This window comes from Vidua chalybeata, chromosome 21, assembly GCF_026979565.1.
Source record: "Vidua chalybeata isolate OUT-0048 chromosome 21, bVidCha1 merged haplotype, whole genome shotgun sequence".
NCBI classification, from domain to species: domain Eukaryota; kingdom Metazoa; phylum Chordata; class Aves; order Passeriformes; family Viduidae; genus Vidua; species Vidua chalybeata.
The window spans coordinates 817,607-1,068,650 of record NC_071550.1 but is presented as its reverse complement, the minus strand read 5'-3'; the positions used below and the strand labels follow the sequence as shown (position 1 = coordinate 1,068,650).

Genomic DNA, 251,044 nt, shown 5'->3' with positions numbered 1-251,044 from the left:
TGAAACGGACCTGAAACGGATCCGAAACGGACCCGAAACGGACCTGAAACGGACCTGAAACGGATCCGAAACGGACCCGAAACGGACCTCAAACCGACCCGAAACGGACCCAAAACCGACCCGAAACGGACCCGAAACGGACCCGAAACGGACCTGAAACGGACCCGAAACGGATCCGAAACGGATCCGAAACGGACCCGAAACGGACCTGAAACGGACCTGAAACGGATCCGAAACGGACCCGAAACGGACCCGAAACGGACCTGAAACGGACCCGAAACGGATCCGAAACGGATCCGAAACAGACCCGAAACGGACCTGAAACGGATCCGAAATGGACCCGAAACGGACCCGAAACGGACCCGAAACGGACCCAAAACCGACCCAAAACGGACCCGAAAGCGACCCGAAACGGACCTGAAACGGACCTGAAACGGACCCGAAACGGACCTGAAACGGACCTCAAACCGACCCGAAACGGACCCAAAACCGACCCGAAACGGACCCGAAAGCGACCCGAAACGGACCTGAAACGGACCTGAAACGGATCCGAAACGGACTCGAAACGGACCTCAAACCGACCCGAAACGGACCCGAAACCGACCCGAAATGGACCCGAAACGGACCTGAAACGGACCCGAAACGGACCCGAGACCGACCCGAAACCGACCCGAAACGTACCCAAAACGGACCCAAAACGGACCCAAAACGGACCCGAGACCTACCCGAAACGGACCCGACACAGACCGAAAACCAACCCAACACAGACCCGAAACAGACCCAAGACCCATCCGAATCCGACCCGAAACGGATCCGAAACCAACCCAAAACCGACCTGAGACCGACCCAAAACCAACCCGACACAAACCCAAAACGGACCCGAGACCCACCCAAAACCGACCCAAAACTGACCCAACACAGACCCAAAACCCACCCAAAACCAACCCGACACAGACCGAAACCCGACCCGAAACCGACCTGAAACCGACCCAAAACTGACCCAAAACGGACCCAAAACCGACCCAAAACCGACCTGAAACCGACCCGAAACCGACCCAAAACAGACCCAAAACGGACCCAACACCGACCCAAAACAACCCAAAAGTGACGTGCTGGCAATGGAATGGTTCTGTGACAAAAAAAAAAAAAAAAAAAAAAAAAAAAAAAAGGCCATTTTCAAAGTTGCAGGAGTTCTGCTGTATGTCACTAAAATCATTTTAGTGCTTTCTGAGTAAACGACATCCAGCCTCCAGTTTAACTTTTCCTCCAGTGTCCCAAACCATTAAAGGAATGTTCAGATGTATCCACAGAGAACAGAACTTCTGGAACATCTGCAGAAAGGATGTGCTTTAAAACAGGCAGATAGTGAGATTTTTCCAAAGTACACAAGTAGTTGCTTTCTAGATAAGTGCCTGAAATTAAAAACCTTATTGATTAAAAAAATAAAGTGCCACTTGTCCCAAACATTAAATATTAATTACTTGACACCCTTTCTCTTGCAGGAAAATGAACCCGGGTCCCCTGTGTCCAACCAGATCTGCATGTCTGCACTGTCGCACCTAATTATTGAAAAATTACTGTTCTCCATCAGGTTGTTCTTCAGATGAACAACAAAAATGGGGTGGGTGGGCAAAGCTACTGGGCAATGTCTACTTTTCCCTCCAATGCTCAAAAATACTTGTCAATGGGAGAGAACAAAAATGGGGAAGAAATCCAAACCCCAGCCTCTCTCTTGATTGTGCCAGTATTGCAGAAAAAAGCCACCAGACCAGGCAAGAGCATCCTTAAAGTGAAGTCACAGAGAACCTGTGCTCTGCACGCTCTTCTCCCCTTCTTTCAGCCCTTGGGTAACTGAAACCCCATGTTCTTGTGCACCAGTAAGGCTGGGAAACTCTCTGAGAGACAGAATATCCTGCTGCCAGATGCTCTTTTTTCATTCTAACACAGTTGTTTTTCTCTTCACTTGATAAAGTTAAAATAAACAGTCTCTGGGGTGAATTACAGGCATCAAAATTGGATTGGCATGTAAACTGTGGAGCAGTTGGTGGTGGGGAGTCTGGGGAAAAGGAAACAGCAGGTTTTAGCTAGAGGGGACAACAGCTTTATTTCCCTTTTGGTCCTTGACAACTAAGCAGATGTCCTACAATTATTGTTTTACCTTCTAGAAATGCAGGGCCTTCTCCCACCCTCCCAGGTGCGCGCGGGCCCGGCCCTCCCGCAGATGTGCAGGTCCATCCCCTCCCTGCCCCACAGCCCCGCCGGTGCACGGCTAGCTCCATCTATTGCTGGGAAATGGCTGGCTGAGGGTCAGGCACGTCCCTGTCTCTCCCTCAGCCTGCTGGGGTGCCTATTGCCAGTCCCGTTAATGTAGCCACAGCTGCTGGTCTGAAGCATAATACCTTCTCTGATCACCTGGCACGGGCTTTTCCACACCTCTTGTGTTTATCTAGCTCAGTGCTGCCTGCAGCGAGGCTTTGGCCGTGTAGCAATTCTGGGTTGGTGTCTGCTGTAGGCACAAGTGTCTGTGGATGTCCTCGAGGGCCCTTTGGTGCAGATGTCCCTGAGCCCTGACAGCAGTGGTGGGTGACAGGAGGTGTCCCTGGGCACCCGCTGTGCAGGGCTGGAGGATGGTGCTGTTCTGACGAGCTTGGGAAGTCCAAAAGTGGGCAGAAGAATAAATACTGGGGAAGAGAGTCCAGGTTCAATTAAATTTAAAGGTTCTGGTCCCATCTATAAAGAAGTGCTTGTTGTACATCTGGGAACACCTCGGGCTGCACACCTCAGAGCTCACCTTAACATGCTACAGTGAGCTGCCTGAAAAACACAAACTTTTCTCTTTGTTTTTTTTTTTTTTTTTTTTTTTTTTTAAGCAGTCCTGAAATCTGTTTCTAGCCTTAACAAAGCTGCAGTCCAGGTTTATCATCCTACAAGACATCTGACAGGGAAGTTAAATAGCACTCCAGACACGTTTTTTAAAACTTACTTGGGATAGGAGGAATGCTTAGTGCTATCTCAGCAGGTGGGCATTGGAGCTCAGGTCTGTCTTCACTGTAGTGCACAAACTCCCAGGTATTTTGGTGTCTACACTGACACCTGCCTGCTTTCCCAGTTTTGTGTTCAGTGCTTTCTCAAAGTGTGAATGACAAATGACATCTTGAATTCTTGGACCTTTTGAAGAGACACCGGGTAACTTGGGATGCTTGACAAAGTCTTCAGTGTGGTTTTTCCTCTATGAAGCTTGCACCTGCTCTTGCAGTGTGAGAGGCAAACATGCTGTTGCAGGGTAACTAGAGGAAATCACCAGGCAATTTTTTGTTCTCTAGAACAAAAAGGAGCTAGAAAAAGTCAAGTCTTACCAGATGAGGCTGGCCTCTGCCCAGGACAGGTTTTCATTAGAGCTGCTCAGAGGCAATGCAAACTTGCCAGGAGGGAAAGCACTGATGGTGCTCCTGACCCCTCACCACGGCTGTGGCTGGTGATATTCCAACATACTCCTGGTTGGTGTGCATTCCTACCTCCCGAGCTAGCCAGCAGCTCCTGTAGTGTCCCAAGGTGAACTTGTGTCAGGAGTGGAGCCAGGCAGGGAGATAATCGCTGAACCGGAGAATAAACGCACCATGTGTCTCTCCTGTTCCAAACCACTCTAATTTCAAACATCTCGCCTCAACAACGATCTGTTAACGAGCTGCAAGCCAAGAATCTGTCAGAAAAATTTAAATACAATTCTGACAAGATCAGAACTAGATAGACTCCAACTTTACCAACGTGTGGTTAAACCAAAGCTAATGGAGTAAGTGTTTGCCCAGGCAGGACAGAAGGTGAGCTTACTGGGATCTTCTTCATTGCAACTGAAACTTCCAAAAGCAGACTTATTTGACATATTTAAATTCATTAGAGGAAATGGAGTGTTGACTTGGCTCCAAGAGGGTGCCTTCATTACTTTGAAAACTGAAAGAAGAGGTTGAAGCTGGAGCAGGCAAGGGGATGATGTGAGATGTGAAGGAAGCTCCACGGAGCTTCTGAAAGAGCCATTTTCTGAATGGGAATGGCTTCTGGCAGAGGCTTGGATGTGAGAACAGACTGTTTCCCTCCACAAGGACAGGATGTCAGCAAAAGGGATGTGTGGGGGGGATTCCCAGTGCAGTTGGGAATGTACACTTGAGTTGACTGAACTCCGAAACTGCGGAGACCCCCAGGGCTCAGCTGGACACAATGCGCTTCCTTTTTCTCCACATCTGTGCTCCTGTAAACTGATGTGGAACTGCTTTTGCCAGTTGTTTGTAGACCCTCCTGTCTTGTGACTGTCGTGATTAAACCCAGTAAAGAGATGGTTTCTCCACTGCCAGGCTCCTGCAGAGAAGACTTGGGCCATCTGCTGAATGGTCTGTCGCGTTTCTGGCCGCTGGTGCTCTGCTGTTGTGCAACAGCCACGTATGGAAAGCTTTAGCCTTTAATGTGAAAAATGGGAAAGACAGATGCAATCTGGGTCTCATATTGTTCTTGTGTGTTTTCCTCTCATCTCTCAGGAGCTCTCTTGCTGCTGCCTTTCCTCACTCTGAGCACCAGCGCTCCTGTTTTTACTTGATAAAGCAGGCACAGTCACTGTCCCCCAAACCCAGATCCCTGCCTGAGGGTGTTTCTCAGGACCTCCAGAGGATATGAACCATCTCCCCATGATGGTTGTGACCTCAGCCTGTGCATATTGACACCTCATAGAAATGACTGTTTGCAGAGTTTTTTTCTAGCTGTCATTCCAGGTTCAAGTAGATGCACAGTGGGTGTCTGGTTAAATCAGCAAAACCCCTTTATTAGAAAAGCATGGAAAAAATGTATCAGGAAAATTTAGTGTTTCAAAGAGGATCAGAACCAAATGCCCTGTCTTGCGTGTAGGAGGATGGGAGATTTAGGAGACTTAGCTTGAGAAAAAAAAATAAGCCAAACCACCAAAAAGATGAGTAATACAGGCAGCTCCCGTTTTTTCTATGAAGTTTCTGGGCTACACAGATTTGTAAATGATGGCACTAAATAACCAGCCATGCCCAAGCTCCCTGAAAGGCTCTGTAATATCAGCAGCTGATGTCCCACTGCGCAGGGACACAATTGGGTCTGTTCCTCCAGACAATACACCTGTCACTGGGAAACAGAAAGCTGGCAATTAATGGGGAGGCTCTGTGTTGGGCTTTCATCCCAGACAATGAGAAGGGCCTGGAAGAGTGAGATTAAGGCTGGCATGTCCACATGAGATTGCTGAAACAAACCTCACTGAGACTTGGGGGCATTTAAGAAGCAAAAACAAGAAAATAAAACCCTGGTTAAATCTAACTCTACAAGCAAGTTAGAACACAAAATAGCACTGGAACAGGATCCTTTGCATTAGAAATGTGAGCCTGGGGTTGTAGAGAAAACTTTCTTATCAGCTGAGATGTCTTGTAGTTGTCAGTGTACCACAGGAAATTAAACCAAGTGAGGTTCTGCACTCAAGAGCTGCAGAATTCTGGGAGCTCTGCATTGCTCAGAGTGTTTAAAGGTGTCCCAAATTACTGGCCCTACAAAGGCCCTGAAAGCAACGCAGCAGCAATGCACTGAACAAGTAGAGTCAGTGACTGCTTGTGACCAGTCCTGAGCCTGGGAGGGAGCAGCTGTTAGAAGGGAACTCATTTGCTCAGGAAGTCTCAAACATTTTTTTCTCCTGGTGCAGGTGTTCTTCCAACACACAGGAAAGCCAGAGGAAAATTAGGAAAATCTCCTCCTTGCTCTCAGCTCCATCTCCCCAGGATGTAACTTAGGATTGCCACTTGCCATAAAGCAGTGGGTGGGGGTCTCCAGTGATTACACCCATGCTGTGCTTTGAGCAGAGCTCCAAGCAGGGGCACAGCTCCCACTGCAGAGCCCTGCACGTCCCTGCTCACCAGCGGCTGAGGTGTGATTGCTGTGCTGAGGAGGTCACCTGCTGCTGGCAGGGGCACGGGGGAGTGAGGGCTGCAGGGAGAGCTGCACATTTTCTGTGTGAGGAGGTGGTTGGTACAGGCAGGCTCTTGAGACCTCCGTGGGTCACTCTGTCCCCTTGGGGAGGTATTGCTCTGCCTGTGACCTTGTGCCCTCTCCCCTCAGCTTCCTGGGGACATATCCATCACCTACCAGGCTCTTGATGGGAAGCCTGTAGCATCAGGAAGTTTGGGCAACCCTGATGTGACAGACTTGAAAGGAGAAGGGGAGAGGAAACTAAGAGAAATAGACAAATAATGGCATTGCAAAAGATGCAGGTGCCTGGCCATAAAATCACATCAGTGCAGACCTTCGGTGTGCAGGGTGAGGAACTCGTTTGGATACCTGAAGAAATAGCTTGAGCACGTGTCCTCTCTGTGCCTGCCCTGCTGAGCTGGGAATGGGAAATGGCACCTGCCACGCCAAGTCCAAAGTGTGCACCTGACAGCTCCTGCGTGGCCCCTCAGCGGCCGCTGTGCAGCTCCAGAGCCCTTCTCTGGGTAAGGGGAGCGTGGGGCTCAGGTGGTGACCCTGTGCCTTTGTCCAGAGGGGCTGGGACAGTTGTCTAGATTTTCCCAGGCACTGCTGCTTCTGCCAGCTTGATCCATGTGAGAGTGGCAGGTGTGTTAAGAGCTCCCTTGGAGCGGCAGAGATGGGATGTCCTGCCCTGAGGAGCAGGAGCAGGGGGAGCCTGAGCCGAGACCGGAGCACTGCCATGCAGGGTTAATTGCTTCCTGAATGCTGATGGATCTTCTTTTGGGAGAGCTGGCATGGAGAGCCCGCAGCAGCACAAGCCAGCAGCAGCTTGTGAAACATTCAGACGTGTGAAAGGGTAAAGTAATTGCGATATGGCAGTGGTGTGCCACGCTTTCACAGCCCCAGTACTGGGGAGGGAGGTTAGTCTGCCCCTCTTCCACTGGTGCCTCCTGAGTCAGCCCTTGGGAAACCCTGCCTTGGGTCGAAACTCATTCTAGTGAAAGTTTGGGTGACACTAAACCGAGTGAGGAGGAGTTGGATTAGAGGGAGTGTCAGTTCTGAGCAGTAAACAGCAGGACAAAAAAGACTGGAGGAGAATAGTATGTACAACTGGGCCAGGGGAATGCTGCTTTGAAGGATAACTCTGCAAGGGACAGACTTGCACATGACTGAGTGATCTCTGACACGCTCTGTGCTCTGTTTCATTTCTCAATGCATCTTGCTCAGACACATGGCTTCTACTCCATTTGGCAAATATTTGATTTATAAAGATTAACACGTTGCTCGCCCATGTGCTGGGAAGGGTTGTGTGAAAGATGTGCCTTGAGGGTGGCAGCTCAGGGTTTACTCACTGCTAAGGAAACGTTCCTTAAAATGCACCTGAGCTGATTTTTTAAATGGACTGAGTGTAAACAGAACTGCAATGTATTCCAAACCAAGCTAACCCAGAGTGACAGCATCATCCAAATGGCACAAAACAACTTGCCCTTTGCTCAGCTGCTTGTTAGAGAGATTTACCAGCATTAAAAGTGCTTTGGGATTTTACCATCCAACCATCCCAAGGTTGTATGTCTGCTTTCCAAGGTCTTCATGTGCTGGACAGACACCTCTTAACTCTAGGAACTCTGTCATTTCCCATTTATGAGATGTATGAATGAAGGTGATTGCAGAAACTGCAGTTGCCCTGAGGAGACAGCTGACTGGCTTTGTGGGAATTAGTGCTGATGCAGTGAGGAACTGCCAGCACTGGTGGCAACAAATCTGCTCCATGGCAAGGAGCAAACAGCTGGCAGTGCCCATGTGTGCATAGAAATCATCTGGAGAGCCGGGAGGTCCAAAGGAACCACGCTTCCTGGGCTGTGCTCTTTGGGGTGTTTTCAGTGTGATTTCAGGTGAAAGCACAATGGCATGCCAACTGTTGGTTTCCACTTGCTGGCTGTGACCTTTCCTTTGAAATGCCAGTGATGCTTTCTTGCCAGGGTCTCTAGAGCCATCCTTGATGCCAGCCAAAGCATCAAGTCTTATTTGAAAGTCCAGTGTATACTTATGGAAATTAGTTTATGTTTAAATCCAGATAACTGGTGTAGGTGAGGTTGGAAACTTGGGTGGCATTCAGTGATCACAGGAAATTTCCCTTCACCTCTCTGCATGTGCACAGAAGAAGGTTTATTTGAATATACAGAGAAGAGTGAGGCTGAGGGCTTGATCCCTTTTCTAATGCTACCAGAAAACTGTATTTTGTGCTCTTACAAAAGGTGATTCATTCTGTCTAAGACACAGGCACAAAGACCACAGTTTTGCTGTCTGTTGGGAAGCTTTAACTCTCATTAAACCTAATCCAGCCCTAAATTTAAAATAATTTTACCGTTTCCCTCTGAAGATCTTTGGCATAAAATTGGGCTCTGCCTTGTGCCCTTTGCTCCCTCCATTACCAAGGGAAGCAGGATCCAGTTTTGGGCAAACCACGGTGGGCAGCAGAGCCTTCTGCGGCGCTCTGTGCCGCGCTGCCAGGAGCACCAGGCCATTTCCCAACTGGCACCTAAGCACCAGAGCAGCTGCCTCCAAGGTCCATTCTTCTGTGGGAGATTTATTGCCAAGAGCAGAGGCGTTGGGATGGGAAAATTGCCTTCATTCCCAGGCGAAGACCCTGAAGAACAAAAGCCAGTTGCTGGTGAATCCATGGTGTGGTTCAAGCATTTACTGGGACGGGAGGAGTGGGAGCTGTGTGCCGTTGCTGTAGCAAAAGTCAGTGGGCATCAACCAAAGGAGCAGCTCTGGCTGTGAGGTGGGGAGTGCCATGGGGGTGACCTGGACCCTCCAGCCTTGGCATTGTCCCCGGGGCAGCAGCAGGCCCCAGTGCGAGGAAACGCCGGAACGCTGAAGCTGCTCGGTGAGGACATGGCACCAGGAACCCACTGGACATCTCCAGACCTGTCCCTCTTCACCCGCACTCCTGGGCTGTTTTGGGTTCTTTCTGCCGTGAGGATCCCTAGTCACTCCCCCACTCCCTGATTTCTCTGCCATGATCATGCGCCAGATTTTCTGGGAAGGTTTATTGGCCACTTCCATGGAGCAGTGACTGCCAGGGAAGAAGATCCCGGCGCTGCTGGCACAGCGGAGCGGGGAGGGTTGTGAGTGCTTTGGTATCGGCGATGGGCTGGGCTGGAGGGGCTGGGCTGGAGCGGCGTCCCGGGGCGCGATGTGGGCTGAGGACGTGGGCAGAGGGGTGCGGGCGCGCAGCAGCGCCCCGGGGACTCGGCATCGCCGTCCCGCTGCCCAGCGGGCCCGGTGCGGGGAGCGGCGGCACCTTCGGTGCGCGGAGCTGCGGCGGAGCCCAGCGGGGCTGCGAGGGGCGGCGGCGGCGGCGTGCGGAGCGGGGCGCGGGGTGCGGGGAAATGTGCGGAGCGGGGCGCGGGGTGCGGGGAAATGTGCGGAGCGGGGCGCGGGTTGCGGGAAGATGTGCGGAGAGGGGTGCGGCGTGCGGGGAGCTGTGCGGAGCGGGGTGCGGAGTCGTGGCCCTGATCAGCAGGTGCGGAGCCAGATGCGGAGCGGGATGCCCAGCCGTGGTCCCGCGGAGCCAGATGGGGAGCGGGGTGCGGAGCCGTGGGCCCGCGGAGCGGGTGCGGAGCGGGGTGCGGAGCGGGGTGCGGAGCCGTGGTCCCGCGGAGCGGGTGCGGAGCGGGGTGCGGAGCCGTGGCCCTGCTCAGCAGGTGCGGAACGGGGTGCGGAGCCGTGGCCCTGCTCAGCAGGTGCGGAGCGGGGTGCGGAGCCGTGGGCCCGCGGAGCGCACCGGCCGCGGTTCCCGCTCCCCGCCGCTCCGGACACCGCGGAGCGCCCCGCCGCCCCGCCGGGCTGTCGCTCTTGTCCCGCCGCCCCGCCGGGCTGTCGCGCTTGTCCCGCCGTGGCCCTGCCGCAGCCTGGCCCTGCCCGGGCTCCCCAGGGCGGCCCCAGACCCGCGGTGCCCTGAGTCACCGGGCTCGCCCCACGGCGACGCTGGGCTCTCGCAGCTGGGTCACCGGGCGCTCCCCACGGCCCCGTTTTTCTGCCCAAAGCGGGTTCCGTCTGCACCATCTCCAGGGCCCTCCTTGGAGAAGGGGACACCTGAGGCTACAGGCGCAGGCTGAGGAGCGGGAGATTGGCGGTGCCGTGGCTCCCTCTCACCCGTCAGATTTATAATTTTCCTTGGAGGGCCAAGAGCTGTGTTGGGTGTTTCCAAAGTCTCTGCTGAACTTTGGAAGACTGTGAACACAGAGCCCGGGCTGCAGAGCAGATCTCCGAAGTCCCTTAGCAGCAAAGTGCATAAATGTGCTTTTACAGCGTGCACGGGAGAGCCCGGGGAGAGCAGAGATCACTCTCAGCCGCTGATGCCAGTGCCCAGAGCTTTAGGGCTTGTTTGCATTGGCGTTGCCAGTTTCCATCTTGTGTCTTTACGTGCCCTCATCTATGATTTTACCAGGCTTTTTACTGTCGTGCACTCAGAGTTCCCTCCCCCTGGGGCAGAGGTGGGCAGATGGAGGATCACTGCCAAGTCCTGACGCTGGCAGCTCCCCGGGATGGCTCCGTGATGCTGGGCTCTGTGCTCGGGCTCACTGAGGCTGGATTTACTGCTCTGCAGGGTCTGCTCCGGTGCTCTGCTCCTGCAGGTTTTAAAGGCAATGAGAAAATCTGCCAGTGATGCAACACTGTTTAATGATGCCATTTATGGTGGCTTTTTTATTTAGTCAATGCAGATGAAGAGGCTCTGCAATCTTTCCTGTTCCCTAATATGGCACATCTCTATGTTTTATGCTTAATTATTTTGTATCCTGCAAACAAATGTTAAACTGAGACCTTAAAATCTTCAAGAAGATCTGGAAAATCTTTGGATAAGATACTATTCAGGATAGTATCTTTGGATAAGATACTATTCAGGTATTTCAGAGGGAGTCGTTTTCTCCTTTTTGTTTCAACACTTTCTGAGGAAAGCAGCAGTGTCATGGGACGTCATTTCTGCAGAATGCCTCTGTCTCCGTGATACATCTCCAGTAATATTTTATTTATTCTAGCAAAGGGTGAAATCTTCCCAGCTGGTCAGCATGTTTAGGAGAGGCTTGAGACCTGATTCTTGCTTCTTCAGCTTTCTGGTGAGTATTACCAGGTGGTTTTTTTTTTTGTTTGTTTGTTTTTGTTTTTTTTTTTTTTTTTTTGGTTGGTTTTTTTTTTCCTTTGATGTTGGTTTTTTTTTTTTTTTTTTTGTTTTTTTTTTTTTTTTTTTTTTTTTTTTTATTCTGAGTATTTGAGATAATATTAATGTTTCTCCAAATGTTACAACACCAGGTCGGTCTGTCCAGGAGTCTCCTTGCCTTTGCAGCCCTTGCCAAGAACCAGACTTCTAAAGGTTAGTGTTTTTATCAGCACTGTCTATGTGTTTTACAAGCAAAATCCAGCACAGAGAAACAAAAGATGTCTGGTGGTGCAAACAAAGGTAAGGAAACTTTTTCTGTTACTCTGTTTTGTGCCTAAAATGCTGTTTGCAGAGCTAGCTGGTATTTGCCAGGCTGTTTGCTCAGCTGCTGCTCTGTGCCCCACTGCAACTGCAAACCAAACAGATTATTTTGAGCCTGAAAATTGCATCTGCAAGTGCAGAAGCTGGGATGAGCTTTTTAGGGATAAAGCAAGTAAAGTTGTTTTTGCATAACTGCTTTGAGCAAGCTTTTCTGAGGGCCATCCCTGGGCAGAGCAGAGTGAGCTTTTCCTTTGTGCTGAGCTTGGCATGGCTCGTGTGTCCCAGGGGAGTGTGCCCAGCTCCAGCCCCGGGCCAGAGAGCACCCCTCAGTTCAGGTCCCATGAGGTCTGAGCTCTGTCACACTGTGCCCACCGACCAGCCCAAGGGCTGCGTGGGGAGAGGAGCATCCTCCAGGATGCACGAGGCAGTGCTTTTAGCAGTGGGCTGGAGAGGCTTTCTGTTCACCCAGGCTACGTGTGTCCTTCTCCAGGTTTTGCTCCTGTCACAATTGAGACCCCGAGACACACGTATGAATACGTGGCCACTGCTCTGGACTGGTGGCAAGCTGACAGGTACTGTGAGCAGCACTTTGCTCAGCTGCTCTTTGAGCCCCAGCACAGCGAGCAAGGCTCCTTCAGCAAACTGCTGCAGTCCCACCACATCAGAGGTTCTGTCTGGCTAAAGGAAAGGGACAGTGTCCTGCACAAAACAAAGAGGAGACGTGAGTATAAGTGGACATGGGCTATTTAGAGATGTTTTCATACTGAAAAATATGGCTGGAGAAGTCGTCCCTTGTTTTTTTTTATTGTCACTTTATTGGCCTTTGCTTCTTCCTTTCTGCTGACTGAAATTTCTCCTTCTAGGTGGCCACACTGTACCAGTCCTGGTATTCAGAGACAAAACAGACACAAAATATGTGAAAGTGCTCTCTGACTTCCCGGCACTGCCTGCTGTCACAGCCTGTGCCCACCTGCAGTGGGACACCAGGACCCAGGAGATCGCTACCATCTTCTCCTACGCCGTGCCTGCTTTCATTAACGAGTTCCAGCTCCGTGGCTTTGTGGACGAGGAGGGCTTTGTTCGCTTTGCTCTCATCGTCCACGGGCACCATTCCCCTTACCTGCCTGTGTTCCGTGCTGATGGACAGTGGCATCACTTCTGCGTGACCTGGCAGCAGGAAAATGGGACCTGGGCCATCTATGCCGATGGGAAAAGGAGAGCGTCAGCCAGTGGTTTGTGCTCTGCGGGGCCCTCTGCCCCCCAGGCCATCCTTGGCCAGGGCACCTTCATAATTGGGCAGGATCAAGATTCCCTGGGGGGCACCTTCAGGGCAAAGGAGTCCTTCAGTGGGAACATCACTGACCTGCACATCTGGCAGAAAGTCCTCAGCAGCGAGCACATTGAGAAAGTTCGCTCCTGCTGGGTGGTAGAGCAGGACCTTATTTTTGGGTGGAGCTCAAATGCCCTGGAAGTGGAGAGCACCGTTCAGGCAGTGGCCACGCAGCTTCTTTGCCCAGGTAAGTCTCGGTATCCTCGTGGCTACTACCCTGGCTCTTAAGGCACAGCCCACAGCGTTTGTTGTACCAGGGCTTGTGGATTGCTGCAGGAAAGGTGATACCTGCTGGGGGTGGCGTGTCCCTGGGACACCCTTCTGTCTGTGTGTGTTTCCACAGGGCCTGTGGAGGAATGCAGAGTTTTGGAAGTCGGCAGCAGTGGATTCAGTTATGCATCTTGTTTGCAGACTTTGCCTTTCATCTGTCACTACAGCAAGGGTACAGCATCTGCTAGTTATCCATGCATTGCTTCCACCACACGCACTCCTGGAGGTCCCCACCAGGCTGGGCTGGTGGCCAGGGATGGGGAGGCCCCTGCTCTCAAGGGGTCACACGCAAAACCCTCGGGAGCAACTCCAGCTGCCTGCACTCTGGCAGGGGGTTTGGCTCTTCCCCAGCTGAGCTGGGCAGTGGTGGTACACCCTCCATGGGTGCAGTGCTGTGAGTGCCTCCCAGCCCAGGCATTCCCAGATTCACTGGCCAGGGGAGCATGGGGAGAGGCAGAAAAGGAGTGTGGAACTGTCTCTCCAGATGGGATCTTGTGCTAAAAATAAAATACAGCTGTGGAGTCTCCTTGTCCTGCCTGTCCTGCAGATTTAGCCACCCTGTGAGGGCCATTGCCCAGGCTTTGAACATGGCATGTGTTAACCATGCTGTTGGACACCTCAGCAGTGGTTCTGGTTCTGGTTTGTCCCCAGATGCATACTGGCAACTGAAGAGAGCTCAGCTGGAGTCCAGTCACTCGCTCGCCAGCCGCATGAACAGCCTTGCAGTGAGGACTGTGGTGAGTCCTGCAGCCCCAGCAGTGGCACCTGGAGCAGGCAGGAGCTGCTGGGGTGGAGATGTTGGCACCTAGAGCTGTTTGAGGTCACTTTGCCCACAGCTGTGCCTGGGACCTCTCCTGAGCTGCTGTTGGAGATTGTGACCAACACAGCTGTAACTTCTGCTGTGATCAAACAAGCAGTGTTGCTTCAGATTGACTCATCTCACTGAGGACGGGAGTCTGGACAAGAAATCCCTTCCCCCAGGGTATTCCTGGTTGGCCAGACAGGTGTCCTGATGCCAGCAGGGGCATGCAGGGCATTGCCAAGGCACAGCTGATGACTGGGGGGAGTCAGGGCTCTGCACTGAACTGAACCATCTTTTCCATGACAGATTCCTGACAGTGTCTTCACGAGTGGTGTGCAAGACATGAACATCTCTGTGGCTCTTGATGCTCTTGATATCTTGGCAACTGTTCTGAGAGAAGGAGAAGTGCCCATGCTTGAGCCATCTGACCTCCTTACAGTCCTTCAATTACTAAAGCAAGTTTCAGATTTGGAAATCCAGGAGGGAGATGAGCTGGAGATGCTGGAGCAGTTGGGCCAGTATTACATGGAAGTAACTGAGTTAATTCTGGAAGAGCAGAATTCTGGGACGTGGTCATCGATCAGCCAGGTAATGGTGTCCCCAGTGTGACTGCTGTGTGCCTCACCTGTTCATCCTTGGCCTGCTGCAGCACCACAGGCTGGTCCTGCCGTCCTTGCGTGGCCACCTGTAGCCTTTGTGGCCCCACCTAAGCACGGGAAAATGCTGCCAGCACAGACATGGAGCCTCTTCAGCTCAGACCAGGGCCAGCTGCTTTGTGGTGCCTCATTGGTTGGAGGTGCAGCCAATTTCTTGTGCAAGCAAGTGCAGTGCCAGTGGTGCCTCCCTTGCAAACCCCTCTGGTGGTGAACTCAGCTCCCTTCAAGTTCTCCACGTTGTCAGCCTGGATTGACAGTTCGCAGATTCCCGGGGCTGTTTCCTTGCTCCCACATCCCACGTCTGGCAGGGACACGCCCTTCCTTTACAGTGTGTTGTGTTTTCTGTGGATGGGCTGCCAAGGAGCTGTTTGTCATCAGCCCCCTCACTGCTCAAACACCGTCAGGCTCCGCATAAGGGACTTACATCATCCCACCCCTGTGAGGTTTTTGTCCATGCTCACGTGTGCTTTTTGTGCCTGGTGCAAGGTCTGCACTCTCCACCTGCCTCTGGAAAATGTGTGACAGTGTCTGGCCTGGCCTGTGCCCCAGGAACCAAGCCAGGGATATCCAGAGATGATTAAAGGAAGCTGAGCAGTTCAGAGCTGGCCTCACTGTTCGCAGTTGCTCAGATCTCCATGGCCACAGCCACTCACAGCTTCCCACCAGTGGCACAAACCCAGCGCTGGCCCAGCGCAGCTGGTGCAGCTGACAATCTCAGGGAGAAGGGTGGGAGCTGTGCACTGCAGGGGTGGCACTTGTGCATCCAGCACAGCAGGACCTCGAGCAATGGGGCCACTCTTCTGCTGCCCTTCAGCTGGTGAACCCTATTTCTGGGTGAAACCTTTTTCCAGGAAGAGCAGATGGTTGTTCTACAGCTTTGCGAAAATCAGAACTCAAGTCTAAAGGTCTTTCTTTCCAGAAGCTCATTTAGTGATTTATTTCCATGCTGTTTTAATGGCTTTTTATGCAGAACAGCAAGTTTCCCTCGTTGCCAGACTTGTCTCCTTGCTGAAGGAACTGGGAACATCCTTCAGTAAAGAAATCACAGAAAAGCAAAGCCAAAGCCTTGAGTCTCAACTTCTCCTGTTTTCTGCCAAGGACTAAACATTTAAGGAAACTCTTGTGAGCTGTGGGAAGGGAGGGCTGATGGTGCAGGTGCTGATTTCCATTGTCCTCTCTGTTTTTGCAGGTTATCAGAGGGCCCATGGCTGTGGTTGAGCTCTGTGACAGAATGGTGTCACTCTTGGTCCCACTGCTGACCACAGAGAGGACAAAGATCACGATCCAGCATGGGAATATTGGTGAGTGGCACTGGAGGGCATCTCACCAAGACCCAGATCAGCCACCCTGTCTGGTTCCCAGTCCAAATCCACTCCTGGCTCCTCTCCTCCTCTGGCTCACCTCTCGCCAGCCCTGCAGCCTGCTCCCCATTTCCTCTGTGCAGCGTGTCACAGTGTGAGGGCACCTCTCACGCTGTGGATTGCAAGAGGACTGTAAGAAACCCTTGGGCCTGGCAGAAAGTGAGCCCAGATGGCCTCAGTTTGCACAGAAAGGGACCTGTCTGCTGCTGCTGTGGGTCTTGGCTGGCCTTGGGTGGGACTGTAGTGTCCTTGTGGTACTTTGCTGCAGCAGTAGCTCTGGAGGAAGGCTGAGCCCTTGTTCAGCACCTGATTTTAGCTGTGCACAGGGATGGAGGTGAGGGAGCTGGAGCTGAGCGAGCAGGAGCTGAGTGGCTCGGCATACGTGATCCCGACCCCTGAGAAAGGCAGGCACGACCTCATCGAAGTTCCCGCGGAGGAAATGCAAAGGCTGAAATCCAGAGGTTTGTTATGACACCTGAGCTTCCCCTGGTACCTCTGCATCACCTTCCTTAGTGGCACAAACTGTTCACTCTGGCCACGTGAGGTCTGGAGAAGTCTGGGGAGGGGAAACCCTTGGCAAAAGGGACATGGGCTGTGGGGGAGAGGTTCTGTACAGCCCCTCTAGAGACACAGCTCGGAGCTGAGCGTGTTCTGGACCCCAGCATCACCCCCCAGAGGAGGGCAGTGGTGCCCAGCGCTGCCCTGTGCTCTGTACCTGTCCCTGTGCCCTGTCCCTGCAGGTCTCCACAGAGTCACAGTGAAGAACATGTGGTTTGGCTACGGCTCCCTGCAGCGCTGCCTGTCCAGCAGCGGCACCAGTGCAGTGTCCCAGGACACGGCTGCCCCTCATGGGGGTCAGAAGTGAGTGAAACAGAGCCCCCCGCGCCCCAGGGCTGCCCTCAGCGCCACGGAAGAGCTCGTTTCCAAATCTGCATCGAGCTGGTGCCTCGATGTTGGGGTCACCTTCATCCCGATCCGTCTCAGCCCTCGCACTGGGCTGCCTGTGCACCGAGGTGCCCCGTGGGGTCTCCTGCCTCTGGCTGCCGTGGGTTACCAGCTCAGCTGGCAGGGCACGGAGCCCACGGGGGCTGCTGCAGGGAGCTGCTGGCTGGGCAGAAGGTGGCAGAAGGTGTCTCTGGAGATGGCGGCCCTGGGAGCGGGAGGCCGGGCTCGCTGCGCTCCCGGAGCTCCGAACACTAGGTGGGGATGGCCGCCCGCACATCCCGCGCACGCTGCGCCCGCTCGGCTGCTCGGCTGGAGCCCCTGGGATGCTCCAGTGCCCGCCCCAGTGACGGGCAGCGGTGGGGTTCTGCCGGGTACCCCAAGGTTCTGCCCCGTGCCCGGGGCCCCTGCAGGCGGCCCGGCAGCGACCGCATCTCCGCCGCTGCCCTGTGCGCCGGGAGATCCCGTTCTCGGAGCACGTCCTGTGCTGCCTGTGCCTGTCAGCAGCGTCCTTCCCCTGGCAGGTACCTGAGCACCACAGTGGGCACAGCTGTGGTCTCATCCACCCTGCTCAGTGACGCCCAGGAGATCAGCACGTCCGTGCGCTACCGCCTGCAGCACCGCGCCCAGGTACCCCCGAGGGGCTGTGCCCCCCGCCACCTCCTGCCACCACGGCCTGGCCCGGCTGTCCCCAGCCACGGCTCAGCACCCCAGAGCTTTGGGATGAGGGCTGTCCCTGCCCGGGGCTCTTGCCTTGGCTCCTGTGTCCTTGGGGAGGTGTTTGTCCTGTGCTGACAGACCCTGGTACAGCCAAGGGACTGACCTGCACCCCCGTGTCCGGCACCTGCGTGCCTGTGTGACCTCTTCTCTCCCCTCTCTGCCTGCAGGACCTGCCCAATACTCTGGTGGGGCCCATCTGTGCCTTCTGGAACTTCAGCCTCAGGTGCCTTGTTTCAGTTCAGGTCCCCAGATTTATGAGCTTTTTATTTCTGCTGGAAAACCAAACATCTCAGTATAAATGTAATGGTAAGAGTAGAGATCTGGAATTTTTTGCCTCCTTTGCATGCTGACATCCCTTGTCTGCTGGAGCAGAATGATTTCCTGGGAAGATTTCCTTTGGAGAAGTCACTCACAAGCAAGTGACCTTTAATGAGGTATATACAACTCAAATGGAAAGCCCTAGTTAATTATGGTTGTAGCCTGTGACAAAGAAGAGTTAGTCCAAGATATACACCCCAAAGACATGCAGGACTCCCAGCCTCATAAATCCTGCCTGGCATGGGGATGTGTTTTTGCTGAATGTCACTGTGGTGAGAACACTGAGGCTGTGATATATTATAGATTGGTAATTAAGTCATTCAAGTGGAAAAAGCCTCCTTAGAGTCCCAGACTTGTAGCAGGCATGGATCAGGTAGGGGAAGGTGGGAAGGGTGATTTTGGGAACAGCTGGTTATTGTCCAAAGGGTCCCTGCTCCGATCCTGACCTTCCTGTGGTACTGAGGCTCGGGGGCAGTGGGGGCAGAGCTGCAGCCATGGTCCCTGCCAGGGAATTGGGATGGGAGCATTGCTGCATGTCCTGAGGACCCCGTGGCACCATGCTGGCTTTGTGGCAGGCTGAGCTGTGGGCACAGCTGGACACAGCCAGCCCAGTGCTGCTCTCAGTGAAGGGGCTGTGCAGGGAGCTCTCCCCAGAGCTGTGCAGTAGCTGGCTTCTCTTTGAAGCTGTCATGGCTGAACTCCACCCTTTAATGCACACATTGACTCCAGATCTATTTTCACTGTGTGCCTGCTGCATGAGGCAAGGCTGCTGAGACAAAGGGGAGCTAAAGGGAAGTCCACGTGAAGACCTGTTTCTGATATCCTCATCTTCCTCCCTTAAACTCTGCTTTTTCTGGGAGAATGAAGTTCCCATCATGCCCTGGCTTTCTGTGGAAGTGAAAGGTAATTTCCATGTGTTTTCTCTGGTTTTGCTGCACGTTAGCCCAGATGCTGGCGGGATGTGGTCCACAGCTGGCTGCTCTGTGGCCAAGTCTCTCCCAGACTCCACTGCCTGTTTTTGCAACCACACCACAAATTTTGCCATCCTGCTGCAGGTGTACGAGATGGAGGTATGTGAGGAGCCTGTCTCTGGGGTGGGTGCTGGCACTGCCAGCCAGTGGGGTTAATTCATGAGGGATTTGAGTCTCCTGTTGTTTCATGTCTGGAGCAGAGGACCACCAAGGAGGAGTTCACACTGCAGACTTTGACTTTTATTGGATGTGGAGTTTCCTTCTGTGCCTTGATAGTCACCTTCATTTTGTTCTTGGTAGTTCGGTAAGAAAAGCCTGGACACTTGCAGCCTTCTCTGTATTTCCTACTTGGTATTTTACTTCAGAGCCTTGCTCAAAGTGTCCTTTGTCAGCGTGGGGTGATGCAGGTGTGTGGGAAGAGGTGGGAGCTGCCCTGTGCTCCGTGGCAGAGGGGAGCGGTTGGTGTTGGCTGGAGAGGGGCTCAGCCCTGGTTGTTTCTGTGGAGATGCTCATTGATCTGTGCACACACCTGCGTGTCTGTGGCAAGATTTCTATCAATTGCTAACGATGTTTACTATAAAAGCCGCTCTGCTAGAATTAATTTTTATAAAATAAATGGAGCAAGGACTATTTCCTTGATTGCCAATCCTTCTGTGTCACTTGGCAAGCACAGAGATCTGCCTTGTGAGCACGGCAGTGGCTCCCTCTGCCTCCCCCTCACTGCCTGTGCCCTGGAGCCGTGGCCAGGGGCTGAGCAGCTGTATCCAAGAGGGTCCCCAGCACCAAGTGCTCGCACAGCAAGGCTGTCCTCTGCCCCTCTCACTGTCATCTTTGCAGTCAGTGGCAGAGAGACCTCAGGTTGCCCAGGCAGGCCTGCACAGCCCGGGAGGACAGGGAGGACCCTTTTGTGGTGCACCCTCTGGTCTGGCTGCAGCTCAGGGCTCCCTCTCTCCCTCCCCAGCGTCCCCAAGAGCGAACGAACAACTGTGCACAAGAACCTGATCCTTGCCCTGGCTGCAGGAGAAGCTCTGCTCATGTTCAGTGAGCTGGCCAAGGCCAACCAGGTGAGCTCACCAGGAATGGCCCATCCATCCCAGGTGGCCAGGCTCCAGCATCTCTGTCAGAGCAACGGAACAGAAATATTTATTGATTCCCTTAAATTAATTAGAGGGTAATTACCTTACCCTTTTATTAGCTACCTGTAACTGTCATTAGGGTAGACTTGTCTCTCTGTTTGGAGGTGCACATATATGCGTTGTGCAGTGTGGTTTCTGTCCTCTCCAGGTGCTGTGTTTCATGGTCACTGCCTTCCTGCATCTCTTCTTCATGGCAGCCTTCTCATGGATGCTGGTAGAGGGGCTTCTCCTCTGGAGCAAAGTGGTAGCAGTCAACATGAGTGAAGGCAGGAGAATGAAGTTCTACTACGTGACAGGCTGGGGTATCTGCACACTCCTCTGCCTTGGGTCCTCAGAAAATACTCTTTTTCTTTTCTAGTGAAAGTTTTAATAGGAGAGATGCACAATTGTTTGATTTAATTTAATATGAGAACTGGGTGCCAGTGCCCTGCAGAGGCTCCCTTGAATTATTTGTCAAATTGCTAGTCTTAGAATGTAAGTTGAGCAGCATTTCTGTTATACTTCTAAATCCAGGAGTTCAGTAAAAAAAAAATGGAGGAGGAGATTTATTGTAAGTTCTTGTTCTTGGAGAGCATCACCATTGCCTGATAGTAATTAAATATAAATGTGTTCCTCACTAAGCACCTTTTATTCTGAGGGAGCCCTTTAGGGACATAGAATTATTTGAATAAGCTGAGTTTTGTGTCAAAGAGGAGCCTCTTTAGGGATGTGCTGCTCAAAGAGCACACACCTCGTTGGACACTGGGCAACCACTTCAAGTATTTTGGATTGGTTTATGTCTTTGATTGTCCATTTTGTTAAAAAAGCAATCTGAGGAATAAATTGCTTTGGTCAGGACTCAGGACTTGGAATGCTTTATACCTCAGAGAAAGATGCTGACAGCTTGTAAATCTGGCTGTGTTGAGCCAGGACAGATTTCAGCTGCAGAGAATTGATGTTGCTCATGGGGTTTTGGAGGCTCGTGCTGAAGTCTGTCTGGTCTGGGGGGTTTTGAAGCAATTGTCTGGTGCACAGTGCCCTGCATGGGGCATCTCTGCTTTTCCCAGGGTTTAACCTGTGGGTTTTTCTGCAGGGCTTCCAGTCCTTATCGTGGGGGTGACCCTTGCAACTTCCTTTAACAAGTATGTGGCAGCCAACCACTGCTGGCTGAACGTGCAGACCAACGTCATCTGGGCCTTCGTGGGGCCTGTGCTCTTCATCCTGGCTGTAAGTGCCAAACCCTGCAGGGAAGGTGGGAGTCCCTTGGGCCTGCTCCTAGAAAAGCAGTGCAGAGTCAGGGGTGCAGCTCATTGTGCCTGCTGCTTTTAGGGGGAAAATGTTGTTTTGCTTTATATAGACTTCTACAACACAAGTAAATCTCTTTAATCAAAAAAGCTTTTTGATAGGAAAAAGTGCTTTAAGAAAATTTTGCTGACCAGTTCTTGGTTGGCTGTTCAGTTAGGAGTGTGGCGTGTGACACTGCCTCAGCTAAAGGTCCTGTATTTTAGTATAGGAACATCTACATCCTTGAAATATCATTATACAAAACACAGCAGCAGAAAAAGGTCCAATGTTAATGGGGTCCAGAATAGACCTTTAACAGGGAAGAGGTTCTGTAGGACAAGTTTTGGGATAAGTTTCCTAGATTTCATACATGTGTGCACAGCTCTGTGAAGTCTTCTGATTTCGTTGCTTTCCTGGTAGTGATATTTGTCCCCAAGTTCTGACCCCAGTTTCCAGCAGAGAAGTCTCACCCTCTGGAGCTGAGACTGCAGGATGTCACTGAGCCCAGCAGCTCTGCCCTGGCAGGTGAACAGCTTCGTGCTGCTCCGGGTGGTGGCGGTGACTGTGGCCAGCGCTCGCAGGAGATCGAAGATGCTGACACCCAACAGCAGCCTGGAGAACCAGATGGGAACTCAGATCTGGTGAGCAGGGAAGGGCATGGCTCTCCCAGCTGTGGCTGCTCTGGGTGTGAAATACGTGAGATTGTGTTAGATACGTGGGAGAAATCCTTTCCAGTGAAGCTGCTGAGGCACTGGCACAGGTTGGCCAGAGCAGCTTGGCCAAGTGAAAGACAGCGAGCTGTGAGAGTCAGAGCAGAAGGGGCACAAGGGATTCTCTCCCCCAGGGGAACTGTGTCTCACCCAAAGACAGTCTCTAATCCCTGCTGAGAAGCCCAGCCAGCACCTTCAACTTAGGGAACCAGTGCTGGTCTCCATCTGCACTCACACTCCTAAATCTCATCCCTTTGGGACAGGAGACCCTTGGCAGTGCCTGCAGCAACCCAAGCTTGGGGCTTGGTGGGTTGAAAGTAAGGCTGGGGGCTACACACACAGGGGAAAAGGCAATGGGGACTTCTGTAATCAGTCAATACTGAGAGACCTCTAAAAAACTGCTGCCTGAGTCATTACTTTATCATGCTCTGTGAATTTTTATTGTTGTTAGCTGGCGCCGGATACCCCTGCTAGACACGCATTGTTCCCCTGTAGCATAAATAAATTTTCCCAAATTTACAGAAGCACAAAGATAGGGCATTGCTGGAGGGCAGGGTGACATCCATGTGCAAATAAAACAAATAGAGGAACCCTCCTTGTAGCAGAAATTGGGGGGAAATAGCTGTTTTCTCATGGCTGATGACGTCAAAGAGCTCTCTTCTTGCTAACTTGCAGTGATAAATGAAGAGCAGGGCTAGTACACTGGGGTCTGGGATGTGAAATATTTGGTTTTTCCCATCTTAACTTATTCTGTTTGCAGAGGAATTTGTTCCACAGCTCCTGTCTTGGTAGTGTTTCATCTCTGAAATGTGCCCGGGTAACCCTGAGCTCTTCCTCCCACCAGGGCCACGGCCAAACCCGTCCTGGTGCTGCTGCCCGTGCTGGGGCTCACCTGGGTGTGTGGGCTCCTCGTCCACCTCAGCATCGTTTGGGCCTACGTCTTCGTTGTGCTGAACTCCCTTCAGGTGAGTCCTGCCCCACGTGGGTGCCCAGGCCACGGCCAGGCCGGCGCCTGCAGTGCTCTCTACCTGTCCTTGTAGCCAGGGACACTTTAGCTCTGAAGCCAGCCCAGCTTTCCCAAGCCACTGGGCTATTTTGTCTGAGGAAAACTCATTTCATCCTTCCAAGATACAAAATATGACTCTGGAGACCTTGCACGTCTAATGGCTCTCAGCACCAGTTCCTGGCAGTGTCCTACTGGTGCCACAGGTTTCCAGTTCAGATCCTGTTTCTTGTGCAAGTTTTTCTCACATCGGTGTGGTTTCAAAATGGCAGTCACAAACTCATTAGAGTCTATATTTGCTCATATAATGGGTAATTAAAATGGTACCTGTGCAGTGAAATGGGGCAGACATCCCTCCTGCTGTTTGCTCCTGGGAAATGAGCCTCTCCTGCAGGACAGGGCTGGCCCTGGGTGCCACTGTCCCTGTCAGAGCAGGGCTGCTGGAGGAGAGCCTGCCAAAGGCCACATCCAGCCACAGCCTGCTTGACTGCTGCTTGGCTGGTGTGTTCCAGGATGGGTGTTTTCCATCCAGCTCCTGCTCAGACATTCTGAGAGGCTGTGACCTCTGTGAACAGGTCAGGCAGAGCCACCTTCCCCTTGCCTGCAGCTCAGCTTTACTGAGGGAGCCTGGGGAAGAACTAGGAATCAAGAAGTGAAAACCTTTACCTCTGAAATCCATGTTGTCTGCAGCCATGCAGCTACTCCCCAGGGATGCTCCCAGTGCCCAGTGCCAGCTCTACTGGGATCTGGTGAGATGCAGGAGTGTTTGCTGTGCCAGCTTTGGTGGGCTGGTAAGCAGAGCCTTGCTTGGGACAACTGCAAGTTTGGGGGTTATTTCTAGCTCTGACTTGCAAGACCTTGTGTGGATAATATCATCTCCTTCATACTCTTCATTCCTCTTCACCACCTGGCTACATTTTTAAGGCTTTTTCTTGTCTTGGAATCTTCCAGGGCCATGGCTGTGACTGTCATTATTGCAGTCACGTTGTTAATCAGATGGTGTTAATAGGGAATTCTGAAAGTAACTTAATTACCTGGTGCATAAAGCAACACTTAGTATTTGTTTCTGAGTTTACTGTTTTCATCAGAAGACTTCAAAGCTTTAGCCAGCCTGTATGTGGTTAAGAGAGCAAAGCAAACCCTGTCAGTCCCAGCAGCCAGGAGAGCTCAGTTCTGCACCAAGCTGGGACCGTTCCCAGGGCCTCGGGATATCTGGAACTCAGGGACACATGGTGACAAAAACTCCTGGAACACGTGCTTGCCACCTGCGATTCAAAGCATCAACAGAGACCTTGCAAACCTTGAGAGCAGGCAGCTGTAGATGGAGCTAGAGAAGCACTGAACACCCCTGGACACCCCTGCACACCACGGCTCCCAGCACGGTCCTCAGGGGGACGTGGAGCTCTCAGCAGGCAGGTGGGAGCGGGGAGCAGGCTGAGGGGCACAGCGTGGAGCAGCCCAGCCCCGGGGCTGAGGCTGTGCCTCACCACAGGTGCCCAAGGGCACTCCCTGGACTGTCCCAGCCCTTGGCACTGCGTATTCAGGGTCCCTTGCCCAGTGCTTGAGCACAAATCCCACTCCAGGGGATCCAAGTCAAGGCAGCAACTGGGCACTGCCCTCCAAACCATGGATGAGAGAGTTTTGCACCCCCATCTCCCATTTTTCTCTGTTTCAGTGGCAACTGGCTCCTGCTGTGCTGGCGGGGCGGCCGGCTCCGCGGCGCTTCCCTCCAGCACACTTGGCAGTTTCCAGCGGAGCGCTGGCCCCGCTCTCCCAGGGTGAATCCCGGCCTTATCACCACGTGCACAAGATGGGTGGCTGCTCAGGGATGTTCTGCCGGGGCTGGCGCTGCTCCAGCAGCCGGGTGCTGCTCACGCACATCCGTCGGGCCCCGATGGGAGGCTCCAAGGCCAGACAAGGGCTGCCTCTGCACATCTCCGCTCTTAAGGGTATCAGGAGGGTGGCAGGAGGCCCGTCTTGATGATAATTAAACAGCATCAGTTCTCCGTGTCTCCTCATGCCGTGCTTGGGTTATTGAGCAGGAGAGAACTGCAGGCCCAGAGCTCTGTGGACAGACATGGCTGTGCTCTACTCACTTGCCTCTGCCCCTTCATTACCAAGTTCAGGACACTCTGCAGATTGCCCCAGAGGAGAAATAAATGCTGGTGAGAAGCTGCAGGGTTGACAGAAAGCCATCCTGTTTCAGCCCCTTTGCTTACTTCCTATGGATCACTTGGAATTTCCTTTGAGGCCAGAGTGTTTCTTCACGTGTGCAGTTGTTCTGTTGCTGGGGTTGTTTTTTGTTTGACTGCTTTCTGCTTGTCTGCAGAAGCCCAAGCCTGTCTTCAGGGCTGCTCTGTGCGTTGGCACCAAAGGCGACAACTCCTTGTGCAGCCAGGCAGTGCAGGAACCCAGGCAGTGAGTGAAGAGAGCCCGTGGTGCTGCGGGGCAGGAGCAGGGGTGGAAGGGGAGGGGGCAGGAGGGGCTGCCCCAGAGCTGCATCTCCTCTCCTGCCCACTGCTGCAGCTGGGCCTCCTCTCCTTCCTTGCTCTCCTCCCAGCCGACCTCTCCGCTCCCCCCTCCCCATGCTCCTCCAGAATGATTCTTTCAAGGAAGACCTGCCTTGGAAGCCTGGCCAGAAATCTGGTCCGGGGGAGTGACCAGCATTGCTGGCTGAAGGACAGGTCACGGCACGGTGCCAGGGGGCTGCTACCATTGCGCCTGCCAAGAGCTCGCAGATGAGAGCAAGGCTCGTTGAAGACAAGATGAATTGCATCTCTTGCTGCAGCTGATTTATCTAGCTGCGATAACAAAACACCCACAGATATAACATAAATCTGGTGGGCCAGATAGGGCTGCCTTAAGGCCAAAATCGTCGGTCTGGAGCTGTAATTAGCCCCAGGCTGTGGCCCCCAGGCAATGCTCGCTCTGGGCCCGGCCTGGGCACTCTCCCTGGGCACATCCCTCGCACAGCTGTGCCCAGCGCTCCGTGGTGGCCGAGGTGCCACTGCTCACGGCTCCTCTCCTGGTGTGTGAGAGCAGCAGGCTCTGTGAACAGCCTGCTTCAAGTGTGGAAGGTGCTTCCTGCCTGGCTGTCCCTGGCTGGGCTGTGCCCACCATCTGTGCCAGCCTCACCCATCCCAGTGCTCCTCCAGCCTGTTTGCTCCATGAAAAGCAGCACAAACCATCTGCACATCTCTGACCCTTCCTCTGCTCTCTCCCTTCCAGGGCCTGTACATATTCCTGGTCTACGCAATCTATAACAGCGAGGTAAGAGATGGATTCAGTCACCCCTCACAGCAGCTCTGTGCTGGCATCTGGGGGGAGCTGGGTTCTGGCAGTTGCAACAGGCAGCACAGCCCCACTGTGCTCCTGGAACTGCGGCTGCCTTTTCTCCATTCCTTGCTGGAGCTGCTGTGGCCCTCTCTCATGTCCTTGCTCTGCTCCAGGTGAGGAATGCCATCCAGAGGATGAAGGACAAGAAGAAAGCCCTCTCGTTCACAGTAAGTTGGGAGGAATCCCTGCTGCCCCTTCATGCATCAGCCGCCCACCAGAGGAGGGTCCCAGCTGTACTGTGGGTCTGCTTTGAGGAGACGATGACGGAATGAAATCTGATTTTTTTATTTTTGTCTGCCTTCTTTGCGATCTTGTTGGACACCACAGACCCACAGATAGCCTACCCTTATTAGGCAGCAGCCTGCTCTGCCAGGGTGGATGGGAGCCAAAGCAGTGATGGTGAAATCAATCCTTGATGTTGGACCTGGCTCGTTGCAATTTTCACTGTCCTGTATCTCTCTTGCCTGTCATTCCAGAACTGCTCACATCCCATCAACTACCTATCCAGTCCAAGGAACACGACCTCCTGGGACACAGGGAAACTGAGTCCTGCAGCTGAGACTGCCCTGCCAAGCCCTGTGCAGAAAGACCCTCCAGTGAAGAACATCACCAACAAAGGTAAGAGCGTTGCTGTCGCTGTTAGCCCAGGCTGGGTGGTGACACCACAGTAAAATGTTTTTCCCAAGACTTGAATCTTAGTGCAGCTGGCACTGCATTAATTCCTTTGCACACTGTGCCTGTGTGAGCACAGGGGCTGCTGCTGCTGCTGCTGCTGCAGGGGAAGGCAGAGCCTCGTGCAAGGGGTCAGGCCCATGGCTGCAGCCTGGCTGGGTGGTCTCATCAGCATGTTAGGCAGCATTGCATTCTCCTGAGGCAAAAATCCATGTTAGTGTCCTATTTAATTAATTTTCTGGAGGAGAGGCAAAGGTGACAGTTGAAAATAGGGATTTTGACTGTGTGGAAAAAAGGTTTTGCATTCTCCAACCAGTTTGTGGGTGCAATGATGCAGAAAACCCATTTGGTCCCTTTGCTTTAGTGGGGGATACAAAGCACCAGGTTTTTGAGAAAGCATGAATATTTCTGTTCTCTGGTCTATGAACTCATTGTGCTGCTTCACCCTTCAGGAAATTTTGGAGCCAAAATTCCCATGGGCATTTCATCCATTATGTCACCCGAGAGACCGGTATGTAACACCTCGTTATCCTTCCACCTTCACCCGTCCCAGAGCACAGCAGCTCTGTAGGGACACCAGCTGAGCCTGGGCAGGGGGGACAACAGGGCAGGGCACCTTTCCAAGGGTGGGAGAGGAGTGGTCCCAGAGCAGTCGAGTTCCAAGGCAAAGGCTCACCCTGAGCCCATGGGGATGCAGGAGGGTGCTGCAGGAACACGAGGTGCCTCTGAATTCGGGCCATAAAGCCCTAGACTGAGGTTGGTGTGGATCTAGCAGGAGACTTTCCCAAGGACAGCAATTTAAATCAGGCATGGCAGGTGCCATGGGCAAGGCTCACCTCTCCCAGGAGGGCTGTGCTGCCTGCATCAGGAGGGAGAGCTCAGCAAGGCACGGCCTAAAGCAGGGAACAATTTAAATTTGACTACTCTGCTCCCACTTCCATCTCCTGCTTTTGAAATGATCATCAGTTCTTGTGTACTTGACATACAAGTGCTGTAATTCCCTCAGAATAAAATCCAGCACTACTTTCATGAGTCTCTCACTGAAGGATCTCTCTTTCCCTCTCTAATATTTATCCTTTGAAAACCTATGTCACATAGACAGCTCTTATTTATCCAATAGATAATACTTCTACAGCTGGCATATCGTTCTGAAGGCACTCAGTAAAATCCATATTTCCATCTCTCATGATTTATATTGTGGTTAATGCTGCAGCACCAGGTCCCTTGTGCTGAACAGCACCAGGACTCACTCGCAGGTGATGCTTTTCTCAGCCAGCCAGGTGCTGGCTGCCTGAGCCAGGGTCAGGGCTAAGCTCCTGGCACCAGATACGAGACGTGGGGATTAGCCCAAGGACCCGAGCTCCCTGAGGCAGGGGCATTAGGAGGCAGCAGAGCCCCTAAATGCCAAGGCCGTGGCATTTCTGAGCAGGCAAAGACAGAAAGTGCTTCCCTCCGCTGAGGGTCACTGAGGGCTTTGCTGTATCTCTGCTGTATCACAAACACTGCATGTTTGATGTGCTTGCTCCCTTTTGGGCCAAGGCAGGTGCTGCAGCTCCAGGGCACACCTGGCAGGGTCCGTGAAGCACGGCAGGGCTGGGCACGGCAGGGATGGGCACAGGGCTGGGCATGGCAGGGCTGAGCACAGGGCTGGGCACAGGGCTGGGCATGGCAGGGATGGGCACAGGGCTGGGCACAGGGCTGGGCATGGCAGGGCTGAGCACAGGGCTGGGCATGGCACAGGGCTGGGCACAGGGCTGGGCATGGCAGGGCTGGGCACAGGGCTGGGCACAGGGCTGGGCATGGCAGGGCTGGGCACAGGGCTGGGCATGGCAGGGCTGGGCATGGCAGGGATGGGCACAGGGCATGGCACAGGGCTGGGCACGGCAGGGCTGGGCATGGCAGGGATGGGCACAGGGCTGGGCACAGGGCTGGGTACGGCAGGGATGGGCATGGCAGGGCTGGGCATGGCAGGGCTGGGCACAGGGCTGGGCACAGGGTTGGGCACAGGGCTGGGCACGGCACAGGGCGGGGCATGGCAGGGCTGGGCATGGCAGGGCTGGGCACAGCACAGGGCTGGGTACACTGAGGGCTGGGCATGGCAGGGCTGGGCACGGCACAGGGCTGGGCATGGCAGGGCCGGGCACGGCACAGGGCTGGGCATGGCAGGGCTGGGCACGGCACAGGGCTGGGCATGGCAGGGCTGGGCATGGCAGGGCTGGGCACCGCACAGGGCTGGGCATGGCAGGGCTGGGCACCGCACAGGGCTGGGTACACTGAGGGCTGGGCACGCCTGTGCCCTCTCGGTGTGCCCTGTGCTGCGCGGGGGCTGGGGCTGCTTTCAGTGCCCTCAGTTATGTAAGCCAGGCTGTTTTCCCTGCTCCCTGGCTGAGTCACGGCGCTTGCCAGAGGAGCGGCGGACTCAGAATGTCACTGGCAGCTGCACAATAGTTTGGATGAAGAGAAGATGCTACTTAAAGGCGTTTGAAAACACTTAAAATGACAAAACACTGAGCGAATGGAGATTCAAACACAGACAAGATGTTCTTCGTGTTTCAGCTTTTTTAAATGTTGTTTGGTGATCTTTGTTATTGGACTGGGAGTAGGAATTTCACATCTCCCGGAGCATTAACCATCCTTTAAGCACAGAGTGCAGACTGTGTGGGCTCTTCCCAGCGCAGCACAGGGGTGCTGTCATCCTTTCCTGGGTTTTTCCTGTGGTCACCAGCCTGGTGGGTCCCCACGGGGCTGGAAGGGTCCCCAGAGTGGGTGTTGGGAGCAGGGTGTCAGCTCCCCACTGCTGAGAGGTGCAGCTGTGTCCGGGGAGCCTGTGCCAGGTGCCCGTCCCTCGGGGCTGCGGTGAAGGCTCCGGTTCCCAGCCCGTGCAGGGACAGTGGGTGGCTCAGTGCTGGGGCAGTGGGTGGGTGGGTTCTGGGGAGCCCTGCCTGGCCCCAGGGAGTGGGTTGGGGGCAACCAGCAGCAAAGCCATCAGACCCATCCCCTCTGCTTACACACGTTCTCCCCTCTTTCAGGCCGTCGAGCTGACAGCGTTCAAATGCTCAGGTAAGCTTTGCCTACATCACGTCCTGTAGTTTTTGCTGCTGTTGGTGCTGGTTCCTGTGGTTGTGTGTTGGAGGGCTGCCCAGAGGGCAGCTGCTTTCTGCTCAGGCTTCAGGAATCGTCTTATTTCCAAACTGCCCTGGTGGGTGCTGTCCTGGCCAGGCTGTGGGAAATCTGTGTCCCCCTGGACAGAAGAGGGACAGCTGGGGGCTGTGGAGCCCCAGCAGCCCTGCCAGTGGCGCTGCCTCTCCCAGCAGCACTGCTGGCTCACCCCAGGGCACCTGCCTGTTTCTCCCCATGTCTCTGCACCTTTCTTGCCCGTCCTTGTCTGCTCCAGCTCCTGGGGCCCTGCTGTGCCAGCAGAGCCAGGGGTCACAGGCATGGGGAGGTGGCAGAGCTCCTGGTGCTGAGCTCTCTGCCTGCCCCCCAGCCCTACTGCTCTGTGGCAGCGCCTGGGTTTCTCCCAGGGGGGCAGCAGCTCTCTCTGCCCTGGGCTATTTTAAACCAGCAGCTGTGGCAGAAGGCACTGGTGAGTGCTGGGAGTGCCATGATCCCAAAGAAGGGAAGCTGGGGAAGGTGGGTATTCAGACAGGGCTGGATTTATGAGCTTAAAAGCAGCCATTTAGCTTCTTGTGTTTCAGGTTGTAGAAAGGCCAATGTCACCATGGAGGTGGGTAGAATTAAAACCAGAAATCCCTCCTAAGCCCCAGGCCTCGCTGGATGGCAGCTCCCTGCTACCTCCTCGGCTTCCCAGCCTGCTTTGGGCAAGTCCCCATCTCCTCAGAATACAAATGCAACATATTTCACTTTATTTTCTTTAACAACCACTGCTGGGTACTCCCAGTGCAGCCTCTGGATGGGGACCCTCAGGTGGACAGTGCAGTGAGGACACACCGGGGGTGGAGCGATCATATTTTCTCTGCATTGTGACATTTTCTTTTGTCAAGGCAAGCAGTGCATTAGCAGGTCTCTGATTTTGCTCCACATGAAGTGTCTAAGCAGGGCACCCTCAGACTATTTTCGAGACGATGCCACCCAGAAGCAGTGCAGCCTTCCTCCCCACACTGGACACATGAGAAAGGCAGAAACGGTGGCACCCAGGAGTAGCTGTGCAGCGGCATTTTGGGCACAGGAATGGGGTCTCAGAGGCACCAAGACCTGCACTCACCACGGGCATTTGTGCTCTGTCCACCCACCCTCACCTTCTTCTGGGTATCTTTTAACCCACGCGTGTTATTAAACTCCAGCTGTGCAAAGAAGTGGGTTGTTTAGTTTGGTTTTATTTTCTCAGGGGAGCCCTCAGGGTGTTTTTAGAAGCCCAGGTCTGCACCGAGGGTGATGGAATGCCAGGCTGGGCTCGGTGCCAGGGGTGGAAGGAGTTCTGTGCACCTCCCTGAGCCCCCCAAGCTGCCCCAAGTCCTTGAGGCCGGGGTGAACGAGAAGATCTGAACCAGAAGAGCTCTCCTCTCACTCTTGTGTTCGTGCAGCTCCCCGCTGCTCCGGGCTCAGCCACGAGAGTCTCCAGCCATTGAAGCAGATAACAAAGGGCTGTAATGCCCAGCTGCAGGGGTGCTGGAGGACCCAGGGCAGCTCAGCCTCACGCAGGCTGTGCCTTCACACTCTGCTCACAGAGCAAAGCACTGCGGAGCCCTTGGGTGCCAGGATGGGGACGGATCATTCCAGCGCAGACACTGCCCCCCTTCTATTTGTTGTCTCCCAAACAGTTTAATGAAAAGAGATGTGTTTAGCCCCAGATATCTCTATTTGAAAGCTGCCAGCCAGCTGATGAAAATGGTGCTGCTGCCAGCAGGAGCTGTGGCAGAGTCAGAAGGCCACCTGTCTCTCCCAGGAAGGCTGTGCTGGATCTGGGATGGGGTCCAGCACCTCTCTGCTCCAGGGCCTCAGCCACACTCCTGTGAGAACTCTGGACATTGCACTGGCTCCAAGTGCAAGAGCCAGACAGTGGGTCCATGGGGAGGTGGGAGGTGGGATGGGTGAGGATAAGGGTGGATAAAATCCAGAAAAATTGGGAGTTTTGCAGCGTGGCTGTGGCAAGAGCCAGGCATGGCCTCCCCCCACAAGGGCTCAGTCCATGGAGCAGTTGTGCAGTAATGAGCTCCAGCCCAGCTGTAGGGAGCTGCTCTGTGCAGAGAGCCCTGCCTGGCTTTATTACACACTTTTTGTGAGCAGGGCATGGCTGGGGCAGTTCACATATTTGCACAAACAATAACTCCCATCTTCCTTGTCTTGGCAAACAAGGGCTCCAAGAGGCCTCCACATCCTCCATCTCCTCAAGTGATGGCTGCTTTGTTTCCCCACGATAATTTCATTATTCTGTTTGAATACATTTATATGTTGCTAAGCCACACATAGCAACATGGATCTTGTCTCCACAGCCCAGCCTTCCACTGATCGATACTGAGTAATTCTGCAACTCTCACCATATTGTGTTCCATAAGCTTGGTTTGAAATAATAAGGAATTTACGAGTCTTTGGGATTCAAAGCCAGAAAGGGACCTGAGTGTCATGGGGAGAAATGCAGACCCTGTCCATGGCAGCCCTGCTGGGCTGGCTGTGGCAGGATCACCCCTGGTGCCACGGCCCTTCCTGAGGAGTGCCTTGTGTACCCTGTGGAAGAGATGCAGCCCATGGGGCACCGGTGCTTCCTGCCATGGCAGAGCTGGTGTTTTCCTTAAATCCCATTTCAAGCTCATTGTTCCGTGCTCCCAGCACTGGGTGCTGTGCTCAGGCCGATGACTGACAGGGAAGAAGAGGCTTCCCTACAGCCACGGCCCTGTGCATGGAGACTGCTTTGGCTCCCTGTCACAAGGGCCGTGCTTCAGAGGCCCCCAAAGGAACAGGGGGGTCTCTGGGGTGGCAGAGCTGTACCACTGCCAGGCAGGGCTGGCTGTGCCAGCCTGGTGCCAGCTGCACCCGCAGCTCTGTCCTGCAGCAGGTTTGTGCTGTGGGGTCCCGCCAGTTCTCCCCCTGCCCTGGGAGGGACCCCTGCCCTCCCCCACTGCCAGCAGAGCTGAGACCGTTTCTCTTTTGCTTTAGGTTTCTGAGAAGTTTCTGGGTGACGAGCCTGCAATGCAGAGGGTTCTCCAGCAGGAAGGATGGCAGGTTGGAAGAGCTGGCTTCCCATGGAGAGCTTCCAGCCCGGGCAGAGCTGACACCCTGCACTCCTTCCCAGCACCACATGCTGCCAAACCAAGGCAGGGGCAGTGTGGGGTCTCATGGGGCTTTGTCTGCTGCTGACGACTGCCCTGCTCCTCTCCCGGGTGGGTACTTGTGTTCTGGGGTCCCCACGGCTCCTGCAGCCTCTGCCAGGGCAGCCAGGGCTGGCCTGGGGCGGCGCTGCCCCCACTGACCCCGGCCCCGCCGGCAGCGCTGGCAGTGCAGGGTTGTGGCTCTCGTTGTGGCTCTCGTTGTGGCTGCCTGGGGGAGCAGGAGCAGTGGGATGGGAACAAGCCCAGCTTGCCCGTGGCAGCCGTGCCCAGGCACTGCCCACGCTCCCGTGCCCGTGGGGATGGGAGCACCCCTGAGCTGGGGCAGGGCTGGCACGGGCTGTGTACGAAGCACATGCACGAGGGAACCAGCAGCTGGCTTCAAGCCTTTTCTAAACCAGCTGACATCAATAGCATCTTCTGCTGTTTAGGACAAAAATCCTCTCCCTGCTCCTGCTTGGGTTCCTGCCCGGCTGGCCTGGCCCCTCGCCAGCTGGGCGCTGCTTTCCTTCCCTCTTCTCCTGTTACCTCTGTAGTGTTTAGAACACAGAAAATGTGGTGGGTTTTTGCTGATTATGACAACAGTAAATGCTGATTTTAAAGACAACCTCCTCTCCTTGTTGCGCGGTGTCCAAGGGAAGGGGCTCATGTCCAGCTCTACGTGGCTGAGCTCAGAGATGGGGGGTTTGGCCATGGTGCAAGGACCAGGGCACAGCCCACTAATTGCCCACAAATGTTCTTGTTCCTGCACTCACTTGCAAAACACTTTAAAAGTCACTGTGGCCATACCCAGCAGCACTTTGAACCAATCTGGGCTGCCCAATGCCCAGAAGCAAAGGCAGCAGCAGCCCCCTGGCACAGCCACGCTGTCCCGGTCCCACGGAGGCAGGTGCCACCCCAGGAGTGCACCCACAAACACCCAGCCCTCCCCATGCCGAGCACCAACCACAAGGCTTAGAAAGACAGCCAAAAAAAGACAAAGTTTGCCATTTTAAATGAACTGCAAAATTTATTACAGTGGTTTGCTCCTGACAAGGAAGTTGGTAACCTTCTGCCTGGGAAGGAAGGGGGAGGAGTGGGGAAGGGCAGGGATGAGAGGGAGGAAAGGATGTAAGAGACAGAGAGAGACACTTAAGGGCACTTTTCATTTTCTGAAAATAAAATGTCTTTTACCTCCCAAAACATTTTCTCCAGTTAAGTTCACAAAAAGAAGAAGGTGAAACCAAACCACAGACTTCAGGAGGAAAATGCACAAACGTGTTAAAGCAGAGACAAACATGCTCTTTCTTCCGTGTCTAACAAGCTTCACAAGCGGCGCGGCTCCGGGCGCAGCCTCTGTGGCTCCTCAAGGCACCGGCTCTGCAGAGCTGCAGTGGCCCCTGGGCACGAGGACATCCCCGCCCTGGGAACAACCCTGAACAAGCCTGGCCATGCTGCAGGACCCCCGGAGCTGGGGGGCTGTGGGGCAGGGGCTGTGCCAGCCCCAGTGCTGGGGCAGAGGAGAGAGAGCACAGCAGAGACCGAGAGAAAGCAACAGGGAGAGTCCAGCACGGCCCAGTTTGGGGGGGCTGAGACCCCCAGTGCTCCCAGTCCTGTCGGTGAGCCCCAATCCCATGATGGGAGAGGAACAGAGAGCTCTTTGCCCATGGCTTCGGCACAGCATTTGCTGTCCCCTGGGGACATGGCAGAGTGAAGGAGGGGGCCAGGAGGCCCAGCATGAAGTGCAGGTCAATCCTTATTCCTCCTTACCCACTCACTCAGGAGATAAATGCAGGGGGGCACTGCAGAGCTCCCCAAGTTTCCCCAAGATCCTGAGCACGTGCTGGAGCTTGCACCTCCCTCCTGCCTGGCTGCTCTGCCACCATACCTGTGGGCAGGAGTGAGCTGTGCTGCCCATGGGGCAGCTCTGGGCTCTGGGTGCTGCAGCTGCCACAGAACTGCTGCCTCCAGCACCAGCAAGCACTAGGAAAACACACCTCAGCTGAGGATTCAGCACTGCCCATCCCTGCCTGCCCTGTCTTGGCCAGGGCAGCTTCAGGACAGAGCTGGCAGCAACTGGGACCTGGCATCTGCACCTTGGGGTCCTGGCACTGCTGCATGGGCCTGATGTCTCCAGCCCAGCCCCCACATTCTGTGTGTTCCCTGGTGCCTGGAGACACCTCAACCGCCATAAAACCACAGCCTGGAGGGGTTTCACCTCCCCTCTCTCCTGCCCTGTGCACGAGGGGCCCTGAGACATGGGCAGGGTCAGGGAGGGATGGTGGCAGTCAAGAAACAGCTGGTGGGGGCAGCAGGAGAGGAGCAGAAATAGGAGAAAAACCAGGACAGGCTTTCCCCTTCCTTGGTGCTGCTGAGCCGGGTTGGCAAGTGACAGGTTTGGGCACCGGGTGTGCAGTGGAGCTGGAGGTCAGCACTGCCAACGGGGCAGTGCCAAGCCACGGCCCTGCAGCCTCAACTGTCCTTGCTGTGTGCGAAACCTTCTGGGGCGTTTCCAATAGCAGAGGTTAAATAGCATCACTGAGGAAGGCAGGGTGGGAGGCGGCGCCTGCCAGCCCCGGGCACCAGTCCTGCCCCTGCTGGAGGCGCTGGGGTGCTGCCGGGTCCTGCTGGTGGCCGCTCAAGTCCGCTTGGCGTGCAGCATCTCGATGAGGAGGTTGTTGCAGGGCACCTCCCCGCTGAGGTGCTTGTGGTACAGGTACTCCTCGGCCTGCAGGCTCAGCGCCCGGACCTCGGCCAGCCACAGCAGCAGCTGGCGGAACTTGTCCGTGGAGTGGGGGTAGTGGCACACCGTGTACTCCAGCAGCGCCGCGTTGGCCTTCTCCTGAGCATCCTTGGCCAGCGTGTGATTCTCCAGGTACTTCACGTCTGCAGGGGGGGAGGATGGGCATGAAACGGTGCCAAACTCACGGGTCTGCCCCATCTGTGCCACACTGCGCTGGGTGAGCCAGGGGGGACCCACACTCCTGGGTCAGTGTCCCTCATGCATGAAAACACAGTGCAGGAGGGGTCCCACAGCCCGTCCCTACCCAGCCGTGGGCTCTCCATCCCTACCCTGCTGCCCAGGTCTTCCCTGATGCTGAAGACAGATTCCAAACCCCCTGGCAGAAGGACTGGTGTCTCCCTGCCCCTACTGCCCAGGAAGGTGCAATGCCAGAAGGTGTTGCCAGCTGTGCCAACACATTGGGAGTCGCTGCCGTCAGCCTTCTTTAATTCCTGAAGGTCGAGGAAGCGGCTGAATTAATTCCCTGATAAACCCGGTCTTTCCAATGTGGCAACCAGGCTCACCAGCCTGGAAACCCTAATCCTCCACGCCTCGCCAGGGCCACAGCAGCTTCCCATAATCCTGCTGCCAGCTCCGGTGCCAGCAGGGTAGTGACAGCTCAGCAGGCAGCGGCACCGAGGTGCAGGCAGGGCCAATCGTCCCTGCACGCAGACCTCGGTGGCTTTAGGAACCAGTGCTGGGCATTGCCCCATCACCACCTGCAGCTGCACACAGCCATGGTCCCACTCACCTGCCCAGCAGAGACCTCGCTGCCAACCCTGGCACGGTCCGTCCAGGGCAAGAGGATTTTTCACTGTGCAGGACGAGGTACTTGGGAACACTGCCTCGGTCACAGCCCCTCTGGCTGTGCTGCACACAGACCCTGATGTGCCAAATTCCCGGCTGGAAACGGGCAAATCTGGGCACAGGGTCTGGCCAAGGCAGCTGGGAGTTTGGGGCTCCCTTGAAGGGATCGTGGCAGCCGAGGCTGCCGCAGCCCAGCCGGGGGTCAGAGCCGGGGGAACTGCGGAGCCCCAGGGAGGGGAGGCACAGCACAGCCCGGGGTGCCGTGAGCCCCCGGGGAGCCCCAGCCTCGGGCCGTGCCCATGGCCGCGGGCACTGCGGGGGCAGGCACAAAGGGCACAGGTTGTGCCAATTTGCAGTGGATCGGATCACCCTTCCCTTTTCACGCTGACAGCACATTTGCTCCTATTGTCTCCTGCTACCCGGGTTGTTGTTATGAAATCTCTTTATCTGCATAAGGTTATTGTGCATGTCATTAAAAAAAAGAAGTTATATTGATAAATGTCAAATCTATCCCCTGAGTTGGCTCAACAATAGCTAGTTCTACTCGATGAACTCACCTGGTTCTCTGAAAGACCCTATTCACTGTTTAATTGAATATTTGAATAATCTTTTCATTCCTGCAAGGAATAAAGAATGTTGTCCAAATAACATTGACTCACTTCATTTAGAGACACTGCAGCAGTTGCAAAGACTGTCCTGTGACAAAGCCTCCCATCACACATACAGATATGCCTGGGATTATTTCTATGCCCTCAAGTGTTCTTCCTATTCACAGCTCCTTTTGTTTGGGAGAAGCTGCTGATAAATTGCAAACGCTTAAGGGAATGTGGGCTATAAAAGCCTCTCTTCCTCCCCTCCCCAAGAGTAGCTGCTTCATGAATGTAAGTCATGAAATCGAATGATAGGTCAATCCATTAAGGCTCTATTAAGCCCTTCTGTAGAACAAAGCTAACCTGTGCCGTCCTCATAAATATTGCTATTTTGAGAAGCCCTAATTTTAATTAAATCTCTTTACCTGCTCAGGAGAGAAATCTATTTAGAACTCAAATGGCAGCTCTTGTGAACAGGGCTTGGCTTTGACTGTGCTGTGGCAGAGTGGTAAATGTGGAAATTCTCTTGTTAAAGGCAATTACATCCTGCACATAATACACAATCCCGTCCTCTACAGCTGAGCCTACGAAGGGCAAATTACTCCAAGTGAGCTCTGCAATATGGAGAGAAAAAGTTGCATTTGGGGCAAAATGATGTATGGGAAAACACAGCTTTTGGATTCCATGCCCTCCCTGAAAGCCGCTGCTCTAAGGAAGCCATCGGAGGGGACGCTGCTCCTGCTCGCTGTGCTGTGCCATGCCATGCCAGGGGACACAGGGGGACCCGGGCAGCACGGGGGGATCTGGCCCTCCTGGTGCTGAGGCCGCGGGGCAGCAGCCGGGGAAGGTACGAGCCCCCCCGGCTCGCTCATTTCCCAGCCTGGGCGCTGTTTGTGCTGCACTTTATCACTGCTTGAGCAGCGAATTATCGTCTCTCGTTTCTCTGGGTTTCTAAACAGCTCCAGAGGAAAGGAAAGCTGAGGGAGGAGATGCTGCAGGTGCAGGACGGGATAGCAGCGCAGCTCCCACCGCTGGTCCCTGGACGGGACCCCGCGGGTGCAGAAGTGCAAGCACAGAGCCAAGGCACTGGAACAGGGACAGGGCGGGGACGGGACGAGGATGGGGATGGAGACCGGTCTGCCACAGACGGCGGTGGGCTCACCATGCGCCAGCACTCGGCCGACACAGGGCTCGCAGGGGCAGGAGCTCTGCCACCCCGGGCACGTTTCTGGCTCTGGCAGCAGCGCCCACGGCTCCCGTGTTATTTTGTCTGGGTGAGGTGGGAGGTGTGAACGCGCCGGCTGTGCCCGACCGCAGGCTCCGGGCTGAGCCTAATCAGGAGCGCGGAGCCCGGCCCAGCGCGGCGCACGGGCTCTCTGACGCAAATCCCGGCAGATACGGGCCGCGGCCGCCTCTGTCAACACGCCTGTTTTCCCGCAGCCCTATCAGCGCTTGTTTCCCTGCCCGCTGTGGTGGGCGAGTGACCAAAACAGGCTCCGCTTGGCCAGAGGGGTGACAACGTCCCCTGCAGCTGGAGCAGAGCCCGGGCCCGCAGCGGGGGACGTTTTGTGTCCCGGGACAAGAGAGGGGGACAGGCAGGTGCCAGCTCTCGATCCTGGCTCCTCGTTAAAAGCCCCTTTTGTCGCACAGCCGGACCCTGGGCTGCGTGTGCCCCCTCCAGCCGCGCTCCCACCCCAGGCTCGTGACCCCGGAGCGGCTGCCCCCTGCCCCAGTGCCCCCCCAGCTGCACTCACCGAGGCTGAAGAGGATGAGGAACTTGAGGCAGACGAATTCGTGCCGGTCCACCTGGAGCGAGTGCAAGTGCAGGACGAGCTCCTGCGCCCGCAGCACCAGCGTGTTCAGGATGGAGCCGGCCTGGGCTGCGATGGCCGACATGTCCACCTGCGAGGACAGGGCTGGCATCAGCTTTGGCAGTCAGTCCCCAGTCCCACCACAGCCTGCTGCAGGGCACCTGACATGGGGCAGGAGCCACGTCCAGCCCTGAGCACTGACTGAGAAGTAGGGGTGTCAAAAAAAAAAGACTGATGGGCGAAATGGGAACACCATTTAAAACAGGGGGGGCCCTCACAGGGTGCTGGAATTCTAGGCAGCACATCTCCAAAAGCCACCTCCAGGGAGGGAAGGGGCCCCTCCTCCCATCCCACCGCTGACAATACAGGTGGGAATATTGATCTCTCCATAAGCACCATTATTCTCCAGAACCAGGAGCTGTGTGGCAGGATGGGACAGGATGGGACAGGATGGGACAGAATGGAACCTTCTGCACAAGCAGACCCAGAGCGTAACAACACCACCTGCCTGCCCTGTGCTGAGTTGGTCACAGTGGGACAAAAGAAAGAAAGAAGTCACTCCATTTCCCCATGCAGCCCCTGCCCATCCCCACTGCCCCTCCACAGCACCACCACAGTCCCAGAGGCCGTTTCTCACCTCCTGGCCAGTGACCAGCAGCACGCTGTGCTCCTTGCCGTGCTGCAGCTGCCGGTAGATGTGGTCAAACACCAGCAGCTCACTCCAGCAGTTCTGCAGCAGCTTCATTTGGTCACCCACCTGAAACAGAGTGGGAGCTGACACCCACCGTGCTGCAGTGCACAGCACCCACCCTGTGCCTGGCAGGCACCCCATGGGTGTCCCCCAGGTGTCCCCTGGGGTGAGCACGAAGAGCTGGAGCTGCACCCCAGAAAGAGGGACCCCGGGCTGGAGGAGAGGAGATGGGCAGATGGCTTTGCAGAGCAGGCTTCAAAGCAGCTCAACATGTTTCAGTGGCACTTGCTGGCTCTTATCAGCACGGGTCTTCCCCCAGCAGGCACAACCTCCTCCAATCGCACACAAATTTTAACAAAATGACTGCGGGAGGGACATGCGGTGGCTGCACAAAGGGCCTGTGTGTCCAGACAGCCCCTCTGGATACTTTAAAACGAAAGAAGACAGTGCCTATCCTGGACTCCCTGGGCAGGATGGCAGGCTGGGGGGGCAGCAGGGCCGTGGGGGAGCCGCCGGGCGCGGGACATCGCTGTGCCCTGCAGCTGCCAGCCCGGCCCTGCCCACGCAACAACACACGCACTTGTGACCACGTGCACTTGTGCACATGTGCCACTGTGTGTGCGCCCAGAGAAACACCTGGGACCGTCCCTGAGAGGGGCTGGAGCCGGGACATCAGCTGGAAGGAACCCCAGAGGTCTCGCAGGGCACTGGGGACTGCAGGCAGCAGCAGTGACTGGTGGGATGAGTTCTTGCATTTGCAAGAACTAAAAGGCCCCAGAGCTGTGGCAGGATGCAGGGCACGCTGCCTTCCCCAGTGTCCTGCCAAGAAACACCACGGGTCACTGGCTTCATCCCCTCGACACTGCTCTCCACTGAACCCCAACTCCTTTCCACAAAGAACTGAACTCCTGCCCTGCCTGGATTCCCCTCTCCTGCGGGGCCAGTGTAGGGAAAGGGTTGGGATTACGGTGCTGCCTCCACCACCGCCCTGAGGAGCAAATCCAGTGCCAGCAGCCGAGCTCTGCAGGGCCATTGTGCTCCCCTGTTAATAGAGGGAAGACAGATGCAGCATCACAGGGCTGGATAATGCCCTCGTTCTGCTGAAGAGGCTGCAATAAACCCACGCTGGGAGATTGCAAAAGGAATAGAAGCCAGATGAGAAAGAGCTTTATGGTCTCAGAGCCGGCAGTCCCCGTGAGCCGCCGGGATTTGTCTCTCAAGGGTGGTGGGTGGCCAGAGCCGGGCGCGCGGCAGCGCAGGAACGACATGGGGTGGGAAGGCAGTGACAGTGGCTGGGCTGTGGCACCGCTCCTGCCTGTTTGTGGGGCCGTGGGCACTGTGGCTGGGCTGTGGCACCACTCCTGCCTGCTTGTGGGGCCGTGGGCACTGTGGCTGGGCTGTGACACCGCTCCTGCCTGCCTGCAGGGCTGTGGGCACTGTGGCTGGGCTGTGGCACCACTCCTGCCTGTTTGTGGGGCTGTGGGCACTGTGGCTGGGCTGTGGCACCTCTCCTGCCCGCCTGCAGGGCTGTGGGCACTGTGGCTGGGCTGTGGCACCTCTCCTGCCCGCCTGCAGGGCTGTGGGCACTGTGGCTGGGCTGTGGCACCTCTCCTGCCCGCCTGCAGGGCTGTGGGCACTGTGGCTGGGCTGTGGCACCTCTCCTGCCCGCCTGCAGGGCTGTGGGCACTGTGGCTGGGCTGTGGCACCTCTCCTGCCCGCCTGCAGGGCTGCCCCCTCATCCCCCAGCCAGTGTAGCAGCTGCCATTCGTGGCCCAGCACTTCAGAGCATGAAGCTCCTGGTCAGCCGCTCGACAAAACCCTGGGGCAAAGCTCACTGTGCACTAAACCAAAATGGAGATTTTCTGCACCCATGGTGACCCCTGCCAGCAGGCGAGTGGCCGGCTGTGGCGGTGGCCAGCCCGAGCAGGGAGCTGGGGCCAGCCCAGCTGCACGATCCCGGCCGGTGCCGAGCGCCTCCGCTCTGGCTCACTCAGGGTGTTGTTTTGGAAGTTCTTTCCTGTGCCTCATTCCTGAGCGGGATGAGCTCCAGAAGAGACAGACAGAAAGTCTTGCCTTGAAAACCATTCTAAAAAATTAGCTTTTCCAAAGAAAGCACCTCAACAATTTTGAAATCTTATTTTCTTCCTTTAAAAATTGCTAATCAGCTTCTCCCAAACTCTGAGGGGTGTTTGGCTCCCTCCCTGAAGCCCCTCAGCAGCACATTTCACCCTTCATGGCTGCTGCAGGGCTGCTCCTCTGCCAGCATGCTCCGGTGTGCCGCGGTGCTTCCTGGGAACGTCGCAGTGCACCAGAGCCACATGGCCATGGCATGGGGGAATGTGCTTGGGGACATGATGGGGTGGGCTGGGGGCTCCATGGGCCAGTCAGAGCTGGCTGGGCTCCGTGGAGTTGTCCCCAGCACCAAGCTGGGTGTCCCCAGGCTGGGTGGCAGCGGGCAGCACCCACAGCCCCGCTCCAGCACTGAGGTTCTGCTGCAGGGGGCTCAGGCTGGGGGTCACCGGGGGCACCCCGCCCTGGCCGGGCCTGAAGGAGCAGGGGGCTGCTAATGGAGGGCACTCAGAGGCAATCAATCCTCCCAGCCAGGCGGCAGCACACACGCTCCCCGTTAAAAGTTAAGCAAAGGATCTTCCTCTTTTAATGTCAAGGCTTTTCCTCGGAGTGCTTTATCAAAGGTCTGATGCAAGCTGTCTTTGAGAGGCAATCCTTATCTTTTTTTTGAAGCGAGCATTTAACCCATTCACAAAACACGTGGTGAAACCCTCCCCACACTGGAAGAGCAATCCCTGATGGGCTGCAACCCACAGAAAATGCAATTCTCCATGGGAAAGGTGCTGGAGGGGAGGCAGGGCATACAGAGGCAGGGATGGTGCTGCCCAGGCACGGGGCTGCAGGACCTGCATGTGGGTGTAGTTTTAAATCTTCTGCAACCTTCCCTGGGGGTTCATAGGTGCAAGGTTGGGTAGGTGCATAGCCCTGCAAGTGTTGGGGCTCCCCAGAATGTGCCAGGCCACGCAGGGACAGTGCAGCGCCACAGCGCTCACTGCTCCCTGCATGGCTGGTTCAGGGCAGCCCCACCTCGGGTACCACGGCTTTAGGAAGGAGAGTGACCCCCCCCAGCAGCTCTTCTTTGGCAGGAAGCCCTGAGCTGGTGCCAGGACATCCATCCCCAGCCACGGGCCCAAGCAGCACTCAGAAGCCCCTAGCTGTCCCCACCACACAGATGCCCTCCGGGCCTCCTCCCACATCTCAGGTGCAGGAATTGCCCCACAGCCCTCCGGCAGGTGTGTGGCACATGTCAGCACCCCGAGCAGCCCCAGCAGTCACTGAGTGTGAGCAGGACCCATCACCTTGGCTACTGAGAAGTGTGAAAGTGGACTGGTGTCCACCGGCCACCCGCAATGGAAAACCCGCACACGTGCAAGGTGTTAATGGTCAGTGCAGGTCCCCATTGCCCTGCCCAGATACCACCACGATGTGCATCTTAAAACAAATAGCCATCAACAGCAGTGTGGCTAGGCCAGGATCCCATCCCCCTGCTGGCTCCCAGGCTGCTGCAGCCCCGGCTGAGCGGGCACCACGGCTCTGCAGGCAGGGCTGTGCCGGCCGGGGCGCCACAGCCAGGGCAGCGTCACATTTCCCCCAGTGCATGGGATGCTAAACATCCACATGCTGCAGCATCCACCACCAGAAGGAGATTTTTAATCTGCCAAAAACGCTCTGGCCATTGGCCAGGAGATGGGGTCAAGATGACCCACATGTTAAAGGCAGAGAAGCAATTGACTGCAAATAGGCTTTGTCGTGGCTCTGGGATCTCTAAGCACAGCTGAGGGAGAGCAGCCCAGCAGACAGACCCAGTGACCACAGGGACCCCTGGGTCTGTGGGAACAGTGCTGCCCTCAGCATCCCTCCCATCCCTGGAGCTTGCCTGTGGATGGAAGGGTAGTTTGCCCCAGGCCCTTGGCACAAAAGGGCTGAGGAAGGGGTCGACACCATCCCACTACCCTGCGGCTGCGCCGTGCCCCTCCAGTGGCGCAGGGACCCACTGCACACCCAGCCCAGCCCGGCCTTCAGGCTGAAACCATGGCAATTTGTTTAACATTCCTGGCTGCTCATCCCAATCTAAAGGTCACTGCAACCCTGCGTTCACGATGTTGATATGTAGGTATGGCAGTGACACCTATATAAACCAGGCTGTGCAGGATGTGTGTGCATAAACCACACCAAAACCAGACACAATGTGAGCGTGCAAGCACGCGTGCGTGCGTGCACATCCTCTGTCTCCATATACATATAAAAAAATTACATCTGAAAGGACAAAGTTGCCTGAGACTCACAACCCAACAAAATATATTTCACCCCCGGCCTATATTTTTCTTCCTGAAAAGATGCTGCAAATCTTCCCTCAGTCCTGACACATCTCATCTAGACTCAGTTAAAGTTCGTATTTATGGGCGTCAGCGCTGACCTCTTCCACCTCCGCCCGCGCGGCCTCGCGCCGCGGCTGCCTGGCCGGCCCTTGATAAACAAGCGGGCCCCCAAATCCCCCTCTGCCGAGCAGCGTTATTAGTCTTGCCTCCGAAGGCCAGCGCAGTCCGTAATTCTCCTCCTGGTGACACGAGATGAACGCCGCGACATCAGTCTCCCGGCGGATTGGCATGGGGACCCTCGTTTGTCAGTGGCAGACTGACAGAATTACTGGCCCTTAAATGAAACGATATATCTGGGAAGTTAAATCTGTTTTCAATCTGACTGCCCCGCGCCTGCGGGCGGACGTGGCGTGTGAGCCGATGTCAAGAGGCCATTAGCCCGTGGCCCCCCCTCCTTCCCCGGGTGCAGTGCTGGGGCCAGGGGGGCTCTCCCCAGTGTCGCCCAGCCCAGCCACCAGGCCAGGAGTGTGGAGACAGCAAAGCACCCGTTCTAGCCCTTGGCAGATTGCTAGGGTGGGAATGGGAATGGGAACAAGACTGGCCAGCTCCAGGGGAAACTGCTCCCACTCTCCCTGGGCAGGCACCAAAGGCTCGTCCTAACCAGGAATGAGCCAGCAGTTCCCCATGTCCCTGAAAATTTGCTCCTTCCTCTCCAGGCACCCTGTGAAGCCCTGGGGAGAAGCCAGGTCTGTGTTAACAGCCCTGTGGAAGTAGCATGGTGGTGCTGGGCAAGCTCAGGCAGGGCAATCCATTGATAGGGCAATCTGCCCACACCTCCCCTTCTCACCTGCCTGCACCTCCTCCCATGGAGTGCCAGCCTGGCACGATGCCCTGGAGAGGTGTCCCAGCACGGTGCCTTTCCAGCCTGGATCCCCGCTCTGGCCTCAGCCAACAGCCCTTCCCTGCTGGGGCTGGGGGCCGTCCCCTTCACACACACCTTCCTGGGGGATGGAGAGGGCTGCTGGCAGCCCTGCCCTGAGGAGCCCCGGGCGGGGACTGCCGCTGCCATCGATCCTGGAGATTGTGATGTTCCTCCGTGCTGGCTTTAGGGCAGAGCCGTGAACCCTGCGCTAGCAGGAGTTCATTTACCGCCCCAGCAGCCGCTTGCTTTTATGTGCCAGGCAGGAGCAGGAATGGGGATTCAAGTTCTCAGACCTGCTCCTGCTTCCCACTGGCTGCTCTCTCATGCCTCAGGAAAAGCCTCGGCCCTGGCCAGGGAGGATGGGCCGTGTGGGGTGGGCAGGGGCAGCCCCAGGTAGGGGCACCGAGGATACCGGGCACCTCTGCTCTGTGCTGGGCTCGGAGCTGCCTGGGGCTCTGGGCACGGGAGGGAGCCAAGGATGGCCATGCCTCATTCTCCCTCTCCCACTGGAGCCAGGGTGGGCTGTGGGTCCTGCAGTCCCCAGCCCTGGGAGATGCTGGGAATGCGCCCCACAATCACCATGAGGATACGGCAAAATCTTGAGCCCCCCAGGATGGCAGTGATGGAAGTGGGCACCCGCTGAGCACCGAACCCCCTGTCCTGAGCACGGCAGGGCACGTGCCCTGCTCCCAGCAGGACACTGGCAGCTCTGCCCAGGTGAGGCCTGTGGCACTGCCATCCCCCTCAGAGTCCCACGGCAGGAGGAGCACCCGCCAACACCGATTCACACAGGAACAGCCTATTTTGGTGGCACAATCACGCTGACAATGGAGTTACAAGGCTACACAGCTATACAGCTGGGAACTGAATTTACACTGTTTACAATATCTCCTGCAAAACAACAACCACCCTGTTCCCAAAATCCAGGCTGGACACTGATATGATTGAAACAAGCCCAACCCACCCCCACAATGCCATTTCCTGACACTGTTCTGAACGACGGGGGCTATTTTGAGCCACGAGGCTAGGCCACACTCAGCCCCATGGCACCCATGGCACAGGGAAGAGCCTGGTCCTGTCCTACAGCACAGTCCCACTGGAAGAAAGTGATTTTGGCCAGAGCTAGGCAGCACAATATCATGCTGGAAACACAAGAAAGCACCTGAGTCTCATCACAGCTGGCCCAGGATGTTGCTCTCTGGGTTTTGGCCATGTTGTAAAATTTTCTCTCCCATTTTTGCACCAGTTTGGGATCTTAGGTCAGCCCAGAACATGAATGGAAAATTCCTGAAGGCTTGGTAAGGTGTGCAGGGTGGCAGAAGCTGCTCCAGCCCTGCTAGCCCTCCCCTGGCTGCAGTAAATGTTCAGGGACATTTGCTAGAGGGATGTCTTGGCAGGATGGAGGTGAACTCCATGTCCCCCAGCCGGGCACACTCGTGGGCTGCTGGCAGCAGACACCACAGCTCTGGAGCAGGCTCAGGCTGCCCCTCCTGCCTGGTGCTAATAGGACCCACCTGACCACATCGATTTTCCTCCTAAAGGCAGGGGAGAGAATTGTCTCAACTATAATTCCTCAACGTTACATTTTTCAATTATGTCTTGAGCTTGACACCACAGTCACTCTGCCGGCGATTGCCTCAACACCTGCCCTCGCCGTGATGAATCTGAAATCATTAGCCCCACACGACAGTGGGAATCGCTTCGGCATCGCAGCCGGGCCCCGGCACCTCCAGTCCTGCAGGGAGCTGGGAGCAGGACTGGCACATGTCAACACATCTGCAGTGATGGCCTCAGGCTTGTGCCCACGAGTGTTTCCCCGTCCTCACAACATTTCACCCTCAATCCTGCCCACAGCCATATCCCGTCCCCCATTGTGCCCCCAGAGCAGCACCCATCCCACTGACAGGTCCTACCTCCAGCTCCTTGAAGAAGATGCAGCTCCGTGCCCACTCCACGATGGAGAAGAGGGTCTGGTCAGCCATCTTGCACATGAGGCCGAAGGTGCTGAGCTTCTCGTGCCGGCCTTTGCCCTGCTCTTGCTGCAGGCAGGACAGTATCCGTGCCTTCACCTGGGCCTCGTCGGGCTCCAGCTGCAGCAGCTTCAGGATGACCTCGGGGATGTCGGGGGGGGAGCTGCTGGGGTAGGTCTCTGGGTACATGTAGGCAGGCACGGCCTCATGGGCGTTTGTGTAGTGGTCAGGGTACTCGGACTTGATGGTGCGGTTGGGGAAGGAGGGGTAGTGGTAGCCGGGCAGCGGCGCGTGGCCGGGCACTGTCATTCCCAGGGAGGGCGTCCCGTAGGGGCTGCGCTCGTAATCCACGGGCGTCAGGGCGGCCGGGTTGGGCGGCAGGGTCTTGGACATGGCGTGGATGCTGTGGATGGTGGAGGACAGGCTGTAGTCACTCTGCACGGGGGACATGATCTGAGGCACGGTCTCCAGCTTGAAGCCGTTGGCTCGGATCAGAGCTTTCTTCTGCTGCTTTAAGGCACGGTCCCGCTTGTACATGGGTCCAAACTTGTTCCTCCCGCCACGCATCCGGTCTGCACGCACAGCTGGAGACAGAGAGAGGGCAGAGACTGCAGTGACCCACAAGGAGAGAGACCAGGGCTTCCACAGGGCACAGAGAAAATGCTGGGGGACACGACTTAGTGGCAAAAAGGGTTTGGGGGACGCTGGGGAAACCTTCCCAGAAAGCTGACGGCAGATTGTGTCACTCCCAGCCCAGCCAATGTCACCCTCAGAGCATCTGGGGATTGCAGGAAAGGAAGAGACATTTGGCTTTCACTACAAAATGAGCTGGGGGAAAAAGCAGCTTCCATTCACGGTAGGTTGAGGGGACAGCCCTTAAAGCCTGAGCAGAGGAGGGGATTTGACACTCACTTTAGTTTTAACAACCAGTTTTAACTGGACCAGCCCTGGGATTTCTTTGTCTCTGCAGCGCTGGGACCCCACAGTCCCCTCGGGACCCTGGCTCTCTCCATCCAGGCTGCACGTGCTACTCCTCAGCAGATCTCTGCCCCTTTTTCGGGCAGCACGGCTGGCAGGTCGCAGTGGATGCACTTCACCCCACAGGCCTCAGGCAGGAGGCTGCCAGCCCTGGGGGTGCCAGCCCTGGCGAGGGCTCTGCTGGAGCATCCCGCTGGCAGAGTCCCTCTGACGGCTGCAGCAAAGCAGATGTTCCCACCAAACCAAAGAGCCCCAAGGATCTGCCAACGTGCAAGGGAGCAGGTGCTTCTCTGCGGAAGGAGCCTGTCCTCCTGCACTGCCTTGCTGTGCTCCGGGGGCTGCTGCCCGGGCATCCCCTCGGAGGAGCCTCAGATCGCTGGAAGGCAGGAGCGGGGGCTGCACGGCAGCGGAGGAGCGCGCCGGCGAGAACGGCCCGCAGTGAGCATCAAAGGCAAAACCCCTCTGCTATCTTGTGTTCCTGCTGACAGCCAGCGGGTCTTGCTTTGCCTCTCAGCTGTTACCTCTGCCTTTCTTTCGCCTACTTATCCTGGGGCTCACAGCCAGCCCCCCCGGAGAGCTGGAGCACCTCCCCAGCGCTCCCGAGGCAGGCTGGAAAGGCGGGAGGGTGGCCGGGAGCAGCAGCATTTCCAGGACGAGCAGGAATGTGCTCCCAGGAGAGCCGCCCTGGCTTCCTCCCTCATTCTTTATTCATGAAAACAGCATCTCACTGGGAGCGGGCTGCCAGCGGCAGCCTCTGAAGAGAGGGGTGCTGTGTCCCCGCTCCCGAGAGCCGGCCCACGCCCCTCTGGGCAGCAGAGAGCTGTCCCGGGGCAGCTCCTGACTCGGGTCCGAGGGAGGTGGCCACACTCAGACGTGTGCACACCCCAGCCGGGGTCTCACACAGACCGGCAGGCTGACAGCCCGCGCTGGCACAGGCACGTCTGGTAGCCCTGGCCACCAACCCCAGAGCCAGAGCACACCAAAAACCAAATCTCACACCCACTCGAAGTGATGTTATCCCCCCACTGCTCGAGGTCGGGCACAGCGACGCCCAGGGATCACATCCCAAAGCAAACCCCTGTGACCCTGGGCAAGGGTGCGCAGGCAGAGACCCTCCTAGGGCTGCCTGCACTCCCACACACAGCGAGAGGTGCTCACAGTCTGGTCTCACAAGCCCTCCAGAGGCAACTGCATACACCTCCTCCCCTCTCCCAGCAAGAACACAAAGGGAGAAAAGGCCTTTTAATTCCCTCCTGCTCTGCTTTTCCTGCCATTTGTCCTATACTTGGGATTGGGAACGACTTGCCATTTGCTGTGTCCCAGCTGACAGCCGAGAGGAAAATGATGCATCCTGACCTCCAGGGCAAGGGGGCTCAAGTGAAGCCACCCAGGAAGCGCCTGCACCCCCACAACGACCCCAAAACCATCTGCAGGTGACTCCCGAGCCACACACCCACACGGTGGCAGGAGGGGTCTCCAGCACCCTGCAGCCCCCCTTCCCACTCGCACTGCCTTGCCTGCTCCCATCCCAGTGCAGAGCCCTGGCTGGGGCAGGCTGCTGGCCAGGCTCTGCCTCCCTTTGGCCACCATTCTTTGCCTGGGCAGGGACACGGAAGGAGCCATGGGTAGTGCCTGCAGGGTGCCCAGGGCTGTGGGCAGCCTTCGGCCAGGGCTCTGCTTCTCCTCCTGGGCAAGTTTCGCTGCCATCTCCCTTCAGGCACTTTGAAGGGTGCCTGTGTCAACACTATGTTCCCAAAATCAATCACCTCGAGGTTGCTGTTGTCGTGTGGACCTATAGACTCACCTCCAAAGCATCACCTCAGATGCCTTGCCCAAAAATTCTCGGGGTTGAAAAAGGTGGTCTCTTTTTTACTACAAAAGAGACGGTTCCACGGGAATATTGCCTTTGGTTGGGCGATTGCCTCGTCTGCCCAGCTCTGCCGAGGAGCCAACAGCAAGAAAACGCACACGAAAAGGCTGTTGGGACAGCTCTGGGACTAAAACACCTCCGCACGTACGCGACAAAAACTGCTGGAAAGGGACAAATTGAGACCATGCCTTTTCGCCCCGGGCACCCCAAGGACTGTCCCTGCCCGTCTGTCGTGGGGTCTCCAGCCCTGCCCAGCGCCCAAATCCCCTTGCGACATCGATCAAAACGGCCAGAGCATGCACCGAGGGATCCAGGGCACCAGTAACTCCAGCCCAGGGAGGAGAGTGGAACTGGGATCTGTTTTGGAAGCCAGCCCACGCCGGGAGTTTGCAGAGGCTGAGTTTGCAGCTCGATGTTGTGTCTTACTCCTGCGCTTCTGCTCGCAGGCTCCCACCCGCTCCCGGAGCGAGCGGCCGCCCTGCCAGAACACGAAGGACTTTCCGATGAACCGCGCTGCGTCCCGAGCAGCGAGCCCGGCGGGCGAGGGGCTCAGCCGGGCCAGGGTCAGGCGGGAGGGCTCAGCCCACTCCCACCCGCTGCAAAACGCAAACGATTTCAAGCGCGATGTAGGGAGGGGGCGGCTGACTCTGGGGTGGGGGGCTCCTCCTGCCTCTGCTTTTGCTCTGCCATCCGTGCCAACGACCCGTCCCCTCAAATACATTTCGTTGCCGGATGCTGAGCATTGCAGAACCCGCAGCACGGGCTGTCGGGGCCCGACTCTGATGTCGGGATCCTCTGCGCCGACATCAGAGAGAGGCGGCGGCTGTGGGGCTGGAATCGTCCCCCCGGGGGTCAGAAATCCGTTATATTAAATGTCACCGAGAGGAAAAATATAATTCGTGGTGGGTCTGCGGCAGTTTTATTGCGATCCCCATAATTTTTAACGTTTTTCCTTAAGTCTCGGCTTCTGGAATTATGTGCTTAAGGAAAACAGTAATTTATTTGCTATTTCCCAGCCTTCCTGCCAGCAAAAAAATCCTGGAAAGTTGAAGCCGTAGCAGCAGGAACCCCGGAGAAACAAACAAAATGAAACAAGGAAAAGAAGGAGACGACGCAAGAAAACGATTTTTTTCTTAACTTGGGAGGGAAAAACGGAATCGAAGCGCCGGCGGGACTGACCGGCCCGGGGAGGAGGCTGCGGCGGGGACAGCGCGACCGGTCCCGGCAACTGCACAGTCCCCGCACAGTCCCGACCCAGTCCCCGGCCCCCGCCGCCCCCCGCCCCGCCGTGCCGTGCCCGGGCCGTCCCTACCTTCCAGGCGCATCCCCACGGTGAGGCACTTCTGGAAGCGGCAGTAGGGGCAGCGCTTGCGCTGGGTCTTGTCGATCTTGCAGCTCTGGCTCTCGGTGCAGGTGTAGTGCTTGTTGTTCTGCACCGTGCGCTTGAAGAAGCCCTGCGGCGGCGGGCGGCGGCGATGCGGTGGGCACCGACACCGGCATCCCGGCACCGGCACCCCGTCCCCGCCACCCGCCTTCGGCAGAGGCTCCCGCCGCGCTCGGGGCTCCCGTCGCGGCCGCGCTCCCCTCCCGCCACCGGGCGCGAATCCGCCGCTAACGAAAACGGGCGAGAGAAGCCCCGCGGCCGGTCCCGCCGCCCCGGCCCCTGCAGAGCCCCCTCCCCGCTCCCTACAGAGCCCCGGACCCCTCTTCCCCGTGCAGCGCTCCCCTCACAGCCCCGGCCCCACAAGGCGCCGGTCACGCAGAGCCCCGGCCCCTCTTTCCCGGCCCCGCACGGCCCCAGCTGCGTTTCCCCAGCCCCGCACAGCCCCGGCTCCGCAGCCCCGACCCCGCGCGCCCCGGCCGGTCCTACCTTGCAGCTCTCGCAGGTGAGAAGCCCGTAGTGGTACCCGGAGACCTTGTCCCCGCAGACCGGACACAGCTCGTCCAGGTCCTCATCATAGGAATAGTCCATCCCCTCCAGCGGCCCTGCTGCGGGACGAGCCGCGGTCAGCGGGACGGGATGGGACGGGGAAGGGGACGGACGGCGGCCCCAGCCCCGGCGCTGGGTGCGGACCGGGAGTGGGCGCGGTGGAGACCGAGCGGCAGGTGCGGGAGCCGGAGCTCTTTATAGCGCCTGGAAGAGCATCTCCATGTTGGTGCGGGCTCACGGCCAGCCCCCCGGGGCTGGGGAACCTCCTCTGGGAGAGCGGGCGGCTCGCGGCGGCAGGGACGGGGCGGGGGCGGAGGGACCCGCCGGCCCGGGGACCGGGGACACCGCGGCCGGGCTGGGGAGCGGCTCGGCCAGGCCTCGGCAGCATCAGGGATCCCCCCAGGGGCTCCCCCAGGGACAGGCAAGGGGCACGGCTCTGCGGGAAGGGGCGTGAGACCCTCCTTGCTCGCCCACACCATCTGTGGGGAAAAAGTCCCCCAGCCTCTCTGAAGGGTCTGGCCTGAGAGAGGCAGGACCTGCTGAGGAGCACGAATCTCGGGGCTGGAGCAAAATTCACCAGTCTGGGCAAGAGCCTGCTCTGCTCGGTGCACAGCCCTGGACCACCAGCTTTGTGGGAACATAACATCACCCCCTACCAGCTGCCCCTGCCAGCCCAGGGAGAGCTGCGTGGGGAACACTGCGGTGTGCAGCCACTCCTGAAATCTCCTCTGGGGCCACCACTGAGGAGATGAGTTTGGAACTAGCACTGGCCACCCCACAAGGAGCACCCACTCCCAATGGTGTCCTGGTCTGCCTGTCAGACAGCAGGTATTGAATCAATGCTTCACAATCAGGGTTTCTTGATGAAAGGTTCCATGACGGCAGCAGACCAGCACAGGAGTGCCCTGGCTCCCTGCATGTCCTGTTTATCAGGATGCCCCAGGCCACACGCCTCGGGACTCGGCTACGGGGAGCTCGAGGCTCCAGCTCTGAGCCAGACACTGGAGCTGAGCCCGTCCTGCAGGGCTCAGGGACCCTTCGTGGCTGGTGCAGAGCCTGTCCCAGCATGGTGGGAGCCTGCTGCCAGCACAGCAGCACTGGGGCCCGAGCCTCTGGGTGCCTGGAGCCCTGGCACAGCTGAGGACCGAGCTGCTGGCAGTGCCCCGCAAAGGAAAGGCATGGCTGACGGCACCACGCGGCTGACCCTGCCAGGCTGACCCTGCATGGTTTGTCTTGAAGGGCTCGTCCCACAGATCTCATCCCACCCAGCTCACCCCACACTCTCACCCCACACAGCAGCTGCCCACGGGTGCAGCGGGTAGGAAGCGGCGCTGGCAGGGAGAGTGGCAAACAGGAAACGGGCTCAGCGGAGCATCACTCCAGAGCCACCAGGAATGGAGCCCGGGCTAAGAATAGCAGCAGAGCGGTCTGCAGCGCGGGTCAGCGCTGTTTGGCCGGGAAGGAACGCTCCCACCGCCGGCGGAGCCCCTCGGCCAGGGCCCCCATGGTCGCCACGAGCTCCCGGGGGAGCTGCCAGGCAGCCACGGAGCAGGACCTGCCATTCTGGAAAAGGAGCCCGGGAGGGGCTCTGAGTTGGAAGAACTGAGCAAACACTGCGAGGAACAAAAGCAACCCAGGGCTGAAGGCTGTGATCCCTACCAGTGCAGGATGGGGACGGGGCACAGGCTCAGCCAACCCCAGGAGTCAAGGGGTCCCAGATGCCTCCCATGCCCACTCCCGGGTGTGGACGCTGCCTGTGCTCCTATGGGCAAGTCCCAACCCTTGGGTGACCGGGGACCCCCAGGCACCACCAGCTGGGCTCCCAGAGCCTCTCAGCAGCCTGATCTGTCATTTCTGAGCAGCAGCTTGGCCGTGGGGCCAAGGCTGTGGCGAGGCCTCGCTCTGCTGCCCGTGATCTGCAGAGCCGCCATCCCCACGCCCGCTGACGGGGACGGGACGGGAAGCAGAGGCCCACACACGACTCCTGCTTCCTCGTCAAGTCCTGCCGCGTCCCCAGCTCCGGCCTTGGCTGCCACCATGCCGGGGAATGGCGGCCGTGGCTGGGAGATGGCTGGGATGGGGGACTGGGTTCCCCCCACGGACACGTACTCACCGCGAGGCGGCTGCACGGCTGCTGCGCGTGGGGCCGGCGGGTGGGAGAGCCTCGCTCGGCCACCGGCCAGGAGCTGTGACCCGAGGAGCCTCCGTGGGGTGTGGGCACCGCTGCCCTGTCCACGGTAGGCTGGGGGATTTATGGGGACCTGCGTCTCTTGGGAAGGTGTTGGGGCTCTGGCTGTGCACACGCCGCCCTGGGCAGGACACCGGCCAATCTCCTCCCCATGGGGGCCAGGCTCAGCCAGGATGGACCCACTTCGGTGCCTTATTGGCTTCTGCAGCCACGTGACCATGCTGAAAAACATCATAATTAAGCTACAAAACGCTGCCCATAAACTAGCATTAGAAAGTGACAGCGAAGATAAGTGGAACCCCTGCAGCAGATAAGGTGCCCCGAGAAGGAGACCCTGCAGGGAGGTGGGGGGCACCAGAGCGCCCCAGCACCCACGGCCACCCTGATTTATGGCCAAGGGCAGGAGGGAGGCGGCCGAGGGCACGGGGCAGGACACCTCTGAGAGGAACGCGAGCTCACCTCACCCACCCAGCACCGGGATGCAGGCATGGCCTCCTTGGCCCTGAGAGGTCTCCTCTGCAGGGGAGGATGGGAGGAGGCTCCTCCACACTCAGGGCCCCACTCCCAGGTCCCTGGGACTCTCAGCGCCGGCGGCCAGCAGCTCTTCATTTGCCAGAACAGCACTCACAGAAAGCCAGTGCCCCTGGGTCTAGGCAGCCACGCCTTGGCTGTGTTTTTGCCATGTGTGATCCCCCACATTTGACTGCCATTCTCAGTCCTACCCACGGGCACTGTGCTGGCAGATCTCAGCTTCCAATTGCCCTGTGCAACACAGGAACTGCAGTGCCAAGGCAAGAGGCTGCATAGGAAACCCTTCCATGCTGCCAGAGTGGGGATCTGCTCTCACTGCCAGACCCGTGCTCTGTCCATGCGTCACCACGGTGTCTCCCCACATGTTTGCACAGTGTCCTGCTCTCTGCTTCATCCCACAGGGACGACACAGTGCCTTGAGAAGGGCTGGCTGCCTCAAACCCCACACCAGCCCAGCAAAGGCTGTGCCACGGCTCTGCTCTGGCCAAGCAGCTGCTGGTAACCAGGGTGGGACAGCAGGACCCACGGTCCTGGGCTCAGGGAAGGCTTCGTCCCCTCTCTGTATCAGCACAGCCCTGACATGTGTGACAGTGAGGTGCCCTGCAGTATTCCCATGCAGAGTGAGGGAAGCAGTGAGCCCTGGGTGCTGAGGGGAGAGGAGTGGGAGTGCGGGCTGCACAGCCCTGCTTGTTTTTTCCTTGCTTTGCAGCTGAAGAGAGGAGAAAAACTAATGAAAACAGAGCTCTGGAAGAAGCGCCAGGCCTGGAGCGGCTTCCGCCCCGATCCCCAGCAATTATCAGCCACATGCCAGATGTTCCGATGCGATGCCAATGTCAGAGAAAATAAATCTGTGTCAGGTTCAAGGTCCCTGCCGGGCCGGCACACAGCGGCTCGCGGCTCAGCGCCGTGCGAGGCGGGACAGAGCTGCGGGCCGGCCGCGGCCGCTTCCTCCTGCCAGGCATTGTTCCCCTGGGAAGCCCCGGCCTCACACCGGCCACTTGCTATTTTTGCAGCAAGGTGCTTTCGGGGGTAAATACGTCCCTGCCGGCCTTGGGCACTTTCCTCTGCGCGGGGCCTGGCCAAGGCTGTGGCCTGGCTCCTGCAGCGGGCGCGCGGCCACGGTCAGGGCCGGCGCATGGGCCGCGCTGCAGTGCTGCGGGGCCGCCAGGGTTGGATTTCTGAGGGTGGATTTGGGAAGGCCACGCTGGAGTGGCTGCACAGGCACCGGGTAGAGCTGGCTCCTAGCAGCTTTAGGCGTTCCTGGGGACGGCGAGGAGACATTTTGGAAGCCACGGCACCTAGGAGGGAAGGATGAGGCGGGTCTGGCTTCCAGCAGCACGGGACGTGCTGGGGAGGGGATGCTCAGGGCTGGGGATAGGCCCCAAAGCTGCTGCCCTGAGCAGTGCTGTCCTGGCCATGGGAGCAGCACAGCTCTGTGCCCTCGATGGGCCCAAGCACTGGCACATGTCACCAAAGCTCCCGCTGGTGGTTTGGAGTCTGCCTGGTCCCATCTCCTTCCCTCACGGCCACGGTGCAGCCGGGAGCCCGCGGATCCACACCACCCGCGGTGGGCCGCGGCATGCTTTGGCTCCTTGCTGGTGCTTAGCCTTGATGCTCAGCAAAGCATATCTCCTGCTCGGATTTTATCTCCATCCACTCAGCTTATCGGCGCGGGGCAGCCCTCCTGCCTGCGCCACGTTCCCGGAGCGTGCCTGCAGCAGGTGTGGCCAGCGCTACTGTTTGCCAAGCGCCGCTGCCTGCCCGCAGTCCCTGACTCCAGGGCCCGCGCTGATAATGCGCGTGCGGCGAGGACTTTGGCGATAGCGTTCCCCATGACATTACCTTGTCCCCCGCATTCTTCCGATGCCACACACGCCTTCGCTCGGGGCGCGGGCGGCCCGGCCATGGCGGCGGGTGCAGATGCTGTGCAGGCAGCACTGGGAAGTGCTGGTGGTCTCCTCCCGGGGGGACTCATTGACATATCAGTCACATAGTTCTGCATAATTGGGACTTGGATGCAGCCTCTCTTTATGTTTCCTCTTGGAAGTTGCCAACAACATGAAGCACTCCTGGGTCAAAATGACAGCCTTTTGTTTACTATTCCTGCTTATGTGCCTCATTTTCTTCAAGGATAAGAGCTCTTTATAGGAATCTTTATTGTGATGAGGTTAGCAGAGAGAAGGATTTCTCTCCAGCTTTCTCTCTCTCTTTCACAGCTGATTAGCAGGGTCAGCCCATGAGGACAGTGATGTGGAGCACAGACCCAGCATTTGCCTCAGGGTCCCCCCAGCCATGAGGCATCTTCTCCAGCACAGCCCCAACCTGCTGGCCCCCCAGCCCCCAGCCCGTGGCACTGCTCCCCTCCTACTCATGGCAGCCTGCAGGGAGGGGATCCACCACCCCGATAAAGGTACTGAAAATCCCAATTGACCCCAGAAGCTTGGACAGGAGCTTACCGGGAGCACACACCTCCCCTCCATGGTCTTACCAGGCCACCCATGATGACCTATCCTTCATCTGACCTCTGCAGTGGTGACCAACCCCATGGGAAGTGTCCACACTTGGCAAACTGAGATGTGAGAGACTCGTGATGAACCAGACAATGGAGACCCACCAGTCTGCTGCACTCAGAACTCTGGTTTTCAGGTGTGAACTGCAATTGGGCAGTGACTGGGGAAGGGATGAGGAGAGATGTGGGAGCAGTTGGTGACAAGATGGGGAGAGCTCATGGAATAGGCATGGGCAGGGTGGACATCAACGAAGAACTTTCCCCAACTCTGGGCGAGGCCCTACAGGACCATCCCAGCAGATCTGTCACCCACTGCTGGAGTGACTGCGCCACTGCAGGGAGGTGACCCAGCTGACCCCGCAGCCCCGTCCCAGCCAGTGCCCATGGGGTGACACACTCCTGGGAACAGCCACTCCTGTCAAGAGGAAAGCAGCTTACCCTTGAAAGTTACTTTGCGAAGGTCAAGAGTGGGACTGTGACAGAGCAGCCTGACAAACACATCTCCCTAAGTCCTTGGGCCCGATAATGTATGTCCCGTGCAATGTTGACACTAGTGATCCACCAAAGATCAGGTTAACAAGTTTGACGTTAGTGACAGCGTGATTTGTTCTGCGCTGGCTCTGAATTCATAGAGCCGCCGGCCTTCGGTGATAAACTATTGCGCCGCGCACACGGGGCTGTGGCAGTTGTCACCCGCCGGAGCACCGAGATGAAAAGGAAGCAGAGCTCTAATCAAAATACAGTGGTCAGTAGGGGTTGAGCTGAAAATTAAAAGGTGCTGGTACTTTTCCCACTCCAGCCTGGCTTTCCGGGCAGCGCCTGGTGCCAGCGCGGGGTGAGGGGAGAGGCTGCCTCGTCACCTCTGCGCGGCTCCAGCTTCGTTTGAAGGCGAGGACAAACCCGTCACCCCACGTGCACAGAGCATCCTCTGCCACCTCCCAGGGAGCCCCACCACTGCTGGTCTTCAGGGCCCCCTCACCAGGAATAAATCCCGTGTGGCACAATGCCCTCATCCCAGCTCCCAGCCACAGCAGCAGCCCCAAGGCCCTCCCCACGCCCACAGCCCGTTCCAGAAGCACAGCAGCAGGCAGGGCAGGGCCACAGCCACCACCCAGGGCAGCGCTGGGCTCCCCCACCCTGAGAGAGAGCCACCACCACAAGGGGAAGGCACAAACAGCCTGGAGACACCAGCGGTGCAGAACATTTCACATTTATTAGTTCATACAGCTAAACACTCACTAAACATGCATTCAACACTTATTGGTCACATTTCCACAGGTAGTCAAGTCCCAGGGCAGAGCAGCGGAGCGGGGGCAGGCCGGGCTGACGCGGACCCGCCGGCAGAAACATTCATTTGGTCGTAGCGCGGTGAGGGGCAGCCCCCGGTGCCCGTTCCCCCGCGGGTGACACGGGGCCGGGCACACCCTCCTGCCCCAGCCCCGGCTCTGAGTGTGCCAATGCTCACCGTGTGCCACGCTGAAGCAACATCCTGCTTCCCTGATTTACACAAGGGATTGTGGGAAAAATGAACGGGAGAAACCGTCACTGGGAACGTCACCCAGAAGGAGCCGAGAGCTGGGACTGACCCTCTTGGAAACGTCCCTCACACCGGCAAGGGGCCGGCACAAGCAGCAAACCTGACCCAGGGCTGCCCAGGACGGACACGCGAGGAGCTGCGAGGTCCTGTGAGGTCCCCTGAGCTGGAACCAGGCCTGGGGCTGGCACCGACACAACCCAAACTGCCACGAGCCACATCGTCCCCAGGGAGGGACACCGGAGCACGGGACACACAGCAGAGACAGGAGCCAGCCCCAGCCCACGGGAAGGGAAACACAACTCCAGCAATCACAGCCCCTGTTCCTCGCTGCCAACAGACACTGGCAGTGTTTAGTTTTTCACACAATCCCTTTGAGATGATAAACAGGATGTCACACGAGGTAGTTTAGTTATGGAAATTGAGTCAATAATGTTATCAACTATTACAAGACATTTTATAAATTGAAAGAAAACAATGAATCACAAAAGGCTTTGTTAAGGTTGATCGTCATCTGGTCTCAATTTCTGTTTCTTTTTGCCCTTGGGGGCATTTCTTCCACTGAACCGTGTTGCTTCTTTCACAGACTTGTCAGAGGGCAGCTCACAGGAGCTATTTTTATTTTTTTTTTTTTTCCAAGGGAAAGACACTGCCTGGATTGGCCTCCCCAGCTTTTTGCAAGGCTGGTTTAAACTCAGATTTGCAGACTCTGGCTGAGGGTGCTGGGAGGGAGTTTCAGCCCTTAAAACTTTTGCTGACTCTTGGTGCTGGCCCTGTCTATGGCTGGATGGGGCTGTTTGGACACTCGTAGCAGCCAAAGTCACACACCAGCACCCTTCTCAAACTGCCTGACTGTTCCTACAACCATAGTGAGAAAGTTGTACTGATGAAAATTAAGAATTCATAACTAACAAACAGAGTACAGAGCCCTGCGACTGGCTGCCAGGGACACAATGAGAAATTTCTGTTTCCCCTGTTCCATGAACAGTCAAATATTTAACAGCAAAGGCAGAGGGATGAGGGAATGCAGAAATAGAGCCCCACAGACAGAGCTGTCCCCAGCTGCTGGGTGGCACAAGGGCACAGCCTCGTACAGCCCCGTGCACCTTAGGGATGCTCTGCCCACAGCACCACGTCTGGGCCTTCAGCAGGCAAACTTCCCACAGCCAAACCCAAAGCTTTTCCCCCCAAAATCCCCATCTGGGGCTTGGGTCAGCTCTCAGCGGGTCCTCCAGACAAGTCGGGAAAGAAGCAACTGTTGCAACATCAAAACCAGGGTTTCTCTGGGTCACATTTTAAATACTTATCCCTGAGCTTCTGTGCATTGAAACAACACACTGTGTACCCAGAGAAACACCACAGCTTGATACTGACAGCTATGCACTCCCTCCATTTACACATCATCTACAACTTAAAAATTAGTTTCATACTTTAACTAGTTCCCCAAGTTTCCCCCTTTCTCCTGCCTTTCACGTGGCAGGGATGATTGCCGCTTATTATCCTGAGAAATAACAACATTTTCACAGACACCGAGCTTCATAGCTTCAAATCAAAACCAAGAAGGAAGAAAGAATGAATGGGAAATAGCACATTCACAGGAGAATATTTTTTTTCTTTTTTTTTCCTTTTAAAAAATGTAGTAAAGATAAAAGAAATTCAAGTGGTTTGTTTTTTTTTTTTTTTTAAAGTTGGTTTGAAGGACAAGACTTAAACTCCTTTACCCGAAGTGGCTGTGGGTCTGTGCAGAAGGCTGAGGAGCAAGGGCAGATCCTGCTGGCACAGGGGAGGGACAGCAGCAGAGGCACTTGAGCCTTTGCATGGCTGGGGACGAGGCCACCAAGGCACCCTGCAGCAAGTGAGAGCAGCCAGACGGAGGGGTCAAGGCTCAGCCCACCTGGCAGGAGCCTGAGCTGAAGGGGAAGAAAACTCACTCACTTTCCAGAAGGTTCTGTTGAGGCCCTGGGGTCTGGCATTCACCTGGGACGGAGCCCCGTGAGCGGGACCCTTCCAGCTGCTCCTCGGCAGCCTCCCCTGAGCACTTCAAATTTATGTCCCAAATCTCTGCTGGGATTAAAAGTAACTCTTCAGCTTTCTATCTGCACAGATGCTTTGAAGGAGAAGAGGGGTCAGCCAGCCAATCTATCTTTCAAATCGGGGATAAAAATTGACTTGTCATGGCAGAAAATTCTACCAAAGACTATTATTGTTGATAGATTTCTCTATGACAGAAGGTCAGATAAGCAAGAGCAGATAGATACCAAAGATAATGAACTTCCCCCTAGTAGCATTAAGCACAAATAAAATATGAGTCCCTGTAAACTGAATGTTACATGAAGAATGGAACGAAAATTCCAACCTTTCCAGGGTGTCCTTCAAACCAAATTCACAAATACATCTACCTAACGTCGCTACGTCTCTAGCTACATTCCTACCTTCTCATAATACCTGAGTTTGCAATGCAACACATTCACATTACCCTGTTTAAAAAATACAAGTCATTAGAGGACTTGGTGCAGAAGATATCAGGAATGACTGTCCAGTGATTCCATCTGGTCTGTTTGCTGCTTCCTTACCTGTCAGTTCAGGAAGGATTTTCTACTCCCTATGGCAAATGTGTATTTGGGAACGGATACTGCTGCCAATCAACCTTCGTAAAATTTGCTTTCTACCACAGAAAGTGGAACATTCATGTCTGTTTGTCATCATAACTGAGTTTAGGTTTTTGGTTGTTGTTGGTATAGCATTAGTTTTGGGAGGCTATTTTAGAAAACTACAGATTACCCAATATATTATTTTTGTTGGGTAGCTGGCAACAAGATGACTGCTTTTATGTACACTAATTAGAACAGTTATTCATCAACAGATTATAATAATTCAGTAACTGTAGAATAAAATCACTCCTATGCAATTTTAACAATTCCTTGAGTGTATAAAACAGCAAGCCAGAAATAACCCGTAATAAAAAGATCATATCAAGCTATTTGGAAATTAAACTCAAAAGCTGAGAAATACATTCTAACTTACAAACAGATACACTAAAATCTTCCCCTGAACACGTGAGGTATTGGCTGTATGCAGAAGGCTTTCCTGAGAATACACACGTGTCTCATTGTACTGTCAGAAAGTAAATGAGATTTCTGGAGCCACCTTTGGGTGCGAAGCTCCACCGAGCTGAGCCGCCGCTGCGCCCAGCAGCTGTTACCCGTAACATCCTGTTTAAATAACGAAAAGTGAACAGCTATGGACTCTTGGAAGAGGGAAAGCGTTGAGCTGGGAGATGCCCAAGCGGGATGCCCGCGGTGAGGAGGCAGCAGGGCCCTGGCGCGGCGTGACCGCAGGCGCCGGCGCTGACCGGGCCGTGCCAAACCAGCACAGCCCCCTCGGGCTGCGACCAGGGAGCACCCGCCGGGCCAGGGGGGGGAGGGAAGGACGACTTTGGTGAACGGGGTTCTGCTCCTGCTCACCGTCACATTCATGCACAGCAGCTGCAGCCTGCTGAGCTGTGCTCGCTCTGTGCCACGCAGCTGCCACCGGGGAAAGACAAGAAGGTAGCGACTCGTCCCTCCTACCCTGAAGGAACAAAAGTTGTTTCCACAAGTGTTTTTAAATCAGCATTCAAACACTTATCGAGGAGCCACCTTTCCAAGCGAATGCCAGATTTACATCTAAGTAGGCAGGGAAGGAAATCCAGCCAAGGCTGTTTAGGAGAGTGACAGAGTCTTTGACATAAATTCCTAATGAAGGAGATGAGATCAAGAGCGTCTCATCCAACCTCCCCATCATGAGCAGGAAATCATGAGGTCACTCACGAGAATGCCCAAGTTTAGCTAAACATCAGCACTTAGCAATCACTTAATCAGCTAATCAGCTGTCATTATCCAGTTCTCCCTCTGGAGTTGTGGAGAGCCTGCGAGATGGAAAATCCAAGCCTTGCAACACCTAGAACACAACAGGTAACCAAGTACAGCAGTAATGTAGTTTTTCCTGGGATTCCACAAGGAACAGGGCAGTCCTGGCAGGATCTAACTATGGAACACCCATTCCCTGAGTCCAGCAGAGAAAGCCATGCCAGAGGACACTGGAGTCCCTCACCCCACTACACAGGCCCCATTCAACACAGGATACATTAACTGCTCCTCAAACAGGGATTGCTGCAATGCAGAAGTCTCACGAGTCAGGTACCATGTGGGAGGCATTAACAGGGGCAATCCTGCCTCTTCTCTAAGTAGGTTTTTCCTGCTTTTGTAAACCTGAAATGGATTTTAAGGAAGTGATGATAAAGTCTTTGTCATTCTCTAGCAACAGGAGCACCTTTGTGTAATGCCAGGAGTCTGCTATGAACTGCGGGAACACAATTTCAGAGGAATTGGCAGGTGTTGTGGCAATAGTAAGAGGGCAGCTGGCCAGGAGGGGCTGGGGAAGACCCCACCTACAGCTGCCCAGACAGGACAGGGCCAGGGAGCCCCTCAGAGCACTGCCATCCCACTGGAAACCTGCATCTGGAAACTGCCAGGGGAAAAGAAACCAACTGCCTAGACAGACTTCTCCTTCTCCACTCCTGCCTTTTTAAAATTAAAGAAAAAGCTTGGCACTTCTCTAGCACCCACTTCTCCAAAGTCGTCCCTTTGGGATACTAACAGCTCTGTCGACATCTGCTCTCTGTAACAAATGCTTTGGATGCAAATAATGGAAAGAGCAGTGTGTGAACAGCATCTTCTCCTTGAGGTAGTCTTAGTCATCTCGGTCCCCAGCCCCAAATACAAAAGAACTAACCCTAACAAACACTGTAACATTAAACATCTTCACATTCTGTAAACTGCTGGAGAATGCATCTGCCGCATTCTTACAGAACCATGTGCATCGTGTTGAAGATCATACATTCAACTCTGTCGTGAAATAAATATATAGGAAAAGGAGTAAAAAAACAAAAACAAACAAAAAAGATTCTTGCTACAAGGGCAGGGAGGCCCACTGCCCTGTCTCCTGCCTGGATGGCGTTTGCCCCTCTCCCGGGGTGAGCCGGCCCCAGGCTCAGCGTAAGGCACCGGCCGGGGCCAGCTGCGCTCACTCTTTGCTCACGCTCGTCTTGCAGGAATGTAGAACGGCCTTAAAAAGGAGAGGCAGTTGCTCCAGAGGGACATTCACCATTTTTCCTGGTAAGAAAGAAATCAGAATCAGCAGCCACAACTGAATCAGATTTCAGAGACACCTAAGCCAGCAGCACTGGAGACAGTTTTACCTTGAACCTTTCACAGAAACAGTTAATCGTCGTATAACTACATCAGACATTTGATATGCATTTGGACACAATATGATTTATTTACTGAATAGAAAGCAAAATAAATGGGCAAAGTCAGATCAAAATTGTTTCTCCACAATGGAGAAGTATTTATAGAAAGTGGGAAAGGCTAAATCCCATCTCACCTCAAACCCCCTTGTTGATCTCCATGAGTAAATTACGAGAGCTACTCTGAGATTATTATCTAGTTCATTATGACAGAGTAGGATGAAGCATACAGAGCCTTGACACAGGAAGGCAAGCATCTCCCTTTGCCATAACATTCAGGAACAGTTTTAGTAACGCTAGGCCTTGGAGATCTCATTAGCAACACAACTGCAGCTGAGAATTCACCTGCGGATTTCCAAGGTCCAGGTGAGGAAATCTGGGGGTTACCCTGATCTGGCTGAACTGTGCTGATCACTTTCTGCTCAGTTCAGGGATCTCCCTAATTCTGATGAGATAATTACTCAAACCAGGATTACACTCTTTTGAGACAAAATGCCCCCTAGCTGGGAGTGAAAGAAGACTAAGGGGAGACTGAACAATGCACTTAAAGGGTGTCAGGCTGGAGCAAGGCACCTCTTCCCCAAGGGACTAACCCTGTGCCCACCAGCACCACCAGGACACCTTGCCAAGAGCCCCTCAGACTGGATGAGCTCAGGGCAACGGGATGGGCTTAAAGATGTGCAGAAGCCCTGATAGGAAATGGTCCCACACAAACATCCTCAACCAAAGCCCACAAGAGTTTTGCTGCAGTAAGTTAATTATCCTTCAGAAGTAAATGTCATTACTTGCTCCCAGCGGAGAAGCGCTCTGGAGTTACCTGCAATGTAGCGTATCTCTGGCAGACACATCATTAAATCCGGGAAGCGGTTTGGCTGGTGCGGGTATTTGTACTCCGTGAAGTCCTGGCAAACGTACCAGTACCGCTTATTCAGCTGCTCCAGCTGGGAGGTGTTGGTCAGACCCCTGATATCTGGAAAGGAATACAATTAGAGCAATGAAAACATGACAAATACGTCTCAGAAGAGCAGCAGCCTCGCACTTACTGCCACTTCTTTGTGGCAGACCGATTTCTGTCACTCTGATCTGGGTCCCTGCTTTGGAGACCGGCTGCCAGCACCCAGTTAGACCAATACTAAAACTCCCATCTCCCCTCCTGCTCTGCCTGCATCATGGATGTGTCTTTATATGTGTGTCTGGATCCAGGATTTCCCTTCACAAAAGGCTGGGGAGAGAACAGCTAATGTCCTACACTGGTCACCTGCAGCTCAATAAATGCTCTTGGAGAGAACAGCCCCAGCAACCTGAAATCCCTGCCTGGCACAACACAGCCAGGTGTCAGGGTTTGGTCCTCACAGTAGATCAGGGTAACACCTCCTCAGACAGGAACACATTGGTTTTAGCTCTATCATCTTGGCTGAGGACAGCGCTCAGCTTTATAATTAAAGATATCATCACATTTCTCCCCATCTGCTTATGAATCACACCACAGGAGCTTTATAAACTTGTCAAGTCCTTGTTTTTAAATTTAGCTTTGCCAGTGTCAGGCAGCACACACAAAGGAAAAAGGGACAGGCAGGAAGTCCCACTGGCAGCGTGAGCAGCAGCATCGTGAGCACTGGTGGGTCCGGGGAGGATCCAGCACAGCAGCGAGGAAGCTGCGGGGCAGGCTCGGTGCTGGGAGACCATCTGACGGAAGAGGCATTGATCTACTGCCCAAAAGCTGACTTTTAAAAATAAGTCTCAGGTATTTCACATAAAAAATTGCAAACTCCAACTAAAAATAAAAGAAGACAGGAAGTTAATGAAAATACATTTTGGAAAACAATGGAGACAGCTCGAGAAGTGCATTATCCAGTGTCAGGAAACTGCCCAGGGAAGCAAACCGGAACCTCAGCCCGGCACAGATTGAAGTGTCAGCATTATCTCCCTCTGGAAATGAGCGGGGGAGGAGGGAGCCCGCAGCACATTTTTACAGACTGCAACTATCTTTCACAGTACAAAAGACTCCGGGGACATTTATTTCCAAAATTACAGCTGAACACTGTTCACTGAGCATTTGTCTCTGCATGGATTTTGAAATGCCCAGGGTCTTGAAGGAGCCTGAACTGCCAGCTTTAATATGCTGCTTAATCAACAGGAGGATACAGCCCTTCCCTAGGCTGAATTCATGGCCTGCATGTAAATACTTCATTTGTGATTACCTTTCACTGTGAAGAGTCAGATTTGGGTATAGAACCTAAAAAGTAGGAACCCAGCTAAGAAACCTACGGATACATCCTGAAGGTAAACATTTTAATGAGTCTGAAAAACTCTAAAAAGAGAAGAGCCAGTCTTACAAATTCACCCTTTGAGGCATAAAAAATGAACAAGTGGGGCTGGCAGCTCCTCTCTGCCTCACCTTGGTTGAGGAAGTTGATGGCTTTCATGCAGGCGTACTCCTCGTTGCTGACCTTCAGCTGGCTGAACTTGCGAAAGAGGTAGATCAAGCGCTCCATCACCTCCATCCCCTCTTCACTGAACCTGGAGGACAGAGATCACATCAGCACACGGACTGGACAGTGAAGGCATGAAGCTTATTAAAGTAACTTCAGAGATTTTAACACCTTGCAAGAGAATTAAAAAAAAAAAAAGTCATCAAAACTACCTGAAGTCTGCCGGTACCAAAAATAAGGAGGAAAATGTCTCGTTTGTGAATGCAGAATCATTGAATCATGGAATGATTTGGGTGGAAATTACCTCAAAGCTCATCCAGTCCCATTCCCCAGCCAAGGGCAGGGACACCTTCCACTAGACCATGTTACTCAGAGCCCCATCCTGCCTGCCCCAGGGATGGGGAGTTCAGAATCTACAGATATTTGCAAGGAAAAACCTCTCTTGGTGATTCAGTTCACCACCAGCCTGCTCTGACAGCAGAGAAGGTTTCACAGAGCCAGGAATCTGCAGCCAGCGACAGAGATGGGCACCACAGGGCATACTGATGCACAGAGAACACCCCAAAACCTCCTGGAAAAGTGCCTGATGGAGATTTTGTGGGTGCAGAATGAGGTCCTCCTGCTAAAGAGGGTGCCACACTTCATCAGGAGAAATACCCCACGTGTGCACCATGAGAAAGCCATGGGGAAGAACCAGGCTGGAGAGGAGTGGGAGGGTGTGGAGGGCTGTGAGTGTCTGCAGGCATCTCCAGACCATCCCACGCCTGCCCAGGGCCAGAACAGCCTCTTGGGAACACATCTCACAGCAACAGCCCTGGCTTCAAAGCAGGCACATATTGCAGAAGCGCTCAGAAGTGGGACAGAAGTGTTTCGGGAAGCTTCAGCGTGCTCTGGCATTGTGCAGCACAAAGAATAAGAGCACAGCCAGCAAGCCATCTCTGAATAGAACAGAAATAGAACCTTTTTCACTGAATAATACCTTATTTTGGCATGTGTGTTTGTTTACTTCAAAGTTATTTGTAAAATGCATGGTGGGGTTTGACCTCTGCGAAGAGAAAACAAGCTGTCTGAACTCCAGGTCAGTTCTTCAAGAAAGTAATATTGTAAGTGATGAAAGCCTTGTCGGCTAATCTAAAGTTGTACAAGTTTTCTTGCTCTCCAGTTGACATTAAAAATCTTGCAGGTGCAAGATTGCAAAGCTCAAGAAGTTAATGAGCACAAAGACCACTCAGTCATCTGTGGGGTTTAATTGTTTTTAGAGCATGCACATTTTTACCAGCCACTCATCACTTCATAAATCCAGGAGAGCTCTTCTCTCATTCCTGCAGTTGAACTGTCTTACTTTTCTGCACATACTTTCCTCCCCCTTTCAAACAAAGCTGTTCTGTTTTTCACAGCCCTATTTCTTCTTGAGGACTGACTCCTCCACACACTTTTCCTCAGAGTTTACACCAGGCAAGTTTCTGGCTGGGAGTTGTCGGCATCAGCTGGGGAGGAGGGGGAAGGGAAGCGCTATCAGGAGTGCTGGGGGAGGTCAGGAGTCTATTCATTTCATATTCATCTTCAGAAAAACAGCACAATAAAAGAAAACATTTGATCTAGCAAGCAAACAGAACATTTAGCCAGTTGTTAGAAGCAATTAAAACAAAGGGGATGGGGAGCTCATTCTATGCCTTTATTTGTCACCTATGCTTTAGCACTGCTCTTGTCATTTTGTTAAGAGCAGAAATTAACCCTGAAGTGCCGGACCATCCCTGCTCAGTGAGATTTCTCCAACCAGGTGTGAGCTCTAATGAAGTTCCCTTTGCAGTCATTCCTGATCAATGCCAGAGGAGCCGGGGGCACTTTGAGAACACCCACAAATGGGACACCTCTCCAGAAGGGTCCCTCTCAAATCCAAAGTGACCAGATATTCCACGAGTGCTTTGGACAGGGAGACTGATACCCATGAGCTATCCCACTGCTGCTGGAGACAGTCAGGCCATGGCTGAAGGACCATGAAGACCAGTGGGAGGGAGCCACGCAACTCCAGGCCCCTCATCTGTGCAGCCTCCCACTAAATGGCTTTTAGGGTGGGCATTCCCCCAGGTTACTAATGACAATTAATGACACTTGAAAAGCTAAATCACAAGAGGAGACTGCAGAAGCATTCCTCTCCCAAGAACACCTATTTTCATCCATGTGCACAGATCTTCTCTGAAGGACCTTCAAGGCGACCAGCTCTGAATTGCCGGTTTCTGCAGGGCGAGGATTCCTCCTTTGTCTCGTTGTCTTACCTCTCGCTTGTATTTATCACAAACTCAGAATGAAACAAACACTTCTTTTGTGAGGTTCTGACCAGGACAGCAGGAACAAAAGGACAGCTGAATGCAAGAACAAGTGTCATTGTGGTTTTCTATGACCCTCAGTGCTCCTCGCAGGAGCTGCACCAGATGCACGATGAATGGCTGTGCAGAGCAGCGCCGCAGAGCAACCTGTCCCAGGAAATGAGACACCTGGGGCCAGCTCCCCGCCACGGGCTCAGCCAGCCAGTGCCTCTGCTTGTCACAACAGATGCACAAAGGAGCCCCCAAGAACCATGAGACACTGCAATGGCCGAGGACCACAGCAGTGTTTTAAATCTCTGCTCATCAGCCATCCCCTGGTGACTCCGGCAGCATCGTGAGCCCAGCAAGGCCAGAGAGCAAAGGGCTTTAAAGGGAGGATGGGCAGCAGTTTCTCTAAATCCTACCTGTTCTGCCACAGTATGGTGAGATTGGGACTCTACTACCAAAAGAAGAATCTGACACCAAGACTACAAAACAAAATATCCAAACCAAAAAACAACACCCTGGCCAACGTGATAAATGAAAGGCAGGCTCCTCAGAACATCAGATAATCTGTACCATGGAAAAAACAAGAGCTAAGTTGCAACATCTTTAAATTTATCTAATCAAAACAATGAAATAGCAATTAATAATCAACACTTTGATAATACAGACAACCAGCTATGCGAACAACCTTTCCACTGGCCCAAAGGGTTTTTAAATAAGACTTTCTTTCCTGTGTGTCAGGGTTACCCAAAGTGTTGGTTAGTTTTACCCTCCTCATAAAAAGGTGGCTTGTAGGGCTCTGCTGGGGGACAACAGCATTGCTACATGGAATTCAAACAGCCCCACATATCACTGTGCCCTTCCCTGGGACAACTGTTTCCTGAAAAATAGAAAACAGCCACAGGTAAAGTGACCTGTCCCAGGAGGTGGTCAGAGGACACCTGTCTGTTGGGCTCCCATGGCTCCTCATCCCCAGATCTCGCTGCCTCGCCCTGAGCTCAGCCCATCTCACCTGTGCAGCTCGTCGTCAGAGGGAGAGTACTTGGAGGTGACATCAGCGAGGTCACCAAAGATCTGCTTGCTGTAAACAGTCAGCGAGGAGAGCAGGATCAGCTCCTGCCACGTAGAGCTGAGCAGGCAGGTATAGTCCTTGATGGAGAGTTCGCAGAAGAACGGCAGCTTCTTGATCCAAGCAATCTGCCTGAAAAGCAATTCATCCGCCAGGCGACACAGCAACGCAAACAGCTCTGCCTGAGTCACTTTATACCTGCAGGCACAGTTAGTACAAGGGCAGAAAAAACATGAAAAACGTTGAATGACATCATCTGACGGGGAACTTGGAAACAAATGCCAAAGGAACTGGGTGTCACCTGGTGACAGGAGCCGCGATGGTCGGCACCCACCCTGCCCGGGCAGGGGCTGAGGGGAGCCCTCGTGGCCCCTGGGCTCACCCCCCTGCCCAGCACGTGGCCGGGCCATGCAGCCTGGAGCCCCCTGGCAGCCCCAGCCCGGTGGGACGGGGTCCGCTTTGCTGCTCGCCCCGCGCCCCAAGGATGTCCCCGCGTCCCACGCACCCGTCCTCGATGAGCATGGGCGTGCCGAGCGGCTCCAGGTCCTCGGCACACACCAGCTGGCTGATGAGGCCGTGCGACTGCGGGTCCAGGCTGCGCGGCTGCGGCGCCACCAGCGCCGAGTGCGCCGAGTAGCTAAAAAGGTGCGGCAGGTACTGGTAGTGCGCGGACACCGGCGTGCCCAGGTACTGATCCCTGAGTGCAGCGAACCCGTTCAGCTCCACGGACCTACTGGAAAAGGAAAAGCTCTTCAGTACACCCCCAAAACCCCACCTGATGCATTTCAGTGTCGCGCCCGGCTCCAGCAGAAATGTTAACAGAAATAGGGAAAGCGAACGGAATGGAAATGCCTTTGTGTTCAGACCCTGCCCCGGAAAGAGCCGGGTGTGAGCTGCCTGCACACCCAGCCTGGCTGGGCACTGGTTCCACGTGCTGGAGATCTGGGAGCTGCTGCTGAGCTGCCATTCAGGGAGCAAAGCAGAAACCCAAAACCCACCTGTGCCCAGCCTTTCCACCCCGGCTTCCTTACGGGGCCAGAACTTAGGACTGTACATTAAGTGCTCACACAGCCAGTGAACACAAACAAGCTTAAGCTGCAACTGAAAGCAGATGGGATCAGGTCTGAGATTCTTGCTGTGTTTGCAATCAAAGGCTGCATCAGGAGCTCCATCAGGAGGTTTGCACTCACAGCAGCCAACTTTAACATAACGCCACCAATTACTAATATAAATGGTTTTATTTTCAGAATCTGAGCACAGTGCAGAGAAAGAGCTTATGCAGAATGAGCAATGAAAGGTGATCAAGTTCTCAAGATCTTCAGAAAACACAAACAATATAAACTGAGGTATATTTTAAATATGATTGTAACTCAAGATTGCCTTCCTTTGCTCACAAACATTTCCCAGTACAATTCTCTTCAACCTGGTGACCATTTGTCTCAGAACACAATCAGAGAGGTAAGAACCTGCTGCATGACCAGTTTACACAAAGATGCACACACATGTTTTCCCTACACTGACCCCAAGTATCACTCAGGGAAAGAAATTCAAGATTCCTGTAAGACCAAATTCTTCCAGGGGTCATTCCCACCTTGAAGATGGAGTAGAAACAGGTGAAGGCTGGTTGCTCTCAGAAACGCCATTTCCAGGGGAGCTATGGTCACTGTCTCCATTGTTGCTCCATGACATGTTTGCCTCTCCCTCAAATTCTTGCCCAGACATAATTCTCTCAATCTCTTCCTCTGATATCTGTCAAATACAGAACACTGTGGTTACTTTGGCTGGGAACAGAAAAGCAGAGCCTCTGTTTGCAAGCACCTTGTTCAGGCCCATCCAACAGGGCTGACCCTCCCACCCCCCTGCAGGTACCACATCCTCCCTCTGCATTTAACAACACACATGGAAAAAATTCTATTTACAGGTGATCGTGGTGACCTCCAGCTCCAGCAGTACCGTTCAAGTGAGGGGAGCACAGCAGGCAGGAACTGACACATGAAAAGATGATGTCACATGGACATGGCAACGAGCTGTAAATCAGCCACTGCCACACCGTGAAAAACCTGGGGAGTAATTGAGGCCAGTGCACTGGGAACATCACTCAGGACTGGCAGAGGGAATGGCAAACAGGAGGTGGGGCAGGCTCTGGTTTGATAAAGCCATCAAGAGAGGCAAGGTGACACATATAAAATCAGTCAGGAAAACATTTACAGGGAGACAAGAGCTCCCAATTTTCCTCCAGATAGAACCAGGTGGCACCTGTAGTAGAAAATGAGCATCTAACACTTAAGTTCTAGAGAGCAATATATACAAAGCTAAAATAGAGTAAAAAATTTGTAACATTGAGTTCACTGTAATATGAAGTTTCAAGAAAGTGCTGGGCATGCTCCTGGAGGAATGTTCCACCTCTAATGCGGAAATGCAACAAAAATTTAGAGGCATCTTTTTTTTTAAATCCTGTGTATGTCCCTTAATGCAAACGGAGGAAACAGGTTTGTGTGGCTGTGTCTGACACTGCCCAGCAGGGCAGAGCGGTGCTTGCTTGGCTCCTCACGCTTTGGGCTGGGCTCAGGGCTCCTTCCCAGGCACTCAGACCCACAGAAATTGCTTTCAGCATTATTTCTATTTTGCTAAAATAAACAGTAAACTTTTAAAAGGCCCCTCTTCCAGAAGCAAGCTGGAAATGGCCATCATTTCTCAGGCGTGCGGCTCAAGCTGCTGTGCTGAATTCCCTCCCTTTACAAGGCACCTCTGGACAAGCTGTGCCATCAATCAGAGAGACATTTACTGGTGCCCTGCTTGCCACAACTGAAGGGATTGCAGCAGGCAGACCGAGATTTACTGGAGTCATGGAGGGACAGACGTCCTTGTGTGGCTCCCAAAGGACAGCGTGCAGCGAGCCTGTCCGTGTGTCCAGGCAGCACCCAGCTCTGTTTGCCCATCTACAGCTCCTGACGTGTTTCTGACAGAGCCAGAGCCCTGCCACGCCAGCAGGAGGCACGGCCAGGGGTGATGGAGGCTCAACCAAGCCAGCCCCAGCCCAGGCAGAGCTGCTGCTGAGGTCTGAGCCCAGCCCAGCCTAGGCCAGGAGACCAAAAGCTGAAGGGAACCACGGAGGGACAGGCACACGTGCTCACCTGGACAGGTCCGATGCTTTTGTTTCTGCCTCCTGGCATGCCATCCTCCCTGATTGCTGAAAGATACAACCCAACCTTAGTGAGGAACACTACTGCCAGGTATTCCCAAAGTACATAAGCCTTTGTGTGATACCTGTTTATGTTGAAAGAAGTTTTTATACCTTAAAAGATTCATTTTTTTTTTCATTCAAGAAGTTTACAGAGAAACCTCCAGTGCTTGAGCAGCACACACCATGGTTCTTACCCCAGAAGGCACAGACACATCAATGGGCCTACAAGCATTACTCAAGGATTTTAGTTTCCTCAGGGGCTCCTTGAGTGATGAGATAATGAAGAAATAGCAACCCTTTATCACAATTAATTCCAGCATAATTTGAGAAGCAGCACACGGTGTAAGGAACCCTACCTGACCCTGGAAATAACCCAGTGAATGCCCAGGACTGCTGGAACATGAGATGTGGAGGCCAGCACATCCAGCTCCACCTCCCACAGCCCCGTGAAGCACCACGAGCCAGAGCCCACCAGAGAGACACCACCAGCCTGCCACCAGCACAGACACAGAGCACTGCACTGCTGGCTGCTAGCCCTGCTCTCACTTCAGAGGCTCACATCTCCTACAGCCACCACAGAAAACGGAGGGGAGATGTTTGACCCTGCTGGTTGCTTGCAAAGCCACTGTTTCAAACTCAAGTTACCACCCCGAGCTGCACAGCTGCGTTTCAGAGGGGCAGCCTCACTCCTCAGCTGCATTTTTAAGGCTCTTTAATCAATTTCCAGGGAGCTGCAGTGAAATCCAGCTAAGGGGATGAAGCTGGAGCAGTCTCTGCTCCTTGCTCTTCCCTCTGCCTCTCTCTGCAGAAGGCAATGGCAGCCCTGGTCCCCGTGTCCCCCCTGCCAGGCTGGTCCCTGGTTTATCAGGGCCCCATCTCTTTCCCACCACGACCTGGCCAGACTTGGCAGGAGGCTCTCCCCAGCTGCACGGTGACCTTGCTGCTGCACGGCCTCACCCTGCCTGGCACAGGGGCTGCAGGAGGCCCTTCCCAAGCAGAAAATGACACCAAACTCAAGCAAAAGTTTCTGTCCCAGAAAAGCCACGCTGCTGCTTGGTTTGAGATATCCTCAGCTCAAATCCTCCTCGTGTGCCTCGAGGCTGCTCCTGCAGCTCACGGAGTGCCTCAGCAGGGCAGAGGAGAGGGCCACAGGACCTGAACTCTGCCTGCCCAAACCCCAGCCACCGACCTGAGCAATGCACAGCACTGGCTGTTTATTTCCTATGAAAGCTCTTTAAAAAATTATCAGGTTCTCACTTAAAAAAAAAAAAAAAAGGTAAAAAAATCTGCCTTAGTTAGCTGTTACCCCCTTTAGGTTTTTTTAACTTACTGGAACTACAGGAATTACTGGAACTACAGGAATTTTTCTCATTTTCCAAAATATTTTACCACTAACTGTGATTTAGAAGCTTCCCATCAGCTCATTCCATTATGAGCCCTGGGCATAAATTATCTTGGTCATCTGATTTCAAAGCATAATTTTAGCAGACAATAGCTTATACCTGGAACAAAATGTAGGAATGTTTTTTGCTGGAGGTCCATCAAAAAGGCCTCAAGAATGGTTCCCAAATACAGATGGAATACCATCCTGGTGGTCCTGACTGGGCTGCATGACAGCCAGTCTCCTAAAAGCATACTAAGCTCTGCACCTTATCTGAATTTAAAAATTATTGCATTTAGACCTAATTTTGAAGGGATTTTCCAACCCAACAATGCCATAACTTGGGCACCAGGGCAGGAAGAGAAAGCTCCAGAACCCAACACCGAGGGCCTTCAGGGCTGCCTGGCCGTGGCAGAGACACCAGTGGGGAGTGAAATTCTTGTGGTTGCTGGGAGAAGGAAGAAAAAGGAAAGGAGGAAATGAGGGGAAGAGGAAGAGAGGGAAAGGAAGGGAAAAGAGGAAGAGAGGGAAAGGAAGGGAAAAGAAGAAGAGAGGGAAAGGAAGGGAAAAGAGGGAGAGGGAAAGGAAGGGAAAAGAGGAAGAGAGGGAAAGGAAGGGAAAAGAGAAGAGAGGGAAAGGAAGGGAACAGAGGAAGAGAGGGAAAGGAAGGGAAAAGAGGAACAGAGGGAAAGGAAGGGAAAAGAGAAAGAGAGGGAAAGGAAGGGAACAGAGGAAGAGAGGGAAAGGAAGGGAACAGAGGAAGAGAGGGAAAGGAAGGGAACAGAGGAAGAGAGGGAAAGGAAGGGAACAGAGGAAGAGAGGGAAAGGAAGGGAAAAGAGAAAGAGAGGGAAAGGAAGGGAAAAGAGAAAGAGAGGGAAAGGAAGGGAACAGAGGAAGAGAGGGAAAGGAAGGGAAAAGAGAAAGAGAGGGAAAGGAAGGGAACAGAGGAAGAGAGGGAAAGGAAGGGAAGGAGGGGAGCAGGGAGGGCGCGCGTGCGGCCGGCAGGTGGCGCTGCGCCCCCGCAGGTGAGAGCCACCCCCAGGTGAGGGCCCCGAGCCGCCCCCAGACCCACAGCACACCCCTGACCCCCAGGTGAGGGGCTCTGAGCCGCCCCCAGACCCACAGCACACCCCTGACCCCCAGGTGAGGGGCTCTGAGCCGCCCCCAGACCCACAGCACACCCCTGACCCCCAGGTGAGGGGCTCTGAGCCGCCCCCAGACCCACAGTACACCCCTGACCCCCAGGTGAGGGGCTCTGAGCCGCCCCCAGACCCACAGCACACCCCCGACCCTGTGGTGAGGGGCTCTGAGCCGCCCCCAGACCCACAGCACACCCCCGATCACAGCTCTCCCATCTCGCCCCGATGCATTTTCTAAGGAAGATCCCGGTGGATTTGCAGTGAATTCATGATGTTTCAGTGCCTCTGACCGGCGGCTTTCGCATGAGCGTGGCCCAGAGGCCAGCAACAGCCACATCTAGAACCACGTGGTGACACTGGGCTGTGGCAAGCGGGATGGCCACTGCACTGCCTCACTGCATGGCCAGGGCAGCACAGCCAGCTCCCACTTGTGCCACCAAACCAAGGAATCCCTGCTTTGAACGGGTAACAGCAATTCCAGAGGTTAAACACGTGAAAGGCAGGAGTGAGGAGTAGAGACGTGACACCAAAATCAACCACAGCCCCTTCTTTGTTACTAATTTCTGAGTTACTTCAGACTGTCCATCCTGCAGGTGACACCACAGCATTCCATCACCTCTGCACACGTGGGGATCGGGGTGGCTGTCCCTTACCCAGACCACAACTGGAAAACCCTCACACCTCACCCGTGGGCAGCAGCTGCTGGTCTGAGCACCCACGACAGCAAAAAGCCTGTTTAAGTGCTTTAATTTTTGCCTCGTTAGTTGATTGAAGGATGGAAATAGTGACCACTTTGCTCAGTGTAAATACAAACATTCTCTAAATATTTATACGTGCTTTCAATTCATACAGATTTTTCCTCCATACAGGAATGAAGTAGCTCAGAACTTAGTGCCTGTGCATAATTTTTAATCCATGCACGACTTTGCTGAAGTTTTGGGCTCTTTTTGCCGGGAGTTTCGGAGGCAGAGCTGCCGTAGGAGACGGCTGAGGCAGGGGCAGCCGAGGGAAGGGCAGCCCCCAGGGTGGCCCTGTCCCCGCTCTGCTCCTCCCCCGCGGCCGTGGCAGCCCCGGGGCCGTTACCTTTGCGGTTCATGCCCATCTGGAGGCACTTGAGCAGCCGGCAGTACTGGCACCGGTTGCGCTGCTTGCGGGACATGACGCAGTTCTTGTCGCGGCTGCATCGGTACACGCGCTTGTTGCAGATGCTCCTCTTGAAGAAGCCCTTGCAGCCCTCGCAGGAGATGATGCCATAGTGCAGCCCCGTGGCCCTGTCCCCGCAGATCAGGCAGGTTCGCTGATCCACCCGCTCATCTGCAAGGCAAGAGGGAAGCTTTGAGGAGGACCCCGGCGTTTCTGTCAGGTGGGTCTGACTGAGGGGCAGCCACGGCGAGCCCGTGAGGATCCACCCACAGGGGCAGCTCCATCCTTCCTGTGAGGATCCATCCCACAGGGGCAGCTCCATCCCTCCCTTGAGGATCCATCCCACACAGGCAGCTCCATCCCTCCTGTGAGGACCCATCCCATGGAGGTAGCTCCATCCCTCCTGTGAAGATCCATCCCACACGGGCAGCTCCATCCCTCCCGTGAGAATCCATCCCCCAGGGGCAGCTCCATCCTTCCCGTGAGGAGGCAGCTCCATCCCTCCTGTGAGGATCCATCCCACACAGGTAGCTCCATCCTTCCTGTGAGGATCCACCCACAGGGGCAGCTCCATCCCTCCCACGAGGATCCATCCAACAGGGGCAGGTCCCTCCTTCCCGTGAGGATCCATCCCATGGAGACAGCTCCATCCCTCCCGTGAGGATCCATCCCACAGGAGCAGCTCCATCCCTCCTGTGAGGATCCATCCCATGGAGGCAGCTCCATCCCTCCTGTAAAGATCCATCCTGTGGAGCAGCTCCATCCCTCCCATGAGGATCCATCCCACAGGAGCAGCTCCATCCCTCCTGTGAAGATCCATCCCACACGGGCAGCTCCATCCCTCCTGTAAAGATCCATCCTGTGGAGCAGCTCCATCCCTCCCATGAGGATCCATCCCACAGTGGCAGCTCCCTCCTTCCCGTGAGGATCCATCCCATGGAGGCAGCTCCCTCCTTCCCTTCCCCACTGCCAGGCAGGACCCTTGGGGCTCTCCCCAGCAGCCTCCATGGATCTTCCTGCTGTTCTTAGCAGAGAGGGACAGAAACTCCAATGGGGAAAAGAGGGTTCTGGAATGTCCCACCTCAGCTGCACAGAGCAGGGTGTGCAAATACAGAAACCTGGCAGACACCAGTGACTGTGAAATCCTGTCACATCTCTCAGACTCCAGGGGCACGAGCCACTGCCCAAGAGTTACAGAACCCATCGTTACAGAAACCATCGTACAGCTAAGCCACAGCCATGTGATTTTACTGATCCTTTCCCAGATCTTGGAAAAGCCTTCGGATGACTACAAATGTAAATTTCAGGGCTCTCCACAACAGGAGCTGTCACATTAAATTCAGTACTTTGGGACTCTATCGCTGCCTGAGGGGGAGAGCAGAGGTGATGCTCTCTCGGTGAGATGTCCAGACAGGGCTGTCACACAGAAAGGAGAAGTAAATGACGCTGAAGAGACCCAGGCAGTTCACCCAGAATCTCACCACCTCAAACTGCACAGGAGGCCTAAACCTCACTTCAAGTCGGCTATGCTTAAAATAATGCCAGCGAGTTGCACCAGCAGCTCTTCCTGTAGCAGATGTTTCACAGCTCAACAGTTTAACCCCTTGCACGCCAGGCCAAGCTGCCCCCAGCCCCCACATCGTGTTTTAACCCATCAAAATCCCAACAGCTGCAAACAGATCTGCACTGCAAAGGTGGGAGCTATTCAAATACGTTCAGGGACACAGGAATCTGCTGTACTCCAGTATTCTCCATGGGGCTGCTTTCCCAAATGCCAAACAGGCAGATCAGATCACCCTGGCTGAGCCAGGCCCTGAGGAGAGAAAGGAACCACTCTGCTGCTTCTCACCCTTCCTAGGGATGCTGGTTAAACCAGGCTGTCTCTGGTGTTCCTTGGCCTGAAGGCAGGACAGTGCCATTGCCCACGGGGCAGAAACACCCAGGGCCCAGGCAGGACCCAGGAGGTGGCACGGGCTCTCTGTGGCTGCCTGGGGACAGAGCAGGGCACGGCAGCTCCCCGTGCCCACCACCCACCCTGGGAGCCAACGGGGAGCTCAGACTGGGCAGACACAGCTGCACAAACCCACAGCGTGCCTGGGGGGCTGCCCACACCCACTGCTCCTGTCTGGACACAGACCTGCCCCAGCCTTTGGACAGCACTGGCTTGTGAAGATGAGCCGAGTCAAACTCGCTCCAGCACAACACCCAGCCTGACTGTCCTCATTGAGATTTGACCAGGGAGTTTTCTCAGACAAAGCTGTTTATCTACAGGATGGATTTCTGGAGCAGCAGAGAGTCACAGTGAAGCCTTCTCTAGCCTCAATAAAGCACAAGCAAGCTGACAAACCAGGGTGTAGCTTCTTACTACAGCAGCACATGTGAATGCAAGAGAAATGAATGAGCCAAATGTATTGGGACCAGAAATTAAACCAGTTTTCAGTTACACAAGGCAAGCAAAAATCTAAACCAGCTGCTCCTACTCACAAGCAGCTTTCTCCAGAGCTTAAACCCAGTAGAAACCAGAACCAATCTGTGTTAATCTCTAAAAGGTTTGCCATGCACAGCATGCACATTTGCACTGTTCTGCAAATTTCACTGCTATAAAACATTAAAATAAAGGGATGAACAAAGGAAACAGAGACTTTAAGTGAAGAAACATTCCCGATTTGCACCAAAACATTCCCAGTTTCACATGACAGACCACCTCAGGTATGTGCTGAAGCCAAAGGAATGTGGGTGCAGATCAGGAGCGGGGCTATCTGAGCATCTCTGAAGGGAGGCAGCTAAACATGACTTTGTAGCCACCAAGTGCATAATCTCCACCTTCAGCAATCTGATAAACGCGGGGAGGGGGCCGGGGATTAGCCAGGACAGAGGAGTCCTCTATCTGCAGGGTTTAGCTCAGCCTCGGCTTAGCTCCTGGCCCTCCCCCTGCTCGCACAGCGGTGCCACAAATCCCGGGCTCGGGGGGGCACGGCCGGGCAGGACCAGGGCATCGCCACCGGCTCCCACACACGGCCAAAGGCAGGACCCGCCGGGCTGCTCCAGCACCACGGCACAGCCCCAGGGCTCCCTCCTCACCCGGCAGCCCCGGCTGACCACGTCAGTGAGGGCTCATTTCCAGGCACGGCTCGTTTTGTTGTGGGAAGAATAGGGCCGTCACCCAGGCAGTGTGGGAAGCCCGGATGATTAAAGCGAGGAGGAATCAGAACCCTTCCCTCGCCATCCCCGTCCCCCCAGCCGAAGGGGGAGATGGTGTGAATGGAACTGCACACACCTCCAGCAGAAACTGCTCCTCGGCTTTCCAGGTTAAAGCTGGAAACGGCAGCGGCACAAACGGGAACAAAGACAGACCCAGGGACCACAGAGGCGTCTGCTTCCCACAAACAAAACGGGCAGATGAAAAAATGATGGCCTACAGAAAGTCTTAGAGGTTTAGATCTTTTAAAAAACCCTGCAGGGACCATGGCCAGGCCCACGCTGCTGCCCTGTGCCCACGGGTTTGCTGATCCCGACCTCTGCCAGTTTTCACCCCACGAAATGCAGCGCCTGGCGTGGGTGAAGGATGGAGAGATGGGGCAGAACCACAGGGAACTTCACAGAAATGGCAAAGCACGAGCAAATCTGAAGCAGTTTTGCACTGAGGGTGCTCTGAACTCCCTTAACCTTGAAATTTCACTGGAATATCAAAACAGATTTTTAAGTGAATAAGCCCTCCCTCCTCCCTGTCACCTCTCATCTCACTGATTCCTCTGGTTTCAAACGCTACACAAGACAACACAGATTAGGGCACAAAGCAATTGGTAAGAATTTTTTTCAAATACCTGTTTTATTTCAGAGAGGGAGCCGAGGAAGCTTCCCCTTCCCCCCCTACCGAATTTTCCTGATGGGTCTTACATTTAACAAACTCATACACGGGATATTCTGGCTTTGTTCTCCCAACCCATTGTAGCAGGGGCCACTAAATCAAACAGTTGCTGCTACGACAAAAGCACTCACAAAAATCTCAACCTCATCTTGAACCCTGAAGATTTTTATGGCTACTCCCTCGCTAGCCCCTCCCCGAAGCCACATTAAAGGATGTATTGTTTTCAGAGGTCATGGTAGGTTTCATACCACGTACAATGTAAATTCTCCAAGAATATGATGAAGTTACACAACAATCACAGAAGATGGAGTAAGAAAAAAAAAAAACTCTCCTCATCTATGTTTTATAAAACAAACAGTAAAAGCAATACATTATATTTTTCAAGAAACTGCCTTTTGCCATCAGCAAAATGAGCAGTCTTGATAATTTTTTAAAGAAAATTCCTGCGGAATTCCAAAAGGAAATATCTTACAATCCTGCTGAAACACACAGCAAAGACCCAAACAGAAAGCACTACGGCACATGAATGAGATTCTAAAATGCACAGGAAATAAACTGCAGCATGGGGACACACAGCCAGCACATCCCTGTCACTGCTCCCACCTGAGCCAGCCCCGTGCACAAACACCCCGAGCAGCCGGAGCTGGGAGTGGCACCGCCGCATTCCGGGAGGGGACCAGGGGCTGCCGGCAGGTCCCCGGGCTGCCGGGGGCTCACAGCCACCCCTGGAGACCCGACTGAAAACTCTGCAGCAACTACAGCTCCCTGGGAGATCTACCTTGGAAAGCGGGCGGCGTGCTGGTGCAGCCGGCCTGGGGGATTTTCCACAGTGGTGCTTTACGATGGAAGAGAAACAAAGGGTTTATTTCCAAAAGTAAGGCCAAAAGGGAAGGCACAACCCCTCACCCAAATCCCAGAGCAGACGGTGCTGGGATTTGGCCTGGCTGGAAAGCAAGAGGGAGAACAGAAAAAGCTGCCACAGGCAAAACTTCCCATTTATACAACAGAAGGTGAATTTGTAGCAAAGAAAAATCTTTTACAGCTGAGAAAAAAATTACAGGCAACACTCAGCACTGCAACTCATTAATATATTTAACATCTTTTCAGCTGTGTGCCAGTTATTTGCTTCTTCATTAACTGACCCTATCGCAGCCCCCTGCAGCACCCTTTAGCTGGGTTTAAATCTCAAGCTGCTAAATACCAGCTGTTTGGGGAGGGGGGCGGAGGGGGAGATCTCACACATGTGTTACTTAAATCCCAACCGCATCTCACTCTCCTCTCGCCTCTGGTGATGCCTCGAACACAAACAAACGTGTTGGGGTTTATTTTCCCCTTTATTTTTCCTAACGATGTTTTTCACCGTCAATTTTTAGTTTCAAGAAAACCATCCTGTGAAATTCAAGCCGCAGAACTGGAGGAACTCCCCCTTCAGTGTGAAGCGCTGCATTGTCCAAACAAGCCCACCCCCAAACCAGGCGCCTTTGCTTGAGGGGCCTTTTTTTTTTTTTTTTTTTTTAAACTTATAATCGATGAACACAGGGATTAAATTTTCTGTGCGTTGGCCCCTGCTCGGGACGGCAGCGAGCTCGGCGGCAGAGCCCGCGGCCGGGCGCACAAAGGGCCGGGGCGTCCCTCTCCTGCTCCCCATCGACCCCGCAGATGGGGGTCCCAGCCCCACGCTGGAGGCGGGCGAAGGCACCGCGTCCTGCCTGGCCAGCCCGGCTCAAAGAGCAGATTGTGCTGCCCCGGATCAGGCCGGCCGTGATGAGCGCTGAATAGAATTAACCCTCTGTGAACTAAAACAAAAACATTTGTGTGCCCAGCTGGGAGAAAGGTTAATTTATATGGACAAGCCTCCTGTAAAAAAAAAAAAAAATTATATATATAGGAGGGGAAAGAAAGAGGAAGCCTGCAACCTTATTCCCTGTACTGTAAAAAGATGTTCTACTCACAGAGAATCTCATTTTAAAAAGCGGCAAGTTAGTACTAGAAAGAAAAGAGGAGAAATGCTGCACTAGAGGAATGGCCAGTGCATCTCACGCTGCTCTCCCTTTCCAGTAATGAAACCCCAAACTCACGTTCTTATTCCACCCTGATTCTGTTTCTGCCCAAGCAGAGTTCAATCAAAAGAAAACCCCCATTAAAACACCCAGAAATCATCAGCTGCTCCTTTTCGGCTCGGTATAAATCAAGAGCGTGCAGCTGATGAAACCCATCACCCTTCCCCAGCCTGGGACGCATCTCCATTTGCATATCAAAAACTCATCTGCGAAATGCAACTTCTCCCGGGCAGGGGAGCCCCGGCCCCGCCGCTGCCTCACCCCGACCCCAGCCCCGCGCCCCACGGACCGCACGTCCCGGCGGGCGGGGGCTGCCGAGGGACACGGGGCGCTGCGGGACCCCCGCCCCGCTCCATTGTGCGGGACGGGGAGAGGACGGGTCCTTCACTCCAGCCAGTTGTTGCACAAAGAGTTTGGAACAAAAGCCCGCACACCAAAATGTGCCCGATGGCCGGGACCGCAGCTGGGGACACGCACGAGGGTCTCGGTGGCGCTGCCCACGCTCACAGACCCGACTCCGAGTTCAGTCGCCCTCTCAAGTGATCAACTTTCGCTGATCCAATTTTAGCAAAATAAAGCTCCGTGCGCGGTCGCTGCCCTGGCTCCAGCGCGGCCGGCACGCTCGGAATTAACGACTGGGCTACACTGGTTTGGTTTTTTTAATTGGTACATTACAAAGCGGTAAGATGAAGCCCTGACTTACCTGCCTGCCCTAAAACCTGTTCTCTTGGCCCTATTGAAGCTGTCTAGATGTGCAACCGCTGAGAAGGATGCTGAATTAAGAAAATCTGAAACTAACCCCACCCCCAGCAGTCCGGGCTGCGAGAGCAGGGCCTGGGCACAACCGAAACAGCGACTTCTCCAACGCGTGTTACCAAACACGCAATGCTCTCTCCTGAAATATTTCATCCTCACTCTGAAGATGAGCTTTACCGCTGTCTTCAGTCACAGAGGGGAAAAAAGGCTGCAAAATACCGGGGGGGGGCAGCGCCGGTCCCGGGAGGGCGGGCGGGCGCTACCAAGCGCCTCCGTGACCCCGTTACTATCCATAATTAACGATACTAAAAAAAGCTCCTCCAGATGGTCGGAGGGATTAGGAAGTTTAAAATATAAACAAATCAAGCCACAAAACAAACTAATGCCCCTTTTTTTTTTTTTTTTTTAATTGCATAATCCTGCTCGCAGCCCAGGGCTACGCTGCCCGGCCCCCGCGCCCCGGGAGCCGTGAGAAGGCAGGAAAAGGGGAAAGCCCTCACGGCTCCTTGTCCCCGCGGTCCCGCACGCCGCGGTCCGAGCCCCGCACGCCGCACCCCGGACGGGGCGGCCCCGGCCCGGTAGCGGCGGGGGGCGGCGGCCCCGGGCCCGCGCAGCCTCCGGCGGCACCGCCCGGACAAAGGCCCGGCCCCGCTCACCTTCCATGCAGGTCGAGTCCCGCTTCATCCCCGGCCGGCTCCTAGGGCCGCCTCATGGCGGCGGCGAGCGGGCAGCCCGGCTCGGCCATCGCCGCCGCCGCGGGCCGCCCTATGCTAACGACGTGATGTCAGCGCCGCCCCCGCCGCACCGGCCCGCGGGGGGGCCGGGCCCCCGCCCGCCCGACAGAGGGGCTGAGCGACCGACCGACAGACCGGCTGAGAGACCGACTGACAGACCGGCTGAGACCGACAGACCGGCTGAGAGACTGAGCGAGCGACCGATCGACCGACCGACAGACCGACAGACCGGCTGAGAGACCGACTGACAGACCGGCTGAGACCGACCGACAGACCGACCGACAGACCGGCCGAGAGACTGAGCAACCGACCGACAGACCGACTGACCTACCGACCGGCTGAGAGACCGACTGACAGGCCGGCTGAGACCGACAGACCGGCCGAGAGACTGAGCAACCGACCGACAGACCGACAGACCGACCGACCGAGAGACTGAGTGACCAGCTGACAAACCGATCCTCTGACTGACAGACTGACCGACTGACCAACTGACTGACCGACAGACTGACCAACCGACTGACCGACGAACCGAGCAACCGGCTGACAGACCAACCGACCGACAGACTGACAGACTGACTGACAGACCGAGTGAGCAACAGACAGACCGACTGACAGACTGATCGCTGCCACTGCCCTGAGGCATGGCCTGGGCAGTTGCCAGGAGGCAGCAGATACTGGCCATCACCACCAACCACCGGCCATTGGCCACCAGCTGTTGGCCAGCAGCCATTACCGCTGGCCACCGCTTTGCACAGTCCTTCCACCAGCTTGCCAGGGAAGTTGAGAGCGCTGTTCACTGCGGTGTGAAACAGTTACCACTGACACACACAGCAACAAAACCCAGGGATCCCCAGCATGAAGATAAAAGTTGCCCAGAGCAGCTGCGGCTGCCCCATCCCTGGACGTGTTCAAGGTGAGGCTGAACAGGGCTTGGAGCAACCTGGTCCAGTGGAAGGTGCCACTGCCCACGGCAGGGTGAGCTTTAAGGTTATTTCCAACCTAAATAATTCTGAGATTTTATGACTCTAGGAAAATTATCTCATTAAACTGATAACAAGTATTGGCTGAAAACTTGTGCTTAGTTTTAATCACCAGTGAAAAGCAGTACAGAGGCAGTACCAGCCAACAGGCACAGCTCACCATGCTCAGGTCAGTGCCCTCGGGGAAGCCCCTTCCCATGGCCACACCTGGCAGAGCACTGTGAACACGGACTGGGACTCCCAGTTTCCCAGAACTGGGAATTCAGGTGCTGCTTTGGTGGTGGTCACTATGGGGCAGGGGACTGGAGCCCTCCTCGCAGGGCACTGGAGTTAAAATGGAACACAATAAATCCATGACTGATTTAGCTGGCCACCTCAAAACAGGTACCACTGGCAGCACTGATCATGGTGAGCTCTTCATCAGACACAGCCGCGTGTGTCTGCACCAGAAAATATTTTCATGAAGCTCTTCTGCCCCTTCATTCTCTCTCTGGGCTACAGTGCAGCTCACGTGTCCTTGGTGCCCAATAAACTGTCCTGGTGCTCAGCTGTGTTTGATCAGCCCAAAACAATGCTCACCACACCACATTTAAGGGAAGAGCATTTCTGCTGATGCCCAATCCAATGCCCAATGCCCAGTCCATCCATCCAGATGTCTGGATGTCTCAAAACTGGCTTTTCTCAAAAGCCACAGTTTGCTTCTGTTCCTTGTCCTGAGGACTGCAGCACCCAACTGTGCTCTGAGAAATGCCTGGCTTAGAATAAACAAGGCACAGAGGCAACAAAAGAGGTCATATTTCACTCCATCCCAAGCCTGAAATTTTATTGCTTTCTGGTGACATCCAGCAATGCAAGTAACCTCGTGAGCATGCAGGGCAGAGCTCAGTGGTGTCCTCCTGGCAGCCCGGGGCCCCTGCTCCAGCTGACCCTGCTTGGGCAGGGGATCTGGCCACCAATCCCAACCCCAACTCCAACCCTTCCATGATCCTCTCTACTCATAATCCTGTTTTTAACCCAGCATTTCTGCACAGCAGGTGCCTTTGCAGGAGCAAACTCTCACAAGCCCACCCTGCACTGCTTTGCTGAGGCTGTAAATCTGTGGAGCTCTGTGTCAGTGAGACCCTCGTGGGACTGACCTCTCCTTTATCAGTCACCAAGCCCGGGCTGGCTGCGGAGCCGGTGCCGCCGCCCTGCAGCGCATGGCCAAGGTAAGCCAGCCCTGGCTGCACTATTGACACAGCTGTTTGCAATTGTGCTGCTCCCAGAGCTCCACATTCTTCATCCCATGCGAGCCCTTCGCTGGCTCCCGGCACCCCTCGGAGGAGTGTGACCAGAATGCAGAGTGCTTATTTTGTAAAGCCGCAGCGTGGTGTGGACACAGCAGGCTGAAATGAAGCAACTTAATCTCCAGATAACACAAAGTTGCTCCCACAACTGCTGTTTGGACCCAAAACACAGACACAGAAAAAAAAAAAAACACCCAGAACAAACCCAACCCCTCCTGCCCCAATTCTGAAACTGCAATTATAGACAAAACCTGGCTGGGAAAAAATATAATTGTCCAAACAACCCAAATCTTCCAAATTATTCCAAACTCACATTAAATACACATGGCAGAGTTTATGCATACGAAATCCTTAAGGGCAGAAAATAATTGCAGAGATCCAAAACTATTCTGTACCAACTGGGAATGGGCAAAGGGCAGGTGAAGAGACTGGAAAAAGGAGTTCTGTTGTCTGACCCAAACAGCCATGCAGCAAGTCTGGGCAAAAGGAAAATAAAGTAGCTGGTTCTTATTTTAGCCTGTATCAGCCAATTCCCACCCAGACAGAAAAACCTGATGCTACTGTAACCGACACCTAAGAATTTATAACGACACCAGTTCACAACAGTAAAAGCCAAAAGCATTGCCAAAAAGTGGGCAAGTGGCACTGCTGCCTGCGAGGGATTTATTGTCCTGATGTTAAAGCCATAAGGGACAGGCACAGGAAGCAAGAGGAGGTCCTGCCCCTCTCCCCCTGCTCCCTGGTGATGTGCCATGAGATCATCATTCCAAAGAGAAAGAATTCTCAAAAGATGTGACCTTTTTCAGAAATATGGAGACGAAGTGGCATCATGAGCCATCAAAACGGACTGAACAGTGCCAGGCCAGGCCAGGCCAGCTCTCCCAGGACACTCTCTGCCAATACCATCACTTGTCACAGCCAATCCCAAAAGCTTTGATGAAAACCCCGAATTGGGGCAGAGCAGGGTTGGCAGAGCTGTGTGGCCCCAGGACAGGGGCAGCCCTTCCATGAGCTCTTGCTCTCCCACCCACGGCCACAGTTTCATAATTCCCCGTGCTGCAGCGGGGCTCTGCCCATTTTCATGACAATCGGGGCTCTGTTGTGTCCCCGCAGTTTGAGCCATCAGCCCCTTTGTGGCAGGAACAAAGTCCGGGCTGTGACAACAAAACCCAGCACATCTCGGCGCTGAAGGCGACAAACCCAGGGCTGCCCCCACACCGCCGAGCTGGCCGCGGACCAAACGACAACACCGAAGGGGATTTGATGTCAAGCAACGAACAGACCCTAAGGAAATACTCGACTCCTGGCTTAGTTTTCATTTTACCAACAATGGTGCTGCTGGCAGAGCCTGAGCCCGCACGGGTCGGCAGGAACCTGGGGAATGAGACCCAGCGCCCACAGCCAGAACCAGCCTGGTTTGCAAATACAGCTGAAAAATTGATAAGAATTCAGATTAACACATCTCAACAGCCTCAGTACTGTGGACATTACTGCTTTCAGGCACTGCAGTGAGAGAACTGGTTGGAGGTAAACACAGCGTGTACTTTCCCCAAAAGATCTATTCCACTCACTATGGATGCAGCTATTTCAGAGAAAAAAAAATAAAAATTAATATTAAATTGCTTAGAGGAGCTATAGAAGAAACTGCAAGGAATTATAATAAACATCCACCTGATGTCTGAGCTGTTCTTGATAATGGTTTAACAACAGATTGGGTAATTCCTCTCCTCCCTGGCATTAAACACACCAGGAGTGTGGTGTTAATAATTCTAGTGAAGGTGGTCACATAAAATTAAGCTATTTTCTTCTTCTTACTAGTTTGATAGGTCATTGTGTAAATTGAACCCTTCTATCAATTTCCGGTTTTATCTGTTTATTTATATTTTTATTCGCCTGGCTACCGAATCTGCCATCCCAGACAACTGAGTGGTTACAAGAAGCATTTCATTGCACCTCGCTTGGTGGGTGACACACAGCAGAGAGCAGCTCTGTAACAGAGGAGAAGGCAGGGGGGAGGTTAAGGGCTCCTCAGAGAGGTCGCCTTCAGAGGAAAAAGGGAAAACAAATGGGATTGTAGGCATGGGAAGTATATGGTTTTACTGCCTTAGTGGGAAAGTACGAGAAAGGGGAATTGCAAAGGGAGAAGCTTTACATTTCTATGAGGAGGCAATCGAGTTCCCTTCCCTCCCTATGGGATAGCTCCATCCCTTCTAAGAGTGCATCTCCTGTAACTCCCAGTAACCAAATCAGGTCACACAGCCTCAGAGCATATGGGAAAACACGGGGAAGTCCCTGGGCTGGGTCCTGGCACCAGCAAGAGCCTCACAGAGCCTCGAGCACTGCATGGCTGGAGCAGCAGCGGGCCCAGGGCGAGGTCTGACCCTTGCACCTCCTCCTGAGGGCAGCTGTTCCTCCCAGGGCTCGATATTCAGCAGTGGGGCTTTGTCCCGGCGTGTCCTACCTACAGAACCAGTGCACCCATCAGCCAGGACACAAATGAGCCCAAACCTCTTCATCCAAACCTGGGCAGAAGATGATGCTCAGCAGGATGCAGGGACAGAGGAGAGGCCTGTAGGCCAGGAGGCAGAGAGTATCTCCCAGATTTGAAGAGGTGGGGAAATTCTGTGCATTACAGTGATAAACTGAAAAGCCAAAAGATGATTTTATGCCAGACTTAGACAAACTGCAATCACACAGATACACCAGTTGCTGGTGTTTTTAATAATAGCAACAACAGATCAAGTTTGTTATTATAACTGTAGTTATTATAGTTCTGAACAGTATTTACAAATTTCAGCTTGGTGGGGAGCACCAATTTTTTGCATGGCCAGGGAAAAACAAACAAACAGTGAGGACATTTCCTCAAATTTCAGGTCAGATGGCAAAACAAAGAAGAAAAAACCTTCAGAATTACAACTGCAGCCAACACGTTGTTGGGACTGCAGCAGCTTGGGAGCTTCTTTGGATCATTAGGTGTAGGGGAAAGTCCTGTTTGGGAACTCCATGCCTCTGACACAGCGGTGAGACTCGGCAGAGGGACAGCGGGACGGGGAGGTGGCACACCGTGACACACAGAGGGACCCGGCCCCCGCGGGTCCGTGCGGCCGGCGCTGGACGGGAGAGGGCAGCACCCGACCGGGGACACGGCGAGCGGCACGGCGGGACGGCACACGGCCACGGGGCTGGGCACCGGGAACGGGGCTGGGCACACCGGGAACGGGGCTGGGCACACCGGGAACGGGGCTGGGCACCGGGAACGGGGACGGCACACGGGAACGGGGCTGGGCACCGGGAACGGGGCTGGGCACCGGGAACGGGGACGGCACCGGGAACGGGACGGCACACGGGAACGGGGCTGGGCACCGGGAACGGGGACGGCACACGGGAACGGGGCTGGGCACCGGGAACGGGGCTGGGCACCGGGAACGGGGACGGCACACGGGAAAGGGGCTGGGCACCGGGAACGGGGACGACACACGGGAACGGGGACGGCACCGGGAACGGGGCTGGGCACATCGGGAACGGGGCTGGGCACCGGGAACGGGGCGGCACACCGGGAACGGGGATGGCACACGGGAACGGGGCTGGGCATCGGGAACGGGGACGGCACACGGGAACGGGGATGGCACACGGGAACGGGGATGGGCACCGGGAACGGGACAGCACAACGGGGACGGCACACGGGAACGGGGCTGGGCACACCGGGAATGGGGACAGCACACCGGGAACGGGGACGGCACACCGGAGCAGGGCCGGGCACACACCGGAGCAGGGCCGGGCACACCGGAGCAGGGCCGGGCACACACAGAGGGGCCGGGCACACCGGAGCAGGGCCGGGCACACCGGAGCAGGGCCGGGCACACACCGGAGCAGGGCCGGGCACACCCAGCGCTGCCAGCCCAGCCCCTCCCGGGACACCCCCGGGTCTCACCCGGCTCTGCCCAGCGCGGAGCCAGCACGGCACCGATGCGGGCCCGGTTCAGCCGCAGCTTTTGCTCCCTCGCAAGGCGCCGGCTCCGGCCCCGGCGCTGCCCCGAGCAGCCCCGCAGCAGCCTCCCCTCCCCGGGGCCGCACTGAAGGGTCCCGCTCACCGGCTGGGTGGCACTTCGGGTTTATTCCTCCTGCACTTAGCTGTTCTCCAGTAGGAGCAGCTATTTTAAATTATTTCTGCTCCCAATCATCTTTAAGTATTCAATCTAACCTGTTGAAGTTTGTAATCCTTTTTTCCTTTTTTTTACAAGAAAATGAAACACTGACTTGAAATATCCTTCCAAAATTTACAAAAACGGGAACAAAAGTATGGAGGAACTATCTGGTGTACCCTGAGAAACCCTCAGACTTCCCCTTTGTACCCATGTAACCAGCCAAGAATACAGCCATGCAGAAAACAGCATATTCCACTGAAAAAAAACCCACATCACCTGAACTCCCAGCTTCTGTAAGAACCTCCTGCCAACACCTCAGCTTGGAGACTGAGTGATTTACCATCTGCAACCATCTATAAACAACAATTACTTAGTAAGATGAATTCAAGCTTAAATCAAATTGTGAAATGTCAAAATCTACGGAAAATGTATTTATTAGAAAGGCAAGGACAAATGAGGATAACAGCACAGGACAACAGCACAGGAGAAATCCCCATACTCAATAAGTCCTTGTGTAAATTCAACTTCCTTTCTGGAGGGCCTCAAAGCAGCAAGGAAAGGCAACCAGCACAGCAGAGTGGCACAGTGACACAGCTGGCCCTGTTTTAGGGGGATAAGGGCCCATAATTTGTCATGAGCTCTGCATCTCCTTTTGCTGCCCAGCCATAACCTGAAGTGCCCAGCTCAAAGCTGCAGAGGGGATCCTCTAGAAAAAATACTTTCATCATTTTAAGTTTCTGCTGTTGTAAATGTGAGGAAAATGTCCCCATGAGCTACACAGGTTGTCCTGGCTGCAAGGTCAAATCTCTGTGTGTCCAGCATGTTGTGTGATTTCAGATCAACACTGCAGAGCACAATGGTGCTGGGGAAGTTCTTTGTATCCTGTTCAGTCCTTTGGAGCAGCCTGGAAATCTGGGGCATTTCTGCACTGCTCCCCCCTCCTACTAATATTGGTTCCAATTCTGAACGGGGCAAGAGCTGAATCCTGAAAAAAATATGTGTTACCTCCCTGTCTTCCTCCGGCTAAACCTGATCCTCATGCTTTCCTTCTGATAAACTGGATAATTTATGCATCACCTGTACCAGCAGCTCCCAGGCCCAGATACCACCCACCCCAGTTAGCACGAGGTTCCAAATTAAGATGTACGTGACTGCAAAGAGCCAATTTTATTAGACAAACACTAGGGGGAAAAAAAAAAATCTTCCATCCTCTTCTCATTTGTGAAGCCACACAGGGCAAAGTATTCCCATGCCTATTCCTGACAGGGAGCGAGGCTGCCCCAGCACAGGGGCTGCTACTCTGGGTGTAAAGACTGAATTGAACATGCAGTATTTAAGACAATTAGGTTTTCAAAGAAACTACACTAAACATTTCTTTCATGTGTAATCAAATTATGTTAAAGCAAACCTCATAATTTAAACCATTCCATTGGTCAGCTCCTATTTGTTTTCCCTGCACCCTCATTTTTGCTCCAGATCTGTCACATTACATTAACACCTTTCCTACTCACTGCCTACAGAAATAACAGCCTTCGACATGCCTGCACAATCCATTTGTCCTGCTCTAATTACTTTTTGACATAGCCTCTTCTGCTGTTATCTTGCCTTTTCTGACCTCTGTCTGTATTAAAGCCATTTAAAACAATCTTTACACTCTGTATCTATTGTGATGTGTCTTACATGATACTGCTGGAGCATCAGGCAGCAACATTTTGTAAATCAAATATTTAAATCTGTGGTAATACGATAATGTACTTGAGGAGGAAAAGCTACAGCACAGTGGGAACAGCTACAACTGGCTGCTCATAACACAAGCCCCCAGGACTGCAGCACATTTTCAGGATGAAATTTCTATAGTCATAGAACTGTTCTACATAAGGAAGCTGCTCAAAGATAAACGGGGTCTTCTGTGTACTGAGGAGTTTCCCTTGATTTCACAAACGGGGAGGAAAGCAGGAGAAACTGAGAAAAGTGGTCATCCTGCACAAGAGAACCCAAACAACCTCCAGACAAATTGAGCAGACAGGAAGAGGATCAGGCAGGGTGCACCAACAATGCAACCCATGACAAATCACACTCTTCTTCAAACCCAGAGAAGAAACCATGAGTCTCTAATCCCAATATCCCTCTGTTTTCATCAAGCCCATTCAAAAACTGTGCCCTCATTTTCTTTTGTGGTGATTCACAGAAGATGAGCCTCTAATTACCAGCTACTTCCCCAGCTGAAGCAGAGGAGGATCTGCTCTGTGCCAAGTGTCTGCTTTGGAGTCAAGAACTTTTCCACATGGTGGAACTAATTTTTTGGATATTAAGTTGATCCCGACGTATGTATGTCTCACTATACAGTCTAACTACATCTTTACATGATATTTTCCACATGATCCAGCCTCGGGCTCACTTAATTGGTATCTAGTCAATATTTTACTCACATTCCCAGAGATTCCTCAAACCTACATTTGCTCTGGTTCATTTACAGGGTAATTATCCAGCTCACACCAAGTCTGGCCTTCTAGATCCAACCAGTGCAGACACAGGCACAGCTCTGCTGGGAAAGCACAGCTCTACACTTTGTCTTCCAGATGACAGCACTATAAAACCGACGGGGGACAAAACCAGAGTCAATTAAAATACATTAAATGCAATGCAACAATTCTATGATTTGTCATAGAGATTTTATTCCTTTGAATTCCTCTGACTGTGTCCTCAGGACATTAAATCCCATGAATGCTGTGGAAAGCTCTTCCCACAACACTTCCCTATGCTCATTTTTCCACTTTCCTGTCAGCAGCCCTGACCACAAACCTCGGCCTCATTAAGGCATCTAAACAGAGCAGGGAGCCGTGGCTGCAGGACCAGAGCAGTCTGCTGGAAAAGCAGGAGAGTGAGACGATGCTGTGCTTGACCATGGAAAGGTTTCTCAGCGATGATTTCCACAGGACCTCCAACAGCAGGAGCGGGTCATGCCCACAGGAGCTGCTGACACAGTGAGGATTTAGGGGACCAAAAGCAACAGACACCAGACCCGGAGCCAAGGCCATAGAGATTCCCAAATGTCATGCCTTGTGTGTGAAGAGGCTCCAAGCTCCTCTGTCCTGGCACAGAGCAGCATCTCCTCCAGCCGGCTCCGGAGCTGCGGAAGTCGGGGCATTAATTCCTCGTGCAGGAACCTCGTGCTCGGAGCAGACCCATGCTAGGGCCCTGATTAGTCCTTAACAGATGCCTCTGAATTGCCTGCCCGAGGAATCCACCTCTCCCCGAATTAGGGGGGTTGATTTCCCCTCATTAAGCCTGTCCTGAGCCGCTCTCTGCAGGAACCGGCCTCGCCACAGCTCCGGAGAAACACTGGAGCTCCAGAACCCCAGCACGGCCTGCTCCTCCTGCCTCTGGGAGTGGGAAAATGGCAGCTCAGCTAAAGCAAACAGATTCTCCTCTTTGGGGCTGAGGAGCGGGTGCAGCCGAGGCCCCACTCACAGCACGTCTGTGTGTGCAGGACAGACAGACAGACAGACAGACAGAGCTGCTCCTGCCGACCACGGCCATAAATCCTCCCCAGCACAGCACAGCGGGTTTAGCCCGAGGGATCCTCCACAACACGAGGTGCTGCAAGAAATGTGAGAGGGTTTGAGAGGAAACACGTAAGATTTGGATTTGAAATTAAAATGTTCTGCCCCAACAACAGCGCCTGGATTTCTGCATTGAATCTTTGAAATTCCAACGGCATGATGCATTCGAGTTGCTCACCCAAGATAATCCCACGCGTTTTTTTAGGAGTTAAAAATTAAAATCTGCATTATGGTTTTTATCATATGTCTTGGAAACAAGGCAAATAGAAAACTCCCAGTGCTCACCACCAGGCATCTTATCAGCAAAGCTACGGGGCTCTTTGTGCTGTGTTGTGATGACTTTGCAGCACACGTACTCCTGAAAACAGCCCCTGCTACTCACAGGAGACACCCTGGATGCTCAGAGCCACAGATCTCAGCAGGAGGTGCCACGCTGTGTGTCAGAACAGCCCAAATCACGCTGAGCGAGTTCCTACACTGCATTTAGCAAAGTGCACTTGCACTACGTCTGCAGGAGCCAGTGTAAGATGTTAGACAAGGGCCACACCGGGGTTATACACACTCAGTATCTGGGTAAATCAGGAATTACACTTAGGAGTTCTAGGGGTATGAATGTCACTTAACAAAACAGGACATAAATACCCACAGGGCAGCGACCCTCTTCTTTAAAGCAAAAGACACCCAGCTTTTCCTGTGTGAGTCTTGCCAAAGACTAATTACATTATTGCTTGTTATTTGTAACAAAACATAAACATTTTCCTTATGCCCTGAGACAGCAGTCACAGAGGAACCCGTACACCCTCACCTCTCGTGTGGGATATAAAGCACTCTGACCTAGTCTCATCCACCCACTGAATTGCTCCAAAGTTTGCTTGCACATATTCTCTGCAAGTCCAGGGAGAAGCTGCTTTCTGCACTGGCAGTACAGCGAGCAGGGTGACAGTCTAACATGGTGTCCTGCTGAGATCCAAGAATAGCAATGCCTTAAAAGGCAGCGATGTTGAGATCACAAGGAAAAGAGAATTAGGGCACAGCTGTGGAGTTCTGTAGGCTAAAACATAGACTCAATATGTCAGAGAAAATTAAATCACAGAGCTACATGTAATTTCTAGTCTCATTTGGAACTTTGCTGTAGCTGTGCAGAATTGGTGCTGGGGTCATACATGCAAGTCTCTGTGTTTCTGCGCACAGAAATCAAGCACAAAATTAATTTAGAAAGAAAAAACAAAGGAGCTGCATGCCACAGTAACACAAACAGCTATGTTTGGAAGGATGTGCACATGCTACTGCAGCTCACACACAGTTCTGTGGGCAGCTCTGCAGCCAGACAGCAAAGCCCCAGGCCAGCCTGTGACACAGCCTCACCTGCAGCACAAAACAAAGGTAAACTGACCTGACAGATCTGGAAAATGCCTGTTTTCCTGTGGTTGTCAGATAAGTGAAAGGGACCCTTCCTCAAAACTGAAGGTACGAAAAGTGATAACAAACTTTAGCACAGGCTTTTCCCCTTGAAGATGTTACATTTTCAGAACAGTATGTAGATATAAATTTGCCAGTATTTCTTTATCCTGAGAAGCCCAGCACCAGCTTCTCCTCTGAAAGCATTCAATATCCAACAGAATACAGTCCATTATCCTCTGCCAATATCTACTACTGCAATCTGTGTCCAACTAATGAATTTTCGGGATGTCAGGGCCCGTGCCTGTCGGTGCAAGAGCTGTGCCTTGAGCTTGGTGCCCTCCCCAGGGCCTTCCCCCCAGCTCCAGACAAGCCTCCAGAAGGCAGAGACCAGCACAGAGGGGTTTGGTGGCAGGACTGTGGATTCCATGGGAGTCCCTGGATGAAAAGCTGACCTTCAGGCAGAGCAGGAGGGGCTCTCCTGGCCAAACCTGGACCCATGGAGCAGCTGAGCAATCCCTCACCCCACAGGAGACCAGGCTTTACCTGACCAGCAGAATTACCCCTTCAAAAGCCTCTGAAGGCCAGGGACAGATAAGAGAGAAGATGAAGGAGATAAAGCAGCTGGCAACAAGGGAGCAAGACTGATTGGGATGAGGTGTAGATAGCCAGGCTTTCCTAAATCCCTGGTACTTGAGCACTACTGTGGTACAGAACAGCAAGAAAACAGAGGTTGGAAGCTGCACGTAATTACAACTGTGTTTAGCTAAGTGTATTTCCTGTGGAGCTCACAGAGCACGGCTGCACTCAAAGCTGGTGTGTTGGTACCAGCCATCCTTTGTCCCTAAAGAGGTAAATTATACCTCTCATTTGTATATAACGTTCAATAGCTGCTAATGGCTGTGCTTGAGCTGCAGACAGAGCTGTGGACTGACATCGCCAGGAGTCAATTCCTATGAAGGGTTAGTGCATTAAGAGATTTTACAAAGGGGGAGAGATCAGCAGCCAAGAGACAGGGAGAAGTGAAAACAAGCCAGGGAGGGATGTGCAGGGGCAGCCTGGTGAGGTCTGGCTGGGGGACCAGGCTCGGTGGGACGGGACCTGTCGGCCCCTTGGTGCCTGGTGAGCGGCAGCGCTGCCCACAGCAATGGAGCCAGAGGATCATTGAGGTCCAGCCCGAGCTGTTCCCTGATTCTGTGACCCAGCTCCTGCCGGAGTTCCAGAGCTGTGTGCACGTGGCAGTGCTCGGGAGAAGGAGGAATGCACCGTGATAGCATCACATGGGAAGGAGAGACCGCAGGAGTGCGGATGAGCGGGAGGGATGTGGGAACGCAGCCCGCAGTGATGGAGGAGAGCTCTTCTGGAAACTGCCAGCACCGGGAAGGGTTAACGGGGCAGTTCCCAGCACAGGCGCTGCACGCAGGGGCACACGTGCACACCACGATCTAATTAACAGGGAAGATGCCAAATGCTGCAGATGAATTGCTCTTCCCGAGCAGACCCCACGTATTACCGACTTTAAGCACAGCCCGCTTCATACATATGCAATGTTCCTCACAAACACCGCACGTGGTGCGGGAAACAATCCCGTAAATGAGGGTGCGAAAGGAGGTCACTGATTGTCCCGGAATATCCCCGGGAGCCGCAGACCGCACGCGATCCCGGCCCGGCCCGGCCGAGCCGCAGCCCCGCGGCCGCGGCCAGCGCCGCTCGCCCTGACCCAGATTCCCGCAGCATTTCTGCATAGCGACAGAGGTCCGGGCAGGACAAGTGGCACCTCCCAGCCCGCGGGATTCTCCGCTTCCTACCGCTTCCACTGGATGTGCCCAGCCTTCACACGCAGGCACACACAAGCACGGCACTGCACCTTAAGTGTAAGTAAACACGGGAAGAGAAGGAATTAGAACAACAACAAAAATCCTGTTCTCGTTCATAGAATATTCCTCGGAAGTAGCTACAGGGCTGTGAGAGTGGCTACATGGATATCCATCCCATGGATCCTCCTTGGGAGAATCCTGGCAGTTCAATTCTGGCCAAAGCTCTTTCAAAGAGACTTTGCTCGTTTCTGGCTGGTCTGAGCATTCCCGTTGCCCTGAACCATTCCTGCCCTTTCACTTCCACCAAAAGGAATCCTATTTATTGAGCCACCCAGAAGATTACAATTCCTTCATTACCCCCAGCCAAAGCTCTGATGCTGTGAGGAAATGCATTTTCCCACCCCACATGTACTGTCCTATTTCCCTCAGTCCCTGTGGAATTACAGTGTATTGACTGCAGATATACTGGCAGTTCTGATGTCATCTCCAGGCTTTTTCTTTTTATTTTTTTTTCCTAGGTGAAGCACCTTTATTTCCTCTGTTCTGAAATTTTGTGCTGAAGCCATAACAAGCCAAAAATCTCTTCAATGGGAAATTTCACAAACGGAGGATTATGACTTCAGCTCCAGAATAAGCAGCAGGAGCAGATGGAACTCTTCAGAAACAATGATTCCATTTTCATGCAAATTTCCTTAGTAGTTAAAAAAAGACGACGAAGAAAAAAAACCACCAAGATATCAGAATGGTCTCTAAATGGAAGATTTTTGAATGATGCTAAAAGCAAAGGGCTGGGAGCTCTCCAGAGTCCCAAGCATTTTAGCGGCAGCCAGGGTGAAAAAAAACCGTGACAAACTAAACCCAGACTCCATCCCCACTCAGAGTCAGGATAAGGGAAAGGGAAAATGGAGTGCATGTGTATTTTAGTTTTTATGATTTTCAACATCCTCGGCTTTGTGCTAATGCGCACTTCAGAGCTAATTCTTATGCTCTTTAGGAGCACAGGCTTCATTCATGAAGCAGCATGACAAAAATTCTTTATCCACTTGATGACTACAGAAGGTGACAGGCACCGAGAAGCAGGCAGCCACGGGGACCCTGTCAGAGTGCTAACCTGCAGCGCTGCTCCTCGGAGGACAGCGCTCCCCTGATTGCAGGAACACAGGCATGCATATTTCATAGCCCAAGTGTGGAAACGGAGCCAATTCTTTTGTTATTAATACTGGCAGCATACCCTAAAAAACAAATAACGCACAGAGTTAGCAGACCCTGTTTCTGGCTCTTCTGCTGACTTCTTACTCAGTTTTGGTCTTGTGCCTTAATTTCCACCTTGTGTTTACTTCCCAAGTGAGAGAATTCGAGCTGCTCCCTCACTCCCAGCCTGGTGAGGACAACTGGCTTTGCCCAGCAGAGCGTGACTGTGCCACACTGTAGTGCCAACCACTGTCCTGTGGTGCACAGAGCACACATCCTCTCGGTAATAAATGCAATACTTCGGAAGGCCCAGGGAGTTCCACTTTCACAGCCACTCTTTTACGCTGAGGTTTCACAGCCAGGAGGAAATGACACGCACAGAGGAGCAGGAATGCAGCAGCCCAGTGCTGTCTGTCAGGGGGAATGTGCAGCCAGGCCTCTCCTGAGCAGAGCTGCAGCCACCGGCACGGCTCCCTCCAAATCCACGCGTCCCTCCTGCCACAGCTGCTCCCTGATGCAGCTCCTGATGTTTTGCAGTGAGGCTTCATAAATGCTTATCAATCCTATCAAACAATTTCTGTCTCACTCAGTTTCACATTGATTTTTTAAATTAATTTTATTGTTCCTTTTTCATGCAAAAGGGATACAAATTTGGCTTCAAATAAGGCTGCCAAGAGTAAAGGCCTCTGAGCCATGTGTTCAATACCAAGAATACTTCTGTTTAATCCCATTCTACCTACACTTATCCCTTTCATCATGTCACTGGCCAAATCTTTTCACTTTGAATTTGCTCTCAAGCTGAATCTCTTTCCTTCTTCATCAAGTTAGATGGATTTAAGCAATGACAGCTACCAAAAGGACAGAGCACATACAAAATAAATCCAAAAATGGACTCAACAAGGTTTATTTTCAATCTCTTCCCTTGCTTACTTCTTAGCAGAAGGATGTAAAGAAACAATTTCCTCACTTAATCCCTCCTTGACCCAAATTAACTTTTTCCAAACTATTTTCTTAAATAATTTCTTTATAGTCTTGCCTGAATGAACTTGACAATAGGCACATCTCAATCTCCAAAGGAAAGGAAGAGAACAGCAATACAAAGATAACTTAGCTGGCCTGACCAGCACAGCGCTGCACACTGGGGTGGTGGAAGAGGGGAGGTTCAGATGAACACTCTGGATTTCTCTTTATTTCTCAATAAAGATAGCACAGGAGGGAAAAAAGACACTTATCCTTTAAGCCCCCCCTTCTTCAGTTGCTGGTCTTTGAGGTATGAAGAGAAATGAGATCCATCTGCCCTGGGTCTGTCTGGATCAGCACACTGCATCTGACCAAACTCATGGGAAGTCTTCCTCCCTCCCTCCCCTGTCTTGTCACAGCCTTTCTCCAGGACGAGAACTGCCAGAAAGACTCAAGGATAACTGGGGGAAGCACAAGGGAGCACCGGCATTGCCTCTCCTTTAGAGATCAAAGCCTCAATGGATCTCCATCGCTTTTTCAATTTGACTTGGGTAAATTCTAAGCAGCAAAACGTAACACAAAGTTGATGACAGCACTGTAAAATGGCTGAAAGGCTGAAAACTGGGTCAACCCCCACCTCCTGCCCCCAGCCCCATCAGCACTGACAGGGTCCTGCAGGGCCCAGCTCGGGCTTGGAGGAACAGCCGCGGCACCACGGCCTCGGCTGCAGTGCCCTTGCCTGGGGAACTTGTTCTCCACGGCTGTGCCAGCAGTTCACTTCCCAACGGGAAAGGATGTTTTCCATGGACTTAGCGAAGCACGGTTCTAATTTAGCAATCGCCATGTTCATCCTACTGAGCAGGACTGAGTGTTTTGAGAATGAGAGCAAAATAATTAGGACGAGCCTCAAAATATTCAAGCGACTCAAACATTTGAAGATCACCTCTGATGTGGGGACAGAAGAAGGCACCTGGAGATTGGCATGTGGTTGTGCTTATACGCTGTGCCAAAACTCTGCTCCCTTTTCCAAACCCGAACATTTCATATTTGAGGATTTCTACAGTATTTCTGCTAATCTTAGAATGGGTTCCATAGCTGTTCAGACACCTTGTAAAGCCCATATTACCCTCAAAAACAATCTTATTGATTCATTTTTATTTTTAATAAATATGATCAAAGATACCATGTGTTTTTCAATCAGAAGCCCACTCTTACCTCAGCAAGCACCAAAATGCATATTTTAACAACTGCATCAACTGTGTTTCAGGAGTGTAACTAAATGACTCAAGAAATGAAAGACAATCCTCAAAAGAGGAGGCTGATAGGAAGCTGTCTAGGAGCTGGAGAAGTTACTACAACGGTGATTGTGGGCAGAATGGACAGCAGATAGGAGTTATCTCCTTCACAGTCATGCCAGGGAGGTGGGAACCTCTTCACCCACATCAATAGCAGCTGCGTGACAGTGATACAAGCCTGGGTCAACATTAAAGCAGCATGTCAAGCTTTTTTTTTTTTTTTTTTTTTTTCTTTCCAAATTGCTTCCTTTTGGATGAGTTCCATGTAACTGTCATTTGTTTCCTCATTCCATTTTCATTTTCCATTTATGCATTCATCCAGCCCTTGAGGGGGAATTCTACAGAAATCCGTGTCAAGAATGCCCACAAGGGCCCTCTGACCCACCCCTCCCACTCCTCCGTGTCCCTGCTAGTGACATCATGGCACAGCTGAAAAACTCAACAGACTGGGCCAGCAAAGGGCAGGAACTGCATTGCCACTGTGGCTCCTTCCCTTCATCCCTCACCTGCAGCTGCCCCGGTGCCCTGTCCCAGGGTGCTGGGGCTGCCACACCACCGAAGCACCGGAGCCCAGAGCCAGCAGGGGTTCCTGCAGGGGTTCCTGGAGGCATTTTAACAGCAGCAAAACACAGAGAGAGAACAGCCGTGCAGTGTTAGAGGATGAGAACCTCTCCCGCGGGACAGGATCCTAGGTCAGAAGGGAGCTCAGGAGTCACCCAGTCCAAACTCCCTCCAAGGAGGGTGTCCAGGGCTTTGGACTCCCCTCTCAAAATGTACTCAGAGAAGAGTAAAAGGTCAGTAACTGAAAAAAAAAAACAGAGAAAAAAAGTCTAAAAAACCTGGAGAATGAGAAGAGAAAATACAACACAGACATTGATTTCTCCCCACTGCTCAGCCCTGGGTTCCCTCTGAAAACACTTTACAGAAAAAAAGTTAGTGCATCTTAGTGCAGCTCCAGAGACATGCCAGTGTCTTGTTTCACTGTCCTGGCACAGGGAAGGGATGCAGACCAGTTGTGGGAGCAGCTCTGAGTTTTGTCAGTGTCAGGCCACTGAAACTAGCAAGGTAGTGCACTTCATTCATCATCAGGTGGTCTCATTGAGAACGTGTTTTAAAGTGTTTTATTCGGTCCTGCCACAGAAACGGCAACGGCTGTTCTCGCTGTGCTGAAGAATGGAAAGGAAAACAACACAAGTGGAAAATCTCCTCGGTTCCTACGTGTGGATCAGGGCAAGGCTGCCGAAGGGGTTTGGAGGGGCTGTCCCGCCGCTCGAGGGGACAATCCCGCGCCTCTCCCGGAGCCCACGGCGCTCCTTAAAGCCGCTGCAGCCGCTCTCTGGCACCTTTCAGGCGCCTCCAAGCGCCAGCGCGAAGTGGCCTCGCGCTGCCGCCCGGCTCTGCCCGCGCCGTGACCCAGTTTCCCAGTGGCCCAGAACGCCCGGGGATAACCGGGGCCGGCGGACCAGGCCCGGCCGCCGCCCGCCGGGGGCGGGTGACAGCCCCGGCGGCGGAGCCGTGCCCCGCGGTGCGGCCGGGGCGGGGTGGTGGTGCTGGTGGCGGTGCTGGTGGTGGTGATGATGACGGGCCGTGTCGCGGCGGGGCCGCGGGGCAGGTGCGGGCCGGGCCCGCCCGGCACCCAAACAAGCGCGGCGCTGCGCCCGCCGCCGGGGCGGGCCGGACCCTCAGGGGCGCGGCCCAATGGCGAGCCGGCCCCGCGCCGCCGCAGCCAATGGGCGCGGCGGCGGCGCGCACGTGACGGCGCGCGCGGCCGCCCGTCAGCGGGCGCTATATAGCGGGGCGGGGGCGCGGGCGGCGGCGGCCGCGGGGGCTCGGCGGGTCCGGCCGCCGCTCGGGGCCCCGCCCGCCCCGCGCCGGGGGCCGCCGGTCAGCGCCGGGAGCTGCCGGGCCGGCCGCACCGCCGCCAACTCCTGGGGAGAGCGAGCCCAGCGCGGAGCCGAAGCCGGGAGCGCCCCGCCAGGTAAGGCGTTAATCCGAGTCCGTCCCGGCGGGCCGGGGGGGGGGAGCCGCCGGGGGCGGGGGGGGGGGCGGGTGTCGCGCTGCTGCCCCGACCTCCCGCCAGTTGGTTTGGGTTTTTTTTTATTATTTATATTTTATTTTTCCAGTCTCATTTCTGCACGTGCTCCTTTGTTCTCCAACAGAAGCGCTTTTTTTTTTTTTCATATATGTGTGTATATATATATATATATATATCCGTTAATGTAACGCAGCTGGAGCAGCCGCTCCCCGCCGGTACCGGGGGAGGGGGGAACAGGCAGCAGCTCCCCCTTACCCACCCCCCCACCAGCCCTCCCCGCTTTATTCCCTCCTCCCCCGAAGAAGAAGGAGAAACTCGAGCGATTCCGCAGCGCTGGAAGTTGCTCGCGGGTCCGGGTCGGTAACCAGACACGCGTGTCGCCCGAGGGCTGGCGGGGAGGAACTGAGCCAGACGGGGACACAAAGGAGGGGGGCAGCCCCAGACACGCCGTCCCCGCCCCGCGGCGGCAGCGCCCGGCACCGCCGAGACCCGGGCGGGGACGGCGAGGAGGGAGAGGATGCCCCCGGTCCCCCCTTTTGTCTGGCTCCGGTGGCACCTGCGGGGGCGAGCGCTCGGCCGCCCCGCCCGCGGACCGTATCGCGACCGGCGACGGATTAGCGACAGTTGCGGTCGGAGAGGGGCGAGACAGCCCCGGTCTCGGCGGTTTGGTTCTGTGGCCGTGCAGGGCTCGATTCCACAAGCCTCATGTTAATTAAGAAAATCATTAAAAATACAAAAACTGCAATAAAATGAGCCCCGATGTGCAGTATTCCGCCAATTCTTGCTTCATCACACCCGGAATTTTTATCGTAACTTGCTGTAAAAGAAATGTAACGTATTTGCTCCCATACTGGCGACAGTGATTAGCTGTGCCGATTGCAATGAACTCAATACAATACCTAAAAGAAATTTAATGTATTTGCTCCCCAAAAACATCTGCAGTGATTTGCTGTGACGATTGCAATGGGCTGTGTATACGATATCTAAAAAGAAATTTAACTTATTTTCCCCCAAAATCCTCTGCAGTAGTGGTTGGGCTTCATAGAAGATGTTCAGCATACACTAAAAAATCTGGTATTTTCTAAGAAAATAATTTTCATAAACTTTTCCTATCATTTCCTCAGCAAAAACAACCCATTACGAAAGCTCTAAGTAGAATTCTTCCACAAGTTTAGCAAGTTGAGAAGGGGACGATTTACCCTCCTCGTTTTGTCCAGGAATGCGAGATAGCATATTTTAAAAGTTAATAAGTATTAAAAGCCACGAGGAGCATCAAAAGTGTCTTTCCAGGCGGCGTGCTCGCCGCGGCGCGGAGCCGCCAGCGCAGCGCCTGCAGCTCCACGCAGAGCAGAGGTTATTCACATGGCTGTTCGAGAAACTCCATTCATATCTCTGACTACCTGGATTTGAATAGAAACCAGACAGCAATTCTTTGGTCCCAGCCACTATTCGCCCCGCTGGACAATAGAGATTTGTTAGCACACAGGCACAAGCCCTGGGACACAAAGCTGGAGGCAGCAGAGATAGGGGCTTCACTGCACAGGAAATTACAGCTTTTGATGCACTGTTGGCAGGTCTGTCGGTTCAGAACAGCAACATGCCTGTGCCATGTTTAAGAGCTCCTGACTGCCATTTTTAACCACCTAGAATGTCATAAAAGCTTTATTGTCGCAGTACATAAAATCATGAAGTCCATATGGTTACTTTTCAGCTGCCCTGGGTCTGGAAGGCAGAAGCATGATCTGGCTGGAGATTTTAATTTGGTGGGGGGGTGTGGGGGAGAATTAGAATTTGAGAACAAAAAACCTCAAAGTGTTTATAAAAGCAGCGATTTGTTACCGAGGCAGCTGATGTCCAGCCTGGGATGGGGTGGTGTTCTAATGGACTTGGTTTAGCAGTGGCTGTAAGGGCAATATGGCTGGGCAGCTTTTTTCATCTTAAAAGGTCCAGTAAATTTACTCCATGCAGCTCCAGTACCAGCTGTGGAGAAGAACATTGTTCAGTTGTGTCAACTTGGCAAACACAAAAATAAATAAGAAAAACCAAACCGCTCGGTGTCTGGTACCTCCCATTTCCCCTGCTTTCCCCCCAGTCTGGAGTTAAAATGAGAACTGCTCGGAGACTGGGCTTTAATCTGCTGATTGGAGCCAATGAGCAGAAATTATCGAGATTAGAAAACCAACCAGCAGGTTTTATTAGCTGAGAAGCCAGCCCCTCGCTGTGCGCGGCGCCGCGGCCGCGCGCCGGGGCTCGGGGCAGTCCTCGCCCAAAGAGCGGGAGGCTTGGGGCTGGTCCTCCTCTCTTTTTGTATTTCTCCATAAATCTTACCTCCCCTACCACCTTAGAGCCAGATGAAATACCCCGTCCAGCGGGCTTTTAGACAGTTAAAATTCTGCCAGGCACACAGCGTGTCTCTAGGTGTGAGCCTCGCTGCGGGCGCAGCGCGAGTGAGATGACTTGGCTCTTCTTCACCCAGGAAAAACAATGAAAGTGAGAGTTGTGTATTGCACTTGGGAAGTGTGTGTGTGTTTGTTATGAGCTGCAGCCATACAGCTGCATCCTAAAATACAGAAACAAACGTTGGGCTGTTTGCTGCCCTTAAGCGTGTTTTTACCAACACAGTCCTGGTGAGCTCAGGAAAAGGGGAAGAGTTAAAGTAAGGAAGGTCCATCCTCCAGGAGACACCTGGGAAGAGCAGTGCCAAGGCTCTGCACCAGCCCATGAGGCAGATGATGGGCAAAGAAGGGCAAAAAAAGGCTGGATGACTAAAAGAACACACTTCTAAAAAAGGTGCTTCTTGTACGGCTAACAAGCACTCGTACATGCAAGGGGCCAGCTCACAGAATTTTCAGCTGCTATTCCAGAACATTAAAAATATAAATGTGAATGTAAATACTTTTCACAGGAGTTAGTTTTGTCTTAAGTAATTATATAACTTCCTTGAATTCTCTTCCTCATGAATTCTCTTCCTTGGGTGTATTAGTTCTCAGTAGAACTTAGCTTGATTGTAATCTAGCCCAATTCTTATCACCGATTTTGATTTTTTTTTTCTTGCTGATACTGACAAACCCAGAAGGACCTACCTAAAATAGGCCTTTGAACAAAAGCATTATTATTTTTAATAAATGTTAAGGATATTGATGGCTCTACAACACGCTTTCACATGAAATTCCATGGTATTCTTAAAATGCAGCAACTTTTTCTCTTACCTGTAAGACTGCTAATACTTAATATTCATCCAGATGCTAATGTTAAAACCTACCCCTTGAAAGTCTAAAAAAAAATGTGCTGAAAAGTTAAATTCAGTCCTTGCAATTGGGTCGTAAGATTTTGAGTACCTGTTAAGCACATAGTTCTGAATGGAAACCAGACCATTATAGGTAGGCAAAAAGGCAAAAAGCACTTCAGCTTAATCGAAACAGCCATAAGGGGAAAGTCTGGGCATAACCCGCCCCCAACAACATCAGCAGACTCAGCCTGGACATGGCAATAATCCCATCAGGCACACAAGAAAAGGATGCTGATGGCTCTTCTCATGTGGTCAGGGTTTATTTAAACTGCACATAGAAATAACAGATAATTCCAAAGTCAGTTCTCAGAACTCCAGTTACAACTATTCCAAGGGAAAGCTTATAAAGCCTGAAGCACTGTCACAACCACTAACAGCACTGGAAGTTGCAGCAGATGCAGAAGACCAGCGCGTGCATAATCCAGCCATTAATAGATGGTATTGCATTACAGGGTTGGTTGCCAATAAAAATGTGTCAGGTATGCTGAGATCTCACAATACACTTGGCAATTTAACAAAAAATGTGGAATCCTAAGAATTTCATTTTATCTTAATAATAGCCAGCAGATGTAATAGTTTCAGACCCACAGTGTTGATTAATAATGTTCAACAGTTTCAAATGTTAAGAACTCAAAAGATAACAATTGGGTGTTTTGATAAAAGGATAACGTGGAAGCATGTGTTTCCCTAAGAAGCACCATGGACACACAGACGGATGACATCACCTTTTCAAACAGACTTCAGTCATTCCTGCCCTCCCTGTTCTGCCTGAGAGTAGCTCAAACCATCTGCAGCTGCCCTGTACCATAACACAAAGAAATGAACCCCACAGCCAGCAATGACCTGGGTAAAACTGCACATTTCTGAGTGCTGCATCTCAAACCCAGGAACCCTCCTGCATTAGCAGTTAATTGTGTGGGAATGAATATTGCAGGAAGCCTGGGAATGGGGATTGAGCTTTGGGATCCCGCACAATTTGGGTTTGCAGCACCACGCTGCTCAGCCCTGCTGTTAACCCCTGTTTCCCTGGCAAAGGCCAGGCTGTGTGCGATGGCATGCCCAGCTGCAAGGGCTGGGTGGGCACGGGCAGCACGTGGAGCATTAACGTGTCCCCTCGCGGGCACTGCCCTCTGCTCAGAGCTGCCCCAACACGCAGGGGACGAGGGACAGGGGCTGTGTGCTCTGGGGTGGCACAGGCACTGCTGAGCCAGGGCAGGCACATTGGAACGCAGTGAGTCCAGCAAAGCATCAGTCCCCAAAATTCTATCAATACATTTATTGATTCTCAATTTGGTAACCAAATCAGTTTATAGTTCTCTTGGAAAAAACCTTGTCATACGAGTATTCGAGGCTTTCCTACTTCGCTTTTTCCAAGCTTTGAGCACACATTACTTGAGCATTAGAGCACACATCCATCCTTCTGTTCCCACGTGCAAGCCCACAGTGCCTCTGTAAATAGTGCTACATCCTGAGTCTGGTGTCATGAACAAAAAGGATTCATCTGGTCTATGAGCAGGAGTGGTCAGGGTTTCACCACGCGCTGCAATTCCCAGTCTCCCATATTTACTTACATTTCCAGCTGCACGCACGCCAGTGCCCTGGAGTGACAGCAGCTCCTTTTACATAACCAGGGCTGGGTACCCCGGGGGCTCATGCTGGAGCTGAGCCCCCCAGTGCAGGCAAGGAGAGAGCTCTCACCTCTCTGAGAATGCTGCTCCTCGCTGGGGGAGGCTGGGGGAGCCACCAGGGCTGCCATGGTACAGAGGGTGCTCATGCCACGGACAGAAAACCCTCCCCTGCAACTGCCTGTGATGAATGGCTCTTCCTACTCAGATTTATCTCTTTAGGTAGAGCCTCAAATTCACACTGTTCAGATGACCAACACGTTTGCAGACAAGGTTCACATGAAAAAGGTCCTAGTTACAAAACAGAATACATTCAAGTTTGCCATATATTATTTTCTGCTAAAGATTTAAATATCATGTGGCTTTAGCTTTCTTTCTGTTCACTGAATATCAAGGTCAATTAGGAATGATGTCTGGCTAGTACTCTCAGAGCAGATTAGACAGTTGCATCAAAAACTAGGACCATGTATAGGTCATCTGTTACTGTGACCTAGATTTCTGAGAATCTGTTCAATTTGTTTTATTGAAAATGTGATCCTTTCTCAGTTCTGTTTCTCACAGCAAACCTTTCTGTAATAGCAGAAAATAGCTTTATTAGATACTTAGAGACATTGCTTACTACTTCTGCTAAGACACAAAGAAAATCAAATCCATGCAGCAGACCTGTGCCTGTCATCCATTTAATTTTAAAATAACTTAAGGTTCTGAAAGGCTTATGCCTTATAATCTAAAGCATTTGGTCCACATGCCAAATACTAAGCAGTCTGAAATACATAATAGCTTAGCTCCAGCTTTGTTTGCCCTATTTAATTCATTTTTTGCCTTCAGTAACCAGTGTGTAGATGCAATATTTCTGCAGTCTACTTTGGAAAAGAAGGAAGTACTGAAATATTTGAGTGAGGTTGTTTTGTTTGTACCTGTGTGTGCTTTGTGGTGCCCTGGGAGGAGAGTTGGTGTGGACTGCCCAGATCCAGACGTCGCTCCCAACCCCGCCTGTTTACTGAGGAGAAGGATGGGGCTGTCTGAGTCCTGACACTTTACAGTACATCCACCTATGCTTGCTGGGTCGTCATTCTGAAACCACATAAAAGCAGATTTCCATTTGGAACATTTTAGCCAAATTTCCTCTCCTCTCACAGCTCTTAATTGTTCCGGTAGAAATCAACTACTAGAACAGAGACCATGCAAACCCCGCCGTTGGTGGTGAAAGTACGGGCGAGAGGGAAGACAAGAAGGTGTATCTTAAAATATTAGAAAACCCATTTTCTAAACACCAATGAGTTCAGTGTAAAAGAAAAACTATAAAAATCTTGAAGTGATTGCAGAACTCGCAATCCAAAGACCACCAACCAAATTTGAGCATTACCGTCATCATCAGTCTCTGTGGCTTTGTCGTGCTGGGGTACAGAGCACATCTGGAACACCTGTGCTCTCATCACACCCCAGGACAAAAGGTCTCACTCCCAGGCATCAGGAGAAAGGGCACCAGAAAAGAAAATATGCCGATAGGTTGAGATTCACAAATGAAAATCCCTCAAATCCCTCACAACCCTCCCTCCCTCATACATCAATCTTAGGAAATCTGTTCCCATTTTTTCAAAATTCTAAAGCCAGTTCTACCAACTCATCTGAATTTTATACTACTTTCATATTCAAACTTTTATGTGCATCTCACAGCACACTGGGACCAATTTATTTTATAGGCAAGATAAAACCCTGCAATATTTGGTGACGTTATCCAAAGATCATTCTTCTAAATGAACATAAGTACATTTTCTCCTTTTTGTTTCACATGATGACTGCATTTAAATAGGCTAAATGGATAATTCAGAGAAGAATGGCAGAGTCCTGCCCACCTGGGGGTCATATCCACATCCATCCAATATTTAAAAGCACGCAAAAGCAAAGAAATTAAATATATAAGAGACGGGGGAGGAAGGCTTTCTTCCAACGGAATATTTGCCTGGTAACCAGATAGAAGAGACTGCCTCTTTTTTTACCCCCAAATCACAGTTAGTAGTTCTACAAGTCTTTGAAGACACTTCTATTTTAAATGTTAACACCTGAAGGAGCAGTTCAAGATGTGCTGCTTTGGCTGAGCCACACATGGTGGGAGGAAAGTCTCACAGAAACACAGCTGAAGCTCTGAAGCCAACACTGCACATTCAGACCACGTGTAAACAAGGCTGAATGATTTTGGTGTGAGAATGGGAAAAAGGAGCAAGGAAACAGTGGAAATCCATCCGTGGTGTGGATGGGACCGTGCTTAGGATGTGATGTTTCCCTGTCAGCCCCGAGCACGTCCATCCAGGCCTTGTGGTACCTGCTGGAGCTGACTGGGAATGACCACGGCCAGAAGATGGGAGCAGGACCTTGCAGAGGTTCAGTGAGATCAGGGCATTTCTGTGTGGCACCTGCTCAGCTCAAGGAGGACACTCCTCATGGAAAGAATAACACGCTTCCAGCTAAGCCAGATGTTGGCAAGAGATAAGAAATCTCATAACCTTTGTGAGAAGGATGAGGAGAAAGCCCCGTAAGGATTCATTTTCCTGCTCATTACAATGTCATCATAATGTCATTTTCTTTGCTTCAGTTATATATACTTACTGGAAATAAAATCTTCATTGCAGTGAGTGTATCGTGAAATGGAGTCTTACAAGGTGGCAGCATAAAACTGACCTGGAGGTGCCACACCACCAAAACTGAGCCAAAAAGTGAGATTGAACAGGTATCTCTTGAGAAGAACTTCAAATCTTGAAGTCTATCAGATGAGAACTGCTGGATTATAAAGATGAAAACCAGGAACTAATTATCTTCAAAGGGACAGTTATCAACAAATCACAAGGAGACATTATGATTATGAAAAGCAAATCCTCCATTTGATCCCTCTCCATCCATACTGCTTCCCAAGCAGATAACCCAAGCTTTATCCATATGGAATTGCTAATATTCCAAACAGGGAATCAAATATAGAAGTCCCAATTAGCATCTTTTTTAAAACTGTATTTTTATAGTGTTGTGTATGATCAGTGTGTGAACAGGGACACATGGCAGCAGTTCCGTGGGGGTCATATCCCTGGTCTGAAGTCACAGGAAGCCATCTCATCAAAACAGACCTCAGATTTTTCTCTCAGTTATTTTGAACCATATTTTCCCCATGTTTGCCCATTACAAGTGCAAGTTCTGGGCATGACTTCAGTATCTCACATGGGAAAACTGAAGTGATTGCTGTGAAACACATCCAGGGTCAGGCATCCTGCTGGGGTGAGCCCACCCAACGCACCGCCCCACCAAAGCCAAGGAGACCTTCACTCCAAACCCAGGATTCTCTGGCATTATCCAGCTACATTATCCATCCAGAAACAATGGCAAGGAAACCTCAGCTGGACTCGTGGGACCAGCAGGAGAACCAGTGGTGCTTCCTGCCCTCCCTGCCCTGGCAAAGACCAGCAAGTCCAGCTCCTTCCAACCTCAGCACAAGAAGGCAATTCTCTGCAACACAGGAATGAATTTTTGTGAAAACTGTCAGTCTGATGATGCTGCCAGCAATTTCTAAAAAGCTAAAAGGCGGAAGACAACCTCGGTAACAGAATCATCTGCAGTTAGGATCATCTCTCTCCTTCCCCAAACAGGCACAGGAACTATGCCTGAATCCACAGCTAATGGGAAATCTTTTGATCTTCACAGACACAAAGCTGCCAGCCAAGAAGAACAGTCAGCACAGGACCTTCTGAAGAAGCATTTATCCTAAATTCACCACCACAATAAATGTAACACATCCTGGGTCTGGAGCAGCGCAGTCCTCAGTGATGAAGACCTGTGAGCATGTTTAATACAGCAGAAAAGACAACACTATTTATATCTCACAAAGCTGCTTACCCAGCGTTAGATGTGCCCGGCTGTAGTGCAACTGCAGGAATCCATCAGGAGGACACCTGAGATTCCTCTCCATTAAAAGGGATGGATCTAACACAGCCAACCATCTTCATGGCAACAAATGTTATCTTAAAAGACGGGAGATAAAAGTTCACAGGGAAGCTGTGCAAATTCATGAAAAGAAAAATGCATTCCTGGTGACTGAACGCACAGAAGTCTGTCTCCAGAAGTCTGTGTGTGTTGAAAAATGTCTGGAAGACAGGAGATGATTAGCAGGAAATATGCAAGCTTCTCCTCCTTGTATCGTTCTCCAAACATCCATTAGCCACTGGTTTGATTTTATTTTAAGTCAGAACTGCTTTATTGATTACAGCCAACAGCTGCAATTCAGTAGTGGCCCCAGACATCCAAAGTAGTTTTTTCCCAACAAAGACAATTTCTGAAGTTCTGTGAAATGAGACGACGACATCATTACTGAGACATCCTGGGCTGAGGTCATTTTTTCCAGTCCAGGTATAAACAGTTCATAAATGGAGCTCCCTCCAAACCCATCCCTCTTGTCTGCTCACAACAACATCCCTGCCACCACCCTTGGGGTGCTGGGAAGCTCTCAGAGTGCTGAAGAAGCTCCAGGTCCCCTCCCCAGCCTGCCTGGGTGGGACTGTGCCCAGTCCTTGGGGGCAGGCAGGGCTGGAGGACGTCACGTGCTGATCCCTTCACCTTGCACACAACAACTCTGGAGACAGGACAGCGAGCTGGGCTCTAATCCAGGCAATCACTCCTGTCTAAGTAGGTCAGCAAGGAAGCCCCTGCCCATGGTTGTGTCTTCCAGCCCCCCCAGCAAGCAGCTTTGACAACTGTTTCCTTTAGGAGGTCACAGGAGATGGAGAGTTTGAATCTGAGAGCTTGTGTGTTTGTTCTAGAAACATAAAACAAGTTTCACTTCAAAAATACATCTATCTCACCATTTTGATAGCTCAGAAAGATTTTGGTGAAGCACCTAAAAAACCACAGCGTTACTCCAGCTGGGATATCAGATTGGAAGAACATTCAGAGTAGCTCATTCATAAATGCCTTATTTTAAAATATTTAGGAAAAAATCATAACCAAAATAATTTTACTTTTACTTTTCGTTGAAATCACTTGCTGAGTCTTAGCCTAGCATTTTTCAAGCATGAGTGTCTAATTTTCTTGCAAAATCACATCCCAACAGGTCAAAAAAGCTTTCCACTCTTTCATATGCTCTTGAAAGACAAGTTGGTGCCTTGAGTTTCTGAAGGCTCAAACCATTTTTCCCTCCTGCTAACACCCACTGCCAAGGTTCTGCTTCCCCGCTGTGAAGCCAGACCCATTCCCAAACCCAGGGCAGGGTTGCTGTGCTCTAACTGGCTCAGTTGTGCAGGTAAAGACGTTAAGAGACAGGACAAAACTCCTGAAACTTCACTGGTTTACCTCAGAGAACATTATTTTCCTGGTGACAGTCTTTAATTGCTCTCCACTGAAAACTTTCAGAAACCTGCTCAGCTCAGTGATGTCTTCAGGGCAGCCTGTGCCAGAAGTGGCTAAAGCATCCATCCCTTCAGCAGTTTCAGGAGAACTAAATGCAGATGCACCAGCCTGTGCTGCTGTTCAATATTTCATTGTTTGCACAGTAGTAGGAGTCAGATTGTGCACACACATGCAGTTAATTATCTCCGTGGCAAGTACTGCTTCGTGGGCCCAGCCCTTTATCCTCACACATGGTCTGTATTCCTTGTTCCCAAACATGGAACTCTGCATTCAGCTGTGCCAAAGCATTCACTTACACTTGATTTATCTGGAGATCCAAATCTGTGTCACTCTTTGTCTAAAAACCCCAAACCTGCTAATATGGGATACTACGTTTCCCCCAGGCCTAAAGGGATGCTTTAGGATGTGGCCAAGTCATTCTAAGGCTGTGCCAACTGGATCAAGTTCCCACTTGGAACTGCAGTTAGACCTCCCCGTTTGTCATTTGTTAATCCTTTTAACATTTGCCACAGCAAATTTGTATCATGCCAGTTTAAATTGTTATTCAGTATTAAGTCAAACACCTTACAAAAGTCTAGGGTATGGTGCATCCACAAGCAAGCTTGTCAACTTAGAATGAGATCAAAAGAACTTGATAAGTCCTCCCTAGATTGCTGGAAACTGGTACAATCAGCATTTCTCCCAGGTCCCAGAAGAGCTCTGCATCTCTTCAGGATGATCATCACAGCACTGTGTTCTAAAAGGGCAAAAGGAACAGATTGGTGACTTTGTCCCCCAGTTTTATGTAGCCCCCAGACTTGTCAAGTAATAGTCCCAAGGAATTTCTGGGCAGTTAAAAATAACCTCCAGTGCTCACTGTAGAAGACTGCTGAATCTGAAGTGTTTGGCCATGGCATTGCTGTTAAACACTCACCCAAATTTCAGTGAAACAGCAATAATTAAAATTACTGGCAGCAGTTCCATGCTCTTGTCTCCCCAAGGGGTATTTGCATGCTTACCCCGCTGAAGTCATTTACCTCGACAAAGAAAACACATTTTTATAATACAATTAAAGCTTGTTCCAGGACAAAGCAAATGTGCTTGCACATGGCATTTCTGTGGATGCTCTGGGCAGGCAGGAAGAGTGTCACGTGCTGAGGACAATCCTGGCCCCAGTTTCCTTCACTGGGGTCACACACCTCCCTCATGAGAGTCACAGCTACAGCACAGGGGGTGGGAGGAAAAGGGAAGCTGTTTTACTACCAGATGCATATGTAAAATTTATTTAGTGATACTTTAGGGTGGTGCTGTTGGGATTCCTGCCCTGCTAAATAAAAGCCTTATTGTGAGGAGCTAGTAGAATGATTGGATTAGGGTGTAAGAATTGTTCAGGCACCATAAATACAAAGAGCACAAGAAACATGCACCAAATTAACTCAGTCCTGAACAGTTACCTCTTACAAACAGGTTAACCACTGTGTTTCAGGGTTTGTATGCAAATTTTGAGGAAAGCATTTTCTTCATACAGAAACCCATTCTCCACTGTAATTTGAAAGAAACCCCCGTGTGCTCTGAGTGTTCAATACTTCAATTCACAGAAAATGTCTTGTTCAGCAGTCACTGCCTCCTGACTGGTGGCCTTACAGGGATCCCACTGTACAAGGTGTTGGTGCAGAGAACAGAGCTGGGTCTCAGGGACCCCTGTCAGCATCTGGGGAGGGCCCACTTCATGCTTTTTTCACAACAAAAAATAATAATTAAGGAATTACAATGGGGATGGCAGCTGTCAGGTCTAGTTTCAGTGCTTCCTAGGTGAAAGAAGTCTGGGAGAAAGGAAGGTATGTTGAAGGTTCCGTGCAGACCATAACTTTTGGAGTGTACCTTGCACATACTGCCCATTACAGTTTCCAGAGAACTATTTTATCATTTCAGAGTCTGTCCAAAAAGAGAGCTTTGAACTTTGCAAAGGGGAAGGAGTGTGCAGCCAGGATATAGAAATAACATGTACAGTTTAACTTAGAGAAGAAATTCAGGCTCTGAAATCGTGGAACAAGAAGATGAAAGTTCCTACCTCGAAGGTCGTTGGAGGGATAAAGGAAGAAGAAGTAGTAAATTGAGAAAAAAGCCTTCCTCACAATGTCATTTAAATATAAACACACTGTTTTGGTTTGTTGAAACCAAAATTTCATGCTTGACTTGAACTGAGTTTCCTTGATTTATGTTATACCTACCACATGTAGTCACCCTTCACACTGGGACATTTCTGAGGCTTAACGCTCCAGGCTGAGCACTGCTTGTGATTAATTCAAATTGTCTTTGTTCTTTCCACCAGCTCCTACTCCAAATGATGGCAAGAAAAAGGTGAGACTAATTTTTGGAGAATTCTTTTGATTTTCAGTATCAGCTGATGTTTAATGATACCATTAAAATCAATCAGTTTAAGTGCAGGCTACAAACTGCATATTCCTGGAGCAAGATTGCTTCAAGGACTTCATTAGACAATACACTTACTGTTAAATTACATGTATCAGCTCAGGATATTCAGACAGAAACTGTTAGATCCCTACAACAAGAGAAAATACTCTGTATTTAAAGCAAGTTTCCAGCATTTAAGCAGTAAATTATCCCCACTGACTCTGTAAGCTCCACTGCACTCACAGCAAAGTTACTTCAGATACAGCAGCAGATTGACTTTTTAACAAACAAACTGCAAATAAGTCAACCCTCTGGAACCATGCAAGCCAGGTGGAAAAGGTGAAGATAATTAGATGCAATATAGAGCTTTAAAAAGACTAAACCGCCTTTTCCTCTTTTTAGGGGAAAGAAGAGCAGGAACAGGAGCTGTGGAAACACAGACATTATGTACTCCACCAAGGAGATCCCCTTCTTGTGTTGTTTTAGCACTGTGGGTGAGCCCCCACTCTCAGTTTTTTTTCAAGTGAACTTTATAAAGAAATCTTACTAATTTTAAACATCCTTAGTGCTCTTATTGAGAACATGCATGTCCACAAGAGGAAAGGCTTTTTCCACAACTGCAATTCCGACATATTCAAAGCTGGTTTAAGAAATACTAAGTGAACTCAGCATCCATAACCAGAGTGTTACACTTCTGCAATTCATTAGTCCTCAAGGTTCCATTCCGTAATTAAAATACTTTGCAGTTTAAGGCTTTACAATAAAGAATGTGCAGTCCTCAGCAGTGTTTCCACTGCCAGTCTATGGAAAACATATGCATGGAAAATCTGTGCAGTGCATGCGTGCAGCCATCCTTGGATAGCTTCAGCGAACATTCAACGCTGTCGGTGAGTTTGAGAACTAGAAAAAACCATCGACCGTTGACTGTACCTTGAGGTTTATCACAAACCCTCTGTTAAATGGAAAGCCTGAACCTTCAGAGATTTCACATGTGGTTGCCATTAGCAGGTCATGATTTACAGATTATATTAAGAGCTACAGCGGTTGAGTTTTTCCAGTTCTACTTTCTCTAAAAGTGAATTGGTGTATAAGAAATGCTTGTTTTCTCTTAAAAAAAAAAAAAAAAAGAATTAAAGCTTTATACTAGTGCAGAATTTCTGCAGAACAGAGTATAAGAGATCAATGGAAGGTTTTGTATGGGCGGCACAAAAGCAGGAACGTATCTGCACCATATGGGACACTTGGAAGCAAATCTGAGCATGGTATATATTCAAAATAGCAGAATATAGGCCAGATCAGGAGGGAAACCTTTCCATTTGGGCCGGCAACTTGAGCTTCGCTGGAAAAAGCTCTGGAATGTCAGTTCATTTGCTCCCAGGAACCTGCAGCAGCTGCTCACCGGGCGAGGAGCAGGCCAGGTCCAGCTGCTCCCGCGGCTCAGGCTGTCGCCCCGCAGCCAGGCAAGCACGGAAGCAGCCTTGCTTTCCAAGGCACAGCAGCCAAGGGCTCGGGCACCTCAGTGGTAGCCACGTGGAACCTTCTCCAGCCCAGCTGGCTGACCAGGACTGCAGGCTCTGGCAGCGGGTGCCTTCACAAGGGTGCAGGCACTTGTTCTGCCTGTACAGGGACTGCAGAATCCATGAAGTAAGGAAAGACCCAAAGCACGAGCCAGGGAATTTTGTCTTGGGCTGCTCTGGAGTGACAGCACCATCGCCGTGGCGTGGCATCTTCAGCATCTAATGGCTGCAATCAACATTCATTGCTGTCGGTGGGTTTTCATTTCTACCAACTCACTGATCAATGAATGCAAACTGCGGACCAGCCAGCCAAGGACCACCCCTCCGATGGCCAGGGTGGCCTGTCCAGCAGGAAGAGTGACACTTTGCCAAAGAAATGCCCTATCCGAGTTCTGCCTCCCAAAACTGTGTGAGGCTGTGCCATTGTCCCACCAGAGAAGGTCAGGATACATCATCCAGCTCCTTCATGAGCAAATCTGAGTGCTAATTAAGAAATGCACAGGGATTTTTAAAGGAGCAGAACATTTGAGGAACTAGTTCAGTTTTAATAATAATAAAAGTGTACCCAATTGGTAAATCTCTCAGTAAAGCATAAACCTACAGTTTTACCATGTTATAGGAAATTAAATTACCAGGTGATAGGAAATTCAACTTCCTCCTGAGTGAGCCAAGCTATGGAACAGCACTGGTCCTACAAAGTGACCAGTGAGAGATGAAAAGGGACTGAACTGTGGGGCTTTGGATTGACAGGGGCAAGAATGGGAGGAAGCAAAGCAGAAAATAGCCATTTAAGGTGCTGCTGCAGAGAACATTCTTCAGGGCTGTGGTGGGCAGGGCCAGCCTCAGTAATACTGGAAAGGTGAGGAGCTGGAGCTGAGTGCCTGGGGCAGGCAGGGACCTTCCTGCTCTGTGGCTGTGCAGGGAGGAGCAGGCATCTCTGCATGACAGACAAACTGGCACTGCAGACAGAAGAGCAGCCTCTCGAGCTGCCCTCCAAGTATTTCCACATGAGTGGCATGACATACCTGTCCCAGAAATGCCCCTGTCTCTGCAGAGTGCGGGGCAGGTCAGGAGGGAGCTCCTGCCGTGCCCCCACGGCACTCAGAGCAGGGATGGTGGACCTCACTCTGCTCAGCAGTGGTGCCAGTCACTTCCCTGGGCAGCAAAGGGTCCAAGCACTTCTCTTACGCCTGGTTTGCTCCCCCAGTTGCTCACAGGATTATCCTGAAGAGCCTGTTCAGACATGCTGTGCTGCCATCCCACAGGAACCCTGTCCCTCTCTGCAGCTCAAGTCAGAACAACTCACCAAGGACTTCTATACTCCAGTTTGGTGAATATTCAAAATATATCTGCTTGCTCTGTTCAAAGACTTTAACTTGTTCAATTTTACACAGGAACAGCTCCAAGTTCAACAGCTACACACTAAACAGACTGAACTTTGCAAAAGTGGAATTTTAGGGAAAATCTCCCCTCTCTCTGATGGCAAAGAGCCCTATTCAGTCACCCACAGCCTGGGTAAGTGTGGTGGCTTGGTACAGGGAATTTACCACAGCAGTGTAACAGTGAACAGCCCTAAAGCATGCTTGCCAAATTGTTTTAACATTATGAAAACAAGACAAATGACTCATTTTTGATGCAGTTTGACATTCTGCCTTTGAAATCTCAAAATTTTCAGCATCCTTGGCAGACTCATTCGGAAGTGAGAGTGCACAATTTGGATTTTTTCCAGAGACATCTTACATGATGTACAAGAAAGCACTTTTGTGTTATTTTAAACAGACATTTCAGCCAACTGGTTTTCCTCATGTATACCTGCATGAAAGTAGAAAATGTAGAAGTCCTGACAGAGGTGTTCATCTTTACTGTGAGGACATGTGAAAATAATTCACTGCAATTACTCTGAATAAGACATTTCAGATAAACAGGGAAAACTACAGTAAAGGGGCCGTTACCCCAGTTTGCCAATGCACAACAAGCCAAAGGCTTGAGCACACATTCCATACCTCTCAAATGCTCTGGATGCACAAATAAGCTTAAAACTTGGGTTCCTACTTAAAAAATCCTCCAGATTTTTTTTTTTTTTGCTTTAATTTTGGTAAGGAGACAGCAAGGGAAAAAAAACTACGGGACGACAGGCATGTTCAGAATGTTTTTAAATCCATGCTTGGGAAGCTTCAGATGTTTGTGTCAGCAACTGTTTGCTGCCTACCAGAGGCACCACCCCGCAGATCCACCTGCCCCAGGGCACATCAGGGTGACACTGAGCACCAACACACTCAGTGCTGCCACCACAGCCATGGGACAGCTGGGGCTGGGGACGTTTGGGACCTGCCCAGCAGGAACTGCCAGGGCTCATCCATCCACACTGGAGGGCTGGGTCATGGTCATGAGTGACCTGAGTGGCCACCAGCACTCACCGGGTGATCGAGAGACAGGGAGACATCAAAAGAACTCGAGGAGCTCGGTTTATTTAGTTTATCAAAAGTTTATATAAATATCTTCATAGGGAACAGACAAGCATTTTTCAGTTTAGCAAAAGATAACAGACATGAAAGCTGTAGCTAGACAAATGCACACTGGCAATAACATACAGTTATTTAAGGGGGGAAAGAGGGTCAGTCAGCTCATGCTGGACAGCCCTGCCCTTTTTCTGCAGATACATTCTGCTGGGAGAATACTGTGGAAAATTTAGTTATGTTTTAATACCTGTCAGTGCACAGGAGTAAACATGAGCTATATCAGGCCACAAAGGTTCAACAGAGCATTAGCCAGTATATCATCATGAACTACACATGTCTCTACATAACAAATTATTCTACATATGCATGTGAAATTACCTGTTTCCATATAAAAGTGATAAACTGCATGAAAACCTAGCTAGATACCAACAAAGATGTGTTTTATTAATCAACAGGCAAGTAACTGCACACATGTTCACAACTGGGAGCCTATCCCCCCGTGCATGCACTCCACAGGGCTGTTCTCACTACAAAGGAAGGAACCAGATTTTCACTCCCATCACACAGGAACCACAGTTCCCCAGTAAAAGTAAGTGCAAGTCCACCAGCACAAAGGCATGTGGAAAGGACCATGTCCTGGCTCTGGGAGGCTTTTAGCAGCTGTGAACATCTGAACATTACTTTGAAACGAGCTGCCAGATAAAAGTCTGCCACATTTGAAAAATCCACAGAGTTCCCAAACAATGAGATGAAAAGTTGCTCTCAATGAGGGGTTCTCAGCCCTGTTAAACACACGGTTCCCCAGTGCCACCAGTCTGACAAGGGCCTGTTGCCATCTAGTGGATTCCCATCGACTGGTCCCTCCACAAAGCCAATGCCACTAGATGGAGTGTTAAGAAAGAATTCTGAATTCCTACTTTTTCAGGTGTCCAGCAGCTCAGGTTTTTCAAAGTGTCAAAAAGTTACAGGCCCAGAATTACCCTGAAATTGAGGAGGATTTCACCAATTGCTCTTGGTTTCATGAGAAATTTCAGGCTATAGATTTTTAAGTGTAATAATGACACACTACAGAAAAATACTCCCATGTCAACATAATTTACATCACCTCAGGGGTTTCTATCACTCATGCAAGGGTCTCCCTCACTGAGATACCTCTGGTGGCAACAGGTTTGACACAGCCTGCATTCTGCTGGTGTAAATAGTGATGTACAGACCTGGTCTGTGCTACTTTAGTGAGAAATACCTCAGCAGCTCTCAGCTATGGGAATCCCCACTTCCATGAACAAATACCAGCTGTAAAACTTCTCCAAGTCTCTACCATGGAATATCAATTCACATCTCTGGATTATCTCAGAATGAGAAATTCTACCTGGTCACACATGGCAAGAAAAGGGTACTTACTGCCCACGGAGTTCACAGGGAGGACAGGAGAGGAGGAACTCATCTGCTCCACATCTGTAGCTAATGGGAAAGTGAAAATGAGAAAGATGTGATGTGCATGTTACCGAGAAGGTTTTACTTTGAAAACTTTCATTTACACTGAAATGGAATACACATGTCTTCAGTCACCCGAGGAAGCTGCTTTGAGGAGCAGGTCATTTTAACAGCATCAGTTCCCCCTTTCAAGGTATTTCTATCATACACATTATCTGTAGATCTGCTTTTCTCAGCAGTCATATTAGTAATTTATAACTTGTGATGGTTTGAGAATATCAATTCAGAGCAACTTCCAGCACAAAGAAAGTCTAAATTATATCAGGTTTAAACTGTATGCAGAGCATTACTGTGAAATGAAAGGACATGATGATCTCCCATCTGTGGCCAGTGAACCTTTAAAAGATTCCTGATCAGAAGAGAGATCCTCTTCCAAAGGCTGGCAAGCTGCTGGAATTTGATCTGGAGCAGCATCAGAAACAAGTGTCTTTAAGCACAAGACACTCCAAAGCTTTATTTTCTAGCAGCTGAAAGAAGAAACAGAACTTCCTGCCTGTGTCTGCCAGTGAAAACCCTCAAAGTCAGAACGTGATCAAAAACAAATGCCAGATTGCCCTCTGTGTTTTGGAAAGGATCCACCTTTCCAGGACTCAAACCAGGAGAAAACCATCTTGCACTAACAGGGCCAGTTTTAACCCAAGATGAGGTGGAGCCAAGATGCATTCTTTGGGCTTGATCTCTCCCAAAAGACCACAGCCCCTCTCAGCACATCACCACCAACACCCAAGTCAAGCAGCTCAGTCTCCATCTCCGTGACTTTGATGCTGGTAGGTCTCACATAATTATATACTGTGTAACTCTTGTTTAGCTCTAAGACCCAATAAATGCAGACTACAAGTTTGCATTCCTAACCACAGAACACAGCCCCAGAAGCACAACTCCAGCCCACAGCCAGGCTTTGCTGCCAGCCCAAATCCTGCCTTTCACATTCTTGCAATTCCCATTTCTCGGGCAGTTCCCTGAGGACCACTGTTTACACTGAAAGTGCAAAGTTCTGCTCTAATTAGGCAAACCACAAACAGAAGTAAACACTTCAGCAGACCATCTTTACAGAACGTGAGAGCAGACACTGCACCACACTGACTAAATCCTGCTGCCCTACTTTGATACCACCCCGAGCCTCCTCGGTGTAGCTACTCAAAGCAGCAGCTTTAGTTCATCATGTTAAACACCAGCCATAGCTGAGAACAGCAACAAACACAATTACAGACTTATTCAGCAGTGCCCTGGCTTGTTCCTGTCCCACTCCCCACTGAATTACCAAGGCATTTACTGCCTAGAACATCTACACATTAATTTATCATCTTGCTTGGCTCTTGCAGCAGTGCTCAGAATGAGCATGTGACATGCTGGCTGCAGACCCCCCAACAGGCTCTGGATTACACTGCACAGGGCTCTGATGTGCTCAGAGAAGAAAAATTATTTTGCATCTTCCTATTTTCCACCTTAAACTATAGTCTCCCTAATTTAGGAACTAGCAAACCATATACTACACATGTTTTGTAAATGAAAAAAAAAAAAAATATTCATATGTAGTACAGCCATTTCAGGTTCCTGGAAAGAGTTTTGTATTTTGCCTACTGAAAGCTACATATGCTTTCACATACATCCAAATGAAGGCAAGCAGTAAGTGCAGGCTGAAGTTACTCTGACTCTTTGGAGAGCAGAGCAGAGTGAGCACACGCTGTTTTTGAGGAGGGCTGAGGGAGCAGCCCAGCAGATGGTCACTGAGGTTACCTGCTGCTGTGGCACACGGAGGTCACTGCCCGGCCCCGGCCAGATGGCACAGGGCAGGCACTCGAGCTGCTGCTGCCAGAGCCAAGGCACTCAGGGCAGTAAGCTACACCTGCCAACATCTGGAATGGCTTATCAAGTATCATTCAAAGAGCAACTAAATAATGCATGTGCCTTCTGAAGAGAGGTTTCTGAGCGGGAAGTGTTTCAAGAGAGGCAGCGCAAATTCTCCAAGTCCTGAAATTTTAGATGTAATGCCACGTTACAGGCTGCAAACAGCAAAGTGTAACTATTTCCCAGCCATGCTTGGAAATTTCAGTTCCTGCTTGGAATGACGTGTTTTACTGACTATTTGTGATATGTTCACCAGCACAGACACCATGCTCACCACCACGCAGCTGCTCAAGCCTGAGGTCAGAATTCCCCCAATGCCCTGCCCTGTGCTGCTGGGAACCACGGCCCGTGCAGGAACCTGGCACAGCTGTGGCATCCAAGAGCAGCAATACATCAACATTGCTGGTCTTGTGCTACTAGTGGCAGATGGTATTTATAACATATTAATCTCAAAATCACACTTTGCTTTTTTTCTAAGTACGTAGAAGCACAACTGCTTATCCTACACCTGGCCTTGAATAGATGGATTTAAAAAATTCTCTCTGTGTAAAAACAGAGCTGTTTATGAAATATGGTAATGCTGGTTTGCTCTCTTACCCATAATCCCCCACCCTTCCCTCCAGCCCTTTTTATCTTTATAATGATACATAATCCATTAAATTCCTAAAAACAATTTGTCTAAGGGAGAGGAGATACGGACTAACAGCCAGACTAAGATTTTGGAAAGTGGTTTGCTCTAAAAGAGGAAAAGGACAGAAGTCTGCTCAGCTATGAAGAGCTGCTGCTGCCAGTACAAGTATTTACCTCCTGACCTCTCTGCCCACTCAGTGAACAGTGCCAATTGTCTTCCTGTATTATATACTGTTTACAAGCCCTGAGTGGTATGAAAGGAATTAATAATTCAGCTCATGGAGCTGATGACCTTTATTGGGGTACCCCTATTTGCTGAGCAGAAATCAAAGCAAAAAGCTCCCTTGAAACCACAGGGTTTCTTTTTAAGAGTTTTTCACTTTACAGTCTAATTTGCCACCATAACATAAATCAATTATTTCTCGTGCTTTAAGCAACAATGCTACCTATTCTCAACCCCTCGATTTCTAACTTCCCATGCATCAAGCCAGGCCTTGTTCTTTGGCTTTTCCAACAGTCTGGTAAACACACTGGCAATGCCAGCATGGAGGATCAGGAACATTTGGGAATAGCAGCAAAAAAGATGATGCCATTTTGAACTCCTCTTGACCTCTGCCTGCCCTTGTCCCTGTTCATGCTAATTGAAGGGGTATATGGGCTACTCCTAGAAATGAACTTAGCCTGAACCTGTGACTCAGCATTGGACTTTGAGGATGGGTTGTGGTGCCCCCTCCCCAGTCTGGAGGAGCTCAGCAGGTGGCACAGGGCAGGTGGCACAGGGCAGGTGGCACAGGGCAGGTAACATAGCACAGGTGGCACAGGGTGCCCTGAGCACTCGGGGATTCCCGAGGTGGGAAGGAGCAGAAGGGGCTGACTCAGGGAGTGCCACCACGTCCCCCGTGCCCAGGATCAATCACACGTGGATCCGTGTGGCACAGGCAGTGCTGCTTGTGGGGCTGCAGGCAGGAGATGTGCGTGGGACAGGATGCTCCAGAGGTGACCCTGCCATGCCCCACACAAGGCACCAAGGGCTTCTGTCGGCCTCGTGGCCATCAGCTGTCACAGGCCCAGCCTGACTCGGCTGTGGGGTTCTCCAGGACCCCAGGCTCTCTGCTGAGCTGCTCCCCAGCCTGCACCATTCCATGGGGTTATCCAGGTCCAGCACTTGATGGTTGTGTCTGTTTAATTTTGAAGTTTCCATCAACCTTTTCCTTCAGGTTACTGAGGTCCTTCTGAACAGCAGCTGTGCCCTCCAGAGTATCAGCCTAGTGTCATCTGCAAGCCTGAGGAGTTTGTCCATCCCACCATCCAGATGGTTGATGAAATTGCTCCACAGTGTTGGCCCCAACACTGACTCCCGAGGACAGTCACAGCATAATGGCCACAGTTAGTGCTTGAACTCGACTGGCACCCTTTGAACAAAACAGCCCAGGTTTTCACCCAAACTGCCTGCTAGGATGACATGGGAGACTGCATCAGAAGCCTTGCCTAATGCTAAGGTTAATGACAAAATTACCCTCCTCACCCATGGATCCAGTCATTTCATCACAGAAGGAATGAGGCTGGTCAGGCACGATCTCTCCCCCTGGTAAACCCACAGCGAATGTTCCCAATTACCTTCCTGTCCTTCAAGTGCCTGGAAATGCCTTTTGGGAGGATTTGCTCCATACCCTTCCCACTGAGGGGCTGAGACAAGCCTGACCAGCCTGCAGTTCCCCAGAGCAGCTACTACTCAGCAGAGCTGAGCTGAAGGTGATTCATTATCCCTTATCAGCTAAATTTTACTATACAGAGACATTCCTCCCCTTTCCCCTACATTGGGTAGAGCTTGTCTCACCTCAGCGCTGAAAACACACATTGTTTGCAGAGAGGAGTGGGAAATAAGGTCATCTCATGATAAATGTTTTTACTTATTTTCATTTACATGGAACACAATCCCAGTTCCTGCTCACCAACAAAGCTGAAAGGAAACCTACACAGAGCCATGTACCTGCACTGTATTCCTCAATACACTCTCTACAAACATTGTTATTTTAAATGCCTGTTTACATTCCAGTAAAATTCTGTCAGCATGCTATCTGATTTATTGATGCCATCAAAAGTCACAGGATTCCTGACGTGCCTCCTGAGGCACAACAATCAAAGCAGAAAGGAGATGCGTGTCGCTGTGGTATCAGCATTACCACATACCTTATGGGCTGGGTTTCCAGAAGCCTCTGTGGTTTCTGGGACAGAGCACAGTGCTCTTCTGGAAAGCTGCTGCTTCCCCGAGAGGTTCAGCAGGCTCTGCTCCCGAAAAATGGGGGGGCTGTGGAAGAAGTGCCCCCAGAGCCAGCTCATGGTAAGAGCAAGACTCAGAGCAGCTCTCAGCCAGCTCATTCCTCTAAAGGGGACTCATACACATTTGGCATCTTATTTCAGACTTTTAGGCTACCAAAAGGGAAAACACAGTCAAGCACCAACGCTTTTTAGAAAAATTATGATGATGAAGAAAAAAGCCTGCCCTAGAAGACAGTGATCACGTCTCTGTTTCACACCCAGTGCCTCTCAGCACGCAGCACCCCAGCCCACAGTCACACTGTCTTTGTCCCTGGGCATGAGATTTTTGCATCTTCTCTACCTGGGGGATGTTTTGGTTTATTCGGGTATTGCCTACCAGGCAGCCCAGCCTACTCCAGTATTGAAAGATCAATTGCATAATCAGTCTGTAAATCTGGTGGAAATTCTTTATTGACTTTTTGATCACTGATAAAGTGTTGGCCAACATAAGGCATACCACTGCAGCAAAATCCATCTAGAGTGCACTGGAATTTCCTACATTAAAAAAAACAGAATTGACTGATATTATACAAGAGATGGTATTTTCTGAAGAGTTACCATCCATGCAGATTAATACTGATCTCCTGCTAAATAACAGTGTGTTATGATATACAGAATATGGCAGAAATGTTGCAAACGAGGCAGCATTCCCAGAGGCAAGGTGTGCTAGACGGGTTAGAAACACCCCTGTAAGGGGACACCTGTCAGTGTGGGAGCAGAGACAGGTGTGGCTCTCATCTTTGTGAGGCCACCAGGATGTGCCTGTGGCTGCAGTAACTGAGCAGTCCTTGAGACTCCAGGTTTTCCTTCCGTTATTGATTCGAGCGTCTTGCTCACGAAATTCAGCGATCAGAGCCCCACGGAGCACGTCCCTGTCACCAGAACAGCATCCCAGGTTTTGCTGGAGTGAAAGGCTCACATTAAGCATTTGGCCTCCCAGGGACAGGGATTACAAACGGGCAGGAATCAAGGGAAATTCGATTCTTTCTCCCCACCTACCTCTCTGCCTACTGTCTTCCATGTTTGCAAACCGTATTAGCTCCTGCTGCTTGCAATTCCAGAAACACTTCCCTTTCTCCTTGGGGCTCATCCCAGCCACATCTGCCTACTGCTGTAATCTCATTTTGCAGGATGCCACATCTCTTAGTAGCTTGTAATTGTGGTAACACATCTAAGCATGTTAGAAAGCACATCAGAAACTGCCTGACAGACAGAAAAATGCTGTTCGGAATAGAAACATCCTTCCTGGTGTTTGGATGTTTGTCTCCACTTGTACTAGAAAACTACCTTAAATGCAGAAAAATATCTACATTTTTAAAGAGAAAGCTCCTAATCTTTTCAATGAGAAATTAATTTTGGATTGAATTTAGTATACACTGCTGCTCTGAAGAACAATCTGACTCTTAAATGACTTTTAATCTAACCTAAATATACAGCAGTTCATGTTTTGCTGATTTCCATGAAAAGACAGTGCACAGTTTTGTCTTTTATAAAATCTATGTTGGAAGACATGTGATTACAAGCTTTACAATTTTAAAATAATTGTTACATACATTTCTGTATTCTTCCTTTAGGTGCTCCACAGATGGTGGTGTTCTGCTTGGGCAGTGGTGGGTGAGGCTGGTCCCCTGCACCCCACCCAGCCACAGACCATGGCCACACCTGAAACATCTCACTCTCCTCAGGAAAAATCATCCCAGCATGATCCACTGTCTGCTGGGCTGAGGGAGATGAGAAAGGCTGTGGCACTGCCATTTATTTTGCCATGATTATGGCATTTCTTATGTAGCAACTATTGCAGAGGTTTTCGTAGGAAAAGAAAAAGCTATAAACAGGTCTCTTGTTCCAGTTTATAACATCTTACTAGAATATTTTGTAGTATTTCTTATTTGAATTTCAAATTATTATTTGAACTCTTACTTGAATTCAAATAATCCCTATCCTAGAATAAAATATCCTACAGATGTTGGCAACTACAGTTCACTTATTATTGAGCAATCTACATATACTTCTTTTAGCATAACCCAAAGACAGAAGAGGTCAAAAACCCAGAAGTGCATTTCTTCCCCAGGACCAGTTTGCAACAGAAGCTGTTTCAAACTTATGTTGTTTCATGAAAAAAGAGCAAAATTTTAAAATTCTGATCTTCTAGATAAAAGCACGCTGCTGCTGGACCTGCCACTTCAGAACATGGAGGTTTGGGAACAGGAAACAAACCCTTCACCTACCAGCTATGGAAAAGAGGTAAATAAAAAAAAACCAATCTACGAACACAACTCAGCATTACTGAAAACAAAACCCTGAGTGCAGGCTGGAGCTGGCGATGCAGCACAGCCCGTGGTGTGCACAGATTGCCTTTTACAAAAGCTGGGTGTAAGTTACCACTTGTGAGTAAGGACCAACACAGCCCCTTCCTTCTGTCCACACGAAGGGACGTTTCTGGCAGGGCCGGCGATCCCTGTTTCCCACATCGTGTGATTGATTGCACTCTCCCCCTTAGAAGAGTTGATTGGTTTCCTGGTGCCAGGAAAATGATTGATGAATATTTCAGGCCATGGGCCTCTCTTCCTGCTGGGTGTCCTTTTCACATGTCTCCAATGGGCCTGGGGATTTTTTTCAAGACTAGGAAGTGTCATTTTTATGGATATCATCCTGTGATAGGGACAGTTCACTGAGCAGAGGCCTTATGTAAATCCAAGTGAAATACTAAAGGTCAGCTCAAGTGTTAAGGTGATGGGCCCAGCTGGCAGTGCCAGGTAAGCAGGAAAGCAGAAGTGGGCAAAGAAAAGCTTCACAAAGCAGCAGCAAACAGGAGGCAGCGAGCAGCCACACCCTGAGCTTGGCACAGCAGCAAACTGGTACCCAACACTGGCACCTTTCCTCAGCTCCCTTCAGTTGTGTACACCACCACGAGTACAGTAAATTTGCAGGTAAGAATAACCCACAGAAAGGGATTTCCTTAGCACTGCTGATAAAACAGGCAGAGGATAGAGAGTCTCCTGGCAAAAGCACTCACAAGACATCTGAAACAACATTCTTAGGAATAATTCTTTGTAAGTATTGCCAAACAACATAAAGCTACAGCTGTGAGACTGAATGAAGAGATTTTTGGAGGACAAGCTGGTGTTTGGCACAGCTTTCAGAGACTCAGAGCTCCTTTACAAACTTTTACTACAACCACGACAGCCGTCATTGGATCACTTGGATTCAGGACCTGAGGGCTCTGCACCAGTTCCCACAGGTAAACCCTGGGCTGCTGAGCAGCAGCTAATCAGAATAAACCCTGCTCTGCCAGGAGCACCACCACAGTGAGCCCCTTCAGACACTGCACCCCACGTTTCCTGCAGCAACAGGAGCCTTTATCCAACACGAGAATCGTCCAAGGGACATCACAGTCCAGATTATGTTCCCATAAAAACCACTGAAGGTGTCCCCTCAAGTTTCACCTGGGATGTATTTCCAGACAAGGACATCACAGCAGTTTGCAGTCAGCCTGGTGTTAGAGCTGCGATAGATTTTTACTGGGTTTGGGTTGTTTTGGTTTTGTTTTTTTCAAAGGAAAAAAGGGCTTTAAAAAATTAATCTTTCCCACTGACCAGACATTTCTCTGAGTTTAAATGTCACCACCTCTACAAGCCTACAGCTGGGATGATTGGGCAATGGAAGGCAGACATGTAACTTGTGCTCTCTGAAGGACGCAGGGTCCACCCTGGGTAAATGAAACCTCCTTATCGAGGTGCTGGGGAGAGCTCACATACCCCAGGCATATACTGCTTTCAAGATAAGTTATTGGCAATCATTTACCAATAAAGAACTTCACTGAGGCCAGCCTCTCCGTGGAGTATTTCCTCTTTCTAACAAAACCTGGACAGAATCATTTTTATCAACACATAAAATCTGGAAGTCTTCTAATTATGTAATTAGAACTGTAATAATTAAGACCAAAGCTAAAGCTCGAAGGGTCCCCTTGTCCCCCAACTTCCCTTTCTCAATTAACTCTGCACAGTGATAACCACTTTGGCTTAAAGGCTAAAAAAAGGACAGGATCAAAAGGCTGGTTTAATACAGCTGGAGGGAAAGAATGCATTTCAGCTCCCCAGCAGCCAACTGATGAAACCCTGGGCCAATTCCCTATGTAAATGACTTAATTAGAATTACCAGATTACACTGCTGAAGGCTTTATTTAAATAGGCAGTTTATCAACAGGATAAACTGTGCTCCCATTCTCACAGAATGCTGGTGTAAATGCATCTGCTCAAAGCTCTACCACGTAGGAGTTGAACAGTAATTCAATAAACCACTGGCACATTTTCCCCACCAAAAAAAAGAAATACCACAAAGGACTTGCCAGAGGCAGGACAGAAAAGACAGCTATTGCTTCCCAACAATCAAGAATTAATCTCCCAGATGGGAAAGTTCCCTCATTTTCTATAATTCAATATCTTTATATTGTTTTATAGCAAAGCAGGGAAAAAATCCTGTGGTTGCAGTGTCACATCACACACTGCAGCTGCTCAACATACAGCACTAGTCCTGGGCTCAGCACAAAAAGGCATGCATAAACCCATTTTCCTGATTAATGATCTACAGAAGCCATCAATACCAAATTCCAACTTTATACCAAGAGGTATTTTTCCATCTTTACCATCAAGTCAAAGAAAGGAGTTAAGTTGTTCCTAAATGACAAGTCTTTCATTTCCCATCACAGAACTGAGAAAATAATGCATAGGATTCTGAACTATTATTATTTACAAAAGCAAGAAACATCCACATTCAACAGGCCAACACTGAGCTGAAATAACACTGTAGCTTCTTGTTTATTCAGAGACATTTGACTTCAGCAGCGTTGCCATTCGACAACTCCATTTGTTTTTCTTCCTAAATCTTCAAAGAAATGTTTATAGCAAGTAAACTAAGACCCAACTATATCAATGAAATAGTCTTTGTTAAGCAAAGGCTTATCTCATCAGATGCAAAGCAACCAAGCATAAAGAACCGCTAAAAATGTCAGTGTGCGCCAGTAAAGTTTGGGAATGCTGTGGAAAAGGGAAGGGATGCAGGCAAAGGGATTTTTCTTTGAAAACCTTACATTCTTTGTGCTCTGACAACTTTCCTCTTTTCTCTGGTATGAAGTTTATCCAGATCAGCAATCTGCCCATCTGAAGCTCTGATCGTTTTACGGGAACACAAAATTCAAGTTTTCTTCTTAGTTTTCTGATAAATCCAAGACCACAGTACACAACAAAGCGTCCAAAGCTACTTTAATTCAAGCTAATCTGTTGTGTCCTTGTTTTAGCTAAGACATAAAATAATTAAAACTACATAAAAACATCGTATCTCACTCACAGAGGAAAAAGATGCCAACTGAAGCTACAGCAAGACTGATCTTAAATGGGACCCTATTGAGAAATAATTGCTACTACTGCAGGAAAAATTAATGCCTTAATGAAATTGCTTTAAAAAAAAACTGGTTTTAGGAGTTGCTATTGATTTGCTCAATGACAAAATATGTTTCTTACATGGAAGAGGAAGTACTCAAATTGGCAAGGGAAAACCATCCTCTTATGTTCTATGAACGTCAAGTGTCCCCTCAAATAATGAGGCTGCAATTGCCTGTAACTGCTGAAATAAAACTACACCTCTGCATTTCAAAGTTGTCCTGAGGCTTCTCTCACTGAAGGCGCCAATAAACTTGCAGCAGTTTACTCCGGGTTAGCACAGAAGCCACGTGCACAGCTTAAGTTCATTAATGATTTTAACATTAACATTTTAACATCAAGAATACAGTCTGACTTTTATACCTCTGTCCTCACACAATTTTCACTGGTTTTGTTAAAAGACTGTTCCTCAACGTATCAAAAGTACCGTGAATCTTTCTTAAGAAAACGAAATATTCAGAGTCCTCATTTGCCATTATCATTTGCAGGTATTTTATAAAATCATGAATTAACAACCCAATCTTTCCTGCTCCTCCCCCAGAGGCTTTAGAAAGACTGAAGGTCAAGCAATGTCTCAACACCGCACCAGTATTTCACATTTTTGAAGGCAAAGTAGTAAAAGGTTGTTACATCACCCATTCAAAAGACTAACCACAGCCACAGGTACGTCTGTCACAAGAAACAGCTACGCAAGAAACTCTTAAAGCTAATCTGATTAATCAAAAGAGATTTCCCTCAAAATCCCGCATCTGTGGGAAAAACAGCAAATGCGGACAAAGCATTAATTCTGCTGTACTCTTAGGGACACTAAAGCAACAGACACTTCACAAATTAAATCAGAAAGTTCAAAAAGTATTAAGGCTATATTAAAGCATTAAGAGTGCTATTAGAGTGCTATTAAAGTATTTAAGAGTATTAAGTGTCTTTCATCCAATTGGACATCTAATCAAGTGAGGAGGAATAAAGAGCTTCCAGGGACAACTGAACATTACACATCAGGGCAGGTACAGAAATGCCCATTTCTGCAGTTCCCACACTGCCTATCTTTTGGTACCGCCTGTATCTCGAAAACCGAGGATGCTGCCTGATAAAAAGCCTCTTTTGTCTGAGCAAACCCTTTGTAGAGAAGCCGAGTACCTTAAGATGGTAAAATGCAATTGTAAACCATAAAAATTGGCAGGGACATTCAAGTGCAGATGCGGCATCTGCATACGGGAAGTGTAAAAGGGTCCCAAATGGTGCCCATAAACCCCGGGCAGGGACCGGCTCACAGGGGCTGAGCCAAGACACCCGCGGGGCACCGGGAGCAGCCGCGGGGCACGGCCGGGACACGGCGGGCGGTACCGGGACCCGCGGGGCAGCCCCGGGACACGCGCCCGGAGCGCTCGGACCGGCCCGGCAGCGGCCCCGCGCACCCCGCAACGCCGCGGCCGCACGGGGGAAAGGCGATTTCTGCGAGACGAGCTCCACTCGCAGGACACGCCGCCCCGTCCGAGGGGACCCGCTGCGGGCGGCGACCCCCGCCTGCCCCCCGAGCCCCGAGCGGGTCCCGGCGCCCGGCCCGGGGCAGCGGGGCCGGGCGGGCAGCGGCCCTTTGTTGTGCCCCGCGGCCGCGGAAAGTTGCGGGGCCGCATCGGGCGGGCGGAGCCCCCCGGTAGCGCCGGCCCCGCGCCCCCGGCCCGCCCGGACCCCTCGCGCTGCACTCACCGCTGCGGGGCGGCCCCTTGCTGGCGGCGCGGGGCTCCGGCAGCTCCGCGGGCGGCTCCAGCTCCATGGCGGCGCCGGGGCCGCGCCGGGCCGCGCCGGGGCTCGGCGGTCTCAGCGGCCCCGGCGGCCGCGCTGCCCCATGGCCGCTCGGGCGCTGCTGACAGCCAGGGCCGCGCCGCGCTCGGCCGGGCCGGCCGCGCTCCGCCCCCCCGGGGCACCACGGGAGCCGTAGTCCGAGCGCCGCCCGCGGGGAGCCGCGGCCCGGCCCCGACGGCCGCGCCCCCGGCCCGCCCCGCCCCGCGGGCTCCGCGGCCCGGCCCGCCCCGGCTCCCCCCGGCCGGTGCGCCGGGAGCGGCGGGGCGCCAGGGGGCACCCGGCGGGCCGAGCCCCGAGCGCTGCCCGCGGCACCGCGCACCGGGAGGGGGGAACGCGGGCGCCGGGCGACGCGGCGCTGCGAGAGGGGCGAAAGCGGGCACGGGCACGGGGCATAGCCCGGGGAAAGCGCACAGCCCCGGCGAGGGTCCGGGCGGGCTCGCCGGGGACGCCGCCTCCTCAGAGGAGGGGAGCGGCCAGCCCGGGGAGGGACGGGCAGCGCCGGCGCGGGGCACGGCCGGGACACGGCGGGCGGTACCGGGACCCGCGGGGCAGCCCCGGGACACGCGCCCGGAGCGCTCGGACCGGCCCGGCAGCGGCGGCACCGGGCAGCCCCCGGGGCAGCGGGAGCCCCGAGGCGGGCACGGCCGGCTCCACCCGGGGGGAACGCGCCGCCCCCGCGCCGCGGCGCCGCTGCTGGGGCCGGTGCCGCCGCCGGGACGGGGCGGGGCGGGACGGGACGGACGGGCGGACGGGACGGGCGGCTCCTCCCCGCCGCCGGGACGGGACGGGCCGGGCGGAGCGGGCGCTCGGTACGGGCGGTCACCGCCGCTCTCGCCATGCGGGCGCTGCTGCTCCCCGCGCTCCTGCTGCCGGCGCTGGCCGCGGTGCGCGGCGCCGCCACGGTAAGGACGGGCCGGACCGGCACCGGCAGCGACTGGGCTCGGGAGCGGGATCGCGATCGCGGCTCCGAGCGATCGCGGCGGTGGTCGGGAGCGGGCAGGGGCGGCCCCGTCGCCGCGGGACCGGCCCGGTTTCCCCGGCGATCGCTGCTCTCTGTGCCCCGGCGGAGCGGCGGGGGCGCGGCCCGACACGGGCAGCGGGCGGGGGTCCCGGGAAGGGCCGGGGTTCGGGCTCCGGCGCTCCCATCGCGGCGGGGGTTCGGCGCAGGGGATGACCCGGGCTGTGGGCGCGTTCGAGCCGTTGGAAGGTGCCCAAGCCCCGGCGCTGCGGTGATGGGCGCTGCAATGAGCGACTCCGTGCCAGAGAGAGCAGCCCAGACAAGCCCATCCCCGCGGGGATGGGGAGCAGGAGCGGGACCGGGCTGCGGGGGGAGCCAGCCTCCCCCGTGCATCCAGGAGCCCTCGGTTCCAGCTGGAAGACGTCTCCCACGGGGTCAGTGGCCGGAGCGGGGCCGGAGCAGGGACACCGGCACCCAGCCCAGAGGAATGGCGGTGGGAGCAGCTACTGCTAGGATCACCAAATGTTAAAAAGACAGGGTTTTCCAAGACATTTGGGGGAAAACGACGCTAACACAGCTGTTGTCGGGCAGCACTTAGCTTGGAACAGATATCCGAAGCCTGGAATGCCCTGTTGCTTGGGTTCCCGGCGGGGTGCCAGGGGTGATGCTGGCAGGACTCAGCGATCCACGCGGTGCCGTCTCCCTCCCCGCAGGTGCTGCCTGCTGTGCTCAGAGGTGTTTTCTCCATTCCTGCCGTTGGATGAGATCCCAGCGGTGGGCATGCGTGTGCCACACAAGCGCTTGGCATGGCTGTGTCCCTGTGACCAGCACGGGACGCCCAAGCAGCGCCAGCGCCCGGGGCCTGGCTGCCGTCAGCCACGGCCCAGCCCTGCCACCAGCACCGTTCTGCCTCGGCTGCAGGATGTGTTTGACACTTTGTGCCAAGCCTGGGAGGAGGAGGAAGAGGAGGGTGACATGGTTTCCCTACCGTGACGGGGACATGCCTTCCAGCAGCTGTGCCAGAGGCGTGCGGTGTGGCAGCTTATCGACACAGCGTGTTTTCCTCCGAGACGAGTCCTCTGGCAGCAGCCAAGGGACAACTTAAAAGCTGGCCAAGGGTCATTGTCAAAGGTCCCGCTTTCTCCAAATAATGTCACAAACTCTGTGCTCACATGGATACTCTTGCAAGAGGTCCCGGAAACCGGGAAAATTATCCAGCTCGTAAAACTTGCAGTGAGGAAACCCTCAGCAAAGTGCAGGGACACTCTCCCACACCAGCCATAGGCCTGCAGCCCCTGGGGAGCTGGGACCCGCTCGGGAGGAGAGGCAGCAGCCACCCGCCAGCACCCTGGGCTGGGGTCTGCAGCGAGTGGGGGATCCAGGGAAAGAATCACCAGAGCCCCTGCAGGGCTCCATCAGCCCCCGACACAGGTTTCTCGGGGAGCTCACAGATTCCCACCTGGAGAAAGCAGAGCAGCACGGGCTGCCTTCTGCACTCACATCCCCAATCACCTGTGCGCTGCTGGGGACAGGGTCTGTGCGTGCCCTGGTGTGGGTTGTCCCCTGCAGAGCCGGGCACGGGCGGGCACGGGCTGACAGAGGCACCCACCCAGCCGAGGGACCGCGGTGGGCGACCCTCACAGCGTCTCCCCGCGTGGGAGCCTGTTTTTTAATAGTTCCTTCCTTATGGGCTTTTCTGTATAAATAGAACGAGCAGTTCCTGTTTAGGGAAGCTGGCAGACGGCACAGCGAGGTTTAGTGTTACGGCCCCACGTGAAGGTGGGCGGCGGCCCGGGCACGGTGCAGAGACACCCGCAGCGCGTTTGCCCACGCGGGACGGACGCGGCCGGAGCCGGGCGGGTCTCTGGGAAGGGGCTGGCTCTTCATGCCGTGGGAGAGGTTCTGTGCGGCGGACACCTCCACGATGGGCAGTGTCACAGCTGCTCCGGTGGGTTCGCTGCTCCGGGCACCCCCCTGCTCAGCCCAGCCTCAGCGGGACATGCCTCCCAGCACAGCGTGCCGGGGCCGAGGGAGGGGTTGCACAGCCCAGGGCCACCTGCTCCCTCAGGATCGAGCTTCCAGCACAGGCAGCTGCAGCCCTGACCTCCAGAAGGTGCTGGGAGCAGGCGGGGTCACAGCATGTGCCGGGGTCGGGCTGTGCTGCCGCAGTGGCACCTTCACCGGTGGCTGGTGCTCTGGGTGCTGGGGGACCCCAGCTCGGAACTGAAGTGGGCCTCCAGTGGGGAGGATCCCTCATGGGATTCCCGCGGGGATGCGTGCTCACCGGCAGCGCCGTGCACACGGGTGGGCGCTGCCCGCGGCCGGGACAGCGCAGCTCCGGCGCTGCCGGCTGTGCGCAGCGGGGCCGGCAGCTCACGGCCGGGCTGGGAATCGTCCTGCCTGTTTGCACAAGTGCCGGCGTGGCCTTGGGGGAGGTCAGGGGCCCCGGGGACGTGCGAGCCCGGCGAGGTGGTGTTTGGGGAGGGGGTCCCTGCCCCGCTCCCTGCTGAGAGCTTGATTAGATTCTGCTCAATTTACAGCCCTTTGGCTCCCTGGTGTTTCCCTTCAGCCAGCAGGACCTGGTTTCCCTTTGAACGAAAGAGGGTTTTTTGAAATGCAAAATGTGTGAAGTTTTGCAGCCCTTCAGAAAGGGGAGGAAGCCTCTGGCCTGTGCGGGCTGTGGGGAGCTGGGGGTCCGTGCCCAGGTCAGGGAGCGCCACTGCCCCGGTGCCACCAGCGCAGCAGCCCCGCGGCGCAGGAAGGAGGATCCCTGCGCGGCCGTGGGTGCTGCCTTGTGGCAGGACATGGGCCCCGTGGGCCTCTGCCCTTTCCCACGCCGCTCTGCGCTCCGCTGTGGTCCGGGGAGGACCGGGAGCCAGAGCTCAACTTGTTTCCCAGCTCTGCCACCGTTCTGTTTCCCAGGATGAGTCAGAGTCCCTGTGGGCAGAGCCCTCTCCCTCCGGGGTCACCGCACTGCCTCTCCCTGCTCCCCCGGCGCTTGGAGCAGGCACATCCCCGCCCGTGGGACACCCAGAGCGGCCTGGCCATGCTCCTGCCAGCCCAGGGGTCCCCCGCAGGTGCACAGCTGGTGGCAGGGGGTGGGAGGGACTCAGCTCCCCTGTTCCTGAGCACAACGGGAGAAATGAGCTAAAGCGGCCGAAAAGCACCCTGGGCTCTGTAGCGTGAATCAGGGCCATGTGTGGGAACAAGGGAGTCCTTGAGCCTGTGCCTCGGGCCATCGCGGCAGACTGAGGGGCCGAGCTCACCCCGAGGTGGCTGCATGTCACCACAAACAAGGAACCCTGTGTGGGCTTGCAGCCGTGCCGTGGGGGCACAGAGGCGCTGCTGGGTCCTCTTGCCACCATCCCTGCTCACTGAGGTCTTGCTGGAGGCTGGGAAGCAGCCACAGAAACGAGACTGAAGTACCTGGGCCACAAAACACCGCAGGGATGAGCAGCTCCCTGGGCTTTGTCTCTGTCAGCCCGGCTGCAGAGCGGTGGGACAGGGTGCTCTGGAGCAATGCCTCACACTCTTTGGGGCGCAGCCATGAGCCCCAGGGGCAGTGGGAGATCCCTGGGCAAGCAGCACTGGGGGAGTTGGCTGTGATGGTCTGCTGGGGTTGGCGAGGCCCTGCGGGACACCCGGGTGGGGCACCGGGCTCATCACGTGTCCCGCAGGCTCTGGGTGACGTGGACCAGGTCCGGATGACCTCAGAGGGCTCCGACTGCCGCTGCAAGTGCATCCTGCGGCCGCTCAGCAAGGACGCCTGCAGCCGCGTCAGGAACGGCAGCGCGCGCGTGGAGGATTTCTACACCGTGGAGACGGTGAGCTCGGGGGCTGACTGCAAGTGCTCCTGCACCGCGCCCCCCTCCTCACTCAACCCCTGTGAGAATGAGTGGAAGATGGAGAAGCTGAAGAAACAGGCCCCTGAGCTCTTCAAGGTATCTGTGGTGTGGTGGGAGTGGGGGCCAGACCCCCTCCCCAATCTGCGCCGCCGTGCCCCTGCCCTGTGCCCTGTGCCCTGTGCCCTGTGCCCTGTGCCCTGTGCCCTGTGCCTTACCCCAGGCCCCATCCCTGCGTCCCCTCTGCAGCTGCAGGCCATGGTGGACCTGCTGGAGGGAACGCTGTACAGCATGGACCTGATGAAGGTGCACTCCTACATCAACAAGGTGGTGGCACAGATGAACACGCTGGAGGAGGTGAGCGAGCTCCAGCAGCCCTGTCCCCGCAGTGCTCCCCAGTGCAGAGCTCAGGACTGTCTGTGAGCTCCCTGAATGGGGCTCCAGCCTCTCCTCCCCTCTCCTGCAGACCATCAAGACCAACCTGAGCAGGGAGAATGACTTCATGAAGGAGAGCGTCCAGCACCTCACCGACCAGATGAAACGCTACGAGAACTACTCTGACATCATGATCAGCATCAAGAAGGAGATCTCCAACCTGGGCTACCAGCTGCTGCAGAAGGATGCGGCTGCCATCCCCGAGAGCAAGGCACAGGTACCCCAAGGCACAGGTACCCCCGGGGCCCGGTCCCATGCAGGCACAGCGGGCGCTGCCAGGGACAGGCAGGGCCAAGCTCCCCCAGGCTTGTGGGGGATCCTTGGGGTAACCCCTGGGCCGCTGCCTGTGCCCACGGTGGTGGCAGGGAAGAGTAGGGCACGGGAGGGAAGGGGGTCCGACCAGGCTGTGCCCCCCAGGACACGACAGGTGGCCGAGAGAAGGAGGCAGGACGGTACCCCAGCACCCGCAAGGCACTGGGGGACAGGGCAGGCCCCCGAGCGCCCAAGGAGAAGCCGCTGAAGCCCGAAAAGCCCAAAAAGGAGAACACCAAGGCCAGGGCGGGGTCACAGCCCACGGCCAAGCCCAAGCCCCTGGCGCAGCAGCAGACTGTGGTCCGAGGCATCACGTACTACAAGGTCGGGCAGGCGGGAGCGGCGGAGGGTCCGGCCGGCAGCCGCGGTGAGTCCGGAGGCAGGGCAGGGATGGGGGGCTGGGAGGGCACCTCTCACCGAGGCGGGGGGCCAGGGCCTGCCCTGCAAACACAGTAACCCCCAGCTCATCTCCCCACAGAGGGCCCTGTGAGAGGGGCAGCTGCGTCAGAGCAGCAGGAGGACAGGGGCCCCCTGCCCCCCTCAGCTGAGGGCACCCCAGCCCAAGCTGTTGCACAGACAGAGACCACCGTGCCCAGCACCACGGCTGCGCCCAGCACCGCCCCGGCCCCCCGCAGCACCACCCGCAGCCCCCCCGGCCCCGGGCAGGGCTCTGACAGCACCGGGGACCCCGAAACACCGAACAGAGGTGGGTGAGTGGCTGGCAGAGGGCACCCAGCCCCGTGTCCCCGCTGGCCGTGGCCAGGCTAAGCCAGCAGGAATCTGCCACGGGGAAGGAGCAGCAGGAGTCAGCTGCCTGGGGTAGGGATAAGCCTTCCTCTTCCTCCCTCTCGGCACCCAGTGAAGGAGGTGGAGTGCGAAGGCACTGTCGAGTCCGTGGAGCCCCCCACGGAGCAGCACAGCTACGGGCGCAATGAGGGGGCCTGGATGAAGGACCCGGCAGCCAAGGATGACCGCATCTACGTCACCAACTACTACTATGGGAACAGCCTGGTGGAGTTCAGGAGCCTCGACAGCTTCAAGCAGGGTGAGGGGCAAGCGGCCGAGTGGGCACAGGGGTCCTGGCTCCTCCTAGGTGGGTGTGCAGTGCTGTGTGACACCAGCTGTGCTGGGCCCTGGGGTGCTGGGCAGCTGAGGGGACCATCCAGAGGGCAGCAAGGGTGACACAAGTCCCCTGCTGCTGCCAGCATGCTCTGGCCATCGTGCATGGGACCCCTGTGCTGAGGAGGGTCTCAACACCTCTCCCACCCACTCGCAGGCCGCTGGAGCAACCTCTATAAGCTGCCCTACAACTGGATTGGCACCGGGCACGTGGTGTACAAAGGGGCCTTCTACTACAACCGTGCCTTCACCAAGAACATCATCAAGTATGACCTGAAGGAGCGGTACGTGGCAGGCTGGGCGCAGCTCCACGACGTGGTGTACGAGGACACGACGCCCTGGAAGTGGAGGGGCCACTCGGACATCGACTTCGCTGTGGATGAGAGCGGGCTTTGGGTCATCTACCCCTCGGTGGACTATGACTACTCCCAGCAGGAGGTGATCGTCCTCAGCCGACTGGACCCCGTGGACCTCTCGGTGCGCAAGGAAACCACCTGGAAGACGGGGCTGAAGCGCAACACGTACGGGAACTGCTTCATCATCTGTGGCATCCTCTATGCTGTGGACACCTACAGCCAGAAGGAAGGGCAGATCTCCTACGCCTTCGACACGCACACAGACACGGAGGCAGAGCTCCGACTGCCCTTCCTCAACCACTACTCCTTCACCACGCAGGTCGACTACAACCCCAAGGAGAAGGTGCTCTACGCCTGGGACAACGGCCATCAGATGACGTACGGGCTCCGCTTCGTGGTCTGAGTGCCCGGGCGGGTCCCACTGCACTCCTGTGCCCACCCTGCGCCGTGCCTGGCTGGGGCACCCTGACGCAGCCTGGCCCTGGCACCCCAACTCCAGCCAGGGCTGTGGCAAGAGCCCCAAAACCTTCCCCATCTGCTATGGCCATCACCTGCACCGTGCCCACTGTGCTGCAGGGCAGGGAGAGCACATGAGAGCAGCCCCCAGCAGACCCCCCTGTGACAACGTGGCCCCCGGGGCCGTGGCAGCTCGGCCAGCATCGCCTTCCCGGGGGGCACAGAGAGGAGCCCAGCCCCGCATCCCTCTGCCACCGCCCGCCCTGCAGCAGCGCACTGAGCACCTCCTGCACTGCCCCCAGCCCAGCCACGCTCCCCGCACGCCCGCCGGGACCGCGTGTGCCATCACTGCCAGCCGTGCCAGTGCCGGGACAGCCCCGTGCCCTGCCTGCACCCAGCCCCGTGGGGCGGGCGGGCCCCCTCACTGCCAGGCGCCAGGAACAGGTGCCAGTCGCTATTTTAGGAAGTGTGATTAAGATGCCTTTGCTTTTGCTGATCATGAGTTTGTTATTTAAATGCATTCACTGGAGCCGTGCAAGTCCCCTTCGGCAGCAGGCGTGGAGGAGCCTGCCTGGGGTGTCCTGCCCGCGCAGCCACCCGCACGCCTGCCCTCACACCTGCCCTCAGCCCTGCCCTCAGCCCTGCCCTCAGCCCTGCCCTCACACCTGCCCTCAGCCCTGCCCTCACACCTGCCCTCAGCCCTGCCCTCAGCCCTGCCCTCACACCTGCCCTCAGCCCTGCCCTCACACCTGCCCTCAGCCCTGCCCTCACACCTGCCCTCAGCCCGCGCCCAGCACGGGACAGGGCAGCCCTCGGGCCGCTCGCTCTCCGTGCGAGGCAGAGCGAGGGGCTGCGAGCGCTTGGCTTGGTTTTGGTCATTTTAGACATGAACAGTACTAAAACATAACAGATGTGAGAGCGGGCCGCCTGTGTTGTCATTTGTCCTGGAGCTGGGCAGGGAGGAGTGGGCAGGGTGGGTGCTCTCCATCCCCATCCCTCGCTGTCCCTGTCCCTCGCCATCCTTGTCCACTGACCCCACTTCCATGGCCAGGAGTGCCAGGGGTTGCTGTCACAGCTGTGGCACACCTTGCAGGCACATCTGCCCAGAGCGGACACCCCGCGTTCCCCCAGCAGCAGCAGCACGGTGCCACGGCAGAGCAGGGGCAGGAGGGTCCCGGGACAGACCCGGGACAGCAGCCCCTGCGGGACCTGGCGAACAGCTTTGGCACTGTCCAGCCTGAGCTGATCCCGAGGGCCGCCGGGAGCCGAGGCGAGAGCAGCTGAGCGTGGGCACGGCGAGCAGCTGCCCTGACCTGCTCCGAGCTTGGCAAGCGCGGAGCTGCCGGGGGGCCCGGCTGGGAGCAGCCCCCGCGCCCGGCGCCCTCCCGTTCGCGTCCGTGTGCGCGGGGCAGCGTCCGCTGGGCCCCGCCGGGCCCCGCACACACCGGCTGCCGGCCGCGGGCACCCCGTGCTGCGGGGCTGGCACCGACCGTGTCCCTGGAAAGGTTTCCCGCTGCGACGACCTGAAGCTGGTGCCAGGCGCGGGGCAAGCCCGGCTCCCCCTCTCCTGGCCCCACGCTGCTCCCAGGTCCTCCTCTGGCTCACGGCACCACCTGTCCCTGTCCCTGTCCCTGTCCCTGTCCCTGCCCTGTCCCTGCCCTGCCCCGAGCCCCGGCGCTGGCCATGCGCTGCCTCCTCGCTTGGCCGTGGGTCCTCGCCACCAGAAAGGAGCCGGCCGACTTTTCCCCCCGACTGCGTCCCTGCCAGGCTTTTATCTAGCGATCCCCAGCAAATCCCTGTACAAACAATACGGATTTCTGACATTTTTTTGTGGTAAAGTAAACTCCCAGCACATCTCTAATTCCAGGGCTTTGTTGTTCTTCCGCAGGGGCTGCTGTGGCTCCGCGCTGGGCTGGGCTGGGCTACGGACACCCCTCGGTCAGAAAACATGGGAAGGGAGGAACGAAACCCACATGGTCAGAGCACTACATTGCGTTGGGTCCTTTGCACTGTGGTGGGGAGTTTCAGTCCCAGCAGCCCTTTGTGAGCTGATCTTTGTTGTTCTGGCACGGGTCCCCGATGGCTGGTCCTGGTCTCTGGTCCCGTGTTCTGCCCCTGGTCCCAGTTCAGTCACAGGACAAGCCAGGCTGGGGAGGACAGGGGTCCCCGAGCAGGACACAGTGGGGATATGTGGGTGGGGGCAGGATGGGCTCCCGCTGCGACAGGCGCTGCTGACTTCCAGACATTCCTCCTGTGCGTGGCCGGCACCACCTCGGCTCATAACGTGATTAAAAGATTAAAATCTCTCAGTTCAGCAGCAAGCAGCAAATGAAGCTTGAGACAGGGATGTTGGGGGGCTGTGGTGCTCAAAGCCCCCGTGACAGCGATGTGGCGCCTGGGGAAGGGCAGCTGAGGCCATCTGGGCAGGTGGCTCTCGTGCCACAGCCCTTGCTCCCAAAATCTCCTCCTGTCCTCGGTGCAGCCAGGCAGTGAGCCCTGATCCCCCCCGCCCCCTTCTCAGTTACTGGCCAGGCTGGTTTGTTTGTGGTGGTTTTGCCTCCTTCCTGGCCCCGCTGCCCAGGCTGGCGTCCTGCTCTCCCCACGGTGCCGGCGCAGTGCTGAGCTGTCTTGGGGCTGAGGTGAGCCAGGGGTGGCCAGTCTTTGGGTGGGCAGGATGCACAGTGGGCAGGTGACATCCTGGCCAGAGCCTGCCCATGGTTGCAGTCTGTTGGCACCCACTGAGGGTGCACCAAAACCTCAGTCCTTGTTCCACCCCAGGAGCTGCCTCCACCTGGATCCCCTGCAGCTCAGCTGTCTGGGCACTGCCAGGCTGCAGGACCAGGGGCTTGGCAGAGGGCTCTGCTTGGGACATGGTGCCCAGCCATGCCAGTAGCCCCCAGGTGATCCCTGGGGAGCAGAAGGCTCAGTGCCAGTGCCACAGCCCTCATGCTGTGCCCCCACCCATTCGCTGCCCGTGCTGGGACATGTTTGGTGGGAGAACGTTGGTGCCACCAGGGCCTCTGGTCGGTCTCCAGGAGCTGCAGGGAGGTGCAGGGACGTGGTGTGATATGGGGACACAGGTGCCAAGGCTGACGACCCCGAGCAGCTGTGGGAAAGGGCTGGGCAGCGGGTGGTGGGCGGTGGCGGTGGCCGGAGGGAAGGGAGGGGAGCCACGGGCCTTGGCGGTGCCGCCGCTGACTCACTCACCAGTGGAAACAGAAATCTTTCCCAGGCTTACGCCACCAGCTCCACAGCACCCCGGCCTCGCCATGGCAGCCCCTGGGGCCAGCTGGGTGCACCTGCAAACACCCCTTCCCTGGCAGCACCCAGGGCACAGCACGGCGCAGCACGGCACGGCAGGGAGCAGGGGGCTCTCATGGCCGGGCTCTGCTCGGCCTGATGCAGGGGTACATCTCCCTGCGGATGCACAGCCAGGCTGGCTGGGAGCCAGGAGCCCCAGCAGGCAGCAGCCCCCAGCCCTGGGAGCCCCAGGGCCACCTTTGCCCGGGAGCCCCCAGGACGGCGGGAGCCGAGCCCTGCGGCGCTGCGCCTGCGTCCAGACACTGCCCGTATTCATGGGGCAGCAGGACCAGGGCAGCGTGGGGCAAGTCCTCCCCCAGACTGGCCAACAAAATGGGCATTCAGGGCCGGGCGCGGGCGGCTGCCCTGGGCAGACCTAGGCCATCTGTGAGGCCAGCGGGACGCGGCACTTTCCTGCCAGGCCTCGCAGCCTGGGGCTTGTGGTCACCAGATGCACCAGACACGCTGCTCGCACGCAGCTACGCAGGGCCAGCTCTTCCAGCACGCCTGTGCTGGGCACGGCACAGCCGAGGGAACTGCGGCGTGCCCAGGTGGTCGCTCCCAAGCTCCCTGGCCCACAAAGCACTTGGCATGTCCCTCCACGTCCCGCTGCCCACACGTCCCACTGTGTGCAGAAACCAGGGACAGCCCTGTGGTAGCGCTCAGGGCAGCAGCCAAGGTCCATCCTGAAGGAGGAAGGTGACAGGAGCATTAGGAGACCTGGAGATTGTGTCCATCGCAGCAAACACCAGCCAAGGGAGGTGGGTCCTGGGCTTTCCTCTGCAATATTTGGTTTACAGCTGGACTCAGTCTTGAGGGTCATTTCCAACCCAAAAGACTCTGTGATTATACAGCTCACATCTGCCTCTGCCCCTCTGCAGCCCCTCCTCCCCCAGCCCCCAGGCCCTGCCCTAGATGCAGAATTGGGTCCAGGGGTGGATGCTGCCAGCTCCCACTGACACCATCCGCTCCGGGCCGGTCCCGCTGTGCTGGGCAGAAACATCTGGTCCTGTTGGATGTGTTCCAGGGCACAGGGCCAGGGCTCCCTCTGCTGCAGCACCAGCCCTGGGCCGTGCCCTGCAGCCAGCCAGCAGCTGCTCCTCCGTCCTCATCCCCGCCCGGGAAATTATTTATTTGTTGAAGAACGTCTTTTCCCAGGAAACCTCCCCAGTGCTGAGGGACATCTTCAGTTACAAGGAGTAAATAAACAGTTTGAGTTTCCAAGGCTCTGACACTCCACAAACACCGGTGCTAAACCCAGGGATGCTCTGGGGAGTGGGTGGCCCTTAGCTGGGGGTTCCTGCCACTGGCCTCCCTCGCTCTGGGGACCAGCAAGGCAGGAGAGTGTTCATTCAGCCCTGACAGCAGTGGCTTCTGCCGGGGAGCTGGGGCAGCATGGGCACCCTCTGGGGCTGGCTGGTAAAGAGGGAACCAGCACAGACCACCGGAGACCCCAGCCAGGACAGGCTCTGCCTTGTTCTCACAGCAGGAGCAAGCGTGGTCTCCACCTGTGCCCTGAAGGAAGCTCATCACTTCACCTCTGTCCTCTCAATCAGTCTGTTGTTCCTGGTCACTTGAAGGGCTGCTTGTCTGCAGGATGTCTCCTGTGACAGGACAGGGCAGTTCTGATGGAAGGGCCAGACTGGTTGGTTTTGTCACACAGCTATGGGTGGATGGAATAATTCAGCCCCAGGATTTAGTGCAGTGCCAGAGACATGTTCACCTCCTCAAATGGCTGCTGTGGGCTGTGCACAAACTGAAGTCTGAGCTGTTCTCCAGGACTGCCTCCCACTTCAGCATGGGGATGGCTCCTGGATGCTCAGTGCCTGCTCAGTTGGGGTTTTCCCCCGTTTTTGTGTTTCCCACCCTCTTGTTACTGATTGGCATGTCAGTGATCTCTTGGATCCTTGAGACAGCAGATCCTGTCTTGGCAGTGCAACTGCTCCCATGGCTGGTGCGGGAGGTGACACCTGCAGCACACCCTGACACTGTCAGCAGTCTCTGCAGTGCAGAGTTCAGGCCCTGTTTGCTTTGCTGTGTTGTCAGGAACGCTGGCAGAGCCGCCAGGCTCCCCTCAGCCGCGCTGCTGGAGCAGCACAGGGCACACAGCTCTCCAAAGAGACGCCCAAATGCAGCCAGGCACGATCTGGCAGCAGCCACCTGCCCCAGCCTGCCCCGTTCCCAGCACAGGGGATCTGCCCCTCTCCTGTCTCCCTCTGCCATCAGGCTCCTGGGACAGGAGCGTGTGGATCTGGGATCCTCAGGGGTGCTCCTGCTCCTGGGGAGGCAAGCAGCTCATGCTCCCCTGGAGCAGGCCCCAGCAGGACAGGGGGACATGGCGACACGGCCCCGTGACCCTGCCTGCCCGCCTGGGAGCAGAGCCGAGCCAAGGAGCCGGTTCCCACACACAGCTCCCCTGGCCCAGCGCTGTGCCAGCCCGGCTCCTCTCGCTGCCAGACACGTCCCATCCACCCCGGCCCAAAGAAAGGCACGGCACAGCCCAGGTGACATCACAGCGCAGCCACCCCTCGCAATGCCACCATGTAGGGGAAACTCCCTGCACCACACGTGATTAGGCCTCTCTGGGTAAAACTAGCTTGAGGCTTAAAAAAGTCCTTAATTGAGGGAGCACAATTAAGATATTTTTCCTAAACAGAATCTGGATCCAATCTAGGAACTCCCTAATGGATAGGGAATTTTTTATGTTCGAATGCATTGGCTGCACTAACACAAACCATGAGTGCTGCAGCTCTCACGCTCCAGCAGCACTGTGGAACTCTTCCTCACAATCAGCACCAAAAAAGGCTTTTTTGCAATTCCATCTCTGAGTCCCAAAGTACTCCACGGGGGACAAAGACAAACCATTTAACCCGTCCTGTGCTTTGCAGGTATAAAGAAGCGTGGCATTGTGAGGCCATGGATGCCCTGGGAGCTCAGACCTTTTCCATACCCTGAGCTCACGTGCTGTCAGCAGCACCCACACGCACAGAGAACACCTGGTCTGACACTATCCCCGCCCAGGGGCTCTCCTTAGCTACGAGCTGCCCACGGATCTGAACCAGGTGCTCACAAGTTTCCTGTAAAATCCCTCAGCTAATTAATTTATTTCTATTAACCCTTAAACACCGGCACAAGATAAAATTTTAAACTGTGATAAATAGTGGTTAAGTATTGACTGATTACCAACAGTTGTGAAAAACTTCCATTTTGTACCAATCTCTGGTTAAATACATGTTTGGATGAACCAGCCTCACAGATCTGTACCCATCCATGCCTGTTCCTCAGAGGAAAATAAAACTGCCAGGTCTGTATGTTCATTAACAGTTGCAGTTTAAACACTTTCTGTGAATCCTCCCATTTCCCTCCATTAGGCTGATGACTCCTTTATGGCCTCTCTACCCACCACCCCCAAAGAAACCAGCAGAGACACTTCCAAACCAAACTCCATTTAATGAGCCCAGACCCCAGCCCGGAGCTGCAGCTCGCTCGGGGCTATGCCTTGATGGCGAATTTCCGGGCCGGGTACAAACGTTCCTTTCGCTGCTGCTTCTTGGTCTTCAGGTTCTCCTCGTGCTTGTTGAGCCTGCGCCGCATGGCCCGAGTCTTCTTGGGCCGCAGGTCCAGGGGCTTGTACTTCTTGCCCTGTTTGCAAAGACACACAGCAGCCGAGTTCAGACACGGCTCGGAGCTGAGCTCCTGCCACGGCACCAGCACCGCTGCCCGGCCTCTTTTCCTTGGGACTATCATCACAGCCTGGGCCTTCAGGAGACTCCTCTCCGCTGGGAAACACGAGCGGATTGTAACTTCTGCAGCAGCTCTGACTCAGGTTTAAGTAAGGCCTAATCTTACAAGCCCCAGTTATCCAGCACCTCTTGGAAAGATCTTTTTTCCCCCAGCCAATATGATCTAATTCAAACTCCAGGAAGTGATAGTCTTAAAATTACAGAACCGTATCAAATTAAAGAATTTCTTGGTCACCTGTGAGATTATTAGATCTAAAATAAAATAGTGTCTGCATTTCTGCAAACTCCAATCTCTCAGCTAGTTCAGCCCAGCCCACAGAAGGGATGCTGCCAGAGGACTCTCCTGCTAAAGCAGACTCACACCAAGCTCGCAGAATTCTTGCACGAATATTTAAAAAGCAACCGTGACCAGAGAACTTTAAACTGAACATAAATTACAGTTATTCAAGTTTTAAAGCTTTTAAGTAGCAATCCTTCCCACAAACTTTGTAATTGTGAACGGCAAGAGTGTGAAGGCCACTTGGGGAAAATGTCCTTACCTTGTAGAACTTCCTCAAGTTCTCCTTCTGGGTCTGGTTGATGACAGTCAACACTCTGGCAATGGATTTGCGCACCACACGGCTGCAGGGGGGAAAAAGAGAGGGATCTGAGGACAGCCTGCAGGAGCAGCTGCATGGATCGAGCCCGCGCTACAGAGCCCGCGTGTGCTCCGGGCCCCTCACACTGTGCCACACTGCAGCCCGGCTCAGCACCTCTGAGCAGACACAGCCCGGCCCTCGGAGATGCGCTCCTCTTCCACGCCGCTTTCTCAGATTTTTTTTTTTTTTTTTTTTTCCCCAGAGCACACAGCCAGCCCAGCCCGCGAGAGCAGCTCTCAGGCACGGCGCAGCCGGGGGCTCGGCGGCCCCGGCCCAGCTGCCCTCGGCCCCACTCACATCTTGGACAGCTTGGAGGCGGCCCCGCCGGTCACTTTGGCCACGCGCAGCTGCGACAGCTCCACCTTCAGATCCTCCAGCTGCTTCAGCAGCTCCTCCTTCTTCTTCCCGCGCAGGTCTCGGGCCTTGATCTTGGCCTGCGGGCGGCGGACAGGCCGTCAGTCCCCCCGCCCGCCCGCCGGGCCCGCACCCCGCCCGCCCTCAGCCCCCGCGGCGCCCGTGTGCGGGCCCAGGGCCCGGGGGGATGTGGGCGGACTGCCGCGATTCCCGGTCCCGGCTGCCGGTGGATCCCCGGGTGGCCGTTCCCGCGGGATCCCGGCGGATCCCGGTGCCGTTCCCGCGGGATGCCGGCGGATCCCGGCGCCGTTCCCGCGGGATGCCGGCGCATCCCGGCGGATCCCGGCGCCGTTCCCGCGGGATGCCGGTGCATCCCGGCGGATCCCGGCGCCGTTCCCGCGGGATGCCGGCGGATTCCCGACGCGCGGCCCGGCTCTCTCACCATGGCGGGCGGCGCGGGGCGGAAAGGCGGAAGCGGCGCAGGGACGGGGGCGGTGCCGCGGCTGGACCGTTCCAACGCGCGCCGGGCGGGGGGAGGAGCCTGCGCGCCCTGCGCCCCCCGCGGGACGCGCGGTGGGCCGGCCGGGGCGCTGACAGGCAGGGCGGGAGGCACGGCCGGCCCCGGGCTCTGGGGCCGCAGCCCCGCGGGAGCCGCTCGGTGCTGCCGCCCCCGCCCTCCCTCGGCCGCCGGAGCTCGGTCACACCGCAGCCGGTGTTCTCACGCTGGCCGAGGTGCGGCACTCTTACACCGACAGTGATGGGGACGTGATGGCGGACGGGGCGGGAGCGGCCGCCGCGGCACCGCGGGGCAGGGGCAGGGCCGTGCGCGCCGGCGGCCGCGCGGGACGGACAGACAGACGGACGGACGGGCCGGTCTCGCTCCCCGCGGCGCCGCCGCCGCCGTATCCAAGCAGCCGCCGCGCCTCACCGGCAGTGCGCGGCAGGGCGGGGCTTCTCGATTGACGGGCGGCGCAGCCAATCAGAACGGCTTCTCGCCGTTAGCCTGGGCGCGCGGCCAATAGGAGCGCGCGGGGGCGGGGCTGGCCGGCGCGGACCGGCGCGAGGCGGCAGCCGCGCTCCCCGAACCTCGGCGGCGCTGCGGCCGCGCCCGGAGCGGGACCGTGGTCGGGAGCGGCGGGTACGGACGGTGAGCGGGACCGTCCGGCAGCGCCTGCCCCGCTCCGGCCCGGCCTCCAGGTGCGGGGGGGCGGAGCGGCGGCGCGGGCGGACGCGGGCGGGGCGGCGGCGGCGGGGGCGGGCGGGGGCTGCGGGCGCCTCGGGGCAGGCCCGGCGGCGGCGCGCCCCTCACCGCGGTCTCGCCCCCGCAGAGCTCCGGGCCCGGCGGAAGAGCCCCGCCGCGCGTGGGAGCCCAGGTGAGGCGGCAGGTGCGGGCGGGGGCTGCGCGGAGCATCCCCCGGCGGCGCGGCGGGTCCGTGCCCGGTGCCGCGGTGAGGGGCGGCGGGGGCGGGAGCTGCCGAGGCCCGGCGGCGGCACGGGGCCGTGCTCGCCGTTGTCTTCGCTGCTAACGGAGAGGAGGAACGCGATGTGACACGTCTAACGCTTAGGCCCGGGTTGGCAGCGTAGCTGGAATACCGAGCGACCCCCTCCTTTTTAACTTCTCCGTTCCTCGCGCTCCCTTCCCGCCCGCGGCGGGCGAGGCTGTCGGTGCTGGGCACGCCGCTGACAGGTAGCGGCGTTCGGCACCGGCAGACGAGCCCGTTGGGATGGACTGTTGCAGGATTTTACGGGGGCAGTCCGTGCAGCGCTGGATATCCAAGCTGCCGGTTTGATGGAATCGTCATGGGTTTGTTCTGATTTTAAACTTCCATCGCAGCAGTTCCCTTGTCACCAATTTTTATTTGGTTTTGTACAGAGAGGTGTCTTGGACAATAGGTGACATGAGATGCCCTTGGGGATAGAAGCTGGATGGTTGTTATGTTGTGTCATCCCCTCAAATTTCTTGCCTTATAAAAATGTCCATAACCTGTTAAAGCATTCAAGATCAAGGCTGCAGGTTTTCTGCTCTAGATCTAATCTCCCACCACAGAATAGGACCTGTTTTTATCAATGTCTGAGTTGCACGTCTGTCATTTAATAACCAGACTCCAAGCTTCTACATTTAGCTCTGTCTGGGCCAAGCACTTCTAGTCCTCCAACCTGCAAAATGGACCCCTTAATATATAAAAATATGAAATCTGGATTTTGCACGAGCTCTCCAAATGCAACCTATTATTCATGGCATCTTTTGCAAGCTAATGCAAAGCAGCGCTGTGGGACCAAATGAAGACTAAAATGTGAGTGAGTCTCCCAGAATGTGTGTGCTTCCCTCCGCTCCTGCGGGCAGCCGGACTGCTGTGGTGGTAGCAGTCTTAGAAAATTGTAGAAAATCATCCTGGTGTGGGTCTTGCTGTGGGATCTGCAGGTGCAGTTCCTGCCTGGGGTCTCCTCACCCCGCCTGACCCCGTGGTGTGGTGGTTGTGCTGTCCCTGGCGTGGTGGAGGAGGCACTTCGGGAGCCTGGTGCCCTGCTGGGGATCGTGTGTGTAGAAAGAAGAGGCTTCAATTTCAGATCAGTTTAATACAGTCTCAATCAAGATGTTTGGATAAATTGGACCACGATTTATATTAAATGAAAGAAAGCGAGTCACTTCACCAGGAGCAGAGAGCATTATTCTCCAGTCATCCTGGGCTGCCAGAGCAATACAGACAGTCACGAATGTGATGGCCAGGTCCTTTACTGCAGGAAATATATAAAGCATTCACAGAAACTATATGGAGAGAGGGAATATTTTGTTGTGCTGCAAAGGAGAATGTGATCATTGTTTAGTCTTGAAACATAGCTACAGTTACACTATCAAAATTCAGTTGGCAATCCCTGTCCCTTACAAACAAGGGAATATTTTATCACGGCGATGTCTAGTTGGGCTTTGCTCTACGTGTAAGAATGATCCTGCGTTCTGTGCTCTTTTGAGAAAGTCGATCTACAAGTGATAAAGATGCTGAAAGTGCATTCCAGCAGGAGGAACATGAAGCTCATTGTTAATCATTCCTGTGTGCCTGTTTTATTTTGTGGAGGGAAGTAATAAAAATGGAGTGTAACGATTCAAAACGTCGAGAAGCTTCTAACCCGAGTCAGTTCTGCATTGGGATCAGATGGTGGTGTCGGTGGCCTTGCAGGGAGGGCACAGGTTTGGGGAGGTGGGAGCCGGGGGCTGCAGCTCTCCCGAGGCTGCTGCTCCTGTCACATGATGCTCTGCACAGTCCCCTGCTCGCACTGCAGCTGCCTCGCTGCCGTGTGCCACTCACATCTCCCCTCTTCTTGCATCTCTTTCATTCTGGTTTAGCTCTGTTGGCGTTAAATGGAGTTGTTGATGATGTGCTGCGGCACAGATGGATAATGGGAATTCATTGGGTTATCTGGACGCGTTACTTTGTTGGCTTATCTTTTATTCTGCTTGGTGTGCTTTGGGTAAGGAAAGGAGATCTCTGGTGTGAAAGTCTGCTCTGAGGTGGTGTTGCTGTCTAAAGAGCTGCAATGGAGCTGATATTAACCAAAACCCCCAACACCCCCACTAGCCCCCTAAAGCACAGTACAGCTATTGGATTCTGGCCATAAAACCTGGACGTTGATGTCTTTTTACACAGAACTTTACTCAGTTCTCATTTTTTTTTCATAAAAAGGATTGCTTCCATTGGAGCAATCTTGGGAGAAGGACAACCAAGACCTGTACATGCAGATTTTATAATAATTTAGTTTGGTGTTCTTGCGTAAGAGCATTCTGCAGGCTTGGCTTTTATGGCTAAGGTGCACTGTTGAAGCACAAAAGCTCTGTTCAAGCTGTGTAGTTTTTAAACAGGCTGGAAACAGAGGTATGGTATGGAGCATGTGTTAGAGCAAGAGGAGACAGTTCAGAGGAGTGGACCGAGTTGTGTGTGGGAGCTGCACTGAGGGTCAAATGGAGGTCTGGTTCTGTAAAGTATGTAAGGAAGTTGCCAACACAAATATTACCTTGCAGCTTACATGTGCTGAGAGAACGCAGCACAGCCCTGCAGCAGGGATGGAGCAGAGTAACCATCAATCTGGTTCCCTGAGGATGTCTGTCAGTCAGGAAAGGGAGTGTGCGATGCCAGAAAGCCTGGATGGAACTGCAGGTTTAGAGGACTTGTTGTTTGAAGTATTTTTAATTATTGCTATTAATATAATGGAACACAGACTAGGAGCTGAGTTTTTAAAATATAATTAAAGCAGAAGTCAGCAGAGGGATTTCTCTGCTGTGAGGCAGAGGCACGGCTCAGGAGCAGTACCTGCTCAGGAAGGTGAATTCCCAGAGTGGTGATGCTCTCCACGCAATTCCCAAGCCTGTGGCAGCTCCCTTCAAACACCGGTTTGGAGGGAAGAAGTGAACCGAAGGGATCAGAAAGCTTTCCCAAGCTTGTCCTGCATTCCCTTTTGTCGGAATACAGTTCCAGTTGGAAGGCAGCCATTGGCACCTTGGCCAAGGATGGGAGCAGGCTGCAGAGTGTGACGATAGCTGCCCTCCAGATCGGGCGCTGGCCTCGGCTGCCATTTGGGCCAGCCAGTAAATCATTTGGCTCTCTGGAAGGAAGCCTCTCCATCCCATTGCTGTACAATGCAGCTCCGTGTTAGCTGTTTCGTTTCAAATTAATGAGTGTACATAAAAGAGTTAAAACATCAGTTGTAGTCAGAGAAAAGAAAGAAAAATCTTTCTTGTAACTGGGGTGCTTTTCAGGAACTTGGCTGCTGGGAAGGCGAGAGGCATGTGCTTTTCCACCCTGCTTTAGGTGATGGCTTAGTTCAAGGGGGCCCAGATTTGGCTCAGTCAACAGTTGTGTTGGCGTCTTGCCATCAAATGTGCATAAAATGGAGCTGACTGCAATTCCCTCCTCACTCTAACATGGAGGGGCAGCCGGAGGGACCCGAGGCTGCTGTGCCGTGCCGTAGGTCGGCTTGGCTCTGAGGGTTACCCTGGCATGTGCAATCCCTGCAGCACGAGCTGTTGCATCGTGACTGGGTCGTTGCTTTCGAGTCCCTGGGTTGTATTTTGGTGTCTTGTCATAAGTAATGCATTTCAGCCTTGTTGTGCCTGTGCTCCCAAAATCTCTCTCCTTTCTCACAGTGGCTCATGTGCTTTTCCAGATGTAGGAGGTTCGTCTCTCGTTTGCAGACTCTTCCTATGATTCTGTGGCTTATGCGCATTGCCACAAAATCGAGATAAAACACAACTGGCATTTTAGCGGCTCCAAGAACATTGTGTGTAAATAAACCACTAAATAGTTCAGCCTGTGAAATGTAAATACACACAGCTCACTGACACAGCTGATGGTGTTTTTCTGTCTCCTTTCTACCCTCCCACCCCTGCCAAGAGTGGGCCAGCCTGATGGTTTTTTCCCTCTTGCTCTTTCATACAAAGCAAATGAGTGCTAAGTACCATGTAGGTGGTATGCAGGCACCACGACAGATTCATGATTTGAATTTGGATGAAAAGAAGCACTTGTGTCCTCTTCCACATTGCTTCTGCACCATCTTCTGGAGATTCCTAGACTCTGATGACCCAGAAATTCTTCTTTGGTCTGACTTTGAGCTTGAGCCTATTTTTATAGCAAAGCAGTGAAGTCAGTAGAAGAGCAGAGGCCCAACTGTGATGACATTTTTAGCCTGTGCCCTTTGTTCATCCTATACACAAAAGGTCGTGAACTGCAGTGAAAGAGGGATCACAGAGGGCGCAGAACAGACAAAGGTGGAACAAATTGTCAGTGGCAGAAGCATAAAGAAGAGAAGCGAAAGTTTTGTGTTCTGAAGGCGATTGAAAGCCACGTGCATCCCACGGTGAGATCATGTCTCCTGTGTTCAAAGTGAGTCCGCCCGGAGTGAATTCAGAGGAGTCTGCTGGCGAGGTGTGGCTTCCATGAGCTCAGTGTAGGAGGCAGGAAGGGACTGCACGGTTTCCATGGCATGATGTTAATGAGCACCTCCGCGTCTTTCTGTGAGAAAAGATGCCAAAACTGCAGTTCTGGATACAGACAGGTGTGCTTCTAAGCAATAAAAGGATTCTTAAATACGTCTGAAACATACAAAAAGCCTGATTCCACAGAGGAAGCACTTACTTGAGGTTAAAATGATGGGATTGACACTGCATGTTGTATTTTCCGACTCATTTGACTCAGAACCGAGTTGAATTTGTGGTGTTGCCTATTTTCCTACAGGAAGTCATGAGACTGTTCCTGACGAGGTTTCACAGGTAATGCAGAGGTGGCAGCTCCCCTTAACTCTGTGCTCTTATTGTGAGGCTATTTGCAGATCGTCTCATCTTCTGAGGTGCTGAGGAAGGAATTACGCATTCATGTGAGAGTAGTAAACTTTCAGTTTGCAGTAATAAAATTTGTGTACCTTGTGTAACAGTTCTTGTGTAACTGTGAGTGCCTGCTCTCTGCCACTTCCCCTGGCCGCAGCTGGGGAATGTGTGTGTGTGGGTTTATCTTGTTGTCTTATTTATCCCCTGCCTGCTCCTTTCCCTTTTTTAGGAATGCAATTGCACGATCAGGCTTCCTCTTTTTTCTTCTTCTCCAAGCAGCTTTTAAATCCCTTGTCTGATGTAACTGTTGTTGCTCTAAGGGGAAAAGGTCCTCAAGATTATCTAGTGAGTAGTTTTCACAAAATTCAAAATAAGTTGAAGTAATGTGTTTAGAGCATCGATTAAAGGGAAGGACAGACAGAAGAAAGATGTTGTGTTGTAGGAAGCATCTGGCCAGCCCCTCAGAACATCTGGAGCCCCAGGGCAGTGGCAGCTCTCCCTCCCAGCTGGGGAGAGCTGGGATTATTGGGATGCAAAGGGAAGGATCAATCCAGGTCAATGTGGGACCAGGCTCCCTGTCCCTGTAGGAGTGACTGCTGGCCCTGACTGCTTGTGCACAGGAGTGTGGGTGTGTTCATACACAGGCTCGCTGGGGTTTGTGTCTTTTTATTATTTTTTTAAGTAACTTCCCTCTTGCCTAATCTTTAGAGGTAGCAGTATTTTCGCAAGTTAGCTGTAAAAATGTGCAGTTTAGTGGGAAAACCAGTTTCTTGGAGAATTCCCAATAGGAGGTAGTTGCTAGACATAGTTGCATTTGCAGGTGATTTTGCCAGCCCCGCTGTAATTTGTATATGAAGTCAATAATTCATTTCTCCATAGTGCCCTTTGAAGTAAACAAACATCCAGGCAGAGAGAGCACGATTTCACCAACATTATCAGTTAAATACAACAGCTACTTGTTTCTGTTTCTTAAGTTAAAGGTGCTTATCATTGTGGCATTCAGACAAAAGTGTCCCCAAAGGCCAGGCTAGGTCCTTTTCCTTGTGCAGTCCACGTGCACGGCCACAGAGCACTGAGCAGAGCTGGGACACAAACACTCAGGTTTCTCTGAGCTGGCCCTGGGCATTGCTGTCCCCTGGGACTGAGCCGTGCCAGGAGCTCAGGTGTGGGCTCAGCCTGCTCCCAGATGCCTCCTGCAGCATCCAACGAGCTGCTGGAGTAGGAGGAGGATATGTCTGGAAGAGCTGCAGCCACTGCAGTGCAGACGTGCCCTGAGGTGAACAGTGGTTGGGCTGAGGAATGTCTGTGATTGGTTCCAAATTTTACTAAAAACCTTGGAATCATAAAGAAATCTTTCCTCCCCTGCCTACATTTTGCAAAGAAATGGTTTGATGTATAACTGCTCATTGCCATTCCCTCTGAATTCCTGACTCCAGCAGGCTGTGAGGTTTTCAGTGCCTGTCTGGGGGAATTGCTCATTATTTATTTCAATGTTTCTTGGGCAGAACTGAGTGGTGTCTTGGGAACTTCAGGGCAGTGGCCCTTGATGGAGAGTTAGGTATTCTGGCAAGAGGAATGAATTTGGTTTCTAATGCATTTTGTGTTGTCTGAGGCTCTGTCAGGACTAGCACTCTGAGCAGATCACATGGAAACACACAGATGGTTTTCCCAAAACGTGCAGTGCAGCGTTGAAAGAAAACATGAGACATGAGTGTGCCAGTCTGCAGAAGAAAAGGACAGGCAAATAGGGAGCCAAGGTAGGCATCCTGCTTGGTGAAGGTGAGATGGGCTGGAGTTTTGAGACATGATGGTTCCAGGCTTTGAGTATGGACGATCAGGAGGTTAGTTTTATCTGTGTTGTAAATTTGCAGTTAAGGACTAGATACCAGCTGGGTGCCTGGCTTTGTGTCGCATCCCCTTTTGGCAGTGATGCTGTGGGAGATGTGTCAGGATGAAAAGTGGAAAGAGAGCTGGTCTCTGACTCAAGGTTTGACAGCTTTAAAATCCTGATAGACTGGAATGAGTTTTCCACCACTGGCTTCTGTAGGGAGCAGTTCTAGGAATATCTTTGTTTGGGGAAAATCCTGTATCAACAAGGTAGATGAGCAGAGTGTGTTTGCTTTTGGTTTTTGGTTACTACTTGTGCCTCTAAGCAGGGAGCAGGAAACATTTGAAAGCCAGTCAAGATTCCATAACTGAGAAGAAGTGATGGCTTAAAAAAAAGGCAGTTGAGTTGTGCAAGTGCTCTGTCAGGAGGTCAGGGTGCTGCATCCAGGAAACTGCTCCTGATTCTGCCTGTCCTCACTGATAGATGAGCTTTCAGACCCCTGACATCCTCCTGTGTCCTGTGCCCGCTGGTTACACCGTGGCTGCACCTTCAGTGTGTGAGGTTTCCTTTGCTCCTCCACGTCGGTGGCGAGTTGTGACCCTCCCCTTCCAGCAGGCAGCTGAATGGCAGCTCACAGTGATCCTGGCTATGCAGCAAATCTAAGGGGATGTAATGCACTTATTGAACACATCCATGCTGGGCTTGCATTGTCAGCTTGATTTCCCTGACCCAGAGCATTCCCTCCCTTGCAGGCCTGAATCCCAGGGCAGGGCCAGTGGGGAGTGCATACCATTAACTTCAGCACTCTTTTTCCCTTCCAGCTAAGCCTGGAAAACCTTAGCCAAAAGACAGCAAACCACAGGGAAGTGGAGACGTGTGTGATGTAAGTGACATCTGACTTTAAAAATACTGGCCAGCACCGTGAAACCTCTATCCCTGTCCTATATCCCTCCTCCCACTGCCCTTCAGCTCCAGCTTTAACTGCCATCCTTTGGGGTGTCTGTGAAGCTTTGCTACCATGGGTGCTGCAATGGGATGAATTTGTAAAATCCAATAATGTATTGCATTAAGCAAACCTGGAATTGTGTGTTCTGAAGGCTTGTAGGGAAGAACCTGGCACACCAAGTGTCGGGCTTGGCGAGCACGGGTTTTCTGCCTTGTATGGCCTGAGGAGCTGGCAAAATCTTTGAGAGAATAATAAGTTCTGCTGGAAGCCACCATTTTCTGACTTATTCTAACAGTCTTTTAAACCAATGTTTCAATGTCTCCTTCTGCAGACTCTGGAGAGCATTTTTTAATGTGTTACTTAAGAAAAATTGTCATGCAAAACAGCCCAACAGTTTCTTTTGCTTGAAAGAAAGCAAAAAGCATCAAACAGAGAGCAAGAAATTAAGTAGGTGATATTCCTGGTATAGTTGAGCTGTCAAAACTGGGAGAACTCTCTGTCTGCAGATGAGCAGGGATCCATGTGATAACTTCTAGTATCAAAGGGAAGGAGAGGTCCCCGTTGTGGATGTGCTCCTGGTTGCTTTTTATTTACATTGTTCATTTGGAGCTGAGCAGTCCCTTAGGAAAGGGCCATGTCAGGAGCTGTACTCCTCCCCTTACTGTGCCCACTTGCTGTTCTAATAATAATTCTCCCTCCTGTCTGTACTGCTGCTGCATTACAACACAGTCCTTAGTGCATGAGCACCTCCTCCTCTCCCGAGCTGCTCCTGATAGTAGCTCTTCCTTTGTACAGCACCAAACACCACCCCCTTCAGAGCATGGTAAGCCGAAACCAGTGCATGAGATAACTAATTTTATTTTCCTTCTCTGTCAGCTGGAAAAGCCAGCTTCACATGTTTTTCCAGCCTTCCGATACCTTTCACATTGGCAGGCTATGGATTTTCTTGTGTATCTTTTATTGATTGCATAAATGGCCTCTTCACAGTGGGTCTGGTGAACTACTCCTTGCATGTGAGAAGTAGTTGGTTGTAAAAAACAGCCCAAAGCCTAGTTGGTTTTATTTGCCTGTGCCAGGGCTGACACAGGTTATGTTGGCAGGGGTTGGGGTTGTTGGGTAGTATAACTTAAGGGTAATGTAAAATAAAATTCGCTGCCATGAAATTAAAAGACTGATATCTAGATTGTATGAAACATACTTTGCAACTTAAGGAAGCTCCTCAATTTTTGCAAATATATCTGAAGCTGCTCTGGAGTGCCTGGACTGCCACGGTGGAGCGCAGAACCTACGGGCTCGCTGCAGGATTTAGGTCACCCTTGCTGTGGAGCACACAGGACCTGGGGTATTGTCCCTCTTCCTGAAATCCCTGAATCACCTCCTGGCTACTTCTGACATCTGTTTTTTAGGTCTCACTGTTCACTTCAATCTCATATGTTGGTGCTTTAAGTACTTGGTGTTGTTTGTTCTGTGCTGTGTAAATGTGAATGTTGGGAGGTTTCAGGCGCAGGCTGGTGCTCACAGTCTTCACGTCCTTCTTGCCAGGCTCATGCCAAAGCTTGTGACATCTGGGTGGTATTGTTTTGGACTCTGGCACCCATATTGCAGTTACCTGACAATACAGAGACACTTTTTACCTTTTCCTGGAGCTCTTCAATTAGTGGTTTGTGCAGTGCCCCCAAGGCCTTGCACTGGTGCTCTGCTGGGCTGTCACGTGGGTGTGTAAAAACAAGTCTATGTGGGCTGCATCTTGTCTAAACTGGGGAATCATGAGACTGCTTGTTTGGCAGGATGGCCCTCTAACTTACCCCAAAAGCTGGGTGGAAGCTGCCAGCTTTCTCCTGCATTTGTTTGGCATGAGGTATTTGTTCAGGGAAGCATTTCTGAAGCCTCTTTAGTTATTGTGAAGGATTTTTTTGTGACAGTTGCTGAAAGATGCTTCTGGGTGCTTCCTGATGGCTGGAAAGAGTGAGCTTTGCCTTTTCCTGGCTTGGACTGGGACATGTAGGTAATTGTTTGTGCAAATAGCATCCAAACAGAGCTGCTGCACAAATGGAAACCTGTTGCTTAAAAAACACACCAGAACTGGTAGAGAAGCTGGTGGAAGTAAAAGCTCTGCATGTGCCCAGTTAGAGGTGTGTTTATCTTGCACAAAAATCCTGAACATGGCAGAGCTGAAGACCTAGCAGCCATTTCCAGAGATGTTTTGTTGTTGTTTCTGCTGCAAAATCTGTAGCTCATCTTTATATGCTCAAAAGGATAATTTGATATCTGTATGTTTGGAGTTAGATTTTTAAAAGCCACTCTGCCTCTGTAAGCTTTCACATTCCCCTACTTACTCAATACTACAATTATCTACATTATGTCTTAGGTTTTTGTTCAGGTGACTATTGTACAATATAACATTTTACTCATAGGAAGAATAAAAATGGGTCTGTAGGTATGATTGTGGGCAATGCAAGCCATGGAATGAAACAGTCATGAGGATGCAGAGAGGAAGGATGGTAGGGTACTTTTTAGCATTCTGGCTAAATTTGCCTTGTTTTAGCAACAGGAGCCATTGAGCTACAGTTTTCAGCAGTAATAGAAGAAAATGAAATGTCAAGAGAACGGAGGCTAGTCTCTAAATACAGCTGCAGGATAAATACCTCTGCAGAAGACAAATTTGGAGAGGATTTCTTTGTCCAAGTGTGAAACCCAAGTGCTGTTTGTGCTGCAGTCCTTTCATTGTCAGTGTTGTGTTTGTGAAGACAGTCCTCAGACTTTTTTTTTTGTGACTATTGCTGTTACTTTTAATTTTGCTCTGTTAACTAGTGCATTGTGCAATAATTAGTGCCATGCCTTGATTCTCAGCTGTTTTTTTAATGAGTCGTGACAAGAGTAACCTGTGGAGAACTGCATGCTCTGTGTTACATCCCCATGGAACTGAACATGCATCTCAGTCTGGATGAGTTCATAGCAGCCGTTGATTTTTGAGTAATGTGGCTGTTTTTTTTCTTCATAGGACTGAGCTTGCCCTAAAAGAAACCATGTCATCAGGGGGAGCTGAAGATGATATTCCTCAAGCAGAGAGAAAAACGGTGACAGACTTTTGCTACTTATTGGATAAATCTAAGCAGCTCTTCAATGGCTTAAGGTTAGTGGATTTTTGACAGTATTCCTTCAGAAAAGCCTTGGAACTCACACTGCAGTATGTGATGCTGAAGTCAGTACAGTGAACATTTCCAACCCAAACCCATTAAGTTTGTTTAGGAGAGAATAATGCACCTCTGTATGAGTACTTTTGGACCATGTATGTAAGAATGTTTGTAGGAGCAGAGGTTCCAGTTAATAGTAACCTAGAATTTGGAAATCCCATGAACTTGATGTGATTATTGCTGAAATGGTGTGTTTGAAGGCCACAATTAAGGATTAGGTGTGACTGTGTGCAGTCCACAGCATGCAAATGCAAACCACTACTGTCTCTGTGGAAAAAGAAAGAAATGAGGAGGATTTTCCTGGGTGGGAGGAAAGGAGGAGAGGGAATGTCTTTGGGGAAGAAATTTAGGAAGCGATAAACAGAAACATCAAAACCATACCCTGTATGTGTCTGCTGAAACAAGTGCTTAATCTGAACTGTGGAGAAAGGTAAAATCTACATTTATCTACTAGGCAGCTGCAACAACAGCTGGAAAATCCAACTGGTTTGTCTGCAGGGGAATACACATTTGGACAGTAATATGGATATCCTGTTTATGTCAATATATGCTGAGTTAAACAGCATGTATCCAAAGCTGCTTTATTTCTAAGCTTTGCTGTAGAGTCTCTTAAGTAACAGGGGTTTGAGCTCATATCTGGTTGGCAGTTCAGCCTCTTACTGCTCTCTGAGTAATGCTGTATGTTTGGGCCCTTATAGCTTGCTGTTAGTCAAACACAGATGGTTAGCAAAGATGCTTTTAATTCCTCCGCCCCCCGCTATTGATAATCCTTTCATGTGCTTTAGAAGTTGATTACCAAATCCAAAACAAACATTTTGTGCTCCAAAATCTGAATGTCAAATGGGCAGTAGAGACATGGAGTTCTTGGTGATTGCATTTGACCCCCCATGAAAGACAGTCTAAAGCAAAAGGACTGAGATCTTGAGACCAGGATTTCCAGGACTGTATATGACATTACACTGGCTTTCTGATAGATTTTGCTGGAAATTTTGGCCTGAAATGAATGCAGTTCATGTGTGGCTGTGTGCTGCTCCAGTTCAGATCAGAGAGGTGGCAGAGAACCTCCAGCCATTCTCTGCCTCCTCTGCCATGGAGGGAGGTAGTGCTTGTATCAGATTTCGAGATGAGAGATGGAGTTTCTCAGCATATCCATGGTACTTTCCAGAAAGAAACCTTCTTGTCCAGCTAAATGAAAAGGAAATGGAGAATACCTTTGGATGAAGTATGGCAAATAAAAATAGGGATGGGTTTAAGCAGCCAGTTCTGCTGTGCGAAAATAGGAATATTGCAGAATGGGAACCTCTGTCCTTACTGTAACCTGGCAGTTACTTCTTACACTTGACCACCATTTCACCTCTAAGACCTGTGATTCCCGTGGGCATAATGACAGGATAAAGCAACATTATAACTCTCAGGTATCTGCTCTGTTAGTGCTTGTTCTCTGGGGAGTTCACCTGGAGATGTCTTGGCAAGCATCCCGGTTCTCCGTCCAGTTGCTTCATTATAAATGCATTTGGTTCATGCCTGACACCTTCTGTTTTGAAGATGATGACGGCCTTTGCTGCTGTGTTTTATGCTATTCTCTTGCCTCTACCACGTTTCATAGAAAAGAAGTGATGGGGGAGGGAGAGGAGAGCAATGATTTCCTTCCCAAAACCTCCTCTGGGCACTTCAGCTACAGGGAGCTGAGCCTATAGCTGTGTTGGCAGCTGCTTAGCTGTTGCTGCTGCCAAAAATTGCAAGGGCCCAGCCTGCCACGTCTTTGTTTCAGTAGCATTTCCTTTCTCTCTTCCCAATTCAGATGCCAAATACGGCATTTGAGGAAAATATATGATGGTCTGCCAAGGTTGCTGCTCGAAAGTGTACTTTGTGGTGGTGCTCCCAGTGGTAGCATCTCCTGTGGCCATGCCTGCTAGGATAACCCAGGGGGGGCTGTCTTCCTAGTGTCTCTACCCTGGGCTATAAGTTAGAATAAACTGCTAATGAAGTATGTTGCAATGTCTCTCTTCTTCCCTTTCCCCACTCCCACTTGCTTTTTTCTTGAAAAAGGCTGGGAAGAGGGGGGCTGTAAGGAAGCAGTTTGTCATGGTGTATTGTCACTTGTATTATTTTCTTTTAAATGTTAAAAAGTGCTTAAATGTGTTCAGTATCACAAAGAAGCCTGAAACTTCATGGAATTAAAAGATTTTCAGCAACTGTATTTTAGGGAAGTGATTGTCCCTTTGTAGTGGGCACTGGTGAGGCAACTTGTCCTGTTCTGGGCCCCTCATGGCAAGAGAGACACTGAGGGGCTGGAGCATGTCCAGGGATGGGAACAAAGCTGGAGAAAGGTCTGGAACACCAGGAGCAGCAGAGGGAGCTGGGGGGCTCAGCCTGGAGAAAAGGAGGCTCGGGAGGTACCTTCTGGCTCTGTGCCACAGCACTTTTATCCCACTGCTGCTCAGGTTCTGGGAACAGGAGCCCATGAACGTAAAAGGAAATTGTCTCTTTTTATCACCTGTCAAAACTGTGAATGTCTTTAAAGCTTTGAATGTTAAACTTACAGTTATTGTAGCCTTCCTCTTTGAAGCGTGCTGCTGAGTCTCTAGGATTTTCTCAACCTCTTTCGTGTCCCTGTGTGACAACTTCCATGTGGCGCTGGCCAAGCACACCTCAGCACCTTTAATTGGGTTTCAGCCAGTATTATCTGGCAGCATGGCTGAAATGAACTCCTGACAGAGAATTAATTATGAGCACATAAGTGGTGCTGGTCTTTGTGGAGACAAAGAGTACAGCAAGAACTGGATAAAATTCTGGACTGTCTGTGAAATTTATCCACCAGCCACACTAGTGCAGCAAGAGAACCAGTCTTCTGTGCCCAGTGTGAGAAACCCATCATTCTAGAACATCAGAGTTTGTGTCTTCATGTCCCATTTGGAATGTTTTAAAAGCCAAGAAATTGGAAATTGTTTCCACTTGTAGTTGCAGGCTATTGTACTGTCCTAAATCAAATTTCCAGTCCTGTCTCTGCATTTGGATTAGTTTGGTTGCCCCTTTATCCCTCTTGTAGTGATGTTCAGCCAGAGCAGTGCTGAGCCAGCAGCCTGGCTGGGCACACCCCACAGGAAAACCTGCTGCCTTTGTCTCTGCTCACTGCTCTGGTGTCCTCCTGTAGATCTGGAGGCAGCAAAAAGTCTTGTTGTAACATAGGTCTTGAGCTCTCAAGTTGGGCGTATAATTGCTTCTGGGTCATGTATTCCCTGTCTCCTTTGGTGGGAGGAGCTGCAATCAGTCGAGGCTTTGGGATTCTTTTGGGCTATTTCTCACCAAATAATGCACGTCCCCATGTTCTATTAAAAAAACTGTTCTATTTTAAAATGTCCTCTTTTGCTTATGCATCCATTTTCTCATGGCAAAATTTCTTGGTACATGGGAGCAGCATGTGTGATGTTCAGCACAGAGCAGTAGAGGGATGGCAGGAAGGGCAGCTCTTGTCTGCAAAAAGCTGTAGTGAAACCACAGTAATGTATTGTCATAAATGAAGTTTTATTACAGCCATGTCAGAATACTATCAAAAGAACAAGTGCTACTGTCTGTTTCCATGGAGATCCTTCCCGTTCCCTGGGGAGCCGAGGAATCCGTGGTGTTGTGCAGCTATGCCAGCTGCAATTAGGGGAGCAGGCTGCAGGAGGAATATCCGTGTGGACAGGCAGCAGTGGCTGCAGACAGCAGTGCCAAACACACGGACACTGCACTGGCAGAGGCTTCTGAAAGCACCACGCATTTCCACATCCTCACATCCAGTGCAGCTGTGTTTGGGTTATGTTAGAATGTTTAGGCTTGTGCAGGGGAAGGTGTGGAATGGGGAGGTGACAGGTGAGTGTGTTAATTAGCTCACTGATGAGGAATAGATGCATGAGCATCATCAGCCCATAGTTACCTGCTTAATTCTTAGTTTGTGCAGGGACTGGTGTTTGAGAGAAGGGTACTTTCTTGGCTTAGGGTTCTTCAAGCCAACTTGTTCATTCAGTCATTCCATAAGTTAGTGCCAGGGAACCTTGATTTGTACAGTTTAAAAAAAAATGTATCCATTTTAGTGTTGTTTTGTAATTATTATTTTTTAATATATACTATAACATTGAGTCTTGTGGATGTGCTAAATTAAATTAAAGCTCTTGCTGTGTCAAAGTCTGTGCTGTATCTTGGGTGTGTATTTGGACAGTGCCTGAGCTTCTTTTGTTTAGCTAAAATGTTTACATCTATTACAACGAGAGAAGGTGGTTCCTTCTCCAACGAGAATTGTTCCTTGCAGAAAATGCTTTAAATTTGCATGTGTTTATATTAAGCTGTATTTGAATGAAGATGTTGGTACCCCGAAGCACATATTTATATTCCTGTTTACCCCTTGCTACACCAACATATGTTGCAAGATTTTGAGCAGCCCATTACAAGTTTGAAGGGATTTTTTTTGGTTTTTAATTTGGTAAAATCCTGCCCAGATTCCTTGGCATCTTCATGGAATATCAGTACCAAGTACTGGAATGCTTTTCCAGGCTGGTAAGAGCTGTAGCTGGTAAGGGATTCATTTTACTTGTAGTAGCTGAGCTAGGTCCCTTCAAGCTGTGTGGGAAGTACAGTTGGCTGACGAGCAGAGGAATATTAATTTCCTTTCCTACCTCGGGTGCTGTTAAAGCAATTACAGTGAGCAGAAACAGGCCAGAACGCTGCTCTGAAATGGTGTGCACTGCTCTGCTTCCCTGGCTCCTTCAGAGGACGTGGCAAGGGTTCCTAAAGGTGGTGCTTTGCTTGGTCACTACCCTCCAGGCTTGGGTGTGGAATGTGCTGCTTTTCTGTCTGCTGAAGGTGGTACATGAACCAGCACAGTGATTTGAGAGAGCATTCCTGTGGAAATCAGTCTTGAATCGAATAAAAGAGGATCCTGTGTTGGAGTAGCTGTTCTACATCCACTTACAGAGTTGTGCACCTCCTTTGAATGAGCTTTGGTGTAGATGTGTAGGGAATGTGTGCTCAGTGGGACTCAGGGGTTTGGTCCCCTCTGTTGCATTTATTTCAAGATTCAGGTCATTCCTGGGAGATGGGAGGAGTGAGGGTTGAGAGCACAAACGTTTAAAGCTAAAATCCTTATAATACATCATAGTTGTGGGGTGGAAATACACGCCAGCATGGAAATTGAGGGGAGGTAGGAGAGCAGAGCTGAACTGGGTTGACTGACTCACCTTGTAGCACTGGAGAGTGACAGGAAAAACCAGAAGTTCTCAGGCTGTGTCGTGTCACTAGCTGTGAGTGAGAGGGTGACAAATGTGGTGATGGTGTAACAGAACCCAGTGAGTGTTAACTGTGAGCATCCATTTGCTGGCCTGCCCTGGTGAGAGTGGGGCAGTGGTTTTGTTTGTGATGTCACAGGCTCTGCTTCTGAAACACGGCTGTATCCATTTGAAAAAGATTCTTTCCTTAATCAGTAACAATAAATGTTATCAATCTGTATTAACTAATTTCCATCTGCTTGTTCTTGGGTAGGGTTTTCCTGTATTATGATAGTTTAAGAGTCCAATTTGTCTTTCTGTGCACATAACTATAACATTACTTCTCTTTTAGCAAAATTGTAAGATATTTTAAAACACCACTTGCATGTAGGAACGTGATCATTTCCTATTTGGAGAGATCCAGTAACAACAGGTTTTGAAAAACTCTGGCAATCATGGTTCTTGTAGTTCTGGGTGCAGGCAGAATTCTAAAGTATGTCAATGAATCCTGAACAGAGCAGTTCTGACTTTGACACAAACATGCTGCTGTCATGTTGGGCTGTCTGGATTCTGCTTCCTAATTCTGCTTTTGTCACTGTCTCTTGCAGGGATTTACCTCAGTATGGGCAGAAGCAGTGGCAATCCTATTTTGGGCGAACATTTGATGTTTACACCAAACTCTGGAAGTTCCAACAGCAGCACCGGTAAGGAAATGTTGTAGGCAGATGTGTTGTGTGGGTTTAAGTGCAGCTTTCATCTCTGGAATGCCCAGAGCCCCAGCTGAGATTGAGATTTCACTGTGTTGTTCAAGCATGAAGGGAGGGAACAGCAGCTTCCTGCAGTGCTCACAGTCTATTGAATTAAAATGTTGCAGAGTGTTCAGTGTGACTTTTTTAACAAACCCTTTTGCTCTACCTGAGTGTGTGGTGCTTTAATTTCTTACTGAGGAGGTGATAGATTCTGCAGAGCAGAATCTGGAATGGTGTGAAGTCTCTTGCTGCAGTGTGGGCTCTGATCCTTCACACCTTCCTCTGGCTGCACAGTCTGAGTGTTCTCCTGGGAAGTGGTGACCTTTTGCTGTGTGTATTTTGTGCAACACACTTATGTCTGGTTCTGGCAAGTTTATGCAAGATAAATGGCCCTTGTGGGGTGTGTGTGCTGTTGGCTCTGTGAGGGGCTGCTGCTGGCAATGCTGCACCAGTAATGAAAGCTGAATTTGGCCCTGCAATGCCTCTTTGTCTTGTCTGGTGGGATGTTCTGGGAAATTTGGGAATCCTTTTAATCTTTCTTTTCTCTCTTGCGACATAGACAAGTATTGGACAATCGGTATGGGTTGAAGAGGTGGCAAATTGGGGAAATTGCTTCCAAGATTGGGCAGCTCTATTACCATTATTAGTAAGTAAGCACAGAAGAGGATTCAGTGGGCAATGCAGGGTTAGTGGCAGCTGCGTGCCAAATGTCTGCATGCTCAGTCAGGAGGAATCAGTGAGTGGGCTGAGTCACGATGCCAGTTTGTGAATGAGGGCCCTGGGGACTGCATGGGGTGCTGCAGGGAAAGGCCCCTGTGAGCCCAGTGCCACATTGCTGGTCACACTGGTACTGCCCAAGGACTTCATTCCTGCCTCCAAAGCGTCTTCCACGTGTGCTGCATTGGAATATTGTGCAAAAGTGTGATTTACAAGTTTGGGAGCTTAATGTTCCTTTAAGCTGTTCAGAGACCCCATCACCTGTACGTGTGGTGCAAGATGGGCAGCTCTGATTGTTACCTGAAGTGGGATCCAGGCTCTGGCATCTGCCTTCCCAGAGCGAGAGCCTGGCTTTCATACCATGGCACTTGAGGAGGGAGTTCTGCCAGGGGTGCAGGGGATGTTTGAGGGGGCAGGAGGGGAGGGTTTGGCGTGGCTCTCCCTCTGGGGCAGGGAGCTGACGCCCTTGTTCCCCGCAGCCTGCGCACCTCCGAGACCAGCTATCTCAACGAGGCTTTCTCCTTCTACTCAGCCATCAGGCAGAGGTCCTACTACTCCCAAGTCAACAAAGAAGACAGGTATGCCTGAATGGAGGCCCTTGTTTTTTCAAGACTAGAAAGGTGTGTGGAAGCAGCAAGGAGCTATAAACTGTAGGAGCATAACTAGGATAAAATCCATGTTGTTGAAGGAAGTTTCTTTTAATCCTTCTGCCACTATTGAAAAATTCAGGATAAGTAAGAGCTTTGCTGTATGACTGGAAGAATATTCTGTTACCTGGTCCTGGGTAGAAGGCTATTAGCCCCAAAGTTTTGTCATTTTAAATCTTGAGCAGTATCAGTGCTGGGAGCTGGAATGCTGTGGGTGGAATATGGGTCAGCTGGGCTGGAATGCCTCAAATAGAGGCATCTATTTGATTCTCATCAGGCCTTTCAGGGGAGCAGCAGCTTGTACTGCAGTACAGCAAGGTTTGAACAGCCAGCCATGATCTCTGACTCCCATGCCCCTGTCAAGTAAGGAGGCTGTTGCTTTCTTGAATTATTTTTTCTATCCCTGTATTCAATTTTAACTAACCCTCCAAGCAGCCAGGTGGCTATTCATCACCACATGAGTTCAGTCAGAACTCTTAATCTGCAAGTGTTCAGCCCTGCTGTGTTCTTAAACTCCTCCTCTCCATTAGCCCTGCTACCTGCCTCTGTTCTATTTTCATCTCAGATTTGGCTGTGGTGTTTTTGTTGTTGTGTCTAGGCCCGAATTAGTGGTTAAGAAGCTGCGTTACTATGCAAGGTTTATAGTGGTTTGTCTCCTGCTCAACAAGATGGATGTTGTAAAGGACCTTGTAAAGGTATGCTAGAATCAGAATAAAGGTGCTGAGGGGTGGGAGGTTGCTGATCCTTGCTTTTCTAGTCTGACATCCAACATAGGGAATACCTTCTGTGATTCAGACATTTAATAATGACACTTCAGGATCAAAAGGTTTGGTTGCATTGTTTGAACAGCAAGTAAAAATATTCCAGTAGCTGCAGCCCAGACAGGGAGTGCAGCAAAGGAACAGCAAGCTGCTCCCCACAGCATATGCTTCCCAGCCCCTCTGACAACCTCGCTGCAAGCAGTTCCTGGGCTTGACAGCTTTGTGTAGGTTGCATTGCTGTGTGTGTCACAGCTCCCTTGAACTGAAGACTTAGCTTAGCACAGCTAAACCAGCCACACCATCCCCTTTCTCAAGGTATTTAAAGTTACTTGCAAGCTGAAATTTGAGTCCTTGGTATCCGTAGCTTATGGTAATAACCAGTGACATAGCTGTGAGTGGGATAATTATACTTAACTCCAGATATTCTTTGCATTTGGACCTACGTAAAAGACAATTTGCATTGCCAGAACTCAGTGTAACATTGGCATTCTGTCTGCTGAAAGAGCGCGTTTTGGCTGGCATGTTAGTCAGGAGTGTGCTGCATATGTTCTCAAGGAATTTATTTATTTATTATTCTTAAAGGCCAGAACAGCTAACCAAACATAAGGTTACTGACTGCCTGTTAGAGTCTGGGTTTAGGACTGACTGTGTCTGTCTCTGAACCGTTTACATCAGGAGCTGTCAGATGAAATTGAAGACTACACGCATCGTTTCAATACTGAAGATCAGGTGGAGTGGAACCTGGTTCTTCAGGAAGTGGCAGCATTTATTGAGGTGAGAATACCATCCCCTGTAGTTGTTTCAGAGTTTTCTGTCTTGTTGATGGAAGTGTTGCTGTATCACCACATTTGTGAGGGAAGCAGGTGTGCCAGTGCAGGAACAGTATGCCTGTCCACGAATCACTGACTCGTGTTCACAGGAATATTTTAATATTGCCAGAATGGGTGGCACGATTATCATTCACTCTCCTCCTTTGCTGTTCATTTCTACAAAGGGAAGGCAAGCTAAAATAGGCAAACTAAAATGATTATGACTGTAGGAATATGTAGTTTATCCTGCATGAATTTGTAAGGTTGTTGATGACATGTGACTCCTCAGGTAGAGCGAAGCTGAAGCAGAGTCCATGTCATTGAAGGCAGTATGCTTTTCTCTCATTGCTGTGCCTTCATGTGCTAGTCCCATGTATTTCTTGCAGTCCCTAAGAACTTTGCTTTTCCAGCTGGGAAGGCTTTACCCTCTAGCCTGCATACAAATATATAAATACATGTATGGCAAAGTAATTAAAAAAATCTCCCTCATTTGTTTAATGTTTATTGTAAGCGCCGAGACCTGTGGACTTCTCTCTGACTGCAAATCTGTATGCTTTCCTGAATTCTTGATTTATTCTGGTTGCTTTTTTTAGGCAGACCCTGTCATGGTTTTAAATGATGACAACACCATTGTAATCACCTCTAACAGGCTTTCTGAGACGGGAGCTCCGTTGCTGGAGCAGGGGATGATAGTGGGACAGCTTGCTCTTGCAGATGCGCTCATTATTGGGAACTGCAACAACCAGGTAAAGGAATTCTGGGCACCTGGGTTTGCATCTTTGGAGTCCCCCCCTATGACATCCCTTCTGATCATACAACAGACATTCCAACAGAGAACACTGAAATATTTTTGTTGTGATGGTTGCAGTGGTAGCAAGAGGAAGACAATTCTCAGAAATAAGAGCTAAAAATGAAATGTTAGATGTTAGGTCTGTGGTACTGACCTCACTATTTATATTCAACTTGTCAGTTAAGTAAACACAATTGATTTTCATATACTGGATTATTTGTAACAACATTCAAGCATGGGAGACCCTAAGATACATCCAGAAAAAGCTTGACTTGAGCTTTCATATGCCTCACTCCAGCTTGTTGCAACTTCAGTGGCAACAGGAAGAGGTTTTCAAAAGACATTCTAGGTCCTGTTTTTAGATGATAATGATAGTGAAGTTGTATAAATTTCATGGCTTCTCTCTGAGCTCTTTTCAGGTAAGCAAGGGAGTTATATTTAAACTACACTTCATGTGTCTTTGTCAGATTTTGTCTGAATTGACAGTGCATAGCCATTTCAGCACCTGATTAGTACACATCCCAGAGAAGCCTGTAATTTGGAAGCAGGGGTCTGCAGTGCAGTGACTTGGCTGGTAGATCAGTAACAAATAGACTTTGTCTTCTGTGAGCTCTTCTAGAAGTCATTCACAGCTCTTCAGAGATTCAAAGATGACACTGACAGGTCCCTGAGAGAGAATGGTCTCTCTGGTGTGCAGTGGAGTCGCTCAGCTGGATAATTCCAGAGAAACTCTGTTTCATGTGTATCTGGCAGAATAAACTGTGTGACTCTCCTGCAGGTCAAGTTCAGTGAACTAACAATCGACATGTTCCGAATGCTGCAAGCCCTGGAGAGGGAGCCCATGAACTTGGCATCACAAATGAACAAACCCGGAATGCAGGTCAGTTCCACTTGAGCAACAAACCTGGCAACACATCTTAACTGGGATTTTGTTTGATTGATTGCCTTTCAGTAGTGTACTCCTTCAGTATTGTCACTGTGCAGAGCAGGTTAGTAAAGGTAGTGTAACTTCCACTAGAAATCAGTGAAGAGTAGCTCAAACCCATGGACTCATCAGATTACTAAGTCATCTGAAAGGTAATGTCCCTTTCAGAGAAAGCATCAAGTGTTCTATCTGGGGCCAAAAGAAAATATGAAGATTTTTCATTTAATTAATTGAGATGAAATGTGAATTTTGTCTCTCATTTCTTGGGTGATACTTGAGAGAGTAAGAAAGATTTAGTTCACAAGTTTCAGTGAGGGATAATACAAAGTTCTGGTTTGAATACTGTGCATCTATGTAGTAGGAAATGCAGAATGGGCAGACCATTTGTGTGGGTACTGTGTTGGAGCATTCTAATAACTAAAGATTTAGAGGGTTATGAAACTGCTTTGGTAATATCTGGTTGTTGGGATTTTTTGAGTAGTATTTTGTTTCTTTCTTTTAACAGGAGTCAACAGAGAAACCAGCCAGGCGGGAAAACCCCCATAAATACCTACTTTATAAACCAACTTTTAGCCAGCTATATACATTTTTAGCAGCATCATTTAAGGTTTGTGGAATCAGTGAATATATTTGTAATTAAAAAAATATCCAGGATTGTTTGTGAGACTGAATGAAATGTAGATTTCCACTGATCCGGAGAATAGAAAAATCTTAAGAGTATTCTTTCATTTCACATCATGCCAAGCAGAAACCAGAATCATGGAAGTGCATCAGGAGATTGTTGCTCTCAAGCACTGTACAGCTACTGACTCTCCAGTCCTGTATCCCATTCCAACTGTAAACAAAGCTTCCCTTGTGCATTGTTTGGGAGTTGGTGTCTGCGTGGGTCTTGGCAGCTTTTGGGTTCCATATCTTGGAGAGCCTCATGTCTGGATAGATAGTAAAAGAGTCTGTGTGGAAGCAGTGCTGCTTGGAGCTCTGATACCAGCCTAGAGGTTTGTGTGGAGAGCAGTTCAGACATTTCACCAGGGGACACTTCTGCTCTGTTGGAAGGGGTGTCTGTGGTGGGGCAGGGCCAATGCATGCACCAAGAGCAGAGTGGAGGGGAGCACAGAGCAGGAGTAGCACAATTATAATGGCAATGTGTTTGTGGGGGTGATGACTGAGTATTAAAATAAACTTGTGCCTGTCTTCCCTTGCCCCTGGTCCCCTTGTTTGCGTTGCAGGAGCTGCCTGCCAACAGTGTGCTGCTGATTTACCTGTCTGCCACGGGCGTGTTCCCATCAGGTCGTTCGGATAGTGAAGGTACAATAAAGGAATGCTCCCTGTCATGAACAGGGCTTGAATTCTCCTTATGTTCCAGGACAAGTGACCAAGAAAGATGTCACAAAGCTCCTTTTAAAAGACAAGTCAATTCGATTCTCCTGTCTGCTTAGTAAGATAGCCTTTATTTTCCACAAACAAAGTTCTGGTTAATTAATTAAATCTTTGTGTTTTAATTAGTGTGCATTAACCTGAGAACTTTTTAAAGGACACATCCAGTTTTTGATGCATCTGAAGTATTAAAAGCCTTCCAGTTTTGAAGACCACATGGCTCAGTTGATGCATCAGCACAAAGTTCATAAAATGGCTCCGTGGCACTCTGATTCTTTCCAATGCCCAGCACCAGGAGAACGTGTGGCCAGGACATGGGTGGTGAAAGGACTCAAGCAGCTGCAGGGACTGGTCTTTTTGCACGCTCATTAACCTGACAATTCAAGCCCTTCTCATGATTTTTGACAATCCCCCTCACCTCACCCTCCTGTTCTTTTCAATCTAGCAGAATATTTGGATGCAGCTGCAATGTAAAAGCTGAAAACTGGTTGACTGAAGTAAACATGGTCCAAAGATTTGTTTATATAATTCAAGAAAAAAAATCAAAATAACTTTTTCACATCCTAAATATTGTAAAAAACCTCATCTGTTTGAGACTTGCATTCCTTTATAAGATGCATGCTTTGTCCTCCCCAGTGCATGATTTATAGAGCTCTCAAAATGTTAAAAGGGAAAAAAAAAAAAAATCCCTGTCAGTTTTGGATGGCGGCAGTGATTTTTTTAAAACGCTTTTAACATTTTACTTCTCGCTGCAGCTTGGTGATAGGTCCTGACTGCAGTGTGCCCTCTGAAGCCTGTGGCATGTCCCCCTCTCTGCATGTGTTGTTTCAGCTTAAGACCTTGTGGCAGAGGCAGCGAGGCTCAGTCACCGAGGAGCTGCACAGCCAGTGCAGCTTTCACCCAGTGCCCCCATCCCCACTGCATTCTTTTAATAAGGTGGCGTGGTCTGCACACAGTTCTGCCTTATTAAAAGGGAGAGAAGTTGCACTGTGCATGGCCTGCAAGCCGTGTGTTTGGCAGACCGTGTGAGGTGTTTGTAACAGTGCTAAATTAATGTTTGTCCTGTTCCTGATTTTGTATCCCCAAAGCTTCCCTTAAATGGAAAGGCGCCTTGTATCCAAACCTGAAAAAATTGCATTTGGTGGCCAAATGTGGGTCAGCCAAGTCTGCAAATGTATGACAGAATGAGGAAACCCTAATACTTTATTTTACTGAAGTTAGTGACATTTCATACCCATACCAATGGCAGAAATATTTCTTGGTATCTTGTAGGATTTGATACTTTTTATAGCCATTGCTTTTGTGTTTGCTCTCCATCAGACATTCAGGGGGTAGCTCAGTTTTGCAAATTTAGCAGAATATTCAGCTTACAGTGGGAACACATGTCCAGGGCGTGTGCATGTGAAAATTGTGGATTCTGACTTTGAAATCTTGAAATAACTTAGCTACAGATTTGAAATCTGGTTAAAACTGTTTTGTCCCTTTGTCATTCTCCCAGTTCTCTCCTCTCCCCTTTGCAGTGTTAGAACTGCAAATGACAGTAGTATTTCTAGTATTTTTGATTCATTTAGCCTTATTTTTTGATCAAATTCTGAATCTGGAATATGCGAGCTCATACAGTAATTTTACAAAGGTATTGATTTTCCTGTATCAGACGTGTAAAATGGGTTTTAATCTTTTATCTCTGTAGTATAACAAGAGCCAATATTGGGATAATTTACATTAATTTGTGGGTTAATAGTGAATAATTAAATTAGAAGTTATGAAATTGCATTCCTTGCTTCTATTTGATAGATGCTGAAATTTCTAAAAAATCATAAAAAGGAGTGTGCAGTTAGTGAAGTCTCCACATTCCTCTCTCCCCTCCTTACAACTGCAGTAGTTCAGATGCCCTTTGTTTTCTGGGATTTGGTGTTTCTTCCTCCCTTCCATGTAATCACTAAATGTCTAACGGGGATGAGTTGCTCTTGCTGATTGCAGCTTCCTTTTCCCCGTGAAGGTCCCTACGATTTCGGGGGTGTGCTGACCAACAGCAACCGGGACATCATCAACGGGGATGCCCTCCACAAACGCAACCAGTCCTACAAGGAGATGCACTGGTGAGTGTGTGGTGCAACCTGCAAATCCACAAGAGCTTGTCTTCAGTAGAGGAAAATGCATCAACACCTCTGGAGTCCAAACTCCTCAGTGCAGGACGTCATAATGGGGATTGGCTTGAACGCTCAGAAGTGAATGTGCAGCTTTAAATGATCATTTTAACACTTCAACCGTGCTTATGTAAGTTAATATAAGTTCTTCATTACTGACAAACTTCAGGTCAGTGGTGGATGACTTCTCAAGAAGTTAAACATCTCCCACACTAATATGAAGTCCCACAGCCCATACGATAGACAAATACAGACAACAGTGCAGCTGCTCTCTGAGGATGGGTCTGGGGACTGGGGCATGGGAAATATGTCTGCTTTTATCTGGCTGTGGGCAACTGTGTGGCTGAGATGCTTGTGCAGTGTCAGAGCTGTGCAGCAGTTGTGGTGCTCTGAGGTGTCCCTTTCTCTCTGCAGCCTTCACCCTGGAGATCTCTACCCTTTCACCAGGAAGCCCCTGTTCATCATCGTGGATTCTTCCAACAGCGTCGCCTACAAGGTAAGGCCCTTGGAGGCAGTTCCTCCTGTGGTAGGATACCGTGCCAACCCCTAGTTAGCTTACACTTTTAACAGGCTATTTTTTTAAACAGTTTGTATTCAGTCTTTCTTTTCTTTTGAGGTTGTGCATGCTAGTCAGGATCTGACCCTATGAATAGGAACAAGAAGGAGAAGCACATGAACAGCCGCTCATTGGAAAGTAATAAATCCTCCTGGAGGGAAAAAAGGTTCAAGATTTCCAAGGTCTCTGGTGGGAGGTTTACTTTTGTTTTATACCAAAGACAAATCTCGGTGTGTGTGCATGGGGGAGGGAGATAACTAATGTGCTTTTCTTTTTTCCAGTCATCCAACATTCAGTTGCTTTTAAGCAACAGAAAGGAATCAAAGCATTGAGCCTGATCTTAAAAAACACAGGGTGTCTCTGTCTGAAAAAGTGTCTGAACCAAGCAAGTAACAAGCCTCAAATTAGCATCCAGTGTTTCTGTAGAGTGGTGTTTGCTTGGACACTGAGCCTCCTTCCTAGGGTGCTCTGGACTTACAGTAGAATTGCTCCATGCCAAATCACCTCTGGGAGTCTGCAGTTCGGGTAATACAGAAGCAGGCGTTGCACTTGTGGTGGCCAGTTGAATCTGGAGAGCATTACACATGTATTTCATTCATGAATGGGGTAATAAGAATGTGCTATATCTGGGGAAAGTGCCACTTCTGTGTTCCTTTTTATAGCTCCATTATGTGCAGCGAGGGAAGGGAACATCCACAGCTGCGTTCCGGAGGAGGAACAGGGACGTCTAGTGGCCAGAGGAACTTGTGCCTTGTTCAGTGCCCACAGGCTGTGCTGTTTGTTTTGAAGGCATGTGTTGGCCAAGGAGAGGTACTAAATCAGTGGTCAGTGTGAGTCAGGGTAGGTCTGTACTGAGCCAGGGGACTCCTGCCTGGCAGCCAGATAATGGTCTGGCCTCTCTGTTGGCTTTTTGGTTTGTTGTAGCCTAATGTAGCTCAGAGGGCTTTTTAAACAGCACTTTATTTAAGTTCACTGCACTGGTTTCAGAACAAATCTGCTTTTTCTTGAATTCCCTTCCCCATTCAAATGGAGAGAAACACAATTGGAATTATTTACTTGTCTTTCTGAGAAAGTGAGCATTTGGAAGGGATTTATTTCCCTATGCTCTTTCCTTACATTCATTGCATACAACATCAGGAGGATTGGTTTTCTTTCAGGGGAAAAAGGTATGGCTTGTGTTCGGTTTTTGGTTTGGTTTTGGTTTTTGTACCACCTTCCTCTCTAACAGAATTCTTAAAAGATGTCAAGTGGATCAGCTCTGTAAGAGAGCAAAGGATTCCAGCTCTGGATGGATTGAGGTTCTGTGTAAAGCTTAGAGCAAAGGACCTATTTGGGGCAATGGATTTCCACATGTAGATTTGTAGGTCTTGTGAGAATAATATCAAGTGTTTACAGTAGAATTTGCTTTTTGTATTGCATTTAACTTTGATAATTAAGTTTTCTTTATGTTTTGTGAGCACACAGTAAGCAACTCTGTAACCTCCACTGAGTTTCTTTTCCTTGTTCTGTAGTGGGCTGATGGGAGTGTAAAACCCACCAGTCTGTTTAGCACAGCTGGTGGAGAGCATCCAGCTCTGTCTGTGTGGAAGGAGCCCAGAAATGTGAGCTTTGGAAGTATTTCAGGACAGGATTATGGAAGTGACGGTGAGGAGCACTGACCCAGATCAGAACAGTGTGGGCAAAACTGCAAGGAACCTAAAAAGAAATAGGTTCAGCATTTCAGAAGTGACATTCACCTTCCCCATCTCTTGCCACTGAACATAGGCAGGCGTGTGAGGGGCCTGTTCTAGGTGTCTTGTTTTGTTTTCCAGTGAAGGTTCATGGCAGAGCTCTCAAGGTCAGTGTTTCCAGCCCTTGTACGCTCCTGCCTGTGCTTGTGCTGGGGTCCTTGTCCCCAGAGTGCCCTGACAGAGCTGTCCTGTCACTGTCCCCCGCTGGGCTGGGAGGTGTCTGCAGGCTAAGTGCTGGCATGAACAAAGAGCTTCTGTGCCACCGTGTGAGGAATTGAAGTCAATACTGGCTTTTTTCCCCGTGGCTGCTCTGATCCTTCCTGATAGGACAGGAGCTATCCTGACATTTAAATGTCACTGCCAGCAGTAGCGGCAGGAACAGCAAATGCTCACACATCCTTTTCTGCAGCCCGTTCCTGCTCTCCTGCACGCATCCCCATCCTCTCCCTCTCTCTGGAGGATTTAAATGGTGATGACTGAAAGTAAGTCCTGCCAGGAAGTGACTTGCCAGTTTGTCAAATCAGCGGCACTTGAACAGCTTCCTCCCCTGTATATTTAGCTGAAAGTGGAAGATAACTGCAAATCGAGCATATCTACTGAAAGCCGTGAATTTTTTTTAACACTTCCATTTAAATATAGCTGTCTGTGTGTTCTTGAAGGTTACCACCGCATATGTGGATGAAATAATATTTTTAAATCAATATCTTCCTGTAGCTGTGGTTGTCTAGGATCATGGTAAAATGCAAAGTCTTCAAACCAAACCAAACCAAAACCTCCAGCCAGTGGGAATACAAGGCCTTTGTCAATGATGTGGTATAAATACTTAGCTTAGCAAAGCTTAATTGTGAAGTGACTTCTTTTGGAGATGATGGGCAGTCCTTTCTTGGATGGAGATGTACATGACATGTGTTGTAAAAATCAGCGATACTTCTGTTGGAAATCTTGAACACTGAAGTAAAAAACCAGTCAATTGTGAAACAAAATGGAGTTTTTTTCTTTTTGGAGTTGTCCATGCACTGAAGGGTAGGGCATTCCATATCCAGACCTCCTGTTAACATCTGGATTGCAGGGCAGGTTCTCCTGGCTTAACCTGTGCTGGGACAGAGTCCAGAGTGCTCTCAGCCAGTGCCTGAGACCCACAGGTGACCCAGGGCTGCTCTTGCCTCTTGGACTGCAGGGCTGTTCTCACTGGAGGCGTGGCTGCTTTGGTCTGTAACTGAGTGACACACGGTGGAATTAATTAAACATGTCAGTCTGCCCATGGCACTGAGGATAAGAATTACTGGAGAAGGCAAAGCCTTGCTGTGTGTGCACAGTTCAAACCAGCAGTGTCTGGGGTGACTCGTGGAGGTTGAAAGGTTTCTTCCACCAATTCCTGGGCTGGCCTATTGTTACTGTCTGCAAGGGTTGTCTTTGTTTCTTCCTTAGAGACCAAACCTTAGTGTCCAGCATTATCAGTCTTCCCTGGGCTCCTAGTGAACTAGAAGGGTTTCTAGCACTACTCAGCACTCTGTCAGAGATGGGAAATGTTTTATTTTGATTAGATTAGATTTCTGTCTCTAGTATTTAGCAGATTTAGATCAAATTAATTCTGTAAAACTAATATAACTGAAATATACTGCCTGGAAGGGAAAGTTCATTTGAATTATGCAGTTGCCCAAAGGAATTTAAAAAAATAGCTTTTTGAGGATTCTTCACAAGCAAATGCTTGTGGTGTTGTATGCCTTACACTTGTAAACTGCAGTTTTAAGAATCTGATCTGCAGATGTGTGTGTGGCACTCGTATGCTCTGGGTTTGAGTCTGTGCTCTGAAAGGATGCAGGCACAATCACATTTTCTATAGCTTTGCAAGCCTTCAGTTTAAGAAAGCTGTTCTGGTGACAGCTACTGAGGTTGTGTGCATGATTTTTGGCTTTTTTCCCTTTGTGATAATTGTTTGCCACCAGGCAGATACACAGCAGGACTGTTACCAGGTAAATATTGGTGAAAGTGGACAGTGGTGGTGTTTCGGGTTCTGGAGAAATTCTTGTGCAGTTGGACACTTTGGCAGCATTTAAGGTGCTGGTGAAAGGGGCAGTACAGCAGATGTTAAGGTTGTGACATATTTGCTTTAAAGGAAACTTACTTTAAAACTTTTCTCTGGGCCCTCCTGTTTCATCAGACATAGCTCTTCCTGCTAGAAAGAAAAGGGGAAGAAATGGTTTTGACTGGGCAGTTGAGCTGGTGATGAGGGAAGATGCTAAACCCAATTGCTTTCACTTTTTCTGCAGAACATGATTTTTTTATTTTCAAGTAATGTGTTACTACTGAAAGCCATATTTCCATGAAATTAGTGTCTGCCATCAGTAGCAATGAAATGAGAGAATTGTAATTAATTTAAAATATAGTTGGTTATATTCCTTCTGTGCTGTGGTCTCTGAATAAGTGAACTTGTCAGGCTCATTGCCAGTACTGAGCTGTGTGAGGGGCATTAGTGTCTTCTGTCATTAATATGATTTGTACCCTTGACTTGCTGAATATTCAAGGCAAGCAAAGTGACCATCAATACTTCAAAATTCTTATCTGTTACAGAATTTCACAAACTTATTTGGACAACCATTGGTGTGCTTGCTTTCTCCAACAGCATATCCAAAAGCATTACAAGGTATGTGCAGTACTGCATTTCCCAACAAGCTGCAGTTGCATCCTGTGTCTGTCCCAAACAGAGCTTGGATTCCTCAGGAAAAGACAGCTTTTCACTACTGTGTAACCCCTAAATCAGGCTACCAGTCCCTGAAGTAGTATGATAAAGTTTAGCTAGTGTATGTGGTAAATAATTTGTTCCAAAGCTGGTGACATTTCTACAGATGGCTCCAACAAGAGCTGGGAGCAAAGGCTCTCCTGCACGGCGACTGAGGCAGTGGCCAGCCCAGCGTGGGTGATGGTGGTTGTTACAACTCTGGGCAGCGTTGCTGCTCCCAGAAAGGGAGCAGGGTCAGTTTAGGTGCCGTGGTGTTAATGCACGTCTCCAGCAAGCCTTTACTGCCAGTCATTGATCAGGTCTGCGCGAGAGAAGGTGTAACTAACACACAGGAGTAGCTCCTCTGTGACGGAATTTAGCGGGTGAGCGACTTCGTTGTGCGGCAGGGACAGCGTTTCTGTTTCATGTGCCAAATGTATCCCTTTGTCTATTGATTTATTTTCCCTTTTAGATCAGTCTCAGCGGGGTAGCCTCTTCACACTCTTTCTGAACAATCCGTTAATGGCATTCCTGTTTGTCTCTGGATTATCAAGCATGCGCCGAGGATTGTGGGAGAAGTGTCAGGATTACCTCCGAAAAATCAACCGGGACATTGCCCAGCTGCTGACCCACTCCCGATCCATAGGTACGGCCTGGCCAGGCCCAGCTCAGCCTTCCGGGGGGGTTTGGGCCTTTCTAAACTGAGCTTTCTTTGCCTTCTGTACAGATCAGTCCTTTCTTCAGTTTTTTGGGGATGAATTTCTTCGCTTGCTTCTCACAAGATTTATCTTCTGTTCGGCTACTATGAGGATGCACAAAATCTTCCGGGTACGCAGGGATGTCTGTGCCTTTGTGGGAACTCCAGGCCAGGGCCTGTAGAACTGCCCTGGTCAGGTGGGAGGCTCCAGGGTGACCTCAGAAAGGGGACTGATGCTCACATGCTGTTCCTGCAGCTTGCACCGAGGCTGTGCCTTTGTGTCTCTCCAAAGGTACGGAGCCTTCGGCTTGCAGGAGCCTCATCCTGCACGTAACACAGCAGGCACACTCCAGTTCAATTATGTCACTCTGGACAGCCTTGTCTGCTAGAAAAACTCCTCTTTATAACTTAAGATTATTATTTCTACACAACCAAAAAGGTATAGAACAAGAATATAAGAGGAAGTTGGGAGGAGTGGGTCAGTATTTCTGGAATGTGTTCATGTGAATGGGTTTTGAAAGGTCTTTGAAATGTAAATGAATACACTAAATAGGAAGATGGTATTTGCCTCCCTGTTGGTTAAAGCTGTGCCAGCAGAGAAGTCTGCTCTGGATCTACACCATTTTATGTGAGTGTTGGCATATAAACTGCCTGCTCCATTTTAAATGCTGCAGGGGAAAATGGGACTGGAGCACTGAAAGGTGCAGGATTCAGTTGTGGAACTGCAGATGTCCAGCAGCTCTCCAAGCCTAAGTCAGCTACCTGGGCTGCTCTGATACCAGGGAAAAGAAGTAGGTCTGTGTTAGTGGGGAGAGATTTGCCCCCAGTGTCTTAGATATTTGTTTTAGGATGAGATGAATCTCCCACTGGAGATACTTACATGTCTGTAATTTCAAGAACTGAACTCCAGCCTAGTAGGTAAGTACAGGTGAATATTTTTGTCTCTTTTAGTGGTTTCTTTTTTTTTTTTTTCTGCAAAGCCTCAGTGAACACACCAATAACTATCTGAGATGAACAGGCATTTATATTGCCACTATGACCATCTCTGAATCAATGGAAAGAGAAAACTGAAAATTCTAGAATGTTTTCTGTCTCTGTGCCATACTGAATAGATTAGGATGAAATTGGCCTTTTGCAGTCTTCTTCCTAGAGGGTGTGAGAGAAATGAGTGTCTGATTCTCTTTGTTTTCACTGTCATCTAGCAGGAGACTCGAAATTATCCTGAATCTTATCCTCAGCTGCCAAGAGATGAAACGGTGGAGAACCCTCACCTCCAAAAGCACATTTTGGAGCTGGCTTCCATACTGGATGTTAGGAATGTTTTCCTGGAAAACACACTCGATGACTATTAAGAGAAACTGTCTTACTGCAAAGGGGATTCCCTGGCCACAGATTTTGAATGGTGCAGTTTTATAATGTGAAAATCATAAAAGGAAGTACTTGATTTTATTTTTAAATTTAGGACCATTATTTTAAAAAGTAATAATAAACAGCTGTTAGTTGAGCTGTTCCATTCTGTATGGGGTCAATTTTATAAGCAGAAGTTTTCATGTCTTTTAAATGTTAAGCTAAAGAATCACTAGAGGTTTATTTCTGGTCTTGTGGCTGTCAACCACATTTCCAACAGCTGATCCTAAGCATAGAAGTATTATTGGTTACCTTTAGCCCACATTTGTGGAAATCCTTTATTTTTATACAATTTTAAGAAATTGGAAAGAAAAAAAAATCAACAGAAAAAAACCAGTATTTTATCCCCAAAGAGTTTGGATTTGAAACGGTAAAGATGGAACCACACAGTGCAAACCAACAATAGCAATAACACAGATTCCTTCATAACAAATATATTTTTTCAGTCTTAGGCAAGTGAGGAGACAAAACTGTGGGCAGTTAAGTTGCATTTGGAGCAGTGTTTTGAAGAGAATTTGTAAAGATACTTAATGCTCCCTATAAGTTTGACGCAGCAGTTTTCTGTGTGAACTGTGTACTGCTGGCCAAGGAGCTGCTTGGGCAGGTGGTCAGTAGTGAGCAAACTGCAGACCCTGACAGTCAGCCCCCGCCTCTCACTGTCATGTGGGGCATCCTGCCACAGGAGGAGGGGGCATTCTTCAGTTTGAGGTACTTCTAGAAATTCCAGCATTTCCAGCAGGTGTTACCCCTCGTCTCCGTGTGTGGATGGAATGTGTGGCTCCCACAGCATGACCACTCCCTGGCAGGAGCTGAGAGGATGTCCTGTACCAGCCCCTCTGTCCCTCGTGTGTCTGACCCTGCTGTGCCACAGCCCCGTGCCCCGCCAGAGGTGCTGATGTTCCCCTTGCAGGTGAAGCCACTGGGAGCTGCCAGGACCCCCTGGATGTTTTGCATGTCCCCCCGCCATGGCTCAGTCCTGCCCTGGAGCCAGGAGCAGCGAGGGGCTGTAGCTGTGGCAGCACCATTGGCTCCCCAGCCCAGGAGCTCGGATGGGTGGGTGTCTGCAGGAGGACAGTGGCCTTTGGGAGGGGGCTGGCTGGAGAAGGCTCTTGTGGCTGCTGGGAAGCAGGCTGGCTGGCTCATTTGGGACTGCACTGCCTGCCCTGCAGAGCTAGAGGAGCTCTGGCAACTCCTGGCAGTGCAGGGTGAGCAAGGATGAGGGAATGGAGATGCTTTATTAAATGAAAAAGCCAATTGTCGCTGTTCCATGGGCTGCTAGAAAATAAGTGAGAGGACAGGTCCTTTTAGTTTAAGCCCAGCCATGCCTCTGTGCTTAGGAGGAAACAGTGCAGAACTTGGTGACTGTTGTAGTGCCATGGCAGTCCTGGGTGCAGAGGATCACCCAGGGCGTGATCTGGTCAGCCAGAACAGCACTGGTGGATCCATTCTGCTGAGGGAGCACAGTGTGGAACAGCAGGAACGGCTGCAGTGTAGCTGGGCAGTTTGCATGAAGGTTCTTCGTAGCTGGGCTGAAGCTTGCACCACCCATTCTTTATTTCCCAAGTGTACAAAATCCTGTGAATGCTTGTGTTTGTCCTAAGCAGTCGTGAAGCTGGTACATTGAGACCCCCCCTTGGTGCTGCTCTTTGGACTCTGGCAGGACTTCCTTTCCCGGGCTGTGGAGTCTGTTCTGACGAGTGTGTGTTCGTGTGTGTGCATGTGTGTGCTCGGCGTTTGTGTGTGTATGTACAGTACACACATCTACTGGCTGGTGTAAATTGTAAATATGTATATATGTATAGGTACCTGTATATGTATTAAAAAGAATGAACCACTACAATGTCTATATACAAAATTTATATATACACACATACGCCATGTTGGGTGGATTCCACAAGGTGCTGCAGATCATTTGTGGTTGTACTAAAGGTTATGGCTCTTGTGCCACTGTAATTTGCTGTTTCCAGGGACTTACCCTTGGACCTTGAAGTAATTGATAACTGATTCCAGGTACAGGAGCCCTTAGTTAGCCAGGGGAATGGGTACCCCTGTCTGTATTACAGTGATAAGATCCGTGTATTTACTGTGAAGCTGATCCTGGCCTTTCTGCCTGGTAGGAGGTCCCCAGTTGCTAAAACGTGGGATTGTATGTGGAGGCTAAAGATGCAGGAAGCCTTTAATGCAGCAGAGAGAGGCAGGTTATCTGTTGCCCTGCCTGCTGTTCCTCTACCAGCAGCGTTCAGCTTGCATGGAAAAAGGGAATTGAGTTTTCCCCAGCTCACTGCCTTCCAGCCAAATGCTTTTGCTTTGCTTTAGCTTTTGCTTTGACGAAGCTATTCCTTTTTTGGTTCCATCTCTGTGGAAAAGAAAAGAGTATGCTGTTTCCAAGCATAGGAGTGATGATGATGATGATTCCACTCGTGTGGGCTGGTGAACCTCTGGGACACTGCCTGTGAACTGACTGGGAAAGCCTTGGTGGTCCTCACCTTTGTTTAGCCAGGCTGAAGTGGGGAGTCCTTGCTTGTGACCTGAGAGGCTTCTACCATTTACAGCCCTTCGAGGAAGTTCTGTTTGCTTTTTGCCAAGGTAGATCTCGTCAGAGAAGAATGCACTTTTTAAAAGAAGAAGCTGGAATGTAGGAGGAGAATTTAGGCCTTGAAAATTATTCCAGAAGTTGAACTTAGCAGCAATGACTGGCCAAGTCAAAAATTAATTCTTGAGGTTCCTAATTCTCCTCTTACCCGCTGATCTTTGTTAGAAGGTCCAGTGCTGGGACGTTCAAAGATAAAGATTTCACTCCTGTTGTGTTGGGAGGAGTATGGAATTGTACTGTGGAAGCAGAGGGCTCACACCCTCTGTCTGCTCTAGCTGTAGCTAGGACGAGTGTCTGCTCTTGGATTTTGAGCCAGCCCCTTCTTTCCCACCCAAAGAACTGCTTTCAAGATGAAAATGTTGATATTTTCCCCTCCAAGTAAAAGCTTGTCTTGTTTGAACTAAGTCATTCTAAACTTGTGCTACTTTGTGCTCTGTGCTATGGTCGTAGGTACCTCTCGGTGTATGCTTGTGTGTACTGAAGAAAATCTGGTTTCTGTATCTCACAGTCCTCAGTGTGGAAGCGAAGCAAAGACTGAACCATTTTTAAGTGAGAAGAGAACAAATCTTTTTCTTCTCAGGCCTGATGCCTTCCCTCTTGTCTCGCTCTCCCTTTCTCCATGTATCTTTATTGCTTATATTAGCGGAGAAGACTTGCCAGCACCAGGCAATGCCACATTAAAGGGGTAAATTCTGCATGTAAAACATTGAGAGGACAAGGTGAACTGGACCAGCTGTGTCCTTACAGGACTGCTCCTGCCTGGCTCCCTACTCCCTGCGTGTGGTGTGCTCAGATGAATCCTGCTCCCACAGTAGGTTTGTGCTCCTGCTCAAATTGGCTTTGGGACATCTCGCCAAAGTTACTGCTGTTGCCTTTTTTCCCCCTTTGACTTCTCAAAATAACAGTGCTAGGGCAATGCAGGGTTATGAGTCTTTAATGCTCTGTTTTTTAATTCCTCTTGGGATGTGATGTGTCATTTTGCTTTGTGCACCAGCTAAATGGAGCACTAACTTCCATGAGCTGTGCAAACAGGACTTGCTCCCTGGAGTGCTTTCTTGAGAAGTTTCAGGACCTTTCTTTGAGTAGTTCATCAAAATAATGTCTGTCAAGTCGTGACTGACTAAACCCCTCAAGACTGTTCCCCAGGGAGATGTGCAGAGATGTCTTTAAAGGATCATAGGAAATAGATGGGGGCAACAGGAAATCTAGCTTCAATTAATCATCTCCAAAAGCTACAATTTGAGTAGCTCTGGTCGGGCTTCTCCCCTAAGGATGGGATGGGAGTGCTGTTCCATAGCCCACCCCTGGCATGAGTTAGGAAGCACCTCCCCTGCCTCACTGCCTCCCGTGTCCTGTAACCATGCTGTGCTGCAAGTCTGCTCTTCCCAAAGCTAAAAATCTTGGAATCTGTCTGAACAACTGTTTTGTCTTGAGGTTTCTTTTGTAAAAGCTTTACCTGTGTTTGATTCCTCAGTAACTGTCCGGGTGCAGCTCAGAGGTGCAGCAGCGGCCGAGCCTCACTCAGCCCTGGTGGTGCTGGGAGCTGCTCTGGTGGCTGCGGCTGCTCCTGGGGCTGAGGGAGCTCTGCAGGCAGGAACAAGGGAACAAAATTTAATACAGAGAGCTGAAAACTGCTCCGTGTGCCTCCTAAGGTCAGACTGCACACAGCAGCTGGGGTAAACTCTCCAGAGCAGATGATACACTCCTGAAGGGGCTCTCTGATTTTTGTAACACCAGACTTTTAGAGCAATACTGTTCTGTGACCAATTGTATTCAGGTGCTTTGAAGATCAGTAGAGATCTGCTCAGCAGAGCAGAGGACACACGTAACTGCTTCAGATTTAGGAGTGACAGCCACTTTTTGTTTTCCCGTCTCAACCATTGCCAAGACTGAGGAGAGTTAGTTCAGGATTTCTGAACCTGACATTTTTTGGGGTTAAGGACTGAATTCTGCCCAGAGGCACACATAGATGTTTTGTTCCTGGTTTGATTCCTGTTGGGAGCAGACCCCAGCACAGCTTGCTGGAGCCCCAGAGCAGAACAGATCTCACCAGCCCAGTCCCAGCAGCCGCTCCTTCCAGAATAAACCCTGCGGGGAGGATCTGCCCCCTTGACTTCACGGCTCGCTAATCGTTCTGCCATTGAACTGGTTCGTTGGGAGCAGGATTCTGCCTCGTGCAGGCCGAAAAGCACAAGTTGCTTCTGCCCTGGGCCAGGCCCAGCGAGAAGGACGAGGGGAGCGCAGGGGGAGCGTTCGGGAGCGTTCTGGGAATGCAGAGGGACCGTGCCTCGGGCAGCCCAGCTGCGGAGGTACAGGGAGCGTTTTGCCTCTCTGAGAATCAGATTATTTATTACCAAAAGTAATTTTATAGTGAATTGGTTTAAAGTTATTTTACAGCTGTGTGCCTGTATATCGTATTTTGGTAAAAACTGATATTTTCCTTAAAATATATAGAGATATATAAATAAACTTTTTTTGGAGCAAATGGACTTTTTTTTTGCAAGGGATCTGTAATCGCCAAAGCAGTGTGATGCCAGAAGCGACTCTGCCGTCGTCCGGGGAGGGAAGAAGCGTGTTTGTGTTACTGCCGGGCACTGCGGGGAGCAGCAATCCGCCACGGAGCTGGGCCCTGCCGCTTGTTCCGGCCCGGCCGGGTCCCGCCGACCGGCGCCAGCCCCCGTTCTGCTCGTCATCGTCTTTCTAGAGACTTCGGAGCAGATTTCCGTTCGCTTTTGTCCGTCCCCGCCGCGCCGGGGCCGCTCCCGCCCGGTGCTCGCGGTCGTGCCGTGTCCGAGCCGTTCGCTGTCCGTGTCCCGGCCGCCGCCCCGGCCCCGCCGGCGGACTGTGCTGTCAATAAACTGTGGTAAACGCTCGTACCGAGGCGCCTGCTCCGCTGCGGGCTGGGGACTGCGGGAGGGAGGAGCGGGGCTGAGGCGGGAGCGGGGCTGAGGCGGCAGCGGAGCGGGGGCGGAGCTCGGCCGGGGGCGGAGCGGGCCCGGGGCGGAGCGGCGCTGAGGGCGGAGCTCGGTCGGGGGCGGAGCGGTGCTGAGGGCGGTGCTCGGTCGGGGGCGGAGCTCGGTCGGGGGCGGAGCGGCGCTGAAAACGGAGCTCAGTCGGGGGCGGAGCTCGGTCGGGGGCGGAGCGGCGCTGAGGGCGGAGCTCGGTCGGGGGCGGAGCGGGGCCGGCGGCGCTTCCGCCCCGCGCGGCGCTTCCGGGTCGGCGGTGTCCGGGGAAGCGGCGGCGGCCGCGGGAGCGGCGAGGCCCGGCCGGGCATGGGCGGTGAGGAGCGAGGGGACGGAGGACCGGGAGAGGAGGGGGCAGCCGGGCCGGGGCCGCGGGGGAGCGGCGGTGACAGGCCCTCGGTGCCTCGGAGCAGAGCAGCCTCCGCGGGCCGGGCCGGGCCGGGCCTCCCTCGCGTGTGGGTGGGGGCCGCGCTAAGGGGACCCGCTCGCTCCCCGGCCCCGCCGCCCTTTGGGGCCGCTGGTTTGGGACTTTAACGGATTCTGCTCCGGGACACACGATTTTTTAAGGCGTTGTAACAGATGCGATGTTAAAAGGTTTTCTGTTACCTTTAAATGATTCATGCCGGTGGGATTTTTTAGTGTGGAACCCACTTCTGTTTAATTTGCAGGTACTGCCAGGCCTTGAGGGCTTCGGTGGCACTAGAAATGCAGTAAACCAGTGGATGAGGCTCAAAATTCAGTCTCAGCATTTGGAAGCTTTAGACAAGAGTGTCAGCGCATTAAACGTCGGAGGTTGTGGCTTTCCAGAAGGAGCTGGCTATTTCAGGGCTGTCGAGCAGTAAAATGTTTGCCAAATTGAAGAAGAAGATCGCGGAGGAGGCAGCGGTTGCTCCCAGGCCCGGAGGAACCGCCCGCATCCCCAGGTCTGTCAGTAAGGAATCGATCACGTCTGTGGGAGCAGACTCTGGAGACGACTTTGTGAGTTACACCTTGCTTTGAAATCTCATTTCTCTGGCAGTATTTTTATTACGGTTTTGCAGACAACCCTTTTAAGTCTAGTGTGTGATTTGAAAAGGTGCTGGGGTGTCTTTGTAAGTGTATCTCGTAATGCATAAATGTATCATTAGCTTGAGTGAAATTAAATATTAAAGAGAAAACGTTTGTTAAACATAGTAGTTGCCAGGAGGCTTCCATTCCCATGTAAACATGAGTAACAAAGCTGTTTCAATGCAAAACATTGATAAGTAGACATAAAACTTTGAATAAGGCTGTAATTATGTGTAAGATATGTATTAATTACTGAATCATAGAATCCTGGAATGGTTTGGGTTGGAGGTGACCTTTAAGCTCATCCTCCATGGACAGGGACACCTTCCACTAGACCAGGTTGCTGTGAGTCCTGTCCCACCTGGCCTGGAACACGTCCAGGGATGGGACAGCCACAGCTTCTCTGTCACTAGAAAAGCCAGCTGGATGCTGGCCAGTTGTCATTTTACCTCTTGGCTTCCTGGTGCTCTTCCTACCCGAGACATTGCACGTGTCTCTGCTGCAGACGCGTGCAGTGTTGTGGCACTCAAAGCTGTTTAGTTCCTGTCTTTCACTATAAAGCATTGTTTAAACAAGTGCTGAAGTTCCAGGAGCGTATGGGTTAAACAGACCCTGGAATGCTCTGGCACCTCTGCCCTGGGTGGCTGGCTGTCACATTTTTGAAAGCCTGGATTAAGGCAGTGTCACCCCACTGCAGAGCCAGCAGCAAGTCTCTGTTTGGTGTCTGCAGAGTGAAGAAGATATTTACACAGTTGAGCTTTAAATAATTTTTCTTTGAGGCTCAGCTGAAATTTCAGTTTTGTTAAGGAGCTCCTAATGTTTAAATACATGTTATAGTGGAAATATATTAGTCTTGTGTTCTTCTGAGGCTTTTCTTTCTTTAGCACTTAGGAAATTCTCATGTAGAAATTCTGTTTGCTGTCTTGCAAGCTTGTAGAACAGAAAACAAATAATAGCAAACAAATAATGAATTGGCAAAACGAAATAATGAAATAATGAAATGGCAAAACAAATAATTAATTTGAGTGGTCTTCAGAAAACCTCCAAGAGTTAGTTGTTTTATCAATATTCATTTAACTGCTCTTGCTATTGACTTTTTTGGAGCAAAACCCACCAGAGGACTCACAAGTCAGCTATGCAGTGAATATTGTGTGGACAGATTGCTGCATCAGGGCTTCAGTGACTTTATCCCACCTGAAAAGCATTACTGCTTCTCTTTTCATTCCTTTGATTTTCACAACCCTGTCTTTGACGTTTCCTGGTGCCTGTGCTGTGGAGCCTGATTTCCTCCCCCTCAGTGACTCCATTGCCCCATCTCCTCAGTGCCAGTTGGGGGAGCAGGCAGCCTGGCACTGTTAAGCCCTTGCTGGTTTCCTCCTTCAGCATTTTTTACATTCTGCTGTGCTAGTACAATTTTCCCCTCTATGGGAAAAAACAGTGCTATTCCTAGGCAGGAGAGTGGTTATTATCCCAGACTTAATGTATGGCAGGATCACTTTCTCTAAATTTTTTAAGCTAGAGTGTTGCTTTTCTCCCAAGGCTTCTGATGGAAGCAGCTCCAGAGAGGATCTTTCATCCCAGTTGTTCAGAAGAAATGAACAAATAAGAAAACTGGAGGTGAAGCTATCTGGTAAGTGCCCTGATACATATAAATCTTGTTACTTTAGGAAATGCTTTCCTTTGAATTTATATAGTTTAATTCATTAAAAACACATGGGGTTAGGGTCTTTTGAAAAAAAGTGATTTGTAACAGCCCTGTTGATTGACAACAAGGGAGCATCCAGGATCATTAATTTTTTATGAAGGCAACTAGATCTTTGCTGATTTCAACAATACATTTATGTGATTCCTTGGAACAGCTGGGATAGCTTTCTGTCCCATGTTTCAAACAGCATCTGTCCCCACTTGTGTGCAATGATTTGTTTCTCATAGGGTCTGAGCTTTCTGATGTTGGCAGTAACACAGTGCCATCCTTAAAGAAGAGGGCTTGGAAATGAAGTAGAAACAAAGAATTCAAGATAAAACAGTCCTGAGACTTTTTTCTTTCTAATTCCTTGTTCTGTAAAGCTGTAGTGAAGGCTGGCACTGCTCTCCATCCCTGTTGTAGGGAGGGGACCAGAGACTGGGCTGAACTGCATTACACTCTTCTTCCCAAAGCTCATGAGAGGCCTTGGGAAATTAGGAAAGGTTACAGCCAGATAAGGATTATTTTGGTTTATTCTGGAGACTTATCGGGCTTCTGTTCAGTTCAAGAAAATACAGGCTTCAAAAATTATTTCACATTGAATTTGAAAGGCCCAGGTGCTCATCTGCTTGCAGGTAAACTTAAAAGTGCTGGCTGGGGCTTAACACAAGAGAGGGAGGCTCTGGGTATCAGGGGTCTCATGCAGACAACCAGTCAGTGAGTAAATCCTCTTTTCCATTGTTCAGGAACTTCCCAGGGTGTGTGTATACTCTGTTTTGGTTTTTATTCCCTCCTGTGTCAGTTCTGCTGAGCGAGGGTGAGGGCAGTGCTGTGGGACTGCAACAACGAGCAGATGGATGCACTGGCCATGAATTAACCCTTCCTTGTACCTTCCGTTGCCAGACACCTCTCCTGAACAGAGTGAAAAGTATCACTGTTCTGGGATGAAGTAAAAAGGGAGGGACAGTTGTTCATTCTGTGGTTCTGCTCTTGTCTGTGTGACTGACACCCTGGGACAGGCCCTTCTGTTTGTGCCAACCCTGTGGACAGTACAGAACTATTTGCTTGTGTTCATTGTTGTGGTCACCCAAGTTTTCCTCAGCAGGAATGATTTTCTGATTGAGAAAATCATTGTCATTTGCCACTCATCCTCTTTTCTTTTTTTTTTTTTTCCCTTTCTTTTTCTTCTTTATTTTTTTGTTACCCTAAAAATGTCCTTCCCCAATGTCTGTCCATTCTTGGTCTGTTCTTCTCCCTCCTCACACAAGATTATGCTGATCAGATCCGAAATCTGCAGAAGATAAAAGAGAAGCTTGAAAATGCATTAGAAAAGCATCAGGATTGTACGTATTTTTCTTTTTTTCCTTTTTGTTCAGTTAAGTTGAAAATTGCTGTGGTTGGAAGGAAGAAGGTTTGGTGTACAGGTGTGCTAATGATTCCTTGCAAACTGTGCACCTCTGTCATGTGAACAATTAGAACACGAGTTGTTACCTTATTTACAGCATAAAAAGCAGCAGCAGTGTGTTGAATGAAGTTGTTATTATACTCCTTCTGCCAAATTTGGGACTAGCATGTAGGAAAGACCTTTTGGAAACCCACAGCTTTGTTCTAATCCAGCAAGGAGCAGTATTCCTGTCTGCTGCTACCTTTGGCTCCTTGCCAGCCTCCAAGCAGCGTGAGGGAATGAGTAGCACAGCGCTAGTGCTACAGTCAAGATGGGGCTAATTACTTGCAGAAGAAGCTCTTTAATGTTATAAATAACTTACAGGACAGTGAGAAGTAATTTTAAAAGATGAGTTTTTAATATAGCTGGTGGTTCTCTGTTGATAGCCTCCATGAGGAAGTTTCAGGAGCAGAATGAAGCTCATCAGGCCAGTCGAGCCAAGATGGCTGAAGGAATGGCTTTGGCCTTGGAAAAAAAGGACAAGGTAAGAGAGCTTGAGCAGGACTTTAGACTCTCATGACCCTGATCTTTTAGGCAGGTGTTGCTATTAATTAAAATAATTGTTCAGCCCTGTGTGTGAGCGTGCCAGTGCTGAGCTCAGTGCCAGGAATGGTGCAGGACTTGTCACTGCTCAGACTGTTCCGACTGGTTTTAACAAGAGCCCACAGAAATTCCTAATGAAAGGTTAAGCTTGTGCTTGGATAAGATTCAGTGGCAGTAGGCTTGTTGTTACATTTATTTTACTTGCATAAAACTTATGTATTTGGGTAGCATGAGTGATTCCTCAGCCTTCATCTATTCAAGCACTGGCTGTTACTGTACTGCTGCTGATTATTTTTTTAATCATTATCAAAGCTTAGTATCTGCTAACAGTACAAATTCTTCTTTTTCTTTTTCTTTTTCTTTTTCTTTTTCTTTTTCTTTTTCTTTTCTTTTCTTTTTCTTTTCTTTTTCTTTTTCTTTTTCTTTTTCTTTTTCTTTTTCTTTTTCTTTTTCTTTTTCTTTTTCTTTTTCTTTTTCTTTTTCTTTTTATTTTTTTTTTAACCATAATTGCTGTCCTTGAAAGTCTGCAAGTGGATTTTGATATCTTTTTTTCTCCTTTCTTTCTTTCTTGTTCAGGAGTGGATGGAAAAACTTGGCCAAGTTGAAAAGGTAACCTTGGATGTTTTTATCGGGGGTGTAGTGTGTCTCTGTGTGTATTTGCAAACACCATCCTGCACACTTCCAACTCTATCAGAACTCAGCTCTGTTCAGCCCTTTTTATTATTCAGCAGGGAAGTGAAGATCGATGGGTTGTGATGGGAAAGTTGTCCTTCTGTAAGGTGGAACATGGTCCATTTTTAAGAGTTCAGCTTAGATGGTCATTGGTGGCATTATAATGAATTCAGATTTCTTTTTATGTTTTTTTGAAGTTTGGTAATTTTCACTGTGACATGAATCTGAAAGGATTTCTAGTTCTATATGGATGACCATCAAGAGCTGTATGGCTGCAAGACAAGATTTCTTTCCCAGAGAGTTTACCTGAACTCCCATTAACTTGACATAAGCATACAGAGATCCTTTAATATTCTTTGTTCATTTATCAGGAAAAAAAAATGCTTCAAGCACAGTTACAAGAAATGAGGGAGCAGAGTTTGAACCTTTTCCAAAAACGAGATGAAATCGATGAACTGGAGGGCTTTCAGCAGCAGGAAATTGCCAAAGTTAAACACATGGTAAGAATATTTTAAACTTTTTGTTTCCTGAAGTGTTTACCAGGATATTAAGTTAGTGGTAGCCCAGCATTCATTTTTTCAGCCTTTATGCTTGTACACAGATTTAGTTGGTGTCAAAATCCTAACAGTAGGTACTGAACACAATATTATGTAGTTTATTATCTCACTTAGTTCAGCCCACAAACTAGTGAAATGGGCAGGTTTCAGTGAAATGTTTATCAGTGTTACTGGTGCCTGTAATGCCAAAGATAATCTTCTACTGTTCAGCTTTTGAAGAAGGAAGAGTCTCTGAGCAGAGCAGAGCAGGAGCTGGAGGCGCGTGCCCAAGAGCTGAGCCAGGCCAGGGCGGAGCTGCAGGAGGCTCGGAGCGAGTCCTCGGGCCTGGGGAGGGACCTCCAGCACTTGCAGCAGCAGCTCCTGGAGCTGGAGGCTCGGAGGTATGCAGCTCAGCGTTTCAGAGGAGCAGTGGATGTGTTTTCCCTGTGTTTTTACTTCATGCTCACTGCTGTCTCTTTGCAAGAGTTTATATATGTAGTGAGTTGACCGAATCTTTGCCTCTGCTATGGCCATGGGGATGTAAATGCCAAGCCAATGATAGTAATACTTTTTTGGTAAATTATTTCCTTTTTTTGTGGTTTGAATGCTTAACTGTCACTTTTTTGAAAATGTATAATTAAGCAGTGATTGATGATGGTGGCTGGTTTTAGGACAAGAAAATTTTGTTGATGTCCATTTTCATAAGCAGCAGAATTATCTGCTACAGATTATTTTTCTGGAATGGTATGTCACTTGTTTTTATTCTCTTTCTGTGAAGAGATGAACTAATGACAGCTGAGACAAATGCAGAAAATAAGATCACTGCTCTGGAGTTAAGAGAACAGGAGCTACAAACTGTCATTCAGCAGCTTTCTGTAGACTTGCAAAATGTAAGTTTGAGCCAAGTGAGATTTGATTCAAAGAGCTCCATGCCTGCAGAAGTTAGATTAGATACCAGTTATGTGGTGTTGGAAATTTAAATTTCAAAGTAAGTAATTTCTCAAAATGTTTAGGCTCGAGTGGATGGTACTGGTTGTGAGAAGAGACTGGAAATGTTACAAGTGGAGCATGAATCTCTGAAGGTGGAATGTGAGCAGCAAAAGCAAAAGGTGAGGTGGTTTCAGATGCATGTGCTGTTGCTGGTGTAAAGGTGCACATTTGGGTAATGTACACTTTTGTGTAGTTGGAAGTTTGGTGCCCAGAAAGTGTTCCAGGATCATATTATCTTTTCAAATAGAACTTTCCTTTCTATTGGCATTTTCAACAGTCAGATCACAACAGTTCAGCTGAAAGCTTCATTACAAAAAAGATTCTGTGATTTCTCATTCTCACAGATGACTTTTGAACTCGCTGAGAGAGATAAACTTACTGAACAGCTGCAGGAAAAGGTGTCTTCTCTGGAAAAAAAGCTAGAAAGAAATCTCTCAGGAGATGAACACATGCAGGAGCTGCTCAAAGAGGTAATTACACAGTTAAAGGCTGCTTAAAAGTACAGTATTAGTGAGTTGTTTGTTTTGGGTTTTTTAGGTCATGCGTTACTTCTCACGCATTGAAAGAAAGCTGCTGATGTCACACAGCCACATTTGTCCTGTCAGTGTGTTTTGGCACACTGTGCTGGGCAGAACATGTGGGTGGCTGCACTGAGCCCGTTTGTATAGACTCTGCACAGATGGCCTTTCTGCATTGTCTGTTTAGGCACTGCATCTCACTGCTTAGAAGGAAGAGAGCAGCTTTCTACCTCTACAGGAGGTGGAACAATTTGGGAGTTCTAATTAATCCTCTCAAGAGCAGTGAATGCTTTTCCTTGTTCTTTGGCAAGGCAGTGGGGCAGGGAGGGGAACTGTTTGCACATAGATGTGCAAACAGAATGTTGTATGCTGAAAACCTCAGCCTCAGAAGTGCTAAACAACAGCTGGAAACGGAAACTTAGCTGTGCTTAATCCCTTTTTTCTCATTGCTTCTTGCTCTCTTTCTCAAGCACTGATGCTCTGCTCAGAATCAGCCTGGAGCAATGTTTCCCCAGCTGGGTCTTGGGGAGACAAGGGGATGTTTGCTTTTCCCTGGTCAGGGTGCCTACAGTCATGTCACATCCGTGTTGCTGTGACAAAAGGACTTGGCTTAGTAAACTCAAGGCAGTTTAAAGTTATCTAGAGATATTGAAACATTCTGTCCCTTTTTAGTTTCACCTTATAAATGAAATAAAAAGGAAAAATTTTATGACGCCCACAACTTATGTCTTTGTCCATCCTTGCTCGTGTTCTTGCCCTCAATGTAATCTTCAGAAAGCTGCTCTTGAGCAGAGGCTGGAGGAGACCAGGCAGCAGGTACTGACAGACAGGACACAGCACGGAGAGGCTCTGAACCAGTTGGAAACACAGGTGAGCAGTTTTTAATTTCACCACGGATTCCCCCTCTTTTCATCCTCTGTGCCCTACTCCTCCTCCCCTCACTGCACTCCCAGCCAAAGGTGAGATTGTACATTTAGTCACATTTGGTCTTGAGAGTAATTGATCAGTGTCTCTGGGCATCTCCCCACTTCATGGGTGGAGGAGGGCCTAGAGGTGAAGGTAGAGGTTTTGTGCAGATCCTCCCTGTATTAAGAAACAAATAACTCAAGTGCAAGCATTGCTGGGGCAGTGCTGTGGTGAAGAATTTCTGAAACCTGCATGTGTGAAATAGGCAGCTTCTCTAGCTCTGTGGTTTCAGGGATTTAATGTTTACCTTCCCCTCCTGGGCCACTCTGTATTATGCAAACTTATTAAATAACACAGATGCCAGTGGATAAGGAATTTAATTAATGGTGTAATTTTAGAATAAAGAACTGGAAGAGAAACTACGGATTGCAACGGAAACATTGAAAAAGAGCAAAGAAGCAGCTGCTGAGCAGGATCTGAAGATCCAGAAGCTGGTGAGTATCCTGCATGTTTCACTGACCAGCAACAGATCAGTCTTCAGCATCTCCAGAGACAATCACTTCTCTGTTTTGTTATTCAAGTGTTTGTTTTCTTGCTGTTTGTCTCCTGAACTCTGCTCTGTGAGTACATGACACTGCTGCCAAAGGAATAATGTTCCTCAGTTTGAGTGTCTCATGGGATGGTGTCTGATCTTGTCAGAATGATGTCAAAATACCATTCTATTAATGTGGTTTTCTTTATTTCTCTTAAGCAAGCTGATCTAGAAGATGAAAGAAAACAACTGCAGCAACAGATTTTAAGTGAAAAACATCAGTATGATCAGAAAGTTACTGGGCTGGAGTCTCAGATTGCTGCTCTTGAAAAAACTTGGGAATTGGATAAAACAGCAACTCAGCACAGGATTGTAAGTGCAGAAACTGTCTGGTGGGTTCTTAGAGTATTCACATGATTTTAACACAGCTTGTAGAGCTTGCTGGTTGTCTGAATGTTCTTATTCAGCGCTCCTGGCATTATAATAGAAGATATCATACTTTGAGGCACTAAGTATGAGCAAAGCATTAGATGTGTTTAATTGTTCAGACAAAGCATTAGAATAATTGAACTGTGTATTCAAACACTTTATTTTACAGAGCCAATTGGAGAAGGAAAATGAAAACCTCAAGGGAAGCAAAGAAGGGTATGAGAGTTCATTGAAACAACAAGAGTCTGAACTGAACAGGCTAAAGGTAAGGCTGGACTGGGCACTGGCATTGTCTTGGGACAGAGCTGAGGCTGAGGAACAGTAAACAGCACAGTGGGTTACATTCAGTGCTTGGAGGCCTGTTATGTTCAGGTTGCAGGTACTTGGAGCTGTAAATCATCTCTGGTACTCAGCAGAAATGTGTTTGAGAAGCATTACAAAGGGCTGATCCTTTTCTGAACCAGAACCCTTGGGTCTGCCTAAATCTGGCAGAAATAACACATTCCCATATTGTCAGGGATGTGAAGAGCTTGGAAATCCTGTTAGCAGTGGTGAATACAGAATGGTTCAACATCAGATTCCACTCCAAACCAAAAAGTTTAAAACTTAAATTAGTTGGGTATTTACAGTTTATCCAATTTTGACTGTGATTTTAGATGGTTGAAATTTTTTTCATAGCTACTCCTGGATGCACAATTGGAATAAAGTTCTGTTGTAGCAAGGAGCTACTTCTTTGTAATAGTGACTTCAAGCTGAAAGATGTTGTAAGCATTGGGTTTGTTTGGGTTCTTACATCAGTTCTATGTTGCTCTTGCATATGCAGAGAGCAGCAATCAGTAAAACAAACCTGACTCATTTGGAAATTGTAGTGTGTCAGAGCACTCATAATTGTAGTCCTAATAGATTTGGGGTTAAAGATGAGAGACTGACTTGATTTAGTTGTCTCACATAACCTCTCAATTACTTCTGGTTTGCAGAATGAGATGAGCAGCAGAGAAACTGTCAGTGTGGAAATTGCTAAAGCATTGGAAGAAACACGGAAACAAAGAGAGGAATTACAAGAGCAGGTTGGTTAATAATGACTGTTTGAAAATGTATTTGAGACGTCCCAACCTTTCAGAGAGCAGACTAGGTTTGGATTTATTTATCCTAACATTCAAGACCCTTGGTCAGAGTCATATCCACAGCATGTGAGACAGCAGTGGTTGCCTCAGTAAACCCGAGACTGTTGCAGAGCCCTGCAGTCTGTGAGGTGTTACTGTCTCAGTGCACTGGCCATGGGGAGCCCCTGACATCTGGCTGCTTCTTTGGAAGAAACCTGTTTGTTCTGGTTAGCTGCTTTCAGGGCCTGTGTCACATCTGGGTTCCTCTGGAGCAGAGCAGTTGTAAAATTGTACATTTCCTCATAGGAAGGAGCTTTTGTCCAGTACCAATTGTCAGTTCTAGGTAGTCTTGATTTGCTCCTCCTGTATAAAAAATAGTGGATAATGTGAGCTTGTGTTTGCTTAAAGTAGGAACTGTCAACTGAGCAAGTTTGGCTGGAGTTAGTCCCATCTTTTGGTTTCTTTATTCTTCTGGGACTGCTGTAGATGTGTGCTTGCTGGGCCAGATCTGTGTAGAAGGGGTTTAAGGCCATCTCTTGTTTTGCTCAGGAGCTTTTGCAGCTGCCACATGCTGGCTGTGACAATCTGATGGTGGCACAGAAGCCAAGTGGGGTTTAGCTCTTCCAGTAATAACTTCAGTGCTTGTTACTGAGGGCAGCATTGTGGAGGTGATGCCTGCTGAGATTCTGAAGGATGTTGGATCTTTCAACGCCCTCTTCCTGTTTTATATCTTTCATGACTTCTGTTCACTGTTTTTCTGCTTTGAAGGTTTCACATCTGAATACCCTAATAAAGGAGAAGGACCAGTTGATTGATGAAAAATGTGATCTGCTGCTGAAACAAAAGGAAGAACTGAACCAACTCAGTCAAGGTTAGACCAAATGAGTCTACTATATGCCAGACAACTTTTAAGTAGTCTCTAGTTCTGGCCTTGCCTGGTAGATTGTAATTTTTCTAGATTTCTCTTCCATATTTAATCTTTTAGCATTTTCAAAATGGCTTATTGTTCACTAACAATTGGACAGTCTCTCTTCTGTCTTTCTGTCTCTCCCCTGGCTTCTGTCTTCATGACAGACCAAATGGATTAGAAACTCCCATCTGATGTGCAACACTGATACTAAGCAGGTCTCTCCTTTCCCAGACCATGAAGCTGTGTTGCTGCAGGTGCATCAGTTACAGTTGGACATAGAAGCAAGTCAGAGCCAAGCAGTGGAGATAGAGGAAACGGCAAGAAAAGAAATTGATGAGCTCAAGCTGCAGGTACAGGAGTCCCTGTTGGCCAGAGAGCATGAGAAAAATGTGAGTGCAGTTGCAAATCCATTCTCTCAGACTTCCTGGGAAAAGAGGGAGGTGTGCAGGAGCCCCCCACTTCTGTCCTGCCTGAACAACCAAAAAGAAGTCTGGCTTTCTCCCTGGGCAGTGTTCTTGGCCTGCAAATGTCATGATATCTCTCCAATGTTTATAGGTTTTAGAACTGGAGGAATCAACGAGGTCCTTGAACAATGAGCATTTGCCTTCTCCAGAAAACTCTGTGGTGGAACAGAATGGAGAGGTGGCAGCTGCAGATGTCATTCAACTTCAGAAGGATAACAGAGAGCTGGAACAGCAAATTGCTGAGAAAAACAAGGTGAACAGAAACAGCTGGTACTCTTTCCCCTTTTAATTAGGAAGCCAAGTAATTGGTGCTGCCCATGCTGCAGCCTTAAAAGTACAGGCCTGTTCCATTTGAATCCAGTATGCTGTGAGTAAATGCTTTTCTCTGGATTGCACAAGAATAAAAACTGCAGCAAGAGCTGCATGAATCCTGATCTATTTTGGCAGAAAGATGCACCAAATGATACTATTTATAGCTTTCCTGCAGAGCCCTTCTGAGTGAATTCGGTTCAGTTCCATGCTGCTGTCACATGAAAGCCCAAGTGTCCTGTCACATGCCTGCTGCTGTGTGCAGCTGGCAAGGCAAGGCTTTCGGGTTGCTTCTTCACAGCTGTCAGTGTTGGTTAATTATTATTTCATTCAGTACTCATTTATTATGGGTTTTTCCAGATACCTGGGGGTCCTGACAATGAATACTGTGTTAAACTCTCCTTTGCTGTGCTTACAGATGATAAAGCAACTTCAGCAAAGAATGGCAGAACTCAAGAAAACTCTCCAGAAAGAGCTGGTAAGGGTTGTGTGTTTTCAGTCTCTTCAGAAGGTACTTGCTGGCAGGTACTTGCACTGTTATTCCAAAAGCTTGACTGCTAATTCCCATTGCATCCCTCTGAAATGGTTTATCTCTCCAAGAAAAAAAAAAAAAAAGTCTATTTAAAAGAAAATTAACAGAGGTTTTAAAATTGTTATTTTTTCTCTGATGTTGAAATTTTTTTCTGAAGAAAGCCCACGTTTGAAAGGCTCAAAGCAGGTTAGTGGTAGGAGAAAATTACCAAGGGATAGCTTCCACCATAGAGCCAGTTCCATGCTGGTTTGGGTAACGTACACAGAACACTGACATCAACCAGCTCCTGTCCTTGAGTGTAGGGAGAGCTGGAGACACTTCTCTGCTGTGACCCATGAAGGATGAGGAGCTGTTGATGCCCAGTTTGTACCCACCTGTGGGTACAACCCTCTTCAGATATCCTGAACCCAGACCCCTCCCAATGTCAAGCTAACAGCATCTGCAATGTGCTTCTCTTTTTCTTCTGTTGGTTGTTTTTTTTTTGTAGAAAATAAGGCCTGACAGTGAGGTACCTGAGCTACGTGTGAATTCTGAAGTGCCTAATGCTTCTGTGACTGTCACCAACAACTCTGATTTGAACGACTCAAGGGAGATAAACTTCGAATACCTTAAACATGTTGTACTAAAGTTCATGTCCTGCAGGGAATCTGAGGTAAAGGTGCCACTTATCTTCCCTTTCTACATCTGTCTTTCTCTAGAAATTGCCACCTGTCACCTCCTAAGGATGCTGTATGCCAATTCCATAATTTGGCAATTAAAAAGTGTACAGTGGGGGCAATAAAACAAAACAGCAACATGTTTGGAACACAGCTGTGTGGTTTCTTTCAGGCATTCCATCTCATCAAAGCTGTGTCTGTGTTACTGAATTTTTCACAAGAGGAAGAAAACATGCTCAAAGAAACTCTGGAGTACAAGGTAAGGCTTCTGTGCCATATGTAGTCTCTAATGAGACAATGAAAATTTCTAGATGCTGGGAGATTAGGAAAAGTGTCTTTTTCCCAAATGTTAGCTACAATAATAAATGTAATATATTATTAAAATGTTAGCTGACTGCATGCATGCCAGGAATTGTCCCTTTCAGTGAGGGAAATAGCAGCTTTCTGGTGCCCAGAGGAGTTGGAGCACAGCTTTGCCCAGTGGACTTGATCTGTGGGGAGAAGCTGGAAGCTCATTGCCCTAACAGTCAGTGTTTAACAGCAGGAGCCTAATTCTGGGCTTGTCCTTTTGGCATTGGGCTCAGACACCAAGATCTGTGTCTCCTTTCCGTGGGCTAAGCTGAGATCTGCGTGGCCCTGGCTTTGTGGTGGTTAGGGAATGTTCTACAGTGAGTGCTGCCTCAGCTCCAGGTCCTGCACCATCCCTGCCCACCCAGGGAGTTGGGATGTTCAGTCTGCAGGTGAAGAGATTTCCTCACCATCTGGTTCAGGGAACACTAATGCTACATTGACTAAAGGCACTGTGTTTGAATGACTGTAGAGTTCTAATTTGAAATTATTTTAAAGGAATATATGTAAGTATAATCTTCAGTCGTTTTCACCTATGGGAAGTGGGTGCTGTTCCTTCCAGATCTGGTTGTGTGGAGCTGCCTCCACTGCTTCAGTCTGGAATCTGCAGCATTCTGATTTATAAATAGGTCTTTCCATCAAATGATGAGAACATGGCTGAGTACTGTATTGCTTCCTTTTCACATCTAAAAGTGTGACCCCTGTGTGATGTGTGGTGTGCTGTTGTGTCCTAGATGTCCTGGTTTGGGTCAAAGCCATCTCCCAAAGGCAGCATCCGGCCGTCTATCTCGAGCCCAAGGACTCTGTGGCCTTAAGGGAACCTGAAGGTGGCAGGCAGTATCCAGGCACTTCTTTCTGTGAAAAGAATGCTGAACACACTGCTCCAGGTGTGTCTTAATCACTGTCATTGCAGTATTTTGTACAAGAACTTCTGGCTCTGTTTACAAAACTAATACTGTGCAAGGAGACACTTTCACTACAGACTGGAACAGCTCTGGGCTGGAGTCGGGGACCTCCTCGGTGTCTGTGATGGGAGCAGCTCCTTGTGCTCATCACTCCTGGGTTCCTGGCACCAGAGGGTTCTGAGGACCTCGCTGACAGCAGGGCTGCCAGTTCAGTCTCTTGGGATGGTGATTCCAGCTGCTGTTCCAGAGTCCAGTGACTCTGGGCACAGAAAAGCTGCTTGTCTGGCTGTGGGAAGCCAGCAATGAAAAATGTGTTGGCAGAACAGTGTTGAGAGTGGGATGGTTTGCAAAGCCTTTCACAGGACAGGAGCAGGAGCTTTAACCAAAAAAGAACTCTGCCTTGCCTTCTTATACTGACATTAACTAATGGTTGGCATTTTTTCATATCACTGTGTAATTTAAGGTGCATTTATCCTGGCCTGCAGCCCTCAAGGCTGCATGTTGATGATTATTTAATTTGAGAGCACAACTTTAGAGTTGTCTGATTTTACTTTTCTTAAAGAAAAATAATATTTAAAATGGTCTTAATTATAGTACCTAATCCTCAGTCGCCTTTAAAACTAATCCATTAGCCTGTTCCATGGGTTGTTAGCAGTGGGAAAAGGGGTAGGAAACCATTTTAAATTTTTAAAGCTGAGTTCCAGGTATTGTAAATCCACACTAAAAAATACCTTTTATTTAAAAAAAAAAAATCTAATTACAAAGGGTGAAGAATGCTGGTACTAAACATATTGATTCCTTTTTTTTTCTTCCAAGTCTGCTAGCAACAAATCCTTATAACCAGGATCTGCCTCTTTGGTTGTGGTTTTCTGTACTTCAAATACTGATGCTTAAAAGCTGTTATGAATATGTTAACTGTGTCCTGACTATTAAGGTAAAAGAAATGCTGCTCATGAGGGGTTTGAGGGCAAAATTCAACTCTTAGTGAACAAGTTGTGGTTCCAGCAGCTTGTTTTCCTAATACAATAAGGAAAGGGGGACCAAGGTGGCACTTCCTCCCTGGAAGCACAATTTTGCCCAGACTTATTAACACCACTGCAAAATCTGGATCCAAATGGGAAGCAGCAGTTAGTCTGACTTCTGAAAACTGAGACCTATGTCCAAAAATCTACACATGTATGGAACTGAGTGAGCATGCTGCAGTTCTGGGACTTCTCTTACAAGGAAGTTCATACTTCTGTTAAATATATTCAGGATAATTCAAGCTTTCCCCAATGGAGATCCAGCAGGAGGTGAATGTGCTGATCCAGAGCCTGCTGGTCTCCCAGACAGCCCCACCCCAGACACAGGTACTCCCAGGAGCTGTTACTGGGCACAGGTGCTGCTCCTCAGTCAGAGCCAGGTTGGATTTGGCTGAAGTTAAGAAAACCAACAGAATTTTTTGGTACACTAAAGCTTGTCCAAACAGTCTTTAGTAACCAGATTCATGGCACTTCCAGACAGGATAGAGCATGGAAGAGTTCAGCCCTGCTCTACTGTGGAAATAGACAATCAAAAAGTACATTTATTTAAATTGTTTCTCTACTGAGATACAGTGGGGTGGAATAACCCTGCTGGTTCTGGGAAGATTTTATTCTCTGAGATATTTTCCTTTCTAATGTCCCTTTGCCCTGCCCTGTTTCTGTGGGACCAGGGATCAGGACTCCCTCACTCCCACTGCTCCCTGCTGAATGACTGTTGGGTTTATGCTGATCCTGGCTTCAAAGGTTACTGCTGAACAGTAAGGAAAGCAGGACAGGCAGCCTGGAACGGAGTGACAAAGTAAGATCTTAGGTTATATTTTCACTAACAACTTCAGTTTCAGATCCCAAAGCTCATAAAGGATCAACTTACCATAAACTAGTTCTTAAGTGTTGAATTTTCGTTAGGTATCAGAGCAAGACTGGTGTGTATACATGTATTAAAAAGCTAATGCACTTTCCCTTGTCTCAGAACCGTGGTTATACATAATCCTTTCTATCACCATTGGATTTCTTTCCTTCTGTGCTGTAAATATGGATTGTATGATGAAACACTATGAAATTTGTGGTGCAATACATTTTGGATCAAACCCCTAATTTTGATTTCTGTCTTTTTATAGTTCTGGTTATCTCCCCATGGATACTATAGCTATTTAAAATTGACTTTTAAACCATGACCCAAACCCCACCTTTGCCCAGGGTGAGGATGGGTGTGCCAGCTGTGCCACCAAGGCCTCTGACAGGGAGTTGTGCCACAATGAGTTGTGCCACTGCTGCTTCCAAAACCACCTCCCGCCAGGACCAGCTGCTGCTGCGCTTTGAGCAGCTGATGGAAGCAAGGGCTGGCTGGAGCTGGGGCTCCCCAGGCAGCTGCTCCTTGGTGCCAAAGGGCAGGGAGCCCAGCCAGAGGGACGAGGGGCCAGCCATGGATCCAGGAGTCGTGTCCTGCCTGGGCAGAGGACACACCAATACTTAAATCACAAGTTCTGAAATATCTGCTCGACTTCCTAGCGTGGATAAGAACACCAAAATCAAACCCAGGGTGCTTACTATGGGTCCTATTCACTGCATCTTGTAAGTCTCGATTGTTACAGCTGAACTCACTCCCTGCATCCAGGACAGAGTTGGATTTGAGGACAAATTCTCTAAGCAGCTGGAGTTAGGAGCAGTCCTACAAAGGTGGATGCTGGGTTGGACTGGGTTATTGCAGGCCTGCTTTGGAGTGTCAGACTTAGAATTTAGCTGAAAATAAATGTAACTCGCGTGATCCAAGAACTTTATTGATGCAGCAGGCACTTCACTTTACATTAACCCAACCCCAGAGTCCAAGAGTCCTTCACCCACATGTTCACAGCCGCCGTTCTAAGAGCCCTTCTCCCACCCTCAGCTGCAGGACCTCAGCCTGGACACAGCTACCTTGGGACTAAGCAGGACACACGGGAGCTTGTATCACCACACCTGGCTAAAGCAGCGTCTGAAATACCTGTTCACTTACAGTAATAGGAGGCAGGAGTGTGCCTTCTCTCTGCCTGTCAGAGAAGGGAGCAGGAGAATGTCTTGGCTCCTGTATGTGATAGTCGGAATATGCAGGAATACCTTTACTCTTCCCCCACCTTTAAGGTTAAAAGCATTCCAAGAGGAGGTTACTGTAGGATTTCAGTAGATTGCAATCTCTAATAAAGATGGACCAGTGTAATTTCAGCTCATTCCTTCTTCTGAGTCCAAACCTGACCGTCACCTCTGTCCAAGTTAACAGTCTTTACACAGTCTTTCTTGCTGTGAGAACTCTTATTATGGAGCCCAGGCCTCCTACTGCCAGTGCCTGTGGGAAAGGAGAGAGGTTACAGAGTCACCACGTCCCTCACAGAACAAACACTGAAGAGTTTAGCCACAGAAGGGACTGTGGCTCTTCTCCAAAACTAGAAACTCTAAATCTCCACAATCTAACCATCTTTTGGATCTCGAGGGCTCCAGTGTTGCAAGTCACTGACAGAGCAGAATGTCTCACCTCCCGTATCCCTGAGGAGAGGAGGAGGAAGGGCTTGCTTCAGTTGCATTTGTGTCCCTCAATGTGAACAGTATTTCCTTCTGAAGTCTAAAAGATGGAGGTGATTATGAAAAACTAAATATTTAAGCTGACTGCTGGAAGTGGGGCAGTTACTTTGCAGCCACAATCCTACAGAGCACAGGGGTACCAGAGCAGAGCGAGACGTGGGGAACACGACTGGACAAATGCAAAGCACCCACCTGGAGCAGGACTGGCAGGTAAATGCTCCTGAGCTACCAGTCCTGCCACAGGCCTTTCCAGAGGACAGACTGGTACTACCACTGAGCTGACTCTGCTCTGAGCAAGCCACACATCCTGCCAGTACTGCCACAAAGCAGAACACCAGGCTTTAAACCCTGCCTACTCAGACCTGCCTTGTTCCTTTCACAACAGAGAGGATGAGATGCCTTTCATGTCCCTACACGCTCTGAGTACCAGTCAGGGTGGTGGTGTGTCACCTCCCACGCTGGGAGCACCACCCACACTTACCTGAAAGCACCTCAGTGGAAACAACAGGAAAAAGAAAGAAAACAAAGCAAGCAGAAACATGTTCTTTGCTGTCCCAAGAAATTCCCTCCTCCCTTGTCAAGGCCTGGCAAAGCTGGTGACAGCAGCCAATAGCTGGAGTCACGCTACACCAGGTTTAGGTACTGCAGGAAAAAGCCCTGCACCCTGGGAGAAGGACACCAGCACTGGCAGCAGCTGCCCTGCACAGGGAGCTGCAGCGTGCCCAGGGATCAGTTTTCCTAGGAGCACTGACAGCCAGGGCTTCAGCTGAAACCCCTGCAGGGGGGGAAGACTTCACTTGGATTCCTGCCCGGGGGCAGGGGCACCCAGCAGCTGCTGCAGGGATGTGCCTCAACCCAGAACGTGCCTGAGCCCAGCACAGACAGGGAAGAAGGTTCCACAGTCAGCTGCTGAACACATCCCACGCTCCCTGTTTCACAGCTGACATTCCAGAGAAACGCAAGAGGCCCCTGCTGGTCCCCAGTGGAATCTTTGGAGACCTCAAAATCCTCTCCTGGGCAAACCAAACAGGTTTGCTGTGACTCAGGGGATGCCAACTGCAGCTGCCCCGTCCATCCCGGCACATCTCCCCCCCGCTGGAGCCCCCGCACGCCTCGGCTGCCAAGGGACACACCAGCACTTCACTCCCTGCTGCAAGTCTCCTCTCCCCGTGGCACAGGGGGAAGTGCAGGCAAAGGCTTTGTGAATGCAGGCTCAGAGAGAGCAAAGATAAAAGGAAACACTGAGCTCCTCAGGGATGAGGCCCTGCCACCACCTGCTTCTCTTCAGGGGCTCTCCTGAAACCACTGGCCAGGAGCCTGCGAGCGTGGCTGAGCCAAGAGTGCCCCCAGCACGTACCTTTTCATGCCACTGAAGTAATATTGCACTGCTGTTTTCTGTTGGCTTTTCAAATCCTTTATAAATGTACTTCATTAACAAATCAACACCGTTTCTGTCTAAGGAATTCACCGCTTGTTCTATTTCACTGCTTTTAAAAGATGTGAGGACTTTAAGCATCGTTCCCTGGGCCTGCTCCTGGGAAGACAAGGCAGAGAGAGAAATGTGAGAAGGAGAACAGCTGGGAACGATCCCAAGACTCGTGTTCGGCAAGAGGCGGCCACGCTCCAGGCTGGGTTATTTCTGTAAGCGGGACGAGCAGAGCTGGGGTTAGGGGAGGAAGGGGTAAGCGCGGGGGGATCACCCGTGCGAGCACAGGCTCGCTACCCCGCTCAGACCTGCGGGTGCCGCGCTCCCTCCGCGGCGCCTCCCGGCCCGTACCTTCAGCGCCGCGTTCCTGCTGTGGCCCGGGGAGCTGCGGATGGCGGTGTGGAAGGCGCGGAGCGCCTCGCCTGTGCGGCGGCGGGTCAAGGACTCAAACGGGACCTGCGTGCGCGGCTCGCGGGCGGCTCCGGCCCCGAGCGGGCGATCGCGGCCGGTCCCCGGGACTCCCCCGGCCCCCCCCGGCCCAAAGGATATTGCCTGAGCAGCGCTTCCACCTCGGGGCTGGCATCGGGCTCGGCCGCCGCCGCCTCCTCGGGCTCCTCCACGAAGCGGTTCTCGTCGTACTGGTCGATGTCGAGGCGGCGGAAGCGGGACGAGAGCGTGCTCCGCGCCATCCCCGCCGCCCGGCCCGCGCCAGCCGGAAACGGCGCCGGCCCCGCCGGAACCGGAACCGGAACCGCGCGCCCGCCGCGCCCCGCCCCGCCCCGCGCGGCCACGGAAAACACAACGGAGCCGGGAGAAAATCCGAACAATGACTTTAATGTACAAACCCCGTCGCTGCAGCAGGTCCGCGGGTTTAACCGGGATCCCGAGGAAAACGGAACAGACCGGGAATGGGGAACAGCCCTTCCACCGCTTTATTGGGATCCACGTAACACTCGGAAAAGGCCGGCTCGGTCCTGCGCCGTGAACACAGCACGGGCAGCCCGGCCCCGCCGCACACCGGGCACTGACTTTGCTGCTGAAATCTCTTAAAACTTACCAAAACCAAAAAGCTGAACAAGAGACGGGCCCGAGCGGCTCCCGGAGCGTGGTGGTTAAAGGAATCGGTTCATCTAACCCAGGACTAGGCGAGGACTACATGCAGTAGTACAAATCTCAGGGACATATTACAAATACTCTGAAATTAATCTAGGGGCGGGGGAAAAAAAAACCAAAAAAACCAAACTTGCTACAGACACCATAATACACAATAAATTTAGATAATTTAAAAATAAAAAAGGCAAGAGGCAGCATTTCAGCAGCAAAGTGCTCAATAAAAAGTATATTGTAAAGGGGCAGGACAGGGAGAGGCGACAGCAGGCGGGCGAGGGCTCAGAGGAAGTACGGCGTGGTTGTCCTGGGAGGAATGACACGCTCTGAGTCTGGAACTGCGCGGAATAACTTTGGTTCTCTTGTATTTACATCTTTAAAGACCATGATGGACGCGATGTTCCCGCAGCGGTAGCAGTAGTTGGGAGCTGACCATACCGTTACCAGCTTCTCATCAAACATGAACTTGTAGCCCTCGTGGACCAGCTGGTGTGCTCTGCAGATCAGCTTCAGGTTGTTGATGTGAACAAACTGCAAGGCAAGGGGGAAGGTCAGCGTGGCCCGAGCTGCCCACACCACGTCTGCTCCTGGCCTGGCCCCACGGAGCAGGACGAGAACACCACAGGGGGCTGGAGACCCGAGCACTGAGAAACCCCTGGGAAATACAGCTGGGCACTGAGGAACAGCGTGACATCCAGGGCTGTGCTGTGCCAGGGCCACACACCAACGCAGGCTGAGTGTGGCCAGGTCAGAGCCTGGCAGCGTGTAGAGCCCTGAGGAGTCTGCTCAGTGCAGACACAACAAAACTAACTCGGGAATTGCTTCAAAAATGGTATTTTTCTCCTAGATCCTTAGGAAACCATTCCACACAGAGCCCAGGGACACTAGTGAGTCCCACCACATCAGACTTTTCAAAAGCAAGATGGGTATTAGTACATCTGGCAGTTACATTTGTGCTTTTAGGTTCAAGAGGCTCATTTTTTTCCAGCTGGCACAAGCCAAGCTTCCCCACCGCCAGGAGTTAGTGGCAGAGGTGTGACAGGTGGCAGGGTAGTTCAGTGTCCTGCAGTGCCCTCGGTGCACTCAAACACCACCGAGCCGAGCCCGTTGGTTCCATGCCCACCCTCGGGCTGCGTGGCCCTGAGCAGCAGCGTTACCTCGTTGGTGACCTTGGCCCCGAAGAGCCAGCCCGCCCCGCGCGGGCTGATGGCCCACGTGTCCACGTCCTCGGGGTCTGACCACACCAGGTCGCAGAAGGCTCCTTTGTGAGGGATCTCCTGGTTCCGCTCGATGGTCCGGATCTGGTCGAGGGTCTTGATGTCTGGGGAGAGGCCTCCGTGCACACACAGGATCTGCTCGTCTATTAACTGCAGGGAAACAGTGCACAGAGCCCTCAGCGTGGCTGCCAGGGAACCTGCAGTGTCCATCTGGACAACCTGCTGCTGCTGCCAACGTTTGCACTTACAGCTGCTATTGTGAGCATGTCGAAGACTTTGGTACAGTATCTCCAGGCGTTCGCGTTCCCGTATTTGGTTTGGCACTCGTCTGTTGGAGAGAACGGATTTCATTCCTCGTGGATCTCGGGAAAACACTGACAGCACAACCTGCACACTCAGGTGTGTCACACGAGCCCTGTCAGAGCCCTGTGCTGGGTGCTGCTGCTGCCCAGGACCAGCAGCAGCAGAGGAGGGAGCGAGCCCTGTGCTCTGCCTGTGACCCTGAACGTGGCACCGCGACACAAGCAGAAACCCCGCGTGCCAGAGGAAAAGAGCAGCAAGATCTGCCTTAAACACGTTCCATTTCAGAATCACCGTGACCACGTTAGCAAATGACAACGTGTCCACCCAGCCCCGAGAGCCCCGGGCACCGTGTCCCTGCCAGCGTGCTTGCCAAGGCAGAGGAGCTGCAGCGTGTGCCACCAGGCAGGACTCACCGTAGAAGCCGTACACCTGGGTGATCTGCCTGCTCTCGTGGTTGCCTCGCAGCAGCGTGATACGGTCAGGCCACTTGGCTTTTAGTGCAAGGAGGTACGTGAACGTCTCCAGGCTGTAATACCCTCGGTCTACAAAGTCCCCCTGAGGGCAGAGACAGCCGCACATGGAGCCACAGCCACACGGGAAAGTGCCCAGTGACACATCCGCTGCCACAGAGGAACCCGGCGCTGGAGGGCAGCGGGATGTGCCGGGAGCCGCGGCAGCGCCGGGCACTCCCTCCCCTCTCGGCCGTCCCGACGTGACCCCGGGACACCCGCGCCGGCCGGGATGCTCTGCCTCCCCCCGCGGGGCTCCCGGCACCACGACCGGCGGGCAGGAGCCAAGAGCGGCCCCGGCGCCGGGCGGGGCCCGGGACTCGGGAGCCCCTCGGGATTTCAGCGCCAGCCCCTGTCAGACCCGGCGGGGCCGCGCCGCGCCCGACAAACGTACCATGAAGATGTAGTTGGTGTCGGGGACCTGCCCGCCGGTCCGGAACAGCTCGCACAGGTCATAGAACTGCGGGCGGAGAGAGGCGTGAGGGGGCACCGGGCACCGGCACCGACTCCGGCCCGGGGCTGCACCGGGAGTGGCCCGGCCCGGCCTTACCTGCCCGTGGATGTCCCCGCAGACGGTGACGGGCGTAGAGACGGGTTGGACGTTGGACTCCTCCAGCAGCAGGTCACAAACATAGTCACAGAGGCGCTGCGGGACGGAGCGGGGCAGGGGCAGGGTCGGGGTCAGCGCCGGGACCACCGGCACCGCCCGCTCCGGTCCGCCCGGCAGCGCCCACCCCGGCCCCGGCCCGCCCCGGCCGGTCCCGGCCCCGCCGCCGCGGCCGCACCTTGAGGTCGTTCTCGGGCAGGTACTTGCAGAGCCGCGCGATCTCCACGTACTTGTCGAGGTCCAGCGGCGCCATCTTGGCACGGGCTCGGGCGGAAGCGGGCCCCCCCGCCACTTCCGGGCGGCGGAGCGCGCCGCCGGCGCGGGCGGAAGCGCGGGGCACTTCCGGCGGCACTTCCGGCCGGGCCGGTCCCGGCAGCGGCCCCGCCGCCATGGCGCCGCGGGCGCTGCCGCTGCTGCAGCCGGGGCGGCGGCCGCGCCCGGGACGGTGGTGAGCGCGGCGGGGGCACGGCGCGGAGCGGGGCGGGGGTCATGGGGGGATAGCGGTGAGTGGGGCGGGGGAAGCGGCGGGAGCCCGGGCCGGCGCAGCCCGCGCTGAGCGCCGCCCTCGCCCCGCAGGTACCGGCTGAGCCCGCGCGGGGAGCGGCCCCGCGGCCGCGTGGGACTCGGCTGCCTCCTCCTGCCCGGCCGCGTCCTGCTGCTGGCCGGTGCCGACCCCGCCGGCGCCTTCGCGGACGCGCATTTCGTGGAGCTGGGTGAGGGCCGGGCCGGGCCGGGCCGGGGCTGGGACCGGGACCGGGACCGGGACCGGGACCGGGACCGGGACCGGGACCGCGAGCGGTGCCGGGTGCGATCGCCTGTCCCCGTCCACAGCCCCGCTGCGCTGGGTCCCCGCCGGCTGGCGCGGGCTGCGGCCGCGCTACGAGCACGCCACGTTCCTGCCCGCCGGCGGCCCCCCGCGCCTCTGGGTGTTCGGCGGAGCGCACCCCGCCGGGAACCGCGGCTGCGTTCAGGCGCTGGACCCCGGTGAGTGCCCGCAGCGGGCCGGGCTTCGCGGCTGCACGGCCGGCCTGGCCTCTGTTGCCCCGCTGGTGGTTCGGTTAATCAAATGTCTTAACTAGAAACAGGAAGGTGGCAGAGCCCTGCCGTGAGGGGGGAGCAGCCGCAAGCTCGGACATTCCACACGTCCTCGGCGGCCATCGGGGCCCGGCTGTTCGTGTTCGGGGGTGGCGACAGGGGAGCAGAGCCCGTTAAAGACCAGCGGCTGCACGCGTTCGACACAGGTACCTCCCACCTGTGGGCTGGCAGCTCTGCCCTTGCGGTGCAGTCAGGGGGCTGGAATGGTTGAGCTCTGTTTGGAGGCGAGTCCCACGGGATGGGTTCTTCCTTTGACAGGCCCTTGTGCTCATGTGGTCACTGGGAATTCAGACCCAGTGCCTTGGATGGGAAGCCTTGGCTGGGCTCCGGGGTTGCTGCTCTGTAGAATTTCCAGAGTTTTCTTCCTAATGCACGTGCACTCCCATTTTTAGGCACCCTGACCTGGTCCCAGCCGGAGACTCAGGGTGATCCCCCTTCTCCTCGGCACGGACACGCCGTGGTTGCAGTTGGGACCAAACTCTTCATCCATGGGGGTTTAGCTGGAGATGTTTTTTACAGTGACCTGTTCTGCATCGATACCAGTAAGTGTGGATGGAGGCACTGCAGTGCCTGTGGGCAATGTGCTTTCATTTCAGGGGGCGTTTTTTCCTGAAATACTAGTCCTTAAGTACTTAAAGTGTTACCTTCTTTGTTTAAATCAACAAAACGCGTGGGGTTTGTGCAGTGCATGACCGTGGACGTGTTGTTTCCTGCACCAGATGACATGAGATGGGAGAAGATCCCGGCCACTGGGGACGTCCCTGGAGGACGGGCATCCCACTCCTCAGCAGCATTCCAGGACCACTTGTACATTTTTGGTGGAATAGGTCCAGATGGGACACTGGATACCACATACAAGTATCACACAGGTAGGGAGGCTGCTCTCAGGGCTGCCAGGGTAGATGCCAGGCAGCTGGGGAACGTGGTACCTGCTCACCCTGGGCTTCCCCCAGAGTTACACCGCTGCCAGACTGAACGCTCAGAACTGTTTTAATTCATGGTGTCACAGTCTGGCGTGTGATGTTTAAAGCTGTGACTGTATCTTTGCACTGCAGGAAGGCAGCAGTGGACACTCCTGCAGTTTGAATCTCCCCTGCCCAGCGGGAGGCTGGACCACGCCATGTGTGTCATTCCCTGGCAGGCTGGGGCACACGGGGACACAGGAGACAGCCCAGCTGGGACAGAGGCACCTGTGGCAGCAGGGGACAGAGCTGAGCCCCTCCAGCAGGACCTGGGAGAGGGCTGTGCTGAAGACACCTTTGTCCACCTGCTGTTCGTGTTCGGGGGCATGGACACACAGGGGCAGATACACAGGGAGTGCCTGGTCACCCTCATTGAGGAGAGTCCCACAGCACCAGCCTCAGCCCCTGGGGTCAATTCTGTCACTTGAACACGTCCTTACCCCTGGGCAGCTGGCACGGTGCTGACACCCTTGAGGGGCAGGGGCTCTGCCTGAACATGGTCCTGCTGCAGCCCCAGCCCAGGGAACGTGGCAGGAGCCAAGGTGTTTTCAGGCACTGCTGGAGCTGGCACCAGACAAGGTCACTGTGGACTTAACTAATCCCATGGATTGGAAAAGGATCAGTTAAATAAAGAGACCAAATTTCAATTAGGCTTCTTTTTTTTTTTTTCTAAGAACCTTTATTAGGTGTAAACTACTTTTCAGTCTTCAGAAAACTGGTCTGTTTCATATGACACTTCATTAAAAGCTCTGAAGTTTTAATACTGCAAGAAAACATAATTAAGCCAAGCTCCTCCCTCACTGCTGGGCACCACCACTACTACTGCAGGCAGTGAGTGCTGGTGGATAACCTCCTTCTCCCAGCTCAGTAAAAGCTGCCCCTTTTCAGGCAGCTCAGGCTTGATCCCCCCCTTCCTTATCAGGATCTGCTGTAAAACTGCAGTGAGGTCTAAGTCCACCTGCTCCCTTCAGAAACTGAATCCCAGCTCACCCCAAGGCAACAGAGGCTCAGCTCCTGCTTTCAGACCTCCCACTGTCCATGGGCCCATGAAAAGTGACCTTGAGGGGGTGCGCTGCACTCCATCCTTCTTTAGGGTTAATCCAGATCCTGGCTGGAGCTGGGGAATGGAGATCACAGAACCAGGAGAGAGTCCAGTGTAAATAACAAATTTATTGTGGTCACTCCAGGTAGAAAAGCTCTACACCAAGTTCACATGACCAAGTTGTTAAATAGAATGTTCCACTGCCAATACTTCTAGACCCACATTTACACTCCCACCCCACTCCCCATCCCAGACATCGAGCAACTGCTAACGAAAAGCAGGATACAGCCACGTCGGGCTAGCGGTTCCAGCTCCACTCACGAGTGAAGATTCAAAGTTACATTCCAAATTAAGAGTTCAATATTTTAAACAAGTGTTCCTGAGTCCAATATATACACACACCACATTCGGAGACGCCGGTATCTACAACTCGTCCTTCTCTGCTGCCTCCTCGTCGCCGGGCGGGGGGCCGGCGCTGCCGTACAGCTTGCTAACGATGGGCTGAACCACCTCCTCCAGCTCCTTCTTTTGTGCTTTGAAATCTTCTATGTCCCCATCCTGATGGCTTTCCAGCCACTCGATCTTTTCCTCCACTGCTTTCTCTATTGTTTCCTTGTCCTCAGAGGACAGCTTCCCACCCAGCTTCTCCTTGTCCCCAATCTGATTCTTCAGGGAATAGGCGTAGCTTTCCAGCTCATTCCGGGCATCGATGCGTTCCTTCAGCTTCTTGTCTTCCTCGGCAAACTTCTCAGCATCGTTCACCATCCTCTCGATCTCCTCTGGCGTCAGCCGGTTCTGATCGTTTGTGATCGTGATCTTGTTCTTGTTGCCGGTGCCCTTGTCCTCGGCCGTGACACGGAGGATCCCGTTCACATCGATTTCAAAGGTGACCTCGATCTGGGGGACACCACGAGGGGCAGGAGGGATTCCCGTGAGATCAAAGGTGCCCAGGAGATGGTTGTCCTTGGTCAGGGGACGTTCACCTGCAAGAAACAATGAGACAGGGTTACTTTCTTTCCCAGCCGTGGCCTGTACTTTGTGAAACCATGAGTGACAGTTCCACAACCAAAGTACCTACAGCCTTTGTGACAATCAGAAACAAGAACAAAAACCCTACAGCAGACAGACTGCAGCTGTCACATGGGCCACCACAGCTGACACCCACCTTCATAGACCTTGATGGTCACAGTTGGCTGGTTGTCAGAAGCTGTGGAGAAGATCTGAGACTTCTTTGTGGGAACAACGGTGTTTCTTGGGATCAGCTTGGTCATGACACCTCCAACGGTCTCAATGCCAAGAGTCAGGGGACAGACATCGAGCAACACCAAGTCACCTGGAACAGATCAAAGGCAAGACTGTGACACAACTTCAGCACCAAACACAGCACTGCAGACAGCATCCTGAGGCCTCAGAGGCACAGAACTCCAAGGACTGGAAAAGATCCACGTTTGTCTGCGTTTGCTTGTCCATGCCCAACATGCAGTGTTGAGGCAACTCTTAGGTGGCAGTGAGGGTGCCATTACCTGTATCCTGGTCCCCAGAGAGCACCCCGGCCTGGACAGCCGCGCCGTAGGCCACAGCCTCATCTGGGTTAATGCCACGAGAAGGCTCCTTCCCATTGAAGAACTCTTTAACGAGCTGCTGGATTTTGGGGATGCGAGTCGATCCACCAACCAGGACAATCTCGTCAATATCAGACTTCTTCAGGTCAGAATCTTCCAGGACTTTCTGAACAGGCTTCATAGTGGAACGGAACAGGTCCTGCAAAGACCAAACCCCAAGGACTGTGAGACTGTATTCCCAGCACAACCCATTGTGCAGCCCCAGAGGTACAAAGTACAACCACTACAGAGCAGAGATGTCAAACTGTCTGAGGCCCAGCTCCCTGGCAGGCAACAGCTGCCTGCTTACACAGAGTTATTTATACTCCAAAGTGCAATGTCACAGCATGAGATGCTGCACATTCCACAGTCCCAATCCAGAGCTGAGGCTGTGTAACTTTACCTTTCTAAACTTACCATGTTCAGCTCCTCAAACTTGGCTCGAGTGAGTGTCTCTGAAAAATCTTCTCCTTCAAAGAAGGACTCTATTTCAATCCTGGCCTGGTGCTGAGATGACAAAGCTCGCTTGGCCTTCTCCACCTCCCGCCTCAGCTTCTGCACAGCTCTGTTATCCTTCCTAACATCTTTGCCAGTCTTCTTCTTGTAGAGCTTGATGAAGTGCTCCATAACACGCTGGTCAAAGTCTTCTCCACCCAGGTGAGTGTCACCATTAGTAGCCACCACTTCAAAGACTCCGTTGTCAATTGTGAGGAGGGACACATCGAAAGTTCCACCGCCCAGGTCGAATACGAGGATGTTCTTCTCTCCCTCTCTCTTGTCCAGTCCATAAGCAATGGCAGCAGCTGTTCTGTACAGGGAACAGGCTGTCAGGCCTGGGGGTGCCAGCGCACAGCTCCCCTGGGGCAGGACAGGGCGAGGTACTCACGGCTCGTTGATGATCCGCATCACGTTGAGCCCCGCGATGGTGCCAGCGTCCTTGGTGGCCTGGCGCTGGGCATCGTTGAAGTAGGCTGGCACCGTGACAACAGCGTGGGTCACCTGAGCAGGGAGGGACAGCTTTGTTAGAGAAATGACAGAAAAAACAGTCGGTAAGCAGTAGCAGCCTCTCTGAGCAGTGCAGGGAACGAGCAGCCCATCTTTAGAGGTGAAGAGCCAGCACCAGCTTAGCCCATCGAACAGGGCTGCTGAAGGGGCCTGCAGCACTGGCTGCGGTTTGGGATGGCCAGGGCAGTCCTGGGGCAGCCTACCCTTCTCCCATTTCCTAAAGCTGCTAATCCAGGTTGTCACCAGTGTTTCCTGTATACTTACCTTCTTCCCCAAGTAAGCCTCTGCTGTTTCCTTCATCTTTGTCAGGACCATTGCAGAAATTTCTTCAGGAGCAAATGTTTTTGTCTGTCCACCTCCAACATCAACCTGAATATGGGGCTTGGCTTTCTTCTCAACCACCTGAGGAGAACAATGGATACTGTCCCATTCAACTATTCCAAATTGTTCCCATGGTTCTTTCTGAACATCAAGCAAAACCTCTATGACAGGCATAGCATGACTGCAGCTAACACCAGGAACTGTTGTTTACACACCAATCCTCCTGGGGAGCACTGTGAGCAGATGCCTCTTCTGACCAGAACTGTAGGTCCTCCCCTCCAGCCCCCCCCGCCTGTGCACTCGGCGCCCACCTTGAAGGGCAGGTACTTGATGTCCTGCTGCACGGAGGGGTCGTTCCAGGTGCGGCCGATGAGCCGCTTGGCATCGAATACGGTGTTCTCCGGGTTGGATGTGAGCTGGTTCTTGGCAGCATCTCCGATCAGGCGCTCCCCCTCGGGGGTGAAGGCCACATAGGACGGCGTGATGCGGTTCCCCTGGTCATTGGCGATGATTTCCACGCGCCCGTTCTTGAATACGCCCACGCTGGGGTTGGGGGGGAGCGGAACGGTCAGGCGGGGCCGCGGCCTGCACACATCCCCCCCCCGCGCCCGCCTCCCCCTCTGCTCCTCCCTGCGCCCGCCCGGGCCCGCAGGCGCTTCCCAGCGCCTCCCGTGGGCCCGCAGGCCCGGCCGCCCCAGACGGGGCCCCAGCGCTGCCCACCAGCCCCCCGTGCCCGTCCCCACGCACCAGGAGTAGGTGGTGCCCAGGTCGATGCCCACCACCGTGCCCACGTCCTCCTTCTTCTCCTCGTCGTCCGCCCAGACGGCGCCCAGCGCCAGCAGCGTCAGCAGCAGAAGCCTCATAGCGACCGCTCACCTGCGCCCACCTACCGAGAGGCCGCCGGTTACACAACGGAGGCGCCACGTGCGTGGCCGCCCCCCGCGCCGCAACCACCCAGCCCCCGCCGTGCGGAATCACCCCCCTCGTCCCCACCCGATCTTTCCGTGTCCTCAACCGCCATTCCCCCCCCCCAGCACCGGCCCAGCCCCGGGCGGCCCCGGTCGCGCCCGGCCCTCACCGTGCAGAAGCGCCGCGCCCTGATCGCCGCTGAGGCGCCAGGCCGCGCCGCCCGCCCTTTTATACCTTCCGTTACCCCTTCGTGGAGCCTCTCCATTGGCTGCCGCGCCCTCGCTGGAGCCTCCCCATTGGCCGGCTGCTACCAAGCTGGCCTCCCGCGATTGGCGAGCACCGCGCGGCCGCTCCGCCGTGCCCGGCGCGCCCCCCTCGCGCCGCCCCATTGGTTCCACCCGCCGGCCGCGGCCACAGAGAAGCGTGAGCCAAGCGGAGCGTCCCCATTGGCTGGGCGGGACCACGGCCGCGGGGTGGGGGGGGGGCACTTCTGGAAGTTTCCATGGTTACCGGCCGGGGTGGGGGAATAACCCGCCGGTGGTGGTGGGGGGGGCGCCGCCGCTCCCGGGGGCACCGGGGGTACGGGCGGTACCGGGGCACTGCCGGGAGGGAGGTGCGGGGAAGGTTGGAGCCGGGCCGGCATCATGGCCGGGCCATGCGGGGTCTCCGGGCAGAGCCCCGCGCCGCCCCCGTCGGGTGTGAGGTGACACGCGCGTGCCCAGCGCCCTGAGGCGACACCGGGACCCGTCCCCGGGCAGCCGCCGCCCGTCCCGCCGCCGCCAGCCGGCCGCGAGGCTCCGCCACGTCGCGACACCGAGCCCCGCACGCACAAGCCGGGGCCGGGCGGAGCCGGGGCTGACGGCGGAGCGAAGCTCCGAGAGCGGCCCCGGCTCCGCCCGGCCCTCGCCCCGCTCCGCCTCGCCCCGGCCCCGCTCCCGGTGCCGGCCCCGGGACTACAAGTCCCAGGAGCGCCGTCGCCGCCTGCGCAGTGCCGCGCCCGCCCGGGCCGCAGCGGGAGCCGCCGGGGCGCTGGCCGGGTAGGGACACGCTCGAATCCCGCGACAGCGCTCGGCTTCCTCCCCCCGAGGAGGAGGAGGGAGCGGTGGGAGGCGGAGGAAGGCCCGGGGCCTGACAAAACCCTTTGGTTTTTCCAGGGAAGCGAGAGGGAAGGCGGGCAGCCGAGGAGAGACGGAGCCGAGGAGGGTATGTCGGGTGGGTTTATCGCGATAGAGCGCCCGGGAGGCGGGGGAGCGGTGCGGGGGCGGCGGCAGAAGTTGTCGGTGCGGTTTGCTGGCGGTTCGTCCGTGCCCCTGTGCCCTGGGCAGCCCTGCCCGCCCGGCCGCTCCGGGCACCGGCGGTCCCCGTGCGGAGGCATTCGGAGAAGCGGAGCCCTTGGAGCGGGGCCCTGGCGGCTCCGGGAGCCGCTCCTGCCGCCTCTCCCTCACGGCTTTTGTGTTGTGCAGGTTTAAAACTTGAAACTTGACCAGTGTGGTGACTTCCCTTTTTGGTTCCTCGCAGACCCCTGACGCTGGAGAACTCGAGGCGGGCAGTATCGGGCTTTTTTTCTTGCAAAGTCATGATACCGCGCTCCTGAGAGCTGTTGGGATGGAGCTCTCGGAGCGAGCATGTGACACTACACTTACTGATAGGTGAAGTGCTATTTTGGTGAACGATGCAGTTGACTCACGAGTAGAAGCTGCAATCTGAAGAGGATGGAAGGGAAATGGCACGGGCAGTACGCGAAATCTGAAATGCTCTGTAAAAGCAGCAGGATGGTGGCTTCAGGACGCACTTTTCAACTGCTGCTGCTGAGGAGGGTTCCAAAATATTTAAGATGCTCAGCACACGGATTTTGATGTGATATTTGTCAGATAATGGAGAACATACTCTCCTCAGTAGCAGCTGCCCTTCCTGGTGGATGAGAAGGGAGCTGCTCTCAGGAGAACAGGTTGGTTTTGTCAGTTTGAGCAGCTTCAAGTTCTGCACTTGTTCTGGCTAAAACTTTATTAGTGTGACTCTCACCTAAAGGGAACTCCACTTGCTGGCATCACAAGCAACTGGAATAGATTTTAGCCTGGTTATGTGCTTTTGTTGATTTTATGCAACATGGCAATGCCGTAATAGATAATTTAGTAGCCAGCTGATCCTGTGCTTTACTGATGAGTTCTGTTACGGGGCACGAGAAACAAGGCTCTCCTCACACGTGGATGTGGACAGTTTGTCCAGGGCTAGCTGAGAGCAGCCTCTGGGCAGAAACAAACGTGAGGGATGAGTTTCTTACTAATGACAATTAGACAGTGGACCCGCATTTTGTGTGTTACAGGCGTGTTTGAGCTGGTGGGTGCTGTACCGTGAGGGTTCAGCAGTGAGTCCTAGGTCATGGTGAACCGTCCTGCTGAAAAAGATCTCTTCTAGCTCAGCTGTGGGAGATGGGCACTTAGCTTGTGTAAAGAAAAAGGCTTGTGGTGAGAGGCTACTATAAATACTAATGAGGAAAGAGGTACTTCATCAGGGCTGAATTAGCTTGGAAGCCATTCAGGCTTGCTTAGGAGTTATTTTTCTGCAGGATGGAGTGATTTTGCCTTGCCCTGCCCTGCCTACGTTAGATGTGCCCAAACTTGCTCTGGAAGTTGAGTCTTGCGTAGCGAGACTCAGGAGGAGCAAGTAACCCTGAGCAGGAAACACAGGAGGAGGAAGAAGGATCTGGTGTACCAGCAGTATTTACCACTTTACTTAATCTCTCTGCTGTCACCTGAATCACAGAAATATGCAAGGAGATGTGGCTCGTTCCTGTATGCCACAGGACAAAGCCACAGACATTGTCAGGTGGAGTTCAGCTCCTGAAGATTCAGTGTTGTGTTCTCCAGGGCTTTTAGGAGTGGGAAGCAATCTGTGTCCCGTGTCCATCAAAGGAGAGACTGCCTTGGGTTCTGAACAAATGTGTGCTGCCAGCAGGGCAAGGCATCTCGGATGCTGTCAGGTCATGCAGTCTTTGTTGTTGATATGTGGAGCATCATGAAGGGAAATTGTCTGAGTTGTTGTGCTAAGCTGCTCTTGCTGTGTCACAGTTACTTGTAGGTTCCTGAGTAGTCTTGAAATGACTGACAGAAAATGGAAATGTTTCCATATCAACGTGAAATTCCAGGATTGAAAAGTAATCTGCACATAGCACAATCTTACATATCTGTTGTTCCTTCAGCCACAGCAGGCTGTTGGATGTCTAAATATCCTAAAGTGACTCCCTTATACAGCTGTGTGCAGATATCTGCTATTCCAGGTGTTGTGCGTGGTAGCCACAAACCAGATTGCTGGATAATTACAGGCAGCTTTTTGTTTATGAGCAGCTGACAAGGTAATCTGACAAGCGAGGAATCAGCAGAGGCTCTGCTCCAGAGCTGTTCTGTGGCGTGTCACTGAGTGTTGGCTGTGGCCAAGTGCTGCTGAAGCTTTGGCCCAAGAGCTCTGGAGTGCACCTTGTGGAGCCTGCTCAGAGGATGCAGCTGCTGTCTTTTTGTACTGCTGTAAAGGGAAGAGGTTTTGGGGAGGAGCAGTGTGTGTCAGGTAGGTGTGTTAGTGGTACAATAGCTTTTTCTTTCAGGACAAGCTGTGTTGGTAATACCAGTGTCTGAAGAGAGGGATAGCGTGTGCATCTTGCCCAGCTGGGTTTTTTGGGTTTTCTTCACTGAGCCTTGCTGAAGTACATTGTGTGTTAAACTGCTGCTGTACATCCCTGATGTTCTCAGGTGTCTGCCAGGGACCTCAGGTGAAGACAGAGTTGTTTGTGCTCTTGCTTGCTGTGCGTGTGTGGCTTCAGAATAATTAATTTAAAAAGTGGTGGAAGGCAGTGATGAGGTGTTCCTCTCCACAGAGCTGGATCTCAGCAGCAATCCTTGCAGATGAGCCACTTGGATTTTTATGGAGGTTACCAAGCTGGGGAAGCTGCTGATCCCGTTTTCTTGTACATAGGTGAAAGCTGCTGTCATGCAGATTCCTGTGGATTGAGAGGAAAATCCTGTGGATTTTCACAGCTCTTGACAAAGCAGTGGCACACAGTGACCTGCTGTGGCTCAGTTCTGGATCGATTCTCCTCTCGCTTTCGTTATTTCTGGTGTTCTGCAGCAGAGGCAGATAAGACACACGTGGGCAGTGGCCAACTGATGGGATGTTATCAGGTAGTCACAGGACCAGTATATTTAGCAGCACAGATACAGCTAAGGGAGCTCTTTGGAGCCTTGTTTTGGGCCTGGAGTTCAGAGAGGCAATTAGTTGAAAAGGAGAAATCAGAATGCACGGCACTTGGCAACTTCCCACAGCTTCTCAAGGCCTCAGTGTCTGCTCTTCGTCAGGAGCTGCCCAAGTTGTTCCTCTGCTGGGTGCTCACCTCACCTTCCAAGCAGGGGTGAGGTTTCTGCTGTCACTCTTTTTCAGGTGACATCACCAATGGTACAATGCAGGAGTGTGACCTCTTTTTGCTGGGCAGGTGGATTAGTGCATGTGTAACAGGACTCTGGACTGTGTGGGACTGCGTGGGCTGCTGCAGACAGGGCTTTTGGAGCTTGCTCTGACCTGGGCAAAGGAGGAAGGAGCAGAGCATCTTCCTCAGAGGCTTCTTAGGGAGCTTTGCCCATCCTTGATGCTGGAAACATCTTCTCTAATAAAAAAAAAAAAAAAAAGAAAAAGACCCTAAGTGAAACTGAGAGAAGTTTCTTGTAAGTGTAGGGAGCACCTCAGGAGCTGTTTAATCAGCTTGTCTGCTCTTAAATGGGGTTGTTACACAAAAATAGAGACTTGTTTTGAAATTTGGCAAAACAAAGGCATAGGACTGTAGGCAGAGGCAACAGGCTGTTCCTAGGGGTACTCCATGTGGGCCTCCCCTTCCTTCCCAAACTTGCTTAGAAGCAGAAGATCCACTTGGACTGACTTTCTGTCCAGGAAAGTGGAGACTGTGGGTTGACACCTGAAAGTGGAAAATGCCAACTAAAGCTGTTCAGGTTTGGTCGAGTATGAGCAGCTCTTGAACACAGCCCTACAGTGGGAAGCTCTGAAAGGGCAGAAGGCAGCTCTGCAGGTCTTGTTTGTGTGTGTTTTTATGGATTCAACTTCTTTTTCCTGGCTGATAGCATGAGCTCACAGCCTAAAAACTGGTTACTACTGTGTTTGCAGGCAGTAGCAAGTTTACTGCTGGTTTGTTTTTTTTTTTTTTTTGCAAGCTCTTAAATTCTGAGACTAAAAATAAATTTGTTGCAAGAAGTTGATATTTGTTTCACAAAGAACTTTGGCAGTAACAGCAATGTTTCTTCTTCTAATCATTTCTCTGAGACTGTCCTAGTTAAAAACATCTGAATTAGCACATCCTTCAAGTTCCTGTCGTAATCTCATTTTTGGATGCATCAGCTGTAGCCTCTGGTTAGGGTTGCTGAATTTGGTTTGGGGTCTTTTTGAGTTTGGAGGGGTTTTTTAAAAAGAGCTTTATACCCAATTTTCTGTGCTTACTAGGAATGGCCTTTAAACCTTCAGGTGTAATAAAACTGAATTTTTTTATGCATTGTGACAGCTTTTCTGTTCATGTATGCCTGGCTTCTGGTTGTGAGGTTAAAACTATAGATGAAAGGACTTAATTACAGAAGGAGCCGTGATGGTTGTCAGTGCACCTGGTTGTCAGGCTGCAAAAACCCAACAAATGGGAAACCTGTGCCTAATTAGGGAGCTAATCTGTGTTCTTCAGTGAGGATCACCTGCTGCTCTGCTGAAGAGTGAAACACAGATCTTTAAAACACTAGCAGGGGAGAGCACTGGGCCAGCACGTGGTATTCTAGCACATTATTTGTAGTTTCTCAAGCATGGTCTAAATGGGTTTGTGAAACAAGGCTTGTCCAGAGTCACTGCAGGTTGTGGGAAGTAAGTTTTTATTTTAATGTAGGATTGCTTTGAAGGGTTCCTCACCAGAGCCCTCTGACATCTCCATACTGCTACACACGACAGGTACATTGTGGTCTGTTACAGGTGGTATCTACATCAAACCCTTGTCCTTCCCAAACTAGCTGGTGTGGCTCTTAGTTCTGGTGGGGAAGACATGAAGCAGTTAACCATCAATTGCATGATCTGCATGATTGTACCTTTTCCTTTGTCCATATTAATGCACTTGATGGGGCTTTTTCCTCCCAGACAGTTAATTTTTAGATGGATTTTCTCCTGGAATGTGTCTTGTGTGGTGCAATACTCTACTGAGATGTTTTGTAGTTGTGAAGTTAAAACTGATATTACATTCATACAGAGCAGGAGTTTGTGTAGATTTTAGCCCCTGACGTGCTATGAAAGCCTATGGTTGTTTCAGTTTTTCTCACTATAAAACAACATTTTTGGATCATGGCCCAAAGAAATATTCTTCTGAATTGAAATATTTGAGGAATTTTTTCTGAATGAATTCTACTGTTGAGCAAAGTCTCTAAGCTTATTTCCAACTACTGCCTTATCTGGGTGTTGATACTCCTTGGTTTGTGGTCTGGTGGGTTTTTTCCTTAATTAGTAATATTGTTATTATTTAAAAAAAAAATATTTTTTTTTAGCAGAAAAGAGCAGCATTGAGAGCTTGGTGCTTCTGGTGCATAGATGAGAGAGGCAACAGGCCAGAGAGATTCCAACACCCAGATCCTTGGGTAGTGCTGGGTTATGTGGATGGGCTTTAGGATGAAGGAGGGGTGCCCGTTCCCCAAACAGCCTGTGGGAATGGGGGCTGGTCTTCATCTCCCTGACCTTGTGTCACCTGAGCTGTAGCCAGGCCACGTGTCCCCAGGTAAGGGCAGGTTCCCACCTCGTGTACCTGAGGTGTGGTCAGGGTTGTGGCAGGGCTGTGCTCCTGTTCCTGCTCACCGGGGCGAGCTGAAAATACCATCTGCTTGTCTGCCAGTGTCCCTGAGGAGTGACAGCAAATGTAACCGGCCCTGGAAAGCTTGCATGAATTCAGAGAGTGCCTCGTGCAGGCTGGGGGATTTGAGGAGGGGCACAGCAGCGTTCCCTGCTCCCTGCCTGGGAACAGGGAACAGCCTGTGCCCGCCGCCCGCCCGCGGGGCTGGCAGGGCTCCTTCCCTCCCTGCTGGGGCTGACCCGCTCCCTTCTGTGTGCCAGGGGGGCTGTGGCACCATGGTGAAGCTGGACATCCACACGCTGGCCCATCACCTGAAGCAGGAGCGGCTGTACGTGAGCTCGGAGAAGCAGCTGATCCAGCGGCTCAACGCCGACGTGCTGAAGACGGCGGAGCGGCTGTACCGCACGGCCTGGATCTCCAAGCAGCAGCGCATCAACCTGGACAGGCTCATCATCACCAGGTACTGCACAGCCCGCCCTGCTGCCCCCTGCACCACTCCTCACAGCCTGCAGCCCTTGCTGTGCTGGCCATAAAAATAGTCAGGCTGTAAAGCAAACCTCAGCAGGGGAATCTTACACCGAAACTTACTTGTTGGCCATTGAAGCAATTATTTTTTAATACCTGTGTCTGTTTTGCTTCTGTTCATGAGAGCAAACTATCCAGAATTTGCAAATAATTTGTAGTAACTCTCTGGAAAGACTTCCTTCCTCTGTGGCAGCCTGGTTAATAGATAGATCACGTGGCATCTCGTAGCAAGTTTGTTTACTTAAGAGTTACTTAAAGTGTTTCAATGTTTTTCTTTAAAGTGCTGAAGCTTCTCCTGCTGAATGTTGCCAGCACGCAAAAATCTTGGAGGACACACAGTTTGTGGACGGGTACAAGCAGTTGGGATTCCAGGAGACTGCTTACGGAGAATTCCTGAACAGACTGAGGGAGAACCCCAGGCTTATTGCGTCCTGCCTGGTTGCTGGAGAGAAGCTCAACCAGGACAACACCCAGAGCGTCATTCACACAGTGTTCACCTCCATTTACGGCAACTGCATCATGCAGGAGGATGAGAGTTACCTGCTGCAGGTGCTGCGGTACCTGATTGAGTTTGAACTGAAGGAGAGCGACAACCCCAGGCGGCTCCTGAGACGAGGCACCTGTGCCTTCAGCATCTTGTTCAAGCTTTTCTCTGAAGGACTCTTTTCTGCAAAACTTTTTCTTACTGCTACCTTACATGAGCCAATCATGCAGCTTCTGGTTGAAGATGAAGACCACCTGGAAACCGATGCAAACAAGTTAATCGAGAGATTCTCCCCAGTACAGCAGGAAAAGTTATTTGGAGAGAAAGGCACAGAAAAGTTCAAGCAGAGAGTCCAAGAGATGGTTGACTCCAACGAGGCCAAGCTGGTGACCCTGGTCAACAAATTCATTGGCTATCTCAAACAAAACACGTACTGTTTTCCTCACAGCTTGAGGTGGATTGTGTCGCAGATGTACAAAACGCTGTCGTGTGTGGACAGGCTGGAGGTTGGCGAGGTCAGAGCCATGTGCACAGATCTCCTTCTGGCCTGTTTCATCTGCCCTGCCATCGTCAACCCCGAGCAGTACGGCATCATTTCTGATGCTCCTATCAATGAGGTGGCAAGATTTAACCTGATGCAGGTATGATTCACAGTAAGGCACTCTTAAAAATACATAAATGGCTTTTTTCTTCCCTCTAGAACTGATGCTACTACAGTAAAAGTGAAGGTACTGTCTCTCCTACTTATAAAATGAATGCTAACGAAATATTTGTGTTAATTGTTGCTGAAAAGGCAGGCTCCAAAATTTATCTGTTTGCTTAAAATACTGGCTTGAAAAAACTGACAGCATGTATTCCTGTATCCCTTAGAAGAATTGAAAATATCCTTTATAAAAGCTGTTTTTAAGGGATGGAAGCTAAGGCATAAAAATGACTAGAAGATGAATTCTGGAATGTGTGAAAAAGAATGTTATGCTGTTCTTGCTAATGTTAAATATTATGCCAGGTATTGCAAAAAATAAGAAATACTTTGCTGAAAACCCCTTGTTGTCTGGCAGTAATGTCCAGTGCTCTACTTGGAGCATTCCCCAGCCCTCATGACCAGTTTTTGTCATTATGCAAACACTTGGACAATTTAATGATATTACATAGAGGAGTCATCTGAAGGTGTTGAGCAACACTTGTCTGACTGAGGATGTTCCTCCACGTGAGGAACAAAACCTGCTTTTTACTGTAGTCTATAAAGTGGGCAGGGAGTGATTCTTACAGTGCAATCACGCAGCAATCCTCTCCTGTGTCACTGCTCACGTGCTGTAGCAGAGCAGTTGGCAGCTCTTTAAATTGAGGGTTGCTTTGCAGTTGGGGATGAATAAGGGATATGTGCTCTGAAATAAGAGTTAGCCCTCCTTAGTAAAATATATGCAGCCTTTGAAAATCTCTAGGTTTAGATGACCTAGATTCAACTCTCAATTCTGACGTGCTGCAAAAACAAAACATGCTTTGTTCCTGGGAGGGGGAAGTATGGATGGTCACAGCCTACTGTGTGTGCACATTTTCTTGTTAAAGGCAATGACTGCTTTTTTTCCTAAAGCTTCTTGCATTTTTGTCTTCCCTGAAAGCAAGCACAAATCTCTGTCCACTCAATCAGAAGTATTCCTTGGAGTATTAAATGAAAAAGGATTTAGAATGCAGGAGGCTTTTTGAATATTTTTTTTGTAATCAGGTCCATCATGGTATGAAAGGCTTATTCTGTGTACTACTTTTTAATTTCAGGTTGGGAGACTTCTGCAGCAGCTGGCAATGACAGGCTCTGAGGAGGGAGATCCACGTACGAAGAGCAACCTGGCTAAATTTGACAAAGTAAGAATCCAGGCTGAAAAAATCCAATACATCATCATCCTTCTGCAGCCTCCTTTCTCAGACTTTGCAAAGGACTTACCAAGTGTTTAATTTCCAAGTTACATGTAATCAAAAGCAGATTAAATCCTGCACAAAGCTGGGAAAAAAAAAAATCTTGAATACTAGAATTAAGGGTTGGGGGTTCTTGCTTCTACTCTGACCTAATACTTCTTAAAATAAAATATTTTTTAAAATTAAATTAAATGGTATTTTCAACTGAGCACTGTAAGTGTTCAAGGCCAGGTTGGACAGGGCTTGGAATAACCTGGTCTAGTGGAAAGTGTCCCTGCCCATGACAGGGGGTTGGCACTGGATGGTCTTTAAGGTTCTTCCAACCCAAACCACTCTGTGATTCTGTGAAATACTGAATTACTGTCTGTGGTTTTTCAACTGAACCTAACAAAACATTTGATCTGAAAACAGCCTTAGTATAATGTCTGTTTTAACACCAAGTAATTTCTTAGTGCAAGTAACTTCTCTTTCTTTTTTGCATAGTTTTTCTTTTTTTATTCAGCTTTTGCTCTCAGTATGGATCATCCGTAGCCGTAGAGCAGTTCCCTTCATCAGAGCAACAGTGAAGCTGATGGCCTTTGATAGATTGTCAAGTGTTTAAAAACCTGTTGGCATCCTTGGTAACCTTGTATCTGTCCAGGTTTTGGTAATTCTAGTTGTTACACAGTCACCACACAAAGCTACACGTTTATTGTACAAGTAACATTTTCACTCCGATTTGAAAGTGATGTCCTTGCTTCTTTGTTTCATTTTCAGTCTGTGCTCAGCAGATTCTTCAGGAAGGGCCAGTTTACTGCCGTTATTTTTTTTCCATTAAATTGTAAGAGGACACTTAAGTAAGTAACACCTTGGAATGCAGGAAAGGAACGAAGGAAATGCTAAAAGTAACTGCACACTTTCCTTGCTTGCTTTTCAGTGACCTTAAAATATCTGCCATTTTATCCCAAGATTTCAGAAGTAGGAAGCGAAACTTAAATTATTCTGTAAACCACTTAACTCCTGTCCCAAGTTTCATTCCAAACCCGAGGGATGGTGTCTCATTCGTGCTGTCTGCTGTCTCTCAGAGCTGTGTTGCTGCTTTCCTGGACGTGGTGATCGACGGGCGCGCGGTCGAGACTCCCCCGATGTCGGCCGTGAACCTGCTGGAGGGGCTGAGCCGCACCGTGGTGTACATGACCTACAGCCAGCTCACTGCCCTGGTAATGCCTCCTGCCCCTGGAAAGGGCCACTGTCAGCCTGTTCCCTTATGTTCCACCTGGGCAAAAGCAGGCTGGTTTGCACTGCAGCTCTTACCCAGACGATTGTCCGTGTTTAGGTTGGCTTCATGCGGAACGTGATGTCAAGCGATCAACTTAAGGAAGATCGGATGGCTTTGGAAAACTTGCTGGCAAATTTACCCCAGAACAAACCAGGGAAAAGCAGCAGCCTTGAAATGACTCCGTATAACACCCCCCAGCTTTCTCCTGCAACTACTCCAGCTAACAAAAAGAACCGCCTGCCCATAGGTAAGGAGGGCGAGTGGAGCTCCCCTGTGATTTCTGACACCTTGGGCATTTCTCTGCCATTTTCTCAGTCATCTCTTGGGCCTACTCTTCACCTACACCTTCAGTTCCTATTTTTTCTGTGTAGATGGTGAAGAATTTTTCTTAAACCAGAATTTTTCTGAAAATTTTTTCTTAAGGTAACTTCCTTAGTGTCTAATGCAGGTGTGGTGAATGACCTTCATCACTCCAGCCTGAACTGGAGAAGATTTCTGGAGGGGTTGGTAGTCACAAGGGTGGTGGTTGGCAGTGATAATAGAGGGAAGGTTTGAAGGTGGGAAGCAGATCTAGGGGGAAAATTGCTTAGGAAAGTAGTAAGATGGAAGCAGAGGCATTTAATTAGTTTAAACTAGATAGAATAGGGATAGAATAAGTTTAACATTTTTGTTAGAGAGCAAATGGACAGGAGGGTGAACAAGCAGGAGAAGGACTTTCAGAGTATGTGCTGAGAAGAGAAGGTTTGTCCTTTCTCCATTCCTTGCCTGCTCTAATTCCAACTGTTAGTATTCTGGAATGCAATTTTTGTTTTTTCAATAGGATTTCTGGGTCTAGATTTCTTTTCCATATTAATAATACTTTTTTTTTGAACAGGAAGTGTGGTACTCTTCTTCAGTGTATATATTTATGTGAATATGTCCATGTGGGATATTTTTGTTTGAGAGATTTGGTGTTGGTGTGTAAAAGGATGAAAATATACAGAGGCCAATAAGTGGCAAAAAACACCAAAAAAACACCCCCAAAACAAACCTGGTTTAACTCTGCTTTTGAATGGTTCTGGTCTTACACCTGTAAAGTGGTGGCACTTTACAGCATTTATTTTATGGTATAAAATAGCTTTTGCTCAAAGTTTTTGTTTCTTTTGTTTCATTTTAATGCTTTCGAACTCCAGGACAGCAGTTGGCAGCGATTACTGCCTGGGATACCTCTGCTACCAATCTGTCAGCTCACATAACTCTAGTAACCCCTTTTGGTGGGTAATGCCCTCTTTCCATTCTTCTGTGAAACTTTGACTCGTGTCACATAACTCAGCATGCCTTTGGGCCACCCTGGCAATCAGCTCCCTTGGCAGATTTCTGCAGTTTATGAACTCATTTTGTGTACATGTGGGTTTTAAAGACCCCTCGGTGAGATAATCAGAATTTGGCTGCCACTTCTGCACACTTGCCTTGTTTTCCTTGGGTCAAATAAAGTAGCAATTGGTGTCATGCTGCCATTCTTAGAAACTTTAATTTCATGTGGGTGTTTTTACTTCCGTGGAGCCACGTGTGGGAATCTGAGGCCGGTGAAAAAGGGGACATAAGAGTGGTAAAGTAATCAGAGTAAACTACTTGATGTTGTGTTGTGTGTCTGGGTTTGAGACACCTGTTAGAATAAGATTTCCTACTTCTTAGAAGAAAAAGCCTTTTAAACAAATTAATTAGAGTTTTAAACCACAGAAACCTAGACCTTTTTTTAGTAATAAACTTAATTTTCTCATATAATGTATAAAAGGTCTTTCTGTGATTGGAATAGGCTGAATTGCTGTAGGCAAACAGGTCACAGTGTACCTTGTTTTTCTGCTTCTCAACCTTTGTGTTGAAAGTTTCCTTTTCCACAGGGCAGTACTCAAGTTCAAACACCAGTTCCATCTCTCTAAAGTTTAATAACACTTTGATTTTAAAAATTTCCTTAGTGTGTATTGCTAGTTAAAATACTACAGTTCTGCATTTCCATTGTATTGTCTTTTTTCCCTTTTTTTTTTCTCTCATTAGCTTTCTAATGTGGATATTTTGAAATATTTTCTTAGCCACTCGAAGCAGAAGTAGATCAAACATGCTAATGGACCAGCATGGAGATCATGAAGGATCCTCCCAGGAGACTATTCCAGAAGTTCAGCCAGAAGAAGTGCTGGTGATTTCTTTGGGGACAGGTCCACAGATTACTCCAGGAATGATGTCAGAAAATGAGGTATCCAGAAACGATGACATCTCCGATGTTTTGAACCGTGCAGCCTCTGTCTTCTCTAATAGCACAGCAGTGAGATTGCAGAGCTGGAATGGGAATAAAAATCCTTATTCTCTGTTACTGAGCTTGGGGGTTGTAGCTTTCATACTGGCCTTTGTTAGGTGGGTTTGTTCCCTCACTTAAGAAGCTTAAGAGCAAACCTGGGCTCTTGTTTCTGAGCATTAGGAAACTGCTGTGTCTCTGCATGCCCTGTCCTTTGGATCCAGGGACACAGGTGAATGGCAGACCTGGAGCACTGATCCTGACGCTTTTGGCAGCTCAGGAAAGGCACAGGCCCAGGTTCTCGTGAGGCCAGAGCTGAGCTCACAGTGCCATCAGTGCCTGCAGACTGTTCCTGGGCCAGGGCTGGTGTTCCAGCCTTTTCTTTCTCCAGCTGCAGCACAGCTACTGCTTCCAGCTTTGCTCCCTGCCTGCTGGTTGGGATTATCTCCTCTGGCAGCCCCGTGCAGATCCTTTCCATACTGCTCTGCATGATGAGGGAGCTGTGGCTCCCTTGTTATCAGGACACCCCTAATGTCCATGGGGTCCCTTGTTATCAGGACACTCCTAATGTCCATGGGGTCCCTTGTTATCAGGACACTCCTAATGTCCATGGGGTGGTTCCTTGCTTTCTCCCCAGGCTCTGACTTGGGAGTTTGCTGTCTTTTCTCTAACAGAATGTTAGAAATTCGATTGTTCCATTAACAATACAAAAACATGTCTCCGATGTTTTATTTGCTGTTTAATTATCTGAAAAGCAGATGATTTTAACGAAGTCTTGTTTCTTTCTCCCACCCTCCAGGTGTTAAATATGCAGCTTGCAGATGGCGGGCAAGGAGATGTCCCCATCGACGAGAACAAGCTCCATGGTAAACCTGATAAAACCTTGCGCTTTTCCCTCTGCAGTGATAATCTGGAAGGAATATCTGAAGGTGAAGGGCTGCTTAAGTCTTAAAGAAGTTGTGTTGCTCTGTTGGTTTTTTCCCCCCTTAACTGTAAAAGGAAGGTGTGTTAAATACAGCATCTAGACTTTGCTGTTTTGAGGACTGTGCTATTTCACTCTGAGAGGCTCTCTTCTTTCTTAGTCGTTCAGAGAATAAAGCCTGGAGCTAAATTTTGACCTACAAAGGCATAACTGAATCTGAGAGTTAGGAAAAAGAAGTCTAAGTGTGTTTAGAAAGAGAAAATAGAGGGTGTTTTTGTGGTTTTTTTTTTTTTTTTAACTTAAGTGCAGTACTAGTCCTAGTTATTAAGATAATATAACTTAGCTCTAAACTTAAAATTCTCAGACTCGTTTTTCATCCTGTTCTAATTAGTTTCAGAATAGTCAGAATAGTTTCTGCAGAACTCCTTTATATGAACCTCAGACATAACAAAGCACAGATGTCTGTGGGATGGAAGAGGTTTGGACACATACATTTTGCATTATTTTGTATAACTTCCATAACTTCATTTCTGCTCTCTGTCTGCTCAAAATAAGAAAACAAAAGAAACAAATGGGCAAGTAAATAAATTAAAGACAAAGACTTTATTGGCTTTTAAGTTGCAGCTAAGTACAGTAGCAGTGAGAGTCAATATTTTGTGTTGGAACTGCTACTTCATTTCTTGTAATTTTTCCAGTGAGTTTTTGTGTCCTGGATTGTTAATGCTGTATATTTAGGAACTGTTATTCAAAGGAGTTTCAGAGTAAAATCTGTTTTTGCAGGCCCTTCCAATCGCTCCAACTCTGTGTCCTCCCTGGATCTGGAGGGGGAGTCGGTGTCGGAGCTGGGCGCGGGCCCCTCCGGCAGCAACGGCGTCGAGGCTCTGCAGCTGCTGGAGCACGAGCAAGGCAGGTGCCGGTTCTCTTACAGGTGCCTGAGCTGCTGGAGATGCTAAAGCCAAAGTCTTTGTGGAAAGAGGTTGCAAATTTGACGAATTCAAGGAAAAAAAAAGTAGATGTTTTCCTTGTGCAATCGCTCTTGTATTTATTGGTGGTTTTGGTTTGGTTTGGTGGTTTTTTCCCCCCCAAGAAATATTCTTTGTAGTCTGTTGTTAGGAAAAGGAAATCACCTGGAATTTTGAGACTTAAGTCCTTTATAGGAAACTGTAAAGTTTTGCTTGATATCAAGCTCTTCCCTTCAGGAATAGAGTGATCTGGATTAGAGTAGTCTGGAAGTACATGGATAATTTTCTGTTTAATGTCCATTTGTCAAACACTGAACAGGTTGCCTAGAGGTTGTGGTGTCTCCAGCCTAGAGATGCTCAAAATATGACTGGACATGATCATGAGCAACCTGGTGTCCTTGACCAGGGCAGGGAGTTTGGGCTGGAATGATCCCTGGAGACCTCAGATTTTCTGTGATCCTATTCCTCTACAGAAATTGTATCACTGTCTTTGTAGCACTACCTTTCATTTATTTTTTCTGTCAATTTAGTTGATAGATTACCATGTGTACTTCCAGATTTTTCTTCTTACGTCTCAAATGTTTTTTCAGGCAGCATTTCCTGAATAGTGTAATAGTGCTTTACAGGCCTTCCTTTAAACCACTGCCGTACCTGACAGAACTAGGGGCCTGTTTGTTTGGGATTTTTTTTCTAATGTGCTCTTACAGGCTTTCAATCTGAAATAATGGGAGAAGCCTTTCAGAAAATCAAGAACTGTTTATTTTTCCACAGCTACAACTCAGGATAACCTGGATGACAAGCTCCGTAAGTTTGAAATCCGTGACATGATGGGTTTGACTGATGACAGAGATATTTCAGAAACTGTGAGTGAAACCTGGAGCACAGATGTCTTGGGAAGTGACTTCGACCCCAACATCGACGAGGACCGGCTGCAGGAAATCGCAGGTAACGGGTGTGCTCTGGGTAGGAGCTGTGCTGCTCTGGAACCTGAGGCTGCAGAGCCCTCCTCCTCCTCCTCCTCCTCCTCCCTTCCTCAACAGGGGCATTTCCACGGATTCAACTGGAGATTTGCTCTAGGAGGATTTTTTGTGTGCATGACCTGGACTGTACTTAGTTACTCATTTCTTTTCAACGTTGTGTTTCCTGATTGCTTTATCAGGGACACTTAAGATGTGTTCTGACTTTTCTCTCTAGAGCTGACTCCCCAAGCCCAGCTCTAGCCATACGCTCCGGCTTTACTTTTGCAGGTGCAGCTGCAGAGAACATGCTAGGCAGCTTGCTGTGTTTGCCAGGTTCAGGATCCGTGTTGCTTGATCCCTGCACAGGTTCAACCATATCAGAAACCACAAGTGAGGCGTGGAGTGTGGAAGTATTACCAAGTGATTCAGGTCAGAATCGGGCAGTTTTGCGTATTTCTTTAGCATGATTCTAAGACTCTTCCAGAGGCATAGAATGCAAAACAACAGCCTCTTCCTCTTTCTTCAAGAAATTACTGTCCCAGGCTTAAGTTAGTTTTTGTGAATGCTTCCAGGATTAAAAGGACAAAATGCTCCTAGGCAGAAAGAAGATGGAAAGCATTAGGAGAGACTTCTGTTACTTAAGAAATCCTTAAGGTCTGAAAGGGAAGAGAAGGGTTTTCAAAGCAAACTTGTGTTTGTGTTCCTTCCCTGTGGTAGGCACTATCCAGGACCACGGTTTACTTTGGTTAGTGAAGATGTGACTGTATCCTGTTGTCTAAGACATACAACATTTAAAACAGTAAACACTCCTTAGCATGCCTGTGCAGACAGAGCATTGCTGTCTGTGCAGAGTCCTGCCTTCTGTACCAAAGGATATAAGAAAACTCTTGCTGAGGTGGTTGAGTTCCCTTAAAACTTGATACACTAAATCACCCCTGACCCCTTCCTTCTGCTTGTGAATGTTTAGGGAGCATGGCATTGAGTAATGATACTTTCTCTCTCTACTGTCCATTGTCTCCCTTTTGTAGAAGCTCCAGATTTAAAACAGGAGGAAAGACTCCAAGAGCTGGAGAGCTGCTCTGGGCTGGGAAGCACGTCTGATGACACAGATGTGAGGGAGGTCAGCTCTCGGCCCAGCACCCCTGGCCTGAGCGTTGTGTCAGGTGTGTGCAACTGTCTCTGCCAGTGCTGCTCCATCACAGCATGGCCAGCACTCACTTCACTGCACGTGCTTTATTGATACATCACTCATAAAACAATTTCCTGCACTCCTCCTGGAATTTTCAAAGCTGTGATTCTTTGTTCACCTCACAGAAGAAATAAAAAAGGCAGCAGAGAGGTGGATGTCCTGTGCTGCAATAGCAGTGGTTAGCTGAGGAGTGTTGCTTTGGAAGAAACTCCAGACTTTCTTGCATTTAAAACAGCTTGTTTTATTTAAATAAATCATAGCTCTAGTTCTTCATTTTCTGCAAAGTATGTAAGAGTAGAGTGTCTTTCTAATGCCTCTTGTCAGTGTATTCATGGCTATGGTAACACTTTTGAAGATGTAGAGCAAAAATAAACTGTGATTTTATGAGTATAGAAATTTGTAGTGTTTGTAGGTGCTACTGTGAGTTGGAACTTGATTACTCACTGTCCACCAAACACTTTAAGATCCTCAGGATTTTGCTTCCTTGCTCTTTGAAAGGCTATTACAGATGCTTTTTTTGTTATGTGTAAGGTATTAGTGCAACATCTGAAGATATTCCTAACAAGATTGAGGATCTCAGGTCTGAATGTAGCTCTGACTTCGGGGGAAAAGATTCTGTAACAAGTCCTGACATGGAGGAAACAGCCCATGGTAAGTTACTTATCTGGAATCTCTGATAAAAACAAGTGACATTTATGGAATCCTTAAATTTTACAATTTCTCCCCAATTTCAAAGTGCTAGTGACTAAGCTTAATATTTTCCTTATTTGCCAGTACTGTATTTGTTTGGCAAAGAGGCTCCAGTGCTTTGCAGTACTAGAGCTAAGATCCCTAATTCAGTTTGATTACATTGACTGTCCTCCTTTGATTTGGAACTGGGCTGCTCCTCAAGAACTCCCCATTTTTTGTGATGTAACTCTTTGATCATTTCAAGGTACTACAGAGATCTTTCCATACAGGAATATCTTTACAAATACTTTGCAGTATAAGTTTTGTAAACTTTTGTTGCTGAAGTCTGTTTTTCCAGTGTCTCTCGTGTTGGAGGCAGTTTTGGTATGGCACTAACTTTGTTCTTTCTCTATTTCAGGAGCCAGTCAGTTGACATCTCCTCCTTCTCAGACAGATTCTTTGCTTGCATTGTTTGACCCTCTGTCCTCAAATGAGGGTGAGTTATAAAGATTAAGCTTTGTTTTAAAAATAGGCATTTCCAATGCTTCTATGTTAGTACCAGGTAATCAGGTAATTTGGAATAATGTTAAAATAAATGTGTGTGCCTTCTTTTCTGCTTGTGACCACAGGTGTATCAGCTGTAGTAAGGCCTAAAGTGCACTATGCAAGACCCTCTCATCCACCTCCAGATCCACCCATCCTGGAAGGAGCCGTGGGAGGTAACGAGGCCCGATTGCCAAACTTCGGCTCCCACGCCTTGATCCCGGCAGACCTGGAAGCCTTCAAGCAGAGACATTCCTACCCGGAGAGGCTGGTCCGCAGCAGGAGCTCAGACATCGTGTCCTCAGTCCGGAGGCCCATGAGTGATCCTGGGTGGAACAGACGTGCTGGGAATGAGGACAGGGAGCTGCCCATGGCCTCCAGCAGCAGCGGGGCAGCGGTGCTGGCGGCCGCCTCTCAGTCGTCATCTTCATCTCCCAGCAAGGACTCCTCCAGGGGAGAGGTGAGGCTTCTATTTATCATTTTATTTTTGTCTCTCATGCCCACTTTAGCAACGCATGTAATGCCAGAAAGTTGGAATTAAATGTCTTTAGCTAAGGAATTACAACACACTTTTGTTATCCTTTAAACACTGGCCAATAATGTTTTATAAGATAAAGGTGCAGATGTTCAGAGTGGCTTAAATGGATCTGGATTTTCTTAAATTTACTGGATGAGGTTTACTGGGGTACTTCAGAAACAGATTCATTGTAGTGTTAAATTGCTGCAGCAGCCTGAAAATTAATTTTCTTTACAAGAGATATAAGTGAAATCTAGGGTTCTTTGTGGCTATGGGTTTGAATTTGCAGGATGTCTTCTTTAGGAGAGATACTTCTGACTTAGTTTGCTCTTTGTGCTCGGCTGTAGTTCTGTTTTTACAGTCAGTGTAGCAAAATCTGATGCGAAGGAGAAATTTTCTCTTTACACTTGATTTGGTAAATGCTCAAATGTAGACTCTGCCCCTCTGCAGATTGAGGAACGGAAAGACAGTGATGATGAGAAGTCTGACAGGAACAAGCCCTGGTGGAGGAAACGCTTTGCATCTGCCATGCCCAAAGGTAGGATCATGTCTCTCTGGGTTTGGTGCTTCAGTCAGAGTTCACACTGCCTTTATTATCTCTTTAGTCACCTTTATGGTTAAAGTATAAATAAATATGTAAATAAAAATGGGAAGCTACCCGACTCCCTTGGCTAGTAGCTCCCTAGAGTGTGCTGTACCTGGAAGGCAAAACTGTTCTGCCTGACCTCATGTCTGTTAAAGGTGGAGCTGGCTATAGGTGATGACAGTACAGTTCTGCTCTACCCCATGGATAAGCTTATGCTTTTATGGAAGTTGATTTGATGAAAATCTTCTGCATTAGCCCCTTCCTTAAAGTTTCTGTTATTTGGCCATTATCTCAGAGTAGTCTTTGATGAGGTACCTTGCATTTCCAGCTCCTATTCCATTTAGGAAGAAAGAAAAACAAGAAAAAGACAAAGATGACATGGTGCCTGACAGATATGCAACGCTTCAAGGTATGTGAATAACATCATCATAGTAATTTTCTCTGAGTGTGCCTCCTGGAGCTCCAGAGTGCCCACCAGGTAGCTATTGACAGACAGGCACATGCTGTTGTAGTTCGTGTTCAGAACTGACATTTTAAATAAGAAAATGGATAAAGATTTCCTCACTTGAAGGCTGTTTTTAAGTTGTCACATGTCTGTCTGTGCATGTAGTGGATTCTCAACTCAAGTCCTCACTTTTCCTCTGCCCTCATTATAGAGCTCCTGTCCTTGTCACAGCTGAGCTGTAAGGACAGCTCTACACACAGTCCTATAATAGTTACTTAAGTGTTAAATTAAACATGGCTTGAAACCCTGGGTGTTTCGTTTTCTGTTTGCCTGATCCTTTCTTGAAGTCTTCAAATACCCAAGGACCATTTGTGTGTGCAGTATAAATGTGCTGAGGATCTGCTCAGGATCTGACTTCATTTGTTCACTTTGATTGTACTGTTTGTTTTCTGATTTGCTTCAGAATTTATTAATGCATTTGAATTTGGGCTGCACAGGACACAAGCACCTCTTTGTTTCATCTGGCTGAAAACAGAGTCCAAATGTGTAGGCTTAAGTTTTTGTATTTGCTTTCAGTTGGCCCAGCACCAGGGTAACTCCTGTTGTTTTTTATGGTCCTTTCAGATGATCCCAGCCCAAGGCTCAGTGCACAGGCACAAGCTGCTGAGGACATTCTGGACAAATACAGGAATGCAATCAAGAGAACGAGTCCCAGTGAAGGAGCCATCGTGAACTACGACAGTGCAGGTGAGAATCTGGCTTTTGTAATCACCACCTACATAGTTTCTGCTCCTTAAAGATAAAAATGCTTTGGTATTCTGGACCAGTGTGAGCTCTGCACAAGGAATGTTTTGTCAAATAATCTGTGGGACAGTCCCTCAGAGGCTGGGGATTAAATCAGTATTCCCAAGGACAGCTCTTTCGTATTGCCATTGAGGGAGCTGGATGTTGATAGCACATCTCCTACCAGTTTTTTGTTTTCTTTTAAATGACACTGAAGAAGTGCCTTCCAAAACTTCTGCAATTTCTTCTTAGGAGCTTCTAGGTTATATGTTTTAATGTGCATTTTTTCATATATCCAGAACAAGCTGGTTTATTTGCTGTCTCCATTCCCTCCCTGACCTTAGAATAACAAGCAGAAAATTAATCTGGTTTCTTCTTCTGATTCCTCTCTTGAGGTGTAACGTGTTCTTTGTTTCCACAGAGGCAATTGGGGATGGTGAGAGCATGCACGACTCCCCACGGGACGAGGCTTTGCAGAACATGTCTGCAGACGACCTCCCAGACTCTGCAAGTCAAGTAGCACAGCCACAAGGTTCTGCTTTCTCCTATAGGTAAATGCATTTGCAGGTTTCATCTTACCCACAAAGTAGAATTAAAAGCTGAAGCTGTGTGACTGGTTCCCACAAGAATCTTAATATAGATTCATTGTAAACTTGTATGTGCTTTTAGTTTTAAGTATCTCAAACTGTCATATTTCCACTGATGAGGGAGGGTGTTGTTACCAGAGAGGACAGAGCAATTCAGTGTTTAAGAAAATCCCTTTGAAAATCATGCTGTATCAAAAGAACTGATATTCTAAAGTCTTGACAATGTTGTATATTAAAATGATGTTAAATAACTTCTAGGCAGTATTAAATAAAAAAGGAAGTAAAGACTTCTTATTGAAGAAGCAGACCTCTCATCAACTGTGTTAAGAAACTATTTTTCCTCTTTAAGGGATGCAAAGAAGAAATTGAGATTGGCTCTTTGTTCAGCAGATTCTGTTGCCCTCCCGATGCTGACACATTCAACAAGGAATGGTCTCCCAGACCACACAGACCCTGAAGGTACAGGCTCTTTGCATTGTGTGTGTCTCTCCTTGTCCCCATGTAATGGCACTTGTGCTGCACCATTTATGGTCCCTTCTCTTTGCCATAAATATTGAGGGCACAAGCTGCTTTTTGCCCCCAGAATGTTTTCATTCTTACTCCACAGACAAACTGCCATCTCAGCCCGCTCTAAGATTTTTTTGTAATGAAGTATCACAGATACAGTGCAGGTAGAGCCTGGAGCTATAGAATAGACTCTGAAAATACATGTGCTGTTGGGAGTTGTGCCACTTCAATGATTTACTGGGTCTTTATGTTGACTTAGTATAAATGTCTTGTGTTGTATCCTTTCATTCAGTCTGGGTTTATTTGCAGACAGGTGAATATGTCACCTTATGTGGTCCTCTTCACATTTCGGAATGGTTCTAAATATTAGATAAGATAGTGATATGGAAGCTTATCCTCTGATAGCTGGAAAATTCAAAGAGGCTTATTAAATTGTTCTAAAATAGCATTTATTCCCTAATGTACAGAAGTTTTGGTTTAGACCATGAATGTGTTTCCCATATTCAAAGACAGTTTATTTTCATCATGCCTGTGTTTCTTTTCCTTAATATTTTTCCTTTGTTCTTTATTAGATAACGAAATTGTGTGCTTCTTGAAAGTTCAGCTGGCTGAAGCCATCAACCTGCAGGACAAGAACCTGATGGCACAGCTGCAGGAGACGATGCGCTGCGTGAGCCGCTTCGACAACCGCACCTGCCGCAAGCTGCTGGCCTCCATCGCAGAGGACTACAGGTACCTTGTCCAGTGCCTCATCGGCAGCGGGCTCCCAGATTCCTGTCTTTATTCACCAGCACATTGGGAAGTTCCCTTTTGGTTTAAATTGTACTTTACCAAACCAGGTTATTGCATCTCTGCTTCTCCCACAAAAGGATGCAATTGTCTCACCCGTGTGAGGCAAACTTCCGAATTCAGGCATTGTTTTGTTTTAAAAGCAACAAGTGGAAGAATCCTTTGCACCACGACTCAGCAGTTTGTAAATCTGTTAGCCTCTGTCTTTTTTGTGAATCTGATGTGGAGCTCTTTGCTTTAGGAAAAGAGCTCCATATATCGCTTATTTAACGCGCTGTCGCCAAGGCCTGCAGACGACACAGGCGCACCTGGAGAGGCTCTTGCAGAGAGTCCTGAGAGATAAAGAGGTGGCCAACAGATACTTCACTACAGTCTGTGTGAGGTTACTGCTGGAGAGCAAGGAAAAGAAAATAAGGGAGTTCATTCAAGGTAAGATGAATGCAGACCAAAGTTTTTATATTCCTCTACTCTGTATTTAGATGCTGACTTGGGTTAATGTTTTAAAATATGTCTTTTGATCTGAGGAGTAGATTCCTAAAATGATTTTAATTTCAGATGGTGAATTAATGGCTGAACAGACAGATTACTGTGACTTTACAGTATGTTGTGGCAGCTAAGCTATGGTAATTGTCTGCATTTTTCATGGGCTGAGAGAATGAAGGTAATTTGACCTTACTTGGCCAAAAAAGTTATGCTAAATCACATTATCTGCCCCATGGCAGAAGCATGAATACTATTAATTGTTTTATATCTACCGATACATGATAAATTAAATTGCAGCATTCAGTTCTTAATCCACAACCTATGGCTGCACCTTGAAGATATGGGGGATAGTAATAGTGAGAATCAAGTGAATCAAAGATTCAAAAATATCACAGCATAAGAGACAGTGGCACCAGGAAACTCAAAACAGCCCCTTATACCAAACTGGCTCTGTGTTCTCTGTGCACATATCTGACTCAATGAAGCACATATGGAATTTGGAGTCAGTTCTTGCTCCTGGAGCATATAGTGCTGCACATTAAATGTGCCTGAAAAACCCATCAGAAATAATATTTTTTTACTTAGGAGAATGTTCTTTCTCTTCCTCCTTTTTGTCAGATTTCCAGAAACTCACTGCAGCAGATGATAAAACAGCCCAAGTAGAGGATTTTCTGCAGTTCCTGTACGGGGCTATGGCTCAGGATGCCATCTGGCAGAATGCCAGTGAGGAGCAGCTCCAGGATGCACAATTAGCCATAGAGCGCAGTGTGATGAATCGCATTTTCAAACTCGCCTTCTACCCGAATCAGGATGGAGATATTTTGCGTGACCAGTAAGTTAATGGAATTCAAAGGACTTGTTTTCACTTTTGCAGTTGGTGCAGCGGAAGCTGTGCAGCCCTCGTGCCACAGACTTGTCTGAGTCAGCCACACAAATTCATGTTTTCGTTCAGAACATTTTGTAAAAGAACGAGGAAGGGCTTTAGCATCATGTGCAAATGTGTTTGCAACTAACTGCTAGAACAGAAAAAAAAAGTTGTAAGTGTGATCATTTGGGGTACAGACTGTCAGGTCTGCAAGTGTGTGTGCTGAGAGAATGATCAAAACCTGGTTCAGGACTGGACCTGGTCCATTTTCTGGTTTCACTCAGTATTTCCCATGCATTTGGGGATCCTGTGGTTTAGAACAGATGCCGTTGGGATGCTCTAGAGGACATGTGGTTGTTCTTGGCTGCACAGAACAATCCTCTGCATCTTCACTGACCTGGTGTCCATCATCTCTAGGGCCACATTCCTGAAGATCTTTCTTGTCCTATCAAACATGAAGCAAGTTTCCTCAGCTGGCTGGCTGCTGCTTACTTTTCACTCTCGTTTTCTGTGTTTCAGGGTCCTTCACGAGCACATACAGAGGTTGTCCAAAGTAGTGACTGCAAACCACAAGGCACTTCAGATACCTGAGGTAACAACTCTTTTCCTTTCCTTCTGTATGTGTGTTGGGGTTTGGACTGGGATGGGGATGGGGAGAGGATTGTTCTGTTTTACACTTAGAAGGGTTGCTTTGCTGCCTGTGACAGCTGAAATATCCTTCAGGAAAATACACTGTACCCATGCTGTGGCTGTACCCAGCCACAGCTTCTCTGGGCAACCTGTGCCAGGGCCTCACCATCCTCACAGGGAAGAATTTCTTCCATGTATGTAACTTAAATCTCCCCTCTTTCAGTTTGAATTCACCTTGCCTTAACGCTTCCCATTTCCCCAAATACCTGTGGGCCTCTGGTACTTGAGCTGCTCTGCTCCACAGCAGTGGAGGCCAACGAGGAGTGGTTGGCTTTCCCCAGGTGTATCTGCGGGAGGCGCCGTGGCCGTCGGCGCAGTCCGAGATCCGCACGATAAGCGCTTACAAAACCCCCCGGGACAAGGTGCAGTGTATCCTGAGGATGTGCTCCACCATCATGAACCTGCTCAGTCTGGCCAACGAGGATTCGGTACCTGGGGCCGATGATTTTGTTCCTGTTCTGGTCTTCGTTCTCATAAAGGTGAGTTCTTTTGCAGAGATCACAAAGCCCAGTTCATTCCTGTAATAAATAGGCAAATTTAGGAGGAGAGAGAATGCCTGTGGGTCATGGGGAGCTGGCCAGGCTCAAACCCAGATCTGATTCAGCAGGGTTTGAGTAGGAATGTCAGAAATGTGGTCAGAGTTATGGTTGTTGAATGCAAGCAAACTTTGCATTTGGAACCAAGAAAATTGGGGTGCGGATGCTGTGTGTGGAGTAGAGTTTGTCTGAGGTATGTCCACCAGCATCTGTCATCTGTGCCTGCTTCATGCTGTCCTCAGGACCAAGATCCAGACCAGGACTGACTTGGGTTGTGTTGCTGGTCTTTCTTGACATGAGTGGAGAATGGTCTGACGTGTAAGATGCTGAAACAACAAGCCCTCATGTGTTGAGGTCCTGATGACCTTCACAGATTGTGGCAGTTCCTCTTCTTTCTCCTGGCCTGCTAGTCATTTTTCCTTGTTGGAAAAATGTTCCTTTCATCAAACCTGATGCCTTCTGAGCGTGTGAAGTGGGGCTGGTGAGGATAAACAGTCCCTACCCTGCAGGCAGGTTACGTACTCTGTAGGATGAGGATCACTGCACAAAGGGAATTGTGTTTCTGTTCTGTATCTGGCAGTGTTTGTTGATGTTGGGCTTTGCAAACAAGCTGTATGTCTCTTCTCCCACCCCAGGCAAACCCCCCTTGCCTGCTGTCCACTGTGCAGTACATCAGCAGTTTCTATGCCAACTGTTTGTCTGGAGAGGAGTCGTACTGGTGGATGCAGTTCACGGCAGCCGTGGAGTTCATCAAAACTATCGATGATCGCAAGTAGCTCGCACAGCACAGGCAGACTGAGCAGGAGAGGAGTTTCTAAGAATGTACAACAGCTGCAAAAGCTGAAGAAAAGACTTTCCTTGTAAAATACTGTACAGAATTGAGGCATTTTAAACCACACCTTTACTAATCTAATTAATTTAACAGATTTTCCTCTTCTCTTTGGGTTGCGTTTTTCTCCCCTCTAGATACTGGCACTTCAAAAGGGACCACAGTTTTCAGGTATTTTGGAATCTCAAAACCTTCAGAAAATTCTTCATGCTTTCTCCACCACCCCTTTTCCTGGATTCTTATTCACATGAATAATTCACTTCATTTAATTTCTAACAGAAAACTGAAACAAGAGGAAACAGGGCAGCCATGTAGTAAACTTTCTAGTTGAGTACACCTTTTATTAAGAAAACACCAGCCACACTGAAAGTTTGTAGTAGCTGACATCAGTTATTGGTTATATTGCACCTAAATTTAAAATCTGAGAGGACAGTGTAAATATTATATAACTATATTTAATGCATTGCATCTTTGGACTTACTATCCTTTGAATAAACAAGCAGAAGCCTCTCTGACCTCTAACAGGTTGTGACCTACCATGTTTTGGTGACAAAAGGATTTCCTCAAAAGGCTAAGATTTAAAAAGGGCAAACTGAACTATTTATTAAGATGTAATTACTGAAATTTCTAAAACTGGAATTTATAATAGTGCTTATTAGCTAGCTGAACACTTCTTGGCTAGGGCATTAGGGTGTTACAGAGGTTTGGATATATAGAGGAGAGGGACTGTAAGTTACAATAGAAAAGTCTAATATAAAAAGGAGAAATAAAATACCTTACTGTAATATTTTTTCTGAGCTATTGTGTATACTGTACAAACCCCAAACAGAGATCCTTAACAGAACCTTGGGCTGTAATATATATTTTGATTAGTGACATTAAATACATATGCCAGGGGGTTCAGTGAATGTTTTTACTAAATGTTCTTCGTGTTGTCTGCTATGCAGCAGTGCAAGTTTTACTGTTCATAAAAGATATTTTAAAATAATATAACACTGTTCTTTATGAAACATATCATGACATCAGTTCAGGGTGTTTTATAGATTTCTCACCCCACCTTCCCCTTAAACTGACAGTTATCAATTTCAAGAGGTTTTTATGCACAACCCCACATGGGTTTTTCATGAGTGAAGTGCTCTGGGGCATGGCCAGTGGGTGTTGGCTGTATATAAGCACTCGCTGCTCTTTTTCAGCTTCAATACAGTGAAAAAGGACAGCGAGCACTGAACTTTTCCATGTCAGTATTACTTCTTGCTCTTTCCAGAGTGTTCATTGCACTTCTGACAGAGGGATGTGGTAAGACTTGGTGTCTGTGAGTCGTAAAGAAAACAAAATCTTTCTCACATTCTTTTCAAAACACGATTGGTTTGTTTTGTGTGTGTGTGCATTTTAATGATTAAAACCTGTAAGCAACTAGTACTTGGGAAAATCATGTGGTCAATTGGAATTAGAGCAATTTATGTAAAGTATTGAGTGCTTGATTTGGCTGTGCTACTTGTCAAGGCATAATCAGGAAACTTACTTTTTAGGGCTCTCAGATATAACTCAATCGAGCAGTTTTGCCAAACTAATCACAGGTGAGAAGGTGGGATGGTAACATTTTCTTTATAGTCTTTCTCCTCTAATAGAGACACACTTGTGTGGAGGAGCAATACTCAGTCAAAACAGAATTCTTCTGATCTGCCTTACTCGGTGTCTCAGTCTGTGTAGCATTGCAATATTCTGGTTATTTAGCCTTGATGGGTTTTTGGTGCTGAACATGTAATTCAATATTGCAAGCACAGCCCTGCAGCAAAGCACAAATATGCCCTTGAAGATATGGCCAGATCATATCAAAAAGCAATATAAATTAATTTCTATTGAAGTGTCCTGTAATAGGTGATTATTACTTGAATATCCGAGGTGTTAAGACTGATGTGTGAAAGTTCTGCAGTTTGGGTGTTGGTTGAGGAGAGTATTTGTAGGATCCCTGAAGAAGGCACGAGGACACAGGAGGTGGTGGTCACCCTCTGTGCTGGCCTGGCTCACAGGGTTTGGTCAGCGCCATCAGGGCTTTCAGGCTCACTCTCCTTTATGGAAGGGGCAAGAACCATTTCCTTCACAGCTTTTATCACTTGGTTTCTCTGCATAGAAAAAGACTTAAAAGAACTGGAGTCTTTTTTTTAAATATTACTTGGTTATTTTAAAACCAGTAGGAGTTTCAGTGAGCCCCAGGTGAGCTGAGAGTTTTTGTAGCAAGATGGTCCTTTGCTTCTTTTTTCCAGCCTACTCTGAAGGTCCTTTATATAGTCTTGATAGGTGTAGTTAGAGAATTAGGCTTTCCAAAGAATTAAAAACCTGCCTGCAATGTCCTTTTACTGTTTTCCCCGGCGTCCCGTAATGTTTTGTTTTAAAATGCTAAATTCCGTGTCTAGGAAGTGATGTTGTTAGGTTTGATGTGCAATAGCCAAGGTGAAAAGACACTGCATAAAGGACCAAAAGTACCAGAACTGCTGCCAAAAGGTGCCAGCCACGGGCCTGTTGCTGTAATCCCGGTGCTTTCTGTGAATTGAACTACTTCAGCCACTGGAGGAGGAATGGAACATTTTGGGCAAATTGGAGCAGGGAAGGGTCCTTGGTAACAGGTCACAGTGTGGGCTTCAGGCTTGGCCGTTGTCTCAGTGCCCATCTTGGCACATTCTGAGGAGCTGCCACGTTAAACAATGGCATGTCTGTGCCTGGGAATAGAGGTGCTGGTTTCCTTTTTGGGTGGAGGAGGGGAAGGAAAGGGCTGGGGGTTTCATCTCTAGGAGATTCCTTTGTGCTCCTAAGTGAGATTTCTCTTTAGTCCTTTTTAAAGTCCTCTTTAAGGAGAATCAGAATGTGTCTGGCCTATCAAGGATTTGAGTTTAAAAGTTTTTGTTTTGAAGACCTTTTACTACCAAATGCTGAATGTAACTGCCATAAACTTCAGGAAAAAAAAGCCACGAACATGATGCTGTTTCCTGTGGGTGAGTCTGGTGAGCACAGTGTTGGTTTGTATTGCTTGAAAATGTTCTTGTTCTGTTAAGCCAAATTCTCACAGAACTGGAGAACTCACTGCCATGGGAATGGGGTGGGGGAAGGGGGTAGGAGAGGGGGCAGAGCTGCTGGCAGCAGAGCTGTGTGTTGGCACGAGTGAGTCAGTGTGCCTGGAGAGCTGGAGCAGCAGGAGGCAGTGGGGACAGAGGGGGAAGGATGCTCGGTCTGGGTACAGCTGGGGACGTGGCTGAGCCTGTACTACTTGAGAATTAACCTCTGCTGAGTTAGTAGTGTGTGTTCTGTACCTTTTAATTGTGCTTTACCTCTATTGAAAAGCTTTGTACTGCCTCTCCTCTTTGGTAAAGCCTTTATAAATCTAAATTAACGAGCTTGCACAATCTTGTATACAGGAACCCCATCTTGTCTCTTAACGTGATTATTAATGTATTCTGTAAAAACTGATTAAAAGGAGAGCAGTTTACCCGCCTGGCTTTGACGTTTCTGCCTTGTTCCAGTGCCATCAGCAGTTGTGCTGGGATGGCCCTGCAAGTGTGAGCGCTTCCCACTAACTTCTGTGTGGTTTGTGTTGGGCATTGCTGCTCTGCTCCATCCCCACACCACACAGGGAAGGGACCTTGGCAAAAAAGAACCAAAATCCCGTAAAGGTGAGAGGAAACTCCACTGCGCTGACTGCTTAACACAGAGCTCTTCAGTTATTATTTTGAATCTGCAGCTTGGCTCTTCTAGTAGCTTGAGAGGAAAGAAATAGCTCTGCCTGCAGCAGGACTCTGCCTGTCCCTCTGCTGGCTGCTGCTTGGTGCCTTGTTGAGAATGGTGAAGTCCAAAAATATTATGTTTGGCGTCTTTCTTCTTAGGAAACGTTCATTTTCCCTGATGAGACAGGAGGATTTCTTCAGCTGCCGTGCACGCACCCGGTGCCGCTGCTGGGCGGGGCGGGCGGGGCCGGTGCCGCCTGAGCTCGGTCCCCGCAGCGTTATTGACCTTGATTCTCTCTCATTTGCATCCAGCATTTTTCATCCTCTGGAATATGGTGTTTGGGGACCTTTCCATCATTAAGTGGATTTACAGCAATTTCCTTATGTGTTTTCTCCAAGGGATTCTGTTATGAGAGGCACATTAAATCTCCATTAATACCTCATTATCCGACTGATAAGATTACCATGATAATGAGGCAGAAATTCTAATTGTTTCACTTCTTATTGTGCCTTTCATTAAATCATATACCTGGAAGTTGCTGTCAGAGTGGGGATCTCCAGCCTGCAGAGCCTGGGAGGTGACCTGGTCCTGTGCCTCCCGGTTCTGTCCCATGGTATCAAGGGATCCTGGGGTGTGCTGGCCTTTTCTCCTGGGCTCCTGTGCCTCCTGACACGGCCTCTCCTCCATGTTCATGCTACCAGAAGGGCTTCCAGTGGCCCCAGGGCCCTTGGCAGCCTGCGCTGGGAGCATGGATTTGGAGGGACCGTGTTCCACGTGGCCCCATGAGCTGCTTGCTCCTGAGGGTGGTTAAGCACAGGGGTGTGCAGCCTCTGTCGGAGCTGTTACAGCCCATCAGGTCAATGATCCATGAACTAAAAAGTCTCTAAGAAAGAGCAATTATTGTCTATCATGTGTCAAAGGCGCCCGTATTGACCCCGAGAGATGGAGCCATTATGGCCTGTTGAGGCAGCGATCCATGAACGGTTCCTGGGAGCCGAGGTCTGGACACACCACGAGGTGAGGGGGCAGGGAGGGCTCGGGGGCAGCACCGGGGATGCTCCAGCTGCCGCGTCCTGCCATGGGCAGCCTGGAGCCAGGCCGAGGTGGGGAATGGCTCTGCTGGGCCCCAGGGATGTCCCCAGCTCCTGCTTCCCTGTGACCAGCAGGACAGCCATCCTCACCAGAAGCACCAGAGAGCCCCGCGGGGCACTGGGCACGGCCCTGGATCCAGCAGGCCACCCCTGCCCTCAGCCTGGTCCCCAGGCCCGGCTCATGAGGCACAGGAGCCCGCGGGGGATGTCACCTCTTGTCCCTGCCGGGGGTCCCCAGCCCTCCCAGAGCCGCTCTGGAGCCGGGCACGGCCGTGCTGCCCCTGCCCCGGCCCCGGCGCCCGGGTCTGCGGAGGAGCAGAGCACGAGGGGGCTCAGGCTCCTCCTGCGCGGAGGAGGCGATGTCTCCATAGAAACTGGCACGTTTGGAGGGCAGGAGGCGCGGGGGACCGGAGACAAAGCCTGTGCGGGAGCGGCGGGCAGCCCCGGCACGGAGACCCTCGGGCGAGGGCGATGCCACCCCGGGTCCCGCTGTCCCCGCTGCTCCGTGGGGAGACAGCGGTGGCACTGCCATGGCAGCGTCCCCTGCCCGTGTGGCGGCGTCACCCGTGTGCCAGGGGTGGCTTTTGGCACCAGCCTGCAGAGCCGGAGCCGGGCCGCGGCTCCAGCTGCGCTGCGGCACCCGGGCGGGCAGGGCCGGGAGGGCGGCGGGGCCCCGCGGGAGCGGGCACTGCGGGAGCGGGCACTGCGGGAGTGGGCACTCTAGGACCGGGCACTGCGGGAGCGGGCACTGCGGGAGCGGGCACTGCGGGACTGGGGCACTGCGGGACTGGGGCACTGCGGGAGCGGGCACTGCGGGACTGGGCACTGCGGGACTGGGCACTCTAGGACCGGGCATTGCAGGACTGGGCACTGCAGGGCCGGGCACTGCGGGACTGGGCACTGCGGGACTGGGGCACTCTAGGACCGGGCACTGCCCAACCTGCCCTGCACTGCCAGCCCTGCCGGCAGACCGCACCGAGCCAGCAGAGTCGTTGGGCTGGGGTTAATCAACATTCATTCATGTTTCCAAGTGTAAATTGAGCATTTGTTTAATTATGTGTAAGCAGCAATACATTCTGGCCATTATCTAAATCACTATTTTATTTCCTGGATGTGGTTTCATAATGCTGGGTTTGTGCTCCAGCCTCTGCATCATTAACAGAGAAGAGTTAATGAATATAAAAGCGTAAAGGCTAATTACACTTTAATTTACAATCATGGTCTCATTTTGGGACCACATGAAATCTGTTTTGAAAACAATTAAAACAAAAAAAAAGCCCAGTGAAGGTCTGGTGAGCGGAAGGGTTTTGGCACAGAGCGGCGCCAGTGGTCACCGGGCCCGGGAGCCGCGGCCGCTCGGGGCTGGTGGGGCCGGGGCTGCCCAGGGCGGGTCTCCCCTCGGCCCCGCGGGGCGATGACCCGGGCTGGCAGTGGGACCCCCGGGCCCCGTGCTGCTGCGGGGATGGTGCTGAGGGATGTAGGTTGGAGCCTGAGAAGAGCACAGTTCACTGGAAGGAGACAAGGATTTATTGGGCTGCAGATGTTGAAAGCAAAATTGAGCGATAGTGCTGACTGCAGCACTTTGCGGCGTTTACCACTCCTGGGGATCCTGTTCTGTGCCTCCCTGCAGGTGCCGGTGCCTGGTCCTTGGAGGGACGGTGGCTGCAGATGAAGCCATGGCAGGAGCGGTGCCGGTGAGCGGGGCCAGGCTCTGTCTCTGCCGTGCTGTCTGTGGGAGGATCGTGCTGGGCAGTGGAGATTTTGTCACCTCGGGTGCTGGTGTCAGGGCAGCTCCCTGCAGGAGCCCCTGGCTCTGCTGCCATCATCCCTGGCAGAGACCACAGATGTGCCAGAGTGTCGGGACACTGTCACAGCTGATGCCATGTCCAGGCCCAGGGTGGGAACTGTCCCTGCTGGCTCGGGATGGCCTTTCTGGATCGGGCTGCGGGTTACAGGTGGGATTCTGGGGCCGAGGTGTAGGCTGGGAGGAGAGCAGGGCCCTGGGGAGCAGAAGTGGAGCCTGTGCTCCCGTGCTTTGCAGTGGGTGAATACCTGTTTGTATTTCCTTTATTCTGATTCTCTCAGCAATGGGATAAAAGCTGTGTGCTGGGACCAGGAGGGAGCAGTGGCCTCGGCACCAAAGGCTCGTTTCCTTCTCTGGGCTGGCCGCCTGCAGCCAGCAGAGGAAATAAATCTCCCTGAGAAAACCACTTTGCTCACACAATTCCAATCCAACAGGGCATCGTGGCATCACTCACTTCTTGTTTTCTTCAGCTGATGATCTTTTACTGGGCCAGT

General features: G+C 51.2%; 12 protein-coding genes and 2 long non-coding RNA genes across 31 annotated transcripts; 7 read left to right on the top strand and 7 right to left on the bottom strand.

Moving 5' to 3' along the window:
• The first annotated feature begins 11,015 nt into the window (after positions 1–11,015).
• ADGRD2 (adhesion G protein-coupled receptor D2) lies at positions 11,016–33,789 on the top strand. Its single transcript, XM_053961939.1, has 25 exons — positions 11,016–11,084; positions 11,278–11,338; positions 11,937–12,167; positions 12,310–12,963; positions 13,120–13,218; positions 13,698–13,783; positions 14,155–14,436; positions 15,694–15,805; positions 16,192–16,326; positions 16,606–16,726; positions 17,332–17,437; positions 17,695–17,750; positions 18,789–18,915; positions 19,017–19,120; positions 19,778–19,880; positions 20,101–20,254; positions 21,025–21,158; positions 21,741–21,856; positions 22,770–22,890; positions 26,157–26,198; positions 26,378–26,431; positions 26,741–26,882; positions 27,389–27,447; positions 29,966–29,996; positions 33,051–33,789. The coding sequence occupies exons 1-25, from the start codon at positions 11,037–11,039 to the stop codon at positions 33,056–33,058; spliced, it is 3,186 nt and encodes a 1,061-aa protein (XP_053817914.1). The 5' UTR covers positions 11,016–11,036; the 3' UTR covers positions 33,059–33,789.
• Positions 33,790–34,215: 426 nt separating this feature from the next.
• NR5A1 (nuclear receptor subfamily 5 group A member 1) lies at positions 34,216–54,518 on the bottom strand. Of its 3 annotated transcripts, XM_053961942.1 has the most exons (8): positions 54,052–54,518; positions 51,879–51,997; positions 51,321–51,462; positions 47,104–47,744; positions 39,827–39,946; positions 39,133–39,280; positions 37,804–37,992; positions 36,023–36,085 (listed from the first exon to the last, which is right to left on the bottom strand). In XM_053961942.1, exons 1-7 carry the CDS (start codon positions 54,359–54,361, stop codon positions 37,832–37,834), a joined length of 1,641 nt encoding a protein of 546 aa, XP_053817917.1. In that variant the 5' UTR covers positions 54,362–54,518; the 3' UTR covers positions 36,023–36,085; positions 37,804–37,831. The 3 variants fall into 3 exon arrangements, with proteins under 3 accessions (XP_053817915.1, XP_053817916.1, XP_053817917.1); XM_053961940.1 differs by lacking the exon at positions 37,804–37,992 and having other exon boundaries at positions 34,216–36,085; XM_053961941.1 differs by lacking the exon at positions 37,804–37,992 and having other exon boundaries at positions 34,216–36,085; positions 51,879–51,994.
• Positions 54,519–58,360: 3,842 nt separating this feature from the next.
• On the bottom strand, positions 58,361–132,925 carry NR6A1 (nuclear receptor subfamily 6 group A member 1). Of its 3 annotated transcripts, none has more exons than XM_053961943.1 (10): positions 132,842–132,925; positions 120,807–120,866; positions 76,589–76,819; positions 72,935–72,990; positions 71,392–71,549; positions 70,306–70,533; positions 69,744–69,998; positions 66,386–66,507; positions 64,805–64,957; positions 58,361–63,853 (listed from the first exon to the last, which is right to left on the bottom strand). In XM_053961943.1, the coding sequence occupies exons 1-10, from the start codon at positions 132,906–132,908 to the stop codon at positions 63,765–63,767; spliced, it is 1,419 nt and encodes a 472-aa protein (XP_053817918.1). In that variant the 5' UTR covers positions 132,909–132,925; the 3' UTR covers positions 58,361–63,764. The 3 variants fall into 3 exon arrangements, with proteins under 3 accessions (XP_053817918.1, XP_053817919.1, XP_053817920.1); XM_053961944.1 differs by having other exon boundaries at positions 70,306–70,530; XM_053961945.1 differs by lacking the exons at positions 120,807–120,866; positions 132,842–132,925 and adding an exon at positions 83,989–84,080.
• Positions 102,572–115,986, top strand: LOC128798444 (uncharacterized). The gene is made up of 3 exons (XR_008434425.1): positions 102,572–102,679; positions 115,347–115,375; positions 115,832–115,986. It is a non-coding gene; the product is annotated as an uncharacterized LOC128798444 (long non-coding RNA).
• A 794-nt stretch (positions 132,926–133,719) lies between the features above and the next one.
• On the top strand, positions 133,720–141,331 carry OLFML2A (olfactomedin like 2A). Of its 2 annotated transcripts, XM_053962392.1 has the most exons (8): positions 133,720–133,839; positions 137,573–137,836; positions 137,987–138,094; positions 138,204–138,389; positions 138,590–138,851; positions 138,963–139,190; positions 139,344–139,529; positions 139,761–141,331. In XM_053962392.1, the coding sequence occupies exons 1-8, from the start codon at positions 133,774–133,776 to the stop codon at positions 140,360–140,362; spliced, it is 1,902 nt and encodes a 633-aa protein (XP_053818367.1). In that variant the 5' UTR covers positions 133,720–133,773; the 3' UTR covers positions 140,363–141,331. The 2 variants fall into 2 exon arrangements, with proteins under 2 accessions (XP_053818367.1, XP_053818366.1); XM_053962391.1 differs by lacking the exon at positions 133,720–133,839 and having other exon boundaries at positions 134,120–137,836.
• Positions 141,332–147,145: 5,814 nt separating this feature from the next.
• RPL35 (ribosomal protein L35) lies at positions 147,146–148,986 on the bottom strand. Its single transcript, XM_053962275.1, has 4 exons — positions 148,893–148,986; positions 148,394–148,530; positions 147,998–148,079; positions 147,146–147,357 (listed from the first exon to the last, which is right to left on the bottom strand). The coding sequence occupies exons 1-4, from the start codon at positions 148,893–148,895 to the stop codon at positions 147,208–147,210; spliced, it is 372 nt and encodes a 123-aa protein (XP_053818250.1). The 5' UTR covers positions 148,896–148,986; the 3' UTR covers positions 147,146–147,207.
• A 127-nt stretch (positions 148,987–149,113) lies between these two features.
• SCAI (suppressor of cancer cell invasion) lies at positions 149,114–182,108 on the top strand. Of its 5 annotated transcripts, XM_053962267.1 has the most exons (19): positions 149,609–149,647; positions 149,779–149,823; positions 157,413–157,474; positions 160,539–160,670; positions 166,583–166,678; positions 167,283–167,369; positions 167,920–168,018; positions 168,686–168,782; positions 169,524–169,622; positions 170,251–170,403; positions 171,226–171,327; positions 171,878–171,979; positions 172,599–172,677; positions 174,746–174,845; positions 175,308–175,389; positions 179,751–179,823; positions 180,371–180,544; positions 180,626–180,726; positions 181,798–182,108. In XM_053962267.1, coding segments are annotated over exons 3-19 (1,728 nt in total). In that variant the 5' UTR covers positions 149,609–149,647; positions 149,779–149,823; positions 157,413–157,472; the 3' UTR covers positions 181,948–182,108. The 5 variants fall into 5 exon arrangements, with proteins under 5 accessions (XP_053818244.1, XP_053818246.1, XP_053818243.1 ...); XM_053962269.1 differs by lacking the exons at positions 149,609–149,647; positions 149,779–149,823 and adding an exon at positions 149,114–149,182; XM_053962271.1 differs by lacking the exons at positions 149,609–149,647; positions 149,779–149,823 and adding an exon at positions 149,227–149,588.
• On the bottom strand, positions 164,238–166,038 carry LOC128798591 (uncharacterized). Of its 2 annotated transcripts, none has more exons than XR_008434461.1 (5): positions 165,948–166,038; positions 165,683–165,798; positions 165,387–165,567; positions 164,651–164,767; positions 164,238–164,519 (listed from the first exon to the last, which is right to left on the bottom strand). It is a non-coding gene; the product is annotated as an uncharacterized LOC128798591 (long non-coding RNA). The 2 variants fall into 2 exon arrangements; XR_008434462.1 differs by having other exon boundaries at positions 164,238–164,392.
• Positions 182,109–187,799: 5,691 nt separating the features above from the next.
• GOLGA1 (golgin A1) lies at positions 187,800–204,203 on the top strand. Of its 3 annotated transcripts, none has more exons than XM_053962266.1 (23): positions 187,800–187,874; positions 188,227–188,536; positions 190,145–190,235; positions 191,558–191,632; positions 192,120–192,217; positions 192,853–192,885; positions 193,320–193,448; positions 193,716–193,885; positions 194,263–194,374; positions 194,498–194,593; positions 194,819–194,944; positions 195,767–195,862; positions 196,297–196,392; positions 196,650–196,802; positions 197,029–197,124; positions 197,837–197,926; positions 198,731–198,833; positions 199,104–199,222; positions 199,428–199,589; positions 200,064–200,123; positions 200,665–200,829; positions 201,006–201,092; positions 201,916–204,203. In XM_053962266.1, exons 2-23 carry the CDS (start codon positions 188,402–188,404, stop codon positions 201,994–201,996), a joined length of 2,373 nt encoding a protein of 790 aa, XP_053818241.1. In that variant the 5' UTR covers positions 187,800–187,874; positions 188,227–188,401; the 3' UTR covers positions 201,997–204,203. The 3 variants fall into 3 exon arrangements, with proteins under 3 accessions (XP_053818241.1, XP_053818238.1, XP_053818240.1); XM_053962263.1 differs by having other exon boundaries at positions 199,104–199,261; XM_053962265.1 differs by lacking the exon at positions 187,800–187,874 and having other exon boundaries at positions 188,015–188,536; positions 199,104–199,261.
• A 662-nt stretch (positions 204,204–204,865) lies between these two features.
• Positions 204,866–207,831, bottom strand: ARPC5L (actin related protein 2/3 complex subunit 5 like). Its single transcript, XM_053962273.1, has 4 exons — positions 207,637–207,831; positions 207,439–207,511; positions 207,019–207,195; positions 204,866–205,428 (listed from the first exon to the last, which is right to left on the bottom strand). The coding sequence occupies exons 1-4, from the start codon at positions 207,774–207,776 to the stop codon at positions 205,366–205,368; spliced, it is 453 nt and encodes a 150-aa protein (XP_053818248.1). The 5' UTR covers positions 207,777–207,831; the 3' UTR covers positions 204,866–205,365.
• Positions 207,832–207,900: 69 nt separating this feature from the next.
• On the bottom strand, positions 207,901–211,111 carry PPP6C (protein phosphatase 6 catalytic subunit). The gene is given in 7 exon segments (XM_053962272.1): positions 207,901–208,725; positions 209,352–209,561; positions 209,660–209,739; positions 210,128–210,269; positions 210,618–210,683; positions 210,774–210,959; positions 210,961–211,111. Coding segments are annotated over 7 exon segments (1,056 nt in total). The 5' UTR covers positions 211,084–211,111; the 3' UTR covers positions 207,901–208,476.
• Positions 211,112–211,210: 99 nt separating this feature from the next.
• On the top strand, positions 211,211–213,534 carry RABEPK (Rab9 effector protein with kelch motifs). Its single transcript, XM_053962464.1, has 7 exons — positions 211,211–211,278; positions 211,407–211,543; positions 211,662–211,814; positions 211,910–212,071; positions 212,318–212,467; positions 212,645–212,794; positions 212,981–213,534. Exons 1-7 carry the CDS (start codon positions 211,220–211,222, stop codon positions 213,313–213,315), a joined length of 1,146 nt encoding a protein of 381 aa, XP_053818439.1. The 5' UTR covers positions 211,211–211,219; the 3' UTR covers positions 213,316–213,534.
• A 503-nt stretch (positions 213,535–214,037) lies between these two features.
• Positions 214,038–218,085, bottom strand: HSPA5 (heat shock protein family A (Hsp70) member 5). Of its 2 annotated transcripts, none has more exons than XM_053962462.1 (9): positions 218,000–218,085; positions 217,604–217,742; positions 217,168–217,399; positions 216,800–216,937; positions 216,417–216,529; positions 215,948–216,338; positions 215,453–215,690; positions 215,095–215,262; positions 214,038–214,912 (listed from the first exon to the last, which is right to left on the bottom strand). In XM_053962462.1, the coding sequence occupies exons 2-9, from the start codon at positions 217,717–217,719 to the stop codon at positions 214,353–214,355; spliced, it is 1,956 nt and encodes a 651-aa protein (XP_053818437.1). In that variant the 5' UTR covers positions 217,720–217,742; positions 218,000–218,085; the 3' UTR covers positions 214,038–214,352. The 2 variants fall into 2 exon arrangements, with proteins under 2 accessions (XP_053818437.1, XP_053818436.1); XM_053962461.1 differs by having other exon boundaries at positions 217,935–218,019.
• An 18-nt stretch (positions 218,086–218,103) lies between these two features.
• On the top strand, positions 218,104–247,419 carry GAPVD1 (GTPase activating protein and VPS9 domains 1). Of its 5 annotated transcripts, none has more exons than XM_053962457.1 (27): positions 218,104–218,188; positions 218,920–218,968; positions 224,891–225,090; positions 225,437–226,280; positions 227,413–227,499; positions 228,615–228,749; positions 228,866–229,055; positions 230,878–231,038; positions 231,877–232,006; positions 232,780–232,905; positions 233,733–233,906; positions 234,209–234,349; positions 234,949–235,083; positions 235,641–235,760; positions 236,197–236,274; positions 236,408–236,781; positions 237,289–237,376; positions 237,753–237,833; positions 238,494–238,616; positions 239,074–239,203; positions 239,589–239,698; positions 240,319–240,478; positions 240,777–240,964; positions 241,637–241,850; positions 242,403–242,475; positions 242,855–243,052; positions 243,745–247,419. In XM_053962457.1, exons 3-27 carry the CDS (start codon positions 224,906–224,908, stop codon positions 243,883–243,885), a joined length of 4,386 nt encoding a protein of 1,461 aa, XP_053818432.1. In that variant the 5' UTR covers positions 218,104–218,188; positions 218,920–218,968; positions 224,891–224,905; the 3' UTR covers positions 243,886–247,419. The 5 variants fall into 5 exon arrangements, with proteins under 5 accessions (XP_053818432.1, XP_053818431.1, XP_053818435.1 ...); XM_053962456.1 differs by lacking the exon at positions 218,104–218,188 and adding an exon at positions 218,667–218,802; XM_053962458.1 differs by lacking the exons at positions 218,104–218,188; positions 218,920–218,968 and having other exon boundaries at positions 231,877–231,943.
• Positions 247,420–251,044: the final 3,625 nt, after the last annotated feature.

Excerpts from the sequence above, each read along its gene's own strand:
- ADGRD2 (XM_053961939.1), top strand. The coding sequence starts at position 11,037 with ATGTTTAGGAGAGGCTTGAGACCTGATTCTTGCTTCTTCAGCTTTCTG. Across the intron at positions 11,085-11,277 it reads CTTGCTTCTTCAGCTTTCTG|GTCGGTCTGTCCAGGAGTCT; the intron begins GTGAGTATTACC and ends TTACAACACCAG. Across the intron at positions 26,883-27,388 it reads GAAGAACATCACCAACAAAG|GAAATTTTGGAGCCAAAATT; the intron begins GTAAGAGCGTTG and ends TTCACCCTTCAG.
- NR5A1 (XM_053961940.1), bottom strand. The coding sequence starts at position 54,361 with ATGATGTTTTTCAGCATGGTCACGTGGCTGCAGAAGCCAATAAGGCAC. Across the intron at positions 51,998-54,051 it reads AGCCGTGCAGCCGCCTCGCG|CAGGGCCGCTGGAGGGGATG; the intron begins GTGAGTACGTGT and ends CTCGTCCCGCAG. Across the intron at positions 51,463-51,878 it reads TCACCTGCGAGAGCTGCAAG|GGCTTCTTCAAGCGCACGGT; the intron begins GTAGGACCGGCC and ends CCGCCGCCGCAG.
- NR6A1 (XM_053961943.1), bottom strand. The coding sequence starts at position 132,908 with ATGGAGCTGGAGCCGCCCGCGGAGCTGCCGGAGCCCCGCGCCGCCAGC. Across the intron at positions 120,867-132,841 it reads CAAGGGGCCGCCCCGCAGCG|CTACAGATGTGGAGCAGATG; the intron begins GTGAGTGCAGCG and ends CTTTCCCATTAG. Across the intron at positions 64,958-66,385 it reads CATCAACTTCCTCAACCAAG|ATATCAGGGGTCTGACCAAC; the intron begins GTGAGGCAGAGA and ends ATTCCTTTCCAG.
- OLFML2A (XM_053962391.1), top strand. The coding sequence starts at position 137,345 with ATGAGCAGCTCCCTGGGCTTTGTCTCTGTCAGCCCGGCTGCAGAGCGG. Across the intron at positions 139,191-139,343 it reads CCCCGAAACACCGAACAGAG|TGAAGGAGGTGGAGTGCGAA; the intron begins GTGGGTGAGTGG and ends CTCGGCACCCAG. Across the intron at positions 139,530-139,760 it reads CCTCGACAGCTTCAAGCAGG|GCCGCTGGAGCAACCTCTAT; the intron begins GTGAGGGGCAAG and ends ACCCACTCGCAG.
- RPL35 (XM_053962275.1), bottom strand. Across the intron at positions 148,080-148,393 it reads GCCTCCAAGCTGTCCAAGAT|CCGTGTGGTGCGCAAATCCA; the intron begins GTGAGTGGGGCC and ends TCCCCCCTGCAG. Across the intron at positions 147,358-147,997 it reads ACTTGAGGAAGTTCTACAAG|GGCAAGAAGTACAAGCCCCT; the intron begins GTAAGGACATTT and ends CTTTGCAAACAG.
- SCAI (XM_053962269.1), top strand. Across the intron at positions 168,019-168,685 it reads CAAGTCAACAAAGAAGACAG|GCCCGAATTAGTGGTTAAGA; the intron begins GTATGCCTGAAT and ends TGTTGTGTCTAG. Across the intron at positions 171,980-172,598 it reads TTTTAGCAGCATCATTTAAG|GAGCTGCCTGCCAACAGTGT; the intron begins GTTTGTGGAATC and ends TTTGCGTTGCAG.
- GOLGA1 (XM_053962263.1), top strand. The coding sequence starts at position 188,402 with ATGTTTGCCAAATTGAAGAAGAAGATCGCGGAGGAGGCAGCGGTTGCT. Across the intron at positions 193,449-193,715 it reads TTGCCAAAGTTAAACACATG|CTTTTGAAGAAGGAAGAGTC; the intron begins GTAAGAATATTT and ends TCTACTGTTCAG. Across the intron at positions 194,945-195,766 it reads TGCAGGAGCTGCTCAAAGAG|AAAGCTGCTCTTGAGCAGAG; the intron begins GTAATTACACAG and ends TGTAATCTTCAG.
- ARPC5L (XM_053962273.1), bottom strand. The coding sequence starts at position 207,776 with ATGGCGCGGAGCACGCTCTCGTCCCGCTTCCGCCGCCTCGACATCGAC. Across the intron at positions 207,512-207,636 it reads GTGGAAGCGCTGCTCAGGCA|AGGCGAGGCGCTCCGCGCCT; the intron begins ATATCCTTTGGG and ends CCGCCGCCGCAC. Across the intron at positions 205,429-207,018 it reads TACTTCAGTGGCATGAAAAG|GCACTGGCAGTAGGAGGCCT; the intron begins GTACGTGCTGGG and ends CCTTTCCCACAG.
- RABEPK (XM_053962464.1), top strand. The coding sequence starts at position 211,220 with ATGGCGCCGCGGGCGCTGCCGCTGCTGCAGCCGGGGCGGCGGCCGCGC. Across the intron at positions 212,468-212,644 it reads CCTGTTCTGCATCGATACCA|ATGACATGAGATGGGAGAAG; the intron begins GTAAGTGTGGAT and ends TTCCTGCACCAG. Across the intron at positions 212,795-212,980 it reads CACATACAAGTATCACACAG|GAAGGCAGCAGTGGACACTC; the intron begins GTAGGGAGGCTG and ends TTTGCACTGCAG.
- HSPA5 (XM_053962462.1), bottom strand. The coding sequence starts at position 217,719 with ATGAGGCTTCTGCTGCTGACGCTGCTGGCGCTGGGCGCCGTCTGGGCG. Across the intron at positions 216,339-216,416 it reads ATGCGGATCATCAACGAGCC|AACAGCTGCTGCCATTGCTT; the intron begins GTGAGTACCTCG and ends TTCCCTGTACAG. Across the intron at positions 215,691-215,947 it reads AGTTTGAGGAGCTGAACATG|GACCTGTTCCGTTCCACTAT; the intron begins GTAAGTTTAGAA and ends TGGTCTTTGCAG.
- GAPVD1 (XM_053962457.1), top strand. The coding sequence starts at position 224,906 with ATGGTGAAGCTGGACATCCACACGCTGGCCCATCACCTGAAGCAGGAG. Across the intron at positions 241,851-242,402 it reads GGAGATATTTTGCGTGACCA|GGTCCTTCACGAGCACATAC; the intron begins GTAAGTTAATGG and ends TCTGTGTTTCAG. Across the intron at positions 242,476-242,854 it reads AGGCACTTCAGATACCTGAG|GTGTATCTGCGGGAGGCGCC; the intron begins GTAACAACTCTT and ends GGCTTTCCCCAG.